General features: G+C 47.7%; 1 long non-coding RNA gene across 2 annotated transcripts; it reads left to right on the forward strand.

Annotated features, from left to right (window-relative positions):
• The first annotated feature begins 10,590 nt into the window (after window positions 1-10,590).
• Window positions 10,591-167,692, forward strand: LOC140594180 (uncharacterized). Of its 2 annotated transcripts, none has more exons than XR_011994761.1 (4): window positions 10,591-10,714; window positions 101,488-101,600; window positions 166,165-166,400; window positions 166,792-167,692. It is a non-coding gene; the product is annotated as an uncharacterized lncRNA (long non-coding RNA). The 2 variants fall into 2 exon arrangements; XR_011994762.1 differs by lacking the exon at window positions 10,591-10,714 and adding an exon at window positions 101,160-101,385.
• Window positions 167,693-288,358: the final 120,666 nt, after the last annotated feature.

Below are 288,358 nucleotides of genomic sequence, written 5' to 3' on the forward strand. Positions count from 1 at the left end.
CAGGTGCCACCATTGGTTTCTGAACAAATGGATGTCACAGGGGAGACTATTCAGAAGTGGTAATCATTTGCCCAAGACCATGTAGAGTGAAGTCTTGGTGGTCCAGGCACTCGACACAAAGGATCATCGCAGAAGAAATATTGACTGTATTTTTTTTAAAGATTATTCCTCTATTTATTTGAGAGAGAGTGAGGGGGAGAGAGAGAAAGAGTGAAGAGCAGAGGGAGAGGGAGAAGCAGCTTCCCCACTGGGCAGGGAGCCGGATGTAGGACTTGATCCCAGGACCCTGAGATCATGACCTGAACCGAAGGCAGGCACTTAACTGACTGAGCCACCCAGGTGACTCACTGACCATATTTTTTCGACATCTTCCCCACTGCTCCCAAAATAAGGGTTAGAGTTGCAAGCTCTCCTATGTGGAAGAGGATGCATGGCAGGACTTTCTGGAGAAATGGGATCCCATGAAATGGTGGAACCAGCCCTCAGGAGAGGAGTGGGATGCCCTTGCTAGATCCTCCACGGAAGTGCTAAAACGTGATAGACACTCACCTTTCTGGGTTGGTGAAGATTAAATGCAGCCTTTGTGGAGGCAAGGAGCGGACTATTCCAGCTATTTAATAGCATGAATTGCACCACAATCCCATCATCCTCACTGGGAAATTACATTGCTACTGCCTTGCTCGGGGGAGTAGACGGGAGACACGAGTGCTCCATGGAATACTGGCTCTGTCACCTACTAGCTATGTGACCTTAGGCAAGTTACTTAACCTCTCTGTGCTTCTCCTTCGTCCTTTGTAACAGGGGATAACAGTAGCACTTCATGGGGTTGTTTACTGGGATTCAATGAACTAGTATGTGCAACACTCTTAGAGCAGCGTCTGGAATGCAGTAAGTGCTCGCCACGCAGGAGCTCTCATTAGTAGTGTTATTGCAGATGGCCCACCCCAAGGGGAGAGGACGCTGATATTACCGTTTGTTGCTTGTCTACAAGGCTGTGCATTATTTAATAGATGAAGTAAAGACAATTGAAGTCGTCTTAGTGGCATGACACTGAATCAGAAGGAGCCTCTTTGTGAGGGAGGACAGTTGGTTTTCCTAGGCTCAGTGCTGACATCAATGATTTCCTTTGCATTTCCCGAATCCCAGAACCTTAAGTAGTGGGAAGGGGCTCACAGTTCATCTCAGCCGGAATGGAGAGGACACTGACTTGCCCAAGGTTGCACAACTAGCGTGGCCCGGTCTTCTAATTGCTAGAACAGTGCTCTTTCTGCCCGTCACCATAGTTACAGTAGGTCGGTCCATGGACATGCAGTTTGTTTTCACATCTGTAATGTTTAAAGTGACACACACACACACACACACACACACATAAGAATCAAGGTGCAGACAGCACTTCAATTTTGCAAGGAGCCATCAGCCTTAAGTAGGAAGGCACCCTGTTTTCCGTTTTGAAGGGAGGGTGAGGCTGCATCAATGTGCCAGGGGCCCTAGTTATAAGCAACAGAAAGAAGCCCTGGATAACTCGAACAGTCAAGGAGTTTATTGGGAGGTCGTCAGGTAGCTTGTGACCCGAAGGGAGGCTGGCAAATCGGGCTCAGAAGATGATCAGAGCAAGAGGCCCAGCGGCTGCCACAGCCAAGGTCACCCCTCAGGGTCAGTGTGGTGAAGATGCTGCCAGGTGCAGCTGCCCCCAGACACCAAGGCCAAAGCCCCACACTCCACCCTCTGTTGTTGCCAGTGGACACTCATCCTGGGCCTCAACTCTCCTGAGCACTCTCTGGCTGCCTCTGTCTTGGCATCACTCTCTGTGACTCGAAGTCCCAGAAGGAGTACTCTGCTAGCTGAGCCAGATGCTGGCGGCTGGGGGTGCGGGGCCAGGGGAGAACCTCTGGCCTTCCCACACTCAGTCCTGGGAGGAAGGCCCCTCCTCATCACCAAGGTTTACAAAGGAGGACACCCCCTCACTTGGAATTCTCCCAATAAGAAGGTGATCGAATGCTGAGTAATCACAAACAAATGAACAAAAATAACAGAAAATCCATGGTCTCAAAAAAAAAAAAAAAAAAAATCCAGGAAAGATGTGTGGCCCAGACGCCTGCCCTTCTCCTTCTCTGGAGCTAGCATCCTCCACTTGGCCTGCTCTCTCCCTGCTCCTGTTCACCCCATCACTTCCCCAGGCTGAACGAAACAGATGCTCCGAGAAGGAGTTCAAGGTCACGTGATTCTCCTAGAGCTTCGTTTACTTCAGTCACAGCCAGACTCATGCTGGACACCTTGAGCATCTTGTCTCCTATGAACATAAAACCCAATGACCTGGCTTTTTTTTTTTTTTTATTGTGATAAAATTGTTGTAACATGAGAGTCACCATTTTAGTCATTTTTAAAATATACAATCTGGTGGCATTGGGTACGTTCACAGGGGTGTGCAACCATCACCAGCAGCTAGTTCCAGGACATTTTCATCACCCTGAAAGGAAACCTCCTACTCATTAAGCAGGCATTCCTCATCCTGCTTCCCCTGAGTCCCTGGAAACCATCAGTCTGCATTCTGTCTCTATAGATTGGCTTATTCTGGAAATGTCATATAAATGGGATCATATGCTAGGTAACCGCCTTCCTATTAATCCTCCGCCTCATCCTGCTACAGGTTCTCTGTCTCCTCCCTCCCTCCAAAACCTCATCTCAGCACATAACGGGGAATCATCACTGGCCACTCAACCCTTCCCTGACGAAGCCACAGAAGGGAGAGGAAAGTTGATGCATCTCGGGACCCATCACAGAGATCGTGAGAATCCCTTGGGGAGACAGAGCATAGCTGGCTGTCTCTGTACGATGAACGATGACACAGAACAGAAGAGGGCTGGGTAGGAGGTGGGGGGGTAAGGCCAGACGAAAGCTGCTGAGTTGAGTTGAAGTCTTTCTCTTTCCCCTGGCTGGTTTATCTCTTCAAGGCAAAGAAACAGCAGGGCCACGTCAGTGCTGGCTGGGATGATGACATATGGCAGGGCAGTGATGGCCTCGATGGGGGCAGGGAGTGGGTCAAAGCAGGTTCAAACAGTCCTACCAGCCTGAGTGTTCCCTCTTCCCCCACTCTCCCATCCATCGTTGAGGGAGAACACCTGAGCAAGAGCAGTCCCTGCAACTGAAATACAGGGTGCGTTTCTGAGGCACAGGTTTGTCCACTGGGGCAGGTGCAGTAAATAGGTATCTTTGAGCCCCAGTGATAGGGCTAGAGGCTCTCTTCTCTCTCTGTTCTCCACCCCAACCCCCCTCTCTGCAACCTCACTGGAAAGAGCATCACTTATGGTTGTGCTAAAAGCCACAATTGCGGTCTTTGGGTAATGTTTACAATCAAAGAGATCCCATTAGAGAATGGCTTAAAGAATACAGGTGTGCATTTCTCTCATTTATAACAATTCTGAAATCTACTGGAAGCTCTGCTCTTTAGTCCAGGGCTAAAGACATTGTCTCTGTGATGTTCAACGGGGCTTCTGAGAGGTCTACGATGAAGACTCAGTAGGCCAGCTAGGCTACAACACCACGCAAGGCCTGAGCTCACCCGTGGGACAGAGCATCATGCTCTCATCCAGCTGTCAATATCTTTTTTTTTTTTAAGATTTTATTTATTTATTCATGAGAGACAGAGGCAGAGACACAGGCAGAGAGAGAAGCAGGCTCCGTGCAGGGAGCCCGATGTGGGACTCGATCCTGGGCCTCCAGGATCACACCCTGGGCTGAAGGCAGGCACCAAACCGCTGAGCCACCCAGGCACCGCCCCCTGCCCCTGGCTGTCAATATCTGATGATGTCTCCATAGTGAGAACATGTGGGTAGGAACCAAAGGTAACCTCGGGAGGGGTCTTTCTAGTTATTGCAATGAGTACTTGGCTTAATGCTGTGTTGTGTCCATCTCTATGATCTTGGGCCTGACAGATTGGGGGTGTTGATATTCCTGAAGAAGAATGTTCTCCCACCCTCCGCCCCCCCCCCCCCCCCCCGAGAAACATGGCCATAGTTTTGATGAAATGGAAGCTGAGCTCATCCCTAGCCATTTTGGGACTCCTCATGCCATTGAATGACAGGAAGAGAAGGGGGTCACTGTCCTGGCTGTCAGAGAGAAATGGGGTTGCTGCAGTGCAGTAGTGCTGAGAAGACTCAGACTCAGCACTACAGAGTCTTCAGAACCAGGGGATTCATGGAGCCACTTAGAACCTCCATTCTAATAATGAGGTTCAGAGGAAGACTTGGCAACCCAACACAGAGAGGATGAGTAAGGGCTCAATTATCCTGACGTGAAGACCTGGGAGGTGCTCCCCACCTGTGGAGGTGCTATAGAGGGTAAGCTAAACACAAATTAGATAATGAAAGAAGGAAGCCGAGGTTATCAGCTTCGGCCCCGTGACAGGCTACAGAAGGGGAGCTAGCAGCCATATGTATTTTATGGATTCTTTTTTTTTTTTTTAAGATTTTATTTATTTATTCATGAGAAACACAGAGAGAGAAGCAGAGACACAGGCAGAGGGAGAAGCAGGCTCCATGCAGGGAGCCCGACGTGGGACTCGATCCCGGGTCTCCAGGATCAGGCCCTGGGCCGAAGGCGGGCGCTAAACCACTGAGCCACTGGGGCTGCCCTGGATTCTTCTTTTTTCCCATAATTGATCCCCCCCCCACCCCTTTCCTACTACTTGAATGAAGAATACCCAGGTAGCTAACCTCCCACCAGGGAGGACACTTGAAATGACATCACCAGTAATACTAGAGTGCCTTATGACACATTTCTCCTTGTGTTTGAGATGAGATTTTCGTCACTTAAATGAAGGGCGAAACCAGAGGCTGGATGGCCAATGGGGTGTAGTGGACCGATTCTCCGTTGATGCTGCTGGATTCATTCTCCACCCTTCTCTGCTCTATTCTTTCCCCGGGAAGCTGTGCCCTCTGGACGACATCATCTGGACCCCCTTCCTTGCTGGCGGGTTTTCTGCTCAGGTCAACCGATGACAGGCACTTGCAGATTAGAGGATGAGAGGCAGGCAAGAGTTCAAGATGCCTCTTCTCTTCTGGCTCTGTTCTGAAGCCATTCCTCTGGCAGGATCTCTGCCCAACTGTACAGCTCCTGCTAGGCAGCCTCTCCTCCACATTCCCACTCTCCTGTTTCCTCTGCTTGTTCTTCGTTCTCAGGGGTGGTGATGGTTTCCTGCTGTTGTTGGGATATGGGTGCCTCCCCCCGACCCCAAACAGTCCTTTCACTGAAGTCTTCACTTGAGCCATATGGGGCGAGCTCTGTTTCCTGCTGTGACCTGACTGATCCAGTGTCCGTTTCCTCCCCGGGTCCTGAGCTTTTGAAGAATAGGAACATTGTCTTCGTCATCTCTGTATGCAAAGGTTATCTGGTCGTAAAATGTTAAATGAATCAATCAAAGCTGTGCTGAAGATCTGTCTTTTCCCATGAATTTCGCGAAGCCAGAACAAAGAACAAACTTAATCAGCAGCATGTTTTTAACTTCTATTTCCAGGAAAGCAGCCCCGGTTCTGTCCACATCGCCTCTTCCTGATGTTCCCAGCGCCTGGTGTCCCAGTGCAGTATTGGACAGGGACCCAGGCAGTGCCTTTTCACATCAGGATGTTGATAACAACTGCATGTCCAGTTACGTTATTCTAAATGGGCTGCATATCCCTGCGTGAAGCCTTTGCACATAATTGCTCGTGCAGTAAAACGGACAGTTTGTTCGACCCTTCAGGCTTCTACAGGTGCTTAATCTCTTTTATTAAGTGACTCTCCTTACTAAATAACCATCCCTGTCTCCTTCCTCTAGGCCTTGTTGCTATGGATAAACGAACCTGTGCTCCAGAGTTGTTGGCTAATAATACATCATCACTTCCAACTGATTGAAGTTGGTCAGTGCTGGGAATGCAGACGTGAGGTGGGGAGTGGGGGGCGGTAGGGGGGTTGCCAGCAAGTAAAATGTATGAATCAGAAATCAGATCCCGGGAGAGAGAGAAGGTGCAGAGGAGTGGGGCTCAGGTCAAAGGGTTCGGTAGAAGAGATCAGAATCTGAACAAAGAGGCTAGGCCACAGGCACCATCCTAAGAATCCAGTCTTCTAAAGCAGAGCTTCCTTATATGCTTCCTTCCCAGACCACCCTTCCCTCTCTCACTATTTTCAGAGCCTAGAAATAAGTGGCTGAAGTATGAGGGGGGCGGGTAGAAATCTGGGTAACTCCTGATAGAGGCAAATATTAAGGATTTCTGTTTATATTTCTAGTTTCAGCTATCTTTTGTTGGGTTATGTTGGAGAGTCTTATTTTCCTTGGTGCTTACTAGCAAATGATAATGCACTTACATTTTTATGAATACATTTACCCTTAGAGACTTATAGGATGTGAAAGCTGGCAGGATTCTTAAAGATTATTCATATTATCTTTATTTTATTTATGAGAAGATAGAGGCTTATTTTCATTTGTTTTGTAGGTTGTGAAGTGTTATTATTATTAGGACTACGCATGTTATACACAGAAAACTAAACTCTAACCATGAAGGGAATTTATTGGCTCATGTAACTGGAAAGTATGGAGTAACAGTTTCAGGTGTGGCTTGATCTGGTCGCTCACTGCTCAGCAATGTAACCAAGGTTCTGTTTTATTTTCTATTTTCCCATTCTCCCTTCCTCAGGATTCACACAATGTCTGGCAATCTGGTTTCTATTCTTGTAGTCACATGTGCCTGTATTAAATCTAGACTTTATAGCATTGACAAGAGCTATGGCAGGGACAGCAATCTTTGTCAGAAGTCCTAGAAAATGTTTTCTTGGATCTCATTGTCTTGACTGGGCTCCATGTCTTCCTTTGAACCGATTTCTGTAACCAAAGAGATGGGATAGAATGATGGCTTTAAGCCAACTAGGCCTAATTCCTAAAGTTTGGAGTCAAGTTAAGAAAGACAACTTGGGTTAGAGTGGAGTAAAACTGAGTTTCCAAAGAAATGTTGTGGTTCAGATGATGGTGCAAAAAAGGAGTGGGTACTGGGGAGGCTGACTGCAAGGATCCAGGGGCAGGGACTCATCCAAGGTCAAGCAACTGGTCATGGCCAGAGTGGGACTAGAACCTAGCTCTCCTCAGCATTTGCATATGGTTGGCTACATAAGGTCACTGGAGGTAGTACGTGCTACACAATAGACATCCAAATGAAACTATGGGTTTGCTTGTTACATGCAGTTTATTCTGTGGCTATGATTATAAGCAAAGACAAAAACATACCTCGCCCAGGTAGTCACAATAATGAGTACAATTGTCTGAGTTACTTAATTTTGCATCTCATTAAGCCACGAAGGTTTTCAGGAGACATTGAGTAGATTTTAAAGATGGGAGCCACATCATTTAAATAAGTGCCTCTCAGTATTACTGAGGGTTTAGCCATCTTCTGGAACATTTTTTGGAATTGGAATACAGTTTCGGATGACCTGTATGAGATGCCTTAGGCCTGAATTTCTGCTTCTTATCCTTCTGGGGGAAAAGACTTGTTAATGTTCCTCAGTGAGATCTCTTTCTCTTATTCAGTAATTATACAAGCAAAGAAGAAGAACGGAAGGTTCTGAGCACCTGCCATGTGCCAGGTGTTAAGCTCTAACGATATAGGAAGGAAGCCCCCGAGGAACTCCAAGTTTAGTGGGAGAGGCAGATAATTAAATGGATAAGTAAGATACCACAACAGTAAGTGTGGTAACAGGTGGAAGAACAGGGTGCTTTAAGAGCACAGAGGAGGACAGAATGTTGGTAGCAGGGAGAGCCAGGAAGGGTTTTCAGGAGGAGAAGTCCTTAAGCGATGGTTGGAGTTAGCTGGGGAGAACAGGGAAGGGCACTCTACACAGAGGGGACTCCTGAACACAGAGGCGTGAAACCTTAGTGTGTTGCCATGAATGCCCAAGTAATTCAGAAGGGCAGAAATGCAAGGGCAAGGCAGACAGTGGGGACAAAAGGCATGGGACAGGCAGGTGGGAGCTGGGACTCAGCTTGGAGGCTCTCCAATGGGTGATGGGATGCTTCGAAACAGTTGTAGTAGGTAAAGACATGGTTGGTGTCTTAGACATATTTCTTTATCGAATAGGTTCTAGGGTTGCAGGCAACTCTGCTTAATTTCCGAAGCAGGAATACTCTGGAGAGAGATAGGGTCATTCAGGAAGGAAAAACTGCAGCACCCAGGCTCTGAATGGAGCTCCCAGGGCACAGGTAGCAGGAATTGACTGGGAGTCTCCTTGGTTGGGAACAATCAGGTCCAACCACTTTCGGTTTTTTGCTCTGCCTGGGATTCAAATTCCGGTTGGAGACTGTCTCATTGCTTCAGCTCGAGGGCACACCGAACCTGGGTCAGGTAAGGTCAACATCTTTTTTTTTTTTTTAAGGATTTTATTTACCTATTTATTCATGAGACACACATACACACAGAGGCAGAGACACAGGCAGAAGGAGAAGCAGGCTCCCCACAGGGAGCCCGACGTGGGACTGGATCCCGGGACTCCAGGATCACACCCTGGGCCAAAGGCAGGCACTAAACCGCTGAGCCACCCAGGGATCCCGTAAGGTCAGCATCTTGATGGACAGTCTCACCAAGCCTATATCTCATGGGGGAGGGTGGCTTCCCAAAGCAAGATCTGGGTGTTGCCATCATGAGAAAGAGGAATGCCAGCTACGTCAGCTAAAGCAATGGGTGTCCCCTTCTCAGCTGTTTGGAAGCTGGATTTGAAGGGGGACAAAAGATGAAGGGAATTAGAAGGCAAAAGATGATGGGGGTGTAGATTAGGGCTGGGGTAGTACCACCAATAGAGAAAGATTGTGGGATTTAAGAATACTTATGGGATAAGAATTGGTGGCTGAGTCTAGAAGCTGAAGGAAGGAAGCATCAAGGATAACTCCCAGGTCCCAGCATGCAGCAATAGATATCCCTCCTGGAGAGAAGTTATAGCAGGGGGACAGAAGATGACAAATTGCTTAGGACACACTACATTTGAGAAACCCGTGGCACATCAGGTGGATGCTGGAATTTGAAGCATAACTGAACTCATAGACATGGACAATAGAACCTAGGAAAGATTTTGGAAGAAGCCACAGGAAACATCAATATTAAAATAGGAAAGCTCAAAAGACAGAAAGAATGGAGAGGAAGAGGAAAACCAGGATTTTTCAGGGTCATGGAAAGCTTCAGGATCCAAGGAGAGAAGAGATTTCAGCTCTGGTACCAGCAGAAGCCACATTCTAGGGAACGAATATATAAATGGGAGATGAGGAGGGAGGGGTGAAAACATGTTGCGAGAATCCTGGATAAGAAGGGCTGAGAAAATGCGAAGTAGCTGGGAAGGGTATAGCCTCAAGGGAGTTAGTGGATCTTTGTTTTCATGTGTTTGGAAGGTTGATTAAAAAAAAAGAGAGAGAGAGAGAGAGAGAGAGAGAGAGAGATAATTCACATGCCATACAATCCACTCTTCTGAAGTTTATTATTCAGTGGTTTTGGTGTATTCACAAAAGTTGTACAATCATCACTCGTCTCTAGTTCCAGAACATTTTCATCACCCCAGAAAGAAACCCCATGGCCATTAGCAGTCACTCCCCATTTTCTCTTACTCCCAGCCCCTGGCGACCATTCACCTACTTTCTGTAGATGTGCTGATCCCAGACATGTCATAAAAATGGAACTCCCATGCTATGGGGTCATTCATATCTGCCTTTCCTCATGTAGTTTCCAAAATTTCATCCCTATTACCCCATTCCTTTTTACGGCCTAGTAATGTTCCATCGTATGGAAAAGCCATAGTTTATCCTTTCATCAAATGATGGACCTTCTAATTGTTTCCACTTTGGGCCATTACGAATAGGCATCTGTGTACAAGTTTTTGCATAGACACGTTTCCAGTTTCCTTGAGTGGAAATTGCTGGGTCTCCATTCTGGCTGGAGAGGCTCGGTCTGGCTTACAGGCTGAGGGCGCAGGAATCCGCGCAGAGGGGCGCGGGGGGCGGGGGGGGGGGAGGCAGGTGCTGGGGAGGGCCGCCGCCTCCAGCATCACTCGCCAACCCCAACGCCTGACCTCGCTTCTCCACTACTGGACCGTCTGCACGCACATCCCTCCCGCTGCCCAGGGAGCGAACGCAGCGCGCGGATAAAGCACCCCTGGGACTCGTCGCACGTGCATCCGGGCTGGGGGCTGGCTTTCCGCAGCAGGTCGCATCTTGGGGCCTCCTCTGGGCAGAGCCTGGCCCACTCCGGAGGACCATGCGCCACGTAGTGTGGGCCCGACTCCCGGCTCCTCGGGCCCCCGGGGCTCCCAGCCGCCCCGGACCGGCGAGGACGCCCGGCGCCCGCCGCTGGGGACCCAGCCCGCCAGCACCGCGCAGGCGCCGCTCCCGCGCGGAGGGGGCGGGGCGGGGGCGGGGCGGGCGTCCCTCGGGCCAATCGGAAGCGAGCGCCCCCGCCCTCCGGCTGGTGGACCGAGCCTGACCCCGGCGGAGGGCGGAGGGCGGAGGGGGCGGGGCCAGCCGCGCGGCCGCGGAGGGGGCGGGGCCCGGGGCGCGGGGGCGGGGCCTGGGGCTGTCAGTCCCGCGCCCGCCGCCGCCGCAGCCGCTGCCGCGGTTCCGTACCCGCCGTGGCCCGGTGGCCGCCCGCGCTGCCGCCGCCGCCGCCCGCCGCCCCGGCATCCCGAGCCGCGTCCCGCCGTGCCGGCCCGGGCGCAGGTAAGGCCGGCCGCCTGCCGAGCCCCGGCGCCCCTGCTCCGCTCGGTCCGCCGCGCGGGCGCCCCCTCCGGGCCGTGTCAGCGCCGCGGCTCCCCGGCCGCCCGGGGGCGGTCCCGGGGGGCGGTCCGACCCCCCCGCGGCCCGGGCTGCGCGCTGCAGCGGGTGCCGGGGCCGCGCTCCGCAGCCGGGCGGGGGCGGGGCGGGGCGGGGCGGGGGCGTGCGGCGCCCCCCGGGCCGGTTGCACAATCGCAGGGGCGGCGGGCGGGGGTCCCCACCTGTCCCCGCGACGCGCCCGCGGGCGGAGGCAGGCGCCCAGCGCCAAGCGGGGGCCGGCAAAGTTTCACTCTGTGGCCGGCGTCGGTGCACATCCCCCCGGGGCCGCGCGGAGACGGAGGCCGGGCCGCGAGGATGCGCCCGGCGCGCGGCGTCGCCTTTCCCCGGGGTGGCTCGGGCCCGGGTCGCCCTCCCCGACGCCCTGCCGGGAGCCCGGCCCCGGGGCTGCTGCGGCCCGGGCGGCTCAGCCTCCCCGCCCGCTCGCGCTGCTTCCGTTCCTAATTTAGCATTGACATTCAGACCAGGTAGGCGAACGGACTTAGCGTTGCCCCGACAGTTGATACCTGGCCAGGTGCTTTGCAAAACAGATCCTGCAGCGCGTGGCTAATGCCTCGGGTCGAGCAACTCTGCAAGAGTCCCCCGCCCCGCCCCCCCCCCCCCCCCCCGCGAGAGCTTGAGGCTGCTTGCAGGGGGATGCTCTGGGCCGAGGTGCAGCCGCGAGAGCTGCTCAGGTCCTCCGGGTGCCCGGGAAGGGGTCGCTTTCCTGTGCTTCTCCTCGCTCACGCCGTGTGTTGAGGGTCCCCGATCGATTGTCTTCACGCAGGCAAAGGAGGTGTCAGAAGTGTTGCCGAGGCAGTGGCTCAGGGGAAAACCAACCAACCTGAGACTCAGGCAAGTTTGGATACTTGTCTGCTTCACCAGGTGACCCCTCCTGTGCAGGGAACCTTGGCTCTTCCTGTCCCGTCCCCATCTTCCCGGTATAGGACTGTGTCCACCGGGGTTGGCAAGGCGGCTCCTCCTCTAGTCCCTAGACCTCTTGCTACCTGTGGTTTCCACACCTGCCTGGGGACATCCTCCACTAGTGGGCTTAAGAATTAGCACTTTTATCTGCCCATTAGGCAATACAGCCCGAAACTTCTGTAATGAGGCACTGTCCTAGCGTTGAATCTTTAAGAATGTCTAATTCATGTTAATGGTGTTCCTACAGTGATCATTCTATTAGCATGCCAGTTCTGCAACACCAGTACGTTTAGTATAGAAGCAGCAAGGTACTAGAAATATTATCACGGCAAAAACAGTTCTCCAACAGATTTGCAGCCCACTTTACTTGGATAATGACTGTTAAAGGCTGTTAAGGTTTTTTTGTTTTGTTTTGTTTTTACTTCTTCGGTGCAGTAGGTGTTACTGATCTCTGAGGTCATTCCTCCCTGGAGTAGTGGTTGCAGTCACTGGGTCACTTAGATATTTTTTCGAGTTGTATCATCTGAGTTTCTCCCCCATGCTGATTTCTTTTGGGACAAGGTATGGAGCTAACAAGATGTGGTTTTGATTTGCCGGCCTACATTTTGAGAAGGGTGATATTTATTGTGTTTCGGGGCTTCTGTGAGAGCTGTTGATGGTGATTTTATGATCACACGTACCAGACACTGTTTTGGGTGCTTTCCCGTTCTCACAGTGATCTTGTAAGGGAAGTACTGTCATGACCTCATGTTTCAGATGCTGAAATTGAGGTCCTGTTGATGGACTCAGGTGGCACAGTGGGGTAGATGACAGCTGGAGTCTAACCTAGACAGCCCGAGTTCAGAGTCCAAGTACTTAACCAGCCACTGTGCTATCCTGCCTCCGTAGATTATTCTTTCAACAGGTATTTATTTCTGCCTTCTGTCTGTAGGACATTGTGGGTGAAGAGTGCTTTATGGCGCAGTAACAGACACTGGGTTACGGGTTCTTGTGGTCTTTTTTATTTTTATTTTTATTTATTTTTATTTTTTTGTCTTCTTTTTTTTTTTTTTTTTCTTGCTGTGGTCTTAACTCTGCTGCAGCTCATGTGTGATTTCCAGCAGGATGCACACTCTCCTGACTTGTATTCCCTCATTGGTGGAACAGCAGCAGTTGAAGCAGATGAACTAACTAGACTTAACCTCATGGGGTGCTGGAGAGATGAGTGAGTGCACGTCAGAATTAAATGTCCTCCTCCCTAAGGCACTGTGTAAGATCAAGTTTCAATCGAGTGGTGTGTGTGTGTGTGTGTGTGTGTGTGTGTGTGTGTGTGTGATGGGGAAGGAACAGGGGCATACCCAGCACTCTGGGCTGCCAGGGGCTATTATGGGAGTGTAATGGTTGAGAGATTTCATCTTAAATACTCCTCTATTATTTTATTCTGTTGCCACCAGCATCATTCCTTTTGTAATGAGGAGAATGAAAGCCGACCAGGAAAGAAGTCATCCTGTAGAAGTGGGGTAACCAGGTCCTGTCCTGTGTGAGGGGCATTTGTGGGGGACAGTGTGGCATTACTTTGCAGGAGGCTTGGGGTCTGATGATGGGAGGCTCTGAGTGGTGGACACAGGAGTTCTCAGAATCACAAGAAGTCAGGATTGAAAGGGAACTTTAGGGTCATTGAGTTTGACACCCTCCTCCCTCCTCTCTTTTCCCCTTCCATCTGCCCATAAATCCAGTGGGTAAATCCCTCCCACTCAGTGCTCATCCTGCTCCTACTCGGACACCTTGTGGGTCAGACATTGGATGGGCTTCACAAATCTGTGCACCAAAGAAGTTGGAATTGTATCCAGTGACAGGGAATGGGAACCCACAGAAGGATTCTGGGCCCTTCTGGCTTGTGCTCTTGATGGATCATCATTGGCGTAAAACCTGGATTAGAGGGGAAGTGTGAAACCAGGGAGACAGGTAGGGGGCCTTGGTCAGAATCTAGGATTGAGGTGGTCCAGACTGAGACAGGCAGTGACTTGGGGTAACAGAGGGAGGAATGGACCCCAAAAGACGGAATCCACCCCCTCTCCCTCCCAGTGCTTGACTGTCCACAAGCGTCAGAGGGGAAGAACAAGTCAGTGTCTCCCTGGGGTGGGGTGGGGGCATTGGAGAACCCCCGAATGGAGCTGAGGAGTGTGATGGGATGGGCAGGGGAGACAGCTACCTTTGTTCCCCAAAGCTGGATAATAGACTGGGGCTTAATGGGAAGGCCCCTGTAGACTGGAAACAGATTTTCTTTCTTCTCTAGAGGGGAGTGTCCCATTTAAATACAGTGGGAAACTCCCTCTGCCTAATGAAGAAATGTAACAGTATTTCCCTTTGGGGGTTGGAGTCCCTGTGGGGGTTGCAGACTCCTTGGGCTCCGCCAGTGGTGTCTGGTGCTCCTTGGTCACGGTGGGAATCTGGTGTTATCTGGAGTTGTACCTGAACTGTTGGTGATGCTTTCTTTGTCATTTCGTTAGGAAACCTTCTTTGGGGGGACTCTGTTTTCCCATGACACCTGTAAAATAAGTGCTGGAGAGCCAGCCCACCTTGGGGAGTGCTCAGGGTCATTAGAAATTTTTCCTTCTAACGCAGATGATGGGGCACTTCAGAGGAGGCCTGGGTGAAATAATTACCACATTGACAGGCAAACAGAATAATTTGGAGGAACCAAGATTTATGCAGGAAACCACAAAGACAGAAAAGTAGTCAGGAGTATTATAAGTTGAATTTTCTCTTGTTAATTTATGTGTTTCCGGCTTAGGATGCAGCATGTCTTGAATATTCATATTTACCAATTTATATGTTGAAATATATTATCTAATAGTGCCTGTGGAAATAAATTGTATGACCTCAATTTTTTTTCCCAGGACAATAATTGGTCTTGGGTTTTCAATATCTTTTAAACCCGTGATTCTCAAACAGGGGCAGTTTTGCTCCCTAGGGAACATGGGGGCAATGTCTGGGACATTCTGGGTTGTCACAACTGGGGTATGAGCTCCTGGCATTTAGTGGGTGGGGGCTAGGGATGCTGCTGAGCATCCTACAATGCACAGGACGGCCACCCCCCCAGACCGGGAATTAGTAACCCCAAATGCCAATCTCAACAGTGTTGAGATTGACAAAATCCACTTTAGATCATAAAAACAATTTCTTATGAGGAGCAAGTTGAAGTTACAGGAAAAGAAGAAGAAGAAGGTCATACGAAGTGTTCCTTGACTTCCTGAAAGTGATAATGGTACCCTGGCTTCTGGCCCCCAGGAAGGAGAATCAGCTAAACGAGCTGCTGGAACACAGGCATTTGTCTGCCACCCAGGAGCTATTTCAATAGCTAGATTGCTCAACACACTAGTTTGGAACAGGAAGTAGAGGCCCTTGTAGTGGGATGAGGCTGTAGGGGTGATTTCTGGAGGCAGAAGGTTTGCAGGCCAAGAAGGGAAGCTGGGTCGTGCCAGAATCATTTTGAAAAGTTCTAGGGAGTTTTTCAAAGGTGATTTTGTTGAGGACAGCGAATGTGATGTGTGGTGCTTTAGAAGTTGCTGTCTCTGCCCTGGGAGTGCATGAACCCTCCCGCCTGTGGATCTGAGAGGCTGAGGACTTCCCAGATTTTTCTGTGTTCAAACACAGGGTGGAGAGCAAAGGACACTTGGTTTTGTTTTCAGGTTGTAACTAGTGTCCTCTCGCCACACCCCTTTAACAACTTGTTTATTATAGTACATTTTAAACATAGATGCAAATGGAGAAAAGAGTATAATGGACCCCTGTTCACCCGATGCCCAGCTTCAAGGATTGTCAGCCCCTGGCAGAGCTTCAATTTTACTCCACCTGTCTTAGACTCCCAACCCCCCCCCCCCCCGCCTTTTTTTTTTTTTTTTTTAAATCTAGAAAATGGCTTACGTAATTCCTGATCACCTGCCTCCTAGGAGAAGCTTGGCAGTGAAGGAGGGAAGTGATTTTCCGGTGCTTGGGTCTCCCTGGAGCACAGCGGATCCTGGACATGTAGGATTCTGAGAGCCCAAAGGCCCAGGACCTAGGAATAGGCCTGGGTGCATCTGGGGTGGAGGAGCTCAGCTCCTCTTGGGGGGAGAGTACAGGCGATTAGGGACAAGTTTCTTTTTAAGCCTCATGGGTGGACAAGCCTGCTTTGAGTCTCTGCTGGTAGAAATGTTTCTGGATTTCGCAGTTGAGGCTCCCCTCAGTTCCTGGAGGGCACTTCCTCGTAGGATGACCCCTTCTTTCATGACTCACTTGCTGGGTGCTGTGTGGTATGAAGTCAAGTGTTCTGTGTGGGCATCTGGTTCTGGCCTGGGGCAGGGGGTGGTCTTCACTGCCTGCCCCCTCCCTGGAAAGCACAGGGCAGGGTAGGGGTGGGAGAAAGAGGCAGGATTGCCAGTGGTTGCAGATCCTTGTTTGCAGTGGCTGCTTCCCCGTGTTTGTTGGTAGATGGAGGGCTGTCCCAGTGTAGTCACAGGCAGTCCACACCAGATGGGGATGGCATTAAGGTTTACCCTTTGCAAACAGGGCTTTCTTTTCTAAGTTGTGTCTCCCAGAGCTATAGAATTAAAGTTTTAATTTTTTAATTAAAAAAAAAACCTTTTTAAGCCGTTGGAGAAGTGGCATGTGTTTACTTGACTTGGGTGTTGTGTTGAAATATGCATACAAAGAATGACTTTAAAAGTTGAGAGAGTTCTTGGATAATCAGATAATTGATGTCTACGAATTTTAATTAGTGCTGGCTTCTGTAAATGTAGATGCTCTGGACGAGGTTCACAAGCAGCTACTTTAGTGTGAGCTTCTGGAGTCCTGAAGGGCTGTATTTCCCATCCTTATTTGCCTTGCTAAATACATTTTTTTATTCCACATAGAAGTTTAGGTGGCATCAGCTTATTATGAATATCCTGTACCTGCAGTTGTGGATTTTCAGGTATCACACCTTTCTGTGGGGAAAGCAGCTCCTAATCTGTTACCAGGGGTCATTTACTCTGTGTCTCTGTTAGGTTGCAGGCACTTTGCTTACATTAACTCTGTTCCTTAGGACCCTGCCACGTGGGACTTAGTATTCCCACTTTGCAGAGGAAGAAACTGAGGCCTAGACAAGGTTAAGGAATGTCAGGAGGTAGCCCTGGCTTTGAATCCAGGTTTGCTTGATTCTGAAGCCTGAGTGGTTTCCACTAAACCCTGTCTCTCCTAGTGAGAAGTTGGTGGGAGTTTGTAGGAGGGTTGGTGGAGAGGCCGGGGCAGGTGCTGTGAAGGGGGCTGAGAGGCCTGGTTACTCCAGCTAATGAAATCCTCACTCTGAACCCCCCTGGGAAGCATTGCTTTTGAGTGTGATAAATTACTTGTGTCCTATTTTTGAGCTGACTGTATAAAACAGAATCACACACTGGTAGCCCTGAGCCAGATTTGGTCAGCAGATGTGTTTTATTTGGTCTGCACAGTGTTTTATTTTTTAAAAACTGGATTAATTGTCATCATTTAGAAAGTAGTAGGAGATTTCACACTGAGATTCCCCAATTTCTTGGCTTCTCGGGAACCCTCAGAAGACGGGGCACAACCAGGCCTGCATTCCTCCCTGGCAATAGTCAGGAACAGCGGCTGCTCCCAGCTTGCCGTCTTGCCACCCTGCCCTCTTCACTCATTTGTGTTGCTCGCCAGGACTCAGAGGGCGTTTGAGTTAGAGGCACCCTTACGGAAGTTAGGCACATGTTCTCTGCTGGTGGCAGGGATGCTTTAGTGGAGGCTTGTTCTGTATGTAAATTAATGATCCCCAGCAATTTTTCCCCTTTGCAGGGTGCCTAGAGAGGGTGGCTCTACTTGGCATGTGAACAGACACATCCACCCTCTCCTTCTGCCCCCCAGCAATGGCTAATTGGATTCTGGATGGGTTCTTGGACTAAGGGGGACCCATTAGATATCTGGGATTTGGACACTGAATCGGTTGAGCTGAGGATCCTCAGGCAGGAAGGACTTCTAGATTCGGGCTGACAGCAGTGACAGCAGAAAGATAGATGAGTGAGCAAAGAAGCTGGATGGCAGGCAGGTGAGAGAGCGCCTGGCAGCAGAGAGGGCGGTGGAGTTGCCTGGTCTCTACTTTCCCTATCCTTCCTGCAGTGGGTTCCTCTGTAGCCACTGCATTCACTCAGTGGTATTTATTGAGTGTTTGCTATAGGGCCAGGAACCGTTCTAGATTCTTGTGATAGATCAGTGAATAAAACCAGACAATGGCCTTGTTCTCATAGAGCTTATATTTGGGTGTGGGGAAGAAAACAACTCCGAACAAAAAAGGAAATAACGTAAAGTATATAAGGTGGTGATAAGTGCAAGGAAGAAATATAAACTGAGTAGGGAAACAGAGTGGATGTTGGAGGTAATGCTGTTATGGTAGAGAGGTTGTTCAAGGAAGGCCTCTTGATGCAGTGATATTTGAGCAGAGCTGTGAATGAGGAGAGGTGTAAGCCACGAGGAGACCCAGGGGTGCTGCGTTCCCTGCGGAGCGTTCAGCAAGTGCAAAGGCCCTGAGGTAGGAGTATGCTTGACTTATTTGAAGAACAGCAAGGAGGGTATATTGTGGCTGGAATGCAATGAATACTGGGAGAGAATGTAGGGCCTCATATCTCTATTAAAGACTGATTTTATTCTACTGAGATAGGAAGCCATTGGAAGATTTTTGAGCACAGGTGGCATGATCTGGCTTCTGTCTTGAAAAATGTAAATATGGTATAGACAATAGACAGTAAGGCAGCTAAGGTGAATCCAGGACAACTAATTAGGAGGCAGTGCGATAGTCCAGATAAAATACAATGGTGGTTTCGACTTGGGTGGAGGTGGAGGTGGTGAGAAGTGGACAAGTTCTGAATATATTTTGAAGGTAGAATTGACTGGACTCGAGGACATATTTGGTATTAGATGTGAGAGAAAGAGAGGAGTCAAGATGAGTCCAACCTTTGAATAAAAACATTGCTGTATTAGTTGGCATTTCCCTTTCTTTTCCTGAAAAACATTCAAAAGCAACAAAGGAAGGTGAAAAAATAATAATGAAAACCTTGCAAACTATTCTACTTTTGACAAAATTAGGAGAGAAATTTAATCCATAGGCTTCAAAATGTGTGTGAAGAATATCCTGAATTGATGAGGTCAGGTGGAAGCCATGTGGGAGGAAATGAAGAGAAGCAGCATGGAGATGGTGAGAGAGCCCTGTAGCTACAGATCTCAGAAAGTTCTAGAAAATCATGCTCTTTAAGGTAAAAAGTGCAACCTGATGTGAAAAAGCTATATCCCTTGCTTGTAACAACTGTTGGGAACTGGGTGTGCAGCTGAAGGAATATACCTTCCTAGTTTGGGTCAAAGAAGCCAAAGAAATAGGGTTACCTGGAGAACCACACCCGTGAGCTACCATGTTTATGGGGACTGTTCTGTCTCTGTGGGAGGCAGGGAGGAAGACAGCCTTTGGATTGCAAAAAAATAGCTCATTTGAAAGAGTATCGTGGTTGTCCTCCCCTCCCCTGGCTAGAGGAACCTCGTGCAAATACTGTAACTGCCAAGGAAAACTAACTCCTTCAATGGTAACAAAGAAGGAAATGGTAGCTTTTTTTTTTTTTTTTTTTTTTCCTGATAATGGTAGGCAGGGTTATGTGGACCAAAGTTCCCGCTGAAAACTATTAAAATATTTGGGTATATTTTTTAAATTAGAAAAAATTAAATTTCCTTAAAAGCACTAAAGAACTGAGAAGAGAAAAAGGGGCAATCAAGTGGAAATCTATGGTCTGATGGGAACCGAGAGGGATGTGCAGGTCATTAGAAGGCTTCAGTCGCTTTTGCGCTGAGAATGTTTGTTGATTCTAATAAAATAGGGCTTTGGTTTTGGCAGCCTCGCAGGGCAAGGAGGTTAGAAGTCAAAGTCTGTAGCTTGCCCAAGGTGGAGAGTCTCATAGGAGACTATTTCCATATAAAGCTGGAACTACTCAGGGTAAAGGTGAACCAGAAGTAAAACCATCTCTAAGTAGTTTTACTTAGAGATAGCAGAGGTTTCCCAAGACAAAAAGAAGAGCAAGACAAAAAGGAAGAGGTGGGTTGTGATCACTGGCCAGCCTTTGCATAGATTTTGAGGACTGTTTTTTTTTTTTTTTTTTTTTTTTTTTTTTACCACCTTGATTTTACAGAACTGCCGCCAGGAATTTGGTTTGAGGTGGTTCCAGATTGCTATTGTGACCCCTCCTCTTGATGTGGGACCCCCGCCTTGTCATTATTACGTGAAACCAACTACAAAGCCACCATGTTGGAAAGCATAGCAGAGAAACTGCATCCAAGTGACACTATTAGAGCCATCCCCGGTTTTTCTTTCATGGCCTAAGCTTATTGGAGTTGGATTGTTTGTTGGAATTGAAGGACTCAAATACAAGGACTCAGATACAAGGATTGACAGAAAGATCAGGAAAGAAGAGTATTAAATTCAGAAACACACACATATGGAGATTTCACCTCATTGGATTGGATGCTCCTCAGTCATCTTTGCTACGGATTCTCTCTTCCCAGTTTTTTTTTTTTTTCTCAGTTTTTAAAGTTGGGAGTATTGCAGGCTCAGGCCTTGGACTCTTCTCCATTCTTAGATGAATTTATCCTGTTTTATGGTATCAAATATCTATTTGTACATGACTCCTAAATTTATATCTCCAGTTTTCATCATTCTTCTGAAGTTTAGACCCATGTATTCATTTGCCCACTTTGATTCTATACTGGAGCATTTGACAAGATCTGAAACTTAACATGTCTTATACCAAAGTCCTGATTTTTGAACTCCCTACTCCGAACCTTTTCCTTTATTCTCAGGCTTGTAAAAGGGTACCGCCATCTACCCAGTTGTTCAGACCCAAAACCTTGAAGTTATCCTTGAATCTTCTCTTTCCTATAACTCCCACATTTAGGCCAATAGGAAGTCCTGTCGCCTCTGCCTTCAAAACATAGACTGGATCTGAGCACTTAGCCTGGCCTCCGCTGTTCCCACCATCATCCAAGTCATGACCATCCTTTGCTTGGATTATTACAATAGCCTCCCTCATTCTATTCTACACACATGGTTAGAGGAGTCTTTTAAGAAAATTTAATAAAATTAAATTTTATACCTAAAGTATATTTATATAAAATTTTATAAATTTTATATAAATTTTTTCCCTCTTCCTTTTTTAGAGGGGCAGAAGGGGAGGGAGAGAGATAATCTAAGGCAAGTTCTACACCCAGTGGTGGAGCTCAGTGTGGGGCTGGATCTCACAATCCTGAGGTCATGATCTGGGCTGAAATTAAAAGCTGGATGCTTCACTGATGGAGCCACCTAGGTGCCCCTAGAGAAGTCTTTTAAAACATAAAAGATATCACGTTACATGCCTGCTTAAAACCAGTGTTTTCTCATTACATTTAGGATACCCCAAATCATTATCACAGTCTATAGGACTGTGTACAATCTGGCTCCTACCTAGGTTTCTAAATTTATCTTATGCTTCTTTCTCTCTCACTTACTCTGCTACGGTTACACTGGCCTCTTTGCTCTTTCTGGACCTTCCCAAGTCCAGACCTTACTACCATAGGGCCTTTGCCGTTCTTCCTTCTGATCTTGTTATGGCTCATTCCATCACGTCATTCAGGTCTATGACAGATATAACCTCTTCAAAGAGACCTCCTCTGATTCTTGCATGTAAATAGTCCTTGCCTTCCCCCTCCTCACAACCTTATCCTGCTCTGTTCCTCAGAATACTTGTCATGATCTTGTTTGTTGTCTGTTTTCTTCACTAAGTTTAAACTTTGTAGAGTAGGAATGTTGTCTTATTTAATGCTTATTCCCAGCACTGGAATAATGTCTGGGTCATGATTTGAGCTGATACATATTTTTGAATGGCTTATTAAATGAAATTCATGAATGACAGAGGTGGCATATCATAGTTTCTAAGAGACATATTATTTAACAAGTGGTTTTGAGAAAGTGGTTAGGCATTTAAGGATAAAATAGATTGTTATTACTATTTTCTTAAGTAGGCTCCATGCCCAACATGGGGCTTGAACTCATGACCTTGAGATCGAGAGATGCATGCTCTACCAACTGAGCCAGGCAGACACCCCTGAAATAGATTCACCCCTGAAATAGATAAGGGGATGTTATGAACAATTTTATGTGAACATATTTGGCAATTTAGATGAAAAAACAAATTTCTTTAAAGCCTGACATATCAAAACCAACACAAGAAGAAATTGAAAATCTGAATGGAGCTAGATCTATTAAAGAATTGAATTCGTTATTAAAGACATTACTACCAACCAACCAAACAAACAAAGAGGCTCTGTAGGCCTATATGGTCTCTCTGGTAAAGTCTTCCCAATGTTTAAATGAAGTAATAACATCAATATTACACATTTCCCCAGAGAATAGAAAAAAAATGTAGCATGTGCTCACTCATTCTTAAGAAAAATCTTTGTATCAAAACCTGATGAAGGCATCACAAGAAAAGGAAATTAAAGACTGAACCCTCTCATGGACATTGATACAGAAATCCTAAACAAAATATAATCAAAATGAATTCAATAATGTATATAAAAAGGATAATATGCCATAACCAATGGGACAGGCTTCAGGAATTTACAAGTAGTTTAATATTTGAAAATGAGGATAATTCACAATAACAGAATAAGGAGAAAATACATACAGTAATCTCAATAAATGCGGAAAAAGATTAGATAAAATTCAGCATTGATTCATGATAAAAAGAATAAGTCTTAGCAAGGGAAATTCCTTATCTGATAATGAGTGCCTACAAATAAAGTAAACATCATACTTAATGGTGGAATGTTGAAAGCCTTCTTTCTCTCTGGGATGTCTGCTATCATGACTTCTATTTATTATTGCATTAGAACTTCTAGCCGTGGCAGCAAGGGCAGAGAAAATAATAAAATTGTCACAATTAGGATGTAACATGATTGTGTATCCAGAAAATCCAAAAGAATCTTTAGATAAACTCTTGGAATTAATAAGAAAATTTAGCAAGGCTGATGGATACAAGATCAATATATAAAAATTAGTTGTATTCCTGTATAGTAGTAACAAAGAATAGTAAACAAAATTTTTAAAATGATACCATTTACAATAGTCTCAAAAACACCAAATTTATAGGTATAAATGTAATAGAGATGTACAATTCTCTACACTGAAAATAAGAATATATATTGAGAGAAATTAAATAAGACTGTAGTAGATGGGGAGATATACTATGTTCATAGACTGGATGACTCAATGTGGTAAAGATGTTAGTTCCCCCAAATTTATGTAAACCATTCAAAATTATAAAAGACTTTTAAAGGGACATTATCTGAACTGTGAAATTTGTATGGAAAGGAAAAGAGGCAAAATTAACTAAGACAATCATGAGGAATAAGAACAAAGCTGAGAGAACTTCCACTACCAGACATCTAGACATTTTTTTTTAAAGATTTCCTTTATTTACTCATAAGAGGCACACACACACACACACAGAGAGAGAGAGGCAGAGAAACAGGCAGAGGGAGAAGCAGGCTCCATGAAGGGAGCCCGACCTGGGACTCGATCCTGGGACCCCAGGATCAGGCACTGGACTGAAGGCAGCGCTAAACCGCTGAGCCACCCGGGCTGCCCAAGACATCTAGACTTATTATAAAGCTATAGTAATTAAAACTGTGGTATTTGTGCCAGAATACACAAAGGGCCCAATGGAACATATTAGGAAATTTAGGAAGAGATCCTTATACGATCACCTGATTTGCAACAAAGGTAATCCTGAAATGTAGAAGAGAAAGAGTGTCTTTTCAATAAATGGTGCTGGTTCAATTTAATGTCCATATGGAAAAAGTGAATCTTGATCTCTTCTTCAAACCATTCACAAAATTAATTCCAGCTGCATTGTAGATCTAACTATGACAGGTAGGACAATAAAGGTCTTAGGAGGAAACATAAGAGAATATCTGTGTAACCTTGGGATAGCAAACATCTTTTAAAGAAGACACAAAAGCACTAACTATAGAGGGAAATATTGATAAACTAGATTAGATTGAAATAAAAAATTAATGATCAGGGGCAGCCCGGGTGGCTCAGCGGTTTAGTGCCGCCTTCGGCCCGGGGTGTGATCCTGGAGTCCCGGGATCGAGTCCCACATCGGGCTCCCTGCACGGAGCCTGCTTCTCCCTCTGCCTGTGTCTCTGCCTCTCTGTGTGTGTGTCTCTCATGAATAAATAAATAAAATCTTAAAAAAAAACACATAACAAAACAAAACAAAAAAACTTCTGATCATCAAAAGACACTGTGAAGAAAGTGAAAGGGCAATCCATAGGGCAGAAATGTTGTAAAGAACTAAAAACCAGTAAGAGAAAGGCAAGTAGCTCAGTACAAAAATAGATAAAAAAGGACAAAGTGAGTAAGTAAACAGCTCGCACAGAGGATTTTCATATGGTCAATTAGTACATTAAAAGGTACTCAACTGGGCAGCCCCAATGGCATAGTAGTTTAGCGCCGCCTTCAGCCCAGGGTGTGATCCTGGAGACCTGGGATCGAGTCCCATGTCAGGCTCCCTGTGTGGAGCCTGCTTCTCCCTCTGCCTGTGTCTCTGCCTCTCTCTCTCTGTCTCTAATAAATAAATAAAATCTTTAAAAAAAGGTACTCAACTTCATTTGTTCTCAGAGAAATGCAAATTAAAGCCACAATAAGTATCTCTACATACCTATTCTAATGGACAAAATGAAAAAGGTAAAATCAAGTATTGACAAGAACATGAAGAGTTGGACTCATATATTATTGGTGGGAGTGTACAACTACTTTGGAAAACTGGAAATATCTACTGAAGCTGAACACACATACCCCATACTCCAAATTACACGCCTCAGTATGTACCCGAGAGATGTGTATATATGGTTATAAACAGTCATTTAAGAATGTTCATGGCACTCCTATTATGTTATTAATAGCCTCAAAGTAGAAATAACCCAAATGTCCAAAGGCAGTAGAATGGATAAATAAATCATAGTGTATTCATACATTCCATTGTATGAATTCTTATTCCTGTGTAAGAATAAGTTATCCATAACTACATACGGAGACATGGATGAATTTTACAAGCATGATGCAGAGAAAAAAAGAAACCAGATACCAAAACAGACAGAATTACTTTTTGGTGATATAAATCAAGATAGTGCTTGCCTAGGGGAGGTAATGACTGGAAGGGGAAATTTACGGGGTTTCTTGGATATGGGTTATGTTCAGTTTTCTGCACTGGACGATGTAGCTCAGGGTGTGGCAAGCAGGGGTGTGGTGCATGGAACGCATGAAATTTACTTTTGAAAATTCAGCGACCTGGACATTTATGCTCTGTGCACTTCTCTGTATGTATCTTATGCGTCATTAAATTTTTGATTTAAAAAAATTGGATTGGATCCAATTTTAAAGATCCAATATTGGATCTTTACTTCTGTTCTTAAACCCAAGCAAGTTACAGCTAGATTCAATATTTAAATATAAGATGAAAGTTCCACAATTAAATATGGGTCAACATTTTGAAAGTCTTGGTGTACCCTAAATTGTACTGCATAAAATGAAAAATTCATTCAAAAGGCACAATTAAAATTATAATTAAACCAAAGGTAAATGTCAAGCTAAGGGAAATATTTGTAAAATAACATATTATGTCTGCCAGTCATGTCATAAAATATTAAAAACTGGATAATACCAGGTGTTGCTAAGGTTTTTTAGAAGAGTACTCTCATACCCTGTTGTTGGAACTATTTCTACAGCATTTTTAGAGGTGTTTGGCAATGTCCTTTAAAATTTGAAACATACGTCCTATTTGACCTCACAATCAATTTCCAGGAATTTTATCTCAGAAAATATTTGTATAAGTGTGTGAAATTATATATAAATCAGGATCAAATATTCATTAAAGGAGTTTTTGTGATAAAACTGGAAATATCTTAAGTGTCTATTAATATAGCACTAGTTAAAAGGTATGATAGGTATGATCTATATAATAATATATTCTATGTCCCATAGAAAGGATGATATTGCTCTGTATCAAGTGAAAAAAATCAGATGGCTAGGAGAGACTGCTGAATAAAAAGAGTAAGTTGATGAGCATTTATTATCTCCTTTAAAGAAATATACATTTTATTGGAAAATATACACCAAACTATTAACCATGGATATTATGAGAAATATCCTTTCATGAGGTGTCTGAATTTTTTTTTTTTACAATGGGCATATTACTCTTGCAGGCAGAAAAAGTGTCAAAAATTACACAAAAGCAAAATGAAATTTCTTGCACAGAATGATCCCATATAAGTGAAAATATTCATGGGACATGTGTTAAGTTTGGTAGAAAGTAGACCAGAGTGTCAACACTGGCTGTCTCCGGGGGATGAGATTACTCATGATTTTCATTTTTATATTTCGTTGCATTTTCCAAATTTCCTACAAGTTTGTGTTGCTTTATTAATTGAAAGATAACTAATAAGGACTATGAAATTCTGTCTGTATTTTACCAGCTTCATGACATGGATGAAACCCCTAATGAAGGCATTTTTTCCCATCCTTCTTGCCTGTTTCCCTGTATCTGCTGGTTCTTTTCCACAGGCACCCTACCTTTCATTTTTCTACAGAACACAGATACATTCGCTTTGGAAATAATTGAAACAATATAGGGCATAGAGGGAAAAAGGGGGAAGTTCTTTTCCCTGTTTCACTGCTCTCCCACGGTTCTTCCTTCCTTCCTTCCTTCCTTCCTTCCTTCCTTCCTTCCTTCCTTCCTTCCTTTCTTTCTTTCTTTCTTTCTTCTTTCTTTCTTTCCTTTTTTTTTTTTTTTAAAGATTTTATTTATTTATTCATGAAAGACACACAGAGAGAGGCAGAGACACAGGCAGAGGGAGAAGCAGGCTCCCTGTGGGGAGCCCGACGTGGGTCTTGATCCCAGGACTCCGGGGTCACGACCTCAGCTGAAGGCAGATGCTCAACCACTGGGCCACCCAGGTGCCCCCCCCCCCCACGATTTTTTTCCTGTACATTTTGCTCATGTATGTACATCCAGATACAAAGTCTTTTTTTCCAACACAAATGGAATGCTTGCCCGGTACTTCCTATCACATTCTACTGGCTGCTGTTCTTGGACTTTTCATGCGGTTTCACCCCTATGTGCCCAAAGCCCCTTTTGCTCTTTCCTCCAGTCCCTGGGCAAGCAGCAATTACAGCATGTGATCATTTGATGTTTTCACTAAGGGCTTTGGAAGGGGACAGTTCCAAAGGGACAAAGCACAACAGGAAAGCCAACATCACCATAGCCATGAGGCAGCTGGAGGATGATGGGCAGCGTGGCAGGACACCGTTTCCAGTTGCTCACTGGGTTTTCAGCCCTCTGGTTCCATTTACTTATGGCACACCCCCCTGCCTAGGCAGCCAGGGCATTCCACGTTCATTGCCTTGGGGGTGGACAAGTGCCATCGCAGATTCCAGAAATCAATGCCTGGCTTTTGATTTTCCAAAGCCCAGTCCTGAGGGGGGCACCAAAGGGCTCAGTGCATAGACAGTAGATTTAGAAGGATGCCTGCTGAGCAAGAGAAGGCTTTTCTAGCCCCCCTCAATCTCCCTGCCCCTTTCCCAGGGCGGTAATAGTGCCCTTGGAGGAGGAATGGGAGGAGGGCGACAGGCCCAGGTCAGTGGCCTTTGACAAGGCTGGCTGCACCTGTGTCTAGGCTGAATCCCCAGGGGCTGTGACCACATAAACCCATAAATCCTCATGAGTCTGGGGATCCAGATATCGGAGGAAGGCTGTGCTCCTGTATTTAGGCAAAGCCCAGGACTGTGGTGTGACCCTGCTTCCCAATGCCTGGAGCATCCATGCAGAGGTGGCTTCTTCCTCTGTGGAGGCAGAAAAGCCCCCCACCCCCTACCCCCAGCATTTCCCAGAGTCCTTGAGCAGCAGGGGGCAGGAAACGTGCTCCTGGGAGGTGCAAGGGGCTTGGAGGTTGGCTTAGAGAAGGCTGAGGAGGCCTATGCTTGGGAGGGCCCTGTGGTCCTCGGAGTGGACCAGTCAGGGATCCAAGGGGAGAGAGGAGATGTGGGCAGGGGCCGGGGGGGTGGGGGCGGCTTGGGGGACCAGATACCCCTCTGCCTCTGGCTCCTTGGCGCTCACTGAGTAAGGCCCAGGAATTTAGATCTAACCCTGTGGAGGTGAGGCTGGGGAGAGACTTGGAATTGGGTGCAATTGCCACATGGAGGGTTTAAATAAATATTAGCCGATTAGAGAGCAGTGAAGGCGCATGCTTTGCACACCTGAGTTTGAGAACTGAGGATTGTCTCCATTACAATCAGGAAAGGAGGTTCGCTTTAAAAAAAATTTTTTTTTTAGGAGGTTCGCTTTTATTTCTTTGCCCTGATTGTGGTGCCGTGGGGCTTGGTGTGACGGCCAGGAGGAGCCCAGGGATTTCCTGAAGTATGATCTGCAGGAGGCATCTCACCTTCCCCCTTGTTTGGCTGCTCGGGGTGGGGCAGGTGGGGGTCGCCACGGGCCCTTGGGGACCAGCAGGTCCGGCAGCCACAGCTATGGCGGCCCTTGCAGCTGTATGGGAGCAGAGTAGGGAAGGATGAAAGCAGCAGAGAGGAACCTTTCTGGACAAGGCTATACAGCGCCCTCAGAGTTGATGCCCAACAATCCAAGAGATGCAAATGAAAACCAACAAGGAACCATGTTTGTTTGTTTGTTTTAAACATAATCTCTGTGCCCACCATGGGGCTCGAACTCATGGCACAGAGATCAAGAGTTGTGTGCTCTGCTGACTCAGCCAACAGGGCACCCCGAGGAATTGTTTTTCAGCTCATTAAATTTGGGGGTGAGGGGAAGATGCTTGTCACTGACTTGCATTAATTCAAGGGTGGGTTAAGTGATTTTCAGACCTATGTTTATCAGTGGTTCATAGAATTTGGAGTTAGTTCTGGAAACCACCTGGCAACTTTAGCTCCATTGGTGCCCAGAAGCTTTGCTTCAGTGGACATCACAAGACAACAAGCTAGTGGCAAGGAGAGGACAGAATGAGAGGACAGCACTGGGCTGTTTGAGAGGAAGTTTCTTTGGAGCCGCTTGAGGGATTCTGTGAAGCTCAGGATGTAGGTCCTATCGGTGGCCCAGTTTTATTTGTGCTCTGCTGTCTCCCCATTATTTCAGACTTTGCTGATCTTTGCCACAAATCCTAATCTGCTCATCTCCTCTGTCCCCCTTTCTCTTCCTGCCTTCCTGCTCCTGCTCTGCACACTCTGCTAACCTCTTTGCTCTATGCCATTGACTGTTGGTTTTTCTTCTCCCTGAACTCTGACCCCACTTGCCCCTGGCCTTTTTCTTTCCTGTGATGTGCACATCCTTGCTCAAGTACAGCTCCATTGTTAACTTTGTGGCATGCCTTTTTCTTCTCACCTCGCGGACTCTCCACCAGCTGGGAAGGAACATGTATCTGCTCTTCAGGAAATGCTGTCCTTTGGGTGGAAAAGGACCGGTTTCCTGGCAGTGCCAGAATGAAGATCTTTCTCTACTGGAAACAAACAAAACCCCTTTATCTGTGGAACTTCCTGTTTCCTCCAGTGAAAGCTGTGCTTCTCAAACATGGGGCGTTATGCCAGGGGCACATGAAATCATAGGACAAACTGGGCACATCTTCCTGGATGTGACTTGGAACTTTGGGGGAAAGTCATTTTGAGTTTTTCTTCCTCATCAAAAATGCTGCCACATATGGCCTGAAGAATAAAATTCACATGGCATTTAAAGATTAAACAGGAGGTATAAAAATTTCATGCTTCTAGTAAGCTGCTTTGGGTCATGTCTTCAGAATTCCCGGGGTGTCTTTCTGCTGCTCTGCTGTACTTCAGTGGAGAATTTTGAGAAGCCTATCAAGCATTCCCTGGAAGTGGCAGATGGCTGCAAGTTTGACCCAGTGAATTTAGCACCTTGGGCTGATTTAATGAAGTTGGAAAAAACTTTGAAATATTCATAGAGATTTCTTTCCTTCCCATCCCTTAAAGTTCCCCAGTCCTCCTACTTATTCTTATTAATTCATTTCCTGAGGAGCATTTGGATTGTTAATAGCAGAAATGTAAAGATAATAAAACAGGGTTTCTATCGAGATTTTACATTCAACCGAGATTGTGTGTGTGTATGTGTATGTGTGTGCATAGCAGAGACCAGCAAGCTTTCTGACTTGTCAAAGTTGGTTAATGAACATCAAATGTAAATCTCTTGGAAGGAATCAATGTGCTCTGAGTTGAAGTGTGTTTTCCCCATGATTTGTATGTTGAACATCCCCAAAACCTGAGAATGTGACCTTGTTTGGAGGTAGGGAGTACAGAGGTAGTCAACTTAAAATGAGGTCTTTAGGATGGGGTCTAGTCCAGTGTGCCTGGCGTCCTTGTAAAAGAGGAGAAGAAAAATGGACACAGCTATGCATAGAGGAAAGGTTAGATGATCTATAGTGCAAGAAGAGGGGCCAGGAATAGATCCTCTGCTAAGCCTTCAGAAGGAACTGACCTGGCCAATACCTTGATCTAGAACTTCCGCCTCCAGATGTGTAGGCAATAAATTTCTGGGTTTTTAAAAGTTTACAGCAGCCTTAGTAAACTAATAGACAAAGGATAAGGTTATGCCATAAACCACAGATTGGAAATATCATGTTTCCTTAAATCTAAGATGTTATGAGTTTTAAGGTACGCTCCAATTTGAGATATCTATGCGTAAGGAAATGTCTATCTTAGAATCAATAAATATGGCAGTGTAGACGAGAAACAAAAATACCTTGTTCTGCAAACCAACTAAACATGGTATAAAGCAGGAATGCAGAACAACCAGAGGAGATGTGCTGCAGCTTCTATGGCCATGGATTCATGGAAAGAGATCCAGTGTCCTATCTTTATGCCATGGGCTGATCCTTGCAGGTGGGGTGAGGTGAATCCAAGAGCAGCATCATCACCTCACTCTTATTTCCGCTGTTTCACAGGTGAAGCCTTGTAGAGAAGTTCTTTGTGTCATCATGGTGCAGCACCAGCAAAAGTGCAAAAGGTCAGGGTGAGATGTTTAAGATTGACATTAGAGAGCAGCACAGCATAGTGTCCCAAACTCCTGGTCTTCAAGTTAGTTTTGAAGTAAAAAAGAAAAGTGGGAGAAGACTTTGAGAATGAGTGAGCCAGTGAACCCAAAGGAGTGTGTGGATGAGATTGAAAGAATGCAGATGACCCTTCTAGATCTGATGCTTGAAGGCCAGAATGAGAACCAAGGACCTCAGTGAAGGATTTGGTGGGGGTAGAGACCAATGGCCAAAGATTGAGTGGGACAAGGGCAGTGCGATAGAAGCCAGGGTAGGCACCAGGTGCCCAAATGCCTGAGCCATGTTTGATAGAACCTTGGCAAGAGGGATGATAGTAGTGTGATATTTTTGAATTCACCAATTTTTAACTTGAAATGATTGCTTTCAGTCAGAAGTGACTGTGTTTACCTGGAAATAACCGAGATTGAATTTCTGGCTTTGGAGGGAATTGGGGGCAGGGGCTGTCAGGACAGAAATTAATTCTGGTTAAAGCTAATATGAGAAAAATGTATCTGACTTTGTACCTTTGTTTTGATTTAGTTTTTCTTTTTTTTTTTTCACTTAGTACACCAATTTTTTACTTCTAAGCTGTTGCCCACTTCCCTCCCCCCGTGTTATATGGATTTCACTTGCACCGAGAACATTCAGTTGTTTGTCTTATCCATTTCCCCTTAGTTTCCTAACCTGCTTTGGGTTACAGACCACTTGAGCATGTGGTGAAAACTATGTTTCTGTAGAAATATGCATGTGGATGCACATACATATCGAATTTGGCATTGAATTTCAGGGAATTCCCAGACACTCCAAAACCCCTCATGTTGTCAAAAAATGGAAATAAAAAGTTGGTTTGTGTTAATAGAAATGTATTAAGAATTCTGGTTCAAGATAAAAGAGTTGGGTATATTCACTTGCCTCCCCAGCCTTCCTAGAAACCACTGAAATGAGAGTTGAAGATACGTAGAAAACAACAAATCCATGACAGCTCTGAAAACAAGGAGTGCTATGGGTAGACAAGAGATTTCATCAACTTTTTGGAAGATAGAGATTAGATGGGCTTGAATTTTATTATTTCAAGTTCAATATATAATTGGAAATATGTTTAATAGGAAACCATGGCCTAGAACTCAAATGGGGGGCGGTTCCAAGGAAGGAAACTTTCTTCAGAGAGGCTCTAAGCTTGGGATTGGTACATATCGAGGATCAAAGTGAGCTCCAAGGCAGCAGTCTGGGTTGTTCAGTGGAAAGATGTCCTCAGGACATTTTGGATTAAGTAACTCCTTCCTTTCTTAGATGTTTATAGAGCAGTTTGAATTCTAAGAATTGTTTTTTGTGAACTTCTGAAAGATTTGCTGAAGGAAAGCTCAGGGTGTGAAGTTAGAGCAAGACAGAATAATATTTGAAGCAGACCCAGTGGGTAAAATGGAAATCCTAGGAGTTGAGCCAGAGGGTGAAAAGGAAAGCCATCTCAGACTAGGAGGAAAATACTTTTAAGTGCCCCCTCTTTTGCTTGACAGTGGTGGGAGTTCCAAATCCATTTGCCTGCTTTCCACCCAGGTATTCCAAAGAGAAGGATCTCTCCCACAAACGCTACAGCCTGCCTCCATATTCAGAGCAGATAGACCTCCTTAACTGCAAAGGAAACTTGCACTGAGCTGCCTATCCTTTCTATGAAGTCCTTCATCAATAAACATAAATGGTCAACTAGGGAGAACCTGACATCCGAGAGAAATCAACATTATGAAAGACAAAGACCAAGGTAAACAAACAAGAAGTCACCTGAAAGGTTCTGGAAATATTAAAAGCAATTCAGAGATTTTCACCTGACCAAAAGAATGACACATTGCTATGAAAAAGATGTAGTTTTAGAAGAAAGAAGTTCTCCAGAAATTAAAAATATGATTGTTGAAATAAAAAAAAATGATGTAAGATGTTGGGAGGACAGAAAGGACACTGATAAATTACAAATGATCACACAGGAAGATGAAGTTGAAAGAAATCTTTCTGAACCTAGTACAAGAAGATAGTATATAAGAGATATATAAAAAGACAATAAAAATGGTTTGAGAAGGTCCAGTATCTGTATAATAGATACAAAGGAAATCATCAAAGAAATAGCAGAATAAACTTTCTCTGGGGCAAAGCTTCAAATTCTTGAATTAAAAGGAGTCCATTGTGTGTTAAGCAGAATAAGTGAGAAAAGACCCAAACTAAGCTCTTATGGAGTCCTGCTATTCTGGAAATGAAGATAGATACTATGAGAGCTCTCAGCAAGAGGAAAAATCAGATTATTCACAAGGAAATGGGGGAATAGATTCACGTCACTTCAGTAATTGACATTAGATGCTGGCAGACAATGGAATAATGCTTTCAAAGTTCTAAAGGACAATGAACCAAGAATTCTATACCCTGCTGTATTAATTAGGGTGCTCTTGATGGAAAGGAACAGAAAGCCAACTTCAAATGGCTTATATAAGAAGGAAATGTATTATCTCACATTGTATGAAATTCAGAGGTAGGGCATCTCAAGGGTTGGTGAATTCACTGGTTTAATAATGAAAAATGACACACACACACAAAAACCCTTTCCTGATTCTTCTGCTATTCTGCAGCATCCTCCTCAGCGTTTTGGCTTTGTACTCAGGCTGGTTCTTCTCTGGTGACAAGGTATCCACTGTAGTTCCAGGCACCACATCCAGAAACAACAATCTCCAGAGGAAAGACAAGAATGTCTCTTATTCAGAAGCTAACCTGCTTTTCTTAATGTTTTGTTCACTAACATTTTTATAACATGTTTATTCCTCAGCCAATCATTGGAAAGATAATAGGGTGACCGTATTGATCTAGACAGGTCAGAAATTAGCCTGCATGGACACATGGAGAGGGAAAATACCTGCACCAAACAAGATCCCATAATGAGGTGGGAGCAGATGAATGTTATGACATGTAGCAGTGTCTGCTCTACCAGCCACATGAATAATTAAATGTGAGAGTCAAGGAAATATTTTCATATGTGTAGAGACTCAGGAAACTTGCCTTCCACGTAGTCTCTCCAAAAAAAGAACAATTACTGGAGCCTATTTCCTAGCCAAACAATAAATCAAGAAATGATGAAAATATTGGATCCAGAAACCATAATAACCCAGTAGGGCAATGAAAAGAAATCCTAGTGTAACAACTGGAAGCAGATCTAGAAAGCAACTAGTAACAATCAAGAATATCTTCGAGAAGAGAGTGGATTCCATTACTTGTACTGTAGAGTTGAGAACTTTTAGGGACTCAGGCTGGCATATGGTCTTCCCTTTCTTCTTTTTAGAAACTCTGGGCTACAGTGGAGTCTGGAGTGGGAAAAATACTTTTCTGCTTTGCATTTTCTACTCTTTCTTGCTACCTTTTTTTTTTTAAGTGCACGTATTGCTTTTACAATAAACGTTTTAGTAGAGTACAGGTACTGGCGTCTTGTGGAGGAGGCTGCCTTCTGGTAGCCATCAGCACTAGAAAAGTTGAGAGCCCTGGAACGTGTGGCAGTGCTGTGTAGTGTCTGGTAAGCAATGCCCACTGGCTCCCGCTCTCCTGGCACCCCTGGGCCTCTGCTCTTGCGGGAAGCATCCTGGTCACTACGATGTTGCTCCTCTGTAAGGAGACTTGCCACTGTGTGAGGGTGAGGTTTCAGAGACGGTAGAAGGTCAGTATCACATAGAAAGTCCTCGAATTGCCCATCAAATACTCTATTTACCTGCAGGGCTGGAGATTGTGCTTTCTCTCAAGCTTTTTAATAAAACTGCCTTTTCTCCACACAAGGGTTTTTTTTTGACTAGGCACTCAAAGACGCTCTTGGATTGTGTTTATGAGCCACACTCTACCAAACCACACCACACCACAGACCACACCACACCTCATATCATACCTCATTACACACCACACATCACACCATACCACACATCACAGCATACTACATACCACACACCACACCATACACACCATATATCACGCCACAACACACACCACACCATACACCCCACACCACACTATACACACCACATCTCGCCACATACCACACCACACACACATCACAGCATACCACACCACGTATCACACCACACCACACACCACTTCTCCATATACCACACCATACCACATATCACATCACACCTCACCACACACTATACCACACTACATGCCGCACCACACCACACCACACACCACCTCTCCACACACAATACCACACCATAAATCACATCATACCTCACCACATACCACATTTCACCACACACTGTACTGCATATACACCATACCACACCACACCACATCACACACTACACCATACCACCCTACACATCGCACCACGGCACACACCACCTCTCCACACGTGACACCGCACCACACCTCACACCACACCTCACCACACACCGTACCACACCACACCAAGCCAAAGTATATTAATCTCCGGAATCCCACTCAAGGTGACGAAGTGCGTTACACTTGGAGAGAACTGCGCTACCTGAGTTGGGAGGAGGAACAGGGATTCACATCCCTACCTCATGACCCTGTGAGGGCACAAGCTTTTGGAAAGAAACGGAGCATGCAGGGGCTCAGGCTCTAAAAATCTGTCTTCTCTCTGTGTTGTGGGAGTGGTGAGGAGCGGGGTGCCTGAACTTATGTCCATGTAGGTTGGATACTTGATGGACTCCACGCCACTATATTTTATAAGTGTACTTACTACTCAGAAAAACTCAGATTTGACAGAAACTACTGTGCACATCATCTTTTCTAGTGACGAGCTTTCACATACCTTGTGGTGACCTTAAAGCTCTCTGGGTAGAGCCGTTTTATAGAAAAAGAATATTTAAAACTGGAAATTCCCAGGAATATCATAAAAAGAAGCTAGTTTTGAAAGACTGGACGGCCTCCTTCCAGATCATTCCTGTTGAAAGATCATAGGCATTTGGCAGTTTCACATTTCCCACTTTAAACTTGATGTGGAAGCATTGAATCTGAGTTGACTCTGATGGTTGTGCAACTTAATTATAGTCTTAACTTTATTTTATTTTTTTTATTTTTTAAGGATTTTATTTATTTGACGGAGAGAGAGAGAGAGAGAGAGAGAGCACAAGCAGGGGGAGTGGAGGGAGAGGGAGAACTAGACGCCCCCACCACTGCAGGGAGCCTAATGTGGGGCTCAATCCCAGGACCCTGAGATCATGACCTGAGTGGAAGGCAGACACTTAACCGACTGAGCCACCCAGGCGCCCCTAGGGTTTATTTAGGAAAATATATTGTCAGATGAGTGGAACATTCGATTGATGGCAAAGATTTCCACGCTCAGCACTTCCACTGCTGGTTCCTAGAGTGGTTCTAGCAATGCTCTCTTTCCTTTGTGTTGGTTGCAAAACATTATCAGCCGCTCACGTATCTTCAGAAGCCTTTGCTGTGGGCACCGACACGGGGTCTTTTTTTTTTTTTTAAAGATTTTATTTATTCATGAGAGACACACAGACATAGAGAGAGAGAGGCAGAGACACAGGCAGAGGGAGAAGCAGGCTCCATGCAGGGAGCCTGACGTGGGACTCGATCCCGGGTCTCCAGGATCACACCCTGGGCTGAAGGTGGCGCTAAACCGCTAAGCCACCCGGGCTGCCTCTGACATGGGGTCTTTAGGCGAGGTACATGCTAAATCAATTGTCCACTGGCCTTCCGTGGGAGATGGAAGCTTCTCGAGTTCATCAAGGGAGGCCCTCATTGGCGTCTTTACAGGTTAAAGGAAGGCCGTACCCCCTGCTCCCAGACGTAGGTGCTGGAGTTTGTCTGATTCCTTTAATTCATTCAACAAATACATATGAGTGCCTACTATGTGCTGGGCACTATTCCGGGCTCTCTTAACAGGCAAAGCAGCTCACTGTCAGGCACCTTATACTTCCTCCTACAGGGAGACACACAGGGAAACCCCATATATTAATAAGGAAATTGTAGGAGATAGGAACCTTGGGAAAAATAGAGCAGGGTAAGAGGAACCATGGGCAAAGGGTAAGCCTCATTCAGAGGGTGACGTTGGCGCTGGGTCCTGAATGGGATAGGAATGGAAGGGTCAGGGCAAGGGCCCTAAGGAGAGGGTGGCCAGGACAGTGAGGAAGGTTCCCTTCCTCTCTCCTGGAGACACTGACCGTTTGAAGTCAGGGCTCTAGAACCCCGGGAGAGTCATGTGTGCAGAGATTTCGGATATTTGGAACAAATACATTAGAAGCTATTTTGTTTATGAAATGAGTCACTATGGCAGTGCATCAGGGAACCCAGATTGCCGGTGCCCACCCCCAGAGTTTCTGAGTCACTAGATCTGGGTTGGGGCTCGAGAATTTTGCCTTCCTAACAAGTTCCCAGGTGATGCTGTTGCTGCTTCTTTGATTACCATTATTGGAGAACCGCTGCTCCATAGAGACAATGAGATTTCTCTCTCTCTCTCTCTCTTTTTTTTTTTTAAATAAAGATTTTATTTATTTGAGAGAGAGATAGTGAGAGTGAGAGAGAGCACAAGTGGGAGGGAGGATCAGGCTCCCCACTGAGCAGGGAGCCCGACCCCAGGACACTGGGATCATGACCTAAGCTGAAGGCAGCTGCTTAACCAACTGAGCCACCTAGGCGCCCCGACAATAGGATTTCTCTGATGGGAAGTCAGTGGTGCATTTTAGATACAATTTAGTGACAACTAGTTTAGGAATGTATCTTTAACATAGATAACTTCTCTTCCTCAGGAGTTTATACAGTCGTATGTTGTGAGGCTCGAGTGGCCATCTGGGCCAACCCTTTACCTTTTTACCATTCTAGCCCCATTTTGACTAATGAGAAATTGACACCCAAAGAGGCTGTGGCTGGCCCAAGTCACATACTTAAAGTTTCGAAAAGACACTGGGATTGCAAAAGTAATGCAAGTAAAGCTTCCTCTGCTTCCTTGTTTCCAAACCGCTGGATGTACAAACTTAAATCTGTACTTTTTAATTGGAAGGGCTTCCATTTTAGTTTTAAAAGAGAATTAGAGGGCAGCCCGGGTGGCTCAGCAGTTTAGTGCCACCTTCGGCCCAGGGCCTGATCCTGGAGACCCGGGATTGAGTCCCACGTTGGGCTCCCTGCATGGAGCCTGCTTCTCTCTCTGCCTGTGTCTCTGCCTCTCTCTCTCTCTCTCTGTGTCTCTCATGAATAAATAAATAAAACCTTAAAAAAATAAAAAATATTAAAAAAATAAAAGAGAATCAGAACTCCCAAAACCCCTTTATATCTTTGCTACATTTTTAGGCCTGGAATGCCCATTGGGCTCTGCTTGTCTTGAACTAGTGTGCTCCTCATTTCTTCCTCAGGCCCCTGGTGTGCTGCTGTGGTTTGCTTTCCTCTCCTGTCTCCTCACCTGGCAGCCCTCCTGTCCGTGAGGGCGGCTTGCCAGGAGGGGCGGTGTGCAGGGGCCTCCAACACGACGTGTCTCATCATTCTGCCAGGGGTTAGTACCTAGCCCGCGACATCTGTATTGACTTGATCCCTTTTTGGTGACAGGATTTGTGAGAAGAAAAAAAAAAACTACACGTTTAACAGCAGGCAGCTTCATGTCACTGGTATCTCAAGTTTATGTCTCTCCAAAGGCATGTCTGAGGTTTTTCTCTTTACTGTACCCTTGAGATGATGAAAGTGACATTTTTTTTTTTTGCCCTAAAAAGACATTTGCCCATTGAATTGGTCCCTTCACCTCCCCACACCTTAGTTTCCTTGTCAGCAGAGCAGGAAATGTGATCCTTCTTTAGAAAGGAGACCTTTAGAGGTTCTGGGGCTTGAAGGCTTGGTTCCCTGCCAGTCTGAGCAGCCACCTGGGAGACGCAAGATTTCAGGATCTGTGCCAGGAAGGAGTGCCTGAAGGACTTGCTTCCTAAAGCAATTTGTCTTTGGTCATCCCTGCCCTTCCTGTGGCCCATTGACATTAGTGTGTGTGGACAGGACCCCTTTGCTGAATTAAGGACAGGGTACTTTGCAGAGGGGCTCAGAAGGCAAAAGGGAATCATTTTCATTGTATTTTTGTATGTTATCTTTGAAAAGTCAGCTTTGAAATTGTAATTTCTACATAGGTCACTAATATTTAAGAAAAAAAAATTAGCAGTGAGAAAATACCCCAGAAATCCCTGGAAGGCAATAATGAATGATACTGTTAAAATTTGTAACCTCATGTGAGGGTTTGAATCAAGGCCTTCCTTGTTCTCACTGTCTAGCCATCATGTGTAGGCAAAATGCTAGAACAGTTTACCCTCTGGGCCTTGCCCTAGGCGAAGCGGGACACCACTCATGGCTCAGTCTGCTGTAGAAGCACATGGCAGGGTGGGTGGGAGAGCCTGGAGCCAGAATGACATCCAGACATTCTCCTTCTGGGCTGTAGATTGTATATAGGAAAGTGGAACCTTCCAGTCTGACTGGTCCATGAAGGCAGTTCACAGACCTGGAGCCCCCTACACCATGGCAGGCCCCATGGAATCAGTGGTCAGCACTGCTGGTGCCTGGCTAGGGCCTGGCATCTATATTTAAAAGCACTTGTTAGTGGGTGGGGGAGGCACCTGGGTAGCTCGACTGGTTAAGCATCTGCCTTCTCACTGCTAATTCAACGGTTAGTGCTCATACAGTTGCCTTCGAGCCAGATGGGTCCTGGAATGGAGGCCCACATGAGGCTCTTTGCTCAGTGGGGAGCCTGCTTCTCCCTCTCCCTCTGCAGCTCCCTCTGCTTGTATGCTCTCACTCTCTCTCTCTCTCAAATAAATAAGTAAAATCTTAAAAAAAAAACAAAGGCCCCCTTGGGTGATTCTCAGGGGTTGAGAATACAGTGTTAACAGGCAACTCGGCTGCTCTGAGCCTGCTTTTGCACGTCTGAGCCAGTCTTAATCTCTCCTAGCCCCTGGGCAGGTAGAGAGATTTCCCAGTGAGGAAGGCTGTCATGTGAGTGGGTGGGTGACACTCTGATGGGGGTTATTTGCCACTCCTTCCCGAGTGACAGCCAGCAGGAGCCTGGGCCTGCAAGAGGTCCCTCTGGTTACCGTGGCTGCCCGGCCCTCTGGGTCTGTCTCACTGAGGCCTCTATTCTGAAGGTGCCTGTTGAAAGGCCCTGCAGTGGGTGGCAGGGGAGGAGAAGGTAATTTGGTCCCATCTTGGCAAGATGTCCTCTGCGTCAACGGTTAGTGCTCAGACAGTTGCTGATTGTCACATTGTGTGTCGGATGCTTTTCCTTTTTTTTATAAAATAAAGACCTACTGTTTCTAAAGAGAACTGGCAACCAACCAGAAAAGTACGAGGCTAAAGCTTGTTTAGAGAGGGAAGACACTTTTTACAATTTGGCTGCTTTTAGTGCATATGAAGAGGGGCACAGGCACCCAGCATCAGAACAGATGCAGGCCATGTGGAGTCCTGGAGTGGGGTCCTGGAGACCCCTCCTGCACCTGTGTTATCCCTCCAGCTGATGGATGTGGGGACATTCCAGGGGTCCTGGGAGAGGGGCCAGGGCAAGGTGGGCATTGGTCACAGGTCCAGTGATCTACAGTCAGGAGACTTAGTCGGTGGCTATTTACTGAACATATTTTACCAACCAATATGCATGTAGGGGTGCTTACTGTCTAGATACCAGATCTGCTTGTAAAAGATGTAAAAAGTTCTGGTTGACTTCCACCAGAGTACGGGACAAGCCAGGGCTGGGTGGACAAGCCATGAGCACTGAGTCGTGTCTGTCTGGTTGCGAATGTCTTTCAGGGCCTAGCCACCCACCTAGAAGGTGCTCAGTAAATACTTGATCACTGAACCTAGTCTTTCAAACTTTGTGAGTCTCCTAAGAACAGGGAGCCAGAGTTGCCTGAAAATTCAAGAAACACTGTTGCTGATGCTGCATCAGGTCCTGGGTAGAAGGCTTATCCCCAGACACCATGCCTTTGTGCACCCACCATCTTCAGGAGGGAGAGGATGTTTTCCTACTATGAGCGTGTGAGGAGCCCTTAGCCTGGATTAGTTAAACTAGGTCACTCATAGCCTAGTTAGCCAGTGTGTTCTGGTGTCCCGGCCAGTGTTGAGGCTACACTGACAGGTACGTGCCTCTGAGCCAATCATTCAGTGTCTAGATTATGTTATATCTGCTTTTTCTGGTGTTCTCTTGCAGATTACTTTGTTTCAGTGTGGTGTTCATCACTGTCGCTTTTTTTCCTGTTTTGTTCTCCATTTTTACACTATGATCTATCTTGAGGGGAGGCACTGAGTCTAACTTTGGGGCTAGGATCATGGCTCTGGAGATGGACCACCTGGGTTGTGACCTCTCTGTGCTTTGGCTTTCTCATCCATAGGAGAAATAAGAATAGGTGCTGCCTCGTGGGGTTGTTGCGAGTATTACTATATGTGATGTACTTAGAATAGTACCCGGCAAGTGCTGTATGAATGGTTGCTCTGCAGACGATTTGATTTCAATGGCCAGATTTCAGATATGCTGACATAAGCCCCAAGAGCTGAACTAGGTGGCTCTTATTCTGGGGGTGTGTGGTTGGGGGAGTGATTGGATTTTCTGGTTGTCTGTCTTGGGAATTCAAAATAGAATTTGGTGAAGACTTTTGACCGTCAAGAGAGTCTTTTAGGTGCTAAGTTGAATGTCTTTAATGTAGTTATCATCAGTGTGTGTTGTAGGAGAATTGTCATCCACTTGCAGGCCTTCCCAGGTGACTGGAGAATTGTGATAATGGATCCCCACTGTTGGGGTAGAAGTCCCCCCCCCCCAGATATCTGAAAGATAAATGGTGATGGGTACCATAATCTCCCATCCTCCCCCTCTTCCTGCAGGAAGCTGTTCTCTTACCCCATGTAGTCTTGGTGCTGCTGTTTATCTGTTGTGCTGCTGTTTATCTGTTGTGGTGACTGGTACCACCTTGTGCCCTCAGGTAGACCTGTGACCAATGCCAGGCCAACCCTAGGACTACTACATCCTTCCAGTCACAGTGGTTGATTTACAGATGGGCATTTACCCAATCCAGACCACAGAGATGCTACCTGGAGGGTTTTCTACTAGATCTTGTGGGGACAACTGCATTCTTCACTTATGTTGGCCAGTTGCAAGGATGTTGGCCTGGGACTACCAGAAGCTGTCTTCTCGTGATATGAGAAGAATCTGTCTACTGTAGGAAAGAATGAAGCTGACATTCAAAGAGAAGCAGATACGAGTAGACTAGAGAAAGACAAGCAGAGACAGGAACAAACACATCCTTTGAGCACCTAGATCCAGCTTTACCTGAATTGGTCTATACACACTAAGCTTGTGATTTTAAATGAACTCTTTAAAAAAAACAAACAAAATGATTCCCAGTTATATAGATGGGCTCAAAATAGAAGTAGCAGAATCAGATGAGGGAAGTGCTAAGCCAGCTAGTTTTATCTCTAGCAATCTTCTTGTACTATCGAAGAGGCGAGCAGACCATTTGTTAACTAATGCTTGACCATTTCACATGATTTCGAATGGTTAAGTTTTGAATAATCAGATCTCAACTCAGATTTTATGGTCAGATTTTCAACAATGAGCTTGGGCATCCAACAACTGTCTAGTGTACATGTTTAATTTTACATTTGATGGAACTAAGCCATCCCCAAACCTTCAGGATATTAAATATATGCTGGGTGGTGTACAAACGTCCATTGAAGATAGAAGAAAGAGGCCTGTCTGAAATGCTCAGTATTCTCAAAGAATATATAAAATTGAACAAAAACCATGACATTGTATGGGTATACATTGCTTAAGCCCCCACCCCCTTCCCCACTTAATAAAATGTGCCAGATATCCAGGATCAGAGGTGGGTGGAAACAAATAACAACGGTCAGTTTAATTGGGCAAAATTCGATGTCCAGTTGCCCGAATGCACGACAGTAAGACAAAAATGGTTTGATGTAAAACTTAATTCAGAGCAAATCAAGACCGAAGACAGACTCTTTTTGACATGAAATGTGAAGTGTTCATTTTTTACAATAGATTGGCTTTACTTTTTGATATTAATCTTATATTTACCCCCTTGCTACTCCTTGTCTTTTTAACAGACAAGCTTTTAACTCTCTAGGGCTGGTTTTGTTCATTGATGTGAAGCCAGAGACCTTGGGATATTTTACCAACACATCTATTGAAATTGCTGACTTCTCCAGTTTTGACAATTTACTAAACTGATATAACAGGTAGTTCAATTGAACCGCCGTATGGAGAGCAATTGTTTAGCACAGTTTGATATTTAACACTGCAGCTTAACCATAAAAAATACAATTTATGCTGATATGTTCTATTCAGGCCTGTTTCCAGCGAAGCCTACAATTTAGCCACTTCGAGTTCTTACAACTGCTGTTTACTAATAATGCCTGATTTCAACAGAAGAAACATTCCTTCAATGCCAACAGCATGGGAAACTCGTATTTTGAGGGAAGTTAATCATCTGGTGATTCTTTAATCCTTATGCTAAAAGTTGAATGTGATTTTCACATCTCGCCTGCTTTCTTTCCTTGTGTTGTGTTGTATTTTGGATCCTTACAAAATTCAACCAGGTACAGGGTGGTCGCAGTTTATGCAAGGATCCATTCCTGAAATACTCACATGATTCAAAACTTATACAGTTCATGTCTACTTTTCCCCAAGAACTAAGTAAGAGGTAGGATTTGCTTGACTCAGCTGTGCCTAGTGAGAGGACATATCGTTTCATACAACTTTATTTATTTATTTTGGAGAGTGGGAGGAAGGGTGGAGGGAGAGGGAGAGAGAGAGAATCTTAAGCAGGCTCCATGCTGAGTGTGGAGCCTGATGCAAGGCTTGATCTCACAACCCTAAGATGATGACCTGAGCTGAAATCAAGAGTCAGACACTTAACCAACTGAGCCACCCAGGTGCCCTATGTGACATAATTTAAATTGGCAAGAAAAATGTGACTGCACCATGTATCGTTTGCCTGTAATCATGCCTGTGGAATCATCAGACTGTCTCTTTGTGTCTGCGTGCTGCTGAGTCAAGAGTGGGAGTGGAGCCCCTCCGTGAATAGTAGGCATGGGGCAGCCACGCAGCGATGGTGGTGGGACAGTTTTAACAACATGATCACAAATTCATTGACACTCCTTCCATTGGGAGGTTGGTCTGTGCCCCTTCCTCTGGACTCGGGGCTGGCTGTGATTGTTTTGACCAATAGTATGCGGTGGAAGTGATGTTGTATGACTTTCACAGTATAGCAGGTGGAATAACGTCCTCCCCTTGCCCCTCTATAGATGGCCACATCCTAATCTCTAGAATCTGTGAGTATGTTACCTTCCATGGCAAAATGGACTTTGCTGGTGTGATTAAGTTAAGGATCTTGAGATGGAAAGATTATCCAGTGGGCCCAGTGGAACTACAAGGGTCCTTATAGGAAGTAGGCAAGGGTGTTAGAGGAAAAAAGAGATTTGAAGATGCTGTGCTGCTGGCTTCGAGGATGGGGGAAGGGGCCACGGCCAAGGAATGCAGGTGGCCTCTAGAAATTGGAAAAAGTAAGGGAACAAATTCTCTTTTAGAGGCTCCAGAAGAAATGTGACCCTGCTAACACCTCAATTTTAGACTAGGGAAAGCCGTTGGGGGCTTCTGACCTCCACACTGTAAAATAATGAATTTGTATTGTTTGAAAGCACTATGTTTGTGGTACTTGTTATAGCAGCAGGGGGAATCTAATACATAAGGCTAGGAAGGCCTGATTTCTCCTGGAACATCCTCTGCCCTGACGCTCCCTTGCAGGATATGCCACTCTGAGCAACTCAAGCTGCATGGAGAAGCCAGGTGTGAGTACTCTGGTCAGCAGCTGCGAGGGGCCAGTCCTTGGGTCATCCCAACCCGGGCATCAGATTATAAGTGAAGATATCTCCGTATGGTCCTAGCCTGTGGCCTTTCGGGTTACCCCCAGCAGTTTGAATCTTTCCAGGAGAGACCCCAGACATAGTGGACAGAGACAAGCTATCTCTGTTGCCCTTTGCCCAAATTCCTGACCCACAGAATCCATGAGTTTAATAAAATGGCTCTCATTTATACCAGTAAGTTTGGGGTGATGTGTTGGGGGTGAAGGAGGTCTGGATATGGGAACCAAGGTAAAATATCTCATTTATTGTCTGAATGCCAGCGTGGGTTGGTCTGTGGTCAGAGGTGAATGTTACATGCTGGCTTGCCCTGATGCTGTGATGGGGCTGAAGGAGAAACATGAATCCAAGAAGTCTGAACCCTCAGGTGGTTCGATTATGGACCTTGTGTCCCAGATGTGAGGCCTTTTTGCTGAGACCAAGGGGTGGGATACTCAGTCACATAGCATCAGTTAGGATGATCCTGACAGCAAGCAGGGAACACCCTGGACACCAGCTTTTGAAAATATGAAGATGTTTCCTGTTCACGCACAAGAGGTCAAGAGGGAAAGGAAGCCAAGAGAGGGTGGGTTTAGCAGGTTAACAAGATTCTTCTCCTTTACCATCCCCAGCTTGTTGGTTTGTCCCCAGGCTTGTCCCTGTGTGGCCATATGCCCCAAAGGACAAGGCTGGAGAAGAACATGGAGCCACTTTAAATGTATGACCACGAAGCTCAGGTGGACCCTTGTGCTGCCTGGCAGGTGTGCCCTAGTTACTCACCATTCATTCACTCATGTGGCCAATGGTGACGGAGCTCCTACATCGGTGCTCATTTCTCAAGTCCTGTCCCTCTGAACATTTCCACAGAACCTCTCTGCCCTCATTCTCCATGATGACCCTGTTTCCTATTTTTTTTTTTTTTTGAGAGCATGCAAGTGGTCAGAAGAGAAGCCTCTCACCGCCACATCTTAGGGCACCAGCACCCATAGCACCCAGCCACGCCTTCCTGCCCGACTGCAGACAACCCCTGGCCATGTTCTGGCCCGCTCCAGAACATCAGGTCCTTTCCATCCTGCATCCCTAGTTTTACTTCTCCTGCTGGATCATTCTCCTGAGCATGGGAACATGCTCGCCTCTCTCCCATGGTAGTCTCTCTTCATCTTTCCTGGAGCTCACCTCCCTCCTTACTAGCACCTTTGATGCACTCATGAAAATGAAAATATTTTGTAGGATATATAGGTAAGTGTGTATATAGTATGCATGTTAGAGATTTGTGTCCAGTTCTTACACCTCTGTCAACTTTCTTTTGGCATTTGCGTTATGTACCTTTCCCAGCTTTCTGTAGCTTTCTGTTTTACACGGGTCTTCTGCCAATTGCATATACATACAGCAGGATGGAGGTTTTTTTTTTTTTAAGATTTTATTTATTTATAAGAGAGAGAGAGAGAGAGGCAGAGACACAGGCAGAGGGAGAAGCACGCTCCATGCAGGGAGCCCGACGTGGGACTCGATCCTGGGTCTCCAGGATCACACCCTGGGCTGAAGGCGGTGCTAAACCACTGAGCCAACCCGGGCTGCCCTGGTTGGAGTTTTCTATTCAGTCCAAAGATCAGACTTTTAGCTGGAATATTTAGTTCATGTTTAATGTTAACTTCTGAGCTCTTTGGGTTTACATTGCCTATTAGGGCTTGGTTATTTTTTTTTTTTTTAAGATTTTATTGATTTATTCATGAGAGACACACAGAGAGAGACAGATACATAGGCAGAAGGAAGAGCAGGCTCCCTGTGAGGAGCCCGATGCGGGACTTGATCCTGGGACTCCAGGATCATGTCGTGGGTGGAAGGCAGACACTCAACTGCTGAGCCACCCAGGCATCCCTGTTAGGGCTTGTTATTCATTCTGCTGGTGTCTGTGTTTTCTTTCCTTTCTTGCCTTGTTTGCATTTATCTCTTGCCATCATTTCCCCTTTCCTAGTTCTGAATTTATACATTCTATTTATGTTCTTTTCATGGTTACTCTGGAAGATAACAACATGCATAGTTTATTCATCAAAGTCTAAAATTAATAAATATTTTTACCCTCCTTCTAATGGTACAGTGACCTCAGAACACTTTCACTCTGTTTACCTCCCTCCAGGTTATGAATTATTGTTGTCATGCATTTTATTCCTTCTTTATAAAAAAAAATAACTCACAAGGCATTTTTGCTGTTTTATACAAATCATGTTAATTTGGTTCTGTTCACCTGTTGGTTACTTTCTCTGCTCTTTTTCTTTCTTGCATCTCAGATTTTTCATCTGGGATTACCTTTCTTTTGCCCAAAGAACATTCTTTGAGATTTGCTTTTAATGAGTATCTCCTGATAGCAAATTCTCTGTTTTTTGTTTGGAAATGATTTTATTTTGCTCCCATTTAAAAAAGATGTTTTCATGGAGACTATAATTCTAGATTGGCAGTTGTTTTATTACAGTGAAGATATTCCATTGTCTTTGGCTTTCACTGTTGCCTTTGGGAAGACAGCTGCCAGTCTTTGAAGGTAATCTGTAGCCTCTGTCCCCCACCCGCTTCTTGCGAGATGTTTCCTTGTCTTAATTTTATGAAATTTTACTGCACAATGTGTCTGGAGGTGGGTTTCTTTTCTCTTGTGATTGGGTTTCACTGGGCTTTTTGAATCTGTGATTGGCATCTGGAAAGCTCTCAGTGATGGGGAGTTAGGGGTGCACTTGTGATGAGCACTGGGTGTTGTATGGAAGTGTTGAATCACTATACTGTACACCCGAAACTAATATAACACTGTGTTAACTAACTGGCATTAAGCTAAAAACTTAAAAAAAAAAAATAGAAATCATCACACATACACATAGGCACAAAATATCACTTCTGTCCCATTCTCTCTCTTTTTGTTCTGGGGCTGAATAAATGTATGTTAGACGTCATCTTCTCTGAATCTTAATTTCTCTTTTGTATTTTTTTCCCTAGTATTGTCTCTCTTTGCAATATCTTGGGTAATGTCTTTGGACCTTTTCACTAATTCTCTCTTCAACAACATCTAATCTGTCGTTAAACGTAGCTACTGATCTCTTATGCTTTTTTTTTTTTTTTAATTCTGGGGGGTTTTTTTGGTGATTTTTTCAAATCTTTGATGTTATTTTCAAATTCTTGTTTCTGGCACATATTGTCAGGCTGGTACTTTATTTCTTTCAACAAAGTCAGCGTGATTGTATGATTTGCATTTCATAATTTTAATGCTGCACATCTTGTCTGCTTCTGCTCGTGCTGTTTCCTAGGGTGCATGGGTATTTTTTTTTTTTTTTTGGTAATTTGTGGGGAATTCTTTGAGGCCCAAGATGAACATGCTTTGCTCCAGAGAGGATTTTTTTTCCTTCTGCCAGGTGCATAGGGTCTCTGTTATCCTGGCGCTCCCTGTCCTGTGGCTTGCAGTGGACTTTCCACCTAATAGCTACCCATTAGCAAAACCAAGTCTTTCTGTTAGAAGTGAATGTACCCGTTCAGCTTCTCTGCCCTCTGTCCTCCATGCTTTCTCTTTATCCTTCCCTTTGGCCTCCTAGATGACTTCTCCTTCTCCTCTTAAGTCAGGACTCCTTACCATCATAGCTTATGTTTTCTGGAATGTTAATTTTGCTTCTGGACTTTGCTCAGGCGGTTTCAAGTTCTGAGTTGGTGTTGCTTTTCTCCTCATTTCTCCCTTGGCTCTGTTATATTGACTTTGATCAGACAACTTCGATCTCTTTGTTTTTCTTTTCCATACAGGTGATAGATATTTTTTTCAGTTTCCCAAAGAGAACAGAACTGTTTGAATTCTTCTGCACATTTTTTCCTTCTCGTTGTTGAAGAGTCCTTATTTGTTGTCTGCTTGCTCTTTTTTTTTTTTTTTTAACCAAGGACAGTTCTCATCTAGGACTATTATTTGATAAAAAGAGCATTAGAAAGAATTTTCTTGATTCCTCTACTTCTTTATCTGGCTACCCTTGAATCCTCCCCTTTGTGCGTAAGAGTCTGTACTTTTTTTTTTTTTTTTTGAGAGTCTGTACTTTTGTTAAGTCCTTCTAGAAGGTGGGCCATGGACTGAGGCTTTCAGTAGGATAGCCATCAGCAGGAAACTTTCTTTCTTTTTCTTTTTCTTTCTACTTCAAAATGCAGCTAAACAAAACCTGTAGGAGCTACTTGGCTGCTCAGAGGAAGATGGGTCTGCTGTCCTAAGGAGTCCTTCTGGCTTTGGTGTCCTGTCCTGTCCTGCTTGGGGGTAAGCCAGCCACTTTCGAGTGTAGAACCTGTGGCTCCAGGGGCTGGCTTAGGTGTGACTGTCTTTCTTCACCAGCTGCACCTTTGTTTGCTGTTGCTGTTCTCTGCTAAGACTGTTACTGTTTGGTGCTTATTCTCCTATACTTTTCCTACCTTCTCATTCACAACTGGGGCAGGGGAGGGATGAGGGGAATTATCCGCCAACACTCTCTCTCTGTCTGACTGTAATTAAGGAAAAGAATCACAAAGCATGTACTATGGTTTAAACTATTGTGCGTTTCCTCTATAACATTGGCTCTTGCCAGCTAAATTAGATTCATGTGCATTATTGATATGTTGATCTTGCTTTAGGTGAGTTTTGGCTATGTTGTTACAAGAAATTTTAGATTCATTTAAAATTCATAGGAGGCATCAGTGAAAACTTGCTGATGGGTACCTTTTCCTTCTTCAGGGAATCACGTATGCTGAGCTTCTGTCTTGTTGCCATTTATTTGGTTCAGCCAGCATTTATTGAGCACCTGTTTTGAACCAAGCAGAGCCCTGAAAATACCAAATGGTTTCTCTCCATCTTCCAGTTTGTCAAGACTTGTTTGTACTTTATTTTTTTTTCTAAATTGGCAGTTTTAATGATACACTACTGATTCTCTCACCTATTCTGTGAGCAAGTAATTAATGAAAATATTAAATAGTACTGGGCAGGAACTGACCCTGGTGGAACTACATGTATTGAACCCCTCAAATTGACATTTATACTGACCTGTTAATCAATTTTGCGTTTACTGGATACATAAATTATGGTTTCCCAGGCTCATGATGGGCAGGTCATGCGAGATAAAACCTGCAGTGTTAAGTAAATTCCTCTTGTTAAAGGATGAGAATCGTCAGATTTATCAAAACCATGTTGCTTTTTACCCTGGCTGTAGCTTGTTTATTAAAATAAGCAAGGGTGGCTTTCATGTTTTCTAGAGACTTTGAGCGCCACAGTAGGTTGAGGACTTTGCTCCATCAATGCTGTTAGCTGTTTTGTTTGTAACGTAGGAGAAAAGCAAAGTGTAAGAAGAATCTTGTTATCTTCGAATTCCTTTTTGTATGTCCATTCCTGAAACTCTAGAAGTGGCTGTCGCTCAAGTAGATCCTGACCTTCCTGGTCCCTTTGCTTGAATGACAGGTATGGCACCAGTTTCAATAGCGTATGTTTGTTGTTAAATGAAAAGCAAGCAAACCAGGAAAACCTATCAAATGCCATCGTGAAGAAATCCACTTTGAAAGTAGCATATCCTTCAGCGTACGGATAAGGGTACTCACAGGCGGGGTCAGGATACTGCTACCCCCTCATCCTTTCATGCCCTCAGATCCTTGTTTTCAAGAAGAAAGCATTTCTTTATTTTTTTAAAAGATTTTATTTATTCATTCAAGAGAGACAGAGAGAGAGAGACAGAGAGAGAGAGAGAGGCAGAGACACAGGCAGAGGGAGAAGCAGGCTCCATGCAGGGAGCCCGATGTGGGACTCGATCCCAGGACTCCAGGATCATGCCCTGGGCTGAAGGCAGGCGCTAAACCGCTGAACAACCCAGGGATCCCCCATTTCTTTATTTTTAATGACATATGTCAGAAACACCTGCCTGTCCCTCCTTATCTTTTAGGCAGCAGATCCCTTTTCGGCAGTTCTGGGGCAGCCTCATGAGAGCCCACCCGCACCTTTTGAGCCACCCAGGCCCCTCTTATGCAGGGCAGTGGCCCCAAGTGTGCTTTCGCCTGGGCTCCCCTTCCCACTCGCTTAGCCATATGCCCATACCCCCTGGGCCCATGGGCACACCTCACCCTGGTGCGATCTCAAGTTCTCTGCCCGGCTGGGCCACCGCAGGCCTGTCTCTGCCTTGCGGTCCTCAGGGAGTATTTGCTCAGGGGTGCAACTTCTGCTCCAGTGGATCTGTCCCCCGGGGTGGTTTTTCAGGGCATTTATCCAAGAAGAAAACAATGCAAGCATTTGGTCTTCTCCCCGGGGCCCACCTGTGTGTTAGGGTCAGGAAGCCTTATTGGTTGTACCAAATCAGACAGCTTGTGCCTGTGCACCTTAAGTCCTTTCGTTCACAGCACCCCCACTTTGAAAAACAGCTTCACTGGAGTGTAATTTGTGTATCATAAAATTCAACAAGATTGAACGTGCAGTATGATGACTTGAGAGCTGTGCAGCTATCACCGCAGTCAGCTGTAGAATATTTCCATCCCCCAGAAAGATCTGGGGTACCCCCAACCCCAGATGACCACTAATCTACGTTCTGTCTCTACAGAGCTGCATTTTCTTGGCGATCGTGTAGATGGAATCATACCATATGTGACCTTTGGCATCTGGCTGCTTTCACCTCGCATAGTTTTTGAAATCCATCCATATGGTAGCAGGTGATCCATAGTTGGTTCCTGTTACTTGCTGAATAGTATTCCGGGCTGTGGGTAGGTAGCACTCATTTTGTTTACCATTCACACATTGGTGGACATCTGGGCTGTGTCCACCTTCGGGCTATTATGAATAATGCTCCTGTGGACATTCACGGGACAAGTGTTTTCATTTTTCTTGAGTAGATACTTAGGAGGGGGAATTGCAGGGTCATATGATAAGATTATTTTTAACTCTTTAAGAAACTTCCCACTTGTTTCCCCCATTTATATTTGTCTGTTTTCCTGGATGCTTTCCCCAGGTGGTTGCTCCGATTTACCTTACCATCTGCGGTGTATGACGGCTGCTGTTTCTCCATGTCCTTGCCAATACGTCCCCTTGTCTGTTAATGGTGGGCTTAGGGCAGGCACGTCCTGAGAGTCCCACCCCTCTGCCTGTTCCTTTCCCAGGGATTGTGCCTTTGTGGGTCCAAAGCTCCATTCATTCACGTGTTCCTGCTCCCAGATGCAAGTCTAAAATGGTTATAGAAAATCTCATTTGACAACACTCAGACTCCTGCTTCCCTAACTAGTAGTGGATTTTTAAACATTTTTTTAATATATTCTTTTTTTAAAAAGATTTTATTTATTCATGAGAGACACACAGAGAGAGGCAGAGACACAGGCAGAGGGAGAAGCAGGCTCCAGGCAGGGAGCCCGACGTGGGACTCGATCCCGGGACCCCGGGGTCACACCCTGGGCTGAAGGTGGTGCTAAACCACTGAGCCACCCAGGCTGCCCTAAAAGTTTTTTTTTTTTTTTATATATATAGTAGATACTTTTTCCCTGTAAAGAAGGGAAGTGGGGCACCTGATGGTTCAGTGGTTGAGTGTCTGCCTGTCAAAATGCAGATACTGCTAAGCTGTAGAAGGGTGAGCTGAGCCCGGTTAGGCCAGGTGAGATCTGACTGGGCCTAAAAAAGAAAAAAAGAAAAAGAGGGAGAGTAATTGGAAGAGAAAAGGAGACAGTGAGGGTCTGAAGAAGAGCATGCAGTCTGGCCTTCAGTATCTGGATCCTGTGATGGGCAGGACCCTGGGATCATGCCTCATGCCTTGAGCCAAAGGCAGACACTCAACCACTGAGCCACCCAGGTGCCCCTTTCTTTTTCTTCTCTTTTTCTTTTTTTTTAAAGAAAAATTTTATTAAAAAAAAAAAAGAAGAAAGATTTTATTTATTTATGTACTCCCTGAATTTATGATCCGGGAGGTCAGGGTGGGGCCTGAGAATGTGCATTTCTAACAAGTTCCTGGTGCCACTTTGAGAGCCGCAGACATAGGAGGGAGGAACTGCTGGGGAGGGCACAGGGGCCAGTGTTCCATGCTTCTAAAATTTTGTGAGGGCTCCCCGCCTCCCCTCCCTATGGTTTTGTACCTTTTATTTATTGCTCTCTTCTGGGTGACCAGAAGAGTGCCTGGCACAGAGTAGGTGCTCAATAAATATTTGCTGACTGCGTAAAAGCTGAGACTTAGCATTTCTGTTCATTTGCTAGGGCTGCCACAGTCAAGTATCACAGACTGGGTGGCATAAACAACAAGTGTATTTTCTTTCAGCTCTGGAAGCTGAAAGCTTCCTCTAAGAGCAAGGTGCTAGTAAGTTTGGACTCTCCTGAGGCCAATCTCCTCGGCTTGCAGTCAGCCACCTTCTGGCTGTGTCCTCACGCGGCCTTCCCTCTGCACACATGCATCCTCGGTGTCTGTTCGTCTTTTTTTTTTTTTTAATAATAAATTTATTTTTTATTGGTGTTCAATTTGCCAACATACGGAATAACACCCAGTGCTCATCCCGTCAAGTGCCCCCCTCAGTGCCCGTCACCCATTCACCCCCACCCCGGCCCTCCTCCCCTTCCACCACCCCTAGTTCGTTTCCCAGAGTTAGGAGTCTTCATGTTCTGTCTCCCTTTCTGATATTCCCACACATTTCTTCTAGGGATGTCGCTCCTATTGGATTAGGGCCCCGGTCCCTGTGACTTCATTTAACCTTAGGTATCTCTTTCAAAGCGCTGTCTTCTAATACAATCACATTAAGGGCTAGGACATCAGCATATGAGTTTTGGGGGAATACAGTTTAGCCCATAACACCACTGGGATGTATCCTGGCTGCTGACCGGGGAGGGAGGTGGGTCATATTTCTCAGCTTGGGATGCCATAAAGGTTGAGAACCCCCCATCTAATAGACTCCTTTGTGCCTTACTGAAAGGCTGAGTTAAGACATAGCATGAGTAGTAATGGGAAAAAAAATGGAATTAAAATATCACCAGTTTTTTTTAATTAAATTTTTTTTAAATTTAAATTCAATTTGCCAACATATAGTATAACACCCAGTGCTCATCCCATCAAGTGCCCTCCTCAGTGCCTGCCACCCAGTCACCCCAACCCCCCTGCCTGCCTCCCCTTCTACAACCTTTTGTCTGTTTCCCAGAGTCAGGAGTCTCATGGTTTGTCTCCCTCTCTAGTTTTTCCCACTCAGTTCCTCTCCTTTCCCTTATAATCCCTTTTACTTTTTCTTATATTCTACGTGTGAGCAAAACCATATGATGATTGTCCTTCTCCGATTGACTTCTTTCACTCAGCATAATACCCTCCAGTTTCATCCACGTCAAAGCAAATGGTGGGTATTCATCTCTTCTGATGGCTGAGCCATATCCCATTGTATACAGAGACCACATCTTCTTTCTCCATCATCTGTCGAAGGACATCTTGGCTCCTTCCACAGCTTGGCTATTGTGGACATTGCTGCTGTGAACATTGGGGTGCAGGTGCCTCTTTGTTTCACTGCATCCATATCTTTGGGGTAAATCCCCAGCAGTGCAACTGCTGGGCTGTAGGGCAGGTCTATTTTTAAGTCCTTGAGGAACCTCCACGCAGTTTTCCAGAGTGGCTGCACCAGTTCACATTCCCACCAACAGTGTAAGAGGGTTCCCTTCTCTCCGCATCCTCTCCAACATTTGTGGTTTCCTGCCTTGTTAATTTTCCCCATTCTCACTGGTGTGAGGTGGTATCTCATGGTGGTTTTGATTTGTATTTTCCTGAAGGCGAGTGATGCGGAGCATTTTTCATGTGCTTTTTGGCCATGTGTAGGTCTTCTTAGGAGAAATGCATCAGACACAGTGTTGAGAAGGAGCTGTTCATCTCCTTTACTACAGTGCCATTCCTACTGATGGTACAATGAGGTTTTTTTTTTTTTTTTTCTTGAGTCCCTGGTGTGCTACTGTGTGCGATTATTCCTCAGTTACATGTTGCTCATAACCCCAAATCTTTCCATGCTTCTAAAATTTGACTCTAGAGCTAAAGCATCCGCGTGAGATGTCCGGCCCAGAATGGGGTCAGGAAAGCCGGATTGCTGGAGGAAGCAGACAATGGGACAGGCACAGCAGGGCGTCCCGCTGTTTTCCCTCACTGGTGGGAGGAATTATGGAATTTGTCCCTTATGCTTTGAGACTGACAGCATCTGGTCCCCCCCACGATGCAGTCTCTGGACATTGTAGGTTCTTAACAAATACATGACCCCAGAGACCTGTCTTTTATTTGAACATGGTATGATGAGTGGGTTGGGTATCACTTGGTTTCCTGAACTGCCTGGTCTGACTCCTCTGTTCCTGCTCAGCCTGGGAGCTGCAGGAGAGCTGTGCTCACCGCCTGGCCTGTGCCTGTTTCCTCCCCCTGCTGGCAGGCAGGGACCACCTGAGGCTGAGAGAGGAAGGCAGGAAGGCAGCCAAAGCGATGGTGGCTTGGTGGGGAGTCACATCCCTGTCCTGGGGTGGCTGTGTTCCCCCACTGGGTGGTCACAGCAGGTGGCAGCTCACACAAAGTTGGGAAGACCCAGCTGTAGCCTCTGCCTTGTGGAGTCCCCTGGGAGGGGCTCCTTCTCACTCTGTCCCTGCCTGGTCCTGCCCTGAGCTCCCTGTCTCATTTTCGTGCTCTCTCCCTCTCCCCTCTCCCTCCTCACGCTGCCTAGTTTAACACACCCTATGCCCATCTCCTTCTTCCCACTGCTCAGCTCCCCTATCCCCTGTCCCCTGTGGTTGTGAGCAGATGGGCTGTGAGCAATAAGGGTTTGGAAGCCATGAACTTGGGCTCTATTCGTTTGCTAGGGCTGCTGTAACAGAGAGCCACAATGTGGGTGGCTCAGCTTAGAAGGAGGACGACAAGACCTTGTCTCTCGGTTCTGGGGTCAGAAGTCCAAAGTGGAGGAGTTTGTAGGGTCAGTGCTTCCTCCGAAGGCACTAGGCCTCCCTCCTACTTCCGGCAGTTCCTTGGCTGTGGCAACAAGCTCCTGTCTTCATGTGGCCTTGTCCCTGTGCGACCATCTGTGTTCAGATTTCCCCCTTTTGTAGGGACACCAGTCATACGGGCTCTGGGACCCACCCTCTGCCAGCATAATCTCATCTTAATTTTACTAATTACGTCTTAAGTAAGCCTCTGTCCCTACCAGTAGTTTTGCATTACCGTGAGAAATAACTTAAGATATAGTCTGAATTGGAGTTTCTAAGATATGCTTGTAAACAGTTACTTTCCCCGTACATTTTGATGACCTTGTTTACCTGCAAGAGAGCAAGAGGTGGAAATGACATTTGTGGGAGGATGCAAGGAAAGGGGTAGTAACATGCACAGGTGAGTATTCTTAGAATGAGAAAGAGAACAAACCAGAGGTTTAGCGGGCCTTTGGCTGCCTGGTTTGGGGGAAGCATTCTGGAACCGGCAGGCCCTGCCAGGCAGGCTGAGAGGTGGGATTGCCCAGTTGGGTTTCTGGCATCCGGTGGCTTCACTGAAGCCAGTGACTTGCTTTCTTGGGCCTTAGGTTTCTCCATCTGGGGAGGGTGAACAGTCGTGCCTTAGAGGGTAGTGGTGGGCATGAATGACTTACGCTGTAAACGTTCAGAGATCCTCAGATGAAAGGTGCGCTTTCAGTCACCACTTGGTCTGGACACACACAAAACATGACCTTCCCCTTCCTTTTCCATTTCTCTCCATGGGTCATAGCTGTGATCACAGGGGTAGAGGCGAGAGCATTATTGATACGGAGGTGAGCGTGACTGACCTAGAAGGCAGCTCAAAGAGAGAATCAACCAGGTGGCTGAATTCACTGCTCTTGACCTAGAATTCTGAGGGTGACACCTGCTGATTCCAGCAGGAGGAGAGGTCACCCTCTGGTGAGGGCTGGCCAGGTCCTCCTGGGCTTCTGATGGTCTCTGAACCCTTCGCCATTTTGGAAGCCCGCAGTAGGGCCCCTTCCTCTCCGAACACGGTCTTGTGGGTTCATCCACTTTCAACAGGTCAGTTCTTGCCAAAGCATGATTCTCACTGGACATTTGGCATCACAGAGCATCTGTGTTGGCAGCAGGTCCTGGTCTGCATGCTCGCTGCTTGGGGACTCTCAGCCTCCAGTTTGGACTCACTTGGTCTAAAGACACATTGTGGGAAAACAAGCCCTGGCAATCCGCTTTCCCTTCTAGCAGTAGCTAGCCGCGGAGTTCACTTACGCTGGCTCGGATGGACACGTTGTAATGGACCAGCTGGAAAAATGATGAAAATTCTTTAAATTGATTTTTCTCACTTCCAAAGAAATATAGTCATGGGAATCACTCACCAGGGGTGTGGGGAGGGTCACCAGAAGAATTCAAGGACCAAACAACCACATTGATTCATTCAGTGTCTACCTGTGGCCCAGTATGTGCCACCGGAGAGGCCTAGAAATACTGTAGCAGGAGACTTGTGTTGGGGAGTGGTTCGGCCAAAATTCATTTCTGTTTATCCACTTGTCTCAGGGAGATTCGCAGGCATGAGGCTTATTTAGGAATGTTTTCTGGGGGACGCCTGGGTGGCTCAGCGGTTGAGCATCTGCCTTTGGCTCAGGTTGTGATCCCGGGGTCCTGGGATCGAGTCTCACATTGGGCTCCTTACAGGGAGCCTGCTTCTCCCTCTACTTGTGTCTCTCATGAATAAATAAATATTATCTTTAAAAAAAAAAGAAAGAAATGTTCTCTGGATCCACCGCAGTGGGAGAATGAGGGAGGCAGGACTGGGTGGAGGGGGAATCTGAGCTGGGATGGAGTCCCAACTGAGGCTGCGGCTGATCCCACGGGAGGCTCGGGGACCAGGATGGCCTCTCAGAGTAGAGATAAGGGGACGGGCCTTTATCCCCCTGTATCTACTAGTCAGTGGGCACCAGGACTGCCCCCGGGAATGTGGTGGAGGCAGCCCTTGCAGTCCAGAGCAGTGCCTAGAAGTGGAGTCAGCCGAGAGCTATCAGCAGTGGTGGGAAGGTGGGCCTCAATCCTGTTTGGCAGGCTGTGTGGAGATAATGACAGATGTCCTAGGGCTTCCACTGTCCCTTTAGGGCGGTGATACCGAGTGTCTAGTACTGAGGCCATGGTAAATAACACAGGCATGGCCTCTGCTCTCGAAGGACTGCCAATCCTGTAGAAGGGCAACGAGAAAGGAGGCGATTACAGTACAGAGTTTATGGTCCTATGGGATTACATGGGTGCCACGAGGGCTTCCTGGAGGAAATCACGTCTCGGCTGAAATCTGAAGAATAAGGAGCTGGTCATGTTAAGAGGGGTGTGAGAAGAGTATTCCAAGCAGAGAACACAGCATACAGGACACCCCAAGGGTGTGTCTCCCCAAGGGGAGAGCATCATATCTTTGAAGAAAGAACAAGGTTCAGAATGGCCAGAGGGTACAGTATGTGTAGGGGTGAGGCGGGGTGGGGTGGGCTCAGGTGTGACAGCACCCTGAAACCGAACGTGCAAGCTGGCCTACAGGGGGTTTAGAAAAGGAAGGGAAGAGGAGGGATGAAGTGGAGCCAGCGCTCATGGGATGGGCTTAGAGGAGCAGGTGGCAGTAACTGAGGAGTCGGGAATAGGAAATCCCAATGGTTTCTGTTCCTTCTAGTTTAAAATCCTGTCAATATGTTTATGTTTGCCTGAGCCCGTGGGAATCTCACACTACAAATGGGCATCGTCCTTTCTTTTCTCTTGTACTTGGACTTTCTTCCAGTGCCCCATCCCCATCCTCATCCCCTGCTGTAGCCTTGCTCAGGGCTGTCCTCTGTCCCCTTCTCTAGCCGCTACCCTCGGCCACTCTTGCCTTTGCTGCCCATTTCCCTGAAGACACTCATTTTTGGTCTGTCCACACCTCACATGCCTTCATTCCTGAGCCGTGATCTAGTTTCCACCCTCTTCTGTGGAAGTTCCTTCAGGTGGCATGGATGACTTTCTCAGTGACCTCCTCTGTCACTGTCTTCCAGGCTCACAACAGCATTTCGTTCTGGTGGCCCACTTTTCCCTTGGAGTCTTCTTTTTCAGGGTTCCCTGAAACAGGGGCTTCTTGATTCTCTTCTTAATCTCCCCACTTTTGCCTCCTGTCCTTCCTACTCTTACTTCTCTAGAAGTAGGAGGTCCTGTGACTTTGTCCCTTGCCCTCTCTTCTTTCTCTCTTTTCTAGAAATTCTGTGCACTCCCATGGCTTCAGTTGACATTCCCATGTGGACATTCCCCCTCACCCCAACTCCAGATTGGCATTTCCAAGGGATGCACCTTTCTCAACCTGGTTGTTTCCTTAGTGCTACAGACTCCCAAGTTCCATTATCCTTCGTCCTGTGTCCATACCGATGCTGCTTCCTGCCTTTTGATTTTGGTGAACCACATTCTTCTTATTTATCCTTGTTGGAAAACTTGAAGCTTTGACAAACCCTTCTTTTTCTTCTCCCTCTGCACCCCAACCCTGCCCCACAGCCTGACAGTTGCCAAGCATTAACAGACTCTTCCTTTGCATTCTGGCCTTCTTTTCAATATTGGTTAACAAGTTGTTTAACCTCAAACCCTTAATTTCCTTACCTATGAAATGGGAACAGTTGACAGTAGGTGACTTGATTAGCTCACGAGGTTTTTGTATTTATAGCATATGATGTATGTTAAAGGTAGGTAGTGCTTTGGGCACTATCTAGAGTGTTGGCCTCCTAGTTGGTTTCCCCAACTCCAGTCACACTCTCTGCTTCCAATCCATCGTCCACAGCATTGTGTAATCTATGGAAATGATCTTCCTGTGGAGAATCTCTGGTCATGTCACTTCTGTGCCCCTAAACTTTCACTGACATCCTACGACCTGGTAAAATACAAGTTCCCTTCACTGCATTTAAGACCCTACGCGGTATGGCGCTGTGTTTGACATACTTCTAAGATGACCCCCAATGACCTTCACTCCCTCTTATTCCTTATGCGTGGCTGGACCTAATGACTCGTTTCCAATGAATAGAATAGTGCAAAAGTGATGGGATATCCCTTCCATTATTAGGTTACAAAAGACTATGGCTTCTGTTTTGCCTTCAAACTCTCTCTCTCTCTCTTTCTCTCTCTCTCTCTCGGCCTTTGAGGAAGCCAGCTGCCACACTACAGAGGCCCACATGGCAAGGAACTGAGTGTGGCCTCTAGCCAACAGCCAGCAGGGAACTGAGTCTTTCAATTCAACAGTCCATGAGGAAATGAATCCTATGAGTGCTGAAAACCAGTGGATGATCTTGGAAGCAATTCCTGTCTCAGTTGAGCCTTGAGATGATTATGACCCCAAGAGATACCTTGGTTGCAGTCTGTGAGAGACCCTGAAACTAGTGAAGAAGACTCAGCTAATAAGCCTTGCCTAGATTCCTGACCCACAGAGCCTGTGACATAATAAATGTGTGTTGTTGTAACCTCTCAGCTTTGGGGATAATTTCCTATTCAGCAATTGATAACAAATACCCCAATCTCTTTATCCCTTACTAAGGCCTCTTGCTTCTTTTGAACTAAGTTCCACATTCTTTCCAGACCACACTGTGGGCTCTCTAGCCTCCATGATTTTCCTGGGGTCTCTACTTTGCTTATAACACTTTCTTCTGGGGGATCCCTGGGTGGCCTAGCGGTTTAGCGCCGCCTTCGTCCCAGGGCCTGATCCTGGAGTCTCGGGATAGAGTCCCACATCGGGCTCCCTGCTTCTCCCTCTGCCTGTGTCTCTGCCTTTCTCTGTGTGTCTCTCATGAATAAATGAATAAAATCTTAAAAAAAAAAAATACAACACTTTCTTCTGTCTCCTTCACCTGGGAAAGTCTTGTTTGTCTTTTTGTCTTGAGTGCTTAGATACTTGCATATAATTATGTTTCAATAAATATATTTGAATTATTGAAAAGGATTTCTAAATTATTGTTATTTGGAGGAATTCATTTAGGAACAAAGTGGTTAAGGTACTCAAAACTTAAAAACAATTTAATTCAATAAACATTTACTTAGGGTCTCCCTGGATGACAGATCCTTTGGATGTGATGTCAGACCAGAATGCTTGGTTTGGAACTTGGTTTGGAACATGGAATGCTCCTTTCCCACACATTTAACCCTTCACTTAGTTGATTCCTATGTATATCTCAGGGCTTATCTATTATGTGTCATCCCTTGAAGGCAGTTTTCCCTGACTCTCAAAATAGATCAGATCCACTTGTTATATGCATTCATTTATGCCTGTACTTTTCTTTTGAGACATGCGCTACCATTGTAATTAAATAATGAATTGTGTGAGTGGTGGTTGAATGTCCATTAATCCCACTGGCCTGTGAGCTCCAGGAGGCCAAAGACCCTCCCTTGTCCTTGGTCACCCTTGGATCCTTACAACTGGTCCAGTGCTTTATCTCTAATAGGAGGCCGATAAATATCTGTTGAATCAGTGTAGACTTATTTTGTCGCCAGTAGTCCTTGCCCCCCCCCCCCCCCCCCCCCCCCCCCCCCGCCCCGCGGGAAGATCGCATTGTGGGTGGAGCTGCTGCAATGGCAATCCAGCATGATGGCAAGGGCCACGACACAGGGCTGTACTGAGTGCAGCATGATAGCAGAGGAGAGATGGGAACGAAATCACAGATGACATGGTGAGTGAGCTGGGTTTTGAAGGATAAATAGCAGCTTGGGAGGTGGAGGAGTGTTGAACTGGAGAGGCAGGGCTTTGTGGTGTGAAAACAAAGGCAGGAAGGATCATAGTGAATTAGAGCAGAACTTCCCAATGGAGTAGGGTGCTGTGGTGTGGCCTGGGGTGCCTTGAATAGGTGCAGGTTTGCCAGTTTGTTGATCTTTGTCTCTTTACCCTGGTGAAGCCTCAAACATGATCATTTTCTCCGTATCCCTGGGAGGCCTTGGATCAGCTCCACATGGAACAGGACAGGTGTGATAGGATTTGGCAAAGATGAGCCTGGGAGAAGGGCTGTGACCAGGTTGTAAAGGGCTTCTGTGCTCTGCTTAAGGGTTTTGGATTTCGCCCTGTGGGAAGTGATGAGCCATTTGTAGTTGGACTACCTTCATATACATTTTTATTGATTACGAATTAATGTGGTCCAAATGATTAACTTTTATAAGTTCTATCTCTAATTTTTCAGAGATCCAATGCGGAATATCCTGTGCTGTGGCAGTTTTCACTGTTGTGTTGTGACTCATTGGTGCCTTGGATCAGTTGTGATCACATTATAGGTAATTTACTACAAGTTAGTAGAATGTGGATGTTTTCAGATTACTATTTTTTTTTTTTTAAAGAGCACTTTTAGGTTTACAACAAAATTGAGAGGAAGGTATGGAGATTTCCCATATATCCTTGTCCCCATTATCAGTATCCCTCACCAGAGTGGTACATTTGTGACCAAGGATGAACCTACACTGACACATTTTAATCACCCAAACTACAGTAGTTTACCTTAGGGCTCGCGCTCGGTGTTGTAGTTCTGTGGGTTTGGACAAATGTACAATGACCTACTCATCATTATCGTATCATACAGAGTATTTTCACTGCCCTGAAAATCCTGTGTGCACCACCTGTTCATCTCCCCTCTCTCCGCTCCAGGTGACCACTGATCTTCTTAATGTCTCCATAGTTTTGCCTTTTCCAGAATGTTGGAGTCATACAGTGTATGGCCTTTGTAGATTGGTTTCTTTCACCGAGTAATATGCATTTAATGTTCTTCTATGTCTTTTTATAACATTTCTTTTTATTTCATTTCTTATTTATTTCCTTTTATTTTTTTATTTAAATTCAATTTGCCAACGTATAGTAGAACACCCAGTGCTCATCCTATCAAGTGCCCTCCTTAGTGCCTGTCACCCAGTTACCCGATCCTCCCACCCACCTCCCCGTCCGCAACCTTTATTTCATTTGTTTTTAATATTTGATTGCATTCTGTTGCCTGGATGTCCCACAGTTTATCCATTTACTTACTGAAAGACATTTTGATGATTTCCATAAGTTTTGGCAGTTATGAATAAAGCTATAAACATCTGTATGCAGATTTTTGTATGGAACTGGGTAGTTTGTTGGTGTCTTTTTTTTTTTTTTTTTTTTTGAGAGAGAGAGAGGGAGGGAGGGAGAGAGAGAGAGAGAGCGAGCTTGACTGGGGAAGTAGGGTAGAGGCAGAGGGAGGAGAGAGGGAAAATCTTAAGCAATCTCCATGCCCAACACAGAGCCCTATGCAGGGCTTAATCTCACGACCCTGAGATCACGACCTGAGTCAAAACCAAGAGTCGGATGCTTAACTGACTGAGCCACGTAGGTGCCCTGGAACTTACTAGTTTTTAAAAATAAAATAAATTTAGTAATTTTTCCTAGATTAAATCTGTATTAATTGCCTAGGGCTGCTTGTAGTAAAGGACCACAAACCAGGTGGCCTAGAACAACAGAAATGTATTGTCTCATAGTTCTGGGGGCTAACAGTTCAAAATCAAGTAGTCCAGAGGGCCATGTTCCCTCTAAAGTCTGTAGAAGAGGACACTTCCTTGCCTTTTTCAGCCTCTAGTAGTTCCAGATGTTAACTTGGCTTGTGGTAACACCATTCCACTCTTCCCACAGCCCTCCCTCGGTGCATGTCTCCATGTCCAAATGTCTCCTTTTTAAAAAAAAATTTTAAGAGTGAGAGAGAGCAAGAGAATATGCAAGTGGGGGGAGGGGAGGGGCAGAGTGAGAGGGAGAGAGAGAATCTTAAGAGGTTCCATGCCCACTGTGGAACTTGACATAGGGCTCTATCTCAGGACCCTGAGATTATGACCTGACCTGAAATAAAGAGTTGGATACTTAACCAGTTGAGCCACCCAGGTGCCCCCAATGTCTTCTTTTTATAAAGATGTCAGCCATATTGGATTAGTCTCCACCTTGATGATCTTATCTCAACTTGATGAAATTCCCAGAGACTTTATTTCCAAATAAGGTCGCATTATGAGGTACCAGAGGTTAGGCCTTCACCTTATCTTTCTTTTTGGGTGGGGAGAGGAGACCACCATTCAGTCCGTAACAATAATCCATAATTTTCACTCATGTGCACTTCAGTATTCTTTCTTGGGTCAGAATAAACTGGTGGAGTTTTGGATTTAACCTATAGTCATATTATGTCAGAATCTGAATATGTCTATGGCAGTGCCATGCTTATGAACTTGAATCTACCAGATAGAAGGAAAATCTGAGAACCCTTGATGTAATATAATATAACCTTGTCACATTGACTTTTGTTTGTCAAAGACTTTGTTTCTCTTTCATCCTTCAGGAGCTGGCCCTTTAAGACTAGACTGTGTTAGTGCATGGTTGTCAACTAAGAGTGATTTTGCCACCCAGGGAACATTTGGCAATGTTTGGAGATGTTTTTGGTTATGACGACTGAGGTGGTGGTGGCAGGATTTTCCTGGCATCTTGATGGTACATGCCAGGAATGCTGCTAAATAAACATCTTGCAGTGCTCAGGACAGGTGCCCACAATGAAGAGCTGTCTGACTCAACATGTCAACTGTGCTGTTGTTAGGAAACCCTGCAACAATGGGTTTTGTGTGCTTCAATGTCTAGGGTGGTAGTAATAAAATACTTGAGTTAGACCAAACTCAAGTTCATCTTTCTCTGAGTAGACTTTAAAAAAAAAAAAGATTTTATTTATTTATGAGAGACACACGAAGAGAGGCAGAGACCTAGGCAGAGGGAGAAGCAGGCTCCCTGCAGAGGAGGACTCCAGGATCACTACAGGAGCCAAAGGAAGATGCTCAACCATTGAGCCACCCAGGTGCCCCTCTCTTAGGAGATTTTTAATGTTGTCTTTCTAAGACGCTTTGATATTCTTAATACCTTTGCCAGTCTGGTTAGTGTGATGAAATAAGTTTGAATATAGACTCATCAGTCTCCCTAATGCCATTCAGAGTTGAATAAGAATTCCAGTATACTGGAATACCTTATGGCCCAGAGAAAGATGCATAACTTTCATATACTCAGTGTCTAGTGAAGCCCCAGGGGGTACTTAGTAAGGACAGTTTTCACAAATGACAAGTGTTTTGTGAGATTAACATTAAAATCAAAAGATGATTCATTGAGTAGTTTGGTATGAAATTTCCTTTCCCAATCAAATTAAAAAAGGCACTAGGTAATAATTATTCCTCATATACTGTCAATTATTTTCAAACATTCTTTTGGATCGTTGGACCCAGGAAAGCCCAGCCCTTTTGGCCAAGAGCAACCCTCAATAAGGCCTGGCCTTGAAGTTTGATTGGATCTGGAGAACTGGGCCTTGGCTCCTCTGTCTTTTTCATGGCTTCTCACTGTGGTCCTGAGTGTCTGTGGGTAAATATCTATTGTTTTTATTCTTTTGGATTAAAGTTTATTTTCTATATTCCTGGCTTAAATGGATCTCTTGATGCCTTTTTACTTATAACCCTAATACACTGCTTGGATGGATCACTACCCATTCCCTTTTTGATAAGATTCTTGATCTCTTATCTCAAGGGACTTATAAACTAATTCTTGGCTTCTGGTGCTTCTCATTCTAGCTGAGAATTGCTGGGAAGATTTTCTATCTATCCATTGTCTTCTTTTTGAGTCATGCAAGGCACGTGACAGCATTTCATTCTGTAGAGGCTGATTAATTAAAGCCCATGAGGTCATTTGTCATATGTCTTTAGGGCCTCAAAAAAGGAACAGTATCACTAATTGGGCTTAAGAAAGAAGAGAGAAGAATATTAAAATTTCAGGATAAAGATGTTATTGGATAATGTTGCTGTTTTCATTATTTTTATTGATAATAATCATAAAGCCTCCTTAATTACAAATTATGAAATATCCTATCTTCGGGCACAGGGAATGCTTTTGTCTTTCCTCTTGGGTCAGTTATTGCCATAATGCTACATAACAACAACAGCAACAACAAAAATCCCACAAAAATCTTGGTGACATGCAGCTATAAGCATTTATTTCTCATTCATGCATCTTGAAAGTCAGTTTGGTGAAGGTTTGCTGATCTGGGCTGGCCGCGGGTTTTCTTGCTACACACGTCTTTTACTTTTCCTGCATGAGTGGTGTGCTTATACCTAAGACATGCTCTTCTCATGATGATGGCAAACGTACAGGATACAAATTCCATTGGCAAAGCTCAACATCACAGTAGATGTCCTGGTTACCATTGCCATGGCAAAAGTTTTCCTGAAACTTAGTGCCTTAAAACAATAACAATTATTTTATGGTCTCTCACGGTTTCTCTGGGTCAGGTGCTCAGGAAGGGCTCAGATGGGCAGTCGCGCATCAGGGCTTTTGTGAAGTTACAGTCAGGTGAGGACTGGAGCTGGCATCGCAGGAGGCTGACCAGTGTTTCCAGGCTTCCCCACTGTTCTCTCACTTCTCCAGTGGTCACTCTGTGTGGGCTGGTTTGGGCTTTCACTCAGCATGGTGGCTCTAGGGTTGTCAGCATACAAGGTGGTTGAGAACTCTAGTATAGTTGTTTCAGAGAACCAAGTGGAAGCTACATTGTCTTTTATGACCAGCTTTGGAAATCACATAGCATCACTTCACCACTCTTTTGATTGAAGTAGTCGCAAAAGCCACTTTCAAGGGAAGAGACACAGATCCCAACACTCTATGAGAGGGGTGTTAAGGTCACTTCGAGAGAAGTGCATGAGGGATGGGAAATAGTGTGGTAGCCCTTTTTGAAAAATACCGTTGGTTGCAGTGAGGCATGGAAGGATTTTCTGCTCACAGTGGAAGGGGAGGAGAGTGGGTATTTGCTGAACAAAAACTCAAGCTCTCATACCTTTAGCATATTATATGGGGTTGTAAACACAGTGGATGCATAAAAATGTATCCTGGGTAAGTGGATTAAGTTGGGTATTTAGAAACATGGCCCAGATGTGAGTATATGCAAAATATTCATTGAGGAACTGCTTTTATGGAAAACCCCTAATGGAGTAAGAGCAACAACACAGGACAGGGAGAAACTAGGTAAAGATGTGGTCTTGGAAGTCTGGCTTCAGCCATTGTTACCCAATGAATGTTTGTTTCCCCTTCAAAATTCGTACTTTGAAATTCTAACCCTTAATGTGATTCTATTAGGAGGTGAGGCCTTTGGGAGGTAATTAAATCATCAGGGTGGAGCCCTCATGAATGAGAATGGCCTTATAAAAGAGGCCCGGAGAGATCTGCAGTCGTTCTCACCATGCAAGGGTCCAAGAAGACAGCCCTCTGTGACTCAGAAGACAGCTCTCATCAGAACTCAACCATGCTGGCACCCTGCTCTCAAACTTCAGAACTGGGAGCAATAAACTTCTGTTGTTTATAGGCTGTGTGGTCTATGGTGTTTTGTTATAGCAGCCTGAGCAGATTAAGACCACTTAATCCCATAAGGAACTGGACAGGGGAGATTGTACCACAAAGGTTTTCCTGCCTGGAGGCAAGGGGGTTGACCTTTTATCCCCCTGCATTAGCAGGTTACAGGTATCCCTGGGGGGAGGTGGAGACACATCTCTAGATAAGACTGCTCTCTTAGGAGGCTAAGGAGAATCCTCCAGAAAGGAGTGCAGGTGTGAGCCACAGCAGCCAAGACCTGCAGCATTTAAGAGGAGGATGGGTACACCTGCCCGGTAAATGGGGACCTGAGTGGAATGCCAATAACATCTGCTGCAGTTCACCCCCTGTACTTCTCAGATCCACTTATTTCTTGCTTTAAACTTCCTCCATCCTCCCACAACTTCTTTAGGATTCTTCTTGGTCAGGATTTCAGTGTTAATGGGACAAACTACAGTCCCACTGTTACAGCTGGTTCCGAGGCCATAACTGCTACTCATTATGTCCCTTGTTGGCTGCTGTTTCTAGAATCTCCTTCCTTGGCTCTCACTTCTGTTAGGACTGAGTCAGACTTGCATCCCTGAGGGGTCTGCGTCCCCGGTTACCACGTCCTTACCAGGCTGTGGTTGTTGCATTTGCCAATTTACAGTTAAAACTGGGCACTGAAATACCAAGACACACCCCAGAGGATCACCTGTCAAATCAGTGACATGTCATCTGTATTCTTTCCTGCCTGTTATATGGCAGGACCCTCATTTCCCCATGATGGTCATGGTCAAACCCACCTGCCCAGAAGACCAGCTCTACTTCTTTGCTTGCTATGAGGATGAGGAACTTACAGTAACTAGGCAGGCAGCAGCTACTTCTTTAATTTTAGCAAAATCTATGCCCTAAGTTGGAAGCATCTCTAGACCTACAGAGCCTAAGGTATCAAGTGTAAGAAACACAAATTTCTCCAGTGACACTGGGATTAATAGTGAGTGAGGCCACTCCCAGGCCCCCTGCCTGCTTGTTCCCAGACCTATGTATTCTATTTATGGGGAATGAGCCTCATATAAAGCTCTCGATTTTACATCAGGAGTCTATGCTGCTACTCAGAGGACTGCATTGCACCGTGCGAGGTGTTCTGCCCACACTCATTCCCTAGCCGTGCTTTCAAAAGGTCCTTCCAATGTTTTGTCAAGCCAGCAGCTTCTTCTTCCTTTTTTTTTTTTTTTTTTTAGATTTTATTTATTTATTAGTGAGAGACACGGTGGCCGGGGGAGGCAGAGACACAGGCAGAGGGAGAAGCAGGCTCCATGCAGGGAGCCCGATGTGGGACTCGATCCCGGGTCTCCAGGATCACGCCCTGGTCTGAAGGCAAAGCCAGCAGCTTCTGAGTGGTCTGCTAAGTTGTAGGACCGGTGGACTGCACGGTCCTTGCCCATGTGCACCTTCTTTGCTGCAAAATGGATTTCTTAGTCAAAAGTGAATTGATTGGAATTTCAGCAGTAGCAGCCAAGCGAAGACTTTGTGAGTCCTGGTGGCCGAGGCCCACAGGCAAGACAGATCTACACCCAAAATATTTGTCAGTCCTAATCGAGATGAAACACTGCCCTTTATACGGTGGAAGGGAATCAACTCATGGCCAGCTAGCTCGCCGGTCTCCTCTAAGGATGTATCGTACCAGGAGCTCAGTAGTGGCCTTTGGGGCCGGCAGCTTGAATGCCCAGCAGGTGCAGAGGCTGGAGAAGCTGTGGAATGCGAGAGCTTGTGGGGCTTCCATCCTGCCATTTAGGCTGTTCCATTTATGAACCAGCTGCATTCTTGCTCTGAGCTCCCCTCAAAGCCAGCAGCCTTCTATGCCACCCATTCTCCAGACGAGAGATGTTAAGTTCACAGGGGTTAACATTTTTTTCAAGGGCTCAGAGCTAGTAAGTGGTGGTTGCGGAGTTTGTACCTGCCATTCCCGTGGCACCGTGTTGCCTCCTCTGTGTTTGCAGACCTATTTCTAGGATATCTATGAATAGAAGAAAAATCCACCTGTGGTCGATTGCATGTGGGTGAATTGGCTTGCCCTTGAAATGCCAGATGTAGATCGGTTTTAGCTTTTCAAAATAGGCTCTGACTCAGGTAACGTACCGTTCAAGGACAGGGGCCGGCATGTTGTCCTGTCCTGACTCAGGGAGTGATTCACACTCAGCTGGCAAAATCTGGGAGGCTTTTGCATTGCATTATAACCTTTTAGGTATTCATCTTATTCCTTAGCTAAGAATAGATCTGGACCATGAACAAACCCTTCTGAAGTCATCCTCCTCCACTGGAGTTCTAAGTTTTCTTTTTGTGTCCAACCTGGACAATAGGGATCATTGCATTTTGAACTTTTGCTCTCCTCTGCCCAATTTGTCCTTGGATGGTGGAGCTCTCCCAGATGCCTTTGCATTGAGTGGGACATCAAGGACGCAGTTAGCTCGAGAAGTTAATTCACTTGCCTAAGCTCTATATGTGGGAGCCAGGACCTGACCCTAAGTGGGTTGGCCCCAGAGCCCACACTCTGTTCGGCTGTCTCTGACTAAGGCTGAATTTGTTTCCATTTATTGACAACTCGTGATGAGAAACTCATACCTACGTATTTAGCAGTGTTTGGGGACTGGGTCAGGACTAACATAGTCACAATTTTAGATTATATTCCACTTTATTTGACAAAATGTACTTCTACTCATTTGCATAAAGATTATTCTGGCAAAACTAAGTCTTCTTCAGGCACAGGGTGGTTCTTTGAACTTTTGTTTATAGTGGCTTACAGATTAGTGGGAGGTAGATTTTTAGCAAGTATGGTAAAAAACAAATAATTCTCGTTTTGTTGAGTAAAGATGAAAAATAAATCATTGAATTCTTTTACGCTAATATCATTAATTTCGTATATGAATTTTCCTTTTAAGTTGCACGTGTGTGTGTTTCTTTTATAAAATTAAACATACGGTTTTGACTAGAAGAAAGTTTTAGGTGCCTTCTCCACCGCTTGTAAGACTGCTTAGGCCACCCAAGTGATTCACTCCTCATCAGCCTGGAGCGTGGAGAAAGGAGTTTGGAAAATTTATGTCTGTGAATAAGACCCCAAAGCAGAAGCAGCTTCAGTTTCCTCTTCTTCATGGTTCATATCGTCACTTCCATGATTTTTTCCAGTGCTGTTCAAAACCTACATATTATATATTCCTATAGTCAACAAAACCCGAAAATGAATTCAAACTCCATACATAATGTTTGGGCCCACACCTCTTTCTGCTTCCATTGGCGGAAATACTTTGGGGTTGTTCGTGTCTCTCCATGTTGCCAAAGCAATTGCCTCTGTATTCTGGGGGGAGAGATAAGATAGCCTTGGCCCTCTCGAAGCAGAAAGCACACTTGTATGGAAACAAGACAGTTGATATTTGGCATAAATTTGTACCGCTGGTCCATTAGCATGGCTGACCCGGAGTGGCTATACTTATGGAAACTCCCAGAATGGATTCATTGGTAGAGTGTCCTTACTCTTGCTGTTGTTTTACAGAGATCCCAACCCAGGGAGTATTGTATTTCTTGATTAGGATCAGCCTGCATTTCTCCTAAGAACTCACAGCCCCCTGCACTGTTTCATTTCTAATTCTGACCACACACAAATGGGTAATCGGCTGCAGGTTGGCGTGTGGACTTCTGTGAACCATAACAGCCCAGCCTTCCTCCCCTGAAGGCCGCACACGCTTGTCTTCCTTACTGCCTCTCCCCAGCCAAGCAAAATATTTCCTGGGTTTGGGCTAAAGAGTGAAAATCCAGCGTGATGCTACCTTTTTTTCACCTTCTCCTGTTATAATCTGCAGGAGACTTATCTCCACCAGGGAGGTTATATTAAAGCCTTGTGGTGTTAGTATTGGAAGGGTAATGAGTCCCTTGATGACTTCAGCCTTAGCTGTTGTTCAGCTTCTGCTGGGAGTGAGTCCTGGCCACCAGTCTAGATCATTCAGGGAGGGAGAGGGAGAGGTCCAGCAGCCTACCTCTTCTGACTGTGAAAGGATTCCAGAATTTTCCTTCAAGTTCCAGATCACCTCCAGAAATAATTTAAGTCCCAGAGGCCCTTTCCTAAGCACCGGGAGCCCTGAGTCATTCCTGTGTGCTCCCCCCTGCCCCCCCCCCCCCCCACAGTGATTGTATTCCTCTGTCCATTCACAGTTTTAATTATGCGCTTACTCAATGGGCTTCCCTTCTGGTTAACTTCTCCTGGTAACTCATTAAACCTCTGAGTCACACGTTCATTATTAAAGAGAGGGGAAAAAGGGAAAGAGCGAGAAGGAGCTGTGCCCTGGGAGGAACCTGGGGGTGGATCACTGTGGTTAAGCGGAGCTGGATCTCTGCAGGCCTCAGTTAGCTCTTCCCCTGACTAGAGACGTGCCCTGTGGTGCAGGCTGCCTTGCTTTCCGCCGTGAGGGCCTTCACCTGGGCTTTCACAGGAGTTTCTGCTGTTGGGGGAGACCGGCTTCCAATTCTGGTGAAAACGCTTCCCTCCTGTGCCCTGTGGACTTCGGTGGTCTCCTAACAACAATGGAGCTACTAATTAAAAAGGAATTCCAATTGTAACTTTTGTCTCTGAGAGAACATTAGAGGGAACCAATTCATAACCCACAGAGACGCCTACTCTTTCCTGTCCTTTCCTCCTCAGTTTTTCCAAGACCCCCTCCTCCCCTCCCCTGTCTCCCCCTGCCCCCACTGCCTTTTGCTCCCCAGCCCACCAGGCTATTTCTTTTCTTCCTCACCCCTTCCCCAAGGTAAGTTATTTTACTTCTTTGGGCCTTGTACACCCCTCTCTAAAACGAGGTTCATGGTAGTGTACGTATGTTGAGAGGATTAACTGGATAAAATCCGTAAATACCACCCATACAGTGCCTGGAACATCCTAAAGGTTAGCTGTTATTCTGAATTTTGTGCAGCATCCTCAGCCTCAGCTTTGACTTTCTCTCAGTGGAAATGCTGCAGAACAAAATCGGGAAGCAGAGAAAGTGATCCCTAAATAATGGTAATAATAAGCTATCACAGACTGAGCATGACTTGTGTATCAAGTACTATCCTGACTCCTTTTTGTGCATTATCTGCACATTTTCCGTTTTTTCCCCTTTGGGTATTTAATGGCCCCCCACAGCCCTGAAGGGTAGATGCTATTATTATTCCCACTTCACAAATGAGGAAAGTCAGATTTAGAGGGATGAGCAACTTGCCCTTGGCCACAAGCTAGTAAGTGCTGCAGCTGGAATTCAAACTCAGGCCTAACTGATTTCCCAGTTCATGATTTAATCACTTTGCAAAAATCTGCAGGCCCGTGATGCTGCCAGCCACTAGGAAGGCGTGTGTTCTCTGTGTGGGATTTGACTCACGAGGGCCATGATCCTCCACTCCGAGACTTGGGGCCTCTGCTGATGAGTGAACTGCCCTTGGAAACAGCTGTGGGGGTGGAGCTGGCCCCCACGGCTGGGGTGAAACCACCAGGCCTTTCCCGAGGTGAAGGCCCCAGAGGCCTCCTTCGTATTCAGAGACAGAGAAAAATGTGTTTTTCTGCAAAGGTTGGCATTTATTTCTTAATAATCAGTTAAAAATTTATGTAGCTTCCCTAATCAGCAAAACAAAGGCTTTCTGTATTTTTATGTGTGCTAGGAACCACTAATGAGTTCTTGGGGATTTATCACTGACTCTAGAATAGAAGTAGAAGCCAGTATATCTAGAGTCAGTAGACACAGGTTTTGCCAAGATGCCTCGGCTACAAGGGAACCTTGAAATATTCCGCTCATGCAGGGCTACATCTGTCCTGGAGAATTTGAGGATGAGACGATGCCTATCTTCCTCCTCAGATGACCTCGGTTGGCCCTGTACAGTCCTTGTCTCCTAAGGTCACCTTCGGGGGTCTACTTGGGGGTGCTCTATCAGGGACCTGTCTGGGACTGTCTCTGAGCAGTGGCCCTTGCACAGAGCAGATGACAAATCAGTTGTCCCAGGAGCCCGAATGTAATGTTGAACTTTGCATCAAGTGTAAGGACCAACATCTTCCTGGACTCCAAAGTGTCAGCAGCAGGAGAGGCCATCGCAGGCTGGGGTGCTGTGATTGATGCCTATTTTCTGGGCACACAAGTGTCAAATAACCATTATTGGCAATGGCAGTCCCTTACTATTTTCTTCTTCCTCCTCTGCTTCCTCTTCCTTTCTCCTCCTTCTCTTATATCTCCTTTCTTCATTTCTCCCCATCTTCCTTGTCCTTTTTTTGATTTCTCACTATGAAGGTATATGTATAGCAAGAGAACATGTCAAGACTTGGCAGGTCATTCATTCATCCTTCAAACATTCATAAAGCACTTTAAACTGAGCATGGGGTCAGGGGTACACAGATAAAAAAAGGAATCTGTCCTGGGGGACGTGCAGAGTCCAGGGGGAAGAGACAGACATCTGACAATCATAATAAGCCACACGTTCCCCGAACTTACTATGTGCCTGGCATTGTGCTAGATTCTTTGACCTTTGACAGGGTCATCTTATTTAATCTTCACACAAATATTATGTGGGGAATTCTAGCATTTTCCCCCCTATTACACATGAGAATGAGGCAAAGACAGATGAAATAAGTGGCCCAAGTCACACGGCTAGTAAGTCACAGATCTGACTTGAACCCAGGTGCTTTCATTCCAGGGTCAATATTCTTAACAGCTCTGCTACCTTCCCCACAACCACAGTACCTTGTGACAGGTGTCAGAGTACGGCCTAGCAGAAGTAAAGTTTGAAACTGGCCACGGCAGGTGAGTGGGAGTTTTTGAGGCTGGAGAGGTGAAGGAAGAGCACTGTAGGCATAGGGAATGGTGCAAGCAGAGACGGGATGCCACAGGACACCTGACATCCGCAGCCCGTGACCACTGTCTCACAGGCAGCAGACTAATTCAGTTCCTCCTGGGAAGAGAGGGTAGTGATCAGACTCGTGCACTAAAAAGACAGCCATCATTTAAAAATGATAAAGAAAATAGTCATGTGATTAAAAATCTTTGTTAAGAATATGAATGATAGGGTCTATTTTTATTATTTTACATCGTTTCCAAAATTTCCTTTAATGAGCTTGTCTTGCTTGCTTAGATAAAGTGTAAAGGGCATGTGTGTTGGAGAAAGGAGTTGTGAGTTGGTGACAGGGCGGAATGGGGAGCAAAGTGGGGAGGGAAACTTGTTGGTGAGACAGTGCAAGAAGTCTCATCTGCATAGGAAGCACTTGGAGGTGAAAGTCTAGGGCTTTGGTTGTCAGAGACCCTATCTGACTTGCCTCCACCCTCCTCAGCCCCTCTTATAGGACCTAGCAGGCACTAACCACTGCACAAATACACATTAGATTAATGCAAGAACGAATGAGTGAATAAAAGAGGACAAATGAAAGCAACGTGGCTGGAGAAGAGGGCTTGGACTTGAGGAAGAGTTCTGAGATGGAAGCTCCAGGAACTAGCTACACAGTGGTGGCTCAGGGGTGAGGTCTCACCTTAAGCAGCAGGAAGCTGAGCATCCTCTTACCTCTGATGGGGAACCCGGGAAGAAATGCCTGAAGGGAGAAGCAAGAGATGGTGAAGAGTTTGATCTTGGATGTGTTGACTTGGGGATTAAATTGATAAAACAACTGTAACCACTTGCTGTAAAATCCACATTGGTTGTGGAAGGTGGATGGGCTAACGAGAGAGTGGAGAGACAGCCTTGAAGGACAGCTGCTGCTCAGTGCAAGGACCAGTGCGTCACAGGTAAAAGCTGTCTTGGGAACCTTCCAGTTCAGGTTCCCTCTGCCTCCACTGACAGGGAATGTTTAGTTGCCCAAACTAACATGTATTTCTGACTCCATGTTTTGGTTACTTTTTATTTGAGTATATCACATATACACCAAAATGCACAAATCTTAAGTATAGAGTTTGTAGAATTTTCGCAAAATGAACCCACTTTTCTAATCTCCACTCAGAACTAGAATAGAACATTAGCAGCACATCAGAAGTCTGACTTGTGCCTCCCTTGATCATTATCTGCTCTATTTCCATAGGCTACTTTTACTTAGTTTTTATCATTACATAAGTAGAACCATTCAGCATGTTCTCTCTTTTTCTTTCTTTTCTTCCCCCAGTATTATGTTTATGACCTTTATGATCATGGGTCATGTGGATGAGGTTTGTTCTTGTTCATTGTCTCGTATTATTGGATGAATATGCTACCTTGGGATATACCATTGTTAATGGACATTTGGGCTACTTATAATTTGCGCTGTTATAAATACAATTTTTATGAATCTTCTTGGCTTTTATCTTTTGGCTGACATAAATGTTCGTTTTCATTATGTACATACCCTGGAGTGGAACTACAGAGTCATAAGGTATATGTATGTTTAATTTTTGTGATTTACACAAAACAGTTTTCCAACATGTTTGCGTCTATTTACATTTATACCAGCAATTTATAAAGTACAAATTGTTCTATCTCTTTACCAACATTTAATATTTTAATTTTTTTAACCATTCTGGAAGATTTGTAGTGTTACCTCATTGTGGCTTTAATTTTCATTCCTTTTTAAAATAAATATTTATTTATTCATGAGAAACACAGAGAGAAAGGCAGATACACAGGCAGAGGGAGAAGCAGTCTCCTTGAAGGGAGCCTAATGCGGGACTTGATCCTGGATCCCAGGATCACTCCCTGAGCCAAAGGCAGACGCTCAACCACTGAGCCACCCAGGCATCCCTGCATTTCTGATGATTAATGACTTGGAGTTTTTTTCATATACTTCTTGGCCACTTAGTTATTCTTCTTTTCTTGTGAAGTGTTGTTGGTTTAAGTATTTTGTCAGCTGTTAAGTTGAAAGTCCATGTGTGTTAACTCCAGATCATTTGTGGATCTGTTTTTCTCTTGGTTTTCTATTATTTGGTTCTGTTTTCTGGACTGTTTGGCATTTTCCATTAAATGCTGAACATTATATTTGAAAAATTATAGAGCCTCTGGATGATATTTCCCTTCAGAGAGGATTTAATTTTCCCAGATAGAGCAAGGAGAGATCACTTTGATCCAGTTAGGCAGATCTATTTCTATTTTGTTCTTTCTTTGTTTGTTAATTTAAAGTTTTTTTTTTTTTTTTTTTGAGAAGCAGGGAGGGGCAGAGGGAGAGAGAAAATCCCAAGCAGACTCCCAGCTGAGTGTAGAGCCTGATTTGGGGCCTGATCCCATGACCATGAGATCATGACCTGAGCTGAAATCAAAAGTCAGACACTTAACCAACTGTGCCACCCAGGCACCCCTGTTTCTGAATCCTGTTTCTAGTTTCTTCTTAATCACAGGTCATGGATCTTCCAGAGTCTCAGTTGAAAGCCTGGTGTTTAGTGAACCCCTCCTCCTAGTGGTCCTTGAATCTCAGTTTTTATATCTCTACCCCACTGAGACTGCTGATTACTATTTGGCTCTGCATTGTATATCAATAAATGTCCCCAGGGGAAAATGTGATCCTGCCAGAGGGCTTGCTTCAGGAAACACTTATGTTCTTTGGGATCTTAGTTCCTCAAGTTGTTTCGGTTTCTCTCCAATGTCATCAAGCAGCTGGTGAGTATGTGTGTGTATGTGTGTGTTTGTGTGTGTGTATGTATGTGTATGTGTATATTGTTTTGGCCAGCTTTTGTAGATGTTTTTAGCAGCAGAATTAGTCTGATACCAGCTACTCCATCATAGCTTGAGGTATAAGCTTGTTATTTCCATTTTAAGTAATGTCGAGAAGAACGTTTCAAAAAATCTCCTCCTTTTTCTAATATTTAACTGTCTTTATGGACAAGGGCCTTAGTGTGTCAATGTGTGCTTGCCTCAGTGGTACAAGAGAAGGAAAGCCATGTGTTAAAAATGTGGGGTTTTCAATGTAACCAGGAGCAGAAACTAGGGGCTTATAATACATACAGATTGCATCTAATGATGTTTCCTTTTTTCCTTCCCCAATGTTCAAGTATGGTTGGAATGGTGACTAGCTCACAAAATACCCTTAAATTTCTGGCCAGATTTATTGCATGCTTAAATGAGACTATATTTCCTTAATAAGAAAGCATCATTTATACTTTATACTTATACTTATACTTATACAAGTAAATCAATACAAATAGACCAATAAGACTGATTGCTACACCAACAACTCAAAGAATTTAAGATGCAGAGTTTTAATTTTTTAATTAATAGACTTTATTATTATTATTATTTTTATTTATTTATTTATTTTAGCAATTTTAGGTTTATAGAAGATCAGTCAAGATTACAGAGAGTTCCCATATACTCTCTCTCCTCTCCTTCCTGCACAGTTTCTCCTGTTATTTACATCTTGTATTAATATTGGACAAGATGCAGAGTTTTACCTTGGGAAGGTAAATCCTTCCCAAGTGGCTTCTCAACCTCAGTAGTAGCTCACAGTGCAGCAATTTTTCCTGTGGGAATGGAGGGGAAGGATAGAACTTTCCACTCAGGAGCATTTTGGTCAGAAGCATAAAAGCAGATATTATGGATCAGTGCCCATACAAAGCTTTGATTAGAAACAACCATCTGAATCTTAGAAAAATCTTTTAAATTAATCTGCTATGTGTAACTCCTGGTTATACAAACCCCAAGGGACAAAGTAATCCTAGGGTAGACAGTTTTTGTTAGAAATACTCTTTTGGGGAGAGTGCGGTACCATATTTTAAGCAAAAAGTCAAATCTCTCTTTCCTAAGTGATCCCTAATGGCCTTGGAGAAGATAGCCCTGGTTAAAACTGTGTTCATATTAATAAAAGATATTAAAACATCCAGCATTAAAAGATATTCCTATGGCTAGGAATATCTTAATTTGCTTAATTTTTTTCAAATTGCTTAATTGCTTAATTTTTTTTGCTTAATTTTTTTCAAATTGTAGTAAAATATACATAACATAAAATTTGCCATCTTAACCATTTTTTAAAGATGCATTTCATATTTAATTTTTAAAAGATTTTATTTATTGCAAGAGAGAGAGCACAAGAGAGTACTAGTAGGGGGAGTAGCAGAGAGAGAGAGGGAAAAGCAGACTCCCTGCTGATCAGGGAGCCCAATGTGAGGCTTGATCCCAGAACCCTGGGATCATGATATGAGCGGAAGGCAGATGCTTAACCAACTGAGTCACCCAGATGCCCCAAGACTTATTTATTTGAGAGAGAGAGAGAGAGAGAGAGAGAGAGAAGAGGGAGAAGAGAGAGTTGGGGAAGGGACAGAGGGAGAGAATCTTTAAGCAGACTCCCTGCTGAGTGCAGAGCCCAATGTGGGGCTCAGTCCCATGACCCATAAGATCATGATCTGAGCTGAAACCAAAAGTTAGACACTTAACTGAGCCACCCAGGCAACCCATTTCTACCATTTTTAAGACTACAGTTCAGTGGCACTAAGCACGTTCACATTGTTATACAACCATCACTACCATCCATCTGCAGAACTTTTCTCATCTTGGAAAACTGTAACTCTGTACCCACTAAACAATAATTCCCTACTCTTCCCTACCTTTGGCCCCTGGAAACTACCATTTTACTTTCTGTTTCTATGAATTTGACTCTTTTTAGGAATCTCATATAAGTGTAATCATACCGTATTTGTCCTTTTTAGACTGACTTTTAGACTGACATATTTTGCTTATTGTCTCCCTTCTCTCTTCTCTGCAAATCTCTTACCCTCTTTCCTTATTCTCAGATGACATCCTCCCTTACATTATATGTAGAAAAAAAATCCAGGTGATGATAATTCCCTCACATTTTCACCACCAAATTTATCACCATGCTGGTACACCCATCTTTTCCTACCTCTCTGCAGTGTGATAGCAGAAGTGTCCCTCCTTCAATCAGAGACTGCTCTTCTTGTGTATTCCATTCCCCTCCTCTAGTATTTGACTCCTTTGGCCATCTTCCTTTAACACAATCAATGGATCATTCCCTTTAGTAGACAAACTTGAATTGATATCAGTGGGTTTTTTTTTTCAATTTTTAAATTGTGACAAAATATACATAACATGTAATTTATCATAACTACCTTTAAGTATACAGTATACATTTATAATGTTGTACAACCATCACCACCATCCATTTCTATAAGTCTTTTCATTTGGTAAAACTGAAACTCATACCCATTAAACAATAACTCACCATTCCCCCTTCCCTCCCATCCCTGGCAGCTACCATCCTACTTTATGTCTCTATGTGTTGACTACTTTAAATATCTCACATAAGTGGAATTGTATAGTATTTGTATTTTTCACTTATCATAAAGTGCTCTAGGTTCATCCATGTTGTGGCATAGGTCAGTGTCCTAAGTTTTTAAGGATGAATAGTATTTTATTGTATGTATATACCATATTTTGCTTATTCATTCATCAGTGGGCACTTGGGTTGCTTCTGTGTTTTGGCTATTGTAAATAATGCTGCGAAGAACGAGTGTACAGACAGCTCTTTGAGACCCTGCTTTCAATTCTTTTGGGTGTATCCCCAGAAGTGAAATGACTAGATCAGATGATAATTGTATTTTTAATTTTTTGAAGAACCACCATACTATTTCCCACAGTGCACTAAGAGTGCACAAGAGTCTCAATTTCTCCACATATTTGCCAAAATTTACTTTCTGTTTTTTTTTAAATAGCAGCTATCCTAAAGGTGGTATTTCAGTGTTATTTTGATTTCAATTTCCCTTATGATTAGTGATGTTGAACATATTTTTATGTGCTTATTGGCATTTGTTGGTACCAACTGCCTTTCAAAAAAGCCACCTCTTCCATGACTGCTTGTTCCACTCTTTTTTTCCCCACTCTTACTACTGCCCAATTTCTTTGTTTCCTTCAGAGTAAAACTTATTGAAAGGGTTGTCTTCAAGCAATGTCTCTTTCTCTGCCTTCCATCCACTTTTCAGTATACTGCAGCCTGGCCTCTGACTCCACTACACTGCTGAAACTGCTCTTGTCGAGGCTACCAGTCAGTGACCTCAGTTTTGTCAAATCCAATAGATAGTTTCAGCAAAATTTGACACTGTTGACCATCTTCTCTATCTTGAAACATTTACTCCTTGTGAGTCTTGGGACACTGTGCTCTCCTGGGTTTTCTTTTATCACCCTGGTCTCTACCTGACCTCTCAGTGTGGAAGTCCTGGAGTTCCTCAAGGCTCAGTCCTGGTATTTTCCCCTTCTCTCCCCTCCCTTCCCCTTCCTCTTCTTCCCTCCCTCTGTACTCTCCCCTTCCTCATCTTTCTCCTCCGCCCCCAACCTTTCTCCCTCTTTCTCCTCTCTCCTTTTTCTTCTCTCTCCAGCCTTCTCTTATCTTCCTTTCTCCTTCCTCTCCCTCCTCCCTTTTCACCATCTCCTCTTATTCCCTTTCTCTCTACTGTATCTTTATCCCTTCTTGCTTTCTCCTCTTTCTTCATGCTCTCCTCTCTTGTGTTTTCTCTCTTACTTTTTTCTCCCTGCCCTTCTCACAGCTTCTAACTTCTCTTTCTCCATCCTTTCTCTTAAAACAAAGAATAAAATTCTTTTATAGGGACCATTTGTTTTATAGCTTTGCATTTCCTGTTGCCTAACACTCACCTTGTTTCATGCATGATATCATCTGCCTGGCCTCTGTGGATGTTTGAGTTCATGATCACTCTCATAGGTCATATATTGTAGTTGTTTATACAAACATTTTCCTTTATTTCTTCATTGTATATTCTCTAATGGATGGGTCTGCATCTGCTTTATTCCCAACGGTACCTAGCAAAGTGCTCTGAGAATAACAGAAATATAATCAATTGAATAAAATAAACAAGCAAACAAATACAAGTATTCTTGAAAATATAAAATTGAAAACTTTTTTTTATCTTGAATAAGACACATTTCTGACCAATACCAACAGTATTGGTCACCTAATGGGCATTCAGGGTTTTTGGTTAACCAATTGAATAGTAGCAACCTATGGGTTGCTGATATGACAGAGAACTTAATGAGTATCACTTCCACCATTTAGAATTATGCTGAAGCATTTATATTTTTAAAGATTCAGCTCAATTATATACTTTATTAGAAGTAGAAATAAGAGACAAAGAATCTCAGGGTATCAGAAAAGTGTGATAGATTATTTAATGACTTGATTGAAAGCAGAAATGCTGTTATGAATAAAATAGTGTTTTTTTATTGAGATGAAAATGTATTTTCTTTTTATGTGTGGCTCAAAAATCATTTTTGTTAATATTGCTAAATGAAAATAGTAATTAATACTCTAGGTCAGGCCAGGTGCTTCAGACTAAAGTAAAATATGATCAATAGTGTGATTTAATTATCAATAATGAAAATCTATCAATAATGGGAATTGAATAATAAGAAACAAAAATAATGATTTGGAGACTGAAGCATGTATTTAGCTGAATGATCTTGTATAAATACTATGCCATGGTTTTCTCAGCTCTAAAACAAGGAGATTGGATTTAATTATCACTGAGGTATTTTCCAGCTATCAAATTTCTGTATTTCTATAATACATCAGTGGTTGCCAGTTCTATGATCCCAATGTTTGCTTTTCCAGTGCATGCCTGATTCTGTTAAGGAAAAATACCTAGTAAGCCCTAATGGAAACCATCTGTTAGAAAAGGCAGGAGACAGAATTTCAGGGCTCTGTACCTGCTTTTTGGCTTTCTGTATAGGTAATCTTCCCCAGTCCTTCTAAGAGAAAGAGAGGAAATGTTGACAATTGAGAGACAGAGAGAGAGAGAGAGAGAGAGAGAGAGAGAGAGAGAGAGAGAGAGGCTGTCCACCTTTCTCAAGACTCGTCAGCACCTGCCCGGTGGACAGCACCACAGTTCCTCTAAGGTTCACGCCCTCTAAGCCCAGGTTGCCGGAGTTCACTAATCAAGTGGTTTGCATTCTTTAAAAAAAATAAAAATAAAAAAATAAACAAGCCATGAAACCAGAGAGGGCCACACAGAAGGCTTCAAGGATAATATTCTAGATCTTAAGTTGGAGCTTGGTTCAAGGATGTCATTTTTTATATTGTTCTTTATATCATAATAAACACAGTATGAATTCTTTTATATCTATCAACGTCTCCGTGATAAAATTAATGAGCTAAAAATATGTACCACATTTATTTTTTAAAAGACTTTGTTTATTTGAGAGAGAGAGTGAGCAAGAGAGAGAGCACGAACAGGGGAGGGGCAGAGGGAGAGGGAAAAGCAGACTCCCCTGCTGAGCAGGGAGCCTGACTCATGGCTTGATCTCAGGACCCTGAGATCATGTGCTGAGCTGAAGTCAGACACTTAAGTGGTTGAGCTACCCAGGAGCCCCATATGTATCACATTTAACCAAAACAGAGAGACATTCTCATTTAAAGAGAGGCTTCACATCCAGAGGAATAATTAAGAGACTATATATATCAGTCCTAAAGAGTTTCAGTCATAAAATTTCCTTCCTCAAAGTATAAAGAGTAAAGCCAGCATGGTAGACCCCATGTGAGAATAAGAATGTATATAAGGAAATAACGCTATTCTTCACTTTGAAGGAGTCCACAAAGGCTGGCTGGCCTATAACTGGGGCGAACCGGGTTCATGAGAAGTTCCATAAAGTAGAAGTCAAGAGTGTGATCTTGTCTTAGAGCAGAGTCAGAGCCCAGGTCCTCCCATATTATTGTGTTAAGGTTATAAGAATGAGTCTAAGAACCATGTTGTCACTAACAGAAAACAAAATCTGAGGCAGAGTGTTTATTGTGTTAAGTTCAGGAATTCTTGAACTGCAGACTTCACCATTTGTGTCTCTGATCATTTATTTTATGCCTAGGGGAAAATCCAGGGAACCACTGACTTTCAAATCCTTCAAGACCTGCTGTTCATTTGTCAATTCTCACCCTTACTTTCCTTATGGTTCTGATAAACAGCATTAACCAACCCCTTTCTGTGGCTTGGTTACATGGATTATCTGGGTTCCCTTATCACACTACTTCACCTTCTGGGCCTTCCTCTTTCTCTTGTCCCCTTTTACATTCATTCTTGGCATTCAGCAGATGTTATGGAGCACTTATGTAGGGTACAATGCCACATGCGGAGAATAAAAGGCTGAACCACATACCCATGGTCTACACTAATGCTGTTTATAGTGTAGTGGGAAGGAGTAAGATAGACATTAAACAGACATCTAGAGAAATTGATATAAAGTTGACCCTTAAAAACATGAATTTGAACTGTGTGGGTCCACTTATATGTGGATTTTTTTCTGGACAAATACAGCATAGTACTGTAAAGGTATTTTCTGTTTCTTATGATTTTCTTATCTCTAGCTTATTTTATAATAAGAATAAATATGTAGTACATATAACCTACAAAATAGGTGCTAATCCACCGTGTTATTGGTAAGGCTTCCATTCAACAGTAAGCTATTAAGTAGTTAAGTTTCTGGGGAGTTCGAAGTTATACATGGATTTTCAACTTCTCAGAGGGTTGGTGCCCATAGCCTCATGTTGTTCAAGGATCAATGATATATTTTGGTTCACACATATAGAGTAGATGAGGTGCTATGAGAGGCAATAATAGGAAGACCTTCTCTAAACTGAGTAATAAGAGAACTCAGCTTTGAGGATGTGGCATTTAAGTTGTGATGTGAGGGATCAGACAAATGCAAAGAGAAGACAAAGTTCCAGCAGAAGTAAGTGTGTACAAAGGCCTGAGACAAAAAAGAGTGTTGATACCAGAGGTCCTGAAAGCAAGCTGGTGCCATATCCTGGACACAGCAGTATAAACAGTATAAACAAATATGTGATTTGTCCACATATGGAATTCTTTGTGCAAATCTGGCCTCACTACTTTTAAGGGTATCTTCATGGATAAATGCCCATGATCTGTTGTTCAGTGAAAAGAGTAGTATCTTGAATATGTAGTATCATTCTACATTTGACTATACATTATATTAATTAGGACTTTCAGGTGCAGGTCCTAGGAAGCCCAGTCAGAATTTGTTTTAGCAAAATAGGCATTTATTAGTTCAGATACCTGAAAAATCCACGGGTAGGGCTAAAATCAGGTCTGGCTTTATCAAGGTTTCAAATGTTCAAATGTTCTAGACCAGTGTTGTCCAGTAGAGGTAGGATATGAGTCACATGCATCATCACTTAAACATGTAATCAGTACAAAAATTTTGAGTGAGGTATTTTACATTCCTTTTTCTTAAGTTTTGGAATCCGGGGTGAATTTTACATCATGTCTCAATTTGTACTAGTCACATTTCAAATACTCAACAGCTACATGTGGTTAGTGGCTACCATCTTGGACAATGCTGTCAAGGCCTTAGATCCTCTCAATTTCAATACACACGAGAGTGAACCAGATTGTCTTCTGGAAGGCTGACCTTCCAGAAGCTTCTTTGGAAGCTTCTTTGCATCTCAGTGGTGCTTTAAAAAATCAGGTGACTATGTGAATTAGCATTGTGACTAGGAAGAAAGTGATTTACTCCATGATTTAGGCCCAAATCATATGCTGTACCTCAGGAGTGCAGGAAAGGGGTAAACCCCACCTGATCTCCGTGTATGGGATAGATATTTGTTATTTTGGTTACTTGGTATTCAGTTATCTAGTTTTGGGTAATAGTGTTTGGGGAGTCTGTCCTCCCTATATGGAGGACTGAAAAGCTGATTGTTAGTAGAAATTATTTCTAGGAAATGAGATTCCTAGGGTTGCAAAGAGAACTACTTTTCTTTTTCTGTTTTATATATTTCAGGTTTTAGTTTCTCGATACTAGCATGTACTGTTTTATTTTTATTTTTGTTTTTAAAGAAGAGGATAGGTAACTAAGGTTTTCTTGTTCTAAAATGGTTAGTACCAGGGGGCCTGGTAGCTCAGTCAGTTAAACATCTGCTTTTGGCTCAGGTTATGACCTTGGGGTCCTGGAATTGAGCCCCATGTCCAGCTCCCTGCTCAGCAGGGAGTTTGTTTCTCCCTCTCCCTCTGCCTCTCCCACCCCCCACTCGTGTTCTTTCTCTCTCTCTCTCTCAAGGAAATAAATAAAAGTCTTTTAAAAATTGGTTAAGAACAAGTGGGGGGAATAGTATAATACTAAGGTAACCAAATGTTTTGCTTTGGCTAAGAAAGTCGTGGATTTAAAGCATTATGTATATTGATAAGGTTAATTCAGAGTTTAAAACAGTATCTTAAGAGTAATTGGGCAATTTGATGGAAACTTTGAAGCCCAATGAATTGCAGAGCATTCACGTTTTGTATTTCTGTATCTCAGGAAGCAAGGCATTCCAAGAGTTAATTTTTCTAATAACTGAAGCTTACCCTTTAAGCATCAAAATATTTTAATATTAACCACTTCTGATGAACATATTGCTCTGATGTATTGCATATTTTCCCAACTTCTTGAGTAAATCAAACATAATTGAGCTACTTTAGGACACAGGTTATTGCAGAGTTTTCCACCTGGTGGGCAGCCACTCACTGGTGTGTTGTGAATGGATTTCAGGTGTGTGGAAATATGATCCACCTCTTATGGAAGCCAGGAGGGGCTTGGGGTGACAGAGGCCCCTGGGTCAGGTAATTGCCTCTATCTTCCCCAGTGTCTCATGTAAATGGAATCATTTTCTATGTATATCTTGACTTGGAAAAGGTAGGGAAGCACTAGTTATTGCTTTGGGTTAAAATTCGAGATCCTGGCAGGGCCACCTGGGGTGGTACTCCATCTTGGAGTGATTTCAAGGGTGCTTTACATTCACCCTTGAACTGAATTTCTCCAGATGACTACTGCCCTTTGCTCTTTGTGGCAATCTTTACTTGCTGGCAATTGCCATTGCTTCTTATTGTTTTTGCTGTCTTTTATTTTTTTTTAAAGCTATCAGTTCTTTTTTTTTTTTCTTTTGGTATTTTATATATTTATTCAGGAGAGACACAGAGAAAGAGGCAGAGACACAGGCAGAGGGAGAAGCAGGCTCCATCCAGGAAGCCTGAATGTGGGACTCGATCCCGGGACTCCAGGATCACACCTTGGGCCGAAGGCAGGCGCTAAACCGCTGAGCCACCCGGGGTGCCCTGTTTTTGCTATCTTATTTTACACAGTTGTTTAGGTAAGGTGAACTATGCTTGAGTGTAGCTTGTCTCTCCCACCTGTAGATTTAGTAGTGACTATACACCATATATTTAAGATAAGCTTAGAAGGTCATGTTGTGAGTCATTTTGTCAGAGATAGTAGATATGTTACAGAGTTCTTTATTATTTATTTTTATTTTTAAATTAATTTTAAGTTGAAAAAAATTATATCTTTTATTTGTATTTGAATTTGAGTTCCCTATTCTTAAGAATTGTGATATATTTGTACGTTATATATATTATACCATATGTAATTTCAGGCAGACTACAAATAAATTACTGGATGACAGGATCATAATGTAGTGTTTTAAGGAAGAAAAGAATATTGGGTATGTACACATATATGTATACAGAGAGAGAGGGAGAAATTCAGAAAATATGGAGGGCAGTTATACCCTTTTTTCAAACCAACCTCATAAAGGTCAGTTGTCATGCTCTCTCAACAAATGGTCTCTTGTTACCATTCTGAAACCAAATGTCTTTCTGGTCAGACAACTGGTGTTAGCCAATAAGGCATTTCTGATGCTTTTGTGTTCTTATGCAAGGGTGGACCTCTTCCAGCATTGTAAATGACAGAAGGAAATACTCAATGGGCAACACAAAATCTTAATTAACATTATTCTGGGGCACTCAAGGTCAGCAGTTAAAAGTAAGATCTTAGTAGTCTAACCTGGGGTTTAATTCTGGTTGTACCACATACTAGCTCTGTATATTGGACAAGTTTTGTAATCCCTCTGAGTCCCAGTTTTCTCACTGAGTTTTTATCTGATGAAATGAGAAAATATTTGTATTGTCTCTGGCTTGTAGTAAGCGATCACTAAATGGTATTGTTCCATTTTCATTATTGATGATGATGATGATGATAAATGAAGTAGTTACTGGTTAATGGCAAGACTTACCTTTGGAAAAAACATCATAAATAGTAAAACATAAGTATGACATTTTTCTCATTGGCCTAATTTTGAGTAGTCAGTCACCTGTTGTATTTCTCACTAAATAGTGACATGTATGAAAATTCTGAAATTGACTTAAATGGGCTAGAAATTCTCTAGAGTTAATTTATTCTTAGCTAGCCATAATGTTTGCTGTGTAGCATCATATTCTTTGCCAGGCAATTGCAGACTGGTAGGTACTTTCAGCCAGACAATTGTCCTGGATTATAGCTGACTGATAGTCAGTTCATATAGGTTCCACCTTCTACTTTATGAAAATTGGTATACATCATTTATATTTTACTTAAACTCCTATGGGACTATCCCCCATATCTTATATTTCTCAAAAAATAACAGATAGAGGTGTTTCTGGGACATCTGTCATTGCTAAGGCCCTTAGAGAAATTTCCAAGAAGGCAATGATTATTCTGATCACCTGCCATATCTTCTCCTGATTGCTATTGCAAAAGATGCATAAGTGTATCTTATCACTTATGCATGTGTATCATAAGATTAAAAGAAGTAGGGTTCTGGTTTCTACTCACAGATGTAGAGAGCTTGAAAGAGAATTACTCCTGAACTCACAGTGAAAGAAGTCTTGACAAACAGCAAATTCACAACTTTTCTTGAGCCCACTGGAGTACTGAGGTTCTTGGGAAACTAGCAGTGTCAGAATATAGGAAGAGACAGGGTCTGCAGGGAGAAATGAGACATAAGCACTTACTTACCTGGGCAGGAGGCAGCCAGACACCTGTAAAAATTCAGCCAGGGTGATTGCTGAATAGGTGGAGTCTGGCTGAGTGCACACTAGCAAAAGAGGGTGAAACTAGGGTCCACAAATAAGATCCATGCCTTCTGGCAGGCATTTCTCCATGAACCCACCATGAGCTCACAGAAATGGTTGGGAGAGACTGCAGAAAGTCTCCCTTGTGGTACATTGCTGAAGAAGAACAGAAGTTGCTGTGGAAGGGGTAAGAAATTCCACTAGGACCCTTTTTTCCCTATGAATAAAAGCCTTAATTTGTGTAGTATGTGTGTAAGGATGAGCACTATCATCCTTAGGATACTGGTGAAATCCTACTATACCTAGAGAAAGGGAACAGGAAAAAACTCTTAACTCCTAGGGAAATGAAGGTACATGTACTAGATTCAGAAGTAACCCAGAGGTGGGGTAAGATTACTGAGAAGACTACACCTCCAGGACTCAGTGATGCAGTGCTTGTCTAAGACTGAGGCTTAATCAGAACAACAGAGAATGCTTCCTTCTCTCCATTCCCAAACCAGGTTAACAACAACAACAACAACAAATTAAATTAAAAAAAGAAAGAAAAGATGGAACAAATATGAAAACAGCTAGCAAGATAGTAGATTTTAATTCAGTCATCTCAATAACCACATTAAATGTGAATGGTCTAACCACACCAATTAAAAGATAGAGATTGTCAGATTGGATTAAAAAAAAGCGAGACCAAACTATACAAAACCCACTTCAGATATAAAGATAGATGGGTTAAAAGTAAGAGGATAGAAAAAGATACCTATGCAAACAGTAATCAAAATAAAACTGGCGTCTTTATATTAATATCAGACAAAATAGACTTTAGAGCAAAGGCTTTCTCAGGGATAAAGAGTGATTAAATAATTATAAATAGCTCAATTCTCCAAGAAGTAACAATCCCAAGTAGGTGTGTACTTAACAACCAAGTTCTGAAATACATAATGCAAAAACTGTTAGAATTAAAAAATGAAATAGACAACTTCATAATTAGAGTTGAAAACATCAATGTTTTTTTCTCTATAAGTGTTAAGTAGGAAGAATGTTACGAATATAATGACCTGAACAATGATGTCAACCAACTTGACCTAATTTATATTTATAGAATACTCCTCTTTACAACATATCCTTCTGTAGTGCATGTGAAACATTCACCACAAGATGCTATATTTTTGCCATAAAACAAATCCTAACTTTAAAAGAATACAAATTATACAGAGTATGTTTATGAACCACAATGGGATTAAACCAGAAATCAGTACAGAAATATACCCAGAAAACTCCCAATATATGGAAAATATACAACATACATCTAAATAACCTATATGTCAAAGAGAAAGAATTTGAAAATATTTTTAACTGAATGAAAAGGAAGCAACATGTCAAATTTGTGAGATGCAGCCAAAGCAGTGCTCAGGGGGAAAATTGTAGGTTAAATGATTTATATTAGAAAAGAAGAGGGCCACCTGTGTGGCTCAGTGGTTAAGTGTCTGCCTTTGGCTCCGGTTGTGATCCCAGGGTACTGGGATTGAGTCCTGCATCAGGCTCCCTGCAGGAAGCCTGCTTCTCCCTCTGCCTGTGTCTCTGCCTCTCTCTGTGTTTCTCATGAATAAATAAATAAAATCTTAAAAGAAAAGAAGAAAGGTCTCCAGCCACTAATAGAAGCATCAACCTTAAAAATAACTAGAGAAAGAAGAGCAAATTAAAACTAAAACAAACAGAAGGAAGGAAATAATTAAAATAAGAGCAGAAGTCAATGAATTGGAAACAGAAAAGCAATTCGGAAGTATCAAACCAAAAGCTGGTTCTTTGAAAAGATCAATGAAATTAATAAACCTCCAGCCAGACAGACCAACCACTGGGATTGCCTAGAAACTACACCCTAGTAGTAATGAGCACATTCAGTGCCCAGATCTCAGTTTCGAAAAGCCAATTACAGGAACCAGAGACTTTGAGACTGAGAAGGGGAAATACAAGATGATCTTGGAGCATCTGTGGTGCCACAAATAAGGAAGTGCTAATCAACAACAACAAAACAACAACTAAAACAACAGAATTATGTGAAATACAGGAGCTCTTGTGAAAGAAGTCTCAATGGTCAAAGCTGGAGCAGTTTTAGCCAAACAACAATAGCAACAACAACAACCCAATATATTAGGCTATAACTCAAACAACAAAATAAATATCCATGAGTTCATATTGGTAAAAACCAAAGTAGAATAATCTGGTTATTTAATGGGGAGAAAGGATAATTCTTCTCATAGAAGAATTCCAGTTAACAAATGTAGAGAATAAGGGAAATAGAAAGTCACCATTGGAATACCACAGCCATAATTGCTGACAGTTCACATAATGAATCCTAAAATTAGTGAGTGAAAGTCTGAAGAGAAACAGACATTTGCATGGATTCAAAGTACTCTCCTCCAATTTTTGTCAACTGCAAAGGGAAAAATAGTAGCTTTATAGTGGAGAAATCTCGAAGACATTACCTTAACCAAGGGATCAAGGTTCATATCACCACACATACTGACATTATGACCCCCGCCCTGATTGGATGTATGAAGCCACATCATTTCTGTGGTATTGTTGCCGAAAACTATAATTCCATTCTAATCACGAGGGAACATCAGACAAACCCAAATTAAGGGACAGTCTACAAAATACCTGACCAATGCTCTGTTAAAGTGTCAAGGGCATAAAAAACAAGGAAAGACTGAGGAATAGCCACAGATCAGAGGAGACCCAAGAGGAAAGACAACTCAATGCAATGTGCAATCCTGGATTGAAACCTAGAAGGGAAAAAGAACATTAGTGGAAAAACTGACAAAATTAGAGGAAAATTTATAGTTAATAGCATTGTACCAATGTCAGTTTCCTGGTTTTGATAATTGTACTATGGTTATATGAGATATTAATTACCCTCAGGGAAAGCTGGGTGAAAGATATGTGGGGGTTCTTTGTGTAATCTTTACAACCCTTTTATTAGTCTAAAATTATTTAAAAATAAAAAGAAAACAAAAAATTGGGAGAACTTTTGATAAAATAGCTCCAAGGAAATAAATAAAAGCTCTTTTGTACTATCAGGGAGTAGTATGGACACCCTTAGACTCTAAATGAGACTTGTTTTAGAAGAGCATCCTGCACATGCACGCTACCTCGGCCCCCTGTGATTCACTGTGCTCTTGGAACTCCAGCCTGAGAATTACTGATGGGACCATCTGACCAATTTATTTGAAGACATCCTCTTTTTAGAGGCATTCCTTATTAACTCTTTCTAGATCTTACTTTGGCTTTTTATCCTGTCTCAACTAGGTCTTGGAGGTGATGATGACTTTAAAATACTTTTTTTATCTAAGAAAGGATGAAAGTTTTTTTCCTCTACTCTTATGGATTAATCACTGGGGCCAGGGGGTACAAATTGGCAGTTCATCTTCTGATTTAAACTGTTTCTAGCCAACACAGCTTTTGTTTGTTTGTTTGTTTGTTTATTAGATTTGCAAGGAAGCATGATCGCTATAGCTCTCTTCTGCATATACCATGCGGTTTCATACTCTTATGTTATTTGTATGGTCCCTGAAGGCATGTGAGTTTTTGATCCCAGGTGAATGTAATAAATTACATATAATTTGTGGTGCTTATTCATGATCTTTACTAGTCAGAGCCCTTTTCCAGTCTGACTGAGATTTCTGATCCTGCTCCTATCATTTTTTAAGATTCCTCTCTAAAGTTGTGGCCTTAAATCTGCTTTTTATTATGACTTCCCCATGTTTATCCTTGCAGCATTTTTGGGTGGGCTGTGAATTGCCAGAAGGGAAACTTCCCCCTTCCCATACATCAAACACACATGGAGTTTATTTAGCATGGATATGCAAACTGCCCAGAAGCCAGGTGGTCATATGGAGTGGGATTCATGTGGCCGGTCAGTACAGGAACTGGTAGGCACCCAGAGTCCCCATTTAGGGCACATGACCGCCATGTCACTGGCTACCCAATGTAAGATTTTACAAGGTCTGAGAAGCTTGTTTTGTGCTACATCATACTCCTTTTGCTCCAGAAGCTTCCAACACAGGAGGAACTTCTCCAATCACGTGGCTTAATGCTTCCTTAGAAGAGAATCCTTATCATCATTGGGTTCTGGTTCTTGAATTCAAACTCAATCTGGCAAGGCCATATCATCATCTGGGAGAAAAAGTAGAATCAGACTTCAGGAGCTGGTTATCTGAGCAGTCTCTGCCTCCAACTTTCTGGCATATCAGAAAGCCCTTGTCCCTATACCTTCCAACTCCATTTCTTATCCTGACTTTAGCCAATGGTATTTATGTAATACTGTTAATAGACTGAGTCTATGGATGTGATTTTTAGACTCCTTCATCTGTTAGAATGTCTCTATATCACATTTATTCTATTGGTATCTGGACTTGGCAAAATTTGATAAGACCATAGCTTTCTTTCTTTCTTTCTTTCTTTCTTTCTTTCTTTCTTTTTTTTTTTTTTAAAGATTTTAATTATTTATTCATGAGAGACACACAGAGAGAGGCAGAGACACAGGCAGAGGGAGAAGCAGGCTCCCTGTGGGGAGCCTGATGTGGGACTCAATCCCAGGACCCCAGGATCATGACCTGAGCCAAAGGCAGATGCTCAACCACTGAGCCACCTAGGAGTCCCAAGACCATAGATTTCTACAGCAGAAGCCAGTAGTAATTCTTCACTAGGATTTTTGGAATTACCTATGGAACTTTAAAGATGTACATTTACCAAGGCCCCCCTGTAGAAACTTGGGAGAACCTATATTTTTCCAAAAGTCTACAGGAATCTTGATATACAGTCACAAACAGGATCCTCAGGCTGCCAGGAACTTTAGCTCACATATTTTCTTAATTTATCTTAATATACTTAAAAAAATATTTCCAGTCATAAAAACACTCCTGCTGGAGAATCTGTGTACTTCCTGGTGATACTTAACATCTGCCATGGGTCCCTGAGGTCCCTGATGGACTTCCTCACATATTAAGGTTTAAGTCCTCCAAGGTTTTATTGTGAGTGTGTGTGCTTGTGTGTACGTGTGTGTGTGTGTGTGTGTGTGTGTGTGTGTGACTTTAGATACCAAATTATTTACTTTTAGGTAAGCAAAAGCAAGAAGGGGGATACATCTTGGCCTTGGCTGTTTTTTTTCTGGCATTGGAAACCACCCCACCAAGGCCTCCAGACAAGCTGAAGCATGTGGAAAGAAGGACTTGAGCCATCCTGGGGTATTGTTCCACTCTAACCAGTGACATCTTCTCTAAGGAATTTGAAAGAAAACCACCATTAACTTCATTTCACTGTCATCTTAGGCTTCACATGAAGAGTCATCTGACCTTACCTCTCTGGTGGGCAGATCACCATTTTTGGCATGATATGGTAACTTATTTTCTGCCTTTATCATCATATCTTCCTTCTTTATTTTTGGAAGAGGAAAGAGCATGAGGTGGGAATCAAATGAACCTAGGGTTGAATCCTCATCTGATGGTCACCTCAGACAAAGAACAAAAGCCTCACATTCATCATCTGCAAGCTAGGTGGGAAATCTGGCTTAGATGGTTGTGGTAAGGCTAATATAACCCTAATTTACAAATAAGGAAATTAAGCAAGAAAGGATTAGACAATTGACTCAAGGTCCACGGAGTTTGAACCCAGATGGTCTGACACCACTCAGAAGCCACCTGCTCCGTCCTGCTGTGCAGTTCTACAGAGGGCCAACATGAACTTCTTTTCTGTCTTAAGATGACCCAGTGTAGTAGAGGTTTATGGAAATACTGTCTAGTGTTCTACATTGGACAACTCTTAGACAAGTGCTTGGAGTATTATCATCTTTGGCTGTGAACCTGGCAAGGAATGCTGGTAGCCAAAGGAGGGTGGGTGTGCACATGGACTCAGGCTAAGAGGGATTTGAATGAGCTGTGGTTTTCTGCCCCAGCAGGAGGTGTTTGTAGTTACCACATCAGAAAATTAAAATTACAACTTTCAAAATGAATGAATGAATGAGTGAATGGAATATTTAATAAATGACATAATAATGGAGGAATTCCCAACAGAGTGCCTGGAATGTATTAAGCACTTCATAACTGCTTATCTCCATCTTCTTCTCTTCCTCCTTCATTTGAATTTAGCTTAATCTGTTATTTCTTTCCCCATAAACTGAGGTCACTCTCCTTTTCCTTACATCATTCTTAATCTTGATCAGGTGTTGATGAGCACTGGCTTTAGGGTGCTACAACTAAAGTGCCTTTTGAAGAGTGATGTGAGATGAGAAAGGATGGAAGCTACTTGGGATTATGGAATTGGGTCCCAGATGTCAGGGTAAAATGATGGACTGATTCTCACGCTATGAAATATAATGGAGCTAAATGTAAGGTCTTGTGATGGGGCCTAGAAAATGAACTGCATGAGTGCAGAATGGGAGAGATGTGTGGCTGGCAGCCACAAATGTGAAAAATACCTGGGAGATGAAATTGATAGTTGTATTGGTTAGGGCACAGACTCAGTTGCTATCATAGACCTAAAATAACAATGGTATAAATAAATGAAAAGTGTATTTGTCTCTGATAAACTGAGAATAAGCAGTATAGGGTGGAATGATGACAGGACCAGAAACCCAGGCTCCTTCTATCTTGTTGCTCTGCTACCCTTTGTACACAAGGCTATCAGGTTCAAGTTTCCAGCCACTGGGAAAGGCAAGAGAGAAGAGAGGGCACGATCCTTCCCTTTAAGAGCAGGAGTAGGAAATTTTACAGTTTACCTCTGCTTATTTCCCACTGGCTAGAACCTAGCCTCCTGGCCATACCTTCCTACAAGGCAAGGGTAGGAAACATAGTCTTTAACTAGTAGCCATGGACCTAGCTAAAACACTATTGCTAGGTAAGGAGAGGAGAATGGATACTGATTGAACAATTTGGAGTCTTATAATTAAATCATATGATACAATAATGCAATCTGTTTGCCAAAAAAAAAAAAAAAAAAAGTCTTGGGCAATGTTACATTGTGTTGATAGAAGTATAGTATCTTGTAGAACTGGAGTTGGCAAACTTTTTCTAAAAAGAGCCAAATAGTAAATATTTTAGACGCTGCAGGTCATGTATGGTTGCAAATTGTTTTTTCTTTTTTTTCTAAGATTTTATTTATTTGAGAAAGAGAGAGAGCACAAGCGAGGGGAGGGACAGAGGGAGAGGGAGAAGCAGGCTCTCCGCTCATTATCATTATTGTTGTTGCTGGGCGATCCCGGGACCCTGGGATCATGACCTGAACTTAAAGGCAGATGCTCAACTGACTGAACCACCCAGGCGCCCCTGCTTGCTTTTTTTTTTTTTTTAAATAATCCATTAAACATGTTAAAACCATTCTTAGCTCACAGATTATAAACAAAAGTAGCCTGCACGAAGGGCTATTGTTTGCCAACTCCTATTCCAAAACAATGATGGTGATGAGTCTGGGACCAAACCCTAAGATGTACAAGAACATGTTTAGGGTTGGTGATCAGGATGGAAGGGGACTCTGGATGAATTTTCAGGAGTGGTTATTGAAGGAATTGGTTACTTTTAGTTTGGAGAAGCTCACATTCTTGATGGCATTGTCTTCAGAGATTTGAATGTTAGGTAGTGTGTATCCAAAGGGAAGAACTAGAATCAGGGAGAGGATTACTAGAGACAGGCTGTAGCCCAGCATAAAGGACTATTTATGGAGATCCTATCACCAGGCACTGTACTGAGCACTTTACTTAGATGATTGTACTTTGTTTTCAACAATCACATCAGGTAGGTGTCATTCTTACCTTGACCTTCCAGGTGATATAAAGCAGCATTAGAAGGTTTGATAACTTGCCTGGGCATGCGTGCTACTAAGTGCTAGGGTCATGGTAACTACAACTCTCCCATGCAAATTAAATGAAATTAGGTATGTATATAATTTAGCAGCACCAGACACAGAGTGAGTGTTCTTGCAGGCCCTAATCACTATAGATCCCATAGGAAGTACTCTGTCTCATCATGGTGCCCGTATTGGTTTCTTATGGCCACTGTACCAGATGACCACAAACTTGGTAGCTTAACACAAGGTATTTATTTGCTTAGTGTTCTGGAGGCCAGAAATCTGAAATCAGTTTCACTGGCTAAACTCAAGAGATCAGAAGGGCTGTGCTCCTTCCAGAGCCTCTAGGAGAAGACTCTGTCCCTTGCCTCTTCTGGGTTTATGGTGGCTTCCCAGTTTCCTTGGCTTGTGGCCACATCGCTCTAGTCTTAGCCTCTCTGCTCACATTGCCTCCTCCTCTCTGCCCTCTGCCTCACTCTTACAAGGATACTTTGATTACACTTAGGGCCCTCCCTGATAATTCCAGTTAATCTCCCTGTCTCAAAATCCTTAAATTAACCACACTTTGTTTTTTTTTTTGCCATGTAAGATAATAGTCAGGTTTTCCAGAGATGAAGAAGTATAGATATCCTTGAGGCCCTACCATATGGTAGTTAAGCAGAGAGTGGATAGCCACATTATTTTCTTAACACTATTAGGAAAACAAAACCCAACTTTATAACACTCTATGATTTATTGATCAATCATAACATCTACTTTTTCTTGTGTTTTTTTTGTGAAGATAGAATATATTTTGTATAAGGTATGATTGAAAAGTAATATTTTTTTTAAATAGGCACAGTCTGACATTTATTGAGTAATATGTTCTTTGCCCTATTGATTTAAAATGCAGTTTACAGCAAATGTTACACTTGAATCTGTTACTTGACTTTATTCATTTCTATTAATCCATTTTGTAGGTTTCCAGATCTGAACTATATGCTGTTTTATTTACTATAGCATTAGAGTGTATATTTATAGTTGGTAAAATGAGTCCCCCCACCCCAATTCTTATTTTTCAATTTTCTTTTCTTTTTTTTTTTTTTAAGATTTTATTTATTCATGGGAGACACAGAGAGAGAGAGAGAGAGAGGCAGAGACACAGGCAGAGGGAGAAGCAGGCTCCATGCAGGGAGCCCAATGCGGGACTCCATCCAGGGACTCCAGGACCATGCCCTGGGCCGAAGGCCGCACTAAACCGCTGAGCCACCCAAGGATCCCTTCTTTTTCAATTTTGTTGGCTAATGGCTCTTCTCCTGTTTTCTGTATTATTGTGTATTTCGACTTGAAAAAACTTCCTTATTATCATTTTAATATGGCTGTGGGAAGAGGGGAGATAGATGGAATTCTAATTGCCTCCCATAATGATCCTCTCCTCCTATTTTTTATTCTAGTGATTTTACTTACTCATCTCTATTGAGATTTTCCTTTTGTTGTTGTTGTTGAGATCATATGAATGTTTAATTCCAAATATCTCTCTTTCTGCCTCATATTTCCAAACTTCTAGCAATTAAACTTTAGAACTGCATTATTAATTGTTTTTATATGTAACCATACCTTTTATTGACTTTATTCCTCATTACATTTCTTATATAACATATCTTCTCCTTTCTTGAGTCCATTATTCTGGCTTATTTTTTTTTTTTCTTGGCCAGAATAGACCTTTAAGTAATTTTTTAAAAATGTAGTAAAGGGTATTGGGGTGATATAATTTCTGTGTCTTTGAACATGTCTTTCTTTTGTCATCACATATGAGAGAAATTGTAGTTTGGCAGCTGAGAGAATTCTTGAGTTACAATAATACTCTCTTAGAAGTCTGTAGAAATCGTGCCACTGTCTTCTAACAGAACATTGAAGATGAGAAATATGATATCAGTCTGATTTTCTTTTCTTTTAAGCAGCCTGATTTTTCTCCCTTATCAGGAAGCTTGTAGTTGTTTCTCTTTGTTCTTGGAGTATTGGCCTACATCTAGAATTGTGTATTTTTTAAAAAGATTTTTTTATTTATTTGAGAGACAGAGAGAGACAGACAGACAGAGATAGCGAGCGAGAGAGTATGAGAGAGGTAGGAGAGGGAGAAGCAGGCTCCTCTCTGAGGGACCCCGATGTGGGACTTGATCCTAGAACCCTAGGATCATGACCCGAGCTGAAGGCAGATGCTCAACCGACTGAACCACCCAGGGGCCCTAGAACTGTGTATTCTTTCGGGCATATCCCTGCATAGCACTCACACTTATATGCTCTAAGGCCTAAAGTCTTTCTTCAACTCAAAGAAATAGTCTTTTTTTAAAAAGATTTATTTATTTATTCATGAGAGACACACACACACACACAGAGGCAGAGACACAGGCAGAGGGAGAAGCAGGCTCACTGCAGGGAGCCCGATGCGGGACTTGATCCTGGATCCTGGGATCACGACCTGGGCTGAAGGCAGGTGCCCAACCACTGAGCCACCCAGACATCCCTCTTCTTTTTCTTCTTTGATTATTGCTTTCTCCTTCATAAACAATGTTGTCTCTTTCTGGAACTCCTGTCAGACTAACTTTGGATGTTTGGGATCTCTCTGTTACATCTTGTCTCTCATCAGATGACTTAAATAACCTCCTCCTCCTCCTTCTCCTCATTCCCTAAGGAGCTGGGGTCTTGCCCCAATCCAGCCTTTGACTTCTACCCATATTAGGGACAAAATTCCCATTTTCCAAAGATGCTGTGAACTGACTTCCATTCTGTGTGGACAGAATCAGCTTAGTTCCCAATGTCCTGTAATTTGCTTCTGAACCAATGCCCATGACCCTCGTTGACTCTCTGATCCTCTGAGCTTGGGATTCTCCCGGACTTTTTTCTGGAAACCTGTGCACTTTCTTCTTAGGAGGTCTATGCAGAACCATGACTTTTATCAGCACTAATCAGCTCTTGCTAACCCACATTCCATCTACTTTACATCTTCCTCATATTCTCCAAAATTCTGGCCTTATTGATGGCATCTTTCTCTGGCTCCCAGCACTGCCACTCATATATTGGTTATATAATTTTTTTCCCAGAGGAGTGGGAATAAATGTATGTGTCCAATTTATTATCCCAGAGACAAAAAGCCCCAGAGTGGAAATAGAGGGGAGCATCATTTGGTTTCTGGACCAAATGACCTTTCAGTCTAGCTCTAGGAGGCTTTTCTTTAAAGACTAAAGAATAAAGCAGCATAATTAAAGGTTTGAGAATCAACTTTCACAAAAAGGTCCAGAGAGGTAGGGTTTAATTTGGTCAAGGAGAACAGAATAAGGTGAGACAAATGGCAAGACACATTAAACCTGCTGAAGACAGGACAAGAGGGACCAAGCTTACATTACAGCCACGGTGATGCGAGTTGGTCACTGCGAAGACCATTTAACTCTTAAAAACTTGTGGGGTATCACGAGGCATTGCCAAGCCAAGTGAAGATGCTTCCTTCCTCCCTTCTCTGGTTGTTTTCTGGAGGGTCAGGGCTGTTCTGTGCAAGGGAAGAGGATGGACTGAGCCACCTCCTGGGTTCCTTGACAGCCTTGGGATATCATGATTATGACACCTTGGTGCATGTGATGTTGGATGTGGAATGAAGAACAGCAGCAGATAAACTCCCAAGGGTAAAAAAATAAAATCTTAAAAAAAAAAAAATCTTGTCTTCACCCCAGCCCCACTGATCATTGTATTTTTTTTTTTTAAATGTGAGAGACTGTTTTTGTCGGGAACACTTTTTCCAAATCTTTAAAACCGAGTGGAGAAATCTTCAGTTTCTTCCCCAACATGCTGGGAAGAACAGGAATTTGAGCAGCTCCCTCTCTCAGCAGCTGGAGGCAGCCCTGGCTCCCAGCACTGCTGGAGATTCCATCCACATCCCCTGGCAGTCCCCTCCCCCCAGGGCTGGGTACATAGAGAAGCTGGGAGAGGGCACCGGGCCAGGCCAGGGAGAGGAGTGCCGGGCCCCCTGTGGTAGGTCTGAGCCTTGTCACATTGCCTCCTGGGCTCAGGTCGCTGGTGGCCGTGGGAGAGCCAGTTGCAACCTGTGTGGCTGGTGACATTTGCCAGTGCCCAGCCAATCGGTGACGGGCCCAGCTAGCTAGAGCGATGACACATGAAATATGATAATTTTCTGCTAAGGAGCCCTGTAAGAGAGGAGAGAAGAGAGTGTGTGTGTGTGGTTGGGAGAGCTCAGCATAGGCAGTGCCTGCCACGAGGTGGGAGAGGACAGCCCATTGGTTTTAGTGGTTTGCCAAAGGAAGGAATGGACTCTGATACTAGGGCTAGAGGGACATGCCCCAGGGAGTGGCTGTAGGAACACCAGGGTTGCTCTTCAGGTAAAGTGCTGCTGCTGCTGCTGCTGGGTGGAAACCAGAGAGAGAAGCAGCCAGTGCCATTCTGGAGCTCTGGGGCTCCCAGGGTGAAAAAGAAAGGAGCAATTTCCTTCCTTTCAGGCATAAGTGAGGTTAGGAGTTTTGGTTCCTTTTTGGTGCTAACCTCTTTATTTTTTTTATTTCTATTTTTATTTTTTTACCTCTTTAAAAGCTAAAACAAAATTGGAACAAATACCACCTGGGTGGCTGAAATACTTAATGAATAATTTTTTTTTTTAAATTAGGGCTAGGGGTTGTCTCCCCCTCCCCCACTGCATTTTGCTACCTGGATGCTCAGCCTTGCCCAGAGAAAGAAAAAAAGTGTCGTTAACACAGTCTTGAAGAAGGGCCTAAGTCTGAATCTTAGAGACTCTAAAGGTTCCGGTGGTAGTTTTGATTCCAGACTTTGGTTGGAGGAAGAAAATGTCTTGGAATAAGATCTGGTCCTAGATTACATTATACTTTTGAAATAGTGCCAGCATGATTCTTTAGTTTGAGGACATGGCACCTGAAGCCGTGGGGCAAGATTCGGAAAGAGCACCCTGGGGTTAGCTGTTAAGGTGGCGAAGCCCACACTTCCTCCAGCCCCTTTGGCAGGCTTCCTGGTCCTATGACAGCAGTTGGGGCTTGCGAGGGGCGCCCTCTGTGCTGACAGTCGTCTCCCTGCATTGTCTGACCCTGTGAATATGTGTGTTCAGAAGTGAAGGATCATAGCGTTTACATAACATGCTGATTAGTCACTGAGAAGCCCATCACTGCAATAGATGTGTCTCTAGCTCTACACCTTGCATTTGCATTCTCTCTCTCTCTCTCTTTCTATATATATATATGTGTATATATATATATATATATATATATTTATGTTGTTGTTGTTGTTGTTGTCGTTAAAAAGCCACAGATAAATGAAATCACGACCACTCTGTCATGATTTCACAGCCGGCCCTGTGGCTGTAGGCGTGGGACTAGGCTTCGTGCGCTCGGAGGAGTAGCTATTCAGAAGTGGTGATAATTGGTGCACTGTATCTTTAAAAGGTTAAAACCCCTTTCAAAAAAGGTCTGGACTCATAGTGGCAAAGACGAGCGAGGCATGGGTTGGCTCCGGCTTCAGCAAACAGCTGCTGATTAGATTCTGTGTCTGCGGGCTGGATTCATTCCGTGCCTTTCAGCAGCAGGAGCCCAGGAGGGATGCTACTGTTTGGGTTTCTGGTCGTGATTTATATTTATTCAGAGGAATAGCGGAGGGTGGATCTGCTCCCGGCGCGAGCATGCTCACAAGCAGCCGACGCTCCCATTATCCCGCCGCCTAGTTCGGGGCCCATGTCCGCGGACGCTCCGTGCGCTTACGTGTGTGTGCAGACTCGGTGCATGCCCGGGGGGACAGATGCACGCACGCGCTGTTCTGTACGGACAGTTCTCTCAACGAGGTCTCTGCCCCTTACTTGAAACAGGTGTGCATGAGAGAAACGCCCCAAGCCCCGACTGGCCGGGATATTCCGTGAAGAAGGGCTGCTGGATCCGCGGGGTCCGAGGACGCGGGCCAGCGCGCCGCCCGAGGCCGAAGGTAGGGGACTCGGGACTTCTGTGCGGCGGATGCAGCCCTGGCGCCGGCTTTATTTATTGTGCTTTTTGCCTGCGGCCGCCACGGCGACGGCGCGCTGCGTTTCCATCTTGTGGTTGCCGCTCGCGGGCACCGCGTCCGCGTCCGCGGCGGGGGCTGAGCGGCTGCTGGGCTGCCGGGCGGGGGCGCGGCGGGGGCCTCGAGCGCCCCCGCGCCCCGGGACGCCCCGTGCTCCAGCGGCGGCCTCGCCCCGCGCCCCCCGCGCGCAGCCCCCGCCCTCCCGGGACCCCGGGACCCCGGGACCCCCGGCCCCGCGCGCCCCTGAAGCGGACCGCGCTGCCTCCCCTGCCAGCGGACCCAGACAGCGAACTCCAGCCCCGCCGGGGAGCCTGGCCCTGCCGCGGGCCAAGCGGCCCCCGCCCCCGCCCCCGCCCTCGCTCTCCAAGCCGGGCCCCACTCGTTACCGTCTTTTCACATTAGAGACCCTGGTGGTGCCGCCTGGCACCTGTCCGCAGGTGGCCGCGAGGCCTGGCCGTCCTGGCACCCGGCCCCCCGGTTGGGGTGGCAACTTCCGTGGCTGGTGGCTCGGCCCTCCCTTGGACTTGGGGGGTGCAGCGGGCTTTGGGTGTCTGGCAGCAGCAGCCAGGTGCGCCCCCGGCTCCCCGCTCCCCGCTCCCCTCCGCCGCGCTGAGCCGCACGGTGTGTGCGCGCCTCGGTGGTGGTAAAACGGGCTCGCGCTCTGGGCCTTGGGGGTGGCGGAGAATGGGGTGTGCGCTGAGCTGGCCCCCGCGGAACGTTCTCCAGCGCTTGTCTGCGTGATTATGTAACCCCCACTGAAGATCAGCCCGTGCGCCCCAGCGCCCCGTGGTCTCCCGGGCCTGCCCCGGACCCAGGGAGCTGGGTCCCGTGTTTAAGATGTTTTTATGTAACTGTGTGTCTGCGGGGGGGGGGGGGGGGGGGGCAGGGAGAGCGTGGGGAGGCGCGGAAGGATTGGAGCAACTTCTGTGAAAAACAGGGGCAGAGAGCACGTGTGTACTGGGGACAGGGTGGGATGGACTTGGGGTTGCTGTTGATCTCAAGACCCTTCCACAGCCCTTTCCGCTAGTCATTGCTTGTCTGAATTTTCCCTTTGGTCATCCCACCCCTGTTGAACCCTGTAGAAAGTGCGAACCACTCCTGCGGAGCCCCTAGGATCCTAACTGAAGGGGGAGGGCGGTCCCGAGTGCAGGGTGACCGCCCAGGCGCACTTGCTTTAGGTCCCAGCTGTTTGTCATGCCTCCCGGAGGGGAAGAGCTCCTGCCCTGCTAGGGTTTCAGTTTTGCTCTGGGGTTAGGCTGCCCTGCGGGGCCTGAGAAAACCTGAGGCCAGCTGAGATGTTTGGCATTTGCTCTTTAAAACTGTGATGACTTTTGCAGAGGCCGGAGACCTTGGGCATTCTTGCATTAAAATGTTGTGGGTTTTTTTGGGGGGGTGGGGGTGGGGGAGGGAAGTAGGAGAGTAGCCGTCCTGCAGCAGCATCTGCAGGCAGGAGAGGAAGGTGTATATGACACTTTACTCTCCGTTCTTCCACCCCATTCTGTTTGGTGAAGGCACCCAGAAGACACAGGATTGTCACATGGGGCTCCTTTATCACACCCCTTAGCACCTCAGTCCAGGGCCACTGGGTAGACTTGTCAAATTTGATGGGAAAGTCTGGCCTCTTCAGGCTAAAATTGTTTTCTTCTCCCCTCACCACCCTGGTGGGTCTCCTTTAAGAGCCAGCTACTAAAGTGTACACAATGCAGCAGAGCAAGATGTGTTCAGCTGGCACCGTTGTTGGCTTGTCTCCGCCGATTGTGTTTCAGAGGCAGCCACCCTCCTCGGAGTGGAGAAGGGTGTGCTGCCTTCAGGGTCCTTGCCAAGTGGGCCTTTGAGGCGTTGGGTGTGTGAAAGGGACCAGCAAGTAGAAGATGCATTTAGTCTGAAGTCCTGGCAGGTTCCAGGCCCCAGCTTGACGGGGAGATGACGTGGGGAAAGCTGTGTGACAACTGGATGGCCTAGAACTTGTCTCTCACTTCCTGCTCTGTGAGTTCCTGATGTCTCTCAGGTTCTTTCTGTCTCCACACTGTCCACCAGGGAGATCCTGACACGCTGTCCTTCGTTCCATTTCTGGTGGGATCACAGCATGTTTGCAAAGCTACAGACGCACAGGGAAGGCAGGGCAGGGCACACTGGCTGGGTGAAGAGGCAGCTGGTGTTTCAGGCCAGGCTTGGCCACATGTTGACCGATGTTGTGTTTCATCTGTGAAGTAGGTGTCATGAGCATAGCCTTACCGAGCCCACCGAAATGTCTTGAGCAGAAAATGACGTGAACATGGGCTCTGTAGCTAGCCGGCATGAGGATAACACCACAAGGATCTGAAGCTCACATTTACGCAATTTCACTTACCCCGTTGGGACCTTCGTGGTATAAAGCAAGAGAGATGTCCTAAGGTCCATGAGCTACAGTTCATGTATTTCGACCACTGCAGAACATTTCATACTTCCTTTCAGGCGTCTTCGTTTATGTAAAGCTTTAAGGGGCTTGGTTTTAATTTGCCAGGTACCCCTAACAGATTGGAAGAGATTGACGTAGTACTTACTGTACAGGGGTTATCAAAGTTCTTTTTGGTAAGTGCCAGTAAGAAGTACTAGTAATGTAAGAAACGGGAAAAAGAAAACAGATGAAATGAAATTTAAAAGGCAGGGGAATTAAAAGCATAGAGTTTTAGGGCATCTAATAAAAGTACTTAATGTAAGCAATACAGTGAAATTTTATGTATTTTGATAGGTCCTCAGAACTCTGTTTTGTAGCCAAGTAACCGATGCTTAAGATGACCTTTATGCATCAAGAACAGTTTTTTTAAAATTTTTATTTATTTATGATAGTCACACACACACACACACACACACACACACAGAGAGAGAGAGAGAGAGAGAGGCAGAGACACAGGCAGAGGGAAAAGCAGGCTCCATGCACCGGGAGCCCGACGTGGGATTCGATCCGGGGTCTCCAGGATCGTGCCCTGGGCCAAAGGCAGGCGCCAAACCGCTGAGCCACCCAGGGATCCCCCATCAAGAACAGTTTGAATGACATTTTGTGTGTCCAGTGTAAGAAGGCATGAGATTTTGCAGTAAACCCAAGGATTTTTGAAAAAAAGATTTTATTTATTTATTCATGAGAGACACACAGAGAGAAGCAGAGACCCAGGCAGGGGGAGAAGCAGGCTCCTTGCAGGGAGCCTGATATGGGACTCAATCCTGGCACTCTGGGATCACGCCCTGGGCTGAAGGCAGACGCCCAATTGCTGAGCCACCCAGGTGTCCCTCAAAGGATTTTTTTTTTCTTTTATTAGCATGATGTTTAAAGGAAAAAGTGCATTTGTGAAGGATAACAGAATCCTTGAAGTTTCTTGACAACCAGGGGCTTTCTGATCAAAATTATAACTGTAAAGCACTCCAGTTGAAATTAATTAAGAATTTTCTGACCTTTTGCTGAAACTTAGCAGAGAACTAGTACTGCTTATGTTCTAACATTTGATGCTACAGAAGATACTAAGAGGGAAACACGGGAACCTCAGCCTGTATTCTTGTGACCGGAGACACACTTAAGAGCCTTCCTGCTTGGTGACTTTAGTGCTGGAATTAATTGGAAGAGACCCCATGATAGAAAAGACGAAGCAGGAGAGGACAACCCTAGTGGCGTGTGTCTCTAACGTCAGGGTGGACAATGTGGACTCCCCACTACTAGTGTGCTGTTGAAAAGCTAATCAGAAAAATGAATCCAGGCTGTCATGGCAACACTCTCATGCTGCACTGTGGTGTTTATGCAATTCCGACACCGCGCTCGAAACTGGAAGGGTATCTGAGTTACCCCAGCAGTGCTACACTTTGCCTGGCCCAGTGCCGGTGTTCTTAGTTAACAATTTATTCCAAAAACAAATGCAGATAGCAGAAACAAAAGCAGAGGACAGTGAATTGAATGCTGACACTTCTTAAAGAGTATTTTTGAATCTGATGCATATATCAGAAATGTGAAGACACTAATTTAAAGTAGCAGAAGAGTATTTGTTCAGTTTCTAGATGCACATAAATTATTCGTTTTGGTAGATCATTTGAAGACATTTTTGAACTCACTAAAAAAAAAAAAAAAAAACGACAACAATAGCTGTCAATAACAGGCCATTGAATATGATCAGAAGTGTTCAGAACTGTCCAGAAGTTCCATATGTATAAGCCAAAGGGTTACTGATGTAATAAGGTAGAGAAAAGGGTGTTCTCCAAAATCAGGGGGCTTGGAAGGCAGAGGAAGTAATGTTTGGGGGGGTGACAGAACCCCACTCAGGGGTCACACTTGGGAATATGTGCTTGGACCATAGATCCAGCTTGTTGATGAAAGCCATGCATGGTGGTGAGGTGATACTTCCCCTCATTACTAAGTGTTACAAAATATCAGGTGTGGCTGGCATTCTTGTGAGAAAAAGGCCAAGAGTGGGGCTTTATATCTGCACAGAGGTGCAGTGGACATGAACTGAGAATGCCCCTCAGATCTGGGGAGGGAAGTCAGGGTAGAAGCACAGGGAAGTTTGTCTCAGGCATCTTGGAAACTCTCTGAACGCACATGGGTCCTTGGATTGGGGTTCAGGGCCATCTTTTTAAAAAAGTGAGGAATGTGTGCGTGCCTGGTAAGCAAATAATAGCCACGAAGAAAAATAAAAGTAGTGTCATAAATACATGACACGCTCTGCTGACCCTCTGTCACCAATGTGAGTCTGTTCAGCCATTCATGGGAGTTTCAGGCTTGGCATTAGAGGCTGAAGCTATCTTGAGATCAGAGGAGCCCTGATAAAAAGGAACTGATTTAGTTTTGATAGAGGAAGAATTCTGAAAACCCTCTCCATCAAGAGTCAATACAGCAGACCCTTGACGTTTTTTTTTTTTTTCCCTTGATGTTTTCTATGGATAGATCTCAACCCGTTGACAAATCCCCAGATTTGCAAATGCAGAAGTATTTGCATAGGCTCTTGATTTGCTTCTGAATCAGATTTCTGGCCGGAGAGGAGAGGTCCCCATGATTATTCACAGCCCACCGATGATGAGGGCCTTTTCAATGTGCCCTCAAGGAAATGAAGTTTCTCTCACTTCCAGAGGGTTTCTGTTTCCCTCTCTAGCTAAGAGACTTGCTCTTGCCCTGTAGCTTTATGATGCATCATTAACACGTGTGCTTCGGGAGGAGGAAGATTGCCATTAGGGGTTGTTCACGAATAGCTGAAAAAGTGAAAGTTGAAGCTGCCAACACCAGGCATGGCTGGAGTTGCTAAAAAAAAAAAAAAAAATCACACGTGTGCAACCTCCCTGCACTCCCTGCACTCCCTGGTGCTCAATATATACTTAATACACTCTTAGAAACTTCCCCTGACTGGCAGCAAATCTTCATGAAGAGAATTGGGGCATCACACAGCTGAAGCATATGGTAAAGGACTTAAAAATGAGCATCACCACCGAAATCTAGGCAAGAGACAGGACCTAGTCGTTTGTTCCATGCCCTCATTTTAAAAGATTTCAAATTTTGAGAAGATTCCAGGAGATTTAAAAAACAGCCAGCATTGTGATTGTGATTACATTAAATAAAAGAGTCAGAGCAAATGGACTCTGGAGGCCGGCCTTGCTGCACCTTACCAGAGAGGTTCTTGCAAGGATGTTTCTTGCAAGTGATTTGGGTGGAAGCTCCTAGAATTTTAAGTGAGTTTAAGAGCTCTGCCAATTACAATTGAGGAGATCTTCTTTGCCAAGCAACTAGAAACGGCAATTTAAGAGAGTCTTATTAAATGTTTCTCTATGAACTTCTTTTTATTTTTATTATTATTATTTTTTTATGAACTTCTTTTTAAATAACATTAATAAAATAGCCTAAATTCAAAACAACACTTACAAACTGTATATAATGGTGTAAAGTTACTTACCAGTCCTCTTACAAGAAATGTTACTCTTACCTGTGAAGAACGGTACCCCTATCCATCCTGTCCCATCTCTTTACTTTTGGGATCACCATTTTCTGGACATTTCTCTTTTTGCCCACGCTTTTCTTTATTGTTTTACCCTCTTCTGTTTCATACCCCTAAACAGTACATCTAGCTGTGTATGTCTGTGAACTTTATATAAATGGAATCGTACTCTTGGCATTCCTTGTTCTCATGTTCCCGTTAGCCCATGCAGGCCAGAACGCTGTACTGGTTGGCAAACAAGTGGGATATTTCCAAATCTGTTGGTGGTAAGTTGCCAATGACCTGGCCATCCCTCTGCAACCCGCCCCCTCACCCCGTGTGCTCTCCTGACCCCTCTTCAAGTCCCTTCACCTTCGAAGGGATCACACCTGGCATGGCAAGGGAGCCTTGGGCCCACTATGCTGAGAATCCCTTCTGACTGTGGTGACTAGTTGTTCAATGTTTCATTCTTGGATTTGTTCGTGCTGTTGAGTGTAGCTGAGATTTTTTCACTTTGCTGAACTGTGATGTTCTACTAGAAACAATAAGTTATTTCCAGTTTTTTTTTGCTATTTTAAATATTGCTGCTGGGAATATTCTTGTTCAAGCCACCTCTGTCCCCTCTGGTGAACACGTATGTAGGTTTTCTTAGGGAACATACATAGGAGTAGAATTACAGGTCAGAGACTGTGGACATTTTCAGGGCTACTAGACTGGTTCAGAATCAATTTCAAAAAAAGATCAATTTCCATTGTGTTATGTGAATCTCACCTCAGTAAAAAAAAGAAAAAAAAAAGCTAATTTCCATTGTGTTTGGCCAGTTTCTATACCCAGCTGCAGTGTATAATTGTTCCTTTTGCTCAATATCCTTGCTAGTACTTTATGTATTGTTGGATATTGTCAGAAATTTTTGCCAGTCTTGTGGGTGTATAATAGTATCATACCTGCTTTTAATTTGTATACATTTGATTACTCAAGAGTTTCAGCATCTCTTCATATGCTTGTTGACCTTGTGTGTGTGTGTGTGTGTGTGAGAGAGAGAGAGAGAGAGAGGTGCCTTTTCAGATCTCTTGTCTATTTATTTAAAAATTGAATAGTTTGTGTTTTTCTTATTTATTTGTAGAGGTTATTTATGTATGCTGGAAACTATTTCTTAGTGTTGAAAATACGTTCTAATTTGTGGAATATTGCTGGATCCTTTTTTAGTATTTTTAGAGTGGCGGAAATTCTGAATTTTAACGTAATAAAATTTTATCTTTCTTTTAAAACTGAACTTTTTGTGTCCTTTTAATGATGTTTTCCCTACAGCAAAGTCATAAAGTAGTCTGTTGTATTGCCTTTTAAAAGTTTTAGTTTTGCCTTTCATATTTAGTTATTTTCCCTTGAGAATGATTTTCTCTATGGATTTGATATTCTTTATCAGGATAAGGAATTACCGTTCTTCAATAGTTTGCAAAGTTTCTTTTTTAAATTCATAAATGGATATTTATAAAATACTTTTCTTGTATTTTTGGAGAGAATTTATGTAATTTTTTTCTTCCTTTAATTTGTTAATGTCTGGTCAACTATTTTCTAATGTAAAATTAATTTTGTTTTCCTAGAATAAACCTGATTTGGTCATGATGGATTCATTTTGTTATGTGTTGCTAGATTTGTTTTACTTTTATTTTGTTTAAGAGTTGTGCATCTGTGTTCCTTCATGAGTGTATTGGACTGTGATTTTCATTTCTCATATTATCCTTGTCAGGCTTTTGTATCCAGTTCTGCTAGACTTGTGAAGTGTGAGCTGTAGAATGTTTTCCCCTTATCTCTTCTCAAAACGAGTTATGTGGGGCTGGGATTCTTTTTTCCCCTCAAGATTATTAACCTCTGATTCAGAATCTTCTGGAGTTATTGGCCTATTTTCAGGATTATTTTTTTTTTCTGGAATTGTCTTTGTAAATTAGATTTTTAAAAAAGAATTTATACATTTGTCTGGGTTTTCAAAATTTTTGCCATAAAGTTATTTATTATATGCTTTTGTATGCTTTTAAGCTCTGTAGCATTTATGGTGATAATATCTCCTTTTCATTTATAATACTGTTGTGCCTTCTATGAACCTTCGTTGAATACCCTTTTCAGAATTTTGTCTATCTTATCAATCTTTTAAAGAACCAGTTATTAACTTTGTGAACCTCTCTGTCATTTATTTTGTTTTCTAGTCTGTTAATTTCTACATTAATTTTTATTATCTTCTCTCTTTAACTTATTTAGGTCTGGCCTGTTGTTCTTTCTGAACTTCTTGAGTTGAATGTTTGACTTTTTTCCTATTATGAACATTACAGGTTCTGTATTTCCATTCTAACTTCATTGCACATTTTTTGATATGTAATATTTTTGTGTCATTTGGTTCTAAGTATTTTAAGATTTCCACTGTTATTTATTCTTTGACTCATAAGTTATGTGTACCTGTGTTTCTTCATGTCCAGATCTCTCTTTGTTTTTCTTTGTTATTACCTTTTTGATACTGATTTCTAACTTAATTGTATCATGGTTGGTAAATGTTGTTTATAAATTTTACTCAAGGGATCCTTGGGTGGCTCAGTGGTTTAGCGCCTGCCTTTGGCCCAGGGCGTGATCCTGGAGTCCCGGGATCGAGTCCCGCATTGGGCTTCCTGCATGGAGCCTGCTTCTCCCTCTGCCAGTGTCTCTGCTTCTCTCTCTCTCTCTGTCTGTGTCTCTCATGAATAAATAAATAAAATCTTAAAAACATTTTTTTACTCAACCTTTTGTATTTACATTTGTTGAGGTTTATTGTGTGAGAGTTAGTATGTGGTCAGTTTTCACAGTGTTGAATGGATTCTGTCATTGTTAAATATAGTGTTCGGTGTAACTCTATTGGATGAAGCTTCTTAACTGTACTGTTCAAATCTTTTCTGTCATCACTGATTTTTGTTTGATCATTGAGGGAAGTGCATTATAATCTCCCACTGTGATTGTGGATTTTTCTTTCTTTTTATGGTTCTGCCAGTTTTTTGTTTTATATATTTTGGGTCTTTGTTGATATGTACTTACAAGTTTAGAATTGTTTTACCTTTCTGGTGAATTGGATCTTTTATAATGGGGTGGTATTTGTATCTTTAGTGATTCTTTTAGCCTTAAAGTCTATTCTGACTGATATTAATAGAGCTCTACCTATTTTGCTTTGTTTAATATTATCTGAGGTGTCTGAAACACATTCTTTAGAATTTTCTTATGTGAGGGTCTGCTGGTGACAAGCTCTCTGTTGTTCTTTGCTAGAAAATACAATAAATTTTCCCTTGTTTTTGAGAGCTCTCTTTTCAGGGTAGAATTCTAGGTTGACAGTTATTTTCTCTCCAATACAATGAAAATAGTATTCAAACATCTACTGTTTTCCACCATCATCTTTGAAATCTGCCATCAGTCTTGTGTTTCCTATGAGAATAATCTTTCTTTTTTCTCTGACTACTTTTGGATGTTTATTTTTTTTGTCTTTGGTGTTCAATATTTTCACAAAGATGCACCTGGGTGCATATTTATTTTAATTTCTTAAACTTTGTACTCATTAGACTTCTATAATCCATGTGAGAGTATCATTTATGGGAAATTCTCAGCCTGTCTCCTCAGGCCACAAAAGACGAACCTCAAGGTCACTTTGTTTGGCAGGTATCCTCAAACTGGCTTTAGGGCTTGGCTCCTATTCTGAGTTCTAGCTTTTACTTGCTTTTCACTTGAATATATCTTATAAACTTCCCAGCTCAGTAGTCATTCAAAATGTTTTTCTTTAGTATCCAGTTTTCTTTGTTGTTTTCAGAAGAATTGCGTACATATCTAGTCCATGGGGCTTATAAGTAAAAGTCTACATAGTTTTCTTCAATACCACAATAAGCCTTAATACTTATTAAACATGAAAGACTATGCTGAGTCTACTGACAGGATATATGTATTTATACACATTTATTTCAATGGTTGGTCCATTCCATGGTTCATTCAGTTTGAATGAACATACATATTTATATATATTTATACATATTTATATTTCATACAGTTCATTCATGGTTGTTCTTAGCAATGTAACTCGCACAGGTTTCTTCCAGGCTAAGATAGAAGACTAACTGGTGCTAATGGTTGGAATATGTATGTTTTAAACCTGTCAGTAAGAGTCTTACCAGAATAGAAATGAGTGACATTGAGTGGTTAACAGTTTAGCCTTTGTTTTTTTTAATGTTTTTAAAGATTTTATTTATTTATTCATGAGAGACACACAGAGAGAGGCAGAGACATAGGAAGAGGGAGCCTGATGTGAGACTCAGTCCCAGGACCCCCGGATCACAACCTGAGTCGAAGGCAGATGCTCAACCACTGAGCCACTGAGGTGGCCTCAACAGCTTAGTCTTTAAATGGAGTTCATCCACTGCTAGGGGGTTAATTCTTCTTTTTTGGTACATTGGGACAACTGATGGATTTTTAGCTGATCTTTAGCTCCACACATTGGCTGTCCTGTTTTGACAAGGCATTTCTTCTGGATGTAGCTTCTTTTTCCAAACCTGGAATAAGAGGTAATTAGGATTAGAGATAGTCTTTTTGCTTTTCTGCTCACTAAAGGCTAAATTCTCAGAATTGCTACCTTTTCTCTTGTGGATAACTGGTTTTTTGGTTTTGTTTTGTTTTTTTTCCTGTTTTGGTCCAGAGTCCCACCTTCATGTTACCCTTATCTCTTCATTCTTTGTTATTGAATGATAGGCCTTCCCACCTAGGGACCAACTCTCTTTTGGGGGTAAAAATAAAGGAGTGCAAGTATCCAGTTCTCTAAGACTGGCTCTCTCAACTTTCAGCAAGCAGGACGTGGGGACAGCTGGCATCCCCAGACCCTCCCACTGCCCATGTGGCTGGGTTGCGCTTGGCTGAACTCAACTTGCATTCTTTTTGGCCAAGGGACTTTATAACTCGCTGTTGCTAGGAGGGGTTTGTCCAAGAGAGTCCTGACTGGTGAGTCTCATGTGGTTTACTCCTGGGCAGGTGGGCCCTGCTGCTCACTTCCTGGTGTATTTCTGAGTGAGGGGCTGCTGGGTTGTCATTGTCCCCTTCCCTTCCTATGAGCCTACTAGTGGTGGGGCATAGCAGATGGACATTCCGGCTGCCACGGGCCCCCTGCAGGCCCAGTGAAGGGAACCGTGCCAGTCTCCTGTTCTGTCCCCATTCCTACTGCCTGCCTGCCCTGTTAACTTCTCTGCTCACCTCTCATCCGGCTAGGGCAGGGACGCCCCAGGCGTTAGAGAGCCAGGCAGAAAGTAGTTGGGTGAAGGCTTCCTCTCTCTCTCCATCCTTTCCAGGGTTTATGATTATAGGGGCTCCTCTTGCTGCTACCCCAGAGCAGTGTGGCAGTTGCTTTCCTTGTTCTCTCCACCACTTTTTCTCCCCTGCTGCAGCCCCTCACCCCATTGCCAAAGGGTTTGGAGAGAACAATTCAAGGGTGAATGATATTTTTCTTGGACAGAGACAAATGACCGCCCTTCTTCCCAAGGCCAAGTAATTCTTGGAAAGATGTTTCCTCTTTTTCATCTAATACATGCATACTTTCTATCTGGGAGGCAGAAGCCACAGAGGAGCCCAATGAGAGAGCCTCATGGGCTTGCCAGCCTTCTCTGTGGGTCACTGGCCAGTTTTGCTGAACATCTGCCCCTCTGAAGTAGGCTGAGAATCAGTCTCCCTGGATGTCTGAGCATTTCCACTAATTTGTAATGGCAGTGCTGGAAATGCTTGGGGCTCAGGGGCCTGCCACTAGCTTGGCAAGGACAGGGAGAGAGTAGACTTTCAGGAGTGAGTGGAGAGAAGGATGGAAAGAGGGAGGGAGAAAGGAAGGTAGGAGGGAGCAAGGAAGGAGGGAAGGATGGGAGGAAAGAAGGAAAGGGGGAAGGAAAGAGGGAGAGAAAGAAAAGGAAAAAAAAGAAAGAAGCAAAGGAAGCAGAATGTATATAACTCACTCCTGAGCCCAGAACCTCCCAGGTGGGACTGTATGACATCAAGTCTCTTTTTGAAATTGTGCACAATGGACGTATAACAAAATTCACCCCTGTAAGTATACAATTCAGTGAGTCTTGACAAACATCTCCACCCATGTAGCCACACCACTCTCAAGATACAGGACATTTCCATCATCCCCTAGAAGTTCCCTTGTGCCTCTTTGTAGTCGAATCTTTCCTTCCACCCCCTTCCCTTCCCAATCCATCACCGCTCGGTTTCCTGAAGCCAGAGTCCTGCCTCTTCCAGAACTTCGTATTGATGGAATCTTAAAACAAGGGCTTTTATGGCTCCTGAACTTCTTTTACTCAGGACAGTGCTTTGGCGACTCCCTTGTGTCGTGAGCATCAGCAGCTCATTCCCGCATGGCCCCGGTACATTCCCTCACTTGGATGTAGTGTATCCGCTCACCTGTTGATAGACATTTGGGTTCCTTTCTGTTTCGGGCTGCTATAAATAAAGCTACCATACACATCCACATACGCGCTCTTGTGGGTACCTATCTTTTCCTTCCTCTTGGGTAAATACTTAGTCAAGTTTCTTTTCCTATTTGTCGCTCCAGCAATTGGAAAGGCCATTTTATTTTTTTTAATTTTTTTAATTTTTTAAATTTTTTATTTATTTATGATAGGCACACAGTGAGAGAGAGAGGCAGAGACACAGGCGGAGGGAGAAGCAGGCTCCATGCACCGGGAGCCCGACGTGGGATTCGATCCCGGGTCTTCAGGATCGCGCCCTGGGCCAAAGGCAGGCGCCAAACCGCTGCGCCACCCAGGGATCCCGGAAAGGCCATTTTATCTCTCTGTGTGCCTATCAGCCTGTCCCCCGGGGGTGCCTTCTATTTCCCTTCTTATGGATGAGCATGGAAATAATGAAGGGATGTGGACACCACCACTGGTGCCAGCACCTAGTGTATCCCTCAGACATTGCGTTCTGTTTGTCCACCTGTTTGATACCCTTGCTAGACTAGAGACAACGCGGCACAGGGATAGAGAGCACTGGCATTGGAGCCAGACTCCCAGAATTCATATTCCAACTCTGTCACATGCTAACTGTGTGACTGTGGACAAGCTCCTTAACTTCCAGGTGCCTCAGTTTCTTTATCTGCAAAATGGGGATAAAAAGAGTACCTACTGAATGAGGTTGTGAAATCTTGATAATAGATATGCTTAACCCATGATAAATACTATGCTGTTGCCGGGTAGGAATATCAGGGTCTGGAACACACATGGTCAGAGCTCTTCTTAGCGGCTCATGATGGGACCAGAGCAGTTCCCATCGACTGCTCTGTTGCCTGGCACCCCCACACTGGAGCTCCCATGGGGTAACAGGCACTGCCTTCACACTGGGCAGACAACACTTTTTTTTTTCCCTCTTGTCTCTATCAGCTCTTCTCACTTGGGCTCTAGCTGCTTCCTTTTAATTCTTAAATTAAAATTCTGTCTTGGCTCTCTTGTGTGGTTATTATGCTTTGAAACCCATAACTGCAAGTTGCAAGGGAATCCCACTTGTTTGCTTTGTCCCAGATCCTTCCCTCAGTTCTGGGTCCACACACATCAATCATAGAGGAAGCAAGGCCTGGAAAGGTCCCTCCCACACTCTGGGGTCCTCACACCCTGGTTTGCGTGAATCTTCACATATCACAGGGCTTGAAGGCCTAGGTTGATTAGAGATATGGCAAGGGGGGCACAGGCCCAGGTAGATTTTCCTATAGTTCCATCAAGGATGTAACTGTCAGGGCCTTGATCGTAGCCAGGGTTGTGGATGCCCATCCCTGACCCTGTCACCTCTGCAAGGTAACAACTGAAGCTCTCCTTGGGGGGTGACTCTCTTAGTGGAGTGAGGGATATGGGGCCCACTGAGTACATAATTGGAAACGAGGACTTAGCCTAACAGCCCTACATTCCAGGAAACACTCTGTGGGTGTGACCTTTTTCTCTCCAAGAATAAGATGATTCTGGGCCAGGATGATGAAAAGAACTAGAGAAATCAGATTGTGGGATTGATCTTTGATATTTGCCAAAGCGAGAATAATGCATCCAAAGTACAGTGTTCTGTGGGTCTGTGGGGAGGCTGGGAGCTCTGAGCAAGACAAGGTGGTGACCACTCTGGGCACTCTGGGTAAAGCATGGCATTAAACGGTTTCCATGGGGGGAATCCCTGGGTGGCCCAGTGGTTTAGCGCCCGCCTTCAGCCCAGGTGTGATCCTGGGGTCATGGGATCGAGTCCCGCGTCGGGCTCCCTGCATGGAGCCTGCTTCTCCCTCTGCCTGTGTCTCTGCCTCTCTTTCTCTGTGTCTCTCATGAATACATAAATAAAAATCTTTAAAAAAAAAAAAAAACAACCCTCCCCTCTCCCAGTTTCCGTGGTTAATCTCAGTTAATGCACCCCAGTGAGTTAGAAGATAGCAGCCATGTGCTCTTAGAGCAGTGGTTCCCACCTTGGGGTGCTCTGATTTTATTGGTCTGGGGTGAGTCCTGGGCACCTGGAATTCTAAACCCTGCTCCAGCGATTTTAACATATAACCAAGACCAGGAACTACTTTCGAGACAAAAAGAATTGAGCCTTCAGAGGTCAAAGTCACTGGCTCAAGGTCATACATCTGTGAGTGGAGGTGGAGGATAGGAGCGCAGGCCTGCATGACGGCAGCACTTGGACAGGGCGCCCCATTCTGTGTGCTGATCTGAAAGGTGTCAGCATCTGCCCCTGGTGCTGGGCAGGAAATGGTCCACAGGGACACAAAGATGCTGATGGCTTTCCTAGCGCTTCCTTGCTGACCCAACACTCTTGAGAGACTGAGCACATGCGTGCTCTGAGCCTGAAAGTTTTCCAGGACAGAAAGTCACTGGCCTCGGCTCCTGGCCCACTCGGGAGAGCAACATGCCATCTGCCCACAACTCTTGGTCCATCCTTGGTTGGTCACATCTGGATCCAAGAAAGCAAGGGTGGATTTTCTTGTTTTTATCTTATTTTATTTTTTAATTTAAAAAAATTTTTTCCTAGTGTGACTCCATAGCCAGGCATGGGGTCTTGGTTCCTCCTGAGCAGGGCAGGATGGGGGAGACAAGTGTGGTGAGTAGTGATCTTTGCCATCCCCTGCCTCCCATAATAACTGCGGCAATGGGACTCCCAGGAGCTCGGTGCTTGCTGTATGCACCAGGCACTGCTCTAAGGGCCTGACACAAATTAGCTCCTTTTATCCTCACAGGAGTCCTGTGCAGTAAGTGCTATTATTATTATTCCATTTTTCAGACTGGGAATGTGAAGCACTGAGAGTCCGGTGGCAAAAATGGGCACAATCCCAGGCGGTCGGAGTCTGGGGCTCACTCTTAATCCATCAAACTAAACTGCCTCCCAGGGATCCTATTTTGCCTTGTGTTTTAATTGTTCCAGGACTGTCATCTGGTGATAGATTAACTTTTAGCACAGGGGCATCTCTCCATCTCACCGTCTCTGGCACAGAGCTGGATTCATAGCAGGTATTCAGCAAATATTAGCTGGTTGATGGATTCTATTTTATTTAAATTGATTTTGTTTCGGAGGGGTCCGCTATGTCCCGGGATTGTGATCATTGAGAGCGTGTTCCAGGAGCGTAGTACAGGTTACTCCATTTTTCTACTTCTTGACTTGTAAGTATTTCTAAATACTCCAAGTACCTTTTCAGAGGTGCACACCACATTCAGTATTGGTAGCTGCCCTAAATTCTCACCCTTACGGTTTTCCGAGAGGAACACTTTTGTGCACTTTAGGAGCAGATCTGCCTTTGAAGGATTCTTTTCCAGAACAGAAAGGATTCTAAATAGTAACGGTCCCTCTACCATCCAGGCCCTGGGAATGAAGTCGTTTGTATGTTGGGCTCTTCCAGGACAATCCGCTCAAAACGGTGTCTGCCCAGGTGGTCTTCTAGCCTGTCCCGATTGAGTGGCAAACATCATTGGCGCTCTGCCCAGACACCGTTGGATCCCGTTGACAGGTTCTGTGCATCTCTGCATCCCCCGCAGCTTCTGTGGCTTTTGCCCCTGTCCCCTTCTCCAAAGCACTGTCCTCCTGCCAAGCGAGCTGGAGCATCGGTGGCCAGTATTAACCGGTGCGGCACTATGAAAGCTCAGCTGCCTTGCCGTGGGGAGGAGACGCCAAACTCTGGACAAGGCACAATGTATACTCCAGAAGTCTCCTGGGATCAGGGCAGAGGATGGGACTTCACCTGGGGTCAGACCCCAGCCTGGCCTCTCCCCTTCTCTGTAGGGCTCTCCCCATTCCTTCCCCCACTTCCTGGGGACATTTCTTTGATGAATCCCCTGCCCTGGGATCCCTGTCTCAGGGCTTGCTTTGGGGGCGTGTGCCCTAAATTCTGGACAGGTGGGTTGGATGTCATTTAAACCAGAAAATATTGGGCAGCCTGGGTGGCTCAGCAGTTTAGCGCCACCTTCAGGCCGAGGTGACCCGGGATTGAGTCCCATGTCGGCTCCCTGCGTGGAGCCTGCTTCTCCCTCTGCCTGTGTCTCTACCCCTCTCTCTCTCTGTGTCTCTCATGAATAAATAAATAAAATCTTAAAAAAACAAACAAACAGAAAATACCCCCTCAGTCTCTCTTTTAAGCTTTTATGCCAGTGTCCCACACCTGCCCCAATGCTCTCTCTTCTTGGGGCATCCATTCTCATCCCCGGCACATCCCCATCCATAGCTTCTGCTGGCAGCCCAGCTCCTTCCCTGCGCCCCCCCCCCCCCCCCCCACGTAGTAACCCAGCTTGTTTCTACCCTCTGATTCTGTTTCATTCGCTCAGTATTCAACAGGTATTTCTTGAGTCTCTGTTCTGTGCCAGGCGTTCTGCTGAGTACGGGACGTACTGTGTGCATCGCGGAGGCGAGGCGCTTGCCCTGGCGGCCCTTACACTTCCAGGGAGGGAGGAAGACAGTAAATCGGCAAACAGATGAATAAGCAGGGTGATCATACGTTGAGGTGACGGCTGGGCAGGACATATGCCGGGTGATGTGCCAGAGGACAGGCTTGGGGGCAGCCAGCGAGATCCAGGCCCATGTCTCACCTCCCGCTTGCTCTTCAGGCCTCGCGTGTTGGTTCCCAGCCACACCTGCTCCTAGTGAGAACACCTGTGACCTGCGGCTCTCGGTGTGGATGACCTCATTCAGGCTGCATCTTCCTTGCCCTCCAAGTAGCATTTTATGAAGTTTAATTAAAACTCTAAAAATCTTCTTTTCTTCTCTTGGCTTCAGAGGCATGACCCTCTGCTGATTTTCTTCCTCCTTTTCTGGCTGGTCCTGTGTGGCCACCTTTCCTCTACCCCCTGCTTGGCCATTAAGAGTGGTAGTACCTCCCCTTCCCCCGAAAACTCTTCTTCCTGGGGCCTCTCCCCAGGGGGCACACTTCATCTCCACGGTTTCTGTTTCCATGCATCCCGTCTGGACCACTCTTTGGAACACCTGACTTTCAATTCAACCGTCTTCTCAGCATCTCCACCTGGATAACTTAACACAGGTACAGCTTGGCTCAGTGTCTGCTCACCCCCCACCCCCCTAACCCAGCCGCTGCCTCCTGCCTTTGAGTCTCTCCTCTTCAGATATCCTCTGTCTCAGTAAGGGGCACCCCTGTCCCCCCAGGTGCTTAAGCCAGAAAACATACTTTACCCTCCCTCCTTCCCATTGCCCATCACACCTGAGCTTTCTATCACCAAGGGCCATCCATTCCTCTTCCCAAGGACATGGTTCTGAGTGCGCCCACTTGTCCATTCTCACTTCCACTCCTCTTGTCCAGGTGCTGCTCCCCTACACACCTGCCTTGACCCTTCCAGGCTATTCTTTGTGCTGGCCCCGATCATGTCAGAGGCTGAATGAAAGAACTGAACCGTCTTAACACAGCCTGTTCACCTCCCTGCCTCTTCTCTGCCACTCGCCCCCCCCCCCCATCCTCCTGAACAGCGTGTTCTTTCCCAGGTATGAGCTTTGCTTGCGCATCTCCTTTTCCCTGGAAAGCGTCTGTGGCCAGGCCCACGTTGTTTGTGAAGGAGCTCCTTGCTTTTTCCTTGAAGTGTTGCAGTCGCGATGGGGATGGGGTGGGGTGAGATGGTGGGAGAGACCACTGCCATCTCTCTTTTCCCTCTCTTTTGGGAAATTTGGTAGAGATCAAGGAGGCTGTGGCATGCTAGGGGTAGGGAGGAGGGAGTGGGTGATGTCTAACACAGGTGCAGGCAAGAAGGGGGTCCATTGTCTATAGAGAATTTAAGTGCAATAATAAAACCAGTGAAAAGTCTGTCTGCTTTTTACTGTCATCATGGATGAGAAATTTTTAAAAAATACTGATGATGAGATAATTTTTCCCACAGAGGAGGACTGTTCTCCTCCTCTTCCCTGGGTCTAGGAGTAACTCCTGGAGTCCACCGAGAAATAGTAGCAGGAACCCTGGCTTACTGACCACCATGTGCCAGGCGCTTGTTAGATGCATTAGGATTCTAATCACGTGAACTCAGAGTAGTCCTAAAGGACAGGCAGGATTGTACCCATTTTAAAGGTTAGGAAACTTTAACTTTAACTTTAAGGATACCAAAGAGACAAAGTCAGTCCACATCCTGAACTGCTGGTGGGGAAGCCCTGAACGTGGGCAGCTGGTCCTGAAGCAGGTGGCTGTGTTTGGCCTGGTGCAAAGCGAGCTTTGTGATCTGGTTCTGTTTTTCCCTCACGAGGCCTGTGCTTCCAAACACTTCGCTTTAGGAGAGGCCTTTGGAATTCAAATCTAACCCCCAAACATCCTGACAAGGTCTGGCCTCACCAGAATGCCAAGGTCCTGCCGATAGGGGAGGAAACTGGGGCCTGCAAGTGGTCGGTGAAGAGACAAGAATGTAGATTTGGAGAAAAGTCGGGCTGGATTTGAATCCTAGACCCACCACTTATGTGACCTTGGGAATCTTATTGTCAGGGAGCCCATTTCTTCATTGTAAAAATGGGATTTTGGTAGAAACTGACTTGAGAAAGTCCTTGGGAGGGCTGTGATGCCACCATCATTGTGCTCATTCGCATTAAACATCAGACCCTGCAGTGGATGGTGAGCTCATGGAAGAGGAAATGATGTGTAATAGGCATGTGACAAATGTTTTCTTCCACACGGAGGTCCTCAGGAGCAGTGTCAACATCAGTAGTTTTAGGGGCACACCCCACTCTTCAGTGGGGGTCCATGGAACAGACAAGAGGGTGCTGAAAGCTCCTGACCAACACGGAAACCACGTTATATGGGAAACCAAATTTCTGGTTGAAGCCATTTCCTGGTGGTGCCAGGGTCCCCCCCCCCCTTTTTTTTTACAATCAGTAAAATGGATATTTTCCCTTGACATAACACCTTGTTCCAAAAGGAACGTATTGATATAATTCGAGACATCACAGCAGATGTTTGATTTTTAACAGTTTTATTTGTATTGGCTCATTGAGGCTACAAGGGAACGTGCACAATGGTGGTAGCTGTGCGTTTCCCCTTCAGCATCTGGTCGGTGCCTCTGTGGCAAGGATGCCAGCCCATGGGAGTGCAGGCACTGCACTTCCTCTTTGCAAAGAGCCGGTGGAGTGGTTGGTGTATTAATTAAGCAGTGGGTTTTTAATGCTTGCTGAATGAATAGATCTGCTCTGTCTTCTAGCCTGGGAACCAGAGCGCTTAGATTTTATGTTATTTCCCCCAAACAATCAATTCTTACAACACTCCAGTGAGAAAATAAAGCCTCTGTTTGCTTCAGCTGGAAGGAAGCTTGGTTTGTCTCTTCCTACCTGTAGAGACGTTGTTGCTTTCAAAAAGTCTGACTTAGATGCGGCCCTGTGCTCCCCTGCCCTCAAATTCTGAGAGAGGAAACCTTTCTATCTCCCATTGTCTCTCCAGCGTGCAAGGCTGTGGGTGTGTGCATGTGCACATGTGTGCCGCACATGCGTGTGTGTGGCCCATCACCTGCGGGCAGGCTGACCTGAAGATGCAGCTCAGCCCCGAGGCCCTGAGAGAGCCCTCCTCTGAGCCAGGGCAGGGATGTGGCCTGGAGGCGCAGAAGCTCTGCAGACAGGAGTTCTGGGCCCTTCCTCCTGGGCTGTGGGAGAGCGCGAAGTCAAGCCTGCTCTAGGACAATGCTTTTTCACGGTGTGGCGTTGGCACTTCTTCTGGGGTTGGACCCCAGATGACTTCCTTCCTCTCTCTCACCCCATCCCACCTCCGAGAAAGAATGGCTGGGAAGGACAGGCCTCCCCTTCTGTCATCTTGGCTTTGTGCCCAGGAACGGTTGTTTACTGGAAACTAAGTTTTTCTTTCTTAGGTGGATAGAAAGAGCCAAACTTAGTTTGATATTGATGCGGGAAGAACTTGGGTTCCAAGTTTTGTATCCGGACATTGAGCGACAAATAAACAAGACAGGTGAAACCAATGTTTTAGGAATGACCAGGGCTGCGTTACCACATAGAGAGGCCGAGGCTGTAAGACAAAGATGTCATTGGTTACCCAAGGGAGTGAGCACTTAGGCTTCTGTCCTCCTCCCTGCACCTCCTTCCCTCTCTGCCCCTTTTTTTGGCCTCCCTGTCCTCCCCCAAGCACAGAAGAAGTAGGTCATTCAAGGAACCAGCTTACCTGAAGAGTTTGGGTGTCACCCACAAATGTGCTGTCCCAGAGGTTGGGCCCAACAAAGTATCTCTCCAAGACCAAACCCTAGCGAGACTCTTCCGAGCTCTTTTTCTACTGGGATTCGACTTCTAAGCTTCTGTGTTGTCCAATTTCAGCAAGAACCCTGCTAATTTTAAATTTCTGAATGTCTTGGTATTGTCGCATGTTTTGAAAATGGAGGTGTTTGAACATTTGCCATTTTCTGGGTGTTGGAGGGGAAAGAGAAAAAGCCGGTGGCTTTTCAAGGGTTCAAGGTTAGTACAGATAACGTAGGGTTAATGCCAAACGAAGGCCAAGAAGCCACATTCGCTGCACACCTTTATAGCAGGGGCTAAGTTAGGTATTTTTTTTAAAAAAGATTTATTTATTAATTCATGAGAGACACACAGAGGTAGAGACACAGGGAGAGGTAGAAGCAGGCTCCTTGCATGGAACCTGATGTGGGACTTGATCCCAGGACCCCAGGATCATGACCTGAGCCGAAGGTAGATGCCCAACCGCTGAGCCACCCAGGTGCCCCAGTACACAGTGATTTGAATAGTGCCTGGCACTTAGGAGCTGCTATGTCAGTTTTGTTAAAGATGTGCAAGGTACGTGTGGCTCTGAGGAGTAAGTCACTTGTATGAGGCCCCTGAGCTAGTAGGTAGTGGGTTGGGATTTGAACCCAGTGCTCTCTGGAGCGAGGTTTCTCAACATTGGCCACTGCTGGCATCTTGGGCCAGATGATTCTCTGTTGTGGGGGGCGTCCTGTGCCTTGTAGGGTGTGTAGCAGCATCTCTGGCCTGTGCCCAGTAGGTGCCGGCAGCGACAGCCCAGCTCCAGTTATGGCAACCCAAACATCTCCAGACATCCCCAGATGGTCCCTGGGTGCAAAACCACTCCTGGTGGAGAACCACTGGGCTGCAGGGACTCCTCCTGGGAGGGTGTAACAACGGGCTCATTTTTCAGTTCTAAGACAAAAAGCTCAACTTCCAGTTATCACCTTTCTTCTTTATAGACCAGCCGTTGGAGAAGGCTGGGCCCCAGGTGGCTGCTGTCTACACACGCAGCAGCCGAGAAGTCCCTGCATCAGGGCCCAGGCCGGCGGCTGCTCAGTCACAGTTGTGACATCTTTTCTTTTCCTCCTCTGGGGAGGCACGAGGGAGCCCATCAGGGAGGCAGGCCCAGCCTGGGCTGCTCGGAGTTTCCGTCCGCAGCCGGCAGCGCTGGTGGTGTTGCAGCCAGACCCACAGGGCCAGCTTTCCCTGGAAGCACAGCTGCTGGCTTTCACAGGAGGTGGGTCGTGAAGGTCCCAGAGCAGAGGGTCCGCAGACACCAGGACGACTCATGCCTGTGGCTGCTGTGTCACGGTGCCGCCTCACTGAGCGCCTCCTCTCTCGTGGGCCTATTTCCCGGGCTGGTGTTCACCTTGTGGACTTTCGTGTGCTTTCAGCGGTGCAGAGGCTGCCTCCTGACTGTGACGGGCTGTGGCTCGGTGTTGGGCAGATGTGGGATGTGAGCAGAGAGCTGAGGCACGCTCCCTTTGCAGGAACTATGCTGGCCAGCCACTCGGTGTCTGCCCAGGTGGTCAGAAAACTGAGTTAGCAGCACCTGTTGCTCTGGATGGGGGTGGAGGGGTAGGGGAGGTAGGGGGCAGAGGATAGTTTTCTTTTCTCTAAGGTAAAGCTGTAGTGTTTGGGCCAATGTAAAGAGGGTCCTATGCAGATGATTGTTTTTTGTAGGTCAATTTTATTTTATTTATTTTATTTTATTTTTTTAAAGATTTTTTTATTTATTCATGAGAGAGACAGGCAGAGGGAGAAGCAGGTTCCATGCAGGGAGCCCAACGTGGGACTCGATCCAGGGTCTCCAGGATCACGCCCTGGGCTGAAGGCGGCGCTAACCGCTGGGCCACCCGGGCTGCCCGGTTAATGGTTTTAAATCAGTGCTCACGGCTTGGGTGTCCCAGATGTTTGGTTCTGGTCCAGATCTTGCTCCTCCCACATTCTGGTGCAAGCTCTTTTCCCAACATGCTCGATTCCTGTCCAACAGAAAGGTGGTATTTGGCCTCATGTTGAATTGAGGCTGCGGAACAGACAGTTCTCCAGTGCGAACAGGTCTTGAGGTACCATTCACGTGAAAATCCCTCGCAGAATTTCTCTTTCATGGGTTCAACTCTCCCCTCTTTCCGTTGGAAGGCCTTGGCTTTTTATAAACTGTAAAGTTAGGATGCGGGAAGACGGGTTTGTAGGGTATGTGGTGGAAGACAGCTCCTCAGTGAACACAGTTGAGCCCTGGTCCCCTCTGAGGGCTGTGTCTCAAGTGAGCTTGGGCCCTAAAGCAGCCCGAATGGCCACTCAGAACAGAGGGAGGAAGGGGATTGCCAAGGACTTGGGACTGTGCAGTGAGGAAGCCTCATTTGTTCAGCTACTATTTATGGATGCTAGTCGGGCACTGTGCCAGGGATCCAGCGATGCCCGGGGAGGTCCTGGTCCAGCAGACCCAAGTCAACTGGATACCCAGAGCAGGAGGGGGCGACCCCTCAGTGAGCATGGCCCTTGGTGCAGTAATGCATGCTGTCATCCCTGCCACTGCCCTGATGCCACCGCCTTATGGTGGGGAAGCACACTGAGGGGAAATGAGTTTGTGTTTTTGGCCAAGTTAAATGAAATCTCCGAATCCCTCCCTTTGGATACCAGCTGTCTTCTGCAAGTAAAAATAAATGTGAGACCCAAGGTGGGGAGGTAGGTTTGGGGCTTTTGTGTGATCTGCTTACTGTTCCCATGGTTTTGTCTGTGATCCCGCACCTCTACTGGAATGCTTGCCTCTCTAACCCCAGGGTCGAAGGGGAAGACCAGCAAGTTTGGACACATAAATCTGACAGCAGACAAGGTCCCCAGAAAGGACCAGGTTGTGTCTAAGGCAGAGGTACTCCCTCCAGCTGAGAGCTTCAGTGCAATCAGATGGCGGTGGCAGTCCGGGGACCCTGGAGCCCCTGGGTCAAGACAGCGTACAGGTCAGCCCAGCTTGCCTGCTCACTTCAGGGCCCCCATGTGGTGAGAGCGGGACTGCTGGGAAGCAGTAGGCCTCCCAGGCAGGCTAACGATCCAGACTTCTTTACAGATTATCTGATCATTTATATGGGGAGGCCCACGAGTGGTGCCTGCGCCAGGTATTTATTTCCAGGTGAGGGCACTATCCTCTTGGGCCCAGGTCAGGCCCATTGACTTTTTGCAGGGTTATGTAAGGAACCTTGTACAGAGACCAGAGTTAACTGCCTCACATTTCTCATTCCCCTGAGCTGGTCTACAGCCTCTTAGAGGGTTGTGTTCCAGGCAGGTGCCTGGCCAGCGCACACCTTGCTCGGACTTGGAGTCAGGATGCTGGAATCAGGCACATGAGGGCTTGAAGTCTGGCTCTATCACTTACCAGTCAGGTGATGGGTGAGGGGGTGGTGTTCCTTCAATTCTCTGAACCTCAGGCTCCCCATTTGTAAGATGGCCAAGGATTAAATGAGAAACTCTATCATAAGGGCCTATATGGGGTTCCCTGGGTGGCTCAGTCACTTAAGCATCTGACTCTTGATTTCGGCTGGAGTCATGATCTCAGGGTCGTGAGAGGGAGCCCCCATCAAGCTCCACTCTCAGCACAGAGTCGGCTGGAGATTCTCTCCCTCTGCTCCTCTCCCTGCTCTTTTCCTCTCTCTCAAAATAAATCTTTTTTTTTTTTTAAGGGGCCCATAACAGTGCCTGTCCTATGGTTCTTCAAGACGTTAGTTGTCACTTGCCCAGGCCCTTTCTGGCTTCAGGGTCCCCACTGTGTGCTCCAAGCATGCTCTACAACTTGTTCACTTTTCTGTTCTCCCATTAAGCTGGAAGTTTCTTGAAGGCAGGGGCTGGGTTTAGTTTTCTTTATGGACCCGGTGCCTGGAACAAGGCAGTCAACACAGAATGCTTGCCACATTCCAGGCTCAGTTCTGAGTACTTCACGTGTATAAATGTATTTAATGCACACAGTGACCCATGGGTAGGTGCACTCCTATTATCCCCATTTTACAGACAAGGAAACTGAGGCACGGAGTGCCTGAGTAACATGGCCCAAGGCACAGAGCTAGTAATTGGCAGAGCCAGGATTCAAGCCCAGCGAGGCTGCTCCAGAACCCGGGCTTTTGCCAGCTCTGCAGGCTGTCTCCTAGGAGTTGTTTGAGGGGGTGGTGAATGGATCGGGCAGTGTTATTATTAGCGGTTAATGCTGGGCAAGTCGCTTATCTCTACTAGGGCTGTTACTTTGTTAGTAGTGAGTGTAGGTCAGGGTTCTTAGGAGGGTGAGATGGGAGTGATGAATGTGGAGGGCGCTGCGGTGTCAGCAGGGTCCCCATCGTCATAGTCCTTTCTTCCTCCTGGAGCTCCATGTGAGAGTGGCTGTGGGCTGTGCACTTCTGTACCCTCCTTTCTCTGGGGCTCCCCACCTTCCCACCTTTGGGCACCAAAATGTAGGAGAAACGTGGGTCCCTCACTCTGCTGGGCCTTCTTCTTCTAGGACTCACGGAATGTGTGCCCTTGGCAGCCCCTGAAAGGAGCTAGAAATGTCCACTCTACCCTTTAATCTCAGAACATGGGGTTGGGGGTATGATCTATTCCTGAAGCCAGAAGGAGAGCGGAGGCCAAGGGTCCCTTCAGCTCCCCCCGCCCAGAGAAAGGGGGTGCCACCCTTGACATCTCTGTAGGGTCTGGACTTGGCAGTGGCACTTCGGGGAGTGGGGTGGCAGTGGAGGGAGAGGCATGATGCAGGGGGAACTCTGCACTTGGTGTCTGTAGACACCCTGCTGTGCACAGCTGTGACTAAGGCTCCCAAGCAAAGCACATGTTGAGAGAGAGAGAGAGAGAGAGAGAGAGAGAGAGAGAGAAAGTGTGTAAATACACAAATAATCAGGATTCTGGAGCTAATATTTCTACTCCTTATTCTTTCCTGGGTGTGATTTTTTTTAAAAGATTTATTTATTTGGGGTGGGAGCAGAGGAAGAGAGGGAGTCCTTAAGCAGACTCCTTGTTGAGTGCAGAGCCCATCCCAGGACCCTGAGATTGCAACCTGAGCCGAAATCAAGTCGGATGCCTAACTGACTGAGCCACCCTGGCACCCGCCCTCGGGTGTGATTTGAATCATTTCCTTGGCTTATGTGTCTAACAATGTCCTTGTTCTCTGTGAGGCTCCCCACGTCAGCCAGCTGGGGTTGTACTTCCTCTTTGGTGTTCCCTTGGCTCTTCTGTGTCACCACGATGCTCCACTTTGCTTTTCTTTCTGGACAGGCCTGTCTTTCTGCTACTTCTCCTCCCGTCCTCACATGTCTGCCATACTCACCTGAAAATGCCCTCTGTTTGGGGGAGAAGAGCATAGATATGTCTTATTAATGAATATTTAAACCAGTTGAGCTGAGCAATAGAACTTCTGGGGATGATGGAAACATTCTATATTTGCACTGTCCGGGGCAGTAACCACCAGCCACACGAGGCTGTTGCATACTTGAAATGTCACTAGTGCAAATAAGGAACTGCATTTTTTTAATTCTGTGTCATTTAAACTGAGTATAAATAGCCACATACGGCTAGTGCCTGCCTCGTCAGACAGGGCAAGTCTAGGGAATATGGCACCTGGAAGCATCAAATCAGGGTCAGTTACGTTGTGTGGGGATGTGGGATGATATGTCCTTAATCTGGGCACTTGATTATTAATAGGGTCAAGTTTTGTCAGTGTCAGGTCCTCAAAATGCCTCTTGCCTGCCTAACCAGGTGAGGTAGAAGACGAATTAATGCATTGGCTGTGGTGATAGAGCCTGTGGCTAATTTGTGACCCTTCACCCTTCTGTGTTCCAACCCAGAGCGCCCAATGACTGGGTGCACGTGGGGTGAGTTGCAGGGAATCCTGAACTCAGGGCACCAAGTCTTGCAGTCTGGGGTCTGCTACTTCCTGGCTGGAGCACTATTTCACCTTCAGCGATGGATGGAGATTTTGGTAGGGCTTGAAGCTTATGCAAATTTTGGGCACCTGTTTAAGAGAAAAAAATATATATATAAAATCACAAATACAGAATGAGGTCCAATTGTGAAAATTTACTTAGAATGATAAAAGAAATCACATCCAACATAAGTTTTAAAAGCCCGGCATGTATCACAAACTTCACAAAATTCAGAAAAACCACCACATGTTTTTTATGAATTATTTGCCTACCAAACCTCTATACTTCTTTTCCTTCACATCCTTTGGCTGAATACTCTTTGATCACCTCTTCATATGATAATGACTTTGTACTTTTTGTAAAGGGAGATTGAAAAGATCATTTAGTTTTTCTCCTAGCATGGTTGACGAAACTTGTTTTTTATTATTGATAGTCGCAATGCATAAAATATGACTTCATCAACAGACATCCACTTTTGCTGTATGGCTACAGGTTTGGGTCCTGCTGTGCAGGAATCTTCTATTTTGCAGAATTCCCATCCAAAAAGGGGAAGAGGATTGGTGGGGCTGTGTTCAATGTTTCATCAAATGCATTTCTGACAGGAGAAAACTTCCCTTTTGGAGTAGCTATTATTGTGAACGAAATGACCCTCCTACAATTCCACATGTCTCGTGACTGGAAGAAATGTTCAAAGACGAGCTTCTGGCTCCGGGTATTTTAAACCTTGTTTTTCCTCCCCTGCCCACATATCTGAGGTGCCAGATGTTGCACCTTTGAGTCTCAATGACAGTGAGCTGGCCCAGTGGGCGGTAGGCTTGTATCCTGGAAGCCCGGGGGATCGCTGAGGAGGCAGCGAGCAATAGCCGTGCTCTGGATGGAAGGGGCCAGAGCCACACAGAGGGATCCCACTACACCTAAACTAAATTTATCTGCAAGTCAGCTTCCCCTTAGCTGGCTCCCCAAATGCCTGTAGTGACTCTAAGTGCATTTGACACAAAGGGAGATGCAACAAGAAGAGATGGAAGAGTGGAAAGAGACACTGTTTCTAACCAATTGCAACTAAAATAGCTTGATTTTGTACACCCCCCCCCCAAAAAAAATTATATGATTCTGTAAATACATTGCTAGAGCCTTGAAAGGGACCCATGCAAAGGCCTTGAAGCTTTCTTCATTAGTTTCATGGTCAGTCTTCACCTGTTCTTTGCTCGGAACCTCGGGATCTTCATCTGTAAAATGGGAATAATAAGGGATGCCTGGGTGGCTTGGTCGGGTGAGCACCGGATCCTCTCCTTTCCTCTCCTCTCCTCTCCTCTCCTCTCCTCTCCTCTCCTCTCCTCTCCTCTCCTCCTCTCCTCCTCTCCTCCTCTCCTCCTCTCCTCCTCTCCTCCTCTCCTCTCCTCTCCTCTCCTCTCCTCTCCTCTCCTCTCCTCTCTTTTCCTCTTTTCTTTCTTTTTTTTTCTTTTCCTTTCTTTCTTTTCCTTCTTTTCTTTCTTTCTAGCACTGGATTCTTAATTTTGGCTCAGGTCATGATCTCAGGGTCCTGGGATCGAGCCCCGAGTCAGACTCCATAGAATCTGCTTCAGATTCTCTCTCCCTTTGCCCCCCACCCCCACCCACTGTTTTTTTTTTTTTTCTCTCTCTCTCTCTAAATAATTTTTTTTTTTTAAAGAATGAACAAATGAATGAACAGATCAGTGATAGAATTTATGTTTGCTAGCCATCTGCTCACATCCAGTGGCCTGCTCTGACCTTGCAGTGTGTCCCAGGAGGCTGAGGAGCCCCAAGGGAGGCTCCCTCCGCAGGTCAGAAAGGGGAGCCGAGAGCCAAAAACTGAAACCCCGCTCGCAGGAGTGGGAAGACTCTGGACAGCATTTGTTAAGTTTTCCTCCACCCAGTCCTGCTGCTCACAACTCTTTCCCATGCTCTGATTCAGGGGGACTGTGCCTGAATTACATTAAGGCCAGAGTTGATTCTTGGGTGGTGTAAGACTAGAACACGGTTCTCAGCTGCTTCAAGGCTTCCCCCCTAACAGAGGCTGCTCTGTGGTGAGTGTAGGGGAGTGATGCCTTTGGACACCTCCCCCCCAAATTCCACAGCCAGACTGAGATGCCCTGGATCTGAAAATGGGTTGTTGGGCCAAGAGCTGTGATGGTGGTGAGTGATCCCTGGGATTTGGAGCATGTGTCCTGAGCCCCTGGGCCCCACCTGGGCCTGTCCTATGTGGCTGCTGCTTTCTTTCAAACACAGCAGGTCGCTGGGGGCCGGGGGGCCGGTGAGCAGAGTTGGGGCACAGACCACAAACCCCAAGGGCTCTGGGCCTGCTGTGGAAACACCTTTAGACTCCAGCAAAGGCCAAATCTGTCTCAACTCTGCTTTTGTCATTTACAAGTAGGGGCACTGGCCCTGGTCACTTTTACAATTCCTTCCATTCCTAACCTTTTAGGATTGAGAACTATGGGCCAGGTTGGAATCGACACCTCCAGGTAGTAACCTTCTGAGGGTGGAGAGATGGGTAGTGTCAGCAGAGACACAAGTTTTCAAACCCTCGGTGTCCCGATTTCAGTTCCCTACCCTTCTGCATTGGCACCACTTGGCCTTAGCCCCACGCGTGGTCAGTATGGCCACAGAGAACTGTCCGTCGATGGCGCTGCAGGCACGCCCGTGCATCCTTCCAGATGGCAGGGTTGCATGTGTTCATGCTCAGCCGAGCGGGAGAAGCAGGCCTCTAAACAGTCTGGCATAATACCATTTTTTTAAAAAAACAGAAAAACTGTATCTGTGTCTGTGTTCATAGAAAAATACTGGAAGGAATTAATCCAAAATGTGAACAGTGTTTCTCTCTACTTGGTAAAACCGCAGGTCACTTAATTTTTTAAAAAATTCTTTAAATTCTTTTATTAAGAAAAAAAAAGTTTTTTTCTTAATTCTTAATTCTTTTAAACCCCCTCCCAAATTTTCTATCTTAGGTATGGGCTCTTTCCATTTTGGAGCTGGGGGAGAGATGGTGGTGTTCATAGGGAGGGGTTTGGGAGCCCCTGTCTCCCTGGGAGATTAGCTGGCATAATGATAATGCAGGGAACTTGTTAAAACTGTAGGCTCCTGGGCCCCACTCCAGAGATCCTGACCCTGTGGATCTGGGGTGGGGCCTGGAATCTGGTTTGCACACACGTCTCGGTGACCACCCTCTTGGGAACACTGGCCTGGGGACTCTTTCTTTGTCTGGAGCTGGGCTAACAGGAGTGGCAGGAGAGATAGATCTAGCATGAAGGAGGCAGGTGAGATGAACATCCGGCAGGGCAAGGTGAGGCTCTGACAAGATGTCTCCAGATGGAGGTGGCTCTGGGACAGAGGTCGGGGAGAGGCAGGGTGAAGCCAGCAGCAAGTGAGTTGTGCGAAGTAACCCTCAAAGCTCTCAGAAGATCAAGCTGTGCCAACAGCAGCTTGCTGTCAGATTCTCTGGCCCACCAGGCTGCCTGGGACAGGCACAGGAGGGTGGGCTGGGTCCTGTGGGGCCAGAGTTCTGGGTCTTCGGGCCCCAAATTCTAGTTCTGGTTCTACTTCTTACCATTGTGTGATTGTAGGTTGAGTTACAGCTCTCAGGTACAGTTTTGGGTAGCGCAAACGATGTCACCAGCCTCATACACATTTCGTGGCGAATGAGGTGGTCCATGGCAGGAGGTCGAGAGCAGTCCTTGCCCGCTTCTCACTTCTTGGCCGCTTCGGAGAAGGCAGCCTGAGAGACCTTAGCTGGGGGGAAGGACACCCCGGCTCACAGCACTGCAGTTTGATTGCTGCCTAGGTCGTTTTCATAGCAGCTTCTTCCCTGCAAGGCACAGTTCTCCTGGAGGATATTTACTGCCAGGACCTCCAAGGAACTGGCCCAGCCTGACCCACTGCTTCCTTCCAGCCCCATTGTAGCCAGCCTGCGTCTGTGAGTCCTCAGAGCTCCTGTGACCCCTTGGATGATGTCCCTCAGACTCTGTCCATTAGGACTTTGCTTTAACCTTCACGCTCCCTAAGCAGCCAGCTGGCTCTCTTCTCCTAGATGGTCCCTCATTTTAATCTGGAATGTCCAGCAGACAGTTCAGTCTTGCTCCTTTTGATATATATATATATATATATATATATATTTTTTTTTTTTTTTTAATAGCCTCTTTAGCCCTGCTTACAACACAACAAACCAAAGCTGTAATATAGTGAGTGGATCCTATCCCAGTCACTGAACTCTAACGCCAAGCATTTAGCAAGAGACTTTCCAAGTGAAAGCCATATTTTTCCATTCTTTCCACTCTTTCGTTCATTCAATGGGTATTTCTTGAGCACATGTGGTGGCAACAAAAATTCTCCTGTGTTGGGTGCTCATGATGTGCCCGGGGTGGCTAGTCCCTTAGTCCCTGACTTAGGAGCTCCCAGTCTACTGGGGATACAGACGGGCAGTTGGTTATTTACAGTGTGATGAGTGATGTGAGAGGGAAGGTATGGGGAGCCTTGGGAGCAAGTAAAGATGGACACCCCACCCCCCACTCCTGAGCCTACCTATTGCATCATACAGCCAACTGCATAATGATCTCTTTTTTATGTGAAATCTGCTTCTCCCAAAGCTCTTAGTTCAGCCATCCTTTTCTGTGCCTACCCGGAAGACAGAAGATCTGCCGAGGCCTCTGTCCAGAGCTGGGGCTTAGAAACCTCCAGCCCATATAGGGCCTGGGGTTGGCCGGGCTACATACAGAGTAGTGTGTATAGGTGTGGACTGCCATCTTCCTTTTCAAATTGAACAGAAAAACAGAAGTGCCAGCCAAGCATAGGGACAGTCCTTTGGTTCCTTTTTCCTCCTTAGTGCAGCAGGCAGCTGTTTATCTGAGAGAAACAGGTTTGCCCAGTGGGACGTTTATTTGGTTTCTTTGGCCGATCATGGGAACACACCTGCCACTTTGCCACTTCCTGCAAGTCAAGCAGTTTCTTAGAAAAGGGACATATTCCTTAAAATATATTGTGTGGTTTGGGGGTGAGATCTGGTTTCTTGGATTTTTATGATTTAACATGTCTGCAAAAACATTGAGCCACAAGGTAAAAATATATTGAGTGCCCCTTATGGGAAACTGGACTTTCCTTAGGGTTAGGGGCTAGTCATTTTAGTGTCTGTGCTCAGTTTTCTTGCTTTTAAGTTTTCATTTGCTCCTCTTCCTGTTTCTTAGCATATCCCTTATACATCTCTCTAAATACATCGTGGGCGGGCCGTAATGGGTCTGGTTCACTCCAGTAAAATGTCTACCTGTCAACCAAAATAGTTTAACTGAAGCTGTACAAGAAAAAGACAAATAATAAATTTTCTCAGCTCTTATTTTTTAAATACCCCTAACCAGGGTGTGTTCTGAAAGTGGAGTATTAAAAAATAAGATGTAATATAAATTGTAAGAATATAAATATTACAGTATAAATAGGATATAAATATATAAAAGATTAAATTGTAATGTAAATTATAAAGAAGACATGTCGCCTATATATGTTATATATAATATATTACATATATCTTAAATATGATATGTATACACACAGTGGGATTTTCTGTATTAATACGGTCATCTTCAATTTCTGTATCTATATCTGAAATACTGTACGATCAGACCTCATGGGCATGGCACATAGCTAGGACATATTTAGTAAACTATACTTACTAAGACAGGAAAGAGGACCACGAACATTTAGGACAATTTTCAGATGAGGATTTGGAAATGACTGCATATGTACTTACCAGGAATTTTGAGTGATCAGCACACCTTGTTTCTAGAGCTTTCTGTAAGATTTGTTTGTAAGAAGAGACAGGCACTGGGTGAAGAGTGTGAAGTTGTGGAATCAGATTGGCCCAGGTTCATATCAGATCCCAATCGGGCTGCCTTGACCCGGGTACTTGGCCTCTCTCACCTGATTCCTCTTCATTAAAGTGGGTGTTGAGATGGCCCTGACCTGTCACAGCAGGTGTGGAGATTAGATAAGATGGAGCGTGCCGAGCACCCCACAGGGGCCCTGACCCGTGGTAGATGGTGCGCAAGCTGCCGCTGGCCTCTCCACCTGCATCGTGGTCACCACTTTAGGGGCCGGCCTCTCCCTGGCAGGGCCCTTGCTTCAGTCAGTCAGCTCTCTACTGCAAAGGGGCTTGAGTTTGAGGACCTGAAATCGTGGGATGCTGTGATTCAGTGTTTCTGGGAAGTTAGGCCAGGATCACAAAGGGAGTTCTTGAGTTTTACATTGGAACTTCTAGAAGTAATGACCTTTTATGTTTTAATTTGGTTATCAATAAAATTAGGTGAATGCCACTGTGTTAGCACTAGAGAATCTGCTTACACAACCCGATTAAGCCTGTTGGTACCAATACCTGATCCAAGATGACAGAGATTTTGGCTCCTGGGACACCACTGTCCTGTTCGCTGGCAAGCCCGCAACCAGCACCATGAGAGCTAGGAGGCCGCACAGAGGTCAGACTCTTGTCATGCCTCCCTCTTCAGATGACTTCCTCATGTCTGGAGACCTTGAAAACTGATCTTGAAATCCAGGGTTTAGTCTCTTCTCTCTCTCTCTCTCTCTTTTTTTTTTTTAGAAATTAAAATACAATCTCTCAAGGGCAGAAGTCTCCTCTCCCCCTCCTTCTCCTTGTCCCCGCAAACCTTGTTTCTGAAGGTGACAGGTGAACATGGGCTTGAACGTGGGTATACATGTGTGGTGTATCTGCAGGGCTTGTGGGGGTCCGCAGAGTGAGTGCTGCATTGAAGGGGGCACAGAGGTGCCTCGGTTGTCCCGCTGAGAGCGTCCCCCTCCTGGTGGGCAATTCCACTGAGTCCGAGGACTTAGGTTCAAACCCCGGCCCTACCACTTATTCATGTCACGACCCTGGGCAAGTTTAATGGGCCTCTTCGGGCCTCACTTTTATTATCTGTAAAATGAGGGTAATAATACCTACAGCCTAGAGCTGTGGTGGGGTTTGGTATAAAGCGTTTGAAACTGTACCCGGTGCACAATTAGAGCTGCAGGGCAGTTTACTGCTGGAGTTAGCTTTGCCTTTTACCTTTATCGAGTCACTCCCTGGGCCACGAAGTTCCCTCACTTTTCTGTAAAATGAATGAAAAGCTCAGATGTTCCTCAAGTACAAGAAATAGAAGCAGAGGTTTCATAGTGCGGTGCCCCTGGGTCTGAAGTATGTGAAGTCGGGTATATACTTTCCCAGGTGAAGGAAACCAGAATCGGAGCAGGTGTAGGGGGGCTGGGGAGCCTGGGGAGGGGGCCGGGTACTGGGGTCCCAGGAACCAGGGGAAGTTGGCCTGAAATGCTATGATTCTGAGACTCAGAGGTGCTGTGGAATGTTCCAGAACATGTCAACGCAGAACTGGTTTCGTTCTACTTCGCTCAAGAAGCTCATGGTATCTTCGGGAAGAGGGGAAGAGAAGGCGGCCTGAAACAAACAGGGTAATCCCAACTTGGAAAGTTGGGATCTGCATGTGTGACGTGTGGAGGGGAGGCCAAGTCTTGCAGGGCTGGAGTGTCTTCCTTGAGATCTGCCCCAGTGATGGGAAGGGATGCTTGGGATTCCTGTGGCGAGTCGCACATCCTGTTATCTTAGGAGAGGCAGCCCTTGGTGTGGGGGTGACTGTGCCGGGAGGGGGGCTCCTCTAGGTGGCTCCAGACACGAGGCACATGTCCTGTGGGCCAGCTGGGATCCCAGGTGAATCCAGGAACGCTTTCTGTCCCACTGGGCTGCCTTCTCCTTGAGGACATGAGGGCAAACGGGCTGGGCCTTTTGCATCTCCAGGTTTCCAGGAAAGGCTCAAGAAATGCTTAGATGCCTGTATTCGTGGATTACAGATCTGGGTAACATAGGAAGTAAAATTTTAAAATTGAGCAAGTGGGGACACCTGGGTGGCTCAGCAGTTGAGCATCTGCCTTTGCTCAGGTCATGATCCTGGGGTCCTGGGATCAAGTCCCATATTGGGCTCCCTGCATGGAGCCTGCTTCTCCCTCTGCCTATGTCTCTGCCTCTCTCTGTGTGTCTCTCATGAATAAATAAACAAAAGCTTAAAAAAATTAAAATTAAAATTGGGCAGGTGCTGAAGGAGACCGGCCCAAGCTTGGCAAGGCCACGTCCTTGCTTTCTCTCACAAACCACCCCTTGTTCTTTGACGCAAGGTGAGAGTGTGAGGTGTTCCTGCGGGCACTTGGCTTTGTTGATGGAATAGGGAAGGTAGGGCAAGGAGGAGATGGAGGGAAGGAAGGAAAGAGGAATGAAGGGAGAGAGGGAAGGAGGGGGGAGAGCGAGTCTTTTTTTGTATCCAGCTTAGACCAGTTCTGCTTTCACCTCTGCTTGGTGAACTTGGGTCCTGTGATTGTGTGTGTGTGTGTGTGTGTGTGTGTGTGTGTTGGTTTCCTTTCCCACCCTCTCCCCAACATCAATTTAAATGCTATCACTTGTGAAAGTGGCTGTAAGCGAACACAAAATGACAAAATATCACACATCCAGATTGATGCTAATGAAGTGATTGTTAAGAGATAGTCTCACCCCCTTTTCCCTGTGAAATTATTTCCTTCTGAGCCTTAAGGGGTTTGGTTCCATTGAAGCACAGCAGGACCGGTTTGCAGAGGGTGAAGAGGAGGCCCTGCAGAATAGGGCATCCTTAAAATCGGTAGGGAGGGGCAGGGTCCTCGTGGGTCTTAGAGGAAGCCTTCCAGATTGCCTGAGCTGTGGCTGCAGAGACCTGAATCCTCCACAGGGCCAGCTAACTCGGGGGTACTTAATTCCTATTTATGGATTTCTAGATGTGCTGTTAATTAAAAACCACTTTTAGCTGGACGGATCCACGGAAACTTGCTAGGATTCCCTGGTGTTCTTTACAAATGAAATTAGGCTTTGTGGGAATTGTAAAATTATATATGTATGTATATTTCTTTAAACCTCAAATGCAAGAATGTTCCTGAATCTAGTTTTGCTTCTTGTCTTTAATGTATGCTTTCATCCTTTCTCTACATCTAGAACAGAGCTCTTTATTTGTGAATAGACTCCAGGACCAGTTTAGGAATCAGATAATTTTGTAGACCCTAGAGTCAGAAAATGCATTGGCTTTGGTTTCTGGGTTCTAGATAGTGAGCAACATCAGAAAGATAAGAATTTCTTTGAATATTTTGCCATCTTTCATTCTTAGCCTTATTAACATCAACTTAATACTGTTATTATTTTTTAAAGATCTTATTTATTTATTCATGAGACAGTGAGAGAGAGAGAGAGGCAGAGACACAGGCAGGGGGAGAAGCAGGCTCCCTGTGGGGAGCCCGATGCAGGACTCGATCCCAGGACCTCGGGATCACGAGGTCCTGGGCCAAAGGCAGACGCTCAACCACTGAGCCACGCAGGTGTCCCTAAAAGATTTTATTTTTATGTAATCTCTACACCCAACGTGGGGCTCAAATCCATAACCCTGAGATCAAGAGATGCACGCTTGACCACTGAGCCAGCCTTCCCTATTAATTCTTCTCTTGGCAACTTACTCTACTCCCCAGAAAAATCCACTTTATTTTCCCAGGGAAAATTTGCAAAATGATTTATTAACACGAAAAATCATTATTCCTAAATGTAAAACTCAGAATGGCTGGATCAATCATTGTCATCTACTAAATGGAATAAACAGGTCAAAGCGATAGTTACAAAAACCAGGTTGCCTAATTCCATCCTCCAGTCCAAGACTCTCTAAGGCTGGGGCAGAAAAAAAGTTAAGATGAGCCTGGAGCATCTCACAATGCTGTAATGAAGTGCAAAAAAAATAAAAATAAATGAATACTGTAATGTAAAATTGCCTTTCACATGGACCATGTGCTATATGACCCATATCCCTTGGTGTTTTGGGGTGTGGGTGTATGATGTTGCTGGTGTGGGGAGAATGGTTCTAGCCTCAGAAAGGTGACACCCACTTGGGTTAGAGCACGGAATTTGGTGGAATTGGCTTTCCGAGTAAAATGCTAGAATTTGTTCACACGTCCAATGTCTGCATCTTCAGAAAGGCTTCTGTTGAAGGGAACTAGGGTTCAGTTACAGTTGCTTGAATCAGGGTGTGAAGGGCTGTGAGGAAGAATGGTGTCTTTGTCCAAGGCCCAACAGAAATACCACGACTTCAAAGCCTGTCCTGCCTCAGGAGCAGCCTGAGGGGTCAGTTGCTCTGTTGGCCACATGAACGCCCCCAGGAAGGAGCTCCCCCCATCAGAGTCCCTGAGGTGTTAACCCCACTGTCTTCTGGGTGGGGGCTTGGGGTTTTGGCTGGGTTGGGGAAGGGGGAAGTCTAATTGGAACCTAAGTTAGGGCAGACTCCTGAGTGAATTATTATTAACCCAAAAAAGAAGGACAGGAAGCATTAGGAAGCAAGCACGGTGTGTGCACTTGGCTCATTAGGACCAAATGAACCTCTCTCTGCAGGTGACCTTCCCCCTTATCTTCTCTGCAGAGGAGGAAGGCAGAGCTGGGGTGAGGGTATTGAGCACCTTGCAGGACAGAGTAGAGAGGCTCCAGCCCAGGAGAGCCTTAGACCTGCAGGATTTTCCAGGATCCACAGCACCATCTGATAACAACCGCCCCCCCCCCCCCCCCCCCCCCCCGCCATCAGAGTTGGTTGAGAATCAGGAAAGGACATATTTTCCTAACATTTGTATCCAGCATGAATCCCTTTTATCAGGGTGGGTGCCTGGCTATGAGGAAATGTGGTTGGCTGGAGGGGGAGAATTTTCAAGTGCTGAAACTCTTCAAAGTGAAGTTTGGGGGGAGGGGTTACCAGGTGATGCTGGGAGATAACATTTGAAAGAGGAAGGAGTCCTGGGCAGGGATTTAGGAGACCTGGGTTTGGTAGGACGAACAGTAGTAAGAACCCTAACCTTTGTTCAGCGTAACGTGTGCTGGACCCTGTTCCAAGAACCTAACTATTCATTCATTTATTTCTCACAAAACCCCCCTGTTGTAGAACCTGGCATTATCCTTATTTTATAGATAGGGAAACTGAGGCACAGCGGTTAAGTCATTTGCTGGGAGTTTCACAGCTACCAAGCAGCAGAGCTGGGGCTGGAACTCCCGTCTGACCACAGAGCCTGCCCCTGCTCCGTGACTCAGTTCGCTTCCCTTGGGCTCCACACTGTGACCCTGGAAACAAGTGCTGCATCAAGGGATATCTGTCATAGACTCAAAGTTTCAAAAACAGTTTGGAGAGCTGCCAAAGGTTGCCGTCTAAAAATTTTGGCAGCTCCCATTTACTCTTACTGTAATTTCATGAAAGGAAGGAGAATATGAATTACCCCCCCCCCCCAACAAAGGAAGAAGGACACAATTTCAGATTAAAGAATGGTCCTTCCTGAGAAAGGAAAGTTGTCAACGTTATCTGAACAAACACCTAGTCATTCATTTGGCAAATGTGCCTTGAGCGTGCCTACTGTGCTGAGGGACAGGTTTACAAAATAGACCGAGTTCCCACTTACGTTGGAACTGGCATTCCAGTGGGGGAGACGATAATTTAAAAAAGCAAACACAAAATTGTATAATGGCAAATTTGTTAAGGATATGAGCTCAGCTCAGGGGTAGAGAATAAAAATGGGAGGGAGCAGGTGCGCTGCTCAGGAAGGCCTCTCCCAGGAGGCCAGGAGACAACATGTGTGTGTGTGTGTGTGTGTGTGTGTGTTGGGGGGAGATGCAAAGGAACCAGCCAGTGCGCATGAGGTCAGTACAGGACTAGGAAGGGTGGGGGGCCGGAGGAAGGCACCCCCAGCTAGCTCAGGGCCCAAGAGGGGGCTACAAAGAACAGCCCAGCTCTGGTGCCCTCTCAAGAGCCAGGTTAGGAGTTTTGATTCTTTAAAAGTTTTTATGTAAAAAAAAAAAAAGAATAAATAAATAAAATAAAAGTCTTTATGTAAATTCCAGTTGATCGACAGTGTAATATTAGTTTCAGGTGTATAATGTAGTGATTTAACATGTGGGAAAACTGGGTGGCAATATGCAGAAGAATGAAGCTGTACCACTTTTTTTTTCTTAAATATTTTATTTATTTATTTATGAGAGATGGGGGTGGGGCAGACATAGGTAGAAAGAAGCAGGCTCCCTATGGGGAGCCTGTTGTGGGACTCCATCCGGGACTCCAGGATTATGCCCTGGGCTGAAGGCAGACGCCAAACTGCTGAGCCACCCGGGCATCCCTGGACTACTTTCTTATACCAGACACAGAAATAAATTCAGAATGGATGGAAGACCTAAATGTGAGACCTGAAACCATAAAAATCCTAGAAGAGAGCACAGGCAATCACTTCTTTGACTTTGGCAGTAGCAGCATTTTTCTAGATAGGTCTCCTGAGGCCAGGGAAACAAAAGCAAAGATAAACTATTGGGACTTCATCAAGATAAAAAGCTTCTAAAAGAAAAAAAAAAGATAAAAAGCTTCTGCACAGCAAACGAAACAGTCGACAGAACTCAAGGGCAACCTACGGAATGAGAGAAGATATTTGCACATGACATATCTGATAAAGGGTTAGCATCCAAAATACATAAAGAACTTAAAAAGCTCAACACCCCCAAAACGAATAATCCAATTAAAAAATGGGCAGAAGACATGAAGAAATGTTTTTCCAAAGAAGACCTACAGATGGCCAACAGACACACGAACAAAGGCTCAACATCACTCATCATCTGGGGAATGCAAATCAAAACCACAAGGAGATCCCACCTCACACCGTTCAAAATGGTTAAAGTCAACAATGCTGGAAACAACAGGTGTTGGCGAGGATGCGGAGAAAGGGGAGCCCTTGTGCACTGTTGGTGGGAAGGCCAGCTGGGGCAGCCACTCTGAGGATGGTATGGAGGTTCCTGGAAAAGGAGCTCTGATTTTACTGGGGTGCAGTGGAAACCATTGCACAGTCTTAAGCAGAGGCGTGACGTGATGGGATTTACATTTCATGGCCTAGCTCTGTCTGCAGCCAGGGAGAGCAGATGAGAAGGGGCCAGAAGGAAAGCCAGGGCCCAGTCTGGATGCTTTTGCAACTGTGGGGGGGGGCCAGAGGGGCTGAGGGTAGGATGCAGGTAGACGGGGACATGGAGGGGCAGTGGTAGCAGGAGTCAGTGCTTACCCCAGTCAGTGTCAGAACAGGAAAGACAAGCTCATATTAGGACAACTCGGGAGGGGCCGTTTACACAGGCAGGGGTGGAGCTGGGGCTCAGGGCAGAGGAGCTGAGGGTGGGAGGACGTTATGAAACCCATGAAGGGAGCGGGAACCTCCAGTGAGGGTCAAGCCGGGCTGGTATTCAGGCTCTTTCCCCTGCAGGGAGGCGGGGAGCTGGGGCTGGGGCATGAATCCCTGACCTCTCCACCTCCCTCCTCGCTCCTGTGATCTTGTGCCTGCTGCCCTGCTGGCTGGACATGGCACACAGGGTGCCCATTGATGTGGGCCTTCCAGGTCAGCCGCTGCGCAGAGGGTGGTGCAGGGGGTGGGGGGCAGATGTGGTGGGGAACAGGACACAGTGGGCTGCACCAGGACGATCCCCAGATCTGGGTGTGAGCAGCTGAGTGGAGGTGGAAAGGCCGAGAAAGAGAGAGAGACAGACAGACAGAGAGACAGAGAGACAGAGAGAGAGACAGAGGAAAAGGTGGCTGGGGAAGAGGGTCAGGAGTTTCCTGTCCCCGTGGACCCACATTTGGGAACCACTGACTGAATCCGTCCGGGGCTCTGAGTTTTCATGGGTATAATCAGCAGTCGGAGGGAATGGCCTCTGCGATTCCTTGCAGCTGGTTTCCTTAGAGGATCCTCTGGAGGGCCCTGTCCGAGTCTTCTAGAACGCTGGCCTCCTTGCCACTGCCCAGATGCCGAGACAGAGGCCCAGGGGAACGATCGCGGCCAGGGCACCCCGTCTCGGGTGTGCGTTGCCCCGCATGCAGCGGAGGAGGCCCGGCTTGCAGACGCACCCGGGGAGCAAGGGGCATGCTCTTCTCTTTACGGATGGACGGATGGATGTGTGTTCTCGCCGGCCAAGCCCAACAGCAGCCGAACCCTCTAAGTGGAAGGGAACGGGTGGGCAATCTTCAGGCCTTTACTCTCCCCTCCAGATGAACATCCCAAGTGAAATCCCAGCAAATAAATATGTTCCCTCTTCCCTCTCTTGACTACCCTTTAAAAACCCAGTTGGATGAGAATAAAAAAAAATACAAATAGGCTTGTGTGATCTGCTCATATCTGTGATAAGGAAACTTTGAGGCATAGTAACTATATTCCAGATCGTTTTTGCAGGCAAGAAAGGATGGTTTCAGGGAAGCCAGGGAAAGTCTGCTGTCCCCTGAGTCACCACGAGCTCAGGCTGGCAGCGCTGGGTCATAGGGTGATCACTGTCCAGGCAGGTGTGGAGGGGCGGGGAGGAGGGGACGGGGTTCCTGACCCCGGGGTGAGGCCCACCAAAGGCTTGGGGCTGGAAGCTCTGGGAAGCTTCCCTGTGTTCTGAGGACTCCTCGTTTCCTGTGCACCCCACAGTTTGGTCTCTCATCGCTTGGCACCAGACTCCTGAACCCCTGTTAAGGCTTCTGAGCCCTGAGATTCCCTGTCTTTGAGAAATCACAGTCCCCCTTCTCTTTGTCCTCTTCCCCTCCCTTCTTCCGTTCTGAAGGTGATGGGGAATTCTGGAAGGATTTTCAGGGGAGTTTATTGCCTTTCAGAAAACAAGATAAGGCCCTTGTGAAATATATGTCAGTGAGAATACAGAAAATCGAAATTCATAAAATTTCAATTTGATGTCTTAGGAAGTTATCTTGTATAAAAGAATGAACAGCCCTGAAACAATGTAGGTGTGTGGCTGTAAACATACCCGTTTTTGTCATCCTGGTAGTGTTTTTATAACACAACATCGCATGAGGCGTTTCGCGGCCTAGGTGAGGACAGGATGTGAGGACCCCCCCACCATGTTCTGAGGAGAGGTGCTGAGTTCTGGGCAGGGCTGGCTAACGTGTGGCCCACGCTCCCCCCGCCCCCCGACAGGCAGAGGGGTGTGCTGGAGTTGCTACCATGAGCCTTGCCTGGCTCTTCTCAGAGGGGAGAGAGGGAGATGCCCCCCACCCCATAGGCCAAGGGAAGGGCTCCATGGTCCTGATGCTGCCATAGCAGTGGAGCCTGGTAATGAGTTCCTAGGCAGCTGGATACACGTCCCCTGGATCTGAGGCCCCTCCAAGTCCAGGCTCTTCTAGAGAAGTCTGCGGGTGATGGGCCAATCAGCACTGCACCCAAAGACAGAGTGAGCAGAGTACCACTGAGGGGAGGACACACGTCCTCTGAGGTGGGACAAAGGTGACCTTTCTCCCGGGTGACGTGGACACAGGGGAGGTAGCCAGCTGGACCTGTCCTGATAGGACCCTGAGCCGGGGAGCACCTGCTGGCTCCCTCAGCAAAGCAGCCCCAACGTGTTTCTGGATACATGTGCCTCCTTCCCTACTCTGCTTTCCTTTCTTATTTTCTTTTTAAAGATTTTATTTATTTATTCATGAGAGACACAGAGAGAGAGGCAGAGACACAGGCAGAGGGAGGAGCAGGCTTCATGCGGGGAGCCCGACGTGGGACTCGATCCCGGGACTCTAGGATCACGCCCTGGGCCGAAGGCAGGTGCTAAACCACTGAGCCACCTGGGCTACCCTCCTTTCTTATTTTAAAAATCTCTCTAATAAGCACTTTGAGAGGGAGTCTATATTGATGACTTCTATTACCTAGGATAAGTTTGTTTTTTTCTTACGAAGCTAAACACATGACGCAGCAAATTTACTTCTAAATGTTTACCGAGAGAAATGAACATTTATACTGGCAAAAAGATTGGTGGGTACACGGATATTCACAACAGCTTTATTTGTAATAGTCCCAAACTGGAATGAATGCAAACCCAAGTACCCATCAACTAGGGCACGTATAAACGACTTGCAGCCCACTTGCATTCCGGAATACAACTCAGTAATAAAAAGGAGATGCGGCGGATACAGGCAGTGGTGGGTGGGTGGGTGTGAGTTCTCTGCGTGTTACGTGGAGAGAAGCCAGATGTAGAAGTGCACACTGCATGCTTATATGGAATCCTAGAATCATCAAGACTAACCTACTGCCCTGTGATGGGGTTGGGGGATGTAGGACCAGGGGTGCACCAGGAGGAGGAGGTATAAGGGAACATTCTGGCGTTTGAGAAATTTCTGTCTTGATTCGGGGGTAATGGTTACCTGGGTGTATACAATACCCAACTGTTCCTCTGAAATGTGTGCGTGTTAATACATATAACTTACACCTCAGGAAAGTCGATTTTTATGGAGGAACCTAATAAATGGAACATAAAAATTTTCTCTAAAAAAGGATCGCACAGAGGGATTTGCTTGTGGACAGCCTGGGCTCCTCGATTTGCCAGTTTTTGGCTTATTCGCCGTAGAGGGTTCTGGGCTCCTTGAAGTAGTCCCCTTGTCTGTTACCAGCAGCCCGTTGAAGGCTTTCTGCGAAGTTGTTGATAAGACCATCATTTTATTGATTTCGTTGTCAGATACAAATACACGCTCTGGAATAGCATGTCGCAGAGACAGTGCAGTGGCCCCGCTCTCTGGGCATTTGCAGATCGGCCTGCCCCTGGCCTCTGGGGAAGCACATTCATCATCTGATTCGTTATCGGGAGGACTCTGCGTCCACTTTTTCATTGTCCATTTAATGCGAGGGGGTCTCAGCGGTAATTGTCACTTTCTGTATCATCAAGTGACTCCTCCTCACTTTTGCCATCTGTTCTCCTGGGGCTTGGTACCTATGCTGAACAGTAAGATGTGTAGACTTTGGAATGTAGACACTTTGCTCGGCCTTATTTCTTATAGAGTAATCAAGTGAGCATTTTCTAGGCTTTAAACGTGTGCTTGTCACCACGTTGGGCACTGTGGGATGTGTGAAATCAAATCTTAGACTCTAGGCCCGGGGAAGCCTTGACGGGTGATTTGGTCCAGCTCTTAATTGCAGGCAGGTAAGGTAACCGTCACTCCTTCGTGGCTAAAGCATCCTTGTCCCTCCCTCACCTCCAAGGCGGAGGTTGATACCCTACCCTCCACTGTGGCTGGATGCAGAGGTTGGGCCTTGGAAGAGGTAGCCGAAGTCAAATGAGGTCATAAAGGTGGTGCCCTCATGCCAGAGGGTTGGTGTGTTTGTGAGAAAGGGAGGCAGTACCCAGGACGCATGCACAGAGGAAAGGCCATGTGAGGACAGACGCCGTGAGCGGTGGCCATCTGCAAGCCGAGGAGGGAGGTCTCAGGAGAAACCGAACCTGCCTGCACCTCGATATCGGAATGGCAGCCTCTAGAACTGTGAGAAAATCAGTGTCTGCTGTGTAAGCCCCCAGTCTGTGGAATTCGGTTATGGGAGTGCCGACACACGTACGGCAACACACGTACAGATACTTGAGGTGGGCAAATCATCCTGAGCTTGTGCAAGGCCCTGTTCTGAGTTGTTCATATGTACAAACTCATTTAATTATACATGCGATCATCTGAAGTTAATATTCTTTTTTTTAAGTTTTTATTCCAATCCCAGTTAACATCCAGTGTAATATTACGATATAGTGATTCCACTTCCATGCATCACCCGGTGCTCATTGTGACAGGTACATCCTTAATCTCTGTCCCTGTTTCCCCCATCCCCTCCCCTCTGCCCCAGCCACCTCCCCTAGTTACTATTCTTATTATTCCCAGTTTGCAGCTTTGAAAACTGGAGGACAGAGAGATTAAGTAGCTTGCCCAGAGTCGCACAGCTCGCACTGACTCCTGGTAGGGTCAAGACCCTAAGCCAGGCAATCTGTCTTCATCCGCCTGGCTCTTAACCAGTACTCTTTACCCCTTCTGCCGATCCCAGGAGAACACACCCACAGGCCTGTTCTCTATCTGTACCATAGAGCTGCCTCTGGGGAAAGGAACTTTTGGCTTTTTGCCTGTCATCTTAGTGTTTTCCTTTATTAATAAATTTATAAACGAATTAATAAATCTCCTTTATGTTTATTTTTAAAAGATTTTATTTATTTACTCATGAGAGACACGGAGAGAGAGGCAGAGACACAGGCAGAGGGAAAAGCAGGCTCCATGCAGGGAGCCTGATGTGGGACTTGATCCCAGGACTCCAAGATCACAACCTGAGCCAAAGGCAAATGCTTAACCGCTGAGCCACCCACATGTCCTATTTTAATTGTTTTAAAAATATTTTCTTTATTTATTCCTGAGAGGCAGAGACACAGGCAGAGGGAGAAACAGGCTCCCTGTGGTGATCCCGATGTGGGACTCGATCCCAGGGCCCTGGGATCACAACCTGAGCCAAAGGCAGACGCTCAACCACTGAGCCACCCAGCTGCCCAATAAGTCTCCTTTATGAAATTTAGAAGTCTTGTTGATTGTGACATCATATTATAGCTGTGTGAGGTAGACAGCAGGGTATATTTTGAAATTTTGGAATGTGAGTGGAGTTTTTAAATGCTTTGACTGACACGTTTGTACATCCGTTCAGCAGATACTTACAGAACACCTGAGGTGTCCCAGGGACTGTGTCGGGTGCTGGGGATGAACGAACAAATGAATCAGATATGATCTCTGTCTTTATGGAACTCAGGAGGGAGAGGGAAAGTAACTCAGAGTCTTGTACATGTAAATATTTAGTTAAAAAGTGAAAATAGACAGTAATAAGGAGACATTGACCCATTGTGCGAGCTCAGTAATCATTGTTGAGTGAATGAGTCAAAGAAGGAAGAAAGGAAGGCAGGCAGGCAGGCCGGCCCAGTCATTCTTTGAAGAAGGGACATTTTGGCTGAGGTCTGAGGTGAGAGCAGGCTCAGCCAGGTGAGGGTGGCAGGATGGCCAGTGATCATCAGGACTGCAGCACCCCCCTTCTCTGAGCAACAGGGGCTCTGAGTTTGGGCCACCAATGACCTCAGGTCCTTGACTTGGACTCACATCCTGAGAGAAGCTTTTTCCTCTTGCGGCCACACACATTCGCATTCTGTTTCTTTTCAAATCTGTTTAGACACTGTTTGGGCTGTCTCCTCATTATTTGTCCTCTAAATGTGTCACCTAAAAGGTTTGTTCCTTAATAATTTACATTTTTATAATGTCTGAGGTCTGTTTTTTTTTTCCTCCAGGAGAAACACATTTTCGACTTGATGATGAAAGCTAACGGAGAGAGCACTTTGTACAAAAACTTGCTCCATGGATAGGATTACTGAATGCATGAGCTGCATAAAGAACATTACTTGTGCATGAAAGACTGATCCCTTCTGTGGAAGCTTTTGGGTTGAATGTGGCTTTTGTGCTTTGGCATTGGATCTCGGGGATGCTTGGGTTGGGTTCTGCTGTTTGCGTGGGGGATGCTGGTCTTGGGGTTCCCTGGCTCACCCCACTCATACTGAGGGTGGTTTCTCTTCCTCTGTTGGAAAAAGGGAAGCAGTCCCCTTCCATTTGCATATCTTAGGGACAATTAGCAATGGGGGCAGCTGAGTTCTTTTAGCTTTTTGATCCCTTAGGACAATCAGATTTCTCAATGTTGAGATGTGACACCCCCCCCCCCCCCAATGTGGTGTCATGTAGTGAAGCCAGAAGGCCCTGTTCCAAGGTCTTCAACAAGCAGGTTGATGGAGGGCCAACACTTGCTTCCATCCTCCCGACATAAGCAGCGTGGAACATGTGGAATGTAAACAGACGGGAGGCTGGATGCTAGGAAAAACGTACACCACCGGTTTGAGCCCCATCTTTCTGTGGAGCAAGCCCTTGGGCCTCAGGCAAGTCACCTGATATTCTGAATTTTAGCTTCCTCTTTACTAAAGGGGAGATGTTGGTGTTTATGGAGTCATTAGGCTGAGAGCTGTTTTTCTTTTTCTTTTTTTTTTAAAATAATTCACATAGGCCTTTCATCAACCTTAGAAAATAAGTATTAGCATCTCCATTTGACAGATGAGGAAGCTGAAGTGTAGAGCACTTGGTACCGTGCCCAGAATCAGTCTGCTTGTAAAGGCAGCACTAGGATTTGAAACCCAGACCTGCTGCTGAAGACCAAGCTTTTTCCCCCTTTCCCTCCCTCTGTGCCTGTGGAGGGGCTTGGGGTGAGCGCCAAAGAGCCATGAGCAGGGATGTTCTAAACCTTTAGAGCAATCCCTTTTCCCCCCCTTTCCCCCGCCTCCCCATCGATAATTGGTTAGTTTGGCTGAAATCTGAGGATGCTTTAGGGTTGAGTATAAACAACTTGAGACTGTTGGCTTCAGGGGTATATCTTTTTTCATTGTTTGCTAGTCCATCTGGCCACCTGAGGGGGCTTAAGAGCGAGATGTTTCTTTGCATAAAGGTATCCCAGGGCGAATGGACAGCCTGTCCCTGCAATGCTGCCATCTCTCACCAGTCAGCAGGGGACCCTCTCCCTGCGTATTCTAGATATCTGTGCATCTGCAGGGCACTTACTCTGTGCTGAACATTGGAGAAGTCAAACCGCCATCTGATGGAGCTTATTATATTCTAGTGAGAAAAACCAAAAACAAGACCAAAAGAAAAAAAGAACCCATGAAAAATCGCATCAACTATTGGTGATCAGGGCTAAGGGGACAAAGAGAGCTGGGCAAAGGAAAGAGGCCAGTGTGGCTAGAGTTAGAGCATCAGCCAGGACAGAGAGGTGGGAGGGGAGCCTGGCAAGTGGCCAGCGCAGACCCTGGGGGCAGGGGGTGGGGTTTACTGGGCCAAAGGAAGCATCTTGATGCTGTATTTGTTTTACTGTTTAGAGACATTGGCTTCCAGTTGGCATGCGCTGGGCAGCCTCTGGGGCCTTTGGGCAAAGGAGAGGGAGAAGGCAGAGATGGAAGCAGGGAGGCTTGATGAGGGGCTGTGGCAACGGTCCATGGAAACGTGTGGCCTGGGTGACAGCCGTGGAGGGGTGGGAGGTGACTGGGTCCTGGCTGTGCTTCGAGGTGAGACTGATGGGATTTGCCATCGCCTTGGTCGGCCTGCCCTGTACTGCATAGGTGACAGGGTGGGAGGAACCCAAGGTAGGCCACTGACCAATTGGTGTGCCCCTGGCAGGGACATGGGTGGTATGGCTGCATGGGTATGGTCAGGTGAGACGTCATGGTGGGAGTGGGGGCATCTCACGTTAGGCACAAGGAAGACAGAATGGCTCACCATGCGCATACACGCTGAAAGATGAAATGTATGGTGTAGATGGGCCATCCCAAAGGAAGCAGGGGCCTGCCCTGGGGCTGAGTGCAGCTAGAGCCTGTCAGGGGCAGTCCTTGGGCCTGGGGGAGGCTCTGAAGGAGTCAGGGCAGGGAGGGAGGTGGCAAGGGGCTGCTTGGGTGGGGGAGGGGCAATAAAAAATGCTGGTTTCTTTCTTTATGCTGGAGAGTCTGAAACTGCAGCCAGCCTGTGAGCCAGATCTGCCTGCCGCCTGTTTTTGCCCAACCCCTCAAGTTAAGAATGGTTCTTATGTTTCCAAATGTTTGTAAAAGAAAAAAAAAAAAAAAGGTCAAAGCAAAATAGAATATACAACAGAGACATATGTGACCTTCCAGAGCCTAAAATAGTTCCTCTCTGGCTCTTTATAGGGAAAGCTTGCAGTAGGCAGATGATGGCTTAGAGAAACTGGGACCAAGACGAGGCCACCCCATCCACCCCACTTCGTGCCACTCTCTGGAAGATTGTGCCCCAGGTGGATACCTGGTGCGGGACAGCACACTTCCTGGAGTCCCTGCCGAGCACCCCTGGAGGGATGGTCCTCCATAGCCAGTTACCGCCTGGATGATTGGAAGGGCCTGCCCTGGCTCCCCATCATGGTGCCTGGGGGGAGGGTCCTGGAGGATGAGAGAATCATGGATTTTATACATTTCAAAGATGATGGTTTTGCCTGTTGTGACTGAAATACTCAAGAGGTTGCCCTTTCTGTTATAGGTGCCCTGGCATCGAGCACCCTTGAGACAGAGTCTGGGTTTAAGGCAGGCTGTGTATGGTGAGTTGGGACATTGAGAGTCTTGTCTAGCTCTTCAGTGACCTGTGAACAGCCTTTAGCATCTCAGGGACCGTGCTCTGACACTGCTGACTGAACGGGGTGGTTTGCTGGGGGAACAGACTAGCCTCATGTCCTCTGAAGGCCTGATGGGCCAGCTGTGCTCCTTGGAAAAACACCCAGTATGCCAGAGATCAGCCAAGGTCAGAGAGAAACCGATCCAGGAGAAGACTGAGTTGGAGAAGGGAGGGTAGCCAAGGAGGAGGGCAAGAAGGAAGAGGTAGCGGGCATGGGTCACCTTGTCGAACATATTTGACCTTCTGGTCCAGGCTCGCCAGGCCGGTTCTGGGTCCAGACCCAGGAAATCCCACAGGGAGCAGCCAAGTTCACTGTGAATCCTTGGCAAGTAGCCTGTCACGGAGAGTAGGCTGGCTCCAGAGGGAGGCCAGGAGGCAGGCCAGGCAGTGGCCAGCCTGGGGTTGACTCCGAGCTGTAGGTCAGCCTGACCTCTTTGGCTTCCAGCTCTGGCTGAAGGACAAGGGCCTTGGCATCTACTTTTGCCAGTGTGGTGGCACCAGGGGTTTCCACTCTGTCCCCGTCCCTGGGGCTAAGTGAAGACCCAGGCTCTGGGAGCAGTGGGGCAGAGGGGTTGGGCCTGGCCCCCACCCTACAGACATGTCCATCCCTCCATGCTGAGCCCACAGACTGAGGGCCCCTGCACCCCACACTTTGAGAACTGCCTGTGTCAAGGGCACTGAAGATTCCTAGAATGTCAGCCCAGATCTGCCTCCAGTGGTGAACTTCAACTGGGTGGGGTGGTTATCCCTCTCTGTCCTTGGAGAGCCAGGGCTAGGACACCAGTTGCAGTCACAGGAGGGGAGATAAAGGACAGAGGGGCTCTGATTCTGATGTTCTTTTCCATCATAAGAGCCTTGTTAGTTGACTGGTCAACTCCTTTGGGCCTGTTTGGGAACTCGAAGCTCCATGTTATGTTTTTTGGTTTTTAGTTTGTTTTTTGTTTTGTTTCCAAATCCTGAACTACCTGTAAGAGACAGATGGTGTTAACCTGGGTACTAGCCATAGATGAAACTGCTACCACTGCTCATCCTCCTTCTTGCCATAGCTGTACATTTTAATTCTTGTGGCTTTTTCTTACAGCAAATGTACGGGTCCTACCAACTAACTAAACCTGATTTTACTCCTAACCAATAATTGACAAACTGAATTCAAATCCCAAGTGCCCTGGTCATGTCTTACTTTGCTATAAGATAATTCCCATCTCTCCAGGGTATAATGCAGACAGTTTCCCCAGGTCATTCCTTTTTTTTTTTTTTTTTTTTTTTAAGATTTATTTATTTATTTGTTCATAAGAGACACACAGAGAGAGGCAGAGACACAGGGAGAGGGAGAAGCAGGCTCCATGCAGGGAGCCCAATGTGGGACCTGATCCCAGGTCCCCAGGATCACGCCCTGGGCTGAAGGCTGCACCAAACTGCTGAGCCACCTGGGCTGCCCCCCCAGGTCATTCCTAACGGGGTGGCAACATGCAGAGCTGCCCCTCTTTAACGACAGTTGGAAGAGAAGACAAGGCTGAGACCAGAGCTCATCCCTGCAGTGAGGGAGGTGGCAACTCTGTGGAGCATCCTCTGAGGGCAGGGGCCGGGTGGCAGGTGCTGGTTGTGCCTCCATGAGCCTCAGGATTGGGGAGCCCAGTCACCAGCTTCCCTTCCCACCACCACCTAAAGGCTTATAGGCAGGGGGCATTTAACAGGAGGACTGCATGCAGGTCTGGCTCACTGGTGGTGCCCGTTGGCAGTGCCAGGCCTCCTGTCTGTGCCTGTAATTCCTAGCCCTGTGCCCCTAATCTGTGTTTAGCTCCAGATGCTGTTCAGGCTCTGACTAAAAGCTGGCATCAAGGAGGATATAGGCAAGGGCTTTAAATTTCCTGGATACTGAGGAGAAAGTGGATTTAAAGAGAGAGAGAGAGAGAGAGAGAGAGAGAGAGAGAGAGATCCGAGTATCAAAATGGAAAAGATGCCTGAGTCAACCCCTAGTGGGGTCAAGGCCAGTGATACGAAAGTTGGTACGCCTTATGTCAGGTCCCTTCACTTTTGCAGTTGAACTGCTCTAGCCTCAAACACCGGCAGGAAGTGCAGTGCTCTCATTAATCTCTGCAAGACTTCTCTGGAAACCCAGATTAAGTAGCTCTGTGAAGGGAATCTGCTTATCAAAATACTGATGAATAGGCTGGGTCAAGGGTGAGAGCCAGAGGCATAAACCCCTTGGATTAGAGCGAGTCGTTCAATCTTTATGCCTGTTTTAGCTGCTAAAGCAATTTGCAGTCTAGATCTGATGTTCCTTTGAGAGTCTTCCTTATCCAGAGTTTTTCCCTGGGTCAGCCACCACTCAGCTGTGTCACTGGGTAGCTGCCATCAAGACATCTGTGAGTTCCCTTCTGTCCTGGCGGCGGCAGTCGCTCAGTTCTGTATAACTGGAGGTCCTCCCCAGGGCTCAGGGCCCCTCTGAGAAGAGAAGCAGGTGAACCAGACCAATCACCAGGTATGCTTCAGGGCCTGGTTGTGGTAGATCCAGTCCTTCTGTCCCAAAGTCACCCATCAGAGGCCTTCTGTAGAACAAGCAGATGTGCTTCAGTGCGAGAGGACCAGCCTAAAGATAGGCATGGGCAGCTTCATTGTTCTTTTGGGGGTGGGGGAGCTTCAGAAATAGTGAGAAGTTCCACCACTTTTCTGGATCTTCATTTTTTTCTCATCCATAAGAAATGGGCTGGGGGTGATGATTGTGGGCCTCTTGAGTCTTTGCAGCCATCCAGCTGTCTGCACACGGCAGGCCCTCTGTGTGAACCATTTCTCCCCTCACCCGCCCCTCTGAGAAGAGTCCTGCTCCTGCTGTAGGACCTGGATGCCAAAGATGCGAGGGGAGTTTGGAAGGAAGGAAAGAAAGCTGCATGCCCCCATCTTGAGGCCACTGGGGGATCTCAAGTGGAAGAGCTCGGGGGACCTGACGGGGCAGGCAGTACTGCAAAGGGAACAGTTGTTTTCCACTGTGATGTAGAGGATGGCATCTTCACTTCTTTCCAAAATTTTGTTTTTCCAGGATGGATGATTTGAGAGGGGGCGGTTTCTGCAGACAGCTAATCCCATTCAGAAATTCTTCTTCGCTTCGATCATGGCCCTTCTTAACCTGGACGTACTGCCCATTTCCAACCACAGTCAGCCCTTAAAATTGTAAATTCCGGTTTCAGCTTGGCAGACAGGGAACCCTGGGCTACCAAATGCCCAGGGACTCGTCCAAGATCCCACAATCAATTGATTGGGAGAGCCAGAATTACTGGCGTCTAATTTATATACAGGGAAATGCACGGATCCGTTTTGACAAATTCTTGCAGCTGTATAACCCACATCCCCATCCAGTGACCCAGAATTAGAGTCATTCTCTTGGCCACAAATGCGAGATTACGGGAAGCGCAGAGCTTGATGGGATTTCGGCTCCCATTAAGAAGACCTTCGTGTCCCCTGCTGGCCCCGTTCCCTGAAGTGGCACATGGCATTGACCCCTTGCCTCTCCTCTTTTGTCCCATTCCCAGGGCCTGTGTTATTCTTCGAGATGGATTTCAGATTTCTACCTGTTTTAGACAGGGTTGTCTAGGAAACTAGAAATAACTGCAGATTCCGGGCTGTGCGGGTCGGGTGATCTTCAGCTACTGCATTAGAGCCCCATGATACCGACCTTCTCTGCCTTTCCCCTACACTCTCCTGCCCTCAGGTCACTGGAAGCATCCCTACATGGCCCCATTTGCCTTCAGCTACCCTGCGGGAGCAGAGCTGAGCCTCCAGCTTAACTTACAAGGAGGCGGTGGCTGGTAGCTCTAGATGCTGGGTGACACAGGGACGGATGATTCTGTGTCTGGGAATGTGTGTGACAAGTGGAGGAGGAATGCCTCTGAAATTAAGCTTCTGTTTGACTCATCTTTGTCTTCCAGGAACTGGAGGAGGTGTGTGTTTCACACTGTTCAAGTCCATTCCACCTTAAGCATTTGCCTTTTTTTTTTTTTTTGCACTCATTGTTTCCTTCCCTCCCTCCCACTATCATTCAGAGTAACTGCAGCTGTGAGCATGCACTTGGGGTTACCTCTCTGAAAGGGAACTGCTTATCTGCCATCTGTATCTGTGGAGTGAGAACACTTGTGTCTACGTCAGCAAAGCTGGGGAATCATGAGACCCCTTGTCTCTAAGGATCTCTATCTGATTCCCTTGCCTGACTCTGAAAATCCAAGGCTCCTGACTAGCCTTCAGTGCTCCTTTCACAACTAGCTGCCTGTCTTTGTTGAAATCTGTGGTCCTCTGTCCCCATGCATCTGTAGGTCACCTCCTTGGACTCCCAGCATTTCTAAAGAGGTAGGAGGCAGGCCTGGAGGGAAGAGGAAATGTGGAGAGTCGCACAGTAATGTGATGGAGAAAATGCAGGCCGGGAAGTTGGCAGGGGTTAAGGGGGTGGAGGAGGAGGAGGAGGAGCTGATGGGAGGAGGAGGGGATAGGAGAGGATGAGGGGCAAGGGACGGGAAGGGGAAAGAAATGACTCAGTACTTGAACACCGAGCTATGAGCATGTGCTTAAGCGTGAGAATCACTAAGTCCTTCTGTGCTTCAGCAGAAGAGAGAATTTGAAATCTAGGCTCCTGAGTGTCCCTGTTCCTGTTCTCTATGGCTGATCGCAACCTGGGGTCTGACAGACTGGCAGGGGAGAATCAAGAGCGGAAGAGGCGGGGACCGACTGGCTGTTTGGACGGCCAGCTGTTTTGGCACCGCTGGCTAGAACTTCAGCTGTGTCTGTAATTCCCTTTCACGGAATTACGGGGCCTCGTCCGTGGCCTCCTGTTCCTAGTTGATGCCCCGCCTTTTGGATGTTTGGGCCCTTTCAGGTTCTTGCAAAACTGTCTGAACACTCCGTACCCCCTCAGCTCCAGCCTGGCTCTTTACGCTTGACAAAGCCACCTCCACTTCCCAGCCACCAGCCACCGAGCTGTGCATTGCCAGATTCATCCATAAGCCCTCTTACTGCATCTCTCCCCGGGCCCCTTAGACCTTTGCTCCACGGCATCTTTCCAGTGTCTTTCTCTCCTATGGCCAACACCTGGCCGCTGCCAGCCTGGGCCATTGTAGAAGCTGTCTAATGTTCTTGTCACCTCTAGCCTACGTAGTGTCCCCACAAAAAGCTCAAGTCTTTAAGATTCTCCTTTAATTATGCTAATCTGCTGTTCACACGTCTCCACTCCAACTGCTCCCTACTGCTTATTGGATAAAGCCCAGACTTCTCTGTGTGGGATTCAGACCTCTCTGAAATCTGGCCTCCTTCCTCCCTATCAAATTCTCTTCGTCTCTGCCTCCCTTACAGCACCCCCCCACCCCAGGGGGCCGACAGCGCAGGCAGCATGGGCTGCCCTCAGAGCCTCCCAGGCTGCTGTCACAGTCTCCCCTGCCCCCGCCTGCCAGCTCCCTTCTTCTCCACCTGCCCAAACTTTCCCTGCCCTGCAGCATTGGACACAACCCCTTTTCCCATCAAGGCGGGCTCGTCTCCCCCTGACTATGCCAGCTGCCCTCTGGGGCTTCTAGTGGCGCTGGCTGCGGTCTCCTGATGTCCTGTATTGCCAGCTGCTACTGTGACTCTCATCTCCTCGGCTGAATCACGAGCCCTCGGTGGGAGCAACAAGGTTTGGCATTGATCGGCCCCAGCTCTTGGCCCGGTGCAGCATGCTCGCAGGTTCTTTTGGAGGGAGGGAGGTGTAGTGCTCGAGCAAGGTTTAGAGTGACTCTACACTAGGCTGCAGCAGGATCCCCAGATGAGGATGGAGAGAGACATTTGTTTGACATCAGGAGCCAATCAGTCCTCGACTGACTGAGGGTCGCATGCCGGGCTCCCGGGCTCGGAGGCCTCCTCACACCCACTCCCCATCCGAGGGGTGGGCCTGGGGGCTGGCAGTAAGGACTCCCTTCCCTCTTAGTTTGGAGTTTCACTCGTGTTGCCAAGAACCTAGTCCTGGCTCTGCCTCAATCTGATTCCGCCTCCCTCCTGGAGGATGTTCTGCTTTGGGCTTTATTTTGGCTGCCGGCTTTACTGTTCTGCTGCTTCAGGTTTGTATGTTGAAGGTGTGCCCACGGGAAAATCTGCCAGGTTCTCACCCCACATGTGACTTCTTCCCCAGACTAGTAATTTAAGAGATGTGAGCGTTGTGTTTGCCACTGCCGTTATGCCTGCAGGGCCAAACCCAGCAAGAAGCTTCAGCTGTGACCGCCAAAGCGGGGCAGATTTTAGGGAGGGGAAAAAAAAAAACCCTTAGTGAAAATGTAGAAGGTCCTCTGACAACACTGCAGCATTCTGCCTAAGGATGCAGATACATTCAGACCGATTTCTAATCCAAGCACAGCTCCGTAAGAGCAGACAGCCAGCAAGTCTGAAGCCAGGTGTCTGCTTACTACGAACACAGTGGGCATTCTCCAAGTCCTCACAGGCTTTTGACCAGCTCGGGAGAAAACTGCAGTGTGAATACTTGTGGATGAGTGGGGTGAGGGGAACGTTCCCTGTCCAGTGATTGTACCAAAGCCGAATGCAGAGCAAGGAAGAAAGTCCTACAAATGTGGCTGCATAAACAGGCTGCTGGCCACACCTTGTAAACCTTTGTGCTACGTTGTCTTTGAGTGGGAAGGTGTTGGTGTAACAGGATTTAGTCTGTGGCCCCCTCCAAAAGTTTCTCATCTTGTCAAGGGAAGACTTAAGGAATTCCCTGCTCTCATCTACTAGAATTATCTACTAGAGACCTAGCCTTGTCACTTTGACTTCTCTTTCTTAAACAACCCAGGTGTCCTTATGCAGAGGTTCAGGAGGGATGTCGAGATACAAATTTCATCTTGGGAAAACATGGAGGCCACTGATATTGGTGGGTCCCCAGAGTCCAGCTGTTGATCTGCAGGCCTTCTTTTCTATCAGATTTGCTTGCTTCCTTTGCTGGTCTGGACCAGAGTTAAATAATCCCAGTGTTAGAAAGAACCTCAGAGCTCACATCAATCCACTTTCCACAAGGTAAAAAGATGCCCAGTTCCACAACATGTGTCCATCGAGCCCTGTTTGACCCTTCTCAGCAGTGGGGGTTTTGCTTCGAGCTGTCTGTGTTGCTGCTTCTAATTACTAAAAGGGACTTCCTTTTTTAAATAAGAAAGGGCAGTTCACAGGAGAGGCAATACAAAGGAAAAACTGCTCAATATCCCTGGTAATTAAAGAAAGGCAAATTAAAACGACGAGATGTTCTTTCCCCTAACAAATTGGCAAAGATTTTCTCAAAGGTTCGTTCTCCGTGTAGACGAAGATTTAAGGAAATGGGTCAACACTTGGTATGTGTTAAAAGCCTTAAAATCTGTACATCCTTCGATTTGGCAACACCCTTTCTAGTGCTTTCTCTAAAGGAAAATAATCCTGTTTGTGGGGCAGGGGCTGTAAGGATGTGCCTATTGGTGATGCTTCTAATAAGACCTGAGGAGTAGCCAAGTCTCTAACAACTGGGGCTTGGTTAAGTCAGTAGTGCCACATCCTAAGCATTTCTTGGGCATTTTGTATTCATTAACTCACTTAAGCCTCACGATACCACTATGAAGTAGGCCTGTTATTTTGGCAATTTTACAGATAAAATAACAGCTGCAAAGAAGGCAGGTAACTTCAGCAAGATGATCTGGATGGCTACTAGTGGTGGCAGGATGTCCACCAGGGTGGTTGCTCTCTCCAGAGCCCATACATCCTTAATGCATGTGCCCCGCTGCCTCTCACAGACACGTGAAGCAGAAAATCTGTACTAAGTGGAATGTGGGTACTCTCCCATTTCTGTTTAAAATACTTAAGACCCGGAGATACATGGCATTAATTTGGTAACTGGAAACATTTTGCTTAAAAAGAATCTATTTTTTTTATATTTAGCCAAACTCAGATTTTCTGTAGCCTTTATGCAGCTCATTCATTTACCAAATTTTCATTGAGCTCTTCCAATAAGCCAGGCATGGTGACAGCTGTTCTAGATCAGCAAGGTCGAAAACTGGCCAGGCCTAGCTGGTATAGAACTTGTGTGCCAGCGGGGGAGATCAGTGAGAAACAAGTGAACAGCCATCAAGGGCTGCCACTTATTGATGCCAGCTGTATGCTAGGCATCCTTCCAAATGAGATTGATATCTCATATATGTAGTCCTTTACATGGTTCCTTTTGTAACCCTGGGCAGCATGTGGTTTAATCCTCAAGGTCAGCCAGTCCATAGGCAGTGGGGCCTGGATTCATCTCTGGCAGGGACTCCCTAGCCTAAGCTTCTTTCTTTTCCAGCTTCTCCTCCTAACTCATTAAAGTCCAGCCACAGAGGCCCTCTTGCTTCAGGGTCTTTGCACTTGACATTCTCACTCTCCCATTAGATCTGTGCATGGTGGCCTCCTCATCATGCAGCTCAGAGAGGCCTTCACTGAGCTCTCTGTCTAGGGTGGCTTGTCTCGTCACCTTGTAGGCATTCTTCATCACTTCTATCATATCACCTTGTTTTTTTTTCTTTGTGCAGTTTTCACTATCTGGTATTATTTGACGTTGTTTCACCTGCTAGATTGTAGGCTTCATGGAAAATGTGTTCCTTGTCCTTTTGTTCGCTCTGCTATCCCCAGTACCTAACACAGTCCCCAGCACCTAATGGGTGCTACTGGAGATGGGGGGAAATGAATCAGTGAAGGTGTGATGAGCACCTCCCCTAGAATGGTGGTCTCCAAAGTGAGACATGCATATTGGAAGCCATGGAAGGTGAGATGATCCACTGTGGGGCAGGAAGAAAATAATGACAGACAGATGGACACATAGATACATAGGTAGGCACACATGCATATATCATTCTTTCTATTTTTATGAATAATTTCATAAATCGTTGAATGAAGTATGAATATAATTTACAAATAAATATAACCCATATGCAGATATAATCAAATGTTTGCTGCTAGGGCACATTACCAAAAAACTTGGGGGACCATTGGCCTAGAAGGAAAGACATATGAGGAAATAGGCCATTCCCATGTGGTATCATAAATGCTCTCGACAGAGTGAGCACAGAATGCCATCGAAGCATATAGAGGGTTATCTAACCTGCTTTAGGGGGTTGAAAAATTGTGAAAACTTAACATCTGTTTCTTACTGTTTTGTTAATATTACTAATTATTGTTTTTAAAACTATCCAGAAATACACAAGGTTTTATTTTTAGGCCATTAAAGCCATGTAAGTGACCGTAGCCTTTATGGGAATTTTCTTAATAAATGGTGAAAGAGAGAGCACTTCAGATTTCACAGTTGACTGGTTAGAGAGGTTAATTTCTGAAGAGTTCAAATCTGACTATTTATGACCTGTGGTTAAATATCCAACTTGCCCTTGCTTTCTGAGCTGCAAAATTAATCTGAAAAATAGAAAAATAAACATGTCTTTAGACTCGGTCTTCTAGCTAGAGAGGCCATAAGGCATTGCAGTGGAAGAACTTGGACTCTAGAGTCTGGTGAATTTTGGCTTGAGTCTCCTTCTTGCCTCTTTCTGCATGACTTTGAGCAAGTCCCTTTTCTTGGCTGCCTCATATACAGAATGGGCAGACCTGCTTCAGGGCTGTGATGTTGTGAAGATGAAACAGAACAATGAGCGTGAAAGGCCCAGCTCTTGGCGCCTGGTGGGTCTTTCCCAATGTCAGACCCTCCCGAAGTCCTCTGTTTAGAGAGAAAACTCCATGTGGTCAGAAAGCACGTAAGCATACATCCATCAGAATACCATCAGACATGCTTTCTCTTTTATGTACTTGATTAAATGGAGTCATGCTCCGACAAATTCTTCTTTAAGTCATTGAAATTGATTTCACGTAGACCACAGCCATCCTTCCTGGGCTTGTCTTGACCCTCGACATTTTGCTGGCGATACTATCAGGCTGGATGGAACCCTCCTTTCCCTTCTGGGCTCGAGCTGGAACGATGCTGCAGCTGGATTTCTGCGCTACAAATAACTCTTGTCTTCGGAGCACCAAGGGTTGCAGTTGGGTTGAAGCAGAGTAAACAGAGAGAAGCCGGGACCTTGGCCTGGGAACCTCCTGTGTCCTGGGAGTGAGGCCTCTTGTGGAGTGGGGGAGGAGGGGCGGGTGGCCTGTCTGAGGGAGAGGAATTGGATGGGGAAGGCAGAGCACAGCAGACTCCTTGGCATGCGCTGCAGAAGGATTCCCTGAAGGGCTGCACAGAAGAGAAATGTGCTGTGTGCTTGGCAGGCCAGAAACCACAGAGAACCTGGCAATGCTTTTTGAGGATTTGGGAGCAGAAAAGCAGACTCCCTAGGTGGTTATTTATAGAGCCGGCAGCAGTAATGATCAGTTAGAAAAAATAAATTATAACTCAGTTGAACCTGAAATAACTTTTCTTTTGCAACCCCAGGCATTCCACACAGGCTGCTTGCACACCACTCCCTCCTCATAGTGTTCCTGGAGGCCGAGGGTCCGCGCCAGGCTTGCTTGTGCCTTCCCTGAAGCTTCAGAGCACTCAACGAGGCAGCAGAGAGAGAGAGAGAGAGAGAGAGAGAGAGTGTGTGTGTGTGTGTGTGTGTTTCTGGCCAGAAACAAAGAGTTCTGGCTGGATGATTCCTTTCTTTTCCCCCTGCACCCTCAAATTGCAAAACCATCCTTTCTCTCTTCTCCCTCAACACGTCTGTAACATGCAGCAGAAGGTGGGCCTTGCTGGGAATGTGGAATCCGTGGCACACTGCGCCTCCACTTTCGCACGCCTCGTTCACGTGAGCGTGTGCGCATCAGCTGGTTTTCAGCGTCTGTGTTTGGGCTGCAGCAAGAGCTTCTTTAGTAGAGTGCCTTCCGAGAAGCTAGCTGCCGGCTCGGAGTTCACGAGGCCCCCAGGTTTTCATCCCCGCTCAGCCAGCAAGCAAGACCACCATGATGTTCACGCTGACAGCTTGGCAGTGGGGTCACTGTGAGCTGCCCGACCTGCCACTTGGCATCTTGGCGCTTGGGCACCATCCTGCTTTCCCTCTCTCACCCATCTGCTCCTTCTTTTCTCTTCATTCATTCACTCGTTCAGTTGCTTTTCAACCAGCAAGCATTTGCTGAGTATCTACGATGCAGAAATAAATCCAGAGACTACAAACTGGTGGCACTTGAGCCAGTCTGGCCTGCAGATGCATTTGATTTGGCTCGCAGTGTGGTGTCTTAAATTTGAATTTGCTGCTGACACATGACGATGGGGTGATTTCACATGAGAATGCTGATACCAGGCTTCTCCCCCCCAAACCTGAAGTTCTGGCAGTATGGGCTCACATTTCCACGTGGTAGTATTTTCCATAAGGGCAGCTGCCTCCTTTGGGTAAGGCCAGCCCATCTGATTCAGCACAGATCCCGAGGCTCCCAATTGTCTGATCACTACCAAGACAGCTACCATCTAGGTCCCGTACATGAGCTGTTTCACCCATTTATGTGACCTGTGTGATCCTATGTGCGTTTGAATCGGTGACCCCTGGTGCAGACCCTAATCTGAGGGATTTTATGGTCCAGTGGGAGAGACAGACAGGTGATGTTAGTCCCTAAGGAGGACTGCTATGAGAGCAGTATACTTTGGGAGCACGAGGAGGAGAAGATTGATATTGATGAAAAGAGGTGTTGATGGAGGTGTTTGGAACCAGGTGTTGAGAAGGCAGTGAGAAATGCCAAGATGAAGCTGGGAAGGGCACCCCAGACAAAGAGCTCATGTAGGAGCTCAGAGTGGTGAATGGGCAGGAAAGTGCAGTGTGACAGGGTGAGCAAACCTGAACGGGTTGGGAGTGAGGCTCTTCTCTCTTCGGTGGGATGCTGCATGGCCAGCTCTGCCCAACCCCAAACCAGAGACCATGGGGCCCTTCACACCCACTTCCAGCTGGTGGAGGCCCCTCCTCCAGTGTCTGCCCCGATGGCAGGGTGGGCCCGTGAGCAAGTCCCAGACCTGTCTGCCAGGATTTACCTTGAATAGCAGAGTCCTGCTGTCCCTCCCCACCCTAACCCAGAACCCAGGGAGAGTGGGAGGACAGAAGGAGATGGAGAGGATAAAGTGGGTCTGTGTCCACCCTCAGAGGGCAATGGGTGGCCCTCAACACAAATGCAGTGAGTGGACAGGCTGAAGAAGTCTCCATGGTCCTCCTCCCTCTCCTAGCATCTTTCTCTCTGCATTCCTTGAAAGCCAGCAGTCCTCAGCACATGAATTCCCCTGGTCCTCTCCCTGGCACGCTCACGCTTTCATTATTTTTTATAGGCTGGTATCTCCCCAACTGGCATCGTCAGCCAACCCAGAGCTGAGGGGTTGCGGCGGGGGTGGGGGAGGGATCTTGTAGCTTCTGGACGATTCTCCCTGGAGAGTTCATACGTACCTCAAACACTACCAGCCTCCATCCCTTTCATCCCAGGAACTCCCTTTCTTGCCCTTTCTGCACCTTGATATCTTTCCATTCATGAAGCCCCTTGATGCATGACGTAGCCCCTGAAGCTTTTCAGATTCAAGCAGCTACCAGCACCCATCACATCATAACACTGCCAGAAATGAAAGCACTTGCCTGTGACCCAGACACCCTGATGGGTGCAGCATTTAGGAGCCAGAAGAGAACTTAGCTACTGAAGGTGACCTTAGTGCAGCCCCTAACCTTGGTCCCCACATACCGCACCCTGTGTGTCTGGCAGGACCAAGGACTTCTCCGTGGTTGTGATGAATTCTGTGCCCCCCCCTCCCCCCACCGCCAGACTCTCAAGGGCAGGAACTGGCTGCTGTGCTTGTCTTTCCCCAAATGGGCCGCTGCGTAAAGCCTATGCCCAGTTGTATGTGGTTAGTAGCCAGTTACCCGACTGAATCGAACTCTTGTAGAAGGGATGAGGGGTTACTCTTTGCACGCAGATTTGTCATTAAGGTTATCACTTAATGAAGAGTAGAGACAGTGTCCAGTGGAGACTGGAGTGACTGGGTCAGAGGAGGTGACATCTGTAACGTCAAGGCACCCTATGGCCAAGGGCCTCTTTGCCTGGAGCATTAAAATTTGATTAATGGGAACCTGGTTGCTGCTGGGGTGGTGAGGAGACCTTCGGGAAAGGAAGGAGTGCACCCCTACCCCCAGCCCCTGCTGGGACCTCAAGAAGCCAGAGCCTGGTGATGAGACGGAAATTTGGCTTCTCTGAAGTCCCCATCTCTGGGACTCTGGGTTATCCAGAGAATTTTGGCCAGAAGTTGAGGGATGTCAGCCAGTTTTCTGCCACTTGCCCTGGTTCAGTTCCACTGACGGTTTTCCCCGTGCTCTTCTGCGGCTTCCCACAGTGGTCTTCTCCTGGGCCTCCTTCTGCCCGCACCATCTGTGGCTGTCGCTCTGGCTGCGACACCGCGGGCAGCTCCAAGTGGCCCGTGCCAGGGCCCCAGGGCCACAGTCACGGGCCTGGGGGCCTCCGCACAGAAGCCTGGGAGTTGCCCTCAGTGGGTAGAACTAAGAGAGGTGGGCACGCAGGACTGGGTGGAGATGCACACCCTGAGAAATTTCACAGATTTGGATCCCTCCAGAGACTGCATGGTCTGATTACTAATAATTCAATAGCAAGTTATAGTCTTTTACCAAGTACCCTGATCCTGGAGCATTTTGCCATCCCCATTTTACAGATGAGGAAACTGAGGCTCAGAGAGACTTAAATGACTTGTCTAGGGTTTGAAACCAAATCTTGACTCTAAAACGTCTCATCATCTCACTGTAGGGTTTGCCTCTCGCACCCTGAAAGGGTAGACCCGACCCAACAACAACCTCTCTGTGTGAAAGGGCACCAGAGCTGGGGACAGATTCAGCAGTACCCCCAATCCCTGGAACTTCCTGTCTGCTCTCTCCTGTCATTGAGGACGCCAGCCTAAGGCTTCATTTCCTCTTTCCACATCGTGTTAAAGCACAAGGAGTCCAACTCCTACTGTTGGGAGGGTGAGAAATTCGAAGCAAAGTCTCAAATTTCAACTTTGGGAGCCACGTTGGAAGAAGATGCTCTGTTTGATTTCTCTGTACATTCATTTCTTCGTCCACCAGGTGTGTGTAGAGAGCCTGCTACGTGCCAGGCACTGTTCTAGATGCAGGAGTTACAGTGGTGAACAAGACAGGCTAAGTCCTGTCCTTGGAGCTCACATCCTAATGCCAGGTGGTGATAAGCAAGGCAATGATGAAACAAAATGTTTCAGGTGGTGTTGGGGGCTGTACAGAAAATGCAGAAGGGTGATGGGATAGAAAGTCACCGGCATTTGTGAGGAGTGGGATCTGCTTGGGTTGGTGCTCACGAGAGACTCTTGAGGAGGATGCACCCAAGCTAAGGTGTGGGTGACGGAAGGAGCCTGACACGAGAAAAGTGGAGACAGCAGTTTTCCAGGAAGAGGGACCGGGAAGGGCAGAGGACCAAGTGGAAACCCAGAAGGAGATTTTAAGGAAATAATATGCACGATGGTGTTTGATTTCGTGGACTGTCATCACTGTGGTCCGGCGACACTGTGCCTGGCGGGAGGACTTACCCTGGGACCCTACATACGCGGAATGGGATTTCTGCAAGAAAACCGGTTCTGACTTCTAGGCAGCAGATTCACAGTTGAACTTGGAGAATCAGGAACGGCTTCCATCACAGGCTTGCTAAGAACTGACCGTGGCATAGGATGAGTGCTCTGGCGTGAAGGACAGACAGGAAGAAAAAGCCTAAATTCACCACCAATTGCAGAAACTCCTGACCCTTGTGACTCTCGTAATGGCAAAAGTCAGGAGGTTTTGTAAGATCCCATATGCATGATCTGAAATAGTGCTGTTGAGGTTTCTAGTCTGGGTTCTGCTATTGATTATCTGTGTTTCATTGTCTCTTGGAACGAGTCAACCTCCCTAAACTTGGTGATACTGCATGAAGTGAGCGGGTTAGATCATCAGATGGATTCTAGGGGGCTTCTTATTCTTTTTCTGTTAAAGCCTTCAAATGCCTGCATTGATGATCAGCAGTGAGTTTTCTTCGTGTTGTAGCCTTTTCTGAGCCTCTGCTGTGGGTGAGGTTTGAATGCTAAGTGAAAGTGAGTCATTCGTAATGGTAGCGGATCCTTAACATGATAGGTGCTACTATGAACCTCTCTTGGCGTAGACCAGCTGTTCCCAAACTATAGTCTCCAGACGGGCACTAGCAGCAGCACCTGGGAACTTGTTAGAAATGCAAATTCACAGCCTCTACCCCAGAAACCTTGGGGATGTCACCAAGAAAATCTGTTTCATCCGGAAGACTTTCTACACACTGAAGTTTGGGAACCACTGGTGTAGAGTAGGTGCTTTAGGATTTGGGGACTACCAGTGATGGGCTCTTATATTTCAGTCATTCTTGTGGTCACAAGAAATAGTTATATTTGTAAGATGTTTATCCAGCTTGGCTCGGTGAGCACTCCTGTGGCCGTAAAGCAGAAGGAAAGCTCCCGGCCCGTGCTGGGATCTTTGGGTTGGCATCATGTCCCCAGCCACTACCCCAGGGGAGCAGCTTGGAGGAGAGCCTTAGCAAGGGGGTGTGCTCATCCTAGAGGAAGCCTCGAGTGAGGGCACCCCTGCATGGGCTTCCGCGGAGTCTGGCTTGATCAGAGCAGGTTGTTGATTATGATTAGTGTTCACACTTTCTGAGAATACGGAGCTGTCCTGATGGTAGACGTGTTCGGTAGGTAGATCTGTGTGCACCTGTGTTTGTGAAAATCAGTGGTGCCGAAAGGTCTTGGGTCCCAAATAAAAAGTAATCTGGTGACCGTGCTGTATGGTGAACTTAGACTTCGGATCCAGTTTGGTCTCTTGCCTAAATGTCCACTTGTAAATCTAGGATGAGGTGACCAGATGGTCCAAATCACCCAGGACTGTCCCGTGTTTCCCCTTCCTGTCCCTCTCAGTCTGGTGTCTCGGATTTGGCTCTGCGTTGCCCACTCCTGCTGGATCTTGTCCAGTCGAGGGACATAAACATCCTGGCACCTTCCTGAAGAATGGGAAGAAAGGAGATTCTGGAAGCACAGACTGAGCCGCCGTGCCAGAGGCCGAGGAAGCGGACGCCGGAAGGGAACGCTCCCACACCCCCAGGAGCCCCGAGGAGAGCCGGCGCTGGAGGCGTGCAGGCCCAAGAAGGGGAGAAGTAAGTCTGTTTCTCTGGCAGGGCTTAGAGGAGGGTTAGTAGTAGGTGGGGGTTGGGAGGTGGGGCTGGGATGGCAAAGGCTGGGAGGCAGATGGGCCATGCAGGAGGTGACAAGGGCATGGCGAGGAACATGAGTGCTTCAGCCCAAGCTGGCCTGGCCTCTCTGCTCACGCCTTCTGCCCCCTTCCGGAACTCTTTCATCTCTGCTGGTCCCTGGTCCTTCCTGTCATTCTCTTGGCCCCACCTCCCTCGTTAACCCCTGCCCAAGCCCCTGCTGTGTCCCGCCCGCTGTCCACTCCGTCCTGCTTGCCTCGTTTCTGTCCGTTGTTGACATGATGACAGCAGGAGAATGGTAGAGTCCAATCGTGATAAGTGCTCTCCCTGTTCACAGATGCCAGCCGTGACCACGAGCCACCCCCAGCAGTTCCCGAGCAGTCCGCCCAGGGCCAGCGCGTGGAGGACGCACAGCGGCTCACTCTCACTTTGCAATGGCCAAAGCTGGAACGGAGGCCACAGAGGCCGAAGAAGCAGCGGGGGTCCACAATTTTCAGAATAGCCCTGAGAAAACCATCTCCCGAATTACAGCCAGTTTTGCCAACAAATGTTGTAAGAAGGCCCCGCTGGGTCCCATCATGCCCGGATGCCATTCCTCATGGACCGTGAAGATCTCGCCTCTGCCTTTCTAAGCAGGTTGCTCTCATTTCAGCTCTGGTAGTCCTGGGCGACCTTCTCCAGGAGGAAGTGTGAACTTTGTTTCTCTCTGAGTCCTGGATTAAACTGTCTCACCCGAAACTGGCTCATTTTAGGCTAGAAGCACCTCTAAACGTTGCTGATTCTCAGAAGTTGCCAAGTTGATGGCACACTTGTGTCATATGTGAGCGGGGGTCCTCTTCTGGCCTGGTCAGCATGCCTCCTGGTAGGCTCTTTGGTGCTTTGCTGCCCTGTCCTCCCCGCCCCACCCCATCCTGTCCCAGGGGAGACCCACCCAGCAGGGGGCCCCTGCCTCTCCTGGTGAGGACCGTGTCTGTAGTGGATATGCTGTGGCCCAATGTGTGAAAGAAAGTCTGGTCTGGTGGAACCAATGTCTTTGTAAGTTTGAGGGGAGACGGGGACAGGGCTCCATCCCTGGTAGCTTTCGAGGAGGCCATGCCCTCACCTCAGCCGTTTCTCTTCCAGCCTCACGCTCTTACTCTCACCTTCTCCAGGACAGTGTTCTTGTCTTTATTCAGTTAAAAGTAACGTTGGTTTTTTTGTTGTTGTTATTGAAAAGCAGCACGTCCTTATTATAAAAACATCAGACATGTAGACAAAAAAGAAAGAAAAAATACAAGCCCCAAATCCCACTTACCCCAGAGACAACCATGACGATTCTGTTGAAGAGCTTTGCATAGATGTGATGCCACACACATGCCTGCACATACGTGTGTGTATACAGATATACATACACTCATGCATATAATTATATATGTAAATGCAACTGCAATGTCACAATGCCACGTATGTCCTTTGATAACATACATTGTCATTTAACGCCTTATCATGAGCATTAGCTTTCTAGATCAAGCTTTTTTTTTTTAATGATTAAGTAATGCCTTTAATTACAGAAGAGACAACTGAGACCAGAAATATAATTTTCAAAAAATGAGGGCGCTAAGTCATTTAGTATGAGGGAACAAAGCCAAGCAGATACAACTCAAAGAATACACGTCTCATGGCTTTTGTTTTTGCCATGAATTGCAGGAGTCTATAGCAATGGTAATATTAAAGTATTCAATTATGGAGACAGACCATCATTTATTTACCTAATTTCATATGGCTTGAAGTTTAGGTGGTTTCCGATTTTCCTCTGTTTTAGGCAGCATTAATAATAATGAACATGGTTCTAGTTAATTTTCATACAATTATTTCCTTAAGGTAAATCCCAAGAAGGAGATCAAAGGACAATTGATGAAGGTTACAAAGACCTTGGAGTATGGAGCCTGCATTAATTGCTTGGCACCTAAGCGCATTAGGGCCTGGGCCACTGGGAAGGCTGCATGTGCCCTTTCTTTGATGACTTTATATATCTACCCTTGGGTAGCTCTGGCCTCCTTTCCCTTGGCCACCACAGAGCATACCCATGAATGACAGTTAAGCTAAGCAGATGACGGATGAGGGAGTGGCGTTCTCTCCAGGTTTCGTATTGGGGTATATCTCATGGTTCCTCACTGGATGCTGCGAAGTAGTCATTCCTTCATGACCCATTTATGGAGCAGTCACTGTTGCAAGGCGCCAAGCTGAGGGTGAGAAGGCAAGGGTGAATGAAACAGGGGCTCGATCCTCTGGAAGATCCAACACCTAGAGAGGCCAATGACTAATCACACACACTTATGCCATAGCATAGTAAGAGGAGAAACTTGATTATATACCTCAGGGCAGAAAAATCTGGAACAATCCAAAAGTCTCAAAGGAAAAACATGAAACCACACCTGATCCACTGGCCCATTCATGACAGCTGTCATCTTTGAGTGTGTCCTTTAGGCGGTGACATGTGCTTGTGGTCGTTCTCACTGGATAGCACCTCCTTGAAGGCATTGTCTGTGTGCCTCCGGAGACCCTGGCACTGCTTACCCAACGTATTCTGAAATCTGTTAGGTCTGAAATCCAAATGGGAGGAAACAAAATTAAAGGTAAAGGGATTCATGACTTAAACAAAGTCTCAATGTTTTATGTATGTAGGGAAACTTGCATTAATTCATGTCCTTCTGCTTGATGGAAACGTTTTCAAATATTTCATTATGAAAGTAACGATCTCGTTTAAGAAAATATGGGAACCAGAGAAAAAGGAGAACTGTCCTCCCATTTCAGCACCCTACCCCAGGGCTGGTAGCATTGTAGACCGTCACCCAGAAAAATCTGTATTAAGATGGTGTTGAGGACAAGAGCAGAGGCATATGGGAGGGGTTTTTTTTCCAATTTTTATTTTTAATTAAATACGTTTAATGCTTAATTATATTCACTTTGTTCCAAATTTAAATAGTACAAAAGCGTAGAGACTGGAAGTCTCTACGGCTCAGTCTTCTAGTTCCCTGGAGATACCCAGTGGCATCAGCTTCTTGTGAGCCCTTCTAGAGTTTTTCATACGTATAAAGCCATGTATGTATGTAAAATATGAATTTTTAATGGAGATCTTGGCAGTATTATTACTGAATGTTCTAAGTTTAGCCTAAACTATCCTTGATGTTAGCGGCAGGCCTGGGGTACAGGTGGAGAAGAAGAGACAAAAGGGCAGAATGGTGTGTGTGGGTGCACGTGGGCAAGCGTGAGTTAAGGGGAGTAGGTGGTTGTTGCTAGCGGAGGTAGTGCAGGGAGGATGAGAAACAAAGGAAGAGAGCTACCGTCCATTCATGTCTCCAACCAGTATTTAGTGAGCATCTACTATGTGCCAGGTTACTGTTCCAGACCCTGGAGACTCAGGAGCAAACCACGTTAAAATTCCTTGTTGTCATGGATATTGTTTAAAAATAGAAGGTGGTAGACCATGAACATAAACATAAACATAATAGTAATAAGTAAATTATAGTCTGTTAGAATGTGGTAAGTACTATGGAAACAAGGAGGTAGAATGTAGGAGATAGGGAGTTTCAGGAAATAATTTTAAAGTGAGTGGCCAGGGTAGGTTTCATTGAGAAGGGGGCATATGAGGAAAGAGTTGGAGGGGATAAGAGAGCGAACCCTGTGGATATCTGGGGAAGGAGCATCCGCAGAGGAAGAAGGCAGTGCAAAGGCCCTGTGGCAGAAGTGTGACGCCTGAAGGCCGCCAGCGGCCACCCCTCTGCCCCTCACCGCCGCCCGGGCTACTCCTGGTGACCCCTTCACGAAGGCTGGCTTCCCTTGGGGCCTGAAGAAGCTGGTGTGGGGGATGATGTGGCGTTGAGATTATTCTACACTAACATTATAGTGTTTTTCCTTTCTCTGAATTTTGATCCTAATGTTTTATTTTGCTCCTTCCAAGGATAATTCTGTGGTTTGGATATTCATTTAGCCCAACTTAGGAAAGGCGTGTCTGTGGGGTGGGGGTGGCGGGGAGAGGTAGCATGGCTGTAATAGCAAAAAGCAAGATTGAGGAGCTCAACGGGTCCTCAATCTGAAACCAGTCCTGCCCCCTTTGAGTTCTGGCCTTTTGTATTGGGCACATTATTCATCCTCTCTGGTCCTTGGTTTCCTTACTTAGAAATTGAAGGTGTGTGTGTGTGTGTGGGGGTGTACTCAGGTGGCTTTAGGGCTGTTCTCGGACTGTGTCACCAGCCAAGATAAGAAGTGGTGTCGGGGGATGTCGAGGAGCCCTGTGAGGGGGGCAGGGGCGATTCTCCCCTCACACGACTGTGCACATGCTGATACGTGCCACCATCTGATTTTCCCTCTTGGACTAGGAGCTCAGCTTGGCCCTTAAAATAGAATATTCCATCTGAGTGAGTCCCCGGTCCCGGATGGTAGCAGAGGAGACACGGCCGCACTGCTAATTGCATTCCTCTCCCCGTTTCCTTTGAGCTCTTGAAGGGCTGGTTTCCTCCCTGTCCCCGAGCCACCAGCCTGTGTGGACAGGGCGGTGCTGGCATCTGGGGCTCCTTCCTTTGTTTTTTTTTTTTTTGGCCTCAGTGTGTCCCTCCCCTCGTTGCCTCCATCCGTGCATGTGCCTGGAGTCTTTCGTCTGCCCTGGTGAGCTAGGCAGTGGGGAGGAGGGGGAGCGGGCCATTGGCATGACCAGTGCTCCACGTGGAGCAAAATCACTGTGAATTTAAAAATCGGATTGCATGTAAGAGGTTGTGGGGGCAGAGCTGGGGCCTTGAGCAAGTCCCTGGAGGAGCCAACCACTAAATACAGTAAAAGGCTTTTTCTCTTTCACTCTCAGTGCGAGGCACCTTGGTGGTAGCGACAGGCTTGCCCATGGCTCAGCGTTGCCCCTGGTTTGTCCTCACCCACCCATCTCTAGCATCCTTCGCTCAGCAGGGCCCTGGAGACCTGGAGGCTTCTCCCCTTCCTGGAGTTCTGTTGCTTAGGTTTTCTGTTGGGGGCGTTGTGTCCCCTCAGCACGGAGGGGGATGTAGCCATCCTCGGGCACCTGCAGCTGAAAATGGATTCTGAGAGGCTTAATTTGCTGAGCTCGACTTCTGAGTGACGTGATCGTCCCAATCCCCTTTTAATAGATGCATACTGTATACAAAACCCCCTTCTATTACTTTTTACATTTCATGTGATGCCCTTTGTCTCCATCAACTGTTGGGGAGAGAAATTTTATTTGGAATATTCATAACAAGTCTATCGCTAATTATCACTTTAACAATGTGTTATGGAGTGTATCCATGCAGTCATCTGGAAAGGCACATATGCCACGAAATTTGGGATTTGCTGTGTACTGTGTGTGCCCACTCTTAGTGTTTCACCAGATCTTTGCTCCAGGAGGAAGTAGAGGTGCTTTGTATAGGGGAGAAGGGAGGACTGACGTTGCAGCTGAAGGCATGCATCCTGCATGCATTCAGTCCTGCCCTCGTAGCAAGGATTTCCAGGCTTGATCGCTTTTGAGTGTCAGAAAACCCTTCATGCAAAACAAAACTGGGTGGCACAGCGAAGCCCGGTTCTGGAAAGCTACAGAGACGGGATCTGAGGTAACCCCCGGCCCGTGCCAGGTGGACCGATTCCAGAGAGATCTAATCACAGGCAAAGAAGAGGCCGCTGGCCTTAGTGCCTTCCTGATGCTGGCAAGAAGGGCGGGGCTCCAGGTGGGATCAGCACACCTGAGAAGCAAACACAGAGGAATTTCAGCATCTCCCCAGGAGACAAGAAAATGCCCTGCCCATTTCTCCCCGCTCTCTTTTCTCCTGGGAAGGGGAATGAACCCGTGCGAGTTCCCTCTTTGGGATGCTCAGTGGGTCTGAGCCTGGGGAGCATGGGATTACATCCTGGGGTGGGGGGGGCAGAGGAACAGAGGGGGATGGAGTCGAGCTCCTGGACCCACAGCCCCTGTCCTGGTACAGTAAGAAGTCAGGTGGCCTGCAGGAGGGGCTAGCGATGGCTCAGCCCCTAAGCACCTGCCAACCCTGGCTCCAGGCGGCTTTGTGGATCCCTGTGGGGCCTTGCTTGTAGCTCTGGTGGGAGATGGGGGCTCAGTCGTTTCTGGGTATCCTGGGAACGCGCTGAGGGAGGTACTTTGGGCGGCTGCAGAGTTGAATCTGTTCTAATGAGCTTTTTATAAAAAGTTTTTATTGCATTTGGAGCCTGGTTTGCTAGATGTTCCTCCAGAAATGATAACCGTGATTATTATTTATTGAGTACTTACTATGTGCTAGGCGCCTAATTCATCAACAAGCTACATTAATGAGGAACATTAATGGAGAGTTTATGATGCACCAAACTCTCAAGCCCTTTAGAGACTCACCTTGCAGGTGGAGGAGATAGCTCCCACTGGAGTCGTCATTTACATGGGAAAAAACTGAGGCTCAGAGCGCTAGCTAAGCTGTGCTAAGTGGCTCTGCCGGGAAGCTGCCTGAGGGAAGGCAGCAGTTTTAGGCCTGTCTTGCCACAGCAGTGTTCTTCTTTCCCATTTTGAAGATTTTCATTTATTTATTCATAAGAGGCACATAGAGGCAGAGACATAGGCAGAGGGAGAAGCAGACTCCCTAGGGGAGCCCAATGTGGGACTCGATCCTGGGACCCTGGGATCACACCATGAGCCAAAGGCAGGTGCTCAACCACTGAGCCACCCAGGTGCCCCTTCTTTCCCATTTTAAAGCAGCAGAAGAGACAGTACCTAGAAGAACAGCCCCAAGAAAGTTTCCTGGCTCTGTGTGGTGGGACGATGATGCTGGCTCTGGACGGGGTTTATCGGTGCTGTGCAGCATTTGGTTCTAGGGGCTTTGCACGTGTTGAGGATACACTATAAAAACTTGATGCTGGCCACTTCCTTAAAGAACTGGTTTAATAAACCTTGGATTTCTGACTGGTTTGGTTTATTTGTTTTTGTTTGACGTTGTGGCGGGATCCTGGAGTTGAGTAGGACTGTATGTGAGAGGGATAATTCTGGGCGTACTTAAAAAGCAAGCCATCACAAACAGGTTCTGATGCAGCCGTCATCCACTGGCAGGTGGCTATGGGCAGGTGGGCTGTGTGGAGCCCGGATGGGCGGAAGAGGTGGTAGGGTCTGTAGGTGGACAGGCCGGCTCCTTTGTTGTGGTCCAGCCTGGGCCCAGCCAGGCCACGACCATTAACTGCACAAGCACCACCCTAATAGGTGGGTGATTCAGCTCCTTCCTGCATTTTATTACCAGACAGAGACTATAACAGCCCTTTGATTTAGCTAGTTAATAAAGTAAGCTATCAGGCTCCACTGTTTAACTACTGACTGGATCGCCTGGGGCTTGTTGCTTTCTGGGAAGCTTCTGATATTGTTTTAGAATTGAAGAGAAAGAAAGTGTGGGATTTGCAGGCTCCCTGCAGGGCTCCCACTCCTTCCTGGGCAGCCCCACCAGCCGAGCGTGCAAGCACCCCTCCCATGCCAGGCCTCCTCACTGTTACCTCGTCCAGTGACTGGCTGGCTGGCACGGCCGGGGATCTGATTGGCTCTTGGGTGTCATGTCTAGGGGTTTACTTTTTGAGATGCCTGGGAGGGAGGGAGAGAGGGGGTTGTATGAGAATGTGGGGGTCTCCAGGTGGGGCCCTATATTTGTCTCCTAGAACTGCTTTAACAAATTGCCATGAGCTGGGTGGCTTAAAATGACAAGTTATTCTTCTGCTCCAGTTCTGGAGGCCGAAAGCCCAAGGCCAAGGTATAAGTAGGGCCATGCTTCCGTCAAAGGCACTAAGAACCCATCCTTGCCTCTTCCTAGCTGCTGGCAGTTGCTGGCAAAGCCTAGTGTTCCTTGGCACGTAGATGTGTCATCCCGATCTCTGCCTCTGTCATTATATGGCATTCTCCATATGTGAGTCTTTGTGTCTTCTTCTTGTCTTAAAGGACACCAGTCATGTTGAACTTGGGGGCCACCCTAATCCAGGATGGCCTCATCTTAACTAATTACCTGTGCAATGATCCTATTTCCAATAAGGTTATAGTCTGAGGTCTGGATGGACACCCAAGTTGGCAGGGGGTCATGATTCACTCCAGCCTGGGCCCTTTGGGAACAAGTGAAGAAGATACGGGGAGCATGGTGAGCTGATTCTCAGAAGAAGGTGTGGAGAGAGCTGGGCTCAGGTGTCTCAGACAGTTCTGGGCGGCACAGTCCAGTCGAACTTTCTGTGATGCTGGAAATGTCCTGGAGCCGTGCTGCCCACTACCCTAGCCACCTGACATGTGGTTAGTGCCACGGTGGAACTAGATTTTAAATTGGATTGAAATTCAGTTTCAATACTCAGGTGTGACAAGTGGCTACCATATTGGCCAATGTAGCCCCAGACCCTCTGGACACTGGATTAAGAGAAGAGGGGATGTGAATATTTTCAGAGTTTGAGCCCGTTCATTTGCATCCAGGGTGGTTATCAGGTGTTTACAAACCTGAGCAAGGTCGACCGTTGCTCCATTTTCCCTCCTTGACCAGGAGAAGGATGTCACATGAAATCCTCTGCTGTTAACTGTGCTTCGCGAAGTGAGCCATGCTGCAAGCCACTTGGGGTCCTCGCACCTCCAGGGGGTGCCCATGAGTTAGGGCTGAGTCAGTGCCCGTCCTCACCCAAGGGCATCCACACAAACGGAGCACAGGGTGAGGAAACCACAGGCCAAGGCTGCCTCCCCTCTGACAGACCGAGAGGAAGAGGTCCAGAAAGGTAGAGAAATCTGACAAGGGCAGGCAGCCAGTTGTGTGATGAATGCCACTGATTGGCAGATTTCCTGAGCCTGCCCCAAATCCCTGATGCCTTTTTTTGACAGACAATAGTTTGATTCGATTATCAGCTGTTACGAGCAAACTGTGGGATTTCTGTTCTAGGATCAGATGCCCTTTCTGACTTTAATCCCACTAGGAAATGGTGTTTTGTTTCGTTGCTATTTTTATTTTGCACACTGGCCGAGGTTTATAGGTGATCCTAAGTTATGCACGGTTCCCCCTCCCTGCTGGTGTGCATCAAATACCCACCCTGTGCCAGGTACCCAGGCAGAGTCACCTCACTGTGTCACTTAATCTCCTCGGCTTGGGCTGGGGCTTACTGACCCCTTCTATAGACGAGAAAACTGAGGCCCAGAGAAGTGGAGACAAGAGTCCAAGCCCATGCTCTTTGCACAGGGAGACACCAACCCCTTAGGAAGCGGGGAATAAATGTAAATACCCTGCATGAATCAGAAGGGCCTAAAAAAATCAGAGTGTCACTTCAGGGCAATGATAAGATGATGCGCCTCCACAGGGAAGGGGAGGCCAGCGTGGAGGCCGAGCGCAAGCAGATGCGAGGGAAGCAAGCACCTGACGGCCACACTGTGGGGTCTGAAAGTGTGGAAGGAAAGGAAGGGGCAAAAGGACCGAATTGTGGAAAGGGAGAAGAGCTTGCGGTTGTCGGTGTTAGGGAGGGCAGGGCACCGGGAGGGCTCCTTGTGCTCATGCAAATGTTCTGTATCGATGCCAACGCCGGGGTTCGATGCTCTCACATTATAATATAGTTTTGTGGGATGTTATCACTGGGGGAAACCGAGAGGAAGGTTCGTGGGGTCTCTCTGTATTATTTCGTACAACTCTGTGTCAACCTACCATGATCCCAACACGTTTAATAAAGTGTAAGTATATATTTATTTATATTTTATTTTATATTTATTTATATATTTATTAATTAATTTGTTAACATATATTTACACTTTATTAAAGTGTATACACATATACATACACTATACACTATATATGTACATAAACCCTAGGAGGGGGACGAAGAAAGGGGGAGTTGGGAGTCATTTGAGTCGAAGAGGTGGAATTTGGTTCCTTTCGTGCTCCGCAAGGAGTGCTCGAGCATTGTCCCCTGCAGCCCAGGTATATCACGTCTGCTCCAGGGACATTCATGCAGAGGCCACAAGGCCACCCCTGCCTGGGAGCCACTGTGCTGGACGACAGTACGAGAGACAGAGAGGACAAAGAGGCCAGTCAGGATCCCCAGAGGGCGTGATGTGCGATAGATGCTGGTCGGGCAGGCAGCAAGGTATGCTGGGTACCAGGCATCCTTCCAGGGCTGGGGACACGGGGAAGAAAACCACTTGCCTATCCCGAATTCTTGTGTTGTACGGTGGGAGCCAGACAATAAACACGGGACAAGAAGGCGAAGGGGGCATGTTGGATGCTGACGAGTGCTGTGGAGAAGACCGAAGCTCAAAGTGGGACAAGGGGGCTGAGCGGGGCTGCTTTTGCTGGAGTGGTCAGGGGAGGCTTCTCTGAGGAGGTGACATTTGAGGAAGCCCTGAATGATGAGGAGGAGAGAGCTGTGTAGGAAGAGCAGGTACAGAGTCTTTGAGACAAGGGGCCTCCGGGTGGCTCGGTGGTTGAGCACCTGCCTTCAGCCCAGGGCGTGATCCTGGAGACCCGGGATCGAGTCCCATGTCGGGCTCCCTGCATGGAGCCTGCTTCTCCCTCTGCCTGTGTCTCTCCCTCTCTCTCTGTGTGTCTCTCTTATGAATAAATAAATAAAATCTTAAAAAAAAACCCAAAGTCTCTGAGACAGAATGAGCTTCTTGTGTTTGAGGCAACATGAAAGCCATCGCATGTGAGGAGTGGGGTTGGAGTAGAGGGGCAGAGGGCAGGCGGGAGAGATGGCCAAGGGCCAGATCCTATAGGCTCTTGGAGGCTTTGCTAAGGAGTTGGTATTGAGAAGCCCATGGAAAGTTCTAAGTGGGGGAGGGACATAATCTGTGTGGGAGATAAACTTCAGAGGGGCAAGAGTGGAAAAGTAGAGGGCATGCTGTGCTATTGCAGCAGTCCAGGCAAAATGGCGGCTAGGACTTTGGTGGTGGAGATGGAAAGGTTGTTGCACTTGGGGAGACTCTGGAAGTAGAGCCAGCAGTAGTCAGAACATAGGTTGGCAGAAAGAACAAAAGCCAGGGTGGCCCTTACGTTTGTCGGTCACGTCTTACCACAGGGCACTGGTCATACTGTTCTGGGTCCTTGTGACACTGGGGATACGTGCGGATTGGCTGGGACCCAGGAACTTGGGTGGTACGGGAGTTTCTGCTGCCATTTTCACTCACCTGGGGTCTTGGGCTCATTCTGGCTTCGGGAAGCAAAAAACGTGCTCAGATTGTCTTGTTGATATCAGCACATCAGCTTGGTGAGAAAGTTCCAGAAACCACCCTGGCAGCTGCCCCTTGCACCTCAAGGAGAACTGCAGTGTGTCCCTCACCGTCTGGGGGCCACAGGCAGCCCTCAAGGCCGGGGCATCTCTGGACACTGGTGACTTGTCCGTGGGCCTGGCCCAGCTGTTTTTGTTCTCCAGAAGCCACCTGGCCTTGCGTTCCGCTCTGTGGAGCTCACGCGTCCAGCTCCCAGCAAGGAGACTTTGCCCAGATTGGCTGGTCCTCCACAGGGCGTGTCCGTGGGGCAAAGGCCTCAGGCCCGGCCCAGGCTCAGGCAGCTGGAGTCCTTCATGTCTCTCCTGAAGGTCACTGTCTCTGGCTTGTGCATCTGTTGTTGACCTCGTCATGGCTAGAAGGCTGTGGAAACTCAGGTACTGAGGCCTGGCCGTGGCCCCCACGGTCACGGCAGGCACCAGGGTTCGTGGACTCACTGGTTCAGGGATGCTCCTGCACATGAAAGTCATGTCATCTAGAAAGACAAGTGTCAGCTGGACAGGAGGCTGTCTCCGGGGAGCAGGACAGTGGGGGTCTCAGCGAAGGTGTCCCTGTGTCTGCAGAGAACAGAACAAGGGGGGATTGGCTCTGGGTGGAAGGGAGGTTCTGATAGTACCTAAAATCCCCATGGGGATGCCTGTGCAGCCGCCAGCCAGCCTGTTCTCCATGTCTTCATGCTTCTCCGGCCCAGCTGTGAGGAGGGTCGAATGAGGGCATGGTACGCGAGGTCCAGCCACAGGCCCAGAGGGAGCGGGGCCAGCTGGTCCCAGGAGGCCCTTCCAGCTCTGGGCCCTTCTCATTCTGTGGCTCAGCTGGGGTCTCCTGGCTGCGCTGATACACAGGAGAGCAGACCGCGGAGAGGGAGGTCCTTTCTGGGGTCACAGCACTGCTCCCCTCTCCTGCCGTTGCTTCCCCATCCGGGGGGCCCTGCTGGTCCACAAGCTGAGGCTCCCATGCTGGGGGCACCGGGCTGCATCTCCTCAGGGGCAGCCTCCTATGAGAGTTCATCAGGGCTTGGCGTTCCCCCATGGCCGGCTTGTGTCCAGCAGTGTCCAGACGAGCTGGACGCCACCCACAGCAGGGCTCGTGAAGGGGAGGCTGTGGCCTCAGGTGAGGTGCTCGTGTCCACCGTGATGCTTGACACCAGCTGTGCTCAGCTGAGGCTCTGGAGCACCTCTCCGCTCATTCCTGGGGTGCAGGGTCCTGTCTCTCTTTGCAGGAGTGGTGATTATGAATACGGGAGGCGGAGGGAAGGGTGCAGATTTCAGAGTCAGGTGGCCCTGGGTTCAAGCCTTGCCTCTCCCATTCATTCATACCTCTGTGCTTCGGACAAAACTCCTGAGCCCCTCTCTGCCTCACCTCCTTCTGTCTAAGCTAGAGATGATGCCATGCTCTCACTTCAGTTTCTTTCCTTCGTCTTCCCTTGTCTGAGCCATTGGGCCTCAAATGGAATTGGTCCGTGGACAGAAGACCCCACACACCAGCCTCCGCAGGTGGCCCTGCACCGCGTGGGAAGCCGGCGGCTGCAGCTGTAAAGCCGTGTCGAGGACAAAGCATCGTGGTCCGCAGGGCCCTCTGGAGACCCTGCTGGACCCCACCTTGGGAACCATTGCTCTTCTTTTGTTTCTTTTTTTCCCTCTTTTGGAAGGAAATCAACTAACTTTATTTATTTTTTAGGTATTAAGTTTTTAATTTTCATTCCAGTATGGTTAACACGCTCCTTTTGACAGTCTGGATGCTTGCTGGCTTTGGGGCCCCTGAAAGTAGGATGCCCCTGACCTTGGTTCTCATTGCAGAACACTCGAAGAGTTTATTTGAGCCGGATTATTGTTTCTGCACTTCCTCCTGCCCCTGAAATGACAAGCCTCAGCTTGCATTGTAGGATCCATCCCCAGACCGGAGCCCACAGTTCAGAGGCCCCATTTCTTCAAAAGAGGGGTTGGACGCCCAGCGTCCATGTGACAGGCACAGAAGCACAACCTGTGTCCAGGCCTGTCAGCTGGAGGAACAATGCGGATAAAGGGTGCAAACCAGACAGATCTTGGTTTGAATCCAGGTCCCAGCATTTACTGCTTGGGTGGTCTGGGGTGTGGTAGGTAATGTCTCAGTTTCCTTATCTGTAAAATGGGAAGCAGAGATTGCTTTGAAGATTAAAGCAAATAATATTTGAAGTGCTTGGCACTTTGACTGAACACCTAACTAGTTACCTGCTATGTGCTAGGCAAGGCACTGGAGACCCCTCCAAGACCCTTACCCCTACCCTGGAGGACCCCAGACCAGTGGACAAGCAAATTCCTGCCCCCTCCCTTATGAGTTTTCTGGTTAATGAGGTACTTTCACACACACCTTGTGATTTAACCACCATGATCGTCCTAGGTGGTGGGTATAAAGGTGGGGCCATCTCCATATTATGGACAAAGACATCGCGTCCAGAGAGGTGAGAAGGAACCTGGCTGTGGCTTTGTCACCAGGGTTTGCCAGGGTTAGACCAGAGGCTGGTCTCTGACTTTTATTTTTTTTATTTTTATTTTTTAATTTTTATTTATTTATGATAGTCACACACACAGAGAGAGAGGCAGAGACATAGGCAGAGGGAGAAACAGGCTCCATGCACCGGGAGCCCGACGTGAGACTCGATCCCGGGTCTCCAGGATCGCGCCCTGGGCCAAAGGCAGGCGCCAAACCTCTGTGCCACCCAGGGATCCCTGGTCTCTGACTTTTAGCAGGAGTTCCATCCCCTGTACCTTTGCCTCTCAAAGCCTGATCCAGGGGCCGGCAGCACATGAAAACATTAGAAATGCAGATCTCAGGCCCGACCCTGGATCTTTGGAATCAGAATCTGCATTTTAAGAAGATGGCTCAGGTGTACGCACAATATAGTTTGAGAAGCTTGGCTGCGGGTCAGGCACATCGCTTCTAGTTGAGAGTCAAATGATGACTTGTCCGCAAGCCAGGATTCCTAGCTCTAAACAGGAGCATATAACTGTTGGGTGGCCGCATAGTGTCATAGCTGTGTGGCCAAGCTTTGGACCTGTTCCTTCAAACTCTGCCTCTACCACTTGTCAGATCTTTGACTCCATGGTACCTTGGGTCATCTCTCCAGGCTTCACTCTACAACCCCAAGGCGCATAATACCTCAAAATGGCTGTTGTTTGCATTAAAAGTGGTCAACGTTCCTTGAGGGCTTGCTCAGGTCAGGCAAGTCCCATGGGCCACTTGGGCAGCCCCAACCAGTGTTTGGTTTTATCATGACCTCATAGGACTTGAGAAAGAGGCTTAACACATGGCATAGTATTTATGGACAGAGAAGAATGGTTATTTCATAGTGCCCTAAGGCTTGGCTGACCCCCCATGCTAAACATATCCCTAGACACAAAGTTTTTCTAGCACTCACATAACCATGAAATCGGCATCTGAATGTCCATACCCGTCAGACACTGCAAAATGCTCCGAGAAGCTCCTTTCCAGCCTAGAAATTCTATGATACCCATGTAGTTGATAGACTAGCTCTGAGCTGCCCAACCATATAAAATGATAGCATGCTAGGGATGTCAAAACCCCTAGCAGTCACCACACTGGCCACCTCATTCTGCTGATGAGAAAAGGGAGGCTCAGAAAGGTCAAGGGACTTGCCTGAGGTCACACAGGTGGTCAGTAGCAGAAACAGAGCAAGATGAGGGCTCCCCACCCTCAGACCAGTGCTTTCCCCTTAAGAATATTCCTTAAGGGCTTGCATTGTGTAGGGTGATGCTTAGAAGCTGGGCATATAGGCAGTGAGCAGCGTAGCACGTATCTGTTCCCTGGAGCTTACATCCTGGTAGGAGAGGGGGGGAAAGACCATGAACAGGTAAGAAAGCAAAGAACAAGACAATTTCAGATGTTGATGACTACACCGAAGGAGGTCCGGTGGGGGTAACATGCTAGCAATTGTTTTGTATGGGGAGGCACTGGGACTGTCAGAGAAGTCCTCTCTGAGATGCATTTGAGGTGAACTCTGAATAAAGCGAGGGGTGAGTTGTGCAGGTATGAGGATGAGAAACTCTCAGGAGGAGCCAACCTGTTCCTATGTGGTGGTTCTTAATCCTGGCACGACCTGTCACAGGTCAGGTTCCTCTAGGTGTCCCCTGGGGTGGAGACCTGTGTGCAGGGGGCTTGCCGGGGAGGGCGTTGTCCCACATGGAGGCAAAGGGGCCAGTCCTTTGTCTCCATGCCACTGATCAATCACTGGTGCAGGCTGCTTTTAGGGAGCCTGTGTGGCTCCTTTTGGTAATGCAGTCTGGGTAATGCAGTGCCCTTTGTTGAAGGCAGTGCTAGGGAGGGATCCAACTGTGAGCCAGCAACATTCCCAGCAGCTGGGACAATGAGGGCCGCATTCTGGGCAGCATCATAGCATCCACCACAGCCTGTCACTAGGACACCAAAGAATTTTTGCTGGTAGGGCTGTACCACTGAAGGAGATAGGAGGACATCTTTATCTTGATTTATTTTTCCTTTGTCTGAATATTCATTTATTTATCACATTCGTTGATGATGTTTAACTGCCTTCCAAACGAAGGGGCCAAAGGGGCAGTAACGAGTTGAGCACAATTCCCATCCTGGACTTCACAGGTCTTTGAGTAGAGAGAAAAGTTGACAGAGAGACAGTTAAGTATCTCCATGTAGCTCTTCCAATCCGTGAATTGCACAAAAATACTTCTGTAATAGATCCTGCAGTCACTTAAACATTCAAATCTGTCAACGAGAGCTTTATGTAATGTGTCACATCTGAATAAGTTCATCCTTATTTAATGGACAGAGGTCACGGGGATTTCATAAACCCATTTGATTAGCTTCTTTTGGGAGAAGGAAGGAGGGAAGGGAGAGATAAATAGCCCTGTACAACTGAATAATAATAAATATAGCAAATATTTGTTGAGTTCCTTACGCTGTGCCAGGTGCTGCTCTGAGCCCCACATGTGAATTGGCTCTCTCGGTCCTCCTGACTTCTTGGTAAGACGTATATTATTGTCACTTAATTTTATAGATGAGGAAATTGCAAGAAATTTAAGAATTCTTGAGTCATTTTTTAAAAATTAGGAATATAAAGGCAACACTTAAAAAAGGAAGCCAATTAATAAAACTAAAATTAGGCAGACCCCCCAGATTTCCTTCTGACCTTTGTTGGATGTATAAAATATATTTCATAGTTTCTATCTATTCCAAATGTACTAGATTGCATTGTCCCTTTGTAGTTTTATTACATGTTGGGATCACATTTTTCCTCTTAATCCTGCATCTATGAGGATCATTTTGGAAAGCAATAGGAAAAATGGCTTCCTGTGCTCAGAGTTTTCTGTTTGGATTGGCCTCTGGCCACTGATCTGGACTTATATCCAGGCCATGTTCAGGACCTGGGACAAGCAGCAGGGTTAGAGTAGGAACAGAGAAGAAAAGCCTTTGGATTAAAGTGCATGAAAGCATTTGAGAGTGATAAAACACTGCGTCAACGTGATATTTTTGTTCTGTCATTATCATTTGGATTTCTGTAATTATGTATCAGGTCTGACTCCAGTTTCTTTAGATAAAAGCAAAGACTGGTGTTTCCTGCAAGCCTGATAGATGGCATTCCCATTTAGTAAGACTTTACTTCTATTCGTGGTGTAACGCAGGGGTCACAAAATAACGGCCACAAAATAATGGCCAGGCAGGTCAAGTCAACAACCCATGCAGTTGGGAAGGGGTGGCCCCTAGAGGGCTTACAGGTCCAAGGGAGGGCATGGGCTGAGCCAGCTTCAGGTGAGCCCTGCCTGTGGGAGTGTCACACAGCATTAGCCAGAAATATAGGTCTTTAATGTAAAGTTTCTAATTCTTCGCCAACTAACTCAGAATTTTATAAAAGACCGTGTATGCCAGAGAAAAACATACCCACAGACGAGATTGAAGGGCTGCACTAGATACAAGCTCTGGCACAGTGGGAGAGATTCTGGGTGGGTAATTAGGTTGACGAGGCCACATGATGCTCAACAAATCTCATTAAAGGAGCTTGAGTTGGTACTTTGAGCTCTAAGATCTTGGGCAAGCCATGTGTTCTTGATCAGCATCAAGTTCTTCAACTATACAATGAAGCCTTTGCAGATTTACAAAATTGACCATGTTCATGTACGCACCTACCACTACTGGAGTGCAGTGCCCATTGCATGTGTTTATGGTCCCAGTGATTCCATCAGCAGTTAGCAGGGGTGCTCCACCTTGGAGGGACAGTAGAATCACCTGGGCAGCAAAAATATCCCCATCAGGCTACACTTTAGACTTCTCACACCAGAATCTCTGAGAGTGGGATCTGAGTCTGTATTTTGTTTTCAGTCCTCCCAGTGGGTTCCAAGGTGGAGAACTATTGCCTTAATGTATCTCAGAAATGTCTTCAGAGAGACATTTGGTCCGTTCCTAAAGTTTCCCAAGAAGGATCAGTCTTCATTGTTTAAGGAGGGGTCACCCTTTGGAAATAATTGAAAAACAAAAGTTCATCAAATCAAATCCAGCAATGCCATTTGGATTGTTTCAAAAAGTGAGTTAGGATCTCTTCTAAATAAGGAGATTAAACCCATGATGTGGTTAGGAATTGGCGCTTGAAGTCTAGAGGAGATGCTGATAATGACTACCCAATGTCATGACCTCCAGAGGACCCTCTGAGCTCCAAAACATGCCAGAGTCCAGGGTGCGCTTGAAAGAACTAAAATCATTATTTCCTATAATACACAGCTGGATGTGAGGTCTGGATTTAGACATATTTTGTGATGTAGAAAGAACTTTATGAAAAGGGAACCTGTGATCTCAAGTAGTGTATTGTGTACACAGCATGAATTTTGGGTAGGGATTGCCCCCTTTGTGTTGTTCCATCCCCTTCCCGTTATTTCTCACCAGCTTTATAGCCCTGGACCTTTGTCTCTCCAGGCCTGAGCAGTCTTGCAAGATGGTTGGGATGTGCCAGATCCATCTTCTGGTAAGGGCTGCCCATCTTCCCCCTGCTTCTCTGGTTAACACAACTGCCATGAGGGCACACATAGCCCAGTAGATGCAGGAATTGGCCAGGTGATGGTGGTTGAGGAAATTGTGAGACTGAAGAATGCTACTCATGAGGATCACTTATTTTGTTTTATTTTATTTTATTTTATTTTATTTTATTTTATTTTATTTTTTTATTTTATTTTATTTTATTTATTTTATTTTATTATTTTAGTAAGAACATGGCATGAGATCTACCCTTAAAAAAAAGATTTATTTCTTTACGAGAGAGAGAGAGAGAGAGAATGAGCAAAAGGGGCAGAGGGAGAGGGAAACTGAGTCTCAAGCAGACTCCACACTGAGTGTGGAGCTGTGATATGGGGCTCATCTTACGACCCTGAGATCACGACCTGAGCTGAAACCAAGAGTCAGATGCTGAACCAACTGCACCACCCAGGCACCCTAAGATCTACCCTTTTAACAATTTTTTCAGTGTACAATATGTATTGTTAACTGTAGGCAAAATGTATAGCAGGCCTTATTCATCTTCCTTAACTGAAGATTTGTGCCCATTGAACAGCAACTCCCCATTTCCCCTCCTCCCACTCAGCCTCTGGAAACTACCATTCTTTGATGATGAATCTCTTTGACTCAATGAATTGGACTATTTCAGGTGGCTTGAATGGTAAAATCATGCAGTAGTTGCCCATCCATGACTGGTTTATTTCTCTTAGCAGAATATTCTCAAGGTTCATCCACATTGTTGCATTTGGCAAGACTTCCCTTTTTTTCTTTTTTTTACAGTTGAATAATATTCCATTGTATGTATTTATCAGATTTTTTTTATCAGTTCATCTATGGATGGACACTTCAGTTGTTTCCACATCTTGGCCATTATGAATAATACTGCAGTAAGCACAGAGTGCTGATGTTTCTTCAAGGTCCTCTCCAATCCTTTTGGGTAAATACCCAGAAGTGGGATTACTGGGTCATATGGTAGGGACTCCCATGCATGGTGGCTGCACCAATTCACAACCCTTCCAACAGTATACAAGGGCCCACTTTCACGTGGGTCACTTTTAATTGTTCTGCTGACTTCCTCCTCAGTCTTCTGATGACAGCCTCTGTGGGGGAGGCCCAGGGTCACTGGCTAGAACTCTCTGTCCTTTGTGAATACAGCCACTGGGTCAGGCGCTGCTTGAGGGGCTGTCCACTTATTTATTCAGTCAATTCATTCATGCCACGATATTTACGGAGAGTGTACCAGATGGCAGTCCTTGTCCCATGACCTCTCGCGTTTAGAGAGCTTGCATTCTTTTTTTTTTTTTTTTTTAACTGGAGTTCAATTTGCCAACATATAGCATAACACCCAGTGCTCATCCCGTCAAGTGCCCCCTCTTTGAGGTTCCTCAAAGAGTTAAAAAGAGAGCTTACATTCTTGTTAGGGAAGGCAGGCAATAAAGAAACAAGTTAATGTATAATTTTTCAGATAGTTATGGGTATTGTGGAGACAAAGGCAAGGAGGGAGGAGGACAGCCAGTTTTTTCAACCACTCTTGGAGGGGTGGCATTATACCCATTTTATGTGAGGCTCTGGAGGGGGTTAAGTAACTTTCCAAGGTCCTGCAGCTCGAGTGATGGAGTCCAGCCTTAAACCCAGGGCTACCTGACTCTGTGAAAAGGACTTACAGTCAATGTCAGGCCCAGAGTTGGGACCGGAGTGCAGAGGTGACAAGGGGGTCTCATGTCCTCGGGTAGCTTTCAGCTCGGGATGGGAAAGGACAAGGAGGGGGCATCCAGCTACTCATGACTGTGACCGCTTCCACTGGGGTTTGCACAGGGAGCTGGGCATTATCTCAGGAGCGCCGGTACTGCCTGTGGCTCCCAGAGGGAGTTGCGGGATCCCGGGTGACACTTGGGGAGTTTGCTGGTTGTACAAGTACAGGAAGGGCTTTTAGGGCCAAGGAATTAACACTTGCAAAGGTGGAGAGACCAGAGTCTTGGCTTGTTGGCAAATAAGATGTAAAATCACAGATACTTCTCAAGGTGTTCTTTGATTCCAGTGTTTGAAGGAGCCAAAGAGGTGTCTTAGGGGTCCTAGGCCTGTGCCTCCCCTGCCCACCTTCTCCCTCTTTTCCTCTCTTTCCCCCTTGTCCCTCCCCCTCCAGCACCTCTGTCTCCCTTCCTGTCCCCCTACACTCTCTCTCAGTAAGCCTTTAGAAAAAGCAGGCCCTGCTGAAATGGCCCAGTGAATTAGAATCAATGAGATGTAAGTTCAGCCTTAAAAAGAGCCATCCTCATGTTCTACACTGGCTTGGTTCTACAGGAATAATTTAATTACTGGAGTGTTTAATGTGTTTATTAATGATCTAGATATGTGGCCTCCAATCACTTGGGTCTCTTCTTCAAACAGAGCCTGGTATTAACCCAAAGATGAAAAGAGCTGCTGTGGTTGAAAGGGGCAGGGGAGGGAGGGCGTAGGCCTGGCCTGGCCCAGTGCTCACTGTCCCCTGCCCACCTGTTGCCAGTAGCACCTCGAAGGTCTTACCTGAAGCCTCTACAGTCCCCAGAAATGATGTAAAGTCCGCTAGCTCATCTAGAAGGAGGCATAAGAGGAGCAGTAGTTTGTAGGTGATGGTGAATTGGCAAAGCTGGCAAGTAGCATCTGGGAAGAGGTGTCACAAAGTCAACCAATAGTGTGAAGGGTGGAAACTGATGCAGGAACAAAAATGAAGTGTTTTGAGGTTTTAAGTGTTGCCACTGGGGGTATTGAGCAGATTCTCTTGGCGATCAGAGGAAGAAGAGAATGTAGCGTGGGTTTGTGGCACAACCAGAAGGCACCTCTCCCTCCATCCAGGCCCAGGTCCTTTGACTGTTTCAGGAAGAAATCCCTGATCCTTGTATCAGCAGTGCCCAGAGCTTTGGGGCAGCCTGGTCACCACCTTCTCTGGGCAGCTGTTGGCCCAGCTAGGGAATGGCTTCAGGAAGAGGAAAGAGCTGGGACCTTGGAGGCAGACACATGTGGGTTCCATGTGACCTGGGAAGAAACGACACCTCTTTGAGCTCCACTTTCTCCTGTGGTACGGAGGTCTCAACTTCTCCACCGAATAAGGAATGGGGTGATATGGGCCACTGGTGCCAGGTGCGTGGAGGCTCGGCGGCACTGGTCATCAACTCTGCTGCTGTGAACAGATTTCAGAGTCACCGACGCTTCTTCCCATTAAAGTAATATGTGTTCATTATAGAATATTCAAAAAGGACACCAAAGTATATAGAAGAAAAGGAAATCACCCATTATCCCACCACCTGGTGACTTTAATGTTTTAATGTGTATAATGTAACCATACATTAAATTAATATCCTGCTAATGTTTTGATATATTTCCTTCGTCTTTTTTTTCCTGTGTGTATATACACATATTCTCACAAATGGTTTTTACTATACATGTAATTTTGTATTCTCTTATTTTTCTCGAACCTTTCACGAACATTTTCCTATTTAATAATTTACAGTTATTTCAAAAACCTGATTATTAGCTGCATGATGTTCTATCATTTGGATCCATCATAACTTATGTATTCATTTCCCCCATGATCATTTAAGGTCTTCCCAGTTTTTGCTAGTCTTAATTATAATGAAGAATATCGATTAGCAATGTCGAACGTCCGTCTACACATTCTTCCGGCCTGATCATTTCATTGGGTTAAAATCCTAGGAATATGTTACTGGGTCCTGACATTTATTGCTAAACAGAAAGGATGTATCAGTTTACACCCCCCGAGCTGGGTTTTGGAAAGAGGGACGATGTCTGAGTGTCTGAGGTTAATTTCCTCTCCTGTAAAATGTAGATAGTAGTTTGAACTTGGCAGTGTTCTTAGTGTTGAATGGGGTTGTGTACATGGAGTAAAGCCCCTGACCTAGTGTCTGGTGCCCTTCTTCCTTTATTGTCTCTGTTGTTCAGCCTAATTGTTTTATGAGATAAACCACATTGTCATTACCTGATCCTTAAAAGCCTCGGGCACCTCACACCCAAGCACACATATTTAACACCCTGAATTACTGCCACTACCAATCCAAGCCCACGCACCCTGTTTAGAATCTCCCAGCTCCTCGAATGCCTCCATCCCTCACACAGCTTCCCCCAGCAGCAGGACAGTTCTCAGTCCCTCGCCTCTGTGACAGTGGCCTGGGGAAGCAACTGTAGGAAAGAGAAGTAAACCTTTTACAAAATGTTGATTAATGAGTGATAACGTATGCAGCGAGCTCACAGATTCTGGAAAAGAAAGGGGCAGCCCCATTTGGGAGAGAGAAGACCTCAAGTAAGTCCTGTACCAGCACAAGGAAGTAATGATGGCTTAGCCGAGCAGGGCTGCCATGTCTGATTGTACAGGTCACGCACTGCACAATTTTGGGTGCATGTCATTCACAGGATGGCATGTCACTCAGGACTGTGGGGAGGTGGAGCTGTTTATGGGACCAAGGGTCTCTGGAGGTCAAGGTCAAATGTAGTGAAAGGTGAATGTAGTTATTGCATATAAAGAACATTTAGAACAGGGCTTGGAATCGGTGATCACTACTAAAGGTTAACTCTGATTCTTATTCATGTGAGTTAATGTTCCTTGTGTTCGTGGGAAGGACTAGCTTGTCACAAACAGCATAGCCCAGACACCAAAAATATCTTTCTAGTTGCTTAGGCCTGACGTGAAGACAAAGCTACATTGGTATATACGTGCTCTGAACGCTGAAAAGTCCTGTGCAGATTAAATCTGTTACTTGAGTCCACAAACCAGCTTCTTTGCTTCTGGTGCCTCCTTGGAAATAGCAAGTAACCAGACTTTTATGTGCCAAGAGAGAAATAAATGGATTTTTAAAATATTTTGTCTCAGTGCCTTTGAGCTACTGGCAGGAGTTTGCTGGTGTCCCAGTGCCCTTGGGGAATGACCAGGGCCTAGAGACAGAGTTGTGTGTACTCCCAGGGACACCAGAAGGACAGACAAAAGCCGCTGTCTCCCCACCCACCTACACACTGGGTGTTCATTGGGTTTCTTTGTTGCCCTCCCCAAAGCCTGGGAAGGAATGTGCAACTGATGCAGAATTCCTCTTCTGTCCGTCCCCCCACCCCCACCCCGAGGTCACCACTCTGGGGTGGCTGGTGCCTAAGGAGGGTGTTGAATGAGGTGGAGGGCAGAGCCAGGAGCACCCAGCCACCAGCTGCAAAGGAGTCTGGGATGGTGCCTCCTCTCTGAAACTACAAATCAAGAGGGAAGGTACCAGAGGCCTCGCAGCACGGGATGTAGAGCATGGGCCTTGCCGCCAGGCCCACCGGGCTCCAATCTGTCGCTCGCGGTGTGACCTTGGTCAGGTTACTCTAACCAAAGATGGGTTAGGGTTTCAACATATGAATTTTGGGAGACACAGTTCGGTCCTTAGGATTGGGGAGAGTAGAACTGTACAAAATCATCAAAAGGAAGTAAAAATGCCAAAGAATAGGACCTGGATGCTTAAAGTAGGGACAGGTCTCAGCCACATCCTACAGGCATTAGTAGGTCTCTTCCAGATTCAGAGCAACACAGACCAAACGGCAGGCAGATGTTTGGGGTTGATGGAGAGCTCCCCCTTTTTTGGATAAAGATGTATTGTGTGGTAGAAAGAGACTGCAGGGAGTTTTGAGGAACCACACGGATATCCCCCAGTCTGGAGACTTCAGGGGTGTGGTTGGACTGGGAGAGATGCAGAGCAGCCTCCTCGGAGCTCCTCCCCTCCCTCTCCTGGTAAGTACTAGCTCCAGAGATGGAGGCCACACGAACCTCTAACTGCTCAGCTATTCTTTCTTTGTCCCCATGAAAAGGATGGGGCACGATCTCTCAGGAATTAGCATGGAATATGAGCAGAACAAAGAAGGACAGTGGTAGTGCTTCTAGATGGCTGTCAACAATTCCTCCCAAACCTCGATACACCCACTGCTCCTCCCACCCAGGAGCGGGTCCCTTGAATCTGATTGGCCTTATGACTTGTGACTCGCTTTGTTCAATATGATGTGACAGTGACACTGGTCAGCTCCAGTGGACCTTTGGAGACCTGGGAGCTTCCACTTTTGTTCCCTCAGAACCCAAATGCAACGCAAAGAAATCTAGGCAATCTTGCTGGAGAGAGAAGCCGTGGAGGACAAAAGACCACATGAAGAAGGGGAGAGGCCACATGGAGGAGAACCTAGGCCAACAGACTCAGAGAGGCCATCTCGGGCCCTTCATCGCCAGTCAAGCTGCCCAGTTACTGATCCCTACACGGATCTCTGACCCACAAAACTGGGAGCAATAAAATGGTAGTTATTTGAAGCCACTCCATTTTGGAAACACTTGTTAGGTGGCAATAGGGGGACTTTCCCATCAGAATGGCCTGTGTACTTGAAGCCAGCTCTTCACAGAGGCTGGAGGTGCACCTGACCCAAGGGAATGCCCTGGTATGGAACTAGGAACAGAGTTAAAGTGAGTGAGTGCCCAGAGGCAGTGGTGTGGACTGAGACTGCCCGAGGCCCAACCCCACCCTCCTCTTCTCCATCTTCCTTAGGCAACCAAAGGACTAAGCAAATCATGGCACTCATCTCTCTAGTTCCTGTTCCAAGGAGAGGAATCAACCAGTGCCCTGGAAATAGGAAAGTGGAGCCTAAGGTGAATCTACCAATATCATTTGGAGAATAACAGGCCCAGACAGAAATGAGATGAACCAAAGGTAAGGAACCAAGGAGAAAAATGACACTTAAGCAAAAATTCTGCTTCCTCATCTTTGTCTTCTCTAAAAGGAGGCAATAGAACATGACAGAAAGAATGATGAAGGAAGAGCTCATTTTGGAAGAACGTTCACTCCAATAAACAGAAAAGGATTGTCTTAGCCAACTGCTCTTGTGGAAATCACGAGAAATGGACTTTAGGAAACAAGAGGAAAAATAAGAGACAGCCAACAGGGAGGTAAATAGAGAACTGGCACAATTAAGGCAGGAAGTTGATGATAATAGTACCACTGCAGAACTTTGGAAATAGCGAGTAGAACCATCACTGCAAAAAATTAGTGACCTGGCTTGGCAAAATTGCATAAAATAAAGAAGGAAAGGGCGAAGGGCAAAATGCGCGAACAAAATAGTTATAGAGAAGAGGCAAAATGCAAAGTACTATTGTTTGTGATTTTCGTATAGACAATGGAACAAATGAAAGGGAAAAATTACTGAAACACGTTATAGGAAAATGTATCTGAAATCAGTTTGCAAAAAGGGCTCACCAGCAGGGAATGAGAAGTTACATTCCATTCAACAGACTTTTATTTGAGCTCTGATTTCATTTTCAGGCCCTGTGCTAGGGACTAGGGATACCAAGAAACACAATTTAGAAATAAAGCCTATCTTGATAAAGTTCACGATTACTGGAGAAGACTGATATTAAGCACACTATTACGATAACCACTGAGTGTTATTATGGGAAATGAAAAGTATGCTCTGAGAACCACTGTGGGGAGGGATTTGGGGGCCACTAGCCACATCTCCAGGTCAGGGGACATTTCATCCCCCGCCCCCCCTCATAACAACCCTCTTGTCCATCTGCAGTCAATCTCTGTTCTTGCCTCCAGCCCCGGACAACCCCTAATCTACTTTCTTCCTCTATACATTTATCTTTTTTGGACATTTTATTTCAATGGGCCCATATAGTATGTGGTCTCATGTCTGAATTCTTTTACTTAGCATAATGGTTTTGGGTCATCTTCATTCTTGAAGAATATTTTCACTCAATATAGAGTTCTGGATTTAATTTTTTTCCTTTCAGCACTTTAAGGATATTGTTCCACTGTCTTCTGGCTGCCATTACATTTTTTTTTTCTAATGAGCAGTTACTTGAAATTTGATGCTCTGTATGTGATGTGTCAATGTTCTTTGACTATTTTCAAGATTTTCTATCTTTAGTTTCCAGTAGTTGTTTTGTGAGATATCTAGGCAGCGTTTTCCACATATTTGTCTGAAGGTCACAGAGATTCCTGAATCTATAATTTATGTCTTTTACAAAATTTGGGAAAATTGGAGCCATGATTTCTTCAAATGTTTTTTCTACCCCCATTTTTCTCTCTCTTCTCCTTCCTGGACTCCCAACTGTGTATGCTAAATCTTTTTGAATTGTCCCTCTATTCGAGTTTCTTTTCATTCTTAAAAATCTTTTTTCTCAGGGCACATGGGTGGCTCAGTCGTTGAGCATCCTTCTCTTTTTGGTTGAGCATTTTGGCTCAGGTCATGATTTCAGGGTTCTGGGATTGAGCTCTGCATTAGGCTTCCTGCTCAGTACAGTGTCTGCTTGAGATTCTCTCTCTCTCCCTTTGTCCCTCCACCCCCATGCACACACACACTCTCTCTCAAATAAATAAATAACATTTTTTAAAAAAAATCTTTTTTCTCTCTGTTCTGGATATTGGACAATGTCTATTGATCTGTCTTTGAGTTCACTGTCTCTTTCTTCTGTCATCTCCATTATGCTTTCAAACTTGTCCAGCAAATTTTTATTGCAGGTATTGTATTTTATAGTTTTAGAATTTTCTTTTGGTCTTTCTTTTATAATTCATGTTTCTCTGGTGGTGTTTCCTATTTTCACATTCATTGTAAGTATATTTTCCTTAACATCAAGTGTAGTGATGACAATGGCTTTAAAATTCTTGTCTGTTAAATTTAATATCTGGGTTATCTTGGTGTTGATCTCTGTTGATTATCTTTTTTCTGGTAAATAAATCATGTTTTCCTCTTTCCCTGTATCAAGCAATTTTGGACAAGTATGTGAAGAATCCTGGACGTTTCTAATGTTTTGTAGTACAGACTCTGGATTCTTATATATTCTTCCAAAAAGCCTGTTGACTTTGTTTGCTCATTTATTTTAGCAGGCAATTAACTTGGTTGGATCCAAGTTGAAAACTCAAACTCTTGGCTAACAATTTAAAAGTCAGTCTATTTCTTTGTCCTTGCCAAGACTTCTCAGAGTCTAATATGCACATGCATGGTTAATGGATCCAGAGATTTGGGTGGAAACTTTAATTTGAGACTACATTTCTGGATCTCTCTTTTCTTGGATTCTCCAATCACTTCCTATTATTGCCAGTATGGGTGTTTTAGCCACCTCCAAGGTGGTATGGCCTGCCATGAGTCTAAAAGCTACAAAAATGTAAAACTTACCCCTGACAGGGTCAATTCCCCTCCAGACTCTGTCTATTTTGGGTTTTTACTCTCCAATGCTTTTGGGTCACTGTTTGTTGTTGTTTTGAATATATAATTGCTACCTAAAGGAGAGTCAGTCTAACAGGGACTTACTCAGCTATACCAGAAGCTTAGTTAGTGCTTTTACATCTGGGTATAGTTACTGATTTTAAACATCAGTAGATGGGTTAAGCATCTAATACAACACAGAAGAAAAATGTATTAGGAAACTAGAAGGGGGACCCAGGGAATAACCACATTTTCAAAATGTAGCACAGAGAGATGAAAATATGAAAGTTATGAAGGAGGGGAGAAAGTCCAAAGTATGTCTCAGAAGAATTCTAAAAGGAGAGATTAGTGAGAATGGAGAAGAAGCAATAAACAAATGAATAATAGTGAGAACTTTTAGTAACTGAAGATGTAAATCTGTAGCTAAAGGAATCACAATGATTTCCCAGCAGGAAAAATGAAACTAATACTATCCTGTGCATATTATGGTGGAGCTGTAGAACACCAGTGACAAAACGAGATTGCAAAATAACTGGAGAAGAACACATCCTCTACAAAAGAAAAAATGATTTGATTTAGATAACACAATAACAATGGAAGCCCCATCCCACCACTCCCATGGAATGATACTTCAATTTCTGAGAGAGAAGAACTAGGGGAGAATATTATACCTTGCTAACCTATCATTCAAGATTAGGATAACAGAAGACCTACTACAGAATAAACCTTGGGAAGATAGAAGCTGAACCTAGGTGGGAGGAAAAGAGAATAACATTGGGCGCAAAAACTGGTAAACATGTGAATTCATAGAAATAAGCATTCACTTTTTAAAACAACAATAACCACAAATTAGAGGGTATAAAAGCCAGCTAGAACTAAAATATTGAACAATAATAATTTTAAGGCAAACAGCTTTTCAGGGATTCTAAAGTTCTGTAAGATTCAGCAGATGAATAGAGCTAACTTCAGACTTTGTGTGCGTTTAGAAATTTTAACTGTAAACCACAAAGGGAAGCATTAGGATGTACAACTAAAGTTGTTAAATGGAAGTTTTGACAGGGGCACCTAGAGGTAATTATACACTACTTTCAAAATAGGTGCTCGATCAAAATGCAGAACTTCCATAGGAAATATTTGACCATGACTCCATTTTCTTACATGACTCAGACCCATCAGCAATATCCAGAATGTTAAAAAGGGATCTGGGTGAGGATTTTGAAGAAAGGATTTTGTGGGAGGACTTTGGGAGAGTCCCTGAAGTCAGGTCCCCTCAGCAAGGAATGGTGAGGGTGCCTACCTTCTTAATTCACCCTAAATGTGAACAGTGCTGTGGTGTATGGGGGGAAACTCTGCAACTGGACTGATCAGAAAGCCTGATTTTGTTTCCAGCATCTGTTCTGATGTTTGGCATGGGACTGAGATGCTAAAGTGGCCTTTGGCAGGGAAGAGAGAGTACAAGATTGCATTTGGGAAGTAGCTACATTCCCCCTGCAGCAGGGCAAAGAATACATGACTGGTTTCCGTGGACCAGATGGGGATCATGCAGACAGGGTCACATGGGAACCTTAATATCTTGCATTTGCCTGGGAAGATAGGACAATTCTCTGTGATTTGGACCTCTGGAGGCCTGGAGCTAAAGAGTGAGGCAGCTAGAAAGATAGGATGCTGTCTTCACCTTAAGAGATTTGCAGCCAGAGGAGTCCACTGAGGAATTCTGTGAGGCTAGAATCAACCATAACTTCTGCTTGGCCCAGAGAATGCAAAGCCAGTAGAATTAGCCAGTAGCCCAGAAAGTTCTTTACTGCCCTTGCTTCTCCTCCCTCTGTACCCTACCTCCCTCAGAAGAGCCCAAAGCTCTGCTCAATAACCTAGGGACCAAAGGGTGAAAGGAAAAAGCAGCTCACCATACCTCCCTTCCCTCATCTCAAGTTGCACCTGCCACAGGCCCTAGCTGGGGAGGAGAGACAACACTCACATCCTGCCTCTTTAGGGACAGAAGATGTCTTACCTTGAAGGGTCAAGTGTTCATTCACGCGATAAGGATGTTTTGAGTGTCTGTTCTATGCCATGCATCGCTCCACATTGGGGATTTAGCAGTGAACAAAAAGCGTAAGAATATCTTCCCTTGTGGAGCTAACATTTTAATGGATTAATATCTAGAACTAGACATTTTTAAATTGATATTTTATGTTTTGTCTTAAGTGACCACAGGACTGTTACCTAAAAAAAAAAAAAAAAAAAAAAAAAGAGTAGAAGATTGAGGGGATAAGTAAATATAAAATAAATATTGCAAACATTTGCATTTTAATAGATTTAATAGATAGCTTTTTGCTAGGCAAATACTAACAAAAGAAAGCTGACATAACTTTATTATCAGAAAACAGCCTGTTAACAAAGAACATTAAGGATTTTTAAAAAAGGGTTCATGAAAAAAAAAAAATAAATAAAAAAAAAAATAAAAAAAAATAAAAAAGGGTTCATGAAGCCGTAATACTTTGGAACTAATTTTCACCTAATAACAGAACTCCAAAATACATAAAGCAAAGATTGGCAAAATGATAAGGAGAAATGGACAGGTCTATTATTATAAAGGGAGAAACATAACTCTCTCGACAACTGATGAACAAAAAAATTCAGGATATAGACTATTTTCACAGCACAATTAACACGTTTAATCTAAGGTACAAATCGGCAAACTATGAGCCGTGGGCTGTTTCTAACCCACAGCCTCTTCCTGTAAATAAAGTTTTATTGGAACACAGACATACTAATTTATTTAGTATAGTCTATGGCTGCTTTTGTGCTGCAAAGGTAGCATTGAATAGCTGTGTCAGACTGTATCTGTAAAGTTGCAAAAATTTACCATCTGGCCTTTATAGACCATTGGCTGACCAGTGATCTAAAGCATTTATGCAAAAAAAATAATAATAATAATAAAAATTAAAATAAAAAAATAAAGCATTTATGCAAAGCCTTCCTCTAACAATCGCATGACCATGAACATTTGTAAAACCTGATAATGTAGCATATCTCAACTAATAAAAGTAACCAATATCCATCTCTAACCACAGAAAGAAAAACAATATCCTGTCTATTTCTGACCACAAAGCAATTAAAACAGAAATCAGTAATTGAAAGATAACCAACCAATCCATCCATAAGGTAGAAATTAGAAAAAAAAAAAAAAGCTTTGGGACACCTGGGTGGCTCATTCAGTTGTGTCTGCCTTCAGCTCAGGTCATGATCCCAGGAGCCCCTGATCGGTAGAAAGCCTGCTTCTCCCTCTCCCTCTGCTTCTCCTCCTGCTTGTGCTCCCTCTTTCTTTCCCTCTTCGTTAAATAAATAAAATCCTCAAAAAAAAAAAAAAACCTTCTTAAATAATGACTCAAAGGAGAAATCTTGATGGCTTAGAACAACTCAGAGGAAAATGTCGAGCAGCAAATGGAGCTTAAACTGGAAGAGCTTAAACTGGAAAAGAAGAATCCAAGGCAAAAGTAAGAAAAAGAACCAAAGAGTAGACTCAAAGAAAGGAGAAGGAAATGCTAAAGACTGAATTAATGAAATAAGAAATAAACAACCAATAGAAAAGACCCACTAGCCCAGAACACAGAAGAGACAGAGAATCCTTTGGCAAGACACACCAAGAAAAAAAAAAAGACAAAGGGAACAAATAAACATTATTGACAATGAAACTGCTTTGTGGTTAAATGGCAAAGGGCTGGATAGAGCGGGTGATGGGCACAATGTATTCTTTTTTCTTCCTCTGTGTACGTTTCTGTATGTTTGAAAGAGCCCCTCACACGCATACACGTGCACATGCAATAAAATGTGCAAACAAACAAAAAAGAGCGTGGGCTCTGGATTTGAACTGCCTGAGTTTTAAGACCAGTTTTCCAATTTATTAGTGAATGCCCCGAGGCGAGTTGCTTAGATTCTCTGCTTCTGGTCCTTTCGGTACGATGGAAATAATAATAAGAGCATCCGGCTCCTTGGCTCCACGCTCCCTCCTTCACCAGACACTGGGGTTTCAGGCCAAGGTTTCACTGACACTGATGCTTAAAACTCTTTCTCCAGACTTCAGCTTGCCCCAGAATCATGTAAACCATCTCCATCACCTTTGGATGGGAAGATTGAAACTACCTTGGGGACCATGGGAAACTCCCTGGATGCTCTAAAATGCCTCCGTGGGACAGTCAGGGAAAGGTATAGAAAGAGGGCTGGAGCTGGAAGGACACGAGGAAAAAGAACCAAGATTTATTAACTCCCCAGAGTGCATCAGCGAGGGCATGACATGTGAACACCTGTGTCCTCCCATGGAAGGTGATAAGCATGTCACCCACCCCCGGCTGTTTTCACTCACTGTTCCGTGTCAGGGTAGCTCCGGGCTGTGGTACATCTTGGCTCCTAGTGGGTGGAGGTATTGCGTGGTGCACCGAGTCTGGCCGAAACCTCAGCCTTTCCCCTAGTCTTGGACGCTGGCATTGCTTTCAGTCCCTGTCACAAGAAACAGGACTTCAGAATGTGTTCACAAGTGGTCCCTTACACAACCTGGTGGACATCTCTCTGGGATTTATCGCTGAGGATAGACTTTCTGGGTCACAGGGAAGATAAACATCTTTTTATTTTAATTAAATCCTGATGCCAGGTTGTTTTCCAGAATGGCTGCACCTGTTTGCACGCCTTCCAAGAGGGCATGAAGATTCCCATTTCCCTCTATACTTAACCAACACAGATACTACCAATATTGACAACATAATAGCTTAATAGTATTGCATTTATTTGGACATTTTTCTTATTTATAGGTTTGGAGGCCTCTTAAAACACTGTTATCCATTTGGATTTCCCTTTCTGTGGGTTTCCCCTTTGGTCTCCAATGCTTTGCCATTTCTTTATTTTTTTGCCATTTTTTTTTCTATTGAATTTCTTGCCTTTTTTTCTAATGGGTTCTCAGGAGTTCCTGTATATTCTACAAATTTACCTTCTGTAGAATTTAGACATCACAGATACCTTCTCCTGGTCTCTCCGTGTGTCTGCAACTTTGCCCTGGTATCCTTCCTTGGACGGAAGAGCTGGCCTATAGTCACTCAGCTTAGGAGAGCAGAGTCAGGCTTGGAAGCCAGATCTGTCTCCCTCCAGAGTCTGTGCTTTCCAAAGTCCTCTCCCCCGCACTGCTCTCCCCAGAGAGGACAGTTCTACACTTGGCCACCAAGGTGGCATTTGGGTGTCTAGAAAGGAAGGTGGTAGTTCCTCCCAGAATGCCAGTAATGCTGCAGAAGCCCTGTTGATGTTTAAAAGATGAGGTTGCATGGGTTTTTTCCCCCATTTTTTAAAATTGGTGTTCAATTTGCCAACATATCGCATAACACCCAGTGCTCATCCCGTCAAGTGCCCCCCTCAGTGCCCGCCACCCCCACCCCCCGCCCACATCCCCTTCCACCACCCCTAGTTCATTTCCCAGAGTTAGGAGTCTCTCATGTTCTGTCTCCCTTTCTGATATTTTCACTCATTTTCTCTCCTTTCCCCTTTATTCCCTTTCACTATTTTTTATATTCCCCAAATGAATGAGACCATATAATGTTTGTCCTTCTCCGATTGACTTGTTTCACTCAGCATAGTACCCTCCGGGTCCATCCACATTGAAGCAAATGGTGGGTATTTGTCGTTTCTAATGGCTGAGGAATATTCCATTGTATACATAGACCACATCTTCTTTATCCATTCATCTTTCGATGGACACCGAGGCTCCTTCCACAGTTTGGCTCTTGTGGACATCGCTGCTAGAAACATCGGGTGCAGGTGTTCTGGCGTTTCACTGCATCTGTATCTTTGGGGTAAATCCCCAGCAGTGCAATTGCTGGGTCGAAGGGCAGATCTAGTTTTAACTCTTTGAGGAACCTCCACACAGTTTTCCAGAGTGGCTGCACCAGTTCACATTCCCACCAACAGTCTATGAGGGTCCCCTTTCTCCACATCCTCTCCAACATTTGTTGTTTCCTGCCTTGTTAATTTTCCCCATTCTCACTGGTGTGAGGTGGGATCTCATTTGTATTTCCCTGATGGCAAGGGATGCAGAGCATTTTCTCATGTGCTTGTTGGCCATGTCCATGTCTTCCTCTGTGAGATTTCTCTTCATGTCTTTTGCCCATTTCATGATTGGATTGTTTGTTTCTTTGGTGTTGAGTTTAATAAGTTCTTTATAGATCTTGGAAACTAGCCCTTTATCTGATAACGTCATTTGCAAGTATCTTCTCCCATTCTGTAGGTTGTCTTTTAGTTTTGTTGACTGTATCCTTTGCTGTGCAAAAGCTTCTTATCTTGATGAAGTCCCAATAGTTCATTTTTGCTTTTGTTTCTCTTGCCTTAGTGGATGTATCTTGCAAGAAGTTACTGTGGCTGAGTTCAAAAAGGGTGTTGCCTGTGTTCTCCTCTAGGATTTTGATGGACTCTTGTCTCACATTTAGATCTTTCATCCATTTTGAGTTGATCTTTGTGTATGGTGCCAGAGAGTGGTCGGAGGTTGCATGGTATTAAAAAGGCCTTTCTGCCCCTGCTGGGAGCTCTTCATGGTCTTTGCCTGCCTTAGCATAACCGGCACCTTCCTGGCTGCCATTATCAAATACTAAGCATATGTCTAAATGTAGCCTCGAACCACAGGTCCTCTCGGTGGTGTAGGGTCACATGGACAGGCCAAGCTGAATATGCAGAGCTTTCCCAGACTCCCCATGTCCCCTGCTCGGCCTCACATCCCAGCAGGCCATGTCCTCCTTTCCCGTGGAACCGTAATTCACTTCTGATTCAGGTCTGCCCTCTTTTCTCCAAATCCGGCCCCTCCCTGCCCATCCTTGCCTCCTCGTTGCTCTGAGCTTCTTTACTGTTCCTCTGATCCAGCCTCCTCTCTCCAGCATCACTTCCTCCACGGTCCCTTTCATGTCTCCATCGCCTCTGTCCAGACCTCCTGGTACGGGGGCGGGGTACTTCTCACGGCTGAAGTGTGGTCTGACACCTGGACGTGGGTCTCAGCTTGGCCATTCATCAGCGCCGCCTGGAAAACCTTCCTCTGCCAGCAGCAGACTCATCGACAGGCATTCCACAAACGTCAACTCTGTGTTCAGTGCTGTGATGGGCACCAGCAGCTCAACATAATCCTTGGCCTCAATATGTTCACAGTGTGAAGGGGGTGGACATAATAAGCCACCGGATACATGCGGTGTATGTCTGGTGAGCGTGATGATTAATTAGGCCTGCAAGGAGATGGAGATGTTCAGGGCAGACCTGTTGGAGGAGCTGGCACTTGACCCAAAGGTTGGGGGTGGACTTTCCAGGTGGGCAGCAGTACCTCAAGATGAAACAAGTTGGGGGACGCCTGGGTGGCTCAGTGGTTGAGCGTCTCCCTTCGGCTCAGGGCGTGCTCCCGGGGTCCTGGGATCAAGTCCCGCATCGGGCTCCCTGCTCAGTGGAGAGTCTGCTTCTCCCTCTCACTCTCTCACTGTACTCTCTCTCTCTCTCTCTGTCTCAAATAAATAAGTAAAATATTTGTTTTTAAAGGGAATTCAGCTTTCTATCGCATCCTTCTCACGGGGCAATGAGACCCGCATGTGAAACCACATATTGTGACTTGCCAACAGGTGCTGTACAAATGCTATTAGCTGTTTTAAAATTTGTCTTCTAGATTTGTTCTGAAATAAGAGAAATGCCGGGCTTCCTGTCTCAGTAGGTTTGAGTGGTCTCCTCCTGGGACTGTCTTCCAGGTACCCACCCCCGGTTGCGCACAAGGGAAGCACTGCCCAAGACTATGCTTTCTACTAAATGTTGGGATTCATCTTTCTTCCTTGCTACCTTTATGTAGGTTCTGTGTCTGAGCTTTACGTGGGAGCTCCTGAGAGGCTGGAGTGGAGAAAGACTCAGGATTGTGGAATCAGGCTGATCTTGGTTCAGATGCTCGGTCTGCCCCTTCTACTTGCGAATTCTGTCTCTGCCTCTGAGACCACCTCAGTCTGGGGTGCTTCATGGTTCTTGGGTACTCACTCCGGGAACCAACAGGAGGCTAGTTACATCAACAATGTGTGGGGTGTAGTGGTTTAATTCTGCAGGCGATTTGAGTCCTAAGTTCTGGGGGCATGTTTGACATATAACTCAAATAACACCCAAACCTCTCTGCTTGGCCTGGGAGGTCTTGTGTGAATCAGCCCATCTCGTCTTCTGCTATATTCATGGTGCTCTTGAAGTCTCGTTGATGCTAGCCAAGATCATTGCCACCTCAGGGCCTTTGCACTTGCTGTTTCTTCCGCCTGATTTTCACATGACTGGCTCCTTCTGACTTATCAGGTATCAGTTCACATGTTGCCTCTCAGTGCTCCAGCAGTTAGTCACCTCTTCTATTTTCTTTATAACACTTATTACCTGAAATTATCTTATTTATTTACTACTTCACTGTCTGTCTCCTCTACTAAAAATGTAAGCTCCGTCTTCGTTGGGGCCTTATCTGTCATGACCACTGTTGTATCCCAAGACCCTACAACAGGGCTGTGTATACAATATACACTCAATAAATGTGTTAGTCAGTGGGCAATTGAATAAATGGATTTACTGAAATAAGAAGCAATTCTCCACTTAAAGAGGGAAACTAACTTCTTTGGTTCCTATAAATACCAGTGGAATTGAAACATAAATATTTGTGGAATTAAAACATATTAATGCATAATAAAGCTTTTGGTTGAGAGCACCATGGAGAGTGATCATAAGTGAGTAATAATTACAAGATTAGCATGCTGTGGGAGGCACCGGGGATTGAGCCTAGCGTATTTTAGGCCAAGTCTTGATTCTGAAATAGAGTTTGAAAAAGTTTCCACCCAGGTTATATAAGCTCAGTGGCTTTAATGCAGGGGGGAGGTACAGGCCTTGGAGAAGCAAGGCCTGCGTCCAAGTTCTGGTTCTGCATCCTCTCGGCTGTGTGACTTTGGGCATCTCCCTGGATCATTTTGGGCCTGTGTTTCCTCGTCTGCGAAGTGAAGAGCACTAACTGCCCTAAGAGCTGTGAAGACTAACTGAGGTGATGGATGCGGTACATGTGAAACAATCACTGGCTTGATGTGGGATGGGGAGGGAGTGGGGATGGCCAGCCTGTGACCCCGCTACTCTCCAGGCGGCTCCAGCCCTGCCAGCGCGGGCTCAGAGGTCATGCAGATAAATGTCTGCTGAGCGCTGGCTGAGGGACATACACCCTTCTCCAACCTCTGTGGTCAGAAGCCAGCTTTCCACAAGCCTCACAGACATGACGTCCTGGGGCTTGAATTTCATCCATGACCCAAAAAAGCCCCTGTCTTCTTGGCTCTTCCTATTCAAGTGTCTTCTGGTGATTTCCTTCAGATAGCAGAATTAACAGCGCCCAAGGTCAAGGAGGTCTAGCTTCCTTCTTGGGGGCTGGGCTGTGCAAGGGTCAGCGGGGGGCTTTCACTGTGGGAAATTGCAGGAAGGTGGCCCTTAAGTGGGGAGGACCAGGCTGCCAGGCTGAATGGTTGGGGAGGAATCTGCTGCCTCCGTGACGAGGTGTGCTGAGTCTGTGAGGCACATAGTGTCATGGAGGGACTTTTGTGGGAGGGACTGACTGGGAAGGACCCAGCATTCAGGTCCTGCTTCTCTGATCTGGAATTAAAGGAAAGGGGTTGTGTGGCATGGCTGGGATGCCTCAGCTCTCCTGTTTTAACAATCTCTCGTATGTGTTAGAATTACATTTTGAACAACTGAGCATCATACACAGGGTCAGAGGGCACCTAGTCACTCAATGACCTCTGGTAGCCCTTCCTGTTTGCTGGCTCCCTGACTCTAAGGCTTCTACTCTTGGGTTCTAAGATACAGTCCCTTTGGCCGGTGGTAGATTTCCACAGCAGTGTCTGCTCAACTGTGCTCCTGGAGAGAGAAAGAGCCAGGAAGAGACAACCGGAAGACAGCATGTGGTCTCATAGTCTCTCAGGCTCCCTTATGTCACTGGGTCTTACCCAGTGTGTGTGGGAGGAAGAACAGCTGGTGATAATTGCTTGGCAGATGTGTGTGTCACTGTTTGGAGGCTGTCATGCCAGTGCTGCCTCTGGGTCACCGGAGAGACATGGCGTGTCTGATGGCAGTGGCGCCGTCTGCTGGTGGAGGTTGCAGGCCAAGTGGAAAGAGTGCTAGATGGGGACCCAGATGACTTCGGCCTGGGGATCTGGGACGGCAAAGTGCTAATCTCTGCAACAAAGGCATTGCACGAGGACCTGGAGACAGCCAGGACTCCTGTTTGCCCTAAGAGGCCTCCGAGGCCTCAAGAGCACAGGCTCGTGGGGCCCAGCTGGGTTCACCCAGGTCCAGAAAATTGCTGTGCTCTGAACCAGGTGGAGTGGAGCCCTGGCCTATCCTAACAGGCAACATCTGTAGGACAGAGAACCTTCACGGCTGTGTCTCATCTGTCTTGGGGCGGGGGCGAGGGGGGGCGGCTTCTCACTTTACAGATGGAGAAACTGAGTGGTGGGGTTCTCAGCAGCCGTGGTCTCGCTTCTCTGGGCCCGGGACCCCCAGGTCCTCCCCCACAATCTCGGTATTTGCTAGTTTCCCTTCCCAGGACAGACTTGTCGCTGTCATTGGTAAAATGGTGTGTGCATTTGGGAGCACGACACAGAGGTAACCTAGCTGTTGCAGAGGGGGTGCTCGAAAGCTGCTGAGCAGTATCTAGAACTCAGCCATTTCCCCAGCTGGCCTTATCCTCTGTTCCAAATCTATGGCATCCTGTTAGGCATCTGTGCATCTCAAGCCAAGATAGAGTTGTACGCTTGTGTTGTGTTTGTGGGTGCGAAGCAAGACAAGGACTGACTCTGGCTCCCCCTTGAGGACAGCTCGCTCTGATTAGGCACCTCGCGTACCCGGGTGGCTGTGTGCTACTGGGTCTGTCTCAGGGCAGCAGATATTGAACGACCACGGTTGTTCTGTTTAGTAAAATATCATCTTGGGTTTATACCCTTGTACAAAAGGTTTGACCAAGTGCCTATCTGTCTTTTTAAGCAGGTGCTTCTGGGCACTCTTGTTTATAACTTGGGCACTTGGGGGCTTCTCGAGGCCTCTGCTTACTCATCTTTAAAATAAGGCGATTTTTCTAGCTCTGAATTATGTGATTCTTTGGGAGGTAGGACCTGTCCTTACAATGGCAGCAGGGATAGCTGCTATTTTTGTGAGTATTGCTGCTCTTTGTGGAATCTATTGAGGCCCTAAATAAAAGAACTCACCCTTTTCCTAGTTTTATGCCTCACCTTCCTGTTTCTTCCTGAAGCATCAACATTCTCCTGATGTTTTGCTATTCCTCACCCCCTGAAGACACTGTGAGATCAGCAGGAAACGGCATCACACAATGGTTAACGGCAATGTCTCTGGAGGGGCCCAGCCTGGGTGTGTGGCCCGGGGTCTTCACTGACCAGACAGGTGACCTTGGGCGAGTCACATAATGGCTCCGTGTCTGCTATGTTGTCTGTAAAAAGGGGACAATGCCAGCACCTGTGTTATATACAAATGCAAGTAAAATGCTTAGAATAGTGCAAAATAGTGTACAAAAACAAAACAAAACAAAACAAACATTCTTTGTTACTGTTGTGTTTTGATGGGGTGAAGTGGCAAATGTAACCCAGAGTCACCACCAGACTTGTTTCCTCTAGGAAGTACAGCAAACAAGTGAGCAAACAAACAGGAGACATGGATCTTGAAGTTTCCAGTGATATCTGTTCTGGAGACTGGCACAGGCCACTAGCCACTGCCCCCCACCCCAGCATCCGGAGGAGACCCCAGCTTGCCGGCCAGCAGAATGGGCCACAGAGAACAGGTCAGGCCAAAGGTTTAAGAGATGGGATTGTAGCCAGGGGATTATTCATTATGTATCCAGTAGGCAGTAAAGACTAACTGAGGCCCCTGAGGGCCACACATTGCAGCAGGCATAAAAAGGATCCAGTCATTGGAAGACTGAGATAAGTGGGAGACATAGACCGATCAACGAACAGTCGGATTGCCCTGTAGAGACTGACAGGGAGCATCCTAGGGGATCCCTGGGTGGCGCAGCGTTTTGGCGCCTGCCTTTGGCCCAGGGCGCGATCCTGGAGACCCGGGATCGAATCCCACGTCGGGCTCCCGGTGCATGGAGCCTGCTTCTCCCTCTGCCTGTGTCTCTGCCTCTCTCTCTCTCTCTCTGTGACTATCATAAATAAAAAAAAAAAAAAAAAAAAAAAACACATCGGGCTCCCGGTGCATGGAGCCTGCTTTAAAAAAAAAAAAAAAAAAAAAAAGGGAGCATCCTAGGAGTCTGGAGCTGCTGGGGAGGGGTTGGGACGTACCCGAGGTCAAGATACAGAACAGGCGAGATCCAAGCAAGTGAGAACCTGGTAAAATCAAAGGTTCAGGGCCATCGTAGACAAACTCATGGCCCGTGCGCCACCTAGGTCTCCTGGCTTCTCAAAAGCACCCCCATTATAAATGAGGGGTAAAAAGTCAGAAAGCCACTTCTCTAAGTGATAGGAATATAGATATAGGTATGTTTCTATGAGATGCAAATAGTACAATGAAGCTTAATGTATTCTGACTTGATTCCTCTTTTAAGGAATGTAGTCCTATATTTAACCTCTGAATAAGCCCTGGTCACCACCTCACTTTTTTAGGGGCCCAGCGGGGAATGAGGGTCAGTACCTTGGAGAGCTCCCAGGGGGTTCCAAGTAGCCGAGGCGGCTCCTGGGACCAGCAGGTGCCAGCCCCCATCTGCTGTGGGCAACCTTGCGAGGGCTGGTGCTTCTTTGAGCCGGAGGCCCAGGGAAGGGGTGGTGGCAGATGGGGAGCAAGAGCCCCGGATGGAGACGGGACATCTGCCCTCTGCCTGGATGCACTTTTCCCCGCACCCAGGAGAGATCATTGTGCCGCTTGAGGGTCAGCCAGGCCCTACCACTGGGCAGCCTGTGGAGTTTTGCTGCCTTAACGGTGGTTGGTGACATTTGTCTTCTCGTGGAGGTGACTTGGTTGTTTGAGATAAGAAATTGAAGGGGTTGTTGCTGCCTGAAGGCAGAAGCAAAAAACTGGGACAAGCTGAGCGGCAGTTGTGCTGTTTCGGCCTCACGGATGTGCGGATTTCTCCGCACGGATGACCCAATCCATCCAGCGCTTTTGGGTTGCCAGGGGGCTCTCTAGGAGACATAGGGTGAGCCCAGGATTTGAAATGTTTGTGGTTGGCTTTTGGCCCTGAGCAGCAGAGCCTGATGAAGTTTGGTGTAAAACCTGACTGACTGCACTTTGGGGAGATGCACCCACATGCATCTGGTGTGTGCGTGTACGCTGTTCTCTCCCATCACATGGGGCATATGGTTTGGCTATGTCTCTTCTGGAACAGGGCATTTAAAAAAATAATTGGTAGGTTTAGGAAAGGCCCCAGCCAGGGGTGGACTCGGGTGTGATTTGATTTGCATGTAGGAAATATGGTCCCCGTATGTCAAAGACCGAGAGAGGAAATCATTTCCATCTCCTGGGCCGGTTCAATCCATTGGAGGAGTCAGCTGTGTTGAGAAGGAGCCTGAGGCTGTACTGGGTTCTGTGGGAAAGAGGGTCCCGAGTGATTCGTGATGTCTGCCATGAGCATCATGGGGCCAGTGGTGGCGTGTGGCCTGCCTTTGGCACCAGCCAATTCTGTTCCAAGGTCCTACCGTCCTCATGCTGTTCATGTCTCTCTTGTCAACATAAAAAGCTGCCTCAGTCATCGATGCGGAAGGATTATTACTCTGTTGTGATGATCATCCCAGAGACTGGAAGAGACCCATTCCTCAACTGGGCCTTCAGGGATAGGCCAGGGAAAAGGAATATGTGGGGACTTTTCAGTACTCCTTGCACGGCATGTAGCAAGCCCTGTTCCAGTTCTCAAACTACGTTTCTTGGCTTGAGACCACTTAGTTTGACAGGAAGAACCCAGAGAGACTTGGCTATACATCCTGAATGTTCTAGGTGTACTGTGTGACCCTGGGAAGGTCACTTAACTACTCTGGTTCTCAGCTTGTTCCTTTATAAAACAGAAATAATAATACCTGCTCCTCAGGCTTATTATTATAAGGATCAAATTGCATAATACGTTTAAAGCACCTGTATTGGTGCCTGGCACACGCGGAGGTAATCCATAGGTGGGAGCCCTTGTAACAATTTATAAGGACTGAGGATGGTGTTGCTTGCTCCAGGTTGGCTATTTGAATACATCTATTTTAAATAGTGGATGTCATTTGTACTTTGGGCAATATTCCACCCCACTTTTACTCCCAAATCCGAAAAATAAATAAAGGAAGTGACCTTTACTAAGTGATTTGGAATTTCAGTGGAAGGTTCTATAATTGCTGGTTAACAGGCCCGGGAAACCAGCTCTTGTGCAGTAATTGGAGGTGTGCGGGTCAGGACATTTAATTACAGCCCGGCCGCCTGGAATAGAATCCTCACCACCATGACAACACCTTTCTGCACTGGCCTGATTAAGTCAACAAATTGTTGGTTCCCAGCTCAAACTGGATAGCGACTAGGACTTTTCCCCTTCAGGTCTTCATGTGCCAGTCAAGTCCTTTTACTTGGTGAGGTGTGGCAGGCGGACGCCCAGGGGGAGGATAAGGCCCAGTGCCTGCTTGGAGGTGCCTGCAGTCTGGTGGGTGAGGTGAGCAGAGATGGACCTTTTAGGGGGAGGAAGGCAGGTCTGCAGAGACAGCAGAGTGGAGCGGTTGGTGGAGCATTCCCCCCGGAGCCCGGCTGCCAGGTTTGGATCCAGCCCCAGCACTTACATTGCTGTGTGCCTTGGACAAGTTACTTAACCTCTTTGGGCCAGTTTCCTCATGTATAAATGGGGATAATCAGAGGACTTACCTTCTAGGGTCGCTGTGAGGATTAAACAGGTTAATGTTTATTGAGTGCTTAGGACAATGTCTTGGTGTCTGGTATTTATGGGGTTATGACTCTACTTTTCTGGGAACAGAATGACTTCTGAGATCTAAGTTATCCGGAAAGGTAGCAGGGGCCATTGGGTGCCTCCTCCATAATTCCAACCTCGGCTGGAGCCTTCTGACTCATGCCCTCTGCCCCCACCCCACTCCCCCAGTGCTGGACACCTCTGTGCCTTTCCTCTTTGCTCTCTTGACCTCCTGACCTATTCCCACACAGTCACCATTTGAGATATAGGCCAAGCATCATGACCATCACTAAATCCTTCCTGGTCCTCAGCACCCCCAGGTCAGACTGTCTCTTGACCTCTCAGAGCATCTTTTGCCTGGTAACATTGGCCATTTTCACTCTGTGCCCCAGTGATTTGGCTCCTTGTGTGTCTCCATCATCTGCCATATGGGAGACAGGCAGATCTGGGTGTGCATTCTGGCTCCCAGCTCTCTAGAGGTGAAACCCTGGGGAAATAGCCTCCCCTTAATTCTTGTCCTTACAAATGGGCACATCCATCTGGCAGGGTTGTGTGGAGACTGTATACCTGGCCCATCAGTGAGTGAGTCTCTATGCAGGTCACAGTGTTCCCTTCTGCCCTCTCTTCTCTCCTCCGTCTCCTTGACCTGGCATGAGGTCTGGCACTCCAGAGAGGTCACATGTGCTAGGTTCTGAGTGCCCTTCCTCTCCAGTCCTTTGGGTTCCCAGGATCTACCACAAGGCCTAACGCATGATGAGAGTCAACATCTGTCTGAATCTCCCTTTCTCCCATCTCCCCTCCTCATTTCCTATCTCCATGCTCTAGCACAGGGCTGTCTGATAGTGGGGAGGGCCTCTCAGGATGAGCCCGAGGAGCAGGAGTAAATTGGGCTCAAAGCAGCATGGGAGAAGTTTCTGGGGCTGGGCCCAGGGCCCGCTGCTTGGCTCAGCCTTACTCTGCCGCAGGAGAGACTAAATGTGCTCTACTTTTAATTTGGAAATATATCAATGGCACTCTCCCTCCCACATCAGAGCACAGGAAAGGGGCAGGGGTCGAGAGTGGGAGGGACGTGGGGGTGGGATAAGTCTAGAGGAAGAGAGGAAATTAGGCCCCCGGCAGCCCCAGCTGCTGGCTCAGTGACTGAATGACCTGAGGATGAGTCACCCTACCCTGCTGAGGGCTGTAGGGTGTGTGTGGGTAGGTGGGGGTGAGGGTGGAGGTGGTACGCACGTCACATCTGGGTCCTATTGGGTTGACCTTTCTTTGGAAAAGCAGTAAAGGCATTGAGGCTGGGAGTCCCCCAGCTAACTGAAGTCCTCCTGAGATGCCCTCCCCAGCCCCCGCCCCCCGGTGTCTGAGTGAGTCTCTTCCCAGCTGCCACCTTCACTGAAGTGCCGTGGAAGTAAAGTACATAGGTGGCCCTTCTGGCCCAGCATTTAGTCATAAGGCCACTGTGGCAGAAACCACCCTCGCTGGCCCCTGGCTCCGTGCGGGCGAGGGATGGGCCCTTCGCCCTCTCACCATGACCTTCAGAGGCACGTGCTGCTCTCACCCCATTCCACATTACAAGGAAGGGGGTTCACAGAGGTAGAGTTGTGTGCCCAAGGTCTGAAAGAATGTGAGTGGCATAGTGGGGACCCACTCCCAATCTGTGGGCCCCCAACGCAGTCAGTTACCATGACATTCTCTCAGGGGGTGTAGGGAGCAGAGCAAAAGACAATGCCAAGATCTTTGGATCATCTGTTCCCCTCTATGTGGTCAACTTGGTCACCCTTGGCTGAGTGGCCCGAGGTTATGGCACCATTGCTGCCAACAAGGGGGGAGGAGACGTGAGGGGGCAGCTCTGGGGGATGCAGCTGGTCTAGGCTGAAAGGAGCCCTGGTGGGACAGTACAGGTGTTGGCCCAGAGAACAGAGGAAAGCAGCCAGAGGCCCTAGAACCTTCAGGAATGGAGGCACAGGGCAGGCTCCAGAGGCCTTATCAGGCAGGGAGGACGGAGAGGACTGGTATCTTAGGAATATCTACCGTGTGCCAAGCCTTATGCTAGGAACTAGGGGGCCCAGATGAGGATAAGTCTGAATTTCTGCCTGGAGGAAGCCCAGGGCAGTGGGGGCAGGCAGATGAATGGAGCCGCATTGCCGTATGATGCCGTCCTGCTGCTGGAGATGGACGTGTCCGGTGCTCTGGTGGAGCAGACAGTGGCTATGGACTCAAGAGTACGTGGGGGTGGTTAGCACAAGGATGCCCATTTGGGCTGACTCTTGAGTGGTGAGCCATCGTCCAGCAGGCAGCCCGAGGGAGGCAGTGTGGACAAGCGCGCTAGGGGGCTGGGTCAGCGCCACAGGCCGACGCAGGGACGGGGAAGACAGATGGGCCAGCCTCTGGAAGAAGCAGCTGGAGGGGTAGGCAGGGTCTGGCCGAGAAGCTCTCTGGGGTTTGGCCAGGGGCTTCTGGACCACCGGGAGGTGAGGCCAAGAGTGAGCTAGGTACTTAGATCCGTATTCATCTAAGTGAGTCCGCAGCCAGCAAGGAAGAGGGACAAGGTGGGCATGGGGCTAAGGAGCCTGGGACATGGTGCCAGGAGGATGCGTGAGGAGAGTCCTGCTAACAGCCACAGCTGAAGCCCAGCTGCCACACCAAATCTGGGAAGCCGGAGCGCAGCAGGTGGCCCCAGCCTCCTCTCCATCCCTGGGAAGGGGGGAAGCAGCACGGGCCAGGGGCAGGGACAGGGAGACACAGGATGGAACCTGTCGCGTGACTGTCCTGTGCCAGACCCTAGGCCGGGTGCTGTGCCTTCCAGACACATGTCTCGTGCTCAAACTTGATATGGAAAAATGGGAGCTCGGCGGCAATAAGCCAGTTACCCGGGTCATGTGGCTGGTGGACGGCTGAGCTGGAATTGCTCCGTGGGTCTGCCCACGGCCATGAGGGGCCAGGGTCTTGGACTCCCACAGGCTCATTTTCACCAGCTCTGAGATAGCTGCTGCTTCTGCCCTCGTTTACTCATCCAACAAACACCAATCTCAGCCACACATACCACACCCGGGGGGAAGCCCTGGGGTGCATTAGGCATAGCAGGTCGGTGCAGGGAATGTGCAGCGCTGCAGAAGGGACACACACACACACACACACACTCCCAGAACACAGCCCCCCGAGAGGGAAACCAGACCCTCTGACAGGATGATCTCTGTTGCTCTATGGAAAAGTGGCTCAGAAAACCTTTTCCTATAAAAAATAAAAGAAAAGGAAAGAAAAGAAAAGAAAAAAAAAAGGAAAGAAAGAAAGAAGAAAGAAAGAAAGAAGAAAGAAAGAAAGAAAGAAAGAAAGAAAGAAAGAAAGAAAGAAAGAAAGAAAAAACATTTTCCTTCCCTTCTACTAACATCTTATGCCTTCTTCCCTTATCTCCTCAACTCTTGCTTTCATTTTAAAGTGAGGGAGCACAAGGTCTAGAAAGGGGGGCTTGGCTCTTGTGTGGAATGTGGTGATTGAATGAGCATTGTCCTGGACCCGCCTGTCCTCACTGCCATCCTAGAGTCATCCCCTAGGTACACGGGGTAAACTGAGGCATGGGGGGGGGGCCCAGACTTGCCCAAGATCACTTGGTCCCAGACCCAGGCGGCCCTCTGTCTTTCTGCCTCCCTCGTTGAATGGAAATGCACTGGTGTGTGTCCAGAAGGCATTTTAATTTAAAGGCATCAGACCAGTTAGGTTCCCAAATGGAACATTAAATATTTAAAATCCTTTCATGTAGTTTCGTGGTCTGGGCGCTACAGGGCTGGGGAATGAATGGCCTCGTGGTTCATGTGCACTTGCTCACCAGGAAATTGGAAAGTTGGGTTCACTTTGTTCTGGAAGCTTCTTGCAAAATTAGCTCTTGTCTTCTGTTGCATTTTATGCTGTAACCACTTCCCAAGATTTAAAAATGTGTGTGTGTGTGTGTGTGTGTGTGTGTGTGGTGGGGGGAGAACAGGAGCGCTCTAAGTGATTAGTTAAATTCTCTAAGGGGAGGGTAAGCAGGAGAGAACCCTGGTTAAATGCATGTCAACTTTTAAAGACAGTTGTAGAGAATGGATTTTTATAAATCAAGCCATATGATAAATGCTTCAAATGATGTGGATGAGTCTGACATCCACAGTACATTATTTAATAATATAAGGAAACCTAACTTTCTTCCCCCTTTCTCCTTTTCTCTCTGTCTCTTTCACATAAAAAGCTCTTTCTCATATGTTGGGTCATCTTAGGGAAACGAGGCCAAGGGTAGGTTAGGACCCGAGGCTTTGGTGTCGGTCCTGCTACTTAATGGCCCATGACCTTGGATAAGCATCTAATGTTGCTAACCTTTAGTTTGTTCAGCTGTAAAATGGGCAGAGTCATCCTTACCTGGCAGGTGTGTCTGTCTTGAGGATGAAACAGGCTGATGTGTGTGGGGCAGTGGGTACGAATCTCAGCAGAGGGTGGGCTCTTTGGCTTCGCCCGAGAACTTTGTAACGTGACGGTGGAAAGAACCATGAAAACATGCCAAGTATGGTGCTGTGGGTAAGTGCTCATCCAGGGCGGTGGGCACCAGCCTGTGGGACCACCGGGGAGGGAAAGGCTGCCCCCACGGAGGCTCCAGGGGAGACAGGTGGGCACGTTCAGAGTAGGTTTTGCAGACTTGAGTGAGAGTCGTTTGCTCTACTCTTCACGTACACCCCACTGGACTCCCAGTAAAGATTTGAAATGGTTTACAGGTTCTGCATTAAGGTGAGAGAAAGCAAAGGAAGACATGAGGCAATTTGCCAATAAGGGGAAGAAACTCAAATAAAGCTGATGGAGGGGATGAACATGTTGGCCATTAAGCCAGGCGGGGAACAGTGTTCTTGGCAGAGGGAACAGCATGAGCCCAGCTCCCAGTCTATATCAGGGGTTCAGTGCGGGAAATGTCTGCAGCAGGGCCCTTGGATGAGGGTGACCCACGGGGGCTTCTGGGCTCCTGTGGAAGCAGTCAGGGCGACTGGCGCTGCTCAGGGTGGGGATCGATGAGGAGGGCGATGCTGGGGTGTGGGAGACCTGTTGAGAGTTGAGGTGAGACAGAGGTCAGGGCTTCTGTGGCCCTTGTGGTTGGGCCGTTTGTAGCTGGTGGGAGACTGAGAAGGCGGGCCCTCGGGAGCCCCAGGAGCCTCACTGGCCGCACTGCCTCCTGGCCCTGGCCCCCAGAGGCTGATCACTTTTGTAAACACTTGCAAGACATGTTCTCGGGTGAAATTCAGAAAAAAAAACAAAAACAACAACAGCACACACACACACACACACAAAACCAACCAAAAAACCCCTTATACTCTGCAGGCTGTCAGGAAGCAATGTGAGAAACCTGAGCTGCCCCACTGTCAGAGCCTCATATTTTGGGGTTTTTGTCTGTTCTATTTTTGAGGCTGGTAAACTGGTTTCCTGTTTGTTGCAAAATGGGTGGTTGTCGCTGTCTGTGCCCGGCCTGAAGGGAGGTGGCCTCGCCAGCTGAGGCCTGTTGTTGTGCCTCGGGCCAGCTCTCTGCTGTGCAGGGGCCAGAGAGGAACCCGGGAGCACCGGGCAAGGAGCAGGGGCGCCCTGCCAGCTGCCTCCCAGGGTGCCTGCATGTTCGAGGAACACTTGCTTCTGCAGGGCCACTCCGGAAAGGCCAGCCCCCCGCCCCCCCCCCCCGTCACAGAGAGGGGACGCGTTGTCCCCAAGGGTCCAATTAGAGGCTCGGTAGGAAGGCGGGACTCGGGAGGAAGAGCCACCTGTCGCTGGAAGGGTGAGGAGAGAGGAGAGCTAAGGGTAATTGGCACTTGCTGTGTGGCTGCCACTTTCACAACTGTCACCTCGTTTGTTGCAGAGTGCTCCCATTTCACAGAGGAGGAGCCCGAGGCTCGGAAACTGTCCCCTAGAGTCACTCGCCCCAGGACCTTGGGGCTTTGATGATGCTTCTCACCGGTCCTCGTCCCCCCCCCCCGCCCCCACTAGCTCCTTATCGAAGCTTCAAGAGACAAAACAGCTTCAGAAGCTCACACAGCTAGTTAGCAGCAGGACCAAAAAGTTAGGTAACTAGCGGTTTCTGGGCTCCTGGCTTTCCAGATTGCCTTGGGTTCCTTCTGAACTGGCAGGGAGATGAGGCCTGTGAGGCCCAGGACAGAGTCAGAATCCCTGGCCTGGCCCAGGAGGCCCAGCCAGCCGTGAGGCCTCTCTGGGTCCCCCTGCCTGGTGGTGGCCTCCAGGTCACAGAGCTCTGTGACCTCCCCACCCCTTCCCTGCACCCCTTCCCACACCATTCTAGAACCTACAACCCCACTCCCACCTCTGCCAAAGTCGTTTGGGGTTCAGACTGTGAAGGCCTTTCTGAAAAGTCGGTCTCATTTATTAGTGGGCTACCCCTGTGGGCCTCATGGTAAGGAGGACCAAAGTCTATTTTTTTCCTTTCTTTTTTTTTTGGATTTTATTTATTTATTCTTGAGAGACATAGACAGAGAGGCAGAGACACAGGCAGAGGGAGAAGCAGGCTCCATGCAGGGAGCCCGACATGGGACTTGATCCTGGGACCTGGGATCATGCCCTGGGTGGAAGGCAGACGCTCAACCTCTGAGCACCCCGCCCCCCCCAAAATCTATTTTCCCAGGTGGATTTTCTCAATCAACAGATACTAAAAGTTGTTACTAATTTCTTGCAGGAGTCCTTAAATTCCCAAGGCCCGAACCATGACCTGGGGGCACCCTTGGGTCTTAGTAGGTCTTCTAAAAGGATTAATTTCCCAGAGCAAGCCAACCCAGGGCTGGGCACAGGGTGGGGGAGAGGGATAGGAAAAGCCCTGAGCCTAGATGGCAAGCCCTGAGGGACCTGGGGAGGGGTGGGGGGTGGGGGGGCTTTTGCTCTCTGAGTGTCCCGTCCCTTGTTGCCTCCTTCCCATTTCCTGCCCCCCTTCCTGCTGAGGCCTCCTGCCCTCGGGTCAGATGGCCCTCCACCAAGATCTGCCTTCTCCCTCCAGTCTCTACTGGGCTTTGGCTTCTGCTTGTCTTCTGAGCCGCCTTCATCCTGCCACTTGTGATTGATTTAACTCGACGTGGCCCTTGTGCATGAACACAGCATGAATTATAGTCTGTTCTGCCCACGGGGGCCTGCCAGCATAGAAGGACGGGTGGCGGAGGTTAGGCAGGTGCCCATTCCTTCCCTGGTCTCGGGCTGGGTCCCGGCCGGAGCACAGCAGGAGGGGCAGGGAAGGTGCCCCCACCCAGGCCCGCCCTGTCACCCTGGGCCCGTGAGCTCCCCACGCAGGAGCCTCCTTGTCACCTGGGTTCCTGATTCCTCGATACTTTGCAGATTTTGTGAAGGGGGCTCCGGCCCTGCTTTGGCATCTTCTCCCCCTTCCCTAGCCACACTGGGACTCCCGCCTTAGTTCTGAGCCTTTCCTTCTGTTTTTGCCTCCTGCTGCTGCATAGTAAACTACCCCAAAACTTAGTAGCTTAAACCAGTGATATTTTTCTTTTTTTTTTAATTTTTAATATATTTTATTTTATTTTTTTATTAGAAAGAGAGTGAGCACAAGGGGGAGGGAGGGGCAGGCTCCCCACTGAGCAGAGAGCCCCACATGGGGCTCAATCCCAGGACCCTGGGATCACGACCTGAGCCAGAGGCAGACGCTTAGCCAACTGAGCCATCCAGGCGCCCCTCTTCCTCCTACTTCTGTCTGGGTGGCTCTGTGCGTGTGTGGTGTGGCTGGGCTCGCTCCTGTAGCTGCTCTGAGCTTGCTCAGGCTGAGCCAGGAGCCCCAGGGGAGCGGGGTCCCACGCCTCAGCTCTGGATCCTGGTGATTCTCCAGTAGGCCCGACCCAGCTAGGACACAGCACAGCCTTCTCTGGGTCCTGAGAGCGTGAAGGTGAAGCTGCCGGGTCTCCCGAGGCCTGGGCCAGCTCTGGCACGGCATCACATTTGCCACATCCTTTGGGCTAAAGCAAAAATGAAAGGCAGCCAGATTCAAGGGGCGGGGAGGTGGACCCCATGCCTTGATGAAAGGAATGACAAAGTCACACTGCAAAGGGCTTAGGCCTCTTTAGAAATGACCCACTACCCCCTTCTTCATTTGCTTTGGAGCATAAAATACTCTTTTTGGAGACCTTTGTGAAATGGCTTCTGAGGAAGTATCCTGCCCAGGGCGCGGTCAAGGGGTTTAGGGATTGGCACCCTGGTCCCAGCCAGACCCAAAGCTCTGGGAGAGGCTGTTTGCACAGTGGGGCTGCTGATGGCTGCTTCCAAGGACTGTGGACACCCACCTCCTTGATTAACGTGTGTCCCCCTTAGGGGGGACACAGTCCTTGAATTTCACAAAGGTCTTTCTTAGCATCCAAGTCCCGATGTGTGTGCAAAGCCTCAGACACCACTCAGATCTTGCTGATTTTTTTTTTCCTGGAGTTTCTGAGCATTAATCCCCCTATGAAAACAGATCTGATTTTTTTTTTTTTTCATTTTCAACCTGTGTTTCTTGAGCCAGAAATGTTCTTTTGGTGGTGGTGGTTGTTGTTTTAAGATTTTATTTATTCATGAGAGACACAGAGAGAGAGGCAGAGGGAGAAACAGGCTCCATGCAGAGAGCCCGATACAGAACTCGATCCCGGGTCTCCAGGATCACACCCTGGGCCCAAGGCAGATGCTAAACAAACTGCTGAGCCACCCAGGTGTCCTGAGCCAGAAATGTTCTAAAGCATTTTTGTTTTAGGTTTTGGGTGTAGAAAGTAGGAATTTTGTTTTAGGTGTAGAAATTAGTATTGTTTTGATTCATAAACAATAGAAATGAATCCTTGCTAATTTTTTTTAAAAAAGAAGAAATGTATTAATTGGGAAATAAAACAATTTTCTTTAGGGGCCTGCAGGAAGTTCAAATATGAGTGGCAGGAGAAGAAAGGGAAGGAGGGAAGCAGAAAATGAACCTGGAAAGGGAGCCATATACCAGACAATGGAAGGCCCTGAGTGCATCTGAGGAGTTGGGGTTAGAGCTGGAGAAAAAATGAGTGGGAAATATCAGAAAGGGAAACAGAACATGAGAGACTCCTAACTCTGGGAAACGAACTAGGGGTGGTAGAAAGGGAGGTGGGCAGGGGGTGGGGGTGACTGGGTGATGGGCACTGAAGGGGGCACTTGATGGGATGAGCACTGGGTGTTATCCTATATGTTGGCAAATTGAACACCAATAAAAAATAAATATATATATATAAGAGCTTTTATAAGTGTTTTCCAAACTGGGTTCCCGGAACCCAGTGGCCTGGGAGATGTTGATAGATGTCTTTTAAGTAAAGGATTCCATGACCACATAAGTTTGGGAAATCTATCATCTATCCATCTATGTATGTGTCATCTATCTATCATCATATAGTTGTCTCTTGGAAGATCATCAGGACATTAAAGGCTCTGAGAAGTTCTGCAGTAAAGAAAACAAGGAAGTAGACCAATTGGGTAGGTGAAATGATGCTCCAGGTGAGAAATGCCCAGGGCTCTCTGTCCATGGGCTAGAAAGGGAGGATTTTCCCCATACCAACCCCAGAGCAGACATAACCTAGCCAGCCCTACAGGGTATTCCAAGAATAAAACACTTTAATACTTGTGAAAGGGGCATACTCCAAAGAGAGGGGCTTGGTTGTAAAGACACTAGAAAGGAATGTAGCTTGTATAGCAAGTAAGCTCTCTGACAAAATGCTAATTTTTAAAAAATAAACTCAGTATTTCCAGAGCCCTTAGTTCCCTTTGGCTTTTGCTGAAAATAATCAGTTTTTCCAGAATGTGACTTTTGCTGCCATGATTGAACATGCTTGCACTCTTAGTTCTAGAAGGGCAAAATAATCCCCCTCCTCCTCACTGGTTCTCTTTAATTTTTTTAAATGAAATGAAGTGACTCAATGAAAACTTCTCTCTCCTTCTGCCTCCTAGAAGAAGGGAAAGGGGAAAGTCTCCCAGAGGAATTAATCTTGGATAGAAACACAGAGTGTAGGCTGGGGCCGCTGAGATGGAGACTTGGGGCCTGGAGAGAGGGTGTTTGGCTCTGCTCGCCGTGAAGCTGCAAAGACTGTCACCTGTGGGCTTCCGGAGCCGGTCCTGAAAGTTCTGGGGAGTGACTGCAGCCAAGCTCTGGTTAGAAATGAGCAGAGGAGTCTGGAGCCTCAGCTGGGGCCTCCCGCTGGTGGGGACAGCCTTGCCCAGGTATGGGCTTTGGTACTGGGTGCCCCGTGTTCCTCAAGAATGTTCCAGCAAAGACACCTCCACCTCAGGAGGAGCCTAGGTAGGGAGGACTCTGGGTGACAAAGAAGGGTCTCATTTGATGATGACTTTTTTGCCATGGCCACCCTGGCTCCCACTAGGGGAGAGAAAAGGAGAGGAAGACTTTTATCCCCCCCATCAATTCCACAACATAGCTTCTGGAAGGATCAGAGAGAGAAAAGTAGGAGGATGGAGGCCAACACCTATTAGGTACCTACTTTATGCCAAAAACTTGCAGCGTGTGTGTGTTTTGATCCACACTGGGCCTCGTTGTGAGCTTATGAAGTACTTACTAATTTTAGGGAAGAGTGTATATAGTACATACTGTTGTTTTAAAAACTCATTTCATTTTATTAATGATGCAATAACATGTTTATTTTAGAAAATTTAGAAAATATAGACAGTGTGAAGGAGAGACCTGGTAAGGGCCAGGCTAGTAAGTTGTGGTGTGTATATTTGACCCGGAGAAGGGTCCCGGCGCGTGCTGGCCCTCCGTCCTCAGCCGGCATTCACTCACTCGGCCAGCACTGGGGAGCGCTTTCTGTACATCATCGACTACATCAGCTGATTTAATTTTCTGGGGAAAGAATCTATCAGGAGGCAAGCTTAGTGGCAGGCCTGGGCTGTATTTCCAATATACTTACAGAGAGGTGCGGACGTGCATACAGATGGATGTTTACACGAGGGTGAGGATGCACACATGGATTTCCTAGCCGTACCCACCAGCAGTGACACTCTGGTAGAAATGAGCACACCCAGTGCCAGATCGTAGTTTCCAAGCACCATTTTCCAGTAAAAGGAACCAGAACTTCTTGGAGAAATGGCTGATTCTGGGGCTGGGCAGGGAATATACAAAATGAGCCTGAAACACCTTGTATGTAGTTCCAGAAGGTAGGGAAGTGCTTCAGAACAGAAACAAACACAAAGCAGAAGATCAAGATTTGCCTAAAGGACACAAGGACACAAGGGCCAACTTGATTGGCCAAAGCCGGAATCATGAAAGCAGCAAAAGTACATCATGATTGTTTGGGATTATAATCCAAAGGATGCATGAATACATTTATCATGAATAATCGAATGAGTGAGTAAATATGGAAGAAGGCTCAGATCTCCTTTACAGAATTGCATCTCAAGTGTGCTGCTCCCAGCAGATGGAGCTTAAATCTCCTTCCGTTGATGGGGATGGGGCGGGGGGGGGGGGGGGCAGGCAGCTAGACTCAGTGACTCGCTTCAAAAGTGGAGAGGGCGGTGGGGAGAACAGCATCGTCATAGTTAACCTAGCAGAAACCATCCTAACTAAGTGATCAAAGTTGACATCACCAGTTCTTACGCATGGTGCTCTCATGTGACCCCAGAAATAGGGCAAGGGGAAGAGCACTTCAGCCCTGTGGTGTTCTTCCCGAAAGCCTATCACCCAAGACTAATCATGAGAAAACATCAGACAGACCCAAATTGAGAGACAGCCTGCAACAGACTCAACCTGTACTCTCCAAAAATATCGTGGGTGAGAAGCAAGGGATGAATGAAGACTCACAGATTAGAGGTTAGGGAGGAGACGTGACAGCCAAGTGCGATGTGGGATCCTGGTTTAGATCCCGGAACTGAAGAAGGACGCTAGTGGAAGAACCAGTGAAAGCCAAACAAAGTCTAGATGTCAGTTAATAGTTCATCGTTTTAGTTTTGGCAAACGTACCCCGGTTAGGGGAGATGGTGATGTGGATGGAAGCTGGGCGAAGGGTCTACGGGAACTCTCTGTACTATTTTTGCCATTTTCCTGTGAATGTAAAATTATTCCAGAGTAAGATTTTGCAAATAGGCAATGCGCCAAAGAAATACAAAACCCCAGTGAATGTGGGAAAGGTTCAGTTTGCCTAATCATAAAAAAGGGGCAAGTTATAATAATGAGATGCCATTTTGACCCGTCAACTTGCCAAGCTTTTGGCTATAAATCCTAATACTCGTAGAGTTGTGCCGGGCATGGGGACTCAAACACTCTAAACAACCCCTTTTATTTTATTTTATTATTATTTTTTTAACAACCCCTTTTAAAAGTAAAAGTTGCTACAAATATCCTGGAAGCAGTATGGAGGTTTATAGGTAATAATTGTGCTTGTTTACCTGTTAATTTCGTCTCTCGGGAATTTATACTACTAAAATAATCACTGAGATGGATAGAATTGCCTAGAAAGATGCTCTCCACACCGTTGTTTGCAACAGTAAAACAATCCAAACATACAAGAAGGTGGGAATTGGTCCTGTACATTCCATTGCATAGACAGTGACCTGCCAACGTAGCAAATAAAAATGGTATCGTATAATACCGTTGAACAAATGGGAAGATAGTCATGATATGATAAGTGAGAAAAGAAGGCATATGCAGGATGATAGAAATTTAGGGGAAAAGTACATTACGTGTATGTAAAAATATTTAAAAATATCAAAATGCTTGTAAGAGCAATTTCTGAGTGGTGGGATTACCAGTGGTTTCTATTTTCTTCGTTGCGGTTTTCTATGTTTTCAACATTTTTTGCACCTCAAAGGGCCTGCATGCTGAGCCCCTCTTGGGGGCAGGGAGGGTCACAGTGCCCCTGTTACCATAGGAAAGGTTCTGAGTCCTATGGGACAGAAGTCTTTCCGCTTCAGTAGCTCAGTCTTCCCTGGATTTATTTGATCACGTTAATTTTTCTCGTGGCTTTATTCCCAGAACTGGGCCTAGCACATAGTTGGTGTCCATTATATGTTTTGAGAATAAATGAGTGAATATATGCTTTTCACTGATGGGAGATGCACAGCGCAGCATCCTCCCACCTGCTCTAGTGGCCTCTCCAGGGGGCAGCTTCTCTGCCTCTCTGTGCGTGACCTGCGGAGATCAGTCATGGGACACCGAGACCAAGCCACGGGCAGAGACGGGAAGGGCCAGGGCAGTGGCCAGATTTAAGGAAAGGACCTTCAGAACTGACCGAGCAGGGCAGCCCCGGTGGCCCAGCCTTTTAGCACCTGCCTTCAGCCCAGGGTGTGATCCTGGGGTCCCAGAATCGAGTCCCACGTCGGGCTCCCTGCATGGAGCCTGCTTCTCCCTCTGCCTGTGTCTCTGCCTCTCTCTCTCTGTCTCTCATGAATAAATAAATAAAATCTTTAAAAAATAAAAAAATAAATAAAATAAAGAGCTGTCTGAGCCTTAGACTCAAGCCATGAGTAGGGTTACTCTGCAAATAGGGAGCCTCCCAGATGAAGCAGAGGAAGCCCAGAAAACTGGTCAAGGTGTCAGGAGGGATGGGCATTCCTGGGAACAGACTGCACAGATGTGCTAGGAAGGCCCAGGGAGGGGGGGGGGGTGACAGGGCCCATGTTCCCAGAACCCGAGCTCTCTGTGGTGGCCCGTGATTCGGAGTATGCCAGCTGGCTTCATGGCACACAGGGCAGGAGCTGTGCGGGCCGCCCACTCCTGTGTGGGCCAGTACTGAGGCTGGGGAAGTTCTTCCTTAGGTTGAACTGAGATTCTCCTCCCTGTAACCTCGGGGGATTGTCCAGCCATCCTGCTATATATGGTGGCCATCCACGTCCAGAAGAACAGAATGCAGAGTCCCTGAACCTTCTCCTCTCCTGCAGGTCATCTCCCTGTCCTCTAGGGACACACTCTGTCACCGCAGGGTGCTGGGGGTGGCAGTAAATGCACTCAGGCTACCTGGCACTTCCTGGAATGGTGCTGCTAGTTCTCCTGCTAGTCCACTCTTCCGTTGTCCGTCCGGCTGTCTTCGGCACCTGCACGGAGCTTGAGCTGAGCTGCCGTGGTGTACATCTGAATCGCCTGGAAGCTGTCCTCTCTCTACATCAGAGTTATGGTGGAAGGGAAGACCTAGGCCTGATTTCTGCAAGGCTGCCCACCTCCCCCCAGCTCCCTGGTGTCCTTGCAACAGCTGTTTCCCTGCTCTGGGCACTTGGTGGCCACCAGAAGGATAGGTTTCAGGACGGCAGCAGCTGGGTGTTTTCCTCTTTGCTTCGTGTGAGCCTCCTGTCTTGGGGCGTGAGCACCTGCTCCTACAGCCTGGAAGGGAGCTGGGGAGGGGTAGGTGGCCACAGGCAGGGCCATGGTGGGTGGAAGTTACAGCCCTAGAGAAGGTTCCCATGAGCACTAGGGAGGCTGGAAGGGAGGTGGGATTGCATATTCATTCATGCACTCAGAAGACATTTCCTGGGACATGTATTGAGGAGATAGTGTGCCCAAGAGCAGCCCCGTTGCTTTGCGGGAGCCCTCATCCTCTCCCAAGGACATGGGAGATGAAGCTGTCTCAGGGGAGGTTCCCTGGACAACTTTTATGCCCAGATGCCAGAGAACGAGATGAATGACATGGCTCCTGCCTCCAGCCACCCAGGACCTAGGAGGTGCAGGTGGACAAGTAAATGATGACCTGATGGAAGTGCCCTGGTAGATATTTGGGAGCACACAGTACCGAAGAATGGTCACTTTTTTCTGGTGAGGGGGGTGGAGAGTGTGTCTGGAAGGGCTTCCTGGAGGAGGTGTCCTTCGAGCAGGGTCTGGAAAGCAGAGAGGTATTCCCAGGCAGTCTGCGGAGCGGCGCTGAGGAGAGGGCAGAGGGTGTGATGTCTGAGAAAAGCATGATGCTTGAGGAAACTGAAAATAAAGAAGCAGGTTTGGAGGCAGGGTTTGGGAGTGGGGAAAGGAAATGTGTGTGGGGGGAGAGGAGCAGGAGAAAAATTAGGAGATAGCTTGTATGTCTGCTCTATTGGACAGCATTCGATTTTCTGCATATAACAACAAATTAGAATAACAGTGGCATAAAATGAAATAAAATAAAATAAAATAAATAATAAAATAAAATATACGGTGGCTTAGACTCATAAGGATTTATTTTCTTTTGTCATAGAGAACCCAAAGTAGCCAGCCTAGACTTGGTAAATGGTGATTCCCACCATATAAGCAATATCCCAAACTCCTCCCCTCCAGTCCCTCCATCCACAGGGCATGGCAAAGTCACCTCAAAGTCACCTCATGTTCCAAGATAGCTACTAGGGTGCCAGCCATCACATCCGTTTTACGTAAAGGGACAAGAGAAAGGCAGAAGGGCATGCAGCCCTCTGTGCCTCTTTCAAAGAGCCACCTTGGTGGTTCCACCCCAGTGATTTGCACCTACGTCTCATGGGCCAAGGCACAGCTCCCTAGCTGCAAGGAAGAGGGGAGGTGGGAGCTTGCAAAACAAAATACCTCATTTCAGCAAGGCTTTCTTTCAAAGGTCAAAAGGGATTTTTCTGTCACAGAAAGGGACTAGGGCGTTCCAGGGAAAAGCAGCAGGTGCAAAGGTGAGCGGCTAGGAAGGACCATGGGCTGTCGGGGGAACAGAGAGTGGATCTCAGTGGCTCAAGTGTAGCCTGTGTGTGTGTGTGTGTGTGTGTGTGCATGTGTGCGTGTGTGTGCGTGTGCACGGATACCCGGCTGGGTGATGGAGAGGGGGTTGGGCTGGGTTCTGGGAGAGAGGACGGGGCTGGACCCTAGGGACTGGAACACGTGGAGTTTGGACTGCGTTCTGCAGGGAAGAGTGGCTCATGCAGACGTTCAGGCAGTAAGTCCATCAGATCCGGGTTTTTGGCAGATGCGTCTGAATGCTGCTGACCGAGACCGCGGGCTGGGGGCGCTGGGGTCTGCATGGGTACATCTCGTTGGCGGGGTGGGGAGGGAGCATGCGGCACCCTGGGGTGGGCGTGGGGACCAGGGTGATGAAGCTGCCTTGGTGCAGAGGGGCCTGGAGAAGTGCCATGGTAAGAAACAGGGAGTCCCGAAGATTTTGTAGCTGGGCTTCCCAAATACGGATTTTTCCACGGCTGGTGGGTGCCTGTTTCCCACAAGGGAGCTCGGTCTTGCTTTTTGGAGGAGGAAAAAAAAAAAAGGAAACTCCTTTTACAGAGTACTTCCACATACTTCGTATCTCATTTTGCAGATCGGAAGACAGAAGCACAGAAAGGTTAGGCTGCATGTCCCCAGTCACACAGCTAGGAAGTGCAGATCCAGTGAAACCAGTTCCACCAGTCTCGTCTGACACTGGAGGCAGAAGACAGCACCTGACCCTGTTTCACCGAAGGCTTGTTTTCATTCCAAGGAATTAAAAAAAAAAATGTATTGGCCTTATGTTACCTCGGATTTGACCCGGGTGTCATATGTCAAAGTGTCCAATGACAAGTCAAGTGTTCCTAAGACCTTTTATTTTTTTTTTAATTTTTATTTATTTATTCATGAGAGACACACACAGAGAGAGGCAGAGACTCAGGCAGAGGGAGAAGCAGGCTCCCTGAGGGGAGCCCAATGCGGGACCCCAGGATCACACCCTGGGCCACCCAGGCTCCTAACATCTTTTAAATGTACTTATTCAAATGAAGCCCTGAGTCTCCCATGAGGCAGCCTGACAGGAGGGGAGACTGAGGGCTCCCAGCCCTACTAACTGCACAGGTGGCCCATGGGCCAGCCCTTCGCATCCTGTTCTGAGTTCCCTCCCCAGTGACCCAGAGGGTTGGGACTGGATCCGTGTTTCCAGCCTGTGGGCTCCACCTTCACAGCGCCTGCCACGCTGGCCCATCCTTCGTCCTGAAGCTTATTTACATTCTTCTAAATATATTCACGTCAGGTTTGTTTTGTTTTGTTTAACTCTGCTTTGACATAAGCAATAACCTCCGCAGAGGTCATGGGTTTGATTTGCCCTGACTTTCTCTGACTCGCGTTAAAATAAACTGGTAGCCCCAAATAAAAGACTCCCATTTGTGTTCGAAACGATGTTGAACAGAACAGCCGTGGAGCTGAGCACTTCCCTGAGCTGCATGCAGGTGTAGGCTCCTCCGCCTTCCCAGTAGCCTCACGTGGTAGGTACCTGGCTGTCCCCGTTTTTGCAGGTGGGGAAATCGAGGCACAGAGTGGTTCGGTAACACACCCAAGATCACACAGCTAGGTCCACCTAGAAGTAGCCTTACGATCCGCCAGCTTTGGGAAGCTCGGGGCAAGTCCCCGTCCAAGGCACCGCAGTTCTACGACTGGCTTCAGGGCCGCAGGTGTGGCACCCTGGGGTTTTTGGGGAGGGCGCCCACAGGGGCCACCAGGCTGGGGCTGGCTCACCGAGTACCTGGAGGGACAGCGAGCAGGAAACCTGGGAGTTGGGAGGTTGGGAGGGGACATGGGGGGCTGCGTGAGAGGGAAGAAGGCCGGGAGGGAGGAAGGGCCGCTGGCCGGTGTGCCCTCTTGTCCAAGGGCGAGTTTATGGACACCCGTTTAGAGTTTTCCTTACTCCATTCGGCGTACACCTCTAGCAGGCTGGTTGTACCCTTCCCGGCTTCCGCAGATTTCCCTCCTGGGCGTGGGACACAGGATCGAGAAACTCGTGCCCAGGGCACTAATTACCTGGACCGTATCCCGGGCCGCCTGCAGACTCACCTGCACTTCCCTGTGACAAATGGACTTGGCAGGGCCTGGGACACATCAGAACAGAGGATCCACTGTGCTTCGTTCCCTCCTGGGAAGGGGAACAGCCCTGTCCCTTCTTCTTGCCCGGGCCTCTCTCTCTCCCCTCCTCCCCGACGGGGTGCTGGCTCCTAACCTTCGGTTAGGGGTTACTGGCTGGGCGGCCTTGGGCGGCCACTTAGCCTGTCTGGAGCCCCATCTGGGTCTGTGCTCATCTCGATGAAGCCCAAACTGTCTCCTGGTGACTTCGAGGAATCCTCCAAGGGGTCCCCAGTATCCAGCCCCACATGCCAGCTGCGGTCGCCTCCCTCCCTTCCTGCTCTGGCTTCTGCTTGTGCACATCTGCTGTCCCAGAAGCTGCTTGGCGAGGCCCTGTTCCTGCCTCCACCCCTCTGGGGACTGGAGACTGTGTCTAGATGGTCCCGAGCCCCCCAGGACTCACACACAGGAGAGTCTGGACTCTGAACAGAGATGGCTGGCGCTTTGTCACTGGAGCCCCAGATCAGCTTCGCTTGGACCCAAAGTCTCATGAACCGCTTCTTGAATGGTCCCCTGAGCATCTATCTCTGGTCTCTCTCTCTCTGCGGGGGCTCAGAACCATCAGTGTTCCTAGGGACATCCACCACCCCCTCTCTTTCCTTGTTTCCCTCACTACCTCTGCCCCGCTCCTCACCAAAAATTCTTCTCTCCCAGCTTGAAAATCACCTTGCATGTGAAAGAAGCCCCAAAGTGGCCTGCCCTCTGTGTGTGTGTGTGTGTGTGTGTGTGTGTGTGTGTGTGTGTAGGAGAAATGGCATAGTATATGTAGGGACGGGGTGATGGCCTAGGTCTGCACCGTCCAACGTGGTGGTCACTTGACATGTAACTAGTGCGACAGAGAAACTGGATTTGCAATTTTCATTTAAAGGTGGATTTAAAAACGAAAGCACTATGGAACGTTTTCCCAGTAACCCCACTTTATGGCTTAGTTCCTACTGCAGCTCACCTTAACCTTGCATCCCCTAAGACACTACCGGAGTATCATCGTGCAGTTGGCGATTGCTGGCACCGTTTCCAGTAGCTCACTCAAAATTTTTTTTGATGTTTGTTGCTCAATGCAATGATGGTATTTTTGGCTATATGGAGTTAAATGAGCTACTTTACTAAAATTAAGCTCACCGTGTTTTTCTTTTTCCTGTTTTTTTTTTTTTTTTTTTTTTTTTTAACGAGGCTACTAGAAAATTATAAATACTGCTCGTATTCTATCTTACGGGACAGTGTTGGTCTAGAGCAGAAGTCAGAGACCTTTTCCTGTTAAGAGGACCAGATAGCAAATATTTTAGGCCGCGTGGATCGTACGGTCTGTGTCACGGCCACTCAGCGTAAAAGCCAAAGCAGCCACGAATAGTGCAGAAATGACTGTGCGGATCCGTGTGCCAATGAAACTTTATTTACAAAAGCGGGTGGCGGACGAGACTCACCCTGTGAGTTGCTGTGCAGGCTCCTGGTCTGGAGGAACAGCAGGCCGCAGGAAGCAGATGAGGATGGGATGAGCAGCCCCGGGCGCTGGGCAGATGATGGAGGAAGGAAGGTGTTCCAGAGAGGTAGCTGGGACAGAGGAAGTTCACGCTGCCCCAGTGCCTAGCATGTGCCCAGCATTTTTCACGTATTTCACTTGTGCTGACTCCTTGAATACTCTCAACAACTTGTTGAGCATGTGACCCAAGTGATTAACCCTGGTTTCTAGATGAGGAGCCGGGATTCGTGCCCAGGCAGGCGGGCCCAGAGCCTGCACGCTCTGCTGCCTCTCCCTGCTGCCTGCTTTTCTCTCTGCCTCTCCCTCCCCTGATCGAGGTGGGTGGTAGTAACCTAATCTCCCAGGGGGGCGCCTGGGGCTTGCAGGGACAGGAGCTTGCCTGAGCCTACATCCCCTCCCCTGAGCCTGCCCTTCAGCCCAGGTCACCCGCCCCACAGGCGCCTTCTCTTTCTGCTGTGCATGTTCCCTTTCTTGCAAGGGATGCTCTTGTGTGCCAGCCCGGGTCTCGATGGCCTCCCTGTGTTGAGTCCCTGGCACGTGTGGCAGAGGCCATGCCTTTTGGCATGGGCCCAGGTGCTCTCAGCTCCTCCTGGATGTGCCGGTGGCTGCAGCCCCAGGGAGTTGGGGACTGAGCTGGGCCAGATTCCATGCTGTGTCCTCTCCTCATCGCAGGCCACAGAAAAGGAGGAGGCACCTTGAGAAAGTTCCGTGACTTTGTGCTTCCTAGGTGCCTTCTCCTGGGTTCTTAGTGATCCAAGGAGGCTGGAAAAAGCCTGGAGTGGGGACATCAGAGAAGCACTTTTCTATGTATGTATGCAACTTGGAACAACATTGACATCGTAGTCTGTGTACAACTTTGTGTTCTGTTTTCCTTGTTGTTTCCCTTAATGTTATCATGGGCAATTTTCCCCATTAATAAGTATTTTCAGAAACAGAAATTTTTGTTCCTTGCCCACATTCCATTTTATAGCATCATGATTTATTTCATCACCAATCCTTGTTGGTTGGATGTTTAGGTTGTGTCCAATTTATCTGCTGTTGCAAACAGTGCTCTGATAAAACATCTGTGTAGGTAAATCTCTGGTCTGTTGCTCTACTGATGTATTCTAGATTCCTAGTAGCGGACTTCGGTGCTCGAAGAATGTGAAAGTCTGGGTGTAGACGCTCCCTTCCCCTACTCCTTACCTACGCAGTCAGTTTCGGGCTTCTCAGGTTGGTCTGACCACCTGGGCGAGCAGACAGGAGGACGGAAGGCAGGGAGAGGAGCTGAAATGATCTTATCAGAAGGTTCTGGAGGGATGGGGGGAAGGGAAGGCAGCCCAGGGAGATGGGCTTGGCCAGGGGGGAGAGGATTCTGAAGGTGGGTGGCAGGGCAGGTTTGAGAAAGGGGAAAGGAGGAGGATGGGAACAGCTGGCCTCGCACAACACGTGTTAGAGAGAGAATTATGGCCAAGGGTAGCAAGGAAGCTCGGCTCTGGTGCGTGCCAGGTCGTCTCCTTGGCTGCCTCCTCAGGAGACCTTACTCGAGAATTCATAGTGTTTCTCAAAACTCAGGGGAAACTCCATTTGGGTTTCTTTGGATGCATCACCACACCGGGACAGGCATCAAGGCCCAGTTTCGTCTGGGCTACAGGATTTTGAGATTATTAAATGGGGATCATTCACCTGCTAGAAAAAGAAATTGTAAAAACTTACGCTCTAACCAGGACCCTATTTTGTGGCTCTCTCACTAAAATGACTCACAGTTTCAAAAGAGGGTTTTGCTGGGATGTGATGCTCGGAAGATCAGGCTAGAATTCATGAGGCTTGAGCCTAAGCCACAATCTTATTCACTGGCTTGAGCAAGTCGTGGAAACACTCAGGTCTCCCCGTCCCGTTATTTATGTAACCATCGGGCCTTCCCCTCTCCGTCTGGGGTGTTGCTGCCGTCCCTCAGAACATCCCGGAATGTGTAAGTGGAAGCTTACCCCCCCATACCCTCCATACCCCCACCCGTAGACGTAAGGGCGCATAAGTCAGGAGCAAAGGCTTTTCCTGTTCCCAGTGTAGGGCTTCCCCCCCTGAGCAGCACCTTCCCATAGAAATATGATGCGAACCACAAATGTGAATCATGTGTGTCTTCGAAATTTTCTGGGTAGTCACATTTAAAAAAAGATGAGAAGAAACAATTGAAATGAATAGTAATGATACGTTTTCTTTAACACGACATATCCAAAATGTTGTATTTTCAACATGTAATCGATATAAAGAAGTTAATAGCAGATGTGATTTTTTTTTTTCATACTGTGTCTTCAAAATCCAGTGTATTTCACCCTTACATCATATCTCAAGGTGGACGAGCCACATTTCAGCAGCCGCAGGTGGCTGCTGCCTCCCATCTCCCAGCCAGGCATGGCCCTGAGCCTGGAGCCCACCTCCCCCAAGAGCACCCCGGGGACACAGCCCTGAGCCTGGAGCCCACCTCTCCCAGGAGCACCCTGGGGACACAGCCCTGAGCCTGGAGCCCCCCTTCCCCAGGAGCACCCCGGGGGCAGGAGGGCAGGGGAGGCAGGGCCTGGGCTGTCCCAGGAAAGATGCTCTCGGCAAACAGGGCCCCCTCCAGAGGCAGCAGGTTTCCTGGACTAACTCAGCCTGGTTTGGTCCGTGTCCATCTGCCTCCCTGCAGACCCAGAATCCCCTCCTTTCTGCGTGGTCCCCGCAGGGCCAGGCAGCTTCACTTTGAAGCTCTGGAAGCCCAAAGGATCAGATTCTATATCCTTCCCTGGGTAACGGGCTACTTGCCCAGCCCCACACCTCTTTCAGAAAGAACCTCCTGCCACAGTTCTGACCTCGGTCACCCGCCCTGACTCACCGTTGCAAGGACAGTGCCTTTCATCAGCCCTGAGGGGCCTTATGTTTTCCCTTTCTGAGGGACTCTGCCCTCTGTGGGCTGTGGGTGACTTTCTGGCCTCTTTGTTCTGAAAAACACGCACAGATGTCCTCTCCAGCAAGGCAGCCTGCTACTCTTATCCACGAGGGGTGAGGCGGATGACCTTGAAGCCCTTTCTGCAGCTCCAACTATCCTTCTGCTGTCATCCTCATGACTCAGCGCTTTTGGGAGTTGGGGGGGGGAGATGGTCTTGGTGGTTCTTTTCTTTTTTTTTTTTTTTGCATTGAGGAGGAGAGTACCCCCGTGACTGGGGAGCGTCCCGAGAGCACCCCATCCCCTCGCCAAGGGCTCTGCGAGCCCCTCCGGCCGGTGTCACCCAGCTTCCCTCCTTCCCGCCCTCCCTTCGTTAAGTGGCACGCGGAGATGGCATTTATTGTAGCATTCTGACAAATAGAAACCCTTCCGATGATTTACAACCCTGCAACCTCCTCCCTTTGAGTCAGTGTGTGATTCATCTCTTTGATGCGAGACTTCCGAACTGTGGCTCACTTGGGGGGGAATGAAGCTGGAGCGTGAGCCCTTTCTGCCGGCCTGTTCCCCTGCCCCCCCCCCGGGCTGCTCCCCACACCCACACCTGACCCACGCCTCGTCCACGGCAGCCTCCTCGGCTGAAGGCTTCACTTTTACTCCTGGGGTTCTGTCCAGGGGCTGATTCTCTACCTGGTTCCCAGGAAAAGATGTAGGACCCCGGCTGGGGAGTGGGGGAGGTGGGGGGCAAACGCTGACTCAGAGCCAGCTGTAGCCCCAAAGATTTGGCTTGGTGCCGGGAGGTCTGGGTTAGAAAATTCTGGCCCAGCAAGAACCTACAATACTGGTCACCGTGGACCAGAGGAGGTGCATAGCTCCCCCCACCCCGAGATGCCAGCACAGGAAGGGACAAGAGAGCTGACCCCTGATGGATGACAAGGGACAGACGGACGTTGCAGCAAAAGGAACAGCATGTGCCATACTCAGAGGCCAGAGCATCTCGGTTCCCCCCTCCAAACATGCCAGTGCTGGGGCCTGGCTTCAGGCGAGGAGGCGTGTTGGGGTGCAGCAGAGGCAGGTGGGGTGGGAGCAGGGCCCGGCCTTAGGGCTGGCACCACTTCTCTAGCCCACTGACCCTGGGGAGCACACAGGGGTTTTAAGGAGCCCTTGCAAGGTGGAAAAGCTCACCCTGGGGGTGGGGGTGGGGGCGACGGTCTCAGAGTGAGGGTGACACTAGCAGGCTGGAGGTGAGACAGGGGAGTCCGGAGAGGCGATGGCCTCCATGGTCCTAGTGGGACACGCCGTTGAACTGAGGCCATTGTGTGGAAAAGAGGCAGCAGCTTTCAGAGCTCTTTATAGAGAAGACAGATGGAGGGACCATTTGAATTTGGCAGGTTCATGTCGTTCCAACCACCATTTATTGAGCGGGGTAAGGAGATCATTAAGAAATGACATTTATTGGGGTGCCTGGGTGGCTCAGAGGGTTGAGTGTCTGCCTTCGGCTCAGGTTGTGATCCCGGTGTCCTGGGATCGAGCCCCGCAGGGAGCCTGCTTCTCCCTCTGCCTGTGTCTCTGCCTCTCTCTCTCTGTGTCTCTCATAAATAAATACATAAAATCTTAAAAAAAAAAAAAAAAAGAAGGGAGGGCCACCTGGGTGTCTCCATGGGTTAAGCAGCCGACTCTTGATTTCGACTCAGGTTGTGATCTCAGGGTCCTGGGATGGAGCCCTGCGTTGGGCTCTGCGCTCAGCAGGGAGTCTGCTCCAGGGTCCTCTCCCCCACCCCCACCCCCCGTGCCCCTGCTCACACATATATGCGTGTGTGTGTGTCCATGTGCTCTCTCTCTCTGTGTCTAAAATAAATAAATAAGCCTTTCTTTTTCTTTCTTTCTTTTTTTTTTTAAAGGCATTTCTGGTTTAGTGTGGAATGAGCTGGAGGGAGGAATTACAAGCGTCCTTGGGGTTTCTTTTTTTTTTATAATAAATTTATTTTTTATTGGTGTTCAATTTGCCAACTTACAGAATAACACCCAGTGCTCATCCCGTCAAGTGCCCCCCTCAGTGCCCGTCACCCATTCACCCCCACCCCCCGCCCTCCTCCCCTTCCACCACCCCTAGTTCGTTTCCCAGAGTTAGGAGTCTCTCATGTTCTGTCTCCCTTCCTGATATTTCCCACTCATTTCTTCTCCCTTCCCTTATATTCCCTGGGGTTTCTAACTTGGACAGCGTAGCACAGTAACTTTCCTGACAGTACTTTCCCTGCCTGGTGACGCAGACTCACCAGCTCTCAGGGCCCTTAGATGGTCTGCTCCAAAGGCCTGATTTGAACAGAAAGAGGAAGAGAAGCTCAGAGAGGGGCTCAGTCTACCCAAAGGCACACAGCCAGCTCCTCTCCTTCCACAGGTTGGCTGTAAAACCGAAGGAAATTTTCTTTCCCGCCCTGCGTCACTTTAGGAGATTTTTATTCTCAGTCATCACTGGGAGATCCAGAGACGTTAACCAAATCATGAACAATGGGAAGCAAGAACTTGTAATTAAAATTCTCAGTTTTTGTCCTTGCTCTTCATTCAGATGTTGGTGGAGCCAAGCCAGCCGGCATACTTTTCTTTCTGAGACGCTTGGCTGGGGCGTCTCTGGGGAGCGGGCTGCTGCTCCTGCCTCCTGCATCAGCCCCACGCGGCCTTCCTCGCCTGGCTCACCACTGGGCCCCTTCTCACTTGGAAGCCCCCCTCCCCCCCCCACTCCATGCACGTTTGTGGGACTGCCCTGGTTGCTGATCTGGGCTGCTCCCACTGCTGGCGCCCCAGACACAGTCAGGTCAGCATCCCTGGGGTTAGGTGGGGCCTCCAGGCCCTTTCTGTGTCTGCTTTGAGTCTCTGCTCTGGTTTGAGCTCCATGTGGGGGAGGGAGGGCTCCCCCGTCTTGCTCCGGAGCTTCCTGCTGGGGTGTCAAAGGGACCTGCCCTGTTCAGGAGGATCAGGAGGTGGCCCCTGACCACAGGACCACAGCCACTGTAAGACAGATGTGGAGCAGCCTCAGAGCCAGTCGCAGTACTGTCCCTGCCTCCTGCCCCTCACCTGCTCGGCCTCGACCTGGCTCAGGTCTGGCTTGCGGGATTCCTCCATAGGTGCCCTGACTCTCTTCCCCGGCATGCTCAAGGGCTGGCCGTCCCCCCTTGGCACCGGCACCTGGTACTCGCTTTGGCAGAGGACCCGCAGCTGGCCCGTGGTGACCTGGCCAGGCTCCTTTACCCGAGTGCCACTCCAGGTCCTGGGACAGCCCCAGCTGTGTCTGCGGTGCTGTGGGGTGGGCCCTCTGGTTGCCCCCTCCTTCGGCCTCTCCTCCGAGACCCTGGGCCTCTGTGTCGGGGTCTTCTTGTCTCTCCCGTGTGCTTCCTCTGGTCCTGATCATCCATCTCAAACCTCATCCCTGGCTCCACGGAAGGGCTGATCCCACCCGTCAGGGAAACTGCTTCTCCTGCGCCACCTCTGGGTCCCCTTACATCATTTCATCAACTCTTTCCCAAACCCTGTGAGAGATGGACACCATCTCCATATGAAGGTGAGGAAAAGTGAGGTTTAGAAAGGGTAGCTCTGGGATCCCTGGGTGGCGCAGCGGTTTGGCGCCTGCCTTTGGCCCAGGGCGCGATCCTGGAGACCCGGGATCGAATCCCACGTCGGGCTCCCGGTGCATGGAGCCTGCATCTCCCTCTGCCTGTGTCTCTGCCTCTCTCTCTCTCTCTCTCTGTGACTATCATAAATAAATTAAAAAAAAAAAAAAGAAGAGAAAGGGTAGCTCATTTGTGTGAGAGCGCCCAGCTGGGGTTCAAATCCACATCTGTCTGACCTCAAAGCCTGTGCCCTTTTACTCTCTCCCCGTGCGGCTCGCACCCATCCCTGGCCGCCTTTACCTGGCGAGAAGGGTAGGAGAAAGGACTTCTGATGCCTTCATATTTTCCCACTAATGTTTGCTGAGCATCGTTCCCTATGCACTTTGCATGCGTCATGCATTTGCTCTCACTACAGCCCCCAGACTTCCATTTTCCAGTTGAAGAAACTGAGTCACAAGGCTTGTCTAGGCAACAGAGATGACTGACTGGCGCGTCCTCCTCACCATCCCTCCTACACATCCAGCATACTCGTGCCTCACGGCCATACGCATAGTCTATTCCGTCTGCCTGTGATGCTCTTCCCGCTGACCTACACCTGGCTTGGCTCTCTCACCCTTCCTTCCCCTGTCTACTCAGGTGTCTCCTTCTCCAATAGCTCTCCCTTACCACCCTATTTAACATAGCACCCCTGTCAGGTCCCATCCCCTTGCCCTATTTTGCTTTTCTTCTTACCACTTACCAGCAGTTGGCATATGTATTAGCATGTCTCCTCCACTAGAATATAAAGTCTATAAGAGCAGGGATGTGGCCTGTTTTACTCTCTGGGGTACATACCCAGCCCCTAGGACAGTGCCTGTCTCGTAGTCCTGCTCCTGTTCAATCAGCGTTGCTTGTACAAGTGAATGAATGAATGAATGAATGAATGAATGAAGAGGCAAGAGCCCAGTCCCTAGAACAGAGATCCAGTGTCAGGGCAGGACCATCCGTCACACTGACCGGCCCTTCCCCCACCAGTGTGATTGGCTGGCTGCCTGGGGCAGGGCTGAGCCCATAGCTGGGGACTACAGGGTCCCCACTGCATATTCAGAGATTCATTGTCATTTCAGGTACCCTCATCAGAGGGCAGGGTGTGCTCCTGGGGCAGGGTGGGGATGTCCAGGTCTCTGCTTCTGAGGCCTGCGGGTCCCCAGCACCACCCTGAGTGCCCGGACCACTGGGCCAGGGAAGCGAGTCCCCCTGTCTGTAGGGCTGAGAAGGGGCACTCCAGGGGCCCAGGGTGGGAGGCGGGACAGAGCAGACCCCGTTCACCCCAACTCCAGGGAATGACAAGCACCTCCCTTGGCTTGTCTCCTCTACCTGCCCTGGATACTGACGGTGGGGAAAAGTCAACTATTGTGTCAGTGCCTGACTAACAGCGTCACCTGCGGTCTTTGCACCCTTGCTGAATGTACTAGAACGGAAGTTCTGGGTGGACAGGGATTTTGTCAGTTGTGCACAGTGACTGGCGCAGGTGGCCGATCCAGAGCCACCTGTTGGATGAGCGGGCTTGTCGGATGTCTGTACCCGCTGCATGTTATGCCCTTCCTGGTGATTCCACGCCCATTGTCCCCACGTGTTTTTGGGCCCAGCCCCGGCAGGGGTCTGTCATGAGGGTCACCCACGCAACGCATGCAGTACACGGGACAGTGCCTGATCTCAAGGGGCCCCCAGCAGACATCAGCACTTACAGTGAATCGCACCTGTTCCCATGTGGTGCATGATGACACCGAGCCACCGTGAGGTAGCCAATGACCTACCTTGACCTTTAGCCTGGAGCTGTGTCCCCCACACGGCCAGCAAGGGCACGCATCAGAACTGTAATCTCTTGTTTGAACTCATTCGATCAGATCGAGGGAGGGAGCATACCTCCCCAATGGGGTGTTAGGCCTCATCCTAGATAAATATCGGGGAGCATGGATTTGGCTTCAAGGGCTGATGGTTTTGGGATCTGCAGGAGGGCCCGAGGCTCCACGGCCCACCACACGCAGCCTGGAGCCCCGGGCACACAGCCGCGGTCCTGGAGGCTGACAGACACCCAGTGTTCCCGCAGACAGGCCGGGAGATGGGGCCGCGCGGCCAGAACAGCTGGGTGGAGGCTGGTGGCAGGAGGTAGCAAGAGGCCCTGCTTTGTTCCTGGATGGTCACGGGGTCAGTCAGAAACACAGAGAAGCCCCTTTCCTTTCCTCTGGGCCACAGCCCAGGCTCAGAGCTTCCTGCTTGCTGGCCAAGGAGAGCCACGGGGAGAGCCCTGGGTGGGCCTCTGCGCCGACGCTGGCAGGCCACCAGCACCCAGGGCTGTGTTCCGGGGTGTTCTGGGGCCTCTCGGCTCCCGCAGCCCTCCACTCACTCCAGGCGCCGCCTGGGGACCCAGAGCCCGAACCAGGAGCCCGCATCCCGGCTGGCCCCAGTGCTGCCACACCATGCCTGTGTGGCCTTGGGCAGGTCACCTTCCTCCTGGCCTCTCTTCCTCACAACTGCCTGGGAGCTTAGACGAAGACTTAGTTCTCTGCCGGCCACCTAGTGTATGTGCCGCACACAGTCAAGGGTGCAAGAAAGAAGGGGGGCTGCAATACTCAGGTATTCCCTGAGTCTTGTTTTTTTAAAAGATTTATTTATTTATTTATTTATTTATTTATTTATTTATTTATTTATTTATTTATTATAGACATAGAGAGAGAGAGGCAGAGACACAGGAGGAGGGAGAAGCAGGCTCCATGCAGGGAGCCCGATGTGGGACTTGATCCTGGGACTCCAGGATCATGCCTTGGGCCAAAGGCAGGCACTAAACCACTGAGCCACCCAGGAATCCCCCTTTATTTTTTTTTAAAGACTTTATTTATTCACGAGAGACACAGAGAGAGAGGCAGAGACACAGGCAGAGGGAGAAGCAGGCTCCATGCAGGGAGCCCGATGCGGGACTTGATCCCAGGACTCCAGGATCATGACTTGAGCCGAAGGTAGGTGATTAACCGTTGAGCCACCCAGGCATTCCCATTTCTTGAGTCTTTAAGGAGGCCAAAGGGGTTTCCAGAAAGGCAGCAGTGGGTGGGTGTTCCCAGAACTCCCTTCTCTGAAGCCCTCTTAACAAGCAAGAGTCCCCAAATGAAGAGGGGAACACATTCCTTACTGGAAGCAGCCGTTAGCCACAACCTCATGCCCCAACCCTGAAGACTGTCACCAAGCAATGGGATCTGGGTGAAGCAAAGGGCTCACCTAAGAGCCAGCACCCCCACCCCCCGAAGTGCATCACAGCCTCATCGGCAAGGTCATCTTCACCCGCTTAAGGACAGGGCCACCTCTCGTCAACAGACGGGCAGAGTGACCCACAGACAGACCCAGAGTCCCCAGGGCCGGCAGTGGAAGGAGGCTCCCTCAGGTGCCAGGTCAGGCTGACCGTGTCCCCTGGAGCATGCTCACATGCTCACATGCTCACACACCCACACTGTATGCCATTGACCTAAAGACGGGCTCAAGTGTGGACATGGCCCGGTGGTGCTTGACACTAGGGTGTGCTCAGGAGATGTCTGTGCTGCTGAGCTCACAACCTCTTCCAAGAAAAGGCTCCCTCATATTTCTCCAAGGATACATGGCCGGTGTTCTGGGGCCCCTCCTGGTTCTCAACCAAGAGAACAGGTTTCTTGCTTTTGTAAAACTCTGGAGTCCATTAGATTTTCTTTTGTGGACTACATGGGCAGGGCCTGAGCAAGCAGCCTCTTTCCTTTTGTCCACATTCTGACTGAGGGCTTTGTTTAAATGCCAAGAAGCTCATTCTTTTATCATTATTGTTATTTCAGTGGCAGGAAGCCCAAACATTTGTAGATTTCCCCTTGCGCTAGATCTTCTGTGATCTATTCATCACTGACAGTGAACACATAGAAATTGGGTGCAGAGGCATATGACTGTGTCCGCATTTAACTTCTGGGACAGTTCCAGGAACCCTCCATAGCTGAGCAAGCAGAGCCCTGGGACATCGGGTTATCTGCCAGAGTAACCTGCTGACCCTTCTGGTGGCTTAATGTCAGGAGCAACGTGGCTTATTTTGCCACACAGTGAATCCATAAAATCATGGAGTCTCCATGTCAGAAACTCAAGTATCGAAACCACTCCTACCTACCATCCTCCTAGAGCCATGAGGTGATCTGGAAGATGCCAGAGTTGTTTGGGTAAACTGAGTCTTTCATTTTAGATTCTGAAGCCAACAACTACTGGAAAGAACAGTATGTCTGAAGCTCCTCTTAAGGAAATCTGTTTTGATTCAAGTTTACATGCTCCACAGTAATTTCTTCTCCCATAATGACTACTAAAAGGGAGACTTTTGACGTTTGTTGTGTATCAAGAACATGAAGGATGGATGGATGGATGGACAAATAGATGAGTGGATGGATGGATGGGTGGATAGATAGGTAGATGGATGGGTGGATGGATGAATAGATGAGTGGATGGATGGGTGGGTGGATGGGTGGATGGGTAGAAGAGTAGAAAGAGAAATGGAATGAGTATATGAGCAAGTTTGTTTCAAAGTTTTCATGCTTCAATCCCCAAAACAGAATTTGATTCAGATATTCTAGTACCAAAAATAGTAGTTGTGAAATCTTAAGTGAAAATCCACTTAAGATCTGAGTTGGATGTGATGCTCCTAAGAGTCCATACTTTATTTTTTTTAAAAGATTTTATTTATTTATTCATGAGAGACCAGAGAGAGAGAGAGAGAGAGAGGCAGAGAGACAGACAGAGAGGCAGAAACACAGGCAGAGGGAGAAGCAGGCTCCATGCAGGGACTCGATCCCGGGACCCCAGGATCACGCCCTGGGCCGAAGGTGGCACTAAACCGCTGAGCCACCGGGGCTGCCCTAAGAGTCCATCCTTTAAATGCATTATTTAATCATCCTCTGAAGTAGCTCCTTGTATTGGGCAAGATGTGATTTTTTTTTCCATTTCTGAATAACCTATCCAGAAACCCTGGGAGTTCCATTATACATACAGTCCATGGGCTATTGATTGCAAGCCTTTTTGAAAAGTTTGTGTCAAAGTATTTCTGAAAAATCCAAATATCTACTAAGCACATGCTCATTCAGTACCCAGGTTCTGTCTCAAAAAAGATATTTACGTAGAAGTAGCAGACCTGGGAAGCCCCGGTGGCGCAGCTGTTTGGTGCCGCCTGCAGCCTGGGGTGTGACCCTGAAGATCCAGGATCGAGTCCCACGTCGGGTTCCCTGCATGGAGCCTGCTTCTCCCTCTGCCTGTGTCTCTGCCTCTCTCTCTCTCTCTCTCTCTCTCTCTCTCTCTCTGTCTTAATAAATAAATAAAAGCTTAAAAAAAGTAGCAGACCTTTAAAATACCTAAAACCTAATTCATTTTTATTCTTAAAATTTTCAAAGCATCTTTTGCTCCCAGTGTATCAGTCCCCTTATGCTGCAGGGACAAATAACCCAATGTACTAATGACTTATGAGACTAAACATTTATTTCATGCTCCTTTTACATGAGGACCGTGGCATCTCTGAGCCCTAGAGGCTTCAACATGTCTTGGTATTCTGGGCCCCGAGCTGAAGGAGCAGTGGAATCTAGAACATGCTGTTTTCTTGCTGCGGAGGGCAGGCTCAAGAGAGGCTGAGGTGGACCTGACAATCAAAAAGAACTTCTGCTCAGACGTGGCAAACGTCATTCCCACGCATCTCATTGAGAAAGCATCCCAACACCAAGCCTAAAGACAACAAGGCAGAAACATGTGATCCCAGGACACTCAGGCAGGTGACATGACACGGAGTAGGGCTGTTGAACCCAACTGCAAGGAGAGAGTAAATAGCGAGGAATTCAATCCAACACACATCTAATACGTTCATGGATCTTTTGGTTAAATCTCAGATCTACTGAATCTTTGCAAATAGCGTCAAATTTGTTTTTAACTAGCAAGTCTCTTTTGTGAACGCTCATCCTTACTCTGTAATCTTCTCTAATTTAACCTGCCTTAAAGATCTTAGCACTGCATGGTGTAAATTTTTCTTTCTTTTTTTTCTTTTCTTTTTTTTTTTCTACTAAGCAATTGAGTTTATTGTAATGTGCAATATGTGCATATATGTATATTTATATAAAATATAGTACATGTGTATATGGATACACATACTTGCACACATACCTACATATGTAGTAGATTTTCATTTCCATATAATTAGCATTATTGCATAAATACAGTTCTTTATTTTATTTGGTATTTTTTAAGTTGGAGTTCCAGTTGCCAACATATAACATTTTCTATTTGAGTGATTAAAGGCCATATACAGTGGGAGGAACTGAATGAAAGTCCGAGGGCTTAGGCTCAGGCACGGCGCAGATCTTAACTATCCGTGCAGTCTTCTCGGGGCCTCACTTTCTCATCTGTGCATGTCAGAGGTAATGGCCACATGAGTATTTAGGAAGGAGGAAGCACTAAAGAAATATGTTCGTTAGAGACCGCGTTCTAAGAGTTGGACAATTGGCCAAGGCCGATACATGCCGTGGCACCAAAGCAGCACTGTGGAGGCCCCATGTCCCTCTTTAGGTGCTGGATTGCTGGGGGTGTCTGGACAGGAGGAGGCAGGGTGGCATTTGAGGATGCCCAGAGCCGTGGCTGGGTACCAACTGGCACAGAGGTAGTTCAGCATCTGAGCGACCCATATAGTCATTTCAGTGTATCCCAGCTACATATCGGTCCTGTGTGATATTTTTTCCCTTATTCCTGCAGTTGAAAAAGGCAGAGTTGCCAAGCAGAAACAGTATTAAACTAGAAATCCCAAGACATGAGTTCTAGACTTAGTGCTACTGGTCACTTTGCAAGTTAGAAAACCCCTATGTGCCCGTTTCTCTATCCATGGGATGCAGGAAACGGCCTCCATCCTACAGAGCTGGCATACAGAGATAATGGGGTGATGGGAAGAAAGCCCCCGGCCCAGTGTCTGGCTTACTGGTAGCTGTTCCCTGAATCCACATCCAAACCTGATCGTATCTTGGCCTGAGTTTGGGTCCCAGTTCTATCACCCTCTAATTCCGTGAACATGTTTCCTAGAAACTTCCTAAAATGGATTGATCTGTGGGACAAATAAGAGGAGTGGATAGATGCGCTGCACTGTTCAGAGCAGTGCTTGTATGTCGTGAGAACACGATGAAATCTTATTTGGACTCCCCATTGTCACTGATCTCGGTACTGGTTTGCTGTTGTTGCTCCTACCCTCCTCCTCTGTCACTTCTGATGGTTGTCATCTTCGTGGCTCTTCTTCATTTCCTTTATTTTCTGCCCTTCATTTGTTTCCTCCCTTTCAACTCCCCCCATCCCCACATCAGGGGCTTGGATTTGAGAGCTCTGATGCGTTTGGCTGCAAGTAACAGAAAGCCCTGTTGGGCTGGCTTAGCCGCTGTCACAGAAGGAGGTGGAGCGGTGCGGAGCTTTAGGGCCCAACCAGCTGTGCAGACCCAGTTCCATCACCTCTCTCCCCTCCTGCCAGCGGGATCGCCCTTGAATTAGAAGCAAGAGGATGCCATTTAGCAACTGGGGCTAAATGTTTTCTTGTTTGTGCCCAGGGGTGGAGAGATACTGGCAGAGAGGGAATGCCATACGCCCAGGCAATTTTTAATACCTTCCCCCAAGAGCGCAGTCTGGAGGCGGGGGCACTGAGAACTGTGAGGTCACACATGACCTGCCTGAGATGGCATCACTCATGCAGGGAGCATTGGCAAGAGTCCCCCAGTGACCGGTGGGGGTCTCTAAAGAACCCAAACTGGCCCAAGACAGGAAGAATCAGCTTGAATGTCTGCCAAGCTCAGAAAAAGACACCATGAGCCCCCAAGAACATCAGACAGACACAACCTCTCCTGCCCCTTCCCTTGTCCAGTCACACCCCCCCCCCAAACCATGAAGGAGCCAGGGACAGTCCAGCAGGGATGGGTAGACACTCGGACAGCAAGGAGACAAGATGACACCCAAAATGCTCTCACAGGGCTGGTGCCAGCCCCAGCTGCAAAGGGGGAAATGCTCTAATTTGGTTAAAGCTTAACTTTCCCCCCCTTATTATTATTATGCCAGGTTGGCCTTACTAATTACTTAAGTGAAACTATTTTATGAAGACAAGTGACCAGAGGATTTTATTGTTTTATTTAAATACTTCTGCATTGGGCAGCCTGGGTGGTTCAGTGGTTTAGCGCCACCTTCAGCCCAGGGTGTGATCCTGGAGACCTGGGATCGAGTCCCGCATCGGGCTCTCTGCATGGAGCCTGCTTCTCCCTCTGCCTGTGTCTCTGCCTCTCTCTCCCTCTCTCTCTCTCTCTCTCACTCTGTGTGTGTGTGTGTGTGTGTGTCTCATGAATAAATAAATAACATCTTTAAAAAAATACTCTTGCATTATTGACAGAAGTGCTGCACAGGGCTGGGCCCCCTCTAGAGCAGCATTTCTCAACCTCCTTTTTCATTATTGCCCCACCCCCACGTCAGGAGCCTTTTTAGGCTTTTCATTTCTATCACTGATTCCGCCCCACCCCCCGAAATCTTAATACCACAGATACGCTATGTCTGTATTTATGTCCCATGTCCACGAACGATCGTCATAGCTACAACTTTTTTCCACCCAACTACCAACTCTTGCCCCTTGGGGGTAACATCTCATTGACAGCGCGTGCTCTAGAGAGTTCTGGTCACCCCACACCCAGCCTCCCCCCATGTTAGCATCCTGCCCAACCGCCGTGGCACGTTCGTCAAACCTAAGAAATGAACATTGGCACACAGACCATGTGTTTTGGCTTCTCCGGTTTTCCCACCAACATCCTTTCCTCATGCCAGTGTCCGGTCCAGGGTCCCAGACTGCGTTTACTTGTTGTGCCTTCCTGGGTGCCTCCATTCCGTGACATTTTCTCAGGCTTTTCTTGTTCTTTGTGACCCCAACACTTTGGAAGCATGCCCATCTGGTATATTGTAGGATGTTTCTCACTTGGGGCTTGTCCGAAGTCTTCTTGGCACTAGACTGAGATGTGAATTTTAGGGGAAAATACCGTAGAGGTGCTGTCCCCCTCTCATTGCATCATTTCGGGGGTGCACATCTCAGCATAGCTTATTGCTCTGATCCCTCGGTCAGGTGGTGCCTGCCAGCTGTCCCCGCGGTGCAGTTACTGTCTTCCCCTTTCCATACGCTGTGAGTTAGGAGCCAGTCACATCCGGCCCACGTGCTGGGAGGGGAGGACACCAAGCCCCCCTCCGGGAGGGAGGAATAGCAGGGACTTTGTGGAACTCCTGTTAAAATCACCACAATATGGGTGCCTGGGTGGCTCAGTCGGTGAAGCGTCTGCCTTTGACTAGGTCATGATCTTGGGATCCTGGGATTGGACCCCACAATGGGCTTGCTGTTCAGTGGGGAGTCTGCTTCTCCCTCTCCCTTCCCCCAATGACTCTCTCTCTCAAATAAATAATAAATAAAATCTTTAAATTTTTTTTAAATCACAATAATTACAATTTGGGGAGAGATACTTTGAGGCTATGCAAATATCCTGTTTGTCCTTGAAGTTTTACCCCCCAGTTTCAGCACGCACCAGCGGTCATTGCTTGTAGCAACTGTTACTGTGGTGTCTGATAGTGATTTTGTACTCTCCTCGCTTGCCTATTTGCTGTTTGGAATTCTTCTGAAAGAAAGAGTTATCCCTTCCCTCCATTGATTTCTTTATTCAGTAAGTTATTTGTATTAGTAGGGACTTGTGGGTATTTATTTTATTCTTTGCATTATAATACAATACTACTGTTATTTGTTTTGTTCCTCACGTGGTCCCACTTTTGGTCATTGGGAGCTTTTTCTGGTTGGCTTTTGAGTTCTTCTGACATGCCCCTGTCCTTCCTTCCCTCCTTCCTTTCCTTCCATCCTTCCTTCTTCCTTTCTTTTTTTTTTTTTTATTTTTTTTTTAAATTTTTTTTTTTATTATTTATTTATGAGAGTCATACAGAGAGAGAGAGAGAGAGAGAGGCAGAGACACAGGCAGAGGGAGAAGCAGGCTCCATGCACTGGGAGCCCGACGTGGGATTCGATCCCGGGTCTCCAGGATCGCGCCCTGGGCCAAAGGCAGGCGCCAAACCGCTGCGCCACCCAGGGATCCCCTTCCTTTCTTTTTTAAATGCTTTCTTACTTTCTGGTAGTGCAAGATGCTCCAGGCTCAACTTGTAACTTTCTGCACCCCAGTGCTAGATTCAGCCATTTCTCCAAGGTTCTTAGAAACTTTTAATTACCCGAGAGCGACCAGGAACCAGGAAGGGCATGGGATGTACACTGAATTCTTCCAAAGGGCAGAGGAGAACCAGCTCTTCAGCACAGGCTTAATGGGCCAGGGGCAGACAAAAATGAAGTTGCTTTTTGACTGTCTGCTGTGTGGCCCCTTGCTCAATTTGATGGTAACCCCAAGTCACTGCCCCCTCATAGGGTTGACCAGATAGGCTGAGGCATGTGAAATGCTTTGGGAAGTGGATCCTGCTTTCCATGTGCAAAGGCTGATTCCTGTGGCCGGCTTTGGATACTCTGTTGTTTCAGGGCCAGAGGTCCCTGAAAGTCAGTTGTGGAAGAAATGATTGTTGCTGCAAGAAAGAACCATTTAGTGTGTGATTTTTCAGCCTCCCAGGGCCGTGATGGTGAGAAAGACTGGTCAGAAAGGACTTGGCATTGCAACACCTTGGCCAAGTGCTTCCGCAGCAGAATGGACATGAGGTCAATGGGACTTCCGAACATCACAAGGCCGTTCTTTCCTGTAGCGGCTGCAACGAGGAGTCTGTGGGGAGACCAGCTGGATGCCTGAGCATGCCGCTGGCCCAAGGCCCTGAGGAGAAGCCCTGAGCTCAGAGATCAGATTTCACTGGAACCTTTCTGGTTGGGCCCAGAAAAGCCAACAGGGCAGGTTTTAGACTTCTAGTGAACTATTGAAGTTACATTTGGAATAGCCTAGGTCAAAACCCCGCAGCTTCCTCTCTGCCAACTCCCAGAAGCCACAGCTCTTCAGTGTGGATGAGACAAAGGCAGTTCCTTCTTCTGGACTGGTGGGTTTCCTCCTGGCCCCCCAAAGGAGTTCCTCTCATCCCCAAGAAGGCAGCTTTCACTTTGCAAGAAGGGAAGCTGGCTAACAAGGGTTAGTACATCCAAGGAGCTGGATGCTTTGCGTGTTAAGATCAATTCCAGCACCAATGGTTTATAATTCTGCAAATTTGCAAATTGGTAGAAGCGCCTGATTGGTTTCCATGGGAGGTTTGCATGAGAGTTTACAAGTTAGCCTGAGGGAACAAGGAGCAGCATGGCTCAGAGCCAAGCTTGGGAGGCAAGTTTTTTTTTTAAACCTCAGTTTCTCCATCTTTAAAGTGAGAGTGAATGATGTTTGCTATTTCCTACTCCAAATGATATGAAAGGATAAACTCTAGGCTAAGAAAAATAAGGTAAAAATGAATCCTGAGCAAACTCAGCCTAAAATTTCATGTTCCTGACAAATGCAATCAAATGGGAAGAGATGCCACTGAGAATGGAAAAGTTAAGGCCAGATGATCAAAAATGTTGCCAGCTGAGAATCTGTGCTCTTGGTTATTCTTGGGTTCCTGACATACACCAGACCAAGCTCAGCTAGAGGTGAGGGCAGGAGCAAACTGTCACCAGTCCAAGAGGTGTATCTCAGCCAATGTGAGCTGTGCAGGCTCAGAGGGACACTTGGGAAGAGAGAAGGAGCAAAGTATTGTCTAGGCAAAGGCACTCCCCCAAAGGAAATGCCATGTCATGAAGCCCTCACTGCCAAACAAATGGAGAAAAGCAAAGGGATGGGAAGGAGGAAGGGGATTGCCATAATTTAGCACCTACTATATACCAGGCTTTATAACAGGCATTTTACAAGTATTATCTCACTGGCTTTCCAAGTAACCCTATGGTGGTCATTCATTTATTCAGTCACCAGTAAATGCTTTCTGAGTGTCTGTGATATGTAAAGAACTGTCCAAGGTTCTGAGTCTGTAGTGGGGGAACAAAACAGACAAATCCCTGCCCTCATGGAGCTTACATTCTAGGGGGATAGACTGAGACAGTACACAGAAAACAATGAGATTGATGTATAGCTTGTCATGCATGGTAAACGCCATGGGGAAGGTGGAAAAGGGGACTGGGAAGGTGTGGGGTCATAACTGTGCACAGAGTGTCCAGCAAGAGGCTTGCTGTGGTCTAGAGCTAAGAGTCTGATTTGAGTTTGCTTCTTGCCCCAATTTTACCAACATATTATTTGTGACACAGATTATAAAATGATTCAACTAAAGGTCAACCTGCCAACAAAGAATATGGTGGCGAACCATATTGCTCGTAAGAGTACAAGGCTCAGAGAGACCTTCCCAGAAATACTCAGCTAGTAGGTGTAGGAGCCAAGCACTAACTGACATCTGGCTGACTGGAAGGCTTGTGCCATTTCCACGGGGCTCAGTTTCAGGACGTGTCATGGTTAAGCAACAGGAGATGAGTCTGGGGCTGGATGGTGGGGAACCTCCCTCCCTGGGGAAGACCTTACAAAGGAGAACTAAGAGTGAGAAAGGAACAGGGTTGTAGACTGGGGGAAGAAGGGTTTATAAATAGTTGGGGGGAGGAGGAAGGCGGAAAAAGGAACAAGGCTGACAGGACCAGGGAGGGAAAGAATTAATTAAAGTTAGTCAGACTGCTCAGTTAGGCTTTTCCAGCACTCCGAAGGCTGGAACCCTTCTCCCTACAAATTTCTGGGAGCTCCCCAAATCCAGAAATACATCAAAGGACATGCAAGAAGCCTGAAAGATAAGAGTGGGAGGGGTTGCAAAATCCAAAAGCCACGTGCTGCACACTCTGAGGTTGGCTGGCTTGGCAGAGGGTGACACAATGGATGCCGTGCCTTCTCCAAAAATGCGAGGTCACGGGCACCCAGTGCCCATGCCAAACCAGTCACTGTTCCATTCCACCCATGCCGCGATGATGGCTAACAGCTGATTATTACGATGACCTTGAGTCATGAAGAGAGGTTGGCTTTGCTCTCGGGACACTCCTGTCTACTGAGCCAGGGGCAAGTGTAAAAGGTCACCTCTGTGAAGCCTCTTCTGGGCTCCCGTTGGAGCCCTCAGCTGACAGATTGTCAAAACCTTCTCCATGGGGCTGTCTCCCTATTGGACCGGAGACCCCTGAGGACAGGGACAGAATTTTCTTCCCTCCCTAGGTCGCCAGTGTCTGGCATGATGCTTTTTCCATAGAAGGCAAAAATATTGGTAGAATGAACATGGAGACCTATTTCCATCAAAAAGGTTCCAACCAAAAGCTTTAGCCCTTGGAGAATTCATCTTTTTCTACAAACCACTAACCCAGCAACCCAGACCCTCTAAGCTTCAGATCTTTGTTCTAGACAATGGCATTCCCTTTCCCGGGGCCCCTCCTGCTGCCCCCCTCAGGGGGCTGGGCAGTGAAGGGTGAGCCTCCCTTGCCCCTCCTGTCCTCAGCTTGTCCCTGCCTTTCCGTCAGCTATAGCTTTCAGGTGACGCAGCCTCTCTGGTGTTCCTGAGCTGGATGTGACGGTCACCTTGGATCTTCCCAACTGGCCAGCCAGTTGCCCAACCAGTCTCACACTCCCCTCCCACGTTCAGATTCCCAAACCCAGGTGGGCTGTACCTCTTCCCTCCTCCAAGGAGCTTGCTCACTTTGTTTTCCCTTTCTCCTGTGCATTCCCTGAATGTCCCTTGCTTGTTCAGAGCTCCTTCTCTATCATCTGCTCCCAGCTCGCCCTTCCCATCTCATCCTCTACTGCTCTTCCAGCATGTAAGCCCGACCTGGGGTCCCCGGGCCTGGTGCCTCCCCTGGGCTTCCCAGACCCGGCACCTTGGCCCCTTTAGTCCTCCCCTCCCGGGGCCACAGGCTACATCCTGTCCTTCAACGCTCAGCCCCAAAGCCACCCCTTCTAGGGAGACGTCCCTGACTCTCCTCCCTCCTTCTCTTGGTGATAATCACATGCTTTCTGAACTTGGGCTGCATTGAACCTTCATCTTTATCTTGGCATGTGTCACCCAACATAGAATTACATTTATCACTCTATGTGTCTTACCTCCCCTAGAGTGGTTTCCAAACTTTATTGGTTTCATACACCTCTAGAAAAGTGTTTTTGACAACACACACCAGCATTTACATTTTTTATTTACTTATAAATTGAACTGCTGCACTAATGTATCTTGTGCACACTAAAACATGTTAAAACTAGGAACTAGAGAAGGATGTGACGAAAACAATGAGAACAGCAGCTCTGGTGTTTATTCCTGTGCCCGTGAGAATGGTCACGTGTGCCTCACTTGGGAGACCACGGGTCTAACGAGTGAAGGGTGCTCAGGCTGCAGGGGACACAGAACTGGGGCTGATTGTGGGGTGGGGCACCCAGCTGGAAATGGAGGCAGGTGACAGGGCTGAGCAGGTGTGGGAGAGGAGGAGCACTCCCTGGAAGGGGCCCAGCAAGCCAGATTGAGTGTGGTGGTTGGGGGACAGATTCCCGGAGCCCCAAGCAGGAGGGGAGCGGCAGCTGGGCAGGACGGCTGCGCCAGGGTTCCAGGCTGTGTCCTTGGGGAACAGACGCCTCGGGATGGGGCAAGCTGTCAGCAGTGCATCCCCTGAGCATGCATCCCAGGCCCCAGTGGCAGCTCAGAGCAGAGATGATAAAGAAGTGTGAAGAGAGGGCCCCTGACTCCTAGGGGATTTGATGGGCAGGAAGCTGAAGCCCGAGGGAAGGTGCCCAAGGTGACTGTGGCACCGTTGATGTGTGAACTCCCCTCGAACTTGGCCTCTAGTTAGCGTGTCAGCGTTCACATTATCAGGCACCCTGTCACCATCGGCAGGCGTGCAGCCCCTGCTGCCCAGACTAGGCTGCTTCTGCACGATTGAGCTGGCTGGGCTCTGGGAGGGAGGGGCAGCTTCCACTACACACGTGCACATACACACGCACATGCACGTGTGCATACACATACCAGGCAGGACCCCTCTCTGTTAGGATCCCTTCACCAGCAGTGTTTTTGCCAAGGGTCCCGATCACTTGCACGACCAGAGTGGTAGCCCCGGTGCCTCCATGTCTGGCCACACACACTTTGTCCCGGGGCATCTTTGATTTTCAAAGGAGAACATGGCCTGTGCTTGAGGGGAGAGATGAAGCAGAGCACAGATGGGGCAGGGTTGAAGGCCAGCGCAGGAGGACCCATGTCTGCTCTCACTACCTTCTGAAACGCAAGAGTGCCGAGGAAGGTGGGAGGGACCAGGTGGCTGGGCCTTGTCACTGCTCTGCTCTGCTTGCTCCTGGATCCTGACATGGCCTCTGACTACTGCTTGCCAGATTGCGGGGCTGGGGAGAGGTATTGTGGTAGGATTCCAGCATATTCCTGCTCCAGTGATGCGAAGGGACCCCAAAGGCCCAGGTGCCTATGCCACGATCAGCTCCAGGGCCAGCCCCGGTGGAAAAGAAATTCATTCTTTCATTTATTCAGTCAACAAGTATTTATTGAGTATCTACTGTATAATAGGCCCTAGAGAAGATGCACAAAAAAAAAAAAAAAAAAGCTGGAGGCTACACTCAAGTCGAAGGTAATAAAGTTTGCACAAAGGGGCATGGAGCGCAGAGGAAGGATTAATCCAGAGGTCAGTCGTGCATCGACCTGTCCATATGAGAGAGAAGGGTCTCATCAGAGAAGCCTAGAGAGAGAAGCAGAGAAAGTGAGGAGGGGCGGCATGAACGGGGTGCAAGCTGTAAGTAAGCACGTGCCCCTTGCCACCAGGATTGCTAAGAGGCAGCAGCATTTCATGGCAGTAGCTAAGTCACCATGGCTTTGCAGTGACTGATTGACTGATGTAATATAGTGGTCCCCTGGGGCAGGTGCTCGTAATCGCCCCATTGCATAGATGATGAGACTGAAGCTCTGAGAGGCTTTGTAACTGCCCAGAGTTTGTGATCACTGAGTGATGGGGCCGGGCCGAGCCCTGACCCCCCCCCCCCCCCCCCCCCACTGCTCTGCTACTCTTATCCTTAGTCTCGGTTAATGTCTGGTTCAAGATTCAGGACACCCTTTGAGATCCTTACAAGGAAGCCAAGATACTATGCTGTGGGTGACCAGAGCATGGCCTCACAGCTTGGAGGGGTCACAGTCACACCTGTCACCAAGTCTCCTGACCCCCAGATCTCTTAACTCAGGCATAATCTCCCAAGATACCAGGGCACAGGCTGGGATGACGGGTGCCTCATAAGAGTGAGGGACGGTGGAAAAGTTTGGAGGATCCTGAGTAAGTTCAACCTGGAGTTACTGTGTGACCTCCTGGGTATATACCCCCAAGATTGGAAAGCGGGTGTTCAAGCCAAAGCTTGCGCACCAGTGTTCATAGCAGCACTATTTACAGTAGCCAAAAGGTGGAAACACCCCAAAATATCCATCAGCAGATGAGCAGATAAACAAAATGTGATATATCCATCAAGTGGCACATTATTCAGCCACCAAAGGGGTGAAATTCTTCACAATCGACAGCATGGATGAATCTTGAAGACATGCTCAGTGGAAGAAGCCAGAAAGACACAGGATCCTGGGTTGTATGATTCCGGTTACACAGAACACCCAGAATAGACAGATCCCTGGAGATAGAAAGCAGATGCTGGATGCCAGGGGCTGGGGGCAAGGGGAAGATAGGGAGTTACTGCTAATGATTACAGCGTTTCCATTTGGGGGTGATGAAAAAGTTCTGGAACTACACAGTGGCGATGGTTGCATGATACTGTGAATGTACTTAACGGCACTGAAATGGTTAAAACTTTTATGTCACATGTACTGTACCACAATAAATACACAGGGATGAGGGGTCCCTGGGAAAGTGACTTCTTTTTGGGAAAGCAAAGGGTCACAGTACTCTAATGAGAAGCATCGGGGACCATTCCCCTGGTTCTCTTAAAGGAGATGTGTCTGAGATTCTAGGAACGTCCTTAAAATTCCCTGAACTCTGCAGAAAAGGCTTCTCACAAAGCAGTAATCATCAGGTCTTACATCACTTCATCACAAACGGCAAAACAACTAATTTGTTCGTCCAGCACGATACTGTTTTGGATTTCTGCCTCCAGCGTGGAGTTTCCCAACTTTTCCATACAACACCATTGCTCCGGAAGTTTTGTAAAATGACGCATCCCTGGGCCTCATCCCCAGAGATTCAGGTTCCGTGGGCTGAGGTCAGGAACCCTATATTTTACGAAGCTTCCTGGAAATTGTGATGTGGCCTCTCTTCAGACCGGTCTATAGTAGCTGTGAGCTCTAGCCCACTGCAGTGTTGAAAGCCACTCGTGAGACTCTGGTGGATAGAGACGCGCTTGCAGATTTCCGTCCTGCACCTGCCCTCAGCTTGAGTCTAGGGCAGATTTTGCCCCGGGGTTGACCCCAGGGTTGATATGTGCCCTCCCGTTCCCCGTGGACCCCACATCCAGCACTGCTCCTGCTCTGAATGTCAGCCCGTCAACTCTCTGGTTCTTTTGGGGCCTCACTGTTGCCCAGATCTCTTGCAAGAGTTCTTTTCAACAGGGTGTCCCTCAGACCAAAGTCTGGGAACCTGAGTCCTTGGGGATGGCCTGGGGGGGACCTCACAAAACCTGTCCATTCTGGGGTAGACAGCCTTGGTTGGGCATGAGCCAACCGTATCGACTCCAGATTTGTCCAGTTCGGACTGGAGGGCACCACAAAACATCCTACACTTTGTTTGTGATTGTTGCCTTTTAAAAAAATAGATTCTATGAATGACACATAATTATCATCACTAAAGAGTAGAAAATACTAATCAGCTGAAGGGAATGTGACTAATTAACCCAAATCCCTCTACACTCAAGATAACCTTTACTAATATGTTTTAGAACTCTCTAGACTTTTTCCTGTGCAAATATGTGTGTCTTATGTGTTTATTCAACAAATATTATTGAGTGCCTACTCTGTGTCATGTGCTTTCCTGGGAGCTCGGAAGCCTGAAGTTCATGATGCAGACAAAATCCCTGCCCTTATGGAGATTGAACCTGATAAAGTTGCATAAACTTTGGGGGAAAAAAACCCTCAAAAACCATGTTCTTCTTTTAGGCAGTCTTTTCCTCTTAATAATAATATATTGTGAACGTCTCTCCAAATCAATGAATGTAGATCTACATCATGATTTTAAAGGTTGGGTGCTATTCCATTGGACATGTTTATAATAATCTATTTAACCAACTCTGGCACAAAGTGTTTTTGGTCTGATTTTTCACTGTTATAAACGAGGTTGAGATGAGCATCTTTATCCAGTGGTCTTTGATGCCTTTTTGATGTTACCTTAGGATAAATCCGTAAAAGTGGAGTTTTGAAGTCAAAGGGCATGTAATTCCTTTTCTGTTTTTAGGATAGTTCCTATTTCTTTTTTAATGATTTTGAAATATAAATACAGGTTCATTGGAAGGTGCAAAGATAGTATCTAGAGGTCCCACATACCCTGCATCCAGTTTTCCCCAATGGTTGCATCTTACGTAACCAGGAATTGACATTATTACAACGTGTGCCTATGGTTCTATGTCATTTTGTCAGACGTGAGGATTCATGGAACAGCCACCCAAATTAAGATACAGAGCTATTCCATCACCCCAAAGATCTCCGTCTGGCTAACTCTTCCTAGTCATAGCCATCCTCCCCTCCAAACATTTCCAATTGCTGGCAACCACCAATCTGTTCTCCATCTCTACAATTCAGTCATTTTGAGAATGTTACGTAAACCGAATTATACATTATATGACTTTTGTGAATGTTTTTACTCAGCATATTACCCTTGAGATCCATCCAGGTGGTTGTGGGCATTGATAATCTATTCCTTTTTTAAAATTGCTGAATGGTATTTTATGTAAACATGGTTTAACTGTTCACCTTTTGAAGAGTAGCACTGTTTTCTTTTTCTTTTCTTTTTTTTTTTACTGGTTAGCCTGCTGTGAATCCTAACAGGTATGTGGGTATGTGGGTCAAAGTTTGTATCTTTTGTTGGATCATATGCTAAGTATGCATTCAGGTTTTTAAGAAGCTGCCCAACTGCCTTTTAGAGTGGGTGTGACCATTTTACATTTGCCTTTTAGAGTGGGTGTGACCACCAACCATATATGAAAGACCAGTTTCTCTACATCCTTGCCAGCATTTGATATTGTCACTACTTTTAACTTTAGTTGTTTTTAATACCCCTGTCATGATTTTGATGTATTGTTTTACTTTGCATCTGGCTAGTGGCTAATGAGACTGAATACTTCTCCATGTGCTTTTTTTTTTCTTCTGCATATCCTCATTGGTGAAGTGTTTGTTCATGTCTTTTGCCCATTTTCTAATTGGATTACCGTTTTCACCGTTCCATTTTGAGAGGTCTTTATATATTCTTGATACTAATGGTTTGTCAGATAAGGTAGTTTGCAAATATTTCCTCCCAGGCCATAGCTAGTCTTTTCATCCCATCTTAGGATCTTTTGCAGAGGAAAAGGTTTTCACTGTGATGAGGTCCCATTTATTGATGTTTTTTCTTTTCTGGATGATACTTTTGATGTCATGTCTGGGAACTTTTCGCTGAGCTCAGGGTCTAGAATATTTTCTTCCATGTTATTTCTAAAAGTTTATGGTTTTACATTTTATGTGTAAATCTCTGACCCATTTGGAGCTAAATCCTATATGAAGTACTGTATATGGTTTGGGCAGAGCCCCGTTGCTTTTGCCTGTGGGTAGTCCGTTATTCCATCCTGACTTGTCGAAAAAGACTATCTTTACTTTGTGGAATTGGTTTTGCTCCTTTGTCAGGTCTTTTCTTGTGCAGAGCCACGACTGGGTCTGCTGTTCTGTTCCAGTAATGTACGTATGTATCCTTCTGCCAATACTCCCAAGTTTTAATTACTCTAATTATATAATCAGCCTCAAAATCAGGTAGCGTGGCTACTCTCACTTTGTTTTTCCTTTTCAACATCAACTTAGCTGTTCTAGCTCCTTTGGCAAGAACTTTTGAGAGGCCTTTGATGATATGTTACCCAAGTGCCCCCCAAAGGTGGTACTAATGTAAACTTCCGCTAGCAGTGTAGGGGAGTGCTGTTTCCACACTCCCACACCAGCACTGGCTTTTATCATTCTTGTTAAATCTTTGCCTATCTGATAACTGAAAAATTATATCACATCCTTATTCTGAATTGCCTAAATTAAGGCAGGCAGGCAGCCAGGGCTCTCAGATGATAGGTATAAAAGTTGGGTAGGCTCGTGACATGAAGCTTCAGGTTTCAGATTTCAGAAATGTCCAACAGAGACAGCAGACAGGTCTGTGTGGCATCCAATGATGACTCCTGTTCCTCCACCAACCACACTGCACACATTGCACACCCTCTTCCTTGCTGGTTCGTGTTCTCAGCTTCTAGAGATGAAATCATCTGTTCAGCCAGCCACACGTGTTCATCTCCAGGCAGACATCCCTCCACAGAAAAGCCCAGATGTACCTTCAAAACACATTCAGAAGTTGACTACGTGTCACCTCCATTGTCACTGTGTGCTGGTTCGCATGCTGCTGTCTCTTGCATGGATTATCACAGTAGCCTTCTAACGGAGTCTTGGCTTCCGTGCTGGTCCCCTGGGATCTGTTCTCAAGCCCGAGCCAGAGGGTTGTCTGACACACAAGTCAGAGTCTCTTCTATGCTCCAAATCCTCCCTTCTCACCCAGAGTCAAAGCCAAAGTTCCTAAGTGGCCTCTACTGTCCTCAGGCCCACATCCCCACAGTCTCTGCTTTAGCCATGTGGCATCCCTGCCCTTCCTCAAACATATCCAGAAAGTGACACGACCTTGGTCTCTTTTGTTGTTTCCATCAGTCTGATGAAAGTTCCCTCTGCCAGCAGTGGGTCCCCAGGCATCCACACAGCTGGCTCCCTCACCTCTTGTCCCAAATTGGAGCACCCGCCCCAGCATTGCCTTCACTGCCCTGTTTCCTCATGGTGCCCATCAGCCACTGACACATTGTGTGTGTTATGCTTGCCTTTTTGTTAATTGATTGCCTTCCTTCCTAGAAGGACAAAGATTTTGTTCCTACTGTTCTGTCACCAGGATTGATACACTGCCGGGCATATAGTGGAGTGCTCAGTAAATATCTGATGAATGAATGAATGAATGAATGAATGAGTGACCACCTTGCAATCAACTCTTTATTTTAAACATTTAGGTTATTTCCAGTTTTTGTACCAAACAATACTAACGTGAATATCCTTGAAGTGAAATGCTTAAGCACAGTTATGAATGTTTCCTTAGGATTAATTTCTAAATTTGAATTGCTGGGTCAGGGGATGTACATTTTTAAAAGCTTTCGGCAGTTATTTCTCCAGAAAGGCAGTATCAATTTCCATGCTTACCAGAAATGTGTGAGTGTGTCTTTTCCCCACACACTCACCAACACTATGGGTGTTGTCATTTTTAGAAAGCCTTGGCCAAGACGTTACTTGCCACTGTATACTCCATGTGAGTTTTATAGAAGGAGCTTTATGTAACTGGATCAAAACCAATCGTTCTATAGCAGCCCAGACACAGTCTTCCTATGCTTGTTTATTCTCACCATCCTCCATAACAGCCCCAGGCAGAGCCCAGATATGTAACCAACAGTGACATGGCAAGATGTCCAGACACAGAGCTTTCCAGAAGTCTAATGCAACCTTCTGTAAAGGGGGCAGTTAGGTTGTCTGGTGGAGGGAATGGGGGACAGATTTTTCAGACTACTTTCCTGAATTGTTACTTTTCCCGGCCAAGCTCTGAGTAGGACCCAGGGAGCCAACAGTTCAAGGTTTTGCTATCTTCCAAAGGTCCCCGCTAAGCCGATGGCTCTCAAACTCAGAGAGTCTCAGGATCACCTGCAGGGCTTGTGCATGCACTGCTGATTCAGTAGGTCTGGGATGGTGGGGCCCCCAAATTTGCATTTTTAACAAGTTACCAGATGATGCTGATGTGGGAACCATACTTTGAGAACTGCTGGCCTAGATTATGGATGTTTATTTTGTCTTTTTCTTACTGGTCCTTTCCCCCAACCCCTTTAGCCTGGGTCAGGCCCAAGCCTCTGTGCCCTGTGGGGGCTCCCTTACTGCACTGGACAGAAAGTACTTATAAATGTGAGCAACCATTTTCTGCCTCAGATTCAAGCACGAGGCCTCAATACATACATGCCATAACAACACTATGCAATCTTTTCCTGGGGTTTTCACCCTTATTTGGAGGTGGACTCTGGTGTGGGGCCACATTTTATCTCAATCCCTTTAGGGTGTGTTGAACCGCTTGGCACAGAGGCCTTCCATGAAAGTTCCCCAGAAGAATGAGGAGCAGTGAGCGCCCCCTTCCCACCCCCCTGGGGCCTGCATCAGACTCATGTGTGCTGACTAGCACAGAAGCAAAAGGTAGAGGTCACCCCATGGCTTGAAAGTTGGAGAATTATCCCAGGTTTTGCTCTCACTTCCTCTGGCCCTCAGATTCTGGCCTTCTGATGTCATCAAGAAGACTTTCGGGAATGAGACCAATCCAGACCAGTAGGTTTGTTTTACAGGCAAGGAATTGAGGCCCCAGGAAGAGGAGTGACTAACTCAAGATCACACCCTTGACTGATGCTGCAGGTGAGACTTGAACCCCTGGGCTCCTGACAGCCTCCTGTACAGGACATACAGGGACAAGATGGGTATAGTGTGGGCTCAGGGCAGGGACCTGGCAACCAGCCTGGGTTCTCCACTCTCAGGCTTCCAGCACCCCCCTTCACCTGTAGCCTGAGTAGGAAGTCATGGAGCCATGCTGTTGTATGAGTTGAACCAGGTGACCTGTGGGAAGGGGCTTAGCACAGTGCCTGGCTCATGAAGGGCCTTTGTCATTCCCTGCCTTTTGTGACTTCTGCTGGACTTCCCAGGGGTCCTCGACCCCCTCTGCAGTCAGGGCTGTCATTCCAAAGGGCACACTCTGGCCAGATGAGTCTTCTACTCCCAGAGGAAGAAAGGGCGAGAAGCTGAAGAACCTTTCTGAGTCTTCCAGGAAGAGCCCACACCTGAAGGCGCAGATGGTACCTCATGTGATGTCAGCCCCTGATCACATTTTGTGAACTTCCCTTCTCTCCTCACCACATCCTCCTGGGGTTTTCAGTGTCAGAACTCTAGTGGAAGGTGCAGGCTGCAGTTAAATATAGAAAGGCACCTACTCATGGTGAAATGCGTGGGCTGAGCCTTGGGTGAGGGGGCGTAAGCACCTGCTAAATTTAGCCACCTTACTTCCTCTCCTGTCCCCTTACATGCCATTATGCAAACAACAGTGCTTGTCTGTTTCCCTCTGAAGAAAACTTCAGGGGGTACAGAGAACTTGGAAAAGAAGCCACCCCCCTCCAGGTAATCATAGCCCCTCACCCCTGGACAATCCCATCAGTTGTCACTTTTTGACCCCTTCAGCTGTTCTGAGAGCCGCCATGGAGGGTGTTGCTGGACTCACTTTAAAAACGAAGACACTGAGCCCCAGAGAGGCTGAGGGACTTGCCCACCATCATCTCGGGGTAGAGCCTAGACATAAGCTCAGGGTTTCTCACTAACTCCATACCAGTTCCTGAGAACTCAGCCAACAGTGCTCTGGGCTTGGGAGCCCAGCAGCTGATAAATAACCCAGTCTACCTTGGGTACTGAGCAAATTGTGAACTGCAGACAGACAGAAAGCCTGCACTCGAAAGACTGACTGCCAATGGACCCAAGGCTTGCAACTCAGAGTGTGGCCGCAGCCTTGTTAGCACTGGGGCCTCATCTGGGAGCCTGGGAATGCTGAGGCCCAGCGCCTCCTGAGACCTGCTGAATCAGATTCTGATTATAATAAGGTTTCCAGGTGACTCGTGTGCAAATTTAAGCTTACAAAGAACCGGACTAGTATTGTGAGTGGTGCTCACTTAAAGAGTCAATTCATGGAATTTTGGTCTCTGGAAATTTGTTTCTTCACCCCCTCATTTATTCAACTGCCATTTATCGATTGGCTTCCACATTTGAGGCCTCGTGCTTGAATCTGAGGCAGAAAATGGTTGCTCACATTTATAAGCACTTTCTGTGTGTCTAGCAAGATGACTTAGATTTATTGGTTTATTTTTCATTGAGATATAATTGACATATAGCATTATGTTAGTTTGGGGTATGCCACGTAATGATTCACTATTTGTGTGCGTGGTGAAGTGATCACCACAGTGAGTCTAGTTAACATTCGTCACTGCATATGGCTACACATTTCTTTTCTTATGATGAGATCTGTGGGGATCTATGAAATCTTGAGATCTATCCTCTTCGCAACTTTCAAATACGCAACCTGGTCTTAGTAACTATAGTCCCCATGCCATACATCACACTCCCAGGATTTATTTATTTTATAACTAGAAGTTTCTACCTTTTGACCACCCCCACCCATTCTGTCCATCCCCTGCCTCTGATCACCACCGGTCTGTTCTCTGTATCCGAGTTCAGTTTTTGTGTTTTGTTTAGATTCCACGTATAAGTGAGATCATATGGTATTTGTCTTTCTCGGTCAGATTTTACTTATCACAATGCCCTCAAGGTTCACCCGTTTCATTGAAATAGCAAAATTTCCTTCTTTTTAAATGGCTAAATAATATTTCACCATATAATCATACCACACGTCTTTATCCATTCATCCACTGATGGACACTTAGGTTCGTTCCATGTCTTGATTTTTGTAAAATAATCCTGCACCAAGCATCAGGATGCGTCTATCTTTTTGAGCTAGTGTTTTCATTTTTTTGCAGATAAATACACAAGAGTAGAATTGCTAGATCATATGAAAATTCTATTTTTAGAGTTTTGGGGGACCTCCATACTGTTTTCCATAGTGGCTGCCCCAATTTACATTCCCACCTATAGTGCACTAGGGCTCCCTTTAGCCACATCCTCACCAACGCTTGATATTTCTTGTATTAGTTTGTCCAGTGATTGCAATGATCTGATGAGGTAGGTGTGTGTAGTTTATAGATGGCAAAGCAGACTTTAGGCAACATACTTAAGGTCATGGTGCTTAGTAAGTGGCAGAGCCAGTATCCACCCAGACACCTGGTACTTAACCAGAAGGCTTTGCCACCTCTAAGGATTAAAGACAAGCCAGAGCAGCTTGGTTCAGGCCAGAGCCCAGGCTCCAAGCTAGAAAGGACTGGAGCGTTCAGTTGTGCCAGGACTTTGGTTTAATTTTGGCTTTAAACTGCAGAGACATTGACTCAAATAACACCTCTTGGAGGCTCTATGAGAGCCAAGGCTACTCTGGTTGGACGGGAATGTCACCATTGCCCTGTCCCAAACCACCATTCTTCCCTGCCCTCTGGAGCTCCATGGGCACAGGCTGAAAGCCACTCACAAACTTCTTCATTTCGTAGATGGGGAACAGGAGCCAGAGAGATGAGATGCCTTGTCCAAGGTCATGTAGCTAAAGTGGGCTACGGCTGTGTGGGACAGAGGGGAGCTGTGTTCCATGCGGGCCATCCCATCCCAGAGAGCACACAACTGACTTCTATAATAACATTCCATGGGGGAAATCACTGCATCGTAGCATTGGATTGACAGCTACAGCTGCTCTTTCCAAAATTATTCCCATTTACCTCTGTCTCTGTCTCTCTCTCACACACACACAGACACACATGTGTGTCATAAGGTTTCATATAAAGCCCCTGGAGCCCAGCAGAAACCTGAAACCCTTGGGTCGGAATCCTTATACGGGTTTTCACCTTTGCTGAAACATACCAGGTGGAAGAGAGAAGGGCTCAGACGGGGATTGGGTGAATGGCCATCCATGGATGACCCACCATGACTGGAAGGGTGGAATGGGAAGTCACACATTTCAACAAACCTCTCTTTACACCCACACCTTTCCAGTGGGGGATAGTCCCTGTCCAGAACTTGCTGGAAGGCAGGAAGGTAGGAGGAGACTCCTCATTCTGCCAGTGGCCTGAGGAGGGAAGAGAAGGGCAAGCGTGTGTGTTGGCTGAGGGCACATCACCTTGCAAGCAGCATCAGTCTTCGTTGATTGCTCCTGCCTCTGGTTTTCTGCCCAGAGAAGAACTGCCGTGCTCTGAGCTGGGTTGGGGGGCTAGGCACCATGCTCTCGGATGCCCCTGTGTGCATCAGGCTATAGAGATTGCTTGACAGTCAGTATCTCCATTTTACAGCTTAGGAAATGCAAGTCTCAGAGAGGCTAAACAAACAGCTCAAAGGACCCAGCAGTTGGGGCAGAGGCCATGTGGCGTTTGGATTAGGAGCCCTGGTTCAGTAGGAGGCTACTGGACCCCAACAATGTAGCAGACCAGCTGTGGGGCCAGCTGCATGATCTCTCAGCTTCTCATCTCTGTCATATGGTCGTGATTGTGATGGCATCAATGCCATAGAGCCAGTATGAAGGTGAATATAACTGAAGCACTTAGAATAGGACCTGGCCGGTAACAAATGCTCAGTAAATGTTAACTACCTTTCACACAGTTGCTGTCAGGCTGCTTCTCTTGCTGGTGTTTCTTTAAAGTCTATATTCAAATGTTACCTTCCTGATGGATTTTTGCAGGGGGTGGACCACTGTTTCCCATTCAACAGCTGAAGGAAATGAGACAGAGAGAAGGGGGGATGGCCATGATCAGGGACAAAGCAAGGATATGTTCAGCTCTGGTGTGTTGTTTTTCCATAAAACCAGGCCTTCTGGCCACCTACCTGGCCCTGGTACCTTCATTTGCTCTCCCTGACACTGAAGGCCCCTTGGCCTCACCCAGAGGAATGCAAGACCAGTATGCTGGGGTCTTAGCCTCCAGCCAGCTTTTGCAAAGATTCTGACTTCTAACCAGATTCCCACCTTGCATTTGAGACCAATCTCACCTTTCATTCTGCATTTGTTAAGTGCCAACTCCATGCCAGGCACTCAGGACAAAAAGATAAACAACATTTACATGCTCCTGCCCTGACCCCAACCTCAACAATGGAATGTCTTTCCATTGCTGCCTTAGTCTTTGTGTTGATAACATGCTTGGTCCTCCGGGTCCTGCCCCTCCTCTGTGTCCTCCTCACCAGTGGCCTTTTCTTCTTTTCTTTTCTTTTCTTTTCTTTTCTTTTCTTTTCTTTTCTTTTATCTGATTACTGCCTTAAGATGAACGAATGCTTCGGGGTGAAACCTCTGGGTCAGAGGAAATGGCACCTTTCTAAGAGACTCTTGGTTCATGATCTTAGTTGGCCCTTAGAAAGATGTCATCTTAGGGGCACCTGGTGGCTCAGTTGGTTAGGTGGCTGGCTCTTGATTTCAGCTCAAGTCATGATCTCAGGGTCTTGGGATCGAGGCCCATGTCAGTTCTGCATTTAGTGAGACGTCTGCTTGAGGATTCTTTCTCTCCCTGTGACCCTGTCTCTGCTCACAGTCTCTATCTTCAAAATAAATAAGTAAATCTTAAAAAAAAAAAAAAAAAGGAAAGATGCCACTTTAAAGATGTTCACTCCAGCATTATTTACTGTATACCCAACTGGTCTATCAGTAAGGGATGGTTTATATAAAATGTGTTCAATCTACAGAATGCAATACCACGTGGCTATTAAAGGTGGTGACATATGTAGACATCCAAAGACTTGAAAAGGCTCTGATAATATATGGGTAAATGAAAAATGCTGCACATCTAATAGACATTTAATATGAAACCAAATTGGGTATGTGCATAGAAAAGGGTCTACCAGGAAGGACAACAAGTGTGAGCAATGGAAATTTCTGGGGTGGGCTTATAAGTCATTTTTACTTTTTTTTTTATACATTCTGAAATATTCACAATAGCTACTATCTTAATAATCAGAAAAAAAATCAATGCCTTCCTCATCCCCCTGCCGGAAATATGGGTGGGGGTTGCCAGTAGCCTTGGAGGTAGGCAGCTGCCAGACTAGGTCCTGGGCACCTGGCACCCATGTGATGCATGGTGAAGGCTGGTGGGCCCAGGTCTGGGGTGGGGGCACGCCTCTCGATCCGGCTGGCCCAGCACGTTCTTAGGATCGGAAGTCTTGCTGGCCTGCCCCCCCACCCCCTTCTTTGGCCCTGGTTCTCATGAGAGGCCTGGCAGCTCAGGATGGAGAGAGGAGCTTCCTCATCTGTCATCTCCACCCTCTCTCCTCTTCCTAACCCTGCAGTCTGCACATCACAGTTGAGCTACTTCCCTTATTTCTTTCCCTTCTCTTCTTCCATGGCCAGTGCTGGGCCTTTAAATCAGACAGACCTGAGCTCACATCTTGTTATAGCCACAGTCCTCAGTTTCCTCATCTGTAAAATGGGAGTCATAGTGCCTATTTTGTAGAATCAAGGTGTAATTTAATGTTTAGCATGCTCCTTGACCCATGGCTCCCCTGGCCCCTGCGTGCTGGCCCTGCCTGACTTTCTCATTTCCTGGTCTGGGTGTCTGTGATGGAGGCAGGGTATGAATACTGTTCGTTAGGATTGGTCCTTGGGTGGTGACACATGATTCCCAGGCACCTCCGGCTGTCTCTGTACTCAGACCATGAGCTCCAGGGGCTTAGACGCAGTGCTGGCTCTGGAGGTCAGGCTGGCCTGCTATGACAAGGGGATGGGTGGGTGCGCAGGGCACAGACAGCGTCTGTTGCCGACCCAGCTGACTTGGCTTAGCTAAGTGCCATCACCCCCCAGGTGATGTGGCTCCCCACAACAGACCATTCGTGAGTCACAGCAACCTAAGGACAGATGCCCTGAGTCAGGAGCCACCGCAGACCATTTGGGACCTACCACCATGTACATGGTCATAAATAACACTAAGTCCCTTCGACTCTTTTTATTGGGAGGAGTGTGACGGGGAGGTCGGGATGGGTAGGGGAGCGAGTCCCATTGCCCTTGCCTCCCACTGCCAAGCAGAGAACAGAGTGAGGACTTCAGAGCCACTATTCGGGGCCCATTTCCTCAGCAAATATGTCACCATGAGAAGTCCTTGGTTTCTAATCTGAACACAGGGTTGATGGAAAGTTGGCGTGAGAAGTAAATGGATAATGGATGTGAGGTGATTAGTAGAGGCCCAGGCATTTGGTACTCATTATTACTGTTGTTTTTATGGGAGATAATTTTTGTCTAAATACAATTAGTGGTTTATAATCTATGGCTCTTTTTACTGCATTCGCCACAGAGAGAAACCATGGAGCCAGAAGGCAGTACATCAAGTTATTTATTTAGAATGGGAACAGAATGGGTGGTGTAGCCACCTCAAATATGCTACTTAGGGCCAGAAAGGGCCTTAGAATCATCTAGGCGGAGGGAAGGGAGCTCTCAGTAGTTCTTGGTGACTTATCCATCCGTTTATTCACCATTCATTCTTTTATGCCTTCAACAAATCGTGATTGAGGATTATTATGTGCCAGGCACTGTATTAGGCACCCGAGACCCTGGAAGCTACTGGGACTTATTAAAACTCTGGCGTGGAGGCCTGTGTTGCCACATCCTCCTTCTCGGGGAGTTTGTTGTATTCTTTCCAGTGAAGAGGGGAGAGCCTCTGGCTAGAACATTCTTCCCACATCCCCATGCCTGCACACCCAGCCCAGTTCTGGCTTTTAGCTACCCACATCGTCCTGCCCTTCACTAGTGTCTTCAGACATCTGAGCCGCCCAGCACGGTGGGACCAAGAACCACAGGGGCCTCTCCCTGTGTTTGAGGAAAGACACGTGGCCTGTCCACAGCTAGTTGTAGATTGGAACCCCGAGCCAGGGGTTTCCTCTGCTTCTCGAATGTGATACCCATGTCCATGTAGAGTGCCAGAGGCCTAGGGCACCACAGCATAGGTTTGACTTGTCTTTCAGCTGAAGAATTGAACACATGTCTATTTTATCCCATGGATGGATACATGCAGATATCGCGGAGCAGAATTTTACATGTGCATGGGTTTTAAAGATACAAGAGGAGACTAAGGGGGGGGGGATTTGGTCCCCCTTAGGGGGACTTGTGGGGACAGCTTGTGGGGACGGCTTTGGGTGATGTCTCTGGACCTCCCTGAGGGAGACCTTTCAGTGTCCTCCCCCTTGGGGCTGCCTTAGTGGAAAAGTTCGAGAACTTTACCACAGTGATATCCAGAGGATGGCATCGCCCTGTGCTTTACCTCCTCAGTGGAGGGAGTATGGAGAGGGGCTGAATGGCCTCATGCCAGACAGAAGTCAGACTTATGGGAGGTTATTTTTTACTCATGAGGTTGTGAGAGGATCAAAGGAAATCACTGTGTCTGGGTCATTCGGGCTGGAAGTCCACAGGACAGGAGAAACTAAGGAAAAGAAACCATCTTCCTCTTTTGGTGGTGCTGGGGCCAGCTTTTGTCCAGAACCCAGCACTTTCCAGAATCATGATTTACGCAACTCTGGCTGATGTTGAAGCTCTTCTGAGAGCCATCCTGCGGGCTCCTTCCTTTAGGCCTCTGCTCGCATGGCACCTGATTGGAGAGACCCCTCTCCCCCTGCACCCTGCCTTTCACCCCATTATCCTCAAACAAAGCTTGCCTTGCTTCAGCACTTGGCAGCACCTGACAGGTTAGATATGTATGTGTTGGAAGGTAAACTGTACTTCTCCTTGCTTCTCGAAGGAACACACCCTATGAAACCACGCTTAACCAGAATCTTCCTGACCAGTACCACCTATGGAACAGAATTTGCAGGAAAACAAATTAAAAAAAAAAATCAAACAAACAGGAAGACCCAGCTAAATTCAAGAACATAAGCTCCTACTGGGGATTTAACCCTCAAAACAGCTTCTGAAGAGTGTCGGTAACTCAGCTACATTTGACATAATCTCCTAAAGTTTCTACATCCTGCCCTTCTGGCCAGCACCCCCAGATCATGGTCTTACTTGGTATATGGCTATCTCCCCAAAGACTGGAGCCTCCAGCATCAGGGACCTGATTGGATTTATTCTTCCCCTGAATGCTGTAGGCACTTAGCAAAGGTTTAATGACATAATTTCAAAACTCTGAGCCAGAAGGATTCTGTGTTACCAAGGAGGAGAGGAAACCAAGGAGCCAAACGTTGGCTAAAAGTCGGAATAGAGTGTTCTGGTTAATTCATTCTTGCTTGGAGCATTCAGGAAGTCCCTCCCTTCACCTGTTTCCCTTTTCATTTCCCAAACACTCCGCTTGATCAGGTGTGTCCTCAATAAACATGAAGATGCCTGACTGCATCCATGCAAAGAAAGGTGTGGAATGCACTCTGATATCTGCCAGGCCCTGCTGGGGGCCAGAACCCCATGTTTCCAGGAACAGAATGAGACAGGAGGAGGACCCTCCCCACATTGTGGTAAGGGAGCAGAGAAAAGCCTTTGTGAACAGATAGTGTTCACCAGTGAAGGACAGCTATGAGCCCCCAGGGGTCGTCTCCATCGGGCTCAGGAAGGACGGAGCGGGACCTGCAGAGAGGGACAGCTGTGCCTGCAGCATCTCCCCTTATCCTTGGTATGGAGCTGCTCAGGAAACACTGGTTGTAATTGCAATTGGTGTTTTTACCAAACGCCTCCTCACCAATGATGGACTGAATGCATAGCATTGATTCACTCTCGGGTCCGTTCATCCAGGGCCTGCCACGTGTTGGGCCCTGTCCTAGGTGCTGGAGACTTGGCAGCGCTCAACAAGACAGGCTCGGTCCCTCCCTGCTCTTGTGGAGCTTACGTGGCCGGGGACGGCAAACAAGTCACAGTTCATATATGGTGGACACCGCCCATGTGCCAGGCCGTGATGTGGCCCTTTCCATGCAGAGATCCGGCTTAGGGGTGCATTTTCAGGGGCACTTCTCTGCCGTGCAGGATGGATGGCATGTAGCAAGATGTTGTATCTCTGGTTCCTGCACCCTACGGTCATGGCATCCTTCCCTGTGGCCTTTTCCAGGCACCAGAACACCCTCAAATACCCACTCACAGTTAAAAATGTCCCATCAGGCTGCGGCACTGCCCTCCCCATTAGAAACATGCCATGATCTGATTTAATCCTCACAACAACTCATGAAATTGGCTCTGCTCCTCATCCCCATTTTACAGATAGTGAAGGTAAGCCACAGAGGTGTTGGGCAACTTCTTCAAGTTCGCACAGTCAGACTGATGGATTTGAACCCCAGGAGCCTGGCTTCAGGGACTGCACTCTTCACTCTTCTACCCTGCAGCCTCTCAGCAAACACAGTTAACTGGAAACTCAAGGCAGCGAGAGATGCTGTGCTGAAATAAATCAAGATGATATGATAGAGGGAGGAAATGTTTCCTCTGCGTAAAACATCTTACTGACCCAACAGGGAGAAAAGAGATCGTAACAAGAATCAACTGCAGGGCACCCTCCCCCCAGCCCCTGGTGCTTGGCACACAAGCAGTCTGGACACAATATTAAAACGGGGAGGGCAGTACGTGTGTGTGCACATAAGTGAGGTGGACTTTAGTGAAACCCTCCGCCATGATGTTGTGAAAGCCACTAGCATGCAACAGAGGAAAGGCAAAGTCAAGCAAGCCAGACTCTGGGAAGGAAGGCAGCCCTTTTTCTCTCTCATGTCCAACCAGTGGAAAAGTAACTGTTAGTTGCCTATGGTGTGGGTCTGAGCTGACAGCAGTAGGGTATGTGGAACTTTGAAACCGACATTTAGATCCTCACTTGTTTGGCATACAGTAGGTATTCAAACATTGGATGGGTGGATGGATGGATAGATGGGTGGATGGGTGGATGGTTGGGTGGATGGGTGGATTGGTAGATGGATGGATGGATGGGTAGATGGATGGGTGGATGGATGGATGGATGGATGAATGGATGGATAGGTGGATGGATGGGTAGATGGATGGATTGATAGGTGGATAGATGGATGGGTGGATGGATGGGTAGATGGATGGATGGATGGATGGATGGATGGATGGATGGATGGACAGATAGGATTTGGTGCCAGCCCCACATGGAACTTCTGGTTGCAGAGGCCAGACATATTCTGGGACCAAACTAAAATGGTGTAGACTTAAGGGCTAAATTACCAGTCAAGATCAATTCCAGGAAGCACTTGTTCATCTTTACTCAAATCGAGTCCAGAATAAGGAGGGGATTTTCTGTCATTTTTCTTGGCCGACTACTGTACACAAGCTCAGTCTTCACAGTACATCCTGGATAGTTGGGCACCTACTATGAGTCTGCCCTTCAACAGACATTATGACTTTTAGTTTTCAAACTAGCCCTGTACAAGTCAAGGAGGCAGAGCAATGCAGTTGGTGGTCGAGCAAAAAAATCAAAACCAGGACTGTCATTTCTCTGGGGCCCCCCCCACCCCCACTGGAAAGCAGTTCTGAGTGGCTGTACCCTCAGTGTGACTCACGTAAGTTGTGGGTTATCTTGAGGTACGACGAAGGGTTTGGCAAGAGTCCCCAGGTCAAAGAGACGGGAGTGAGGACTAAAGAGAAAGGAGCCCGGGTTCGTTTCCAGCGGGGAGCCCAGGGAGGGCGGCATGGTCAGCAGCGGGGCCTGTTAGTCACTGAGAATGGAGAGGAGCGTGAGGGTGGGTTGAGGGTGTGGTGTGAAAAGGTAGCTCGGGACCTGGGATCTGCTGGGGAATGCAGGGGTGGGGAAATAGGTCTGTTCCCCTTCTCCTCCACTTCTGTCTACCGCATTTTAGCTGTGAGGAGGTGGAGGGGGAGGATGCTGCGGGGAGTGGGGGCAGCAAGGAAGGAGAGAGAAGAGATGGCTCCCTTGCTTTCTTCACAGGCAAACAGACCTTCGTCCCTGCTGCAGCTCCTTGTGTCCCAGCGTGTGATCTGGGCCGGGCCACCTGCCCTCTCCAAGCCTCAGTTTTTATCTCATGGGGTTATCGTAGGAATTAGACAGGAAACCATATGTGAATAGTGTGGCCAGGGCCAGGGGTAGGTGCCTGGGAATTGGCTCCTCCCTACCCCCTCGTCTCCTCCCCGGGTGAGTCTGATGAGAGCAGAGCAAAGAGCCAGCCTCCGGCCAGGCAGGCACAGGGGGACAGAGCCTTCACCTGCTGCTCCCACCCCTTTCTGCTTCCCCGGGGACCTGGCTGCCTCAGCGGGGTGCTACTTCGAGTCACACCACAATCATGCCAGGTGGCATCTCAGAGGGGCCTCAAAGTGGACCCACCAGACGCTTCAGAGAGGTGGGGACCAGGGCCCCATGCGGCCACAAGGGTTAGCTGGTCACCCAGCTGGGAACAAATGGCACAGCCAGGACTGCTGCCCGGGACTGTGGCCTCCTTGTGCGGTGCTCAGGTCCTGGGTCCCCTGCCTCTCCGCCTCCTCGGCGTCTTCGGTGTGGGGCACAGGGCGTGGGCTTCCCAAGTGTTGGCTGTAGGACTCAATGACGGAGGAGATGCGAGCGCTCCCAGCCCAGGCCTGTGTGACGAGGGGGTGTGGATTCATCCTTGTAGAACCAACAAATGAATAAGAACACTTCCCTCGGAGCCAGGCTCTCTGTGCGTGCTCGTTTTCTGACTCTTCTCCACCACGTCTCTCACCCAAGGACGCCGTCCTGGGCTCACCCTACTAGGACCTGAGAGAGAAGTCGGTGGTACCATTCCAGAACCTTGCTGAGTGCCCCAAGGCCTGTCCCACAAAGTGCACCCCTCTGATCCCTGGCTGCCTGTCCCTGTAGCCCTTGCGGTGGCTGCTTTCTGGATGGCCTCGGATGCATGGGCTCAGGGCCGTGGGGCTGCAGCATCCCAGTGCCCGTGTCTTCATCCTGTCTACTGGGTGGCCATATGGTTCGATGGACAGAGCCCCAGGGAGGTGGAGGACCTCAGCGAGTCATGGACCTGCCACTTCTTAGCTTCACGACCTTAGGCAGGTTATGCCAATTCCCTGGTCCCCCTTTGTCATCTCTAGAATGAGGATAGGCTCACACCGTGGTTTGGGTGGGGAAGGGCTGTCGATGGCTGGAGGCTGGGTGGCTGGGAGAACACTCTGGAAGCATTTGAGCCGCGGTCTGTGGGAACACCTGTCGCTGCCACTGCATCATGGCCAGGGCCCCCTCTTCTGAAGGAACCTGGGGAGGTGGATGAGAGAGCCTGGACTTGACCTTGGCCTTAAGCAAGTCCCGTGGTCTGTGAGAACCTTCTCGGGTTTTCCCATCTGCAGAGTGGGCAGGACTAGCCTGTCTGCCTCTCCGGGGTCATCTGTGAGCACCTGAGACAAGACTGGGAGCCTGTGGTTGAGAGGAGCCATGTACATAGGTGGATTTGGGGGCAGTTGGGTAGGGTCGGGGAAGGTATAAAGAAGCCCAAACTTCCTTCCAAGAGAGGCAGATGGGGGTGGGGGGAGCCCCAAGTCTCCTGTGAGGTGGGTGACTACTGAGGGCTTGTTACTCACCCTCCCGGGCCTCACCATTCTCATCTGAAGAGCTCCCGTGCCCAGAGCTCAGGGGACAGTCACTAGGACAGCACTGTCATGCGGTTGCCTCCGAATGGTCTGCGGGGACTAGGCCTCCCTCTCTGGGCCACCACCCCCCTAGGACAACAGAGCCTCTCTGACCTCACTTGGCTCCTGCCAAAGTGCTCCCCCGGCTCCAAGTGCTTCTCCGAAACTGCCTGGCTTGCCGGGGCGCCCCGCTTGCCACCGGCTGCTCCGTGCATGTGATCTCCAGCTCCAGATGTCGAAATCCTGCTCTGGGCTGCCCGGAAAGCCCCGGCTGGCTGTGGCGGCAGGGGGGCTCCTTGGCTAGCGCCCCACGGGGCAGCTATTTGGGTTCTGTTTGCAGACGTCCCCGTTTCCTCTCTAAGGAGCAGTGGGCCGTTGAGGGAATTTGGGCTTCCGGTGCTTGGAGATGATTCCGAGCCCCATATCATCATAGGGACGGTGTGTTTGGGGAACCGTGTGAAATGCTGTGGTTTAGTGACACCACGGTCCACTACAAACGGAGACAAGATGCTGGAATCCACCGTCTCGGGTGTGCGGGTGCCGATGCGGAGGTTTTCCGCTCACAGGTCTCTTGACACTGTTTCTGGGGCCGGAGGGGCAGGGAGGTTGGCTGTGCGTCAGGACAGACTCAGGGTGATGTGCCTGTGGCGCTTGCAGCATCAGCTCACATTCCGCCAAGACGGCTGCCCCATTTTATTAGTAAGGAAACTGAGTCCTAGGGAAGTGAGTTGACCAACCCCGGGCAGGACGGTGCGTGGGCGGCAGACCTTCCCTGGAACCCAGGATCCTCTGACCACAAAGCCGCTGCTCTCAGCCTGGGCTTTTTGGTGCTTCTCTTCTGAGCCAAGTGCCAGGCTGTGTGACCTTGAGCCAGTCACCTGATGTCTCACGCTCCGGTTTCTCCCTCTGCTTTGTGAGAGGGGGAGGCTAGCTCAGTATTTCTCAAGCATTTCCCCAGAAAAGAATAAATGAATTTCTTGGGAGTTTTGTTTTTCCTTAAACATTCTCATGGCATTTTATATTCTGCTCCATGATTTTTATCAGTGTTTGTTTTAAACTTTAAAACATTTTTTTTTCTCCCCTAAAGTCTCCCAGTCGACGTGAAGCTCTGAGATGTGCTGTGTACCCCAGGTGCAATGCCAAAGGTCCCCACCTGGGCTGAAAACCTGGGGCATGAATGATTCCTGAGGGCTGTGATTTCTGTGTACCTGATGCGTGGCCAAGGTCTGCGAGGTCACGCAGTGCGTTTGTGTGCCTCTGGGGACACCGTGACAGTGTTGGAAGGCCCTCCTCCCGCCCTACACCTGCCTGTGATGCTTGCCCTTCCTGGCCCGTCCTTGCTGGGGCAAAGGCCTGGGGCCAGGCCTGCTCCAAATTGGTCATCCTTCCATTGGCAGCCGATGACGCAGGCCAGGGCCAGAGCAAGGTGGAAGAGGACCCCTGCTCTCCCAACAGCTGGCCAGGGCTAAATTTGAGTCTCTGTATTACCAGCTGTGGCCCTGGGCAAATCACATGCCTGAGCTTTCTGGTTCTTTATGGACACGGGTGTGGACCTGGGGCCTTCATCACAGGATTACGGTGACACAGAAGAGAGCAGGGGTAGGAGAGATTCCCAGCATGGGGCCCAGTGGCAGGAGGGACGTGCCAGGACAGATAAAAGATACCTGCTGTATCTTAGGACCCCAGAGCCACAAAAATCTGTAATCCATTTTGCAATAAAAGGCTCCTTTTCCAAAAATATCTCCCTCCCCAGTATTGTTTCCAGCCTGAGGTCCTCATGGTCACTGAGGCTTTGAGTTAAGGCGTGGTCGGTCAGCCCTTATTAAAATGCAGTTGTTACACAGAAATGCTGGGCCAATTCCACACCCCACTTTCTGTTTAATTGGCCATGTGACCTTGGCAAGTCATTTATCTTCCCTGAGCCTCTGTTTCTTCATCTGCAAGCCAAAGATGCTAAAGCAAGTGAGTTGCTGTAAACAAGAGATTTTTACAGTACTCAGAGGCTAGTGAGACAACAACAGATGACTCAGTGGGCCCGCTGTAGCCTGAGACATCAGGTCCAACACAGTCTATGTCACAGGCCATCTGGGGACACAGAGGTGCCAGGCTCGGACAGTCAGGGACCCTTCATGGCAGAGATCAGGGTCTCATCTGAGATATGAAAGATACTGGAGTCACCCAAGAAAAATGAGGCTGTGGGCTCCTCGCAGGCAGTGGAGATGGCAGGAGTGTAGGCCAAGGCCCTGTCCTGGGCTCCCGGTGCCCCACCCAGACAGTGTACTCCAGGCTACCCTCCAGGTGTTGCAGCTCACCCCACTTCACAGATGAGGAAACTGGGCTGAGCACGTCAAGCAGCTTGCGTGAGAGGCCACCTGGCCTTTAGTGGCTCAGCCAAGCTTCAAACAGACCCAGAGTCTGTCTTCCTAGGTGGCACCCCTCCCTCCCCGCACTGGTGAGTGGGAACCAGGGGCCATGTTTCCCAGTGGATAAAGGAAAGGGCGGAGGCGGCCTCGCTCTGGGGCTGGAGCCTGGGGGAGTCAGCCCTGGGGACAGAGGGCCTCAGCCACCACGCCACTTCTCTGTAGAGTGTCCTGTTGAAGGAACCAGACTCCCTCTGCTCCTTGGGCGCCTCCTCCAAGGCCCCACCTTTCTGACGGGCCCATCCGGCACCCCGATCCTGCACAGGGCCGTTGCTTTCTGTTTGTTGCTCCCTTCAGACTCCGAGTCGCTGAGTCCACACGTGTGGTCTTCTCTGTGTCTTACCCTCTGGGCATCCAGCAGAGTCAATGAATGTTTGCTGGAAGGAAGCCAAAAACCCACGCCCCGGGCCCAAGTCCTGCCTCTGCCCATAGTAAATGCTCCCAGTGTGTCTGGGGCGCACAAGGGTGGCGTGCAGTTCAGCCTGGAGAAAGCCGGGGTCCAGAGAAACGGATTTTCTCCAGGCCTCAGAAACTACACTGCGTCCCCTGGGTAGCCCTGTTTCTCTGGCAGAGAAGGAGTTGGTGAGCAGTGGGCCCGCCTCCCTTGTCCTGAAGCCAGGGAGCCTTGCCATCCCCAGGATCCTACCCTTGCTTGGCCCGTCCTCCCCTTCTAGGGGGTTCCAAGCCTCTGCTGTTTGCCAGAAGAGCTCGGCCTGTAATCTCATCCACAGGAGACGCACCCTCTGAGGTTGCACAAGAGGGAGAGGCTCTGGGGACACCACGGAGCGGGGGAAGGGGGGGTACCCAGCTGCAGATGGAGAGCAGACTCGCATCTGGTTCCCTGAAATGGCTGCAGCGGAGGCCCTAAGCCTGACCACTGCTTGCTTCTGAGCCTGGCGGCACCAGAATTCTGGAACACCCAGTTTGCCCCCTTAAGTGGGAGCAGCCGGGCTGTTGTGAAAACCAGGGCCTCCCAGACACCCTGGGCGGGCACCGGCTGCGGATGCTGCCTCATTGAACGGGAAAGGTGGCTCTTCAGAGGCAGCTGTCTCCCCCGCACAGCCGACAAATCATTGTTTTAATGAGTTGTCACTTGGACAATGGGGCTAAGTCTTGGCCCTGATTCAGTGCTCTTGCCTTCTCCCCACCCGCACCCCCTCCTTCTATGTACCCCCCTCCCTCCCCGCAGCTTGCTTGCTTCTCTCTCTAGCCTCCACTTACTGGAAATGAAATCTCTCAGCGCTTGAATGGCAGGGAGGGAGGGAGGCGCCCAGACAAAGAGAAGGCTTTGTCTGGCGGTGAATTTGGATGGCAGGTGGGTGGCGGGGAGCACACAGACTTCCTCCATCCGCCTGTCACGGAGCTCGCCTAGTGTCGGAGGAGGGGAGCTGGGTTCAGTCCTCCGGCAACGCCTGGCTTCCAAATGATGGGTTTGGAGAGAGAGCCCCAGGCTGCCAGCCCCTGGTAGGAGGAGGCCAGAGCCGTGGCAGGTTGCTCGGTGGGGGCAGGGGTGTGAGTGGGGCTACAAGCTCCCACTCGAGGGCAGCCAGGGAGCCAGATGAGGCTGGCCCGTGGGACCCGGCTCGGCATCTCGGGAACCGCCCCCCCCCCCCCCCACTGGCCCTCCCGCTGCTGCCACGCAGCGTCCCCGGGGCGAGGGGACCCCCGCCCCCTCCTCCCCACGTGGCCAAATGGATGAAACAAATTGGAGAACCAAATCCTCAGCCCCAGCCCCATGGGCTCTGCCCTCTTCCTCACCATCATCCTTGCCGCCTCACGGCGGGCATTTACGCATCACACAGGGCGACACCAGGTGCCTGTAGGTAGGAGGGCCGCCCCATGCGCCAGCTGGCCCGTGGAGGTGACTTGCCGCTGACTCCTGTTTCTACTTTGTCGATAACTTCTTGGGCAAGGTGGCGTCACCCTCTGGGCCTCAGGCTTCCGACCTGTGACACGGAGATAGCGGTAGCTCTTTCTGCAAAAGGTTCTTGGAGGTTTAGGGGTGCTGGGGCACCGAGGGTGCAAGGAAGGGGTCCCGGTGCTGGCTGATTTCCGAGTGGCACTGGGGCAGCATCTTGGTAAGGGATGGGTAAGGATGCATTCGGTGTCACAAATGCTGCACCCACAGTGACTTGCCCCCAATGCCCTGTAGACACACCCTCAACGCTCCAACGACCGGTTGCATCATTTTATCATCTTTATTGTCCACGGCCCTCGAGTGGCTTGGCCTCCGCATCTCAGCTGTGGCAGCAGCAGGCATCTCGTCAGTGGCTGGTACCCTCTGTTCTTCTCCCCATTCTCCATGCTCCTCCCAGTCTGGGAGGACCAGACGCCACCACTTCTGTGTCTCTCGCTAGGCTCCCTGCTGCCCAGCCCCCTGCCCACCACGCGCCGGGCCCGCTCTCTTCTGTGAAGCGATGCTGCTGCCTCCTGCCCGGTCCCTTGGTTTCTGGCTCGTTCCCCAGGGTGCCCTCCCCCCACTAGCCCAAGGAGCCTTTCCGGGTCCCAGACGTGGCCCTTACTCCCCTCCTGAGCACCCTGCTGTGGCAAGAGGTGGTCAGTCATTGGAGTGTTTGGTGGCCGTCGCTTGTGTCCCTGTCCCATACCAGCGTGGGCCCCGAGCACAGGGGGTTACGGCCGGGAACGTCTGCCAAGTACCCGCTCTTGGTATGTCCACCGAGTGAACGTTTGTCCTGCACCTTCTCTGGGCCAAGTGTCGTGCCCTGCACACGCCAGGCAGCTCGTCAGTCCTGCCTGTGAAGGAGGGGGTCACTGCTCCAACTAAAGCCTGGTGAGGTTCGCCGGCTGGCCAGGGCCACCAGCAAGCGCGCATGGTGGGGCCTCGATTCTGACGCCACAGTCTCTGCGGCCAAAGGCGCTGTCCCCTCTCTCCCGCGGGCAACACGGGTGAGCCACGGAGACCCAGCGGGCCTGGCAGCCACGGCCTCTGCTCCCCGTCTATAAAGGGAATAAGGGGTGACCCGGCAGCTGTGGCAGGGCTGGAACGTGAAGAAGATAGCTCGGAGCAGGTGGCATGGTGACTCAGCCAGCTGCGAGGCAGGGAAGCACAGGGCCAGGGCCGGAGTGTGACTGGGGGGGTGCTGTGGGGTGAGTCCTGCAGGCCCTGAGAGCTCTAGGCCCTGCTAAGCTGATGGAGAGAGGGCTGGGGGCAGGATGGAGGGGGCATCAGGAGGAGACTGGGGGCAGGGTGAGCCTGGGGAACGGGGCAGTGGCCTGCAAGGGCCATGACCCTGGAGGGGGCATAGGAGGTCAAGAGGACATCAGGGGGACAAAGTGAGGAACCAGGGAGGCCTGCCTCAACCGTTGCCACCCATCCTCCCGCTGGCACTGTGCTGCTGCACCTTCATCTCCATAGGCATCGCTGGTGCCCCAGGGTGCCCAGACTCTCTGGGCACAGGCCTGTCCCCAGCACAGGGGCCGAGGAGGGGTCCCCGAGTCCTAGCACGATCCACATTAGCTGAGACTTGAAGGAAAAGCAGATGGGAACTCCGGCTTCCAGTGCTCACTCCACACCAACTCTCGCTGACCTTTGGGAACCTCTGCCCTCCGCTGGGCCTCAGTTTCCTCTTGGGTACTGAGAGGGCTGGGTGGCCACTGAGGGCGCCACCCACAGACAGCAAGGCCTATGATGTCTGTGGGGGACACAGAGGAAGGAAGGCCTGGGACAGAATCGCCACTCCACACTGTCAGGCTCTTGGCTTTTTATAGTAATTACCACTTAGTACTTGGGCGTTGGGCAGTTGTCAACACTGGGGTTTTCGGAATCCAAGGACATCCCAGCCTTTGGCCGTTCCTCGCTTGTGTCCTCGTCCTCAGCCCCGCCCGCACCACAGTGTCTCAGCCCAGCTCCGTGTGGCCTGGTGCCTGGTGCAGCCAGGAAGATACGAGTAGTCCCTGGGGGCGATGACAGAAAAGACTGGGATTATCCGGGACCCACATGAAAATTCATTGCCACATTTCCTCTGCGTGATCTCCCAGAATGCCCCGAATGGCTTTGTGTCTGCACGATGGAGCTTTACCTCTGCCAGTTCATTTATTCTGTGAACATGTCTTGCACAGACGCTCTGCACCAGGCCCGAGGCAGCCTGCGGTGATCCTGGGGGCCAGGCGGGCCGGGGGTGCTCTTGCCTCCTGTGGGGGCTGGGCCCCGGGTGCCCTGTACCCTCCTGCCTGCCCCAGGCCCCGTCTCGTCCCAGCAGGGGCTCTCTGGACTGGGTGGCTTGCCGTGCTGGGAGTCGTGTGGAGGGGCAGCCAAGCCCGAGCAGGGGGGCTAGGCCCGGGGGTGGCGCTCCGTGTCCCTGGTGCCGTGTGATGATGGCACGTGGGCAGAGCTGCCGGAGAGAATTGTTCAGCCAGACAAGCATCTCAGCGGGGGCAAATGGTGAGCAGTGAGCGGCTTGTGGAGACGCAGGGCTCAGGCAGGGGGCAGGGAGTGCATGGGGACAAAGCCATGCGGTCCCCAATTCCCAGTGTGGCCTTTCCTTACCCACCGCACGCAAGGCTGCTTTGCTCGGCTCCCTTCTGCCCCGGGGCCTGGGCCCCACGTCTGCGGCGGCACCCCCGAGGCCTGGCGTGCCAGCGTGGGCTGGGCCCTCACTTCCTCCTGAGCTGGGCATCTCCCAGGGCCGCTTGAGCGTCCTCGTGGTGTGGCAGTCGGCTCCCCTGAGGGACAGTGGTCCAGGAGAGAGCAAGGGGGAAGCGCATGTCTAGGACGGGGCCTCGGAGGGCACACGGCTGTTCCCGGCCATCCGATCGGTTCTGCGGGTCAGCTGCGCCCGGTGCGGGGGGACGAGGACCACAGGGGGGATGCTGGAGCTGGCTTCCGGGGGCTCCCGGGGCCCGGGCGGGGTTTTGCCCCCGTGGGAGATGGGAGAGCTGGCCAGGTGGGAGGCCTGGAGCTGCTGGAGGACAAAGGGGACCCTCAGCACCCTCGTCTCCCACATCAGCTTCTTTCCCCAGCTTCCTCACCCCACGCTCAGTGGCTATCCTCCCTGGGCCGCTGCTACAGCCGCATCTGCTCCCCGCAGTCCCACCTGCGTAGAGACAGGCTGTGTGTCATTCTAAGGGGTCGTAGTGCCCTGGGCCTAGGGGTGTATGGGCACCAGCTGTAAGGCCCCGGGGGGTGAGATTCTGATCCGCCTCCCCTCAGCCCTGCGTTTCTAAGACTCCCCCACTTTATGACCTGTCCGCAGGGGCTTGGCCCTTGCTCCTCCTCACAGACACACCAGCCCCATGCAGGAGGCCTCAGCTCGCCCCATGTGATCCCCTGAACGGGACTCTGGTCTGTGGAAGCTGTCCTCTTGCCCCCCGCCCCCAGCCTCCCACCTGTAGGGTCTAAGTGCCCGGAATCCTGGCTTCCCGCCACGCTGCCCACATCCCATTGGGAGCCTTCCCCAGATCATCAGGCCCATTAGAGGCCTCCAAATGCCACCTGACCTCAGGCCTGTGATGGGCCGTGCGCCGGCTCCCCATGCATTATTAACGCACAGAGAGCATGAGAGAAGCGCTCAGATGTATTACACCCGGCGTCCCCCGTGCATTAGTTTGCAGCAGTCAGAGTAGCCCTCTGGTGGCTCAGTGATGTCCCCCTAAGGTCTGCCCCGGGAGTCAGCACTGATGGGGTTGCTGGCTCCCCAGGTACCGCGCACATGCGGCAGAGGGCACCTGGCAGCACCGGCCCCAGGGACGCTGGGCTGGGCAGGCCTGGCACATTGGGGTGGGGGTGGGGAGGAGGCTGAGGGGTCAGCTCATCTACTCCTCACCTCCGCTGAGCAGGCGGCCAGAGCTGGAGGAGGGAAGCAGCCTGTTCAAGGTTAGGGCGAGGTGCGGCCCAGGCCTGGGCCCCTGTGCTGCTCCCACCACCACCCACCCACTGAGAACTCCCTTGAACTGAGTCTTGTCAGCTTAGACAGGCCTCCCCAAGGGGACAGAGGAGAATTCTGGGCAGATGAGGGTCTTCTTCATCTCCCACTCCCGTGAGAAAGTCAGATGAAAGCCCCCAGCTGCGTTGCCTCGGGTTAAAAATGCTCAGCTCCGATTGAGTGTGGGAGCCGGGGCTCGTCACTTGTCCTCTCTTGCCCTTACTGTCCTCATCTGGAAAACAGGCACAGTAATCTCTGCCTTCTGCCTCCCTGCCTCCCTCCCCAGGCTAGTGAGGCTCAAGAGAGGTAGTGGATGAGAGAAATGAGAGAAACTCACGGAATATAAGATTACATGGGAAATGCAGGCACACGTCTTCCCCTTCCTGGACTCTAGAACTTTGCACCTTTCAACGCAGGATCAAATACTGGGCCGGCTGACATTGGGTTAAGTTGAAATAATCAGAGGAATGGGACAGTGGCTGTGAGGCCCCAATGACCATAACTAATTCAGGAGGCCCTGATCTCAAGCCCAGCCCTGCTACTTATGAGCTAATGGCCTCATCAGGACCCCTTCGTCTCCTGCTCTTCTTCTTGCTTTTTCTTTCTGTAATATGGGTAGGGAGTTGGGAGGGAAGCGAGCTGAACCTCGTAGAGAACATTCCAGCTCTAAAGTCAGTGGGGGCTCATTCAGACTAAAAGATAAATGACTTATTTCAGGTCCTCTTTTTTAAAAAAGATTTTATTTATTTATTTGAGAGAGAAAGAGAGCACACAGTGGGGGAAGGGGCTGAGGGAGAAGCAGACTCCCTGCAGAGTAGGGAGCCCAATGTGGGGCTCGATCCCAGGATCCCGGGATCCAATGGCAGAACTTAACCGACTGAGCCACCCTGTGCCCCATTCAGGTCCTTTTCTTTTCTTTTCTTTTCTTTTCTTTTCTTTTCTTTTCTTTTCTTTTCTTTTCTTTTCTTTTCTTTTTTTTGTTACAAATGCTTGTGTCAAGGGCTGACTTTCAATAATTCAGGTCCTTTTCTAACAGCAAGTTTGGGAAGGGGGTTCAGAGTCCTGGGAAACCCATGGTACCTAGAGGTAAAAGGGTGTGGATGAGGGTAGTGCGGATGAGTGTTGCCAACTGCCTTTTTTTTCCCCAAAGGACACACACTCACTCGATTTCTTCCCCATTTTGCAGATGAGTGAGCTGATATATAGAGAAAGGAGTGAGTTGTCTCAAGTCATAGAGCCAGAGTGCAGGATAAAGCAGGCCTGCGTCTGCCCTGGCCCCTGTAGTGGACCAATTAGCAAGGAAAGGAGAGGCGCTGCCAGTGATGGATCACTTCTGTGGATTTGCTGCAAAGTGCATCCCGTCCGGGGTCTCATTTCATCCACACAAGCTTCTGGGAGGTGGGTGTGGGTAGTGTCTCCATTTTGCAGATGGAGACCCTGATGCTTGGGCAAGTGAGCAGGAGCCCTGCGGTGATGGCGCCAGTGGCCTGACTTCTGCTTGCCCCTGGATGGCCTAGTGGGGGCCACGTGGCTGTGGCAGCCTGGGTAACCCCCAGTCAGTGTGGGAGGTGGCTGGGACTGACTGGTCTGCAGCCACGGGGAGGCAGGTGATGTGCAGGAGCAGCAGCTGCCCTCTATGCAAACGAGGCCGAGCTCCGAGCAAACACATGGTGGAGAAACCCCCTCCTTCCCCTCCCTGTGCCCCCAGCCTGTGCCTTGTGACACCTTCACCACTGCAGCTGCCTCACTCCAGCTGTGGGTCCCAGGCCAGGCCAGTTCACATGCCCATCCCCCGGGGGAGTTCCCGGAGCCCATCGGGAGGCGGTCACGGCCCGAGCAAGTTGGCCAAGGGAGCCAGCCCTGCAGCCAGAGGTTGACGGAGCATCCCCGGTGACATGCCCATGTCACTTCCAGGGCCAGTGTGACCACGTGGATCAGAGAGCTCCTCAACCTATAAGGACAAGTCTGGCCTCCTCTATCCTCCAGTGCCCGAACTCATCCCCCTCCTCCCTGCCTCTGTGCCTTTGCTCCTGCTGTTCCCTTGGGATTGTGCTTCATGCCTTGTCCTCTCCACCCGGTCTGACACGGTGGCAGAGCCAGTCCCACATCCCTGCCCCGGTCCCTCGTGCTCCCTGCCGGTACAGTGCCGCTCAGACCATTGCCGCGTCCAGCTCCCTGTCAGGCTGGGTGCTGCCCGGGCTGAGGCTGGTGGACGTGTGCGCCTGGCCCTGGATGGGGTGTTTTGTGCACACAGTCCCCCTGAACCCTCACAATCGAGAGGGCAGGCATGCCTCTCATTCTTGCTTTACAGATGAAGAAGGGTGCTCAGAGGGGTCAGGGCACTTGCCCGAGGTAACGCAGCCACCAGGTGGGAGAGGTGGGATAAGGAGCCGGGAATCTGCCTGCAAAGCCTGTAATTAAAAGTAAGACCGAAAGCTCTTCAGCCTTGGGCCAACTGGGCACAGAGGGATTAAGGACCACTAAGCCTCAGATAAATGTTTTAAGTGATGAGACTGGACCCTCCTGCCAGGTGTGCACCCCCAGGCCTGTCCAGGGTGCATCCTGCAGCTCTGGGCACTACCCTTCACTTCCTGCCTGCTTCCCCCTGGCACGGGCGAGGGCTTCCCAGGAGGTCCTCACACCGGTACTGTGGGCTCGGGATGGTTAGACCCATCTTGTAGGGCAGAAATTGGAAACTGAGGCCCAGGGAGATCTAGTCAAGGTGGCCGAGGCACCCGGCAGGTAGGTGTCGTGCCAGCCTCCGGCCCCGGGCTCCGAGCTCTGTGTCACGCTCCTTCCCTGGGCCACAGGAGGAAGCCTCTTAAACCAAAGCCACTCGGCTGCCTCTGGCCCCGAAGTGACGAGAAGTGACGAATGACAACGAGTGGCGCAGATGGTCAGCTGGTCCCCCACCCCCAGTCTCTGAGAAGAAAGGAAATACCAGGCTGTGGGGGATTCCTTTGGTGGCGCCGCGCCCCTTGGCCACTTCCTCTGGATACTCTCGTTTTCTTTGTCACTTGTTTTAGTTTCTGCTTTTCTTCCCTTGTTCCTTTTTTTCAAGGTCACTTTCATTTCCATCTCTCACTGTCTCCCCCATCGCACCCCCACCTGTCCTTTCTGTGCCCCCATTTCCCTCCTACAACCTTGAGATCCCCAGGGGCCGGGCTGTCTAGGCCTCGGAGTCCCGGCTGGGGGTGTCAGGGATGGGGAGAGGCCGTCACCCCGTCCCTTCCCCCACAGCGCGACAGGGAAGGTGGCTCTCAGATTGCCCTGAGAGGCCAGGCAGTGGTTACCCGTCCCCAGGCTCTCGGCTGAGCTGCTCTGGGCCTCAGGCTCCTCATCTGTGCAATGAGAGTAAGAACACCAACCCCAGAGGATGTGAGGAGAAAATGAGATGACACATGTAAAGCTCAAATAACTAGTATTTAGAAAAACTCAATAAATACCAGTTCTGTGTCGCCAGGAAATGCCTCTCAGTTCAGCCTCCTACATCTGTGGTCATCTCCCCGCTCCAGCCCGTCTGGACCCACATCTGGCCAGAGGCAGGAATTGCTCCCGAGCCACCGAGGCCTGCACAGGCTAGGCCTGAGGAAGGAAGAGAGCATCACCACTGGTGCCTTCCACGTTCACACAGCTCCCCGGCCAGAGCGGGAATCCCGGCCAGCGTGCCCGGTGCCCGGCCTCCGCCTTGCACACCCACCGCCCGCTGTGCTCCCCAGGGCGGCCCAGGCACCGGCGGCCAGCTCTGCTTGGTGCAGGGTTCTTTCCTCTGGTGAGCTGAGACCTGCCTGCCTTCGCTGCCACCTCCCACCCTGGGGCCACCCGCAGAGGGACCGCTCTGCTCCCCTGCATTGTTCCAGATGTTGGAGTATTGCTGCTCGGCCACTCCGGGCCACCAGGATCCCTCTGCGCCGTGAGAGACGCGCTGCTCCACAGTGCTTAGGACCTTGGACTCCAGGGCCCGACTTCCCACTTCACCTGCTGATGCCACCTCTTGCTGCCTGAGGTGACCTTGTGCCCTCTAGGCCCCAAATTGGGTAACTCTGGGGCTCCCGTGAGCAGATGTGTAACGTGCTGGCGTACTGTGAGCGCCCAGTGACCTCACCTCCCACCACTCTGCTTGTTCAACACCAAACATCCACGATTCTTTTTAATTAAAAATTTAAATCTAAATAAAATAATGATTTAAATGATTATTAATTTACAATCCTATTTAAATAAGGTTCTTTTTAAAAAAAAAAAAGTCTATGTATGGGGCGCCCGGGTGGCTCAGAGGTTGAGCATCTGCCCTCAGCTCAGGTCGTGATCCCGGAGCCCCGGGGTTGAGTCTCGCATCGGGCTCCCTGCATGGAGCCTGCTTCTCCCTCTGTTTCTTCCTCTCTCTCTGTGTCTCTCATGAATAAATTAATAAAATCTTTAAAAATTAATAATAATCGACATAACATTGTATTAATTTTAGGCGTACACCATAATGATTCAGTATTTATATATGTTGTGAAATGACCACTGACTGCAATAAGTCTAGATAGCATCTGTCATTACACCTAGTTTAAAAAATTTTTTTTGGTGATGAGAACTTTTAGGCTCTAGTCTCTCAGTGGCTTTCAAATATACAATACCATGCTGTCAACTATGGTCACCGGGCTGTACATTTATACCCCAGGACTGACTGATTGATTGATTTTAGGCCCTACTTATTTTTTAACTGGAGTTTTGTACCTTTTGACTCCCTTCACCCATTCCCCCCACTGCCCACCCCCTACAATTCCTAGCAGCCACTCAGAGGACATCATTCACAGCCCCCCTCCATGCCACATAGTCTGCTGGTGTCCACCTGGCAGTCTCCCTCCTATAACCTAGAGGAGGAGCCTTGACCCCTGGGTGCAGCTCCCAGGTCAGGAAAGAACCTGTTTTTTTTTTTTTTTTCCAAAGGTTTTATTTATTTATTCATGAGAGACACACAGAGAGGAGAGAGAGGCAGAAACACAGGCAGAGGGAGAAGCAGGCTCCATGCAGGGAGCCCGATGTGGGACTTGATCCCGAGTCTCCAGGATCACACTCAGGGCTAAAGGCGGTGCTAAACCGCTGAGCCATCCGGGCTGCCCAAGAACCTGGTTTTGGGATGACACCTATGCTCACATCCCAGCTCCCCACTGGCACCCGATTTACCCAGGTAGCATCATGGGCCTCTGTGCTCCTCCAGGGCTTACAAAAACATTTGAGACATGAAAAAAAAAAGTTGGGGTCCCAAGATACGATAACGACTGATCAGAATGAATATTTAGTTAATGTATTCAAACATAATTAATTGTTTGGTTTCGGTTTTATAAAAACAGCCCTCTCTTTCGCGGCCGTGCCTCGCCTTTGCCAAGGTGCCTGATTATAGATGATGATTGCTAAGAAGGCAGAGCTGATCGTTAATCTTATTAGTTACTGCCTGCAAATAATTTCAAAAGCAAAATTATTTTTAAAAATCAGCGTTGTTTTTCTTTTCTTTTTTTCTTTTTTTTTTTATTTGTCAGCCAAAGAAAACATGCAGAATGAGATGTGCCTTGTATGATGTGGGCGAGGCCTCCAAAAGCAATAGCACCTGGGTCTTAAATTGGCCCTGGGACGGGTCGCTTTGCCTCTGAGTCACTAGCTCCTCACCGGCAACACGGGGACAGTACACCTGCTTCCCGGAGTGGCTGAGCCTTGCCTGGATCTCTGGTGGTGTCTTTTGGGGACCGGTGGGGAGAAGGGACAGAGGATGGAGGACCCTGGCTCCCTGTGCAGTTTCCATACAGACACTGGCTTAATAGCTTGATTTACGGATCCTACGGATCTTCGGTCCAGGCCACCAAGCATCCTGTTTGGGAGGAAGCAGGACCATCAGCAGCAGGTAATAATTGGGCTCTGGGTGGTTCTAGGGGAGTCTTAGTGACCCCTTTGCTGCTGCCTCAGGCGGTCCCACAACAGCCCTGCAAGCCCTGTCCCTCCCCAGCTGGAGCAGAATTCATCAGGAAAAGAGGGCTTTGTGCTCTTGCCTCTCCACAGCTTTTCCTTGTAAGGAACCATCATCCCTTTGTTCTGTAACTGGGGGAGGCTTGTGGCCCAGGTGGGGCCGGGTTGGAGGCACAGCTGCATTTCTGGCCCTCCTGAAATGGTCTTAGTCGGGGGATGCTACTCATAGCCTGGAGGTGCCTCTGGATGGGGGTGCATCCTGCCTAGGGTGGTCTGTTTCTTACAAATTGGGTAGAAAAACATCAAGTCCTGGGTTTGGGTTCTGCCTTTCTCATCCACTTGCCGAGGGACTTTGGACAAGTGGCTTGATTGCTCTGAACCTGTTTCCTCCTCTGTGAATCCTCTGCAACAAACGGCCAGCCCACCCTTTCGCTGGGTGGATGCAGGATTGTTGATGGCAAAGGCTTGAAGACTGTCATTTCGAAGTTGCTGGGGGGAGATGCCTGTCCTCTTGCTTGTCCGGGTGTGGGGACCCTCCTGGAGTCCTTCACTGGCTTCTACTGGCCCCCACCTGACTCCTGCCCTAGCCCGACCTAGGCCTGGGGTCCGCGCCGTCCCGGCTGAGATGGAACTTGAGGCCTCAGAGGAGACCCAGCGGGTGACCTCAGTGCAGACCAATGACTCACAAATGCAACACCATCCCCCTTGTCTCTGCAGCGGCTATATTTTAAAAGCAGAATAAAACAAAATCAAATAATCCCCAGGCATGAAAAATATATCTCGCAGATATGATAAAAATAGTTATTTCTACTTTCCCCTCCTCGCTCACTGGACATACGCATAATCAAAGACAGGGATTTGTTAAACCAGAGACGGGCTTTGAAGTGATCCCACGTAACCCAGCCTTTGTTGCCCGTGTAGATTTGCTGACCGAAACCAGGGATGTTGAGTGACTTGCCCCAGTTTGTGCAGGGCGCGTGTGTGTGTGTGTGTGTGCACGTGCGAGCTGGGGCTGGGGCTCAGACCTCCAGTTCTTTACAGGGCACCAGACTTGCACCTTAGCATCACACCTCACTACGGAGGCTCCGCCCCCTTCACAATTACCTGCTCCCAGACTGACATCAGCTCAGAGCTGGATGCTTCCAGTCTCCGTTGTGTGTGTCAAAGGATCTGGGAGGGTGGTGTGGCCAGATGTTCAGGAACCTCTTGAGTATATGATCTGAGCCACGTCTCTTCGCTGGTCCTCAGTTTTCCCATCTGCGGAATGGTGTTCTTGGATAAGCATTTTTACCCACGTGCTTTGGCAGCAGTAGTACCTCGTGAAACAAAGCCCATCCTGCGCTGGTTCGGTACTAGGCGTCGCATGTGAAGGCGGCCTCTTCTCTCGGGGTCACCCAGTTTCACCAGCTGCTCTCGGAGGGGTTCACGGGCAGCACTGTGGCAGGGGTGAGCGTACCGGAGACTCATCTTAAAGCTGCCTTTGCAGAGTCAGCACACTTTTTACTTAGGTTCTGTGCTTGGGCTACAGATTGACTGCGTGTGCCCCCCAGATGCACACGTTGGTAGCTCACAGATGTGATGGTATTGGGAGGCGGGGCCTTTGGGAGACAATTAGGTGGTGAGGGATTGGGATCAGCACCCTTGGAAAAGATCCGGAGAGTTTCCTGGTCCCTTCCACCATGTGAGGACACAGCAAGAAGATCCATCTGTGAACGAGGAAGCAGATCCTCACCAGACACTGAAACCACAGATGCCTTGGGATCTGGGATCTTGGGCTTCCCAGCATCCAGAAGTGTGGGAAATAACTTCCCGTTGTTTTCGAGCCACCTTGCCGGTGGATTTCTGAACTTAACTGGTTTGCTCATTTAGAGTGGCTTTGGAAGGTGACGTGGATGGTGGTAGGAGGGATCGTGAAGGCTCATCCCGAGACACGACCTGACGCTTGCCCCTGCAAACTTGCAGAAGATGAGCCACATTTAGGCAGCCCCGAGGCTGTGGTGATCCCTGGAGACACTCCAGGCTGTGCTCTCTGGGTGTCCAGGTGGACGATGACATTGGGAGGCAGTGGGGGGAAAGCTCCTTGCTCTCCATTCCTCGAGCCAAGCTGCTAGCAGCTCTAGGGGGGGGTCGGGGTACCCTGTTGCCGTTCACTCTTTAGCATGAATAAGCTAATCAGATAGCTCTCCAGCCTCGACCAGGAGAAACCTTCAGGAGCACTTCACCCCTCGTCTGAAACTTGTGCTGCTTTCCATTCCACTGCTGAACTATATTGATACCTCCCTCCCCCCAATTTGTAGTCAAGAACAAAATTATTACTTAGGAATTTTCTCACTTTTACGTTTTTCTCCCATTGGCCTTTCTTTAGCTCCTGGCCCCTGGTACTGCTTGCCTGCTGCTGAGTGCACGTGGACGGTGAAACAAATAGTGACAGGAATGATCAGAATCAGCCAGTTCTGTTGAACCCCACAGCATCTTTTTTTGTGGGGCGGATGTGCATGCGTGTGGGTTATGATTTTATGGTGGGGACACAAATTCTGCTGGTAAAATGGCTCCCAGGTCATGGGATGGAGCCAGAAGTAGAGTATTTCATGAAATCACCCACCCCGACCCCTGCCCCCAAATTCCATGGTTCCCAGTTGTGACAGTGGGATGAGGATGGAGATGATGTGGAGAGAAGAGGGGCTCGGGAAGGACTGGGATGCCCCAGGCCCAGGCTTCCTCTAGGACCTGCCTCCCTCCCCCTACCCCACCCCGCCAAGCAATCAAGTCAGGTGTGCCCCCCCCCCCCCCCGCCACCCCGCTGCCAGTAACTGTCTTACTCAGAGCCTGTACCTGGATTTGGCCCCCACCATGCACCCCTCCAGTCTCTTCTCCACGGTGCACCAGGGGGAGCTTTCAAAAACACAAATCAGGTCACATCATCCTTTGCATAAAATCCGTTAATAGCTCCCTGTGGCCTCCAGTGTTAAATGCCAAGTTCCTTTCAGAGTGGCTTGCAAGGGACCTGGGGATAGAGCCCGGCTCCTTCTCCTGCCCCCACCCCGTGCACGTCTGTGCCACAACGTCCTGGACTGTGGTGCAGTTCTGTGCCCCCGGGCCTTTGCAAACGTGCTTCCCTCTTCCTAGAAAGCTCTGGGCCTAACCTGCCTCCCCGTAGCTGGCAGGCATATGCATGTACACACACACGCGCACACACATGCACACGCACACATACGTGTGACACTGATTCCTCCTCGGTACTCAGGGTGCAGTTTAGATGACGCTTCTGGGAAGCCTTCCCTGACTGCCCCTCCACACCTGAGCCGTCCGTCCAATGTGCTTCTGCACCCGTGGACTCACCCCCACACTGGGACTTGTCACTCTGCAATTGTCTTTTTGCTCATCTCTGTCCCCTATTCTGGGCTGCAAGATAGGGGCTGTCCTGTCATATCTGTCATATCCCAGCTGTTGCATACAATGAATTCTTGTTGAATAGCTGTTGAAAGTGAAAGGAAGGCGGGAGGAGAGGAGGGAGGGAGGGATGGGGGGGCAAGAAAGAGTGGGCCAAATTTATTTTGCTGATCTCATGGTTCCATCAGGGCCAGCCCTGGCGTCTATGGGAAATTCATGTGAATCCCTGCCTAGATTCCAGTCCCAGCTCTGTCCTCGGGAGCAGAGCGATTGCAGTCATGGTGGGCAAGTCACTCAACCTCTCTGTACCTCAGTTTACCCCTCTGTCAGGTGGAGATGATTATGGGACACCCTCCATAGTATCGTCGCCGGTGTTCAATGAATTGATATACGCAAAACCTCGGGATAGGAGTCCTATAAATGTTCGCTATTAGCATTATTAGTTAACCTGGGCCCCATCTCCATTTCTTGGTCTAGCTTATGAGCTTTAATTTTTATTTATTTATTTTCTGTCGTTGTGATGACATTTAGCACGCAGTGTACCCTTTCAAAATCATAAGCGGGCGATACAGTGTCTGTTAACTATAGGCGTGATGTACAGCGGAGCCCTAGACCTTTTTCATCTCGTGTACCTGAAACTTCATACCTGCTGAACGGCACCCTCCCCAATTCTCTCTTCCCCCAGCCCCTGGAAACCCTACTCTCTGTCTCTGTGAACTTGACTCTTTTCCTACCCCATCTAGGTG

The sequence above is a fragment of the Vulpes vulpes genome, chromosome 10, assembly GCF_048418805.1.
Source record: "Vulpes vulpes isolate BD-2025 chromosome 10, VulVul3, whole genome shotgun sequence".
NCBI classification, from domain to species: domain Eukaryota; kingdom Metazoa; phylum Chordata; class Mammalia; order Carnivora; family Canidae; genus Vulpes; species Vulpes vulpes.